The 288,358-nt window shown below is 43.2% G+C and overlaps 1 protein-coding gene and 2 long non-coding RNA genes across 9 annotated transcripts; 1 reads left to right on the forward strand and 2 right to left on the reverse strand.

The window, feature by feature from the left end:
- Nucleotides 1-52,455: 52,455 nt before the first annotated feature.
- Nucleotides 52,456-163,031, reverse strand: TBL1XR1 (TBL1X/Y related 1). 5 transcript variants are annotated; one of them, XM_051782286.1, is made up of 17 exons: nt 162,921-163,031; nt 114,816-114,880; nt 91,167-91,234; nt 74,299-74,401; nt 71,959-72,104; nt 70,269-70,488; nt 68,154-68,286; nt 67,805-67,946; nt 67,451-67,514; nt 67,252-67,349; nt 65,469-65,529; nt 64,156-64,277; nt 63,616-63,690; nt 61,081-61,208; nt 60,738-60,903; nt 59,800-59,901; nt 52,456-57,804 (listed from the first exon to the last, which is right to left on the reverse strand). In XM_051782286.1, the coding sequence occupies exons 4-17, from the start codon at nt 74,354-74,356 to the stop codon at nt 57,778-57,780; spliced, it is 1,542 nt and encodes a 513-aa protein (XP_051638246.1). In that variant the 5' UTR covers nt 74,357-74,401; nt 91,167-91,234; nt 114,816-114,880; nt 162,921-163,031; the 3' UTR covers nt 52,456-57,777. The 5 variants fall into 5 exon arrangements, with proteins under 5 accessions (XP_051638246.1, XP_051638243.1, XP_051638244.1 ...); XM_051782283.1 differs by lacking the exon at nt 162,921-163,031 and adding an exon at nt 161,794-162,444; XM_051782284.1 differs by lacking the exon at nt 162,921-163,031 and adding an exon at nt 156,742-158,251.
- A 1,309-nt stretch (nt 163,032-164,340) lies between these two features.
- On the reverse strand, nt 164,341-207,759 carry LOC127468767 (uncharacterized). 2 transcript variants are annotated; one of them, XR_007903671.1, is made up of 4 exons: nt 207,553-207,759; nt 206,946-207,019; nt 202,639-206,295; nt 164,341-164,351 (listed from the first exon to the last, which is right to left on the reverse strand). It is a non-coding gene; the product is annotated as an uncharacterized LOC127468767 (long non-coding RNA). The 2 variants fall into 2 exon arrangements; XR_007903670.1 differs by lacking the exon at nt 164,341-164,351 and having other exon boundaries at nt 201,834-206,295.
- Nucleotides 207,760-234,024: 26,265 nt separating this feature from the next.
- Nucleotides 234,025-236,827, forward strand: LOC127468768 (uncharacterized). Of its 2 annotated transcripts, none has more exons than XR_007903672.1 (3): nt 234,025-234,120; nt 236,318-236,410; nt 236,655-236,827. It is a non-coding gene; the product is annotated as an uncharacterized LOC127468768 (long non-coding RNA). The 2 variants fall into 2 exon arrangements; XR_007903673.1 differs by lacking the exon at nt 234,025-234,120 and adding an exon at nt 235,980-236,074.
- Nucleotides 236,828-288,358: the final 51,531 nt, after the last annotated feature.

The following is a 288,358-nucleotide window of genomic DNA, read 5'->3' on the forward strand; positions in this document are numbered from 1 at the left end:
CAGCGAGGCTGTTTAAAATTGTGTCTTCCAAAGGAAAGCACTCAAAGAAAAGTGATGCCAGTTTTATGCATCCCCTGTATTTAAATATAAAATCACCATGGACAAAATATGCAGATGACACAGAAATTTGACAGCAGGACAGATAATGATGCTGAAGTCACACAGAGTAACATGGATAGTTTGGTAAAGAGAATAAACCTGTGCAGTTAGCTTCTGTTTTAATATATTCACATGAAGAGCTGTATGTCTAACAAATAAAATTTTTAAGTATGGAGGGGAGGACAGTATCCTTGAAAACAGCAACTTTGAAAAGTGCTTATAAATCATGTTGAACAACTGAGTCAATACACTGTTGTGTGTGTTGTGTGTGTGAGGTAAACAGGATTAAGAAGACTTTTAAAATCTATTCAGGAAGGCAGTGTGTAGGAATAGAAAGGCAATTTTTTTAATGAAGCCAGTACTAGAATATTGCTTACAAGTCAGGTGTCAAGTGTTTCTAACAGTGAAGAAATGAAGGCGGTGTAAGAAGAAAGCCACAAAGATTATCTGAATGCTTGAAAAAAAGCCCTACTGTGAAGGACAGAATGAATGCAATTTGCTAAGCTTATCAAAAAAGAGTTTGAAAGGTAACTTGATTGTAGCAGAGAAGTACTAACACACAGAGAACATACCATGTATTAAAAGGCTTTTTAACCTCAGGGAAGAGATTCCTGTATCCTAAACCATTCAACAGCCAAACAGGCTGCCACCCTGCTTACAGGGGGCTCCAGCGCGGGCACACACCCAGACCCTGGCTACAGATGGGTCGCAGTGCCTGTTATTTACATTTGAGTAAATAGTGATGTCTTTTCTGTTGTATGTCCTGGAACCAGAAAATGCTTAAATTGTCTTTTTTTGTTGTTGGTTTTTTTTTTTCAAGTGAATTTTAATACCTGTGGTTTGGATTTGAACACATGTCAAGGGACACTTCTAACAGTCATTTTAGCTGTGTCTAAATATAGACACAATATAGACACACACACAGTATAGAGATTGGAAAAGGGGGTGATAGGTATAGGGAGGGAACGAGCAAGATTACAGTCTCACTATTCCAGTCTGTAAGAATCTCCAGTCGCTGACTATTTCTTGTGTCTCTCTCTCCTGATAAATGTCACTATGCAGACACTGATCAGACAGTAGAATACTTAGAAGTTTATTTTGAGTTAATGGGTTGGTGAAGTCCAAACTCTGCAACATGATAAAGAAAATATTTTTCTACACAGAAGCATCAATTTTCACAACATAGCCACACCTTAGGAAAAGAGGGGGAGAAATGGACTCTGGAAATAAATGAGAGGGCTCCATAGTGTAAAAGTAAAATAGATCATTTTGAAGGAAAGGGACCACTGCAGAATCTAATTCATTTGCAAAATCCTCTCCTCTATTTAGGCTCCACAGTAATTGTTAAGTCTTCCCTTTTGATGAGTTTTATCAAGGTTTTTTTGTGTCTTTTGCCACTTGTTTGGGATGAAATCTAAGAATACATAACCAGCCCATAACCCAGGGAGGTGGTGGATTCACCATCCCTGGAGGTTTTTAAGATGAGACTGGATGTGGCATCAGTGCCATGGCCTGGGAACCACGGCGGGGTTGGATCAAAGGTTGGACTTGATGATCTCAGAGGTCTTTTCCAACCCGGTTGATTCTGTGATTCTTTCAGGCACTTTTGGAACATCCTAGATCTCTTACCCATCCCAAAGGCCCATATACATATTGAATCTGCAAATATGCTTGGGAACTACTCTAAATCAGCACGCTACTTGGAGTTGTCACCACTTGGTACAGTGATGAATACTGTGTTCATTGAGGCCTCCTGCTGCAGGAAAAAAACCTGCAGAGTGCAGTCTTGTGCTTGAGGTTCCCTCTAGCCCTAGTTTCTGTTGACAGTAAAACTCCTCTTCCCTGATGGCCAGAAATAGTTTGGGGTTTTTTTGGTTAGGCTTTTTTTGTTGATTTGGGGGGGTTTTTGCACCCTTTTTTCAAAAGAAAATCTCCTGAAACCTGTAGCAAAGGTTGTTAAGAGGCTGATACTTATTTCTCAGATACTCCTGAAACTCAGATTTCTCCTGAGACTTATCACTGTGAGATGATCTATACCTTACAGAATTATTGAATGAGAGTTATGCTTATGGCTTTTTGCCTGATGTTTCTGAGGTGTTATATGTTATGGAGACTTTGACACTTTCAGGACAAGTGTCAAAATCTGATTATAATTCCTTTGGACAATATTTCTATTAAAATATATAGGTCATCACAAACAATATTTTTGACCTTGTAGTTTTTTTGACATCTGAGAATGCACAAGACTACACAGCAGTCTGTCAAAAGTAGCATTGTATCTCTAACATGAACTTAAAGGATAAAAATTACTCTGCACAAACAACTTTATTTTCAAAACAAGAGAAAAACATACAGTATTTGTCCAAAAGTTTAACTGAAAGCCATAATTATGGCTAATGAAGACAAAGAGACAGCATTTTATGAAAGTTTGTCATTTTGACCCTGTTGAATCATCAGCTGTGTTCCATTTTCAGTGGGGATTTTTATGTTAAAATAGCCAGAGCTTTCTACTGTCACAAGTCATCATCATCATCATGGCTGGGCTTCGCAAATGAAGATTTGGGAAGGCTCTATCCACATTTGCTACAGGCACGCTGGTGGCTCATGAGGCCAATACGTGACAGACATATCCGATTGCAAAAGGCACAGCAGAAAGACTCCTTAGGTGGTGTATTCTGCAATACACGGTTCTTTCTGCGTTGCCTTTTCTCCTCGAGAGTGATCCTGCGTGTGTTCTCGAAGGAGACAGCTGCGTTATAGATGGTGTGTCTCCAGGCCTCCCGATTGGAGGCCAGAGCAGACCAGTTATGGTGATCAATATGGCCAAGGCTGAGATGTTGTTTCAGGGAGTCCTTGTATCTTTTCTTCGGGGCTCCTCTCATGTGGCAGCTGGTGGCAAGTTCACCATAGAGCAGGATCTTAGGGAGGCGGTGGTCCTTCATCCTGGAGATGTGCCCTGCCCATCGCAGCTGTGTTCTCAGCAACATGGCCTCAATACTTGTGACAGCTGCTTGCTCTAGAACAGATGTATTGGTCACATAATCTGACCAGTGGATGGTTAGGATTGTACGGAGGCAGCGTTGATGGAAGTGTTCTAGGAGACGCAGGTGGTGGCGGTAGATGACCCTGTCACAAGTAAAATGGTTAAAATTAGTGCAAGGTCTCTTTCATGAGGAGAAAAAGCATGTAAAACCTAAACAATTCCAAAACTTCCTTCTTTATTATTAAATTAGTTCTGGTAACATCCCTCTGCCTAATGCACCAGCTTATTGCCCAGGCTTCAAGATATCTTTTTAAAATTTACTTTGTATTGCAAAGTGTCAGTTGAAAGTACCTGGTGTTATTATGGTCAAATATTTTATTACAAGGAGTCCCACTAATCCAATAAAAACAAGAAGGTAGCTTACCAGGAATGTTTTTACAGAACAACTTAAAACCAGGCTGATCATATGTACAACTTCCAAGATAAATGACAAACTTTAAAAATTGTTTTTTAATCCAAGTTATTCTCACTAATCCACATAAATATTTTTGACATTTATTATGTTTAATAAGTCTGTCCAGCCTTCACCTGGAAATACTAAAAGATATGTGTTGCCTCACTTTTGTGAATTATGAGCTACTGGAATAACCTTAAGAAGTTTTAGTAATATTTTTACTGTCTAGCACTGTCTTCAAAATACATTATACTCTCTCTAAGCTGATATTTGATGATAGGGAATCATAGATCTTTCAATAAACAAAACAAGATCCAGAATCTTTAAAGAGCTGGACCAGCTCCTAACCTCCAACAAAGTCTGGGCAAATCTCCCTGTAATTCTCAAGGTGTTAATAACTGAAAAAAAAAAAAATTATGTACCCCCACAGAAAACTGATATAGCCCAGTGGCTTGAGAAGAGTAGATGAAAAGTGTGGTTTGTGTACATATTCCCCTACTTGGTGACAAAAAACATTTCGAGAAATAAGAGAAAAAAACCTAAAATGCCAAACTCCATGTGATAAAAGAAATAATTATAATTAAAAATCTTAGCCATATTTCTGTCAGAGGCATCTTTATCATAGCTCTACCTTCTTGCAAAGGGATTGTAATAAACAATTTAGTAAAAATGTGTTACATTTAGAACACTGCAGGCTTAATCTGGTTGCCCACACATGGGCACATGGTACCAGTTAGGATGCTGCTGGTGCCTACCCAGCTGCCATCCCAAAAGGGCTCTCATAGGTTCTCTGTCACATCTGACAGCCCTCTGCATCAACACCATACCAAATTTAAAAAAAAATATTAAAAATTCAGCTAGTGCACTATTCAATAATTATAAGTGAAAAACTTTTAGATTTTTTTATCAACTTATTTTGCTTTTACAACCAGATTTCATACATTAAATCCTAGTCAGTAGTTTAGCTAAAATTTCCATCCAACGTCCTTATAATCTGTAATAGAAACAAGCATAAAATAATTATACAGGAAGTAGCAAAATAGAGATTTTACACATCTAAATGCAATCTCTAGCAATTCAGGTCTTTTCTCAGGCTAATAATAGAGCTGCTTAGATTTAACAGCAGAAGACAATTGCATGTCACAGAGTGGCATAATACAAAATGAGAAACTTTTAATATCTGTGAGAAAAATTACATTATTAGCATTCACAATATAACCTATAATGTACTGTATTTCCATTACTTAAGAGTAGTATTTGTTTCATCTATTCAGAGCAACTCTGGATATGAAGATCTAATTCCTGGACACAATCTTATTACAGCATCTGAGATCAACAGGACTGTTGCTGCCTTTCCTGCACTCACAGGACTTGTGGGTACAGACTCTGAGGACATATTCATGTTTAATTATTGTGAAAATGTCACATAAAGAAATGAGAAGGGCGTTAAATCACTGCACAAAGATTTAAACTGGAAGCTGGTAAGGTTTTAATAACACTCTGCTTGTGAATTATGCTTCCAATAACACATAAATGTATTATGAAGCTTTAGCTGGTATAAAGCAGTTTCTTATGGTTTCATGTATTTGAAAAGAGAATGGCTGTACTTTGTGGTAACAGAAATACCAATTATGTATCTAACTCTTAGTTTAATTCACTTAATGATAGCTGCAGTTAAGGCAAACACCAAGCTTAAATTCTTGCTCTTCAGTTTGTGAAAGCAGAGGACAATATTAATTCCCCATGTTTATGGGAGTGCAGTAATGGAAGCCTCCTTTTCCACAGAGCTGGACCCAGCCTGCTGCTGCACAGCCATGTGCCCTCAGGGAGTGTCTCTCCCATGAGCTGGGCTCCAGCTGCACCCCGGGCCAGCTCCTGCCCGGTGCCCTATGGCCATGGCAGCTCCTCCATCACCAGCCATTCCCCCTCACCTACCACAGCACCTTCAGCCTTTCCTCTGTAGCCCAGGATATCCAACCACCCAACTGCTGCAGGCAAGGGTGGTGGGGCACTTTGAAGGATGCTCACACACTTGGTTCTTGGTGTATGAGGTGCCCGTGCACACCCACAGCCTCTGCCACCTGCACAAGGGGCATGGGGGGGTGAACAAAAGCAAAAACTCAACCCACACAAAGGTGGAGGATGCGGTTGAGGCATAACTGGAATTACACAGGAGGCATGAGTGGCACAGCACACTCTGTGCCAGGGCACCCACTGCAGAACAGCAGCATGAGGAAAGAGCAAGAGTGCTTCAAGATGGGGACACACAGCAGCTGGGGGAACAAGAGGTGTCCAGGGAAAGGCTAGAGCCAGCCTGCCACACCTGCAACCCCTGTGTCCTACCACAGGAGGAGGGGGCTGAACCTGAGCACACGATGCTCATGGGCACCCCACCTGGGTACTGGCACTGGCAGCTGGGGGACACAGGCTGCAACAGAGTCAGGCCCCTCACCCAGCTCTAGGGGAAGCTCTAGAAGCTGCAGACCAAACAATCACACCTCAGTGCTCATCCGCACCAGAAATGATGCTTTAGTGTGCCAGCACCCTCCTTGCCAGGCGTGTGGGCAGGGAGAAGTTAATCTTCAGTTTGTGCACACTTCTGTCTTCTACTATGACTCCCTCCAAAGCTCTACCTTTCAAGCCCAGAAAAAAAAAAACCAACCCCCACTTAAAATATGCATTTTGAAATCCTATTAAAACTGTTCTCTGCTGTATTAACCACTGGCTAATCAACATCCTTTCCTGGCTTTAAGGAGAGCAGCTGCCAAGAAGTGATCTTCAACTCACTCCCACAGCAGAGGTTTTGTTAGAGACATAACCCTGCAAGAGATGAGTTCTAGCTGAATGTTATGTCACGTTTTAAGATGTTAAACATTGTAAAATATACAAGTTACTTAAGCTTTAAATGAAGTGCTAAAATACAAAGACCAAAGCTTTTCCTTAATTAAGACAGTATATTAGTTCTGCTTATCTCTGCTTTTGCTGAAACAGGTGACATTACAGCTCACTTCACATGTCCATAGCCATTATTCCCTATTTCACACTAAACTTCCACCTTATTAGTCAGACAAGTTTTTTCCAGGAGCAACTTTCATTTGAGCAAGCCTCATGTGTTTAAACAAGAGGAACTCTCACCAGTACCCATCTTCTCCCTAATGGAGTAACAGAACTTCACAATTCTTGTAGTTCCATAATTACAGGTATAAGATGTAGGAATTCCTCCTGTCTTTAAACAGTGCCAGTTCATCTCAGAGGGTTAAAAAAATAAAAATCACATCTTATGCAACAGACTAATAAAAACGCTACATATCAGCATAACAAGCAATATGTAACTGGCAGTTCTGCTTGTGGAGGAAGTTTTGCAAAGCCTCCTGGTGTCAAGCATCTGGAACACCTCAGCATGCTGTAAAGCTGTTATTATGTGGTCTGTACCCTGAGAACATCAAAGGTTGGATGGCACTGGTAATGAACAGTACAGCCAACTCAAAGTCCCTCAGTTAATATGCACAAACCTTAGAAAATGGGCACAGTCTGACAAAGGTGTTTCCATCCCTGGAGAGGTTCAGGCCCCGCTCAGCTATTCAAGATTGTGAATTCTTCATGGAAAAGCATCTCATCCTGCATCATGGGCAAGGGGCAGTGAGGTAGATGCAGCCTTTTTGAGCCTCTTGATGAGGAACTAGAGCAAGAAATGTCAACCACAGTGACCAGGTTTGTGTTTCTTTACAGTTTTGCCTGATCACTCTTTACCTGCTCTTTGCAGATCATTCACTTAAGTATTACTTCTTTACTTTTATCAGAATGCTAGAAAAGCTTTTTGAGCTTTATGGACTGCCTTTGCTTCCTCTGCCAGCCACTGCTTTATCCTCTGACTATCCTTTCCCACTGAGAGTACAGTAGTATCAAGGTCAACTACTCTGCTTCCAAGCAAGCAAATGCTCCTTTAAAACAACTAGCTGCTGTCACAGTGTCAGGGCAACCAATCGTGTTTCAAAAATACATCAACTCTCCAGAGATCTTAAGGAGAAATTAAACTCCTTTTTCCATTGCACTTTATTTAGAACAGAGCCGTAGCTAGATGCTGTTTACTTGGATTTATAGCTGTGCTAAAACCACGAAAAAAAATTACAATGAATGAACAATTTAGGAAAGAATTTTCACAAATCTTTAGGTCTCATTTTGTCAGTAATGTTCTCTTAAAGGTGACAAATGTTTATTTTGTTATGGCTGGATATGAAGCTTGTTCACACATCTGTTGGATAAGATCTCAAAAGCCAAAAGACATTAAAGGTTCTATGATCCCTCTTTTAACAGGACAGCAACACTTACCCATCTCTCACTGTCTCTGCCTGAACGTTTCAAGGTGAAGGTGGACAGACATCTTAATAAAAAGTGTATTTATCGCCAGATAGTAATTCAATGTAGTTAGCTAAAACTAATTGCAAAATCTGGTCAAAAATTAAAAAATTATTTCAGTAAGGAAAGTGTGGATTTCTTCCAAAATATTTCAAAATTAGATTTTTCAGCTTTTAATTTTTAACTGGCACTTTTCTTTTTAAATGGATTTCTTTTCCCCTTTATTTACACAAACCCAAACCAATCCCCCATGAAACTCAAGTTTTTTAGTTTGCATTGGACAACTTGTTTCCTTAACAGCTTCCTTGTTTCCTTTAACAACTTAACCAAAGCAAAGTTTTTCCAAGCCCAATTACTACTTTTCCACCCATTGTAAAACTAAAATACATCCATAATAGCCACCTTGCTTGGACTGTAATTGAGTTGTTTCCCCTTCAGTTTACATTTTGGCCAAAGCAATGAAAACTTCTCACATTTGCCAAGCTCTATTCAAACACAAAGGATATGGCTGAGTGCTCTGGAAACCTCTTTAGGGCTTTGGGAGAGGAGAAGTGCTCCACTAAATTTGTTTATACAAGATGTAATAGAGTTGGTGGACAACACATTTCAGTACCCCATATGTTTGGGATACTCAAGGATGTTCTCCAGGCAATTGCTTAATTTTCTTGTGGCTTTTAGAGTATGAGAGACTTTTTTTTTTATCAGGTTTTCATGTATTAGGATTGAAGTATCAGAGCTAGACAAGATGGAGATTTGTTCCGTGCTGAACTCTTTCAAAACTCTGATCCACATTTCTGAGATGATAAGCTGATGCAGCAGAAATACTCCGCGTATTGGCAGCTTCAAATTCCATCTCGCAGGAAGCGGCAGATCACATCAGTATGCACTTTGAGATCTATTACAGCAATATCAGCAGTCCTTGATTTCTCAAAAATGGTGTCATTTGTGCAGATAGAGCAAGCTGTCACAATCTGACAGGCTTAGACTGTTTCACAGGGGACAGCCAAGGCGCAGACAGCGATTGATTCATTTCTCATCACACGAGCTCTGCACCTTGCTCACTGCGGAGCCAAGCTGACTTAATGCAAAATTAAAAGTTACCACCTTTGTGCAATCGTTATTCACAAGCTGTAAATACAGAGCAAACCCTTTTTATTGTTAGAGTTTGCATTTTAAGTGCCTTACCATTTTGCTGCCAATCAAAAAAAAAAATCATTGAGGTAAAAAAATCTAAAAAATCCCGTGCTCCTTTATTCCAAAACAATTCTACATGTTGCAATCATGCCACGTACTGAGCTGGTTCAGGATAAGCACAAGCAAGTACTCAATATAGTTTTGCCCCTCAGTGATTAATTACCCCTTGTGCCTCTGCACTGCCATCCAGAAGAACGACGCTCTGGGATTTTGTCTGCTAATATAGATTTAAAAATTGCAGCACAACTTAACACTTGCAATAATGATTTTCATCCACATTTTTGCTGCGTTTAGATATTGCTAAATCATCAGAGGAAAAATAAAAATCAATAAAAAAATCAATAATGGCAAATATACATGCACACTCGTGCACAGGTACCACTCCTGTGTGTATGTGCACAGCACAATGCATACCTCTGTTACTAGAGTTGCCCAGAACATCTATTATCATTTCAATTTTGGCACATGGGTAAGTAATGTCCAGGATTTTGCAAATTCAAAACTAATGGATCACAGCCTTTTAAAACAACCATTGAGAAACATATCCTAAAGGTTTTCTTTAAGTGGTTTTTCTACTGTGTATGAAGTGGTGGGGGTTTGAATGGCTCTGTTTAGTTCCTTCCCCATCTGCAATGAGCCTGGTTTTAATTGTGACTTGTGCCTCCTTATGGCTTTGGGGTCTGCTTTTGATTTTTTAGTGTGCCTTGTGTCAGATAGCAGAGAGGAAAGAACAGGAAATCCCCTGAGAAACTGAAAGAAATGGGCCTAGCTGGAACAACTTCTATTGTTTAATTTTATGAATAAAATTAATAGACTGGTAATGCTAAAGATGCTTTCACTCCAGCATATAACACAGTAAGCAACTGTCAATTCCTTTCTCTGGTATGAAGAGAAAAGTTCAGAAGTGTTTTGTACTTACATTTAGAAATCTCAGAAATTCAAAACCAAAGCATTTGAAGACCAATGAAGAGAAATCCCATACTTCTTTAAAAACAAACCCCCAAATTAATGATTTCCAAATGTAAGTAAAGGTGACAAAATCTTTTGCCCACATGGAAAACCGTTGTGTCTAACCGTGGGACTTATCGAATGAGAAGAGAACAACAGAAGGAATAATTACTGTGTCAGAGCTCAGCTCTGCAGTACCACCCCTGAGAATTGAAGTCTGTTTGTCCTCTGACCTAGAACTGCTCTGCAATACACTCATCTCTCACGGGAACACTCTTGGTTTCCAGCTGTCTGGGCTTGGGCACTTGGAGTCGTATTGGCACCACTTGCTGAGTGCCACCAGCTGCAGCTGAGATCAATTATAGCTGTGTTTTAAAGGCTAGGATGTCTTAAAAAAAAAAAAAAAAGAAAGAAAGAAAAAAAAGAAGAAAAGTCTCTACATTTCAGTCTAGAAACCCCAGACTGGGTGACATTTCCTAAAAGTTGAGAATTTTAGATTTGACCTTTACAGGCTTCAGTTCCCCTGATGTAAAACAGCAATGTCAGCTGCTACTCTGAGAAGTGTTACAGGAAGGTAAGTTCATCTATATCCATAAAAGCTTTAGAAAACATATTGAAAGCACTAGAGAAATGCAGTGAGTAAGTGAAGCTTTATTCGATGCAGCACTTGGACAGTTATTACAAGTCAGTTTTCAAGGCCACACACTGTATGTGAGGAGTGGAAAAAATACTGTATAAGTACCCATAGGATGACATGAGACCAAGTGGAAAAGGTAGCAAGTCACAATATATCAATGACCAGAGACAGTGCAAGCAAGGAGTTGACCTGAAGGTTCATGTGCCTCCTTAATTTTGAGCTTTCTCATCTAAATGTTGGCCTTTTCATAAAACAATCTTAAAAGTGCTTTTCTCTTTTGCTTTAAATATTAAAAAAGCTATTTCAGTGAAGCTGATCAAAACAGAACAACATGCCAGGGAAATCCAGCTACTGTGAAGATGATTCATCACCAATTACTGTGGAGATGATGTGTCTGAAATTGAGTTCTCTCTATTAGGGAAAAAAATGCTTGTGTCATTAGAAACAATAAACAGAGGACCAAATCCATCAGTGGCCAGTTGGAGGCACTTCCAACAGTTAAAACTGGAGTTTTAACCTTTGATGCCAACAGTTAAACCTACGATGTTTCTTCAGAAAAAATTCTTTAGACCATGGTCAGTAATTCTTTAAATGAGCATTAATGAGATTCTGCAGCTGATTGTTGGTTACACTGGCAGGGCAGGAAGATGAAGTGACAGTAAAATACTAGATGTGTCCCACTCCTTCCTGCCTTTTGCCCAAGGGAACACTCAGCATATTATGAGATATGGTTTCCTCTGCAGGTCAGACTATTTGCAGCCCAAGTACATTTTCAATTTCTCTGCTGAATAACAGTTACAGCAGTGACTTTCACCCAGGCCTATGACAAGCACACACCCTAAAGCAGTCAGACAATAGTACCTGGTGCCCTTCCTGCTTGAATGCTTTTAACATTTCATTTCTCCCAGCAAAAATTTACTGAAGATGTGCCCCAGCATGTTTGTAGCCCCCAAATGTTTATAAAGCTCTTAAGGAGATCTCTCCTGATCTCCCACCTACTGTTATTGACTATGCATCAAATATAGCCTTTTCTTTTAGTAGGACCATCTGGAAAAGAATGACAAGCCCCATCACACATCTGATGTTTAATCAAACATAAAATACAGCAGTAATACAGCTGCATTTCTACTGTGGCAGGGTGGTGTCACCCTGTCCTTGCAACAGCTACAACTTTTCAACTTCATGTCAGTGTCTCTTTGAATTCAGTGGAGCCCAACCTGCACAGGAGTGTGCCATTGCATGCTGAGCCACACTCTGTGAGGAAACAAGCAGAAATTCTCCTACCACGTCCCAGTAGATCTAAGGCTTCTATCCTCCTTCAGAAACAGAGTTGGAGTTGAAGGTGGGCAGTGAGGGTAAAAAACCTGAAGACACTGGAAAGGCAGAAGTTGGTCTGAAGAAAGCAAAAATCATAGATGAAATATACAGATGAAAACCAAAGATCAGTTGCTTTGCAGCCTGGATACATTTAATCTGCCTATCAGGACATACAATAAATGCAGAATTTCATTGCACCTCATTTGCAGGCTCACTCTTCTTAACAGAAAAGCACTTCAAAAGCAACTCATACATCCTGAAAGGCTGAAACCTGATGGCTTCTGGCCAAGAAAAAGGTAGCTAAATGTCATATGATTTATTATTTTGAAGGAGTGGATTTTGCCTGCCACACTCTTCACATTAAATAATGTTCAGCGTTGTTAATTCCAGTGAATGTTTTCACAGCACATGGAAACATTACACAATACCTGACTAAGGAATGACAGCAACTGAGACTTAATTATTTCATAAGACAAAATGACTTAACATCATTGTCTTGTTTTCAAACCAGAGAACTGACTGAAGCAACTCCTGACTGGACACAGATTTCACTCCTACCAGTCTGCCTGGCCAGTGTAAGTAGTCAGAAATTGGTGGGCACAGCTGAAGGTCAAACCCTTGCTCTCCCACCACCATGGGCTCTGCAGTGTGCCTTGTGGAGGTCACCCCAAATCTCCCCACTGCCCAGTGTGAGAAGAGGCATGAAGCAGGACAGTTCTTAACCCACGTTGTGCAGGGCAGCTCTCTTCCACTTTCTCAGGATGTATTTTTAAACAGTGCCTTTTACCAAAACTGTCATTTGATGGTTTGTTTTTTTTTTCTCCAGTGAACTAGCTTAATCCAGACGAAAGCAAACTATCCTTCAAAGCTGTCTACTTTGGTGGGTGTTAGGTTATATTCTCTTTCAGTGAGGTACAAACACTTGAGTTCAATGTCTTAAGGTATCTGGGTTTGTCTTCTGGATCTGCACTGACTTTTTCCTCTAGCACAGCACAGATTCTGCTGGGCTTTCCAACTCTGCTTCTGCTGAGAAGTCAAAATGCCTAACCACAAACTGCAGAAATTCTTAGCTATAGACTCATCACTCTATTGATCACATCTCACTGGAAAAGCAGGTCTATGTAGGTTTCTGTGTTGTCCTTCCTTCTAAATCAATTCCTATCCCTATCCTGAGGTTCAAGAATCCATTTGTTACCCTTATTGCAGTGGGCAATATCTGCTTCCAAACACCTCTCATCCAACATACCTTACAATGTCATCCATTTTATTAATTCATTCTTCCAGTTATACAGGATGCTTAATGTCCAAATCACAAGACAGTAACTTCTCCCCTCTGAACCAGTTGCATCCTGGCTCAAAACTCTATTCCTAAGTTATCAATTCTATCAATTATTAGTGAAGTAACTATTTTCTTCTTCTTTTTTTTGTTTTTTTTTTCTCCCCAAACACCATAATGTTGGTTTGACTACTTCAGAGAGCTACATGGTCTCCATGGTCACTGTTTCATTCCAGCCAACTGGCACCAGAACAAATTAACACAACTGCTGCCATATGGGCCATAAAATAGTCCTTGCTTTCTCTAACATTTTGTCACTCCAAAATTTATGTCAAGCTTTGGCCAAAGTTTCAGAGTTCTGGGATTTTATTTTACTCTGGAAGAAAATTAAGCCATTTTGGAGGATTATTTTCTTTATGTCATGGAATAATTTGCACCAGAAATTTGAACTCCAAGACTGGCAATTGACCAAAGTGTATGAAGAAACTGGTCCAGGTAACCGGCCTGTAATACCAAGTCCTGTTCTAGTTCTCCAGAAAGCACATAAATTGATCTGCAACATTTTACTTCAGCTGAATTCCCTTCCATGCCCTGCTCTGACAGCTATTTTAAAAGGAGCCTTGCTGTGATGGTGTCAGATTTTCAGTACCACACCCCCCATACCCACATTTCAATTATCATGTTCCACGGGACATCAGCAGCGAACAAGTTTAAGCAGCTTTTCCCAGCCCAGTTCTGTGGGTGCACCCAGGCACAGACAGTGATGACATCTCATTCATTCACACTGTTGTTGTGTGCGACGAGAAACAAAGCTCAAGGGGACTCAACATGGGAAGTGAATGTTTCAAATGGAATCTGTACCTCTCAGAAAACCTGAAAACTCTTGATATAAAACCAGCTCTGACAGAGCAGAGCCATATTGCTATTATATTCAGTGTTAAAATCTGACTGCTACTGGCACATTATGATTTACCATTTAAATCGACTGTTCTCAGAAACCTCTTCCTTTCTCATCTGTCTCGCTTTTTCACTGAATTGCACTCCTCTCCATTGTCAAAATGCTTTTGGAACACATTCTTCTAAAAAACAGGATGAGGGGACATTCAAGCTGTGTCTGATACCAAGTTTTTTCCTGCAGTAATTGTACTCATATTAACTTGTTCTTATTTGCAAAATATATCAATTTCTGATCCAGTCTGATGTCCTCATCATAAATTAAGTCTGACTTTTAAAGTGACATCTTTTATCACAGAACACTTTGTACATGGTACAAACAGTGTTCCCTTTGAAATAAAAAGGAACATGATTAAAAAGATGACAATTATTTTCCATTGCAACACTTTTGAGTCACAGCCAAAAAGTTTGCATTCGCAAATAAGCCTTCAGTGCCCACCTTCCCTTCTCTGAGCTAGCTTTCATTTTCCTTCTTACACTATGATCACAGACTCTCAGGATGTAAACTCACATGGTTGTTCAGCAGGAAAAGACAGTGATGTGTCCTGGTGCACAGGGACTCAGACTGAAATCCCAAAGCACCAGCAGAGCCCTTGCAAGTAGCTCTTTTCAGACCTAGGCCAGAAGTTTTTGGCTGAAAACTGCACTATTCAGTCCCAAGTTTTTCGTTCTCAGTTTCTATTACTTTGATCAAAAAAGAAGCAGGCAATTCTGAAGTCCCAACCAACACTAGCCCTATAACGAATATGAAGTCATTTTGCATTAGAGTTGTGGGGAAGATAAAAGATAAGCACAGATTAAGTCACAGCCTAAAAAAGCACTGCCAAGTGCTGCCTAGGACCTGGCTACTCACTGAACTTCCCCATGTTATGGTGTCACCTGAGCAATGATAAATTGTATACAACAGCATTACAATGAAAGTCAGTCTCTAACTCACTGGAGAAGGCTCAGTATTAGAGAAGGAATTAACTCTCCTTTGAGCTGAGGAGACCAAATGCAATTCTTAACTTCCAAGGACCTACTTTAAAATATGTACCCATATGTATTTGCAAGCCCAAGTCATGGCCCTCCTTCAAATCTTTCCTGAAATTCACGTCCTACAACCACCCCCGAACCTCCACCCAACCAGAAAACCACCCTGGCTAAGCAATGCTCCTGCTATCCCCTTTATCCCCATTTGCCTTAGATCATGGGATCTTCAGGCACAGGGGATGTTTTCTATTACGTATTTACAGCGTGACCAACTCAGTGACTGCAGTTCCTCTGCAGCACCAAGGGCCATGCATCTGAACATCTTTGTTTTCTTTTCCCTTTCATTTTCAGCTTGTTGTTTGTTAGATCCATTATACAAAATGCTTCCAATAAGCCCCAAAACAATGTTCCCTTCCGTGCACGACTTTCTGTGTCCTTATTTAAATGGCTCAATGTTCTTCGTAGGAATAGCATTTCTTGTAAGGGAAAGGAGGAGGTTAAAATTCACCTTTACACCTCCATTCCAGAGGGATTCTGTACTCCTTTACCAGCTGTTTGCTAATAGGAGTCTCTCTGTCAGACATGTATCTGGCCTAAGGAGACAATGGAGTAGTATGTGTCTGCTCTGGTCATCACCACATGTGACCAATTCCTATCACTTGCAGATCACTCACTGTCCTCCCTCCACCCATCTCCTCCCCAGGAGCAGAGTCCCTGCAGGCAGTCAGGACCACAGATGGGCAGCAGTGATGTGAACAAATCCTTCTTTCCAGCACTTGTTCCCCTGAGCTTTACTGCTCCCTCTGGCACCCTTTGGAAGTAGTAGATAGATCAGTAAGAACTGAATCAATACCTCAAGGAACACAGCCCACATCCAAACCTATTTATGACTAGTTATTAGAAGAACCATCTACCCTTTTCTACATGCTGCATCCCTGTCAACAGTGAAAGGTGAGTCACCAATGACCTTTCCAGCCACAGGGATTATCTGTTCCATTGCATATTGAAGGTAATCATAGCTTTCTAGGTTCAGATATTAATTTGTCACCATGCTCTCCAGTAGACTCCCAATACTGCAGACTTGGACCAGTTTTTGTCCATCCTTGTGCAATTTTTACAAGTCCTTAGAAAAAGGACTAAGCTAAGAAAGATACACTCATTGGAAAGTCCTCCCATAAAAGAGAAATGAATATATGAGCAAGTCCACAGAAAATAACACTGGCAATTGTAATAACCGTGCAATCATCAGCTCTGAGGCTGGCAACCACTCTCCAATAAGCAAAGCAAACATGATGTTTGATTGCATTAACAAAAAGAATAGACTTTAAAGCCACAGATAACTGGATTTAAAAAAAAATTGCATAGGTTTCTGAGAAACTGTGTCAAACAGTTCAATTATTTTCTTGTGACTAATAAAAGTAATACAGAAAGGAACAAGAGGTAGAGCACTCTGTCATAATTCCATGGGGGTAAGAGAAAGGAAGTACTTAGCTAATTTAATAATGCAGTTTTAAAATATCTGTGTCTGGGTCTGCAAAGGGATTACCAGGCTTGTAGTGACAGGAAAGCAAGAAATTAGTAGGACATTTGAAAGGGGGGAGGGAGCGACATCTTCCTTCCACAGAAATGTTTTTTTTGGCTCCTAAACCAAATTATTATTTGTGACACTCAGCAGAAGACATTTCACATACAAACAATTTTGCTGAGTTAAATCTGCCAAAATGTGGTGCACTGATTGTATTTGTAGCTACAGCCAAAGTGATGCCCTGGAAACTCAATGCCAATTTAATATGTGTATATAAAGAAGAAAAAAAAAAAGCAGCTATTTTGAGGTTGTTCTTACTTTTACATGATGCACATGTTTTAAGCCCATGTTTTACACCTGGCCTACTTGCTTGTCAGAGGAGGCCAACAGCAGAAAACTCACAAGAAACTATGAACTGAAAGGAATTGGTGATATGGGTTTTAATAAGTTACAGCAAGAAGACATTCTCCCTTGGGACTAAAGCAGCAATTTGAGCACAAAAGCAGCACTGTGAGCACAAAGCAGAGCAAATCCATTTCCACATTGCCAAGTGTCATCACACCTGCAACTCAATGGGATGGAAAATATTTGGTCAGGGACTCAATGGCCAAGATAAGACAAGACAAGACAAGACAAGACAAGACTAGCACCCTTTTCCTTCCCTTAAAGTCATGGAACTTGTTGTCACTTACCAGAAAGCAAAACACGCAGGGATGATGTAGGTGCATGCCAGCGTTAAAAACAAGGTCATCTGGGGACTAAAATTTCTGAGACATCCAGGGTAGATGTAAGTAAAGACTTCACTCAGAACAACAGGCAGATATACAGAAGATTAAACCCCCCATAATGATGCAGACTCTTTTCTTCCCTCCATTTTGCTGTTCATAAGAATCATTTTATATTGCTTACTCAGAAAACAGTTGAGAAATTATGTGTAATAAATATTTCCCTAAATTGAGCTGGCAGAATCTATTTCTTCTTTTAAAATATATTGTTCCCAGTTTACTTATTACTCTGTGCTGGGACTTGACTCTTAAAAAGAAATATTGCTTGAGGGACCACTCCTCATTTAAACAAATGCTATTAAGCTGGAGTGTGAAGATAGTATGGAAACTACTGAAAGGCTTCCCTGGCTGCACTAAATCAAAGCTAATGGCTTGAGATAAAGTAAGTGGAGTTGTTCTTCTATTCTTTGTCAGTATTAATATTTTCAGCCACAGCTCCTCACTAGACTCTCTCTGCTTCTATGCCCTCTTGTTTTGGGCCAGAAATTCTAGAAGGCTTCTCTTACGCACAGCTCACACTTTTATTCCTTGCATTTTACTCTTGCTTCCAGACTATCTCGACTGCCTGGCATTTACTGAGCTTGGAGTAGGGCTCACATGACATTCAATTTTTCATCTGAATGCTTGTTAATCACAAACAAGCACCCGGCCAATTGCAAGCACAATTTACTTGGAATGTGTGGTCTGGTAAACTAATTAGGGCAGCATGGAGTGCTAATGCCCTACTTCACAGAGGGTAATAACATAAGGAATGAAGAGCTTTCAGGAGCTTTTGCTGTTGAACTACAAATTTTTTCCTGACCTTTAAATACATTTTTTTTCCTCGCAGCAAGCATGGTTTCCATCTCTGTAGCCCTCATCTCTCTCTTGAATGCATCCTAGAGTTAAGTATTTTCATGACTCTTTCCCACTCCCTTTAACTAGAAAAATCTCTTCAGAGCTTCTTACCTGAAAGCATTAGATGGCCTTTTTTGCTCTTTCTGAATAAAGAATTTCTCAGAGATCACAGAAACTTTCTCCCATATATTATCGTGCTCCAACCATTTCCAATAACACAATTAAATCTGGGTGAAAGTTTTTCAAAAAAAGCAGTAAAACCATTAGAGAGTGCAGTTTTAGAGGCATCAAAATACTCATAAATTCAATTCCAGTTTAGGGAACAGATTCTGCCAAACTGAAAGCAAGGAGGCACTTTTAGAAAAGTCTGAGCACTAACTTTTGTTATGTGTTGGGCACCAAAGTCACCCAGCTTGGCAGACACCACAAAGCATTTGCCTATGACTGGCAGGTCTTGACTCTTGGCAGGAGGGGAGGGGGAGAACAGAGAAGATAAACCACAGATGGATAATGTTCAGGAAACATCTACGATGTGGTTGAAGAAACAGCAGCTTCACATAGACAAGTGTGGGATGAGGACAACCCAGGAAAGTTTAAGAAATGTTGGAAAAGAGAAGTGTGGAGAGAGAGGGTATTTTCTGTTTACCCCTCAGATAAACTAAGAAGTTAATGTCATAAAGAAGTTGTAAAGAGCAAGAAAGAGATGTTTTTTCACTAAAAAATGTTTGGAAAAAATCAAGGGGCACAGCAACTGCTAAAAGATGTGAAGAACAAAAAATCACTCTAAAGTAACACTAGGAAGAGAAGGAAGTTCAAAGAAAAAGAAAATATCAACAATGAACACAGGAAAACGATCTACAGAGGGGAGCTCTGCAATTTCAGTGGCCTTTCTGAATCAACCTTTGCTTAAAACATTACATTGCAAGTAAATGTTTGGCACAATTAGTGCTCTTGAAAAAGGAGCAAACTCAGACAGACAGAACATTATCAAGGGTGCCAAAAGAGCTGGTGGAAGCTATCAAAACTATTAGCATTCATCTTTGTGATCCTACAGAAGAGGGATAAGCTACTGGAAGACTGAAAAAAGATCAGCATAGTGCAGTTCTTTAAAGAGAGAAAAAAAAGGAATAGCTGGGAGATTTATAAATCAATCGGATTAGCTCCAGTTCCTGCAGAAACAAATCAAATCATTTGTCAGAGTCAGGAAGATAACAAGGAGATGAGATGCAGTCAGCAGTAGATATGTTAAGAGGAAAGCATGGCAAAGAAATGTATTTTATTTCTACAGCAGGTAACAAACCTTCTGGAGGTAAGAAACAGCAGCTAGCATCGATCTCAAAGCAAGGCTTTCAAAGCTGTTTCACCATTCTTGGAAACAAACTAGAGAAAATCTCTCGATAAACTTTTTCCCTCTGATAGGTAAATAGAGGGTGATAGAGTGGCTGCATCCAAAGAGATTGCTCCCCCATGGAACAATCTCAATACATAAGGATATACTCGTGGATGCTGCAGGGCTTGTCCCAGGTCTCGCAGTGTTATCAATATTTTCATAAATTATCTAGGTGATGGAATGGGGAGTATGCTATTAAATTCTCAGGGGAGAGGAAGCCTGGAAGGACTGTGGCCATACTGAATGACATGCCTAGAATTCAAAATGAAAAAACTGTCTCTGGCACTCAACCACAAGATACAAATTGTTCCTTAACTTAGGTAGGATAATCAACTGCTGGAATTCGGAAATCCTTTAAAGAAATAAAATTAAATTAATCTGAGGGTTGTGGATTACCAGCTGAAGATGGGCTTTGGAAAAGGTAAGTATGCTGTTGGAAGAGTTTAATGGGAGGACAGTTAGCAAACTCTACCACATAATCCTTCCTCTCAGTATCTTGTTCAGCATTAATAAGGTCTCAGCTAGAACACTATGCCCATATTTGTGCCATATGGGTACCAACCAATGAAAGGTTAGAGGAAAGCCAGAATGACCAAGAGTATAGGAAAAACATTCCACAAAGACTGAACTACGATGGGGTTTTTTTTCATGCAAAGAAGACCCTGCTCTGCTGTGGATAGATCCAGAGGTAATAGATTTAAATCACAGCAAAGCAGATCTATGCTGAATATTAAAAAGATCTCCAAATGGAAAAATAAAATACTGAAACAGATTGCCAGGGGAACTGCAGTCTTCATCACTACATGTCTTTAAGGTTGTTAGACAAACCCTGTAAGGAGCAGCACTGACAGAGCTGATCTGCCTTAGGACACGGGTTGTGAACAAACCAACATGCTCTCCTGATCCATTTGTCACAAACCTCTAATCCAGCAGGTTTGTTGTGTGAACACACATGCAGGCAATGAAAAGGAGAAAGCAGAACCTTGCTTGCATCCTCCAAACTGTGAGCTCCAGTGGGTGCAGAAACACAGGGGCTCCAGGTCAGGGCTGCACCTCCTTCCCTCTCACAAGCTGTCACTTTGGGCAGGTCATACTCTGCTCTCCACTCCCTTCTTCTTTTGCAATAATCGAATTTCCTCTTTTGCTGATTAGGTAAGACAAATAAGAGATAATTTTTTTCAGAAGATCCTGGCTGAGGTCATAACATGGTGGGTTGTCTTTTGGTTGCTGTCTCCATGTATTATGAAATATAGATAATGCTTATGCCTAAGGACTAGGAATATTATCTAGAGACACTGTGCAGCAGGTAAGGATGCACCTCCTCTGAACACTGAGTATCATGTTCAATTTACATCCTACCCAGGTTTTGTAGGTGATGGTCCCTCACTGGATCAGTGACAGGGCACATTACCTTCCCCTGCTCTGCACCAGTATCATCTGAAAGACTGCAAAAATCCCAAAGAAACACCAGATCCCTGATCTGGACTTTTTGTTTGTTGTATTTGGGTGTTTTTGCAATATAACTAGAGCATAAACCAGCACTGATTCGGGATCAAACCATTCTCTCTCTCACTCTGTTCAAGTACCAATTGCTTCTCTGGGTATTTTGTTGCAGCTGCCCCCAAACCCCTCCTTTTCAGTTATACTCAGCCTCCTCTCAGGCACTTGCTATAGGTCAAGGACTACTTTTTCTTCCAGGAGGTATGATTGCTGTTTACTCCAAATTCAGGGAAAGTGAAGAGACTGGCTGAAAGCTAAAACGAGAAAAGGATTATTGACAAAAATTTTCAAGAATTCAGAGAATTTGACTATACTGACAAACAAACCAAACAGAAGAAGCACAAGCTCAGCCTATGATTTGAGCTACTTATGTCTGAAGCACACGTGGGGCAAAAGAATTATTCTGTGCTGGCTGGTGTTGAAAGCAACTAAGAACTGCCTAAAATCTTATTCCAAGTCTAGTATAAATCACTAAGGCAATAGAGCAGCATACTAATCCTCCCTTTTACATGAACATGGAACAACTCCTGGAAGCAAAGTCAATGGTAGAGATTTATCATGGGGATACGTGCTACCCTGTAGTGCAAACATGAGCTAAAAAGGAATGAGCATCACTTACAGCCCCATCTTTGACAGATACTCCAGGTTCCCTCTCCCTGTGAACATGCTTTCCCATATTGAGTGGATGATTATACACTATTTTCCTCTGAGGAAATTTTTAGTCTTTTTCTTTGGAGTACCTTAGGCTTTGCTCTCTGTGGGTAGTGCCACAGCAGTGCTGTCCTGGTTGTGGTTTGTGCCAAAGGAGATCTGGTGTCCCTGAAAAGGGCCTCTTTTAGAATGTGTCCAAACCAGCCTAAGCTTTGAAGTAGAGCAAAATAGAGTGGATTTTTGTCTATCCAAAATATGCATACAAATGATTATTCTGAGACACTGAACCTTTCCAAGTTCAGAGATTTTCAGGAGCCTGAGTGCAAACTCACAAAATCCAAGTCCCAGTTTAAGCTTTTTTTTTTGTCTCTTTCTAGGAGTGAAAAATATCTGAACACATGTTCATAGCTGAAGTTCCACCACATCTATCTCAAATACAGACCATCCTGGTTTTGATGTCAGCAAGTGCTCTGACACGAGCACACACTTGAATTCTGCCCCACCAGCTGAGACCCTTTCCCCACGCTGGCATTCCCACCTATCCCTCACAGCTGCAGGAAACTTAAAACTTTAGTGCATGCCTATTGAGACAGCAATATACAATATACCTGAATGCAGCTGAATAAAGCAGCTCCTCATGTATGTCCTGGCTTGACACTGCCTGGTGTTTAGGACCTTATTTTTCCAGGCACCTGTCTCTGTGAAATTGTGCCACCAGGCTCAACTATGCATCACAAATCCCTGCTGCTTCAGCTACCAGAGGTTCTTCTCGATTTGCTGTCAGAAGCTCAAGCATTTGAAGCTAAGAGCTGCAGCTGCTGCCACAGCAAAACTCCAAATGTCGGGGAGCAAATATGACCAATAGCAGCAAAATTACATACTATTTGTGATTTGACAGGCAAAGCAATAATTCCAACCAAGTACAAACACTCCTATTTTCTTTTATGGTCTAATCTACATATTCTTGTACATGAACACCAGGTCAGAAACGAAAAGGTATTTGAATACAATGACTGCATTTGGCTTCAAATTAAGACTTTCTTTTTTTCCCATCTGAGTCACCAGCTTGGGAATTTAGCTCTGAGAAAAAACTTTTAAGATACTGGACACTGGAAGTGTTCAAGAGAAGTGATTTCTGAAGACAACGAAGTTAATACATTATTGTGCTGCTTTCTCTTGTCAACTGAAAGAGAAGCTCAAAAGGCAAAAAATGCCACACTTCTGAAGGTAGTGCACTGGAAATGAATCCACATTTATCCTATTCACATTGGTGGGATGGCCTTCACATGTATTTGAAAGAGTCCAAAAGAGAAATCCTGTGGGAGGAAACACAGGACTATAAACAACACTGAAAGTTGTCCTAAAGCTTTAAAAGAAAATCATTGACCCAAAACAATATTCTTCTTCCTAAGAGGTTTAAGGGATACGTTATTATTTTATTAAAGTGATCCATCTGTTCCTTCAGGGTTGGCTCTGTGGCAGTGCTCAAGACTCAAGCAGATGTTATGAGGTGCAGATTCCAATATAAACCCGAAAGAAAAAAAAAAGCCATGAAAATATTTGTTCAGCAGTCTCTGAAAGATGTGGTCAGATGTTATCATACAGAAATTACTATCAGTTTTAATACCACTGTCTCCATTCTGTTGGAAGAGTTCATGTCTGTGCAAACGAGATATAACAAGGCATAACAGTTGAGAAGAAATGAAAAAAATACTTCAGAGAAGTATTACAAAAAAGCATCAATACAATACCTGACATGCTTTTGGCAATTTCTCACCTTTTACAGCACACAAGTCTCAGAATTTTGGACTAAGATAAACCCACCAATGCCTTCTCTGGACCAAAGAAATAAAAGTCTTTGAAATGGTACAGCATCAGCTGTATCTAGGCCACTTTGAGATCTGGCCCTGATTGTGTTGGGCTCTGGCTAAAGCACAGAAGTGTGCCTGCCCTGAGAGGATTGAGATAAAAATTGGCTACACCTCCCATGGTAATGCTTGCTAGATTCTGCACCATAATGCTAGAGTAAAAATCCATTTAAAGTTCAGTCTTCAACTCTTTTAATCCAATAAAACTGAATATTAGCACTGGTACAAAATTCCTGTGTTGGAACAGCAGTTCAAGCTCATGAGTCAAATTCATATATCCCTAAATTTTAGCGTGGTATAGAAATTGATATTCATTGAGAATCTGGCCTAAATATGAGGATATGATCAGCCTATGAAGAGAGCACCATATGCTGAGTCAAACATTTTGCATCTCCTTTTTTGAATGTTTAACTTGACACTGAAGTCAGAACTAAACAAGGTACAAATGGTGCAGGTGGCACACAGGACAGTGGGTACCTGCACCCACCAGGCAGCCAGTAGGTTAAACAAGCCTCTTTTTACTGAGCCCTGTTTGGCTTCTTACAGAAGGCCAGACTAAGCCAGCACTAAATAAAGCACACTTGTCAGCTAGAGCAGCCCTTCCCTTCTCCAGCACAAGAGAGGTTTAATGAATTTAACGATACATTTCTATGCAAAATGCTGAGCTTGTGTACATGTGAACCCTTCCTGCTTTAGACATCTTCTCCTTCACAGCACCATTCCCAGAGGCCTCTTGGTAGCCTTTCCAAGCCTTAATATCAGCATAGCAATGATCTTGTTACACCTGAAGGATAGTGCTTTATAATGGGTACTTTGGCTTAAAGGAAATTAAACGTTAGTCTTATGTGTGCAAAAAGGACAGGGTTTTGTTTGATAAGTTGAGCACTGCTCTGAGCATTGTTAGTGAGCAGCTAATTCAGAGGCTCCAGCAGCCTGGTTTACTCCTGGATGACACAGCTCAGTTAAGTGTTCAGTGCTCAGTATACATCTAAAAGCAGGATTTTCATCTCTTCCTTCCAACCTGTTGTCAGTACTGAAAGCAAGAAGCCCCATGACCTTCCTAAGGAGAAGATGTGTCACTACATGCTCCTTCCCACCAGGAAGTTTACAAAAGCCAAACCCCAGCTCTCCTGTCATGACTGCACAGCCAAGATTTAGTTACCCTCATTACCAAACTGGCCTCATTTAGAACAGAGCAATCTCTATTCTCCTCTCTATTTTGTGTTTCCAATTCTCTCTCTGTCACAGAAGTCTTGTGCAGTTTTGGGCCAGTCATTTACGAGAAAGAGCACATGTAACACATCTATAAAATAACAAGAGTAATACCTTTTTGCATAGGATATTTATTCTCCAAAGATATCAAAATTATAAGCTGATCTAGAGAACTAATAAGAATCCCAATTAGACAGAGTAATTTCATTTTCAACAGTGTCTTGATTGGGGGTTAATTACTGTGACATGTTAAAGAGCAAGAATTAGCTTGCAGTTAGGCTTTTCTCTCTGTAAATATCTTTATTATATATGATATTTGTTATACAGCAAATCAATATCTTTCTTATGGGGCCCCCTGGTGGTCTAGTGGTTAGGATGTGGCGCTCTCACTGCTGTGGCCCGGGTTTGATTCCTGGTCAGGGAGCTCCTCTGGGCAGATGGAGCTCGTCAGCCCTGTAAGGCCACCCATCTAAGAGAAGGTCACTCTAAACAAACCTACGTCCTGAGGACCTCGCTGCCACTGTCCGAGCTCGCTCGGCCCCGGCAGATGAACCTTAGGATTAAAGGGTGGGCTCAGTTCAGCGCACACTGTGTCTCACCTAAAAAAAAATCCACTGTGCAGGCTCAAAGGGTAATGACCTTTCCCAAATCTTCGCTCGCGAAGACTGACCATGACCTTTCTTACTCTGAGATGCAATTAGTTTTTGATAGTAAAACCACACCAGTGCATCTTCCTATCCTGTGCTCTGCTACTCCTCATTGCATCCCTGGAGCATGGATATCTATAAACAGTCACTTCCTTCTCCTCGTGGCTTGCAAGGTAAGAACTATTTTAAATGCTGGAGACTTCAGCTTGCTGACAAACAAAGGTTTCTGTGCCAACATAAGCAAGTTAGCCAGACTGCTCGAATCCCCTATTCCCATCTCATGAGATTCGCGTGTCTTTTATCATCTCAGAAGTGCCAATCTAATGCTCCTAAAACTGGCAGGCAGTTGCACTTCTGCCTGCTGGCATCCCCCTCCCACGGGAACCACGTGAAAGGTCTGGTGAGGGACAGGGTTCACTAGAACATCCTTGGTGAATGGCAGTGTACTTAGGGTGACACTTGGCCCTTGGATTTTCCTGCTGCAGACTGACACTTCAGCTTGATTTATTTCGTCATTCTTCCTTTCCCTCCTGGTCACGAATGCTTTGGTTTCACCAAGCAAATGAGTGTTTGGCCTTTGATTTTACTGGGGACCAGAAATTCAATCCATGCCCTGAGTACTCAGCTCTGTCATCGAGCATTCAGAGAATATTAACCTTTCCAAACTCCTCCGCAAGTGAATCTTACCCAGGATCTTGGCAGCAGAAAACCAATGATTTGATTAATACTAAGCATGGGGTGGCTATGGAAGGAGCATTTCTTGTAAGGAAAATCAGCTCTTTCTTGTCAGTAAATGAATGCTAATACTCTTTCCCTATTAAGGCAGACTCTTGCTTTAAAACTTTTATGTCTTCCATATATCATGTTTTTGGAAGAAAGTTTTGCTATTTAAATAGCTGCCAGAGTGTTACAGGCTTATATGATTGCAATTTACAGTACTCCATAGATCAGCAGACCTCAGATGCATTGGACAGATGAGATCTTAAATTGACATCCTGCCTTTTTATGAGTATTAAAAGGTTCGATCTCACGACATATTTACACAGAACTATCTCTGCTGCCTTGGCCAAATTGTTCCTAAAGTATAAAGTACTTTACATGAAGGAACATAATGACAACAACCTAAAGCTTTGTACATTAAATTATCTAAGTGTTACAGCCAGTCCAGAGGGGTTAGCTCAAGTGCAGGAGAGATCTCTGTGGTGCCTGTTGCTCCCACATAAAAATGGTGGGAATTTGTCCCTTAAATAAGAATTACATGCAGGAATCCCATGGATAATCCATCTCCACTTAAACAAGAGCCTGCAGGAAGCTGGGGCATCCTACAGACAGGATCAACTTCCAAATCAACACATCTTGGCATGGCACATCACGTGCAGTCACTAGATGCAGGCACATCAAAACCAACAGCATGCCTGAATCCTGCCACCCTCTCATATCCTTCATCTAGACAAAATACATCTCATCTCCACTGACAGCCTGGGTGGGGTTTGCATTTGCCTTCACCAGACACTCAGCACCAACAGCCTCACTGAGGCACCATTCAGTTCCTGCACAGGCACTTCTGATCCAGCACTGATGCTATTTTTTTTACAGACAAAATGGAAAATTATGGTAATTCCTCCCTCCAAAGTGGCTAAAGATGACTATGAAAAGACTCAGAAATTATGGGATTTTGATTTTATTTTTTTTTTAAGATGGAGTGGAAAGAAATCACAGAATGGTTGGGGTTGGAAGGGACTTCTAGAAATCATCTAGTCCGACCATCCTGCTAAAGCAGGTTACATATGATTGTGGTCATATGTAACTCCATAACTTCTCTGGACAGGCTGTGACATTAGTACTTCTGACATGAGAGCAAAGACATCAGAAGCAGCGGAATATACCCCAAAATAAAACAGTGACACTGAAAAGCAACTTCTTATTCTTACCCAAAATGTTGAAAATAATCAGGCCTACTTTCCATAGAACGATTTCCTTATACTTCTGGTACACCTATATGGAGTGACGTGTCAATGTGAGCTGTCCTTGGATAATGAGGAACCCCAATTCAAGTTTAGTAAACTTTTCCAACCTGGGTTGTTTTGGATGAAGATGAAGAACATAATTTCAAGGACCCTCCGGCAGGAGAAACAAAATTACATGACTGCAACTAAACAGGACCCCACAAGTCTTAGCTATCTCCAAGGGACAAGTATATGTGTCCTTCTCCTAATTTACTTGGATCTTCCTGGATCTCTCTGCAATTGAAAAGTGCCTTTTCTGCCTCTAGCTGGCAGGATAACCTGTGCAAGCATCTCAGGTAACTTCCCAGTTACCAGCACAACCCTCTGAAACTTTGAAGACCACATTTCAGTGTAGAGACATGACACAGATCTGGATCCCATTGACCACATTTCTAGTAGAGTAAGCAGACTTTCTTGCAAAACTTACTCTTTTGAGTACATAGCTTCAGTCAGTGCTCTGGCCCAAATGCTTCAAATACTTACACACACAAATAATTTCATCTAGCTACAGAGTTATGTTGAAGAAAATAAGATTGCCTACATATATATACACATATGCATCAATGGAGTTATACACTAGCCATTTTAAGAAACAGGGAGTTTGGCAAAGATAAGAGGGTGATAACTACAGGACAACCTCTGTGAATTAGAGTACATCTTGGAATTCACAGACACAGACACTTCCTTCCAGGATCACAGAGTCAGATTTTTGGGGGATTTTTCCTCAAAGGCACTTTTTAAGGGACAGCTGTCTTTGCATAACCAAAGACTCAATGTTTACAGACTGGGACTACCCTCAGGAGTAGAATAATTTTGAGTCCCTCAGCAGTCAATTCTCCTGCAAATCTATCTGATACCTTTCAAGGAGAAATTAGAGTTGAACATTTGCATACTATCACCTGAATGTACTGGCCATCTTTTAATCATTACATATCTCCCAATGAAACCAGAGCCAGGTATTTCAGAGCTTCTTTCCAATCAGAGGGCAATAGTCCACTTCTCATCATGAAGCAAAAGAGCCAATAAGCCAGGAAAAAATCATTACATTGCTGGAAACAACCCCAGGAGGTAGACAACTGCCTTAAATGATGCGACTAATATTGGCTGCCTGTGAGAGGATACCAAAGAAATTACTTGGTTATTAAAAAGCACCAAGCAAAAGCAACCACCCTCTGGCCTTTGTTGCTGGTTCTAATCAAATAACCATTCATGCACATCACTCAGACACACGCTCTAAAAAGCTGAAAGAATGAAACCAATTAACATTAATAATAAACTCTAACTTGCTCCTGGTAAACCTCACTCACTTTTTCAGTCATACTTCCATTGCTTAAAAAATCACGTCCTCCCCTTTCCCTTCTGCCAACAAGCACTGTTAACAGAAGACATGTAAAACATTACAGCTATCTCTGTTGTCCTTGAGCCAACCATCATGAAGAGTTTCCCTTCCCTACAGCAACAGAGCAGAATGGTCACAGCCAAGAGAGGAGCAAAGAGCAAACTTCGCTATTAGTAACACCAGTGGAGACACTTTCAGAAGCTGAATCAGTTGTTAACAGCACGGGAATTATTGTTCTGATCAATTTGTCTCATCCGTGAAAAAACCACCACCTGCTCCCAGTCCCTTCCCTGGCTGTGAGGTGCAGAGGTTTTACAGGACCACGGTACACCCCAGCCTCAAAACATGGCTGAGTTATGGCTGAGGGAATTCAGGCATGGAGATGCCGAAAGACATTAGGTACCCAAATGTACACTGAGAAGGAGACTCTTAAATATGAATGGATTTAACTTCCCTGCTCTCCAGTCAGGCAGGTACATCTGCACTGCCTCCACTACACAGGGAAATTATGGTGTAGGCAAAACAGTACAATGCTGCAAAGGTATTTTTGACATTGCAGTGTTGTCTGCCCTACCTAGTCTGCTACCAGTGGTTATTTGGCCAAACAACCCCCCGCTGTAGACACCCACCTCGCTCTGTGAATCACAACCACAGTCACCTGTGTTGATGACTTGATGGCAGAATTTCATCCCCAACTTCCCCAGATCCTGTCACATCCTGATGACCCCAAGCTCAGTGAAGTGGCCATGCCAGGAATGAATGGGAATCAGTCTGGTCCTGCTCCAGCCACCTGCCCATTGTAGGGCTCTACTCCCACAAGGAATCCTGCCCAAACATCCCCCCTGCCAAAGCAATACCTTTGTCTGACCCTGCTGCTCACTGCCACAGGGCAGCACAGTGGCTCACATTATGTTTCACCCATTTACTACTCAATTAATATAACAACTGCATTCACATGATATAAGTAATCTCCAGGTAGGCATTAAACATATAAATTCTGACAGTAAAGTGTGGTCCCAGACATACCAATGTCATCATGTTCTTGCTCACGTCCCCAGAAGAGCCTTTTCCCAAAATTAAACTTGATACAGGTGCAAAAGGACCTTTCTTTCCTATGAGTTCAGACAGCAAGTATGAGAAAATACAATAAATTTCATAACAAATATACACCATAAGAAACTATATAATCAATGCAAACTCAGTGGATATTTTGGATAATTCAGTAGCACACAGGCAGTAAGCAGAACAGAAAAAAACGTAAGAATACCAGTTCAGTTTCCCCTGATCCTGATGTAGAAACCTAGCTGGGCACTCAGTGCACAGAAGTTTTGTATTTAGCACTAATTAGCAAGTTCAATCTATTATCTATCTTGATCTTCCCAACTGCTGTGAAGCACCTTCATTGATTGTGTAACAATTTACAAAGCTCTGCAAATTTTCAATGATTAAAATCTTGGCTGCAGTTGCCCACCATCATGATGCAGTCTTTAGAATAAATAAAATAGAAACACTCAGTAAATAATAACTGAATTTACAATAATTTGTGGATGGTGTATGCTTTTCTGTGTAGCACTTCTGATCTTTGAAATGCAGGGTCATGTTTGCTTAATATTTTAAACCTTTCTCTTGCTCAGGAAGATGACAGCTTAACCTTTTCTTTTTTCTTTTTCTTTTCCTTTTTTTTTTTTTTTTTTTTTTGTGAAAGATGAGATTTGCCTAAAATATTGTGATTATAGCAACTGGACTAGTTTTATCATTGAAGTAGTTTTAGTTGCTAGACCAGGTGACATAACTGCAGCAGAACCACTTGGATGGCACTTTTCCAGTTTATTACCATTGTGATACAGCCAAGAACAACCATATTATTGCCTATTTGCTCCAAAGTGACCCGAGTTATTCACAGCTGATATGAGGTCCGTCTTCTGCTGCACCCACACATTCTGGAGGCTGAGTTTCTGTCCCATAGGGGCACCTGGCAGCAGTAATGCAACATAATAGGAAGATGAAGAAAAGAGATTTTATCCTCTCTTTATTCCTGATAAAATAAGGCACAGCAGAAAAAACATACGGTGTGTCATTATAGAGCTTTTCTGTTAAATACACTGTGCTCGGGTTCAGACGTGGCTGTGCTCAGGTTGGCTCTCCAGCCACAGACACAGTGTTTGCTTAAGCCCAGCATCCTGTCCAGCCCTGAGCTGGCTGCCAGCCAGCCAGATCAGAGCTTGGGCAGCATTGCCTCCCACCAGTTCACCCAAAACACTGCTGGCTGAGCAGCAGGGACTCCTGCCAGACAAACTGTCCGTGCTGCTGGCACACAGGAGCTAAGTGCAGTGCTGGGGAGATCCCCACACACGCTCCTCTCAGCTGGCACGAGCCAAGCTCTGAGCGCTGGCAGCTGTCAGCAAAATGTATTTCAGTGTTTGTGCAGGAATGTTTTGTTCAGCTTCTCAGGTGGGTGTTGCCAGGGGTCCAGTCCCTCATTCCCAGGGCTGTGCTGAATGTGTGGAACCTTCCGGGCTGTGACCACTGAGCCTGCAGGTCATAAATCTGAATGCAATACCTCCCTAACAGGACATCTCTTCCTCTGATCTTTGGAGGCCTTTCTTGAAATGTCAAGCAAATATTTCCAGGCTATTCCTATCTGGACTTGTGCTAAAGAGGTTCTGGAAGGGACACACAGAAGCTTAATTACTCTTGGGAAAGCCAAAAGATGTTTTCCCCTCTGAGCCAGCCCAGAGGACAAAAAGGTGACTAGTGGGGTCCTTGCCCCAGCACCACCAGCCTTTACACCCGGTTTCTTGTCAAAGCAAAGATAAGGGAGGGCAGGATCCCACACAACAGGAGACTCCTGGAGAAGGTCAAGTTTTTTGTATATACATAGCCATGAAAAAGCTCACACCAATTAAGTGTACTCACAAGCAAACTCTGAAGACCATTTTCCTGAGCTGTTTTTCTCTTCCTGCCCACACTCAGTTTATGTCCTTCTGACAATTATAAAATACAAACGTTTTTGTTATTCCAGTGCAAACTTTGTGAAATTAAGTGGTTTACCTAGCTACAGCCAAAGGTTAAGCTCACATATTTTCCTGCTGACTTTTCGCTGCATTTAACCTTTGAAGTTTGGTTGTGAAAATCCCTAGCCCATTTGTTTTACACAAATGGGAAAACCCAGACAGAAGAACTATTTGGGATTACTCAGGGATGTTTGAGTAGTTATTACTTTTGCCTCTCTCAAAGCACTGCAAAAATGATTTCTTTTCCTATAAAAACCCAGGACATCCCTTTCCTCTGCACACACATACACCTCTGGGCCAGGGGCAGGGCAGAGGGGCAGTTACTGTGCCCCCTTCCTAAAGAAAAAGTTGAACTGTTCTTCTGCCAGCCTATGTAAAGTGCCACAGCCACAACTACTTTCCTTTATCTGAAAATGCCTCTGGAACAGAGATGGCTTGTAGAGAAGCCATCCTGGTCATAGCTACCTGGCAGAGGGATGGAAAGAGGTAAAGGGAGGGAAGTTTTGGGGTACGTGTTCAACAGGGGAAAAATTTGTTCTTTAATCAGGTCTACTAAACAGGCAAGAGCCTGAAGTCTAGTCTAAGGTTTCTATTGCTTTTTTTGTGGCCAAACTCAAGTCTGAGAGGGAACAGAGCATTCACAGCTATCTACAGGTTCTTCTGAAAACTCTGCACTGCCTCATCCCTCGCTAAGGGTCTCCTCTCATGTCACCTCACGAACATGTTTGTGCTAGTTAGGACAAAATTTCCTGTGCCATATGGGATGAGAAGTGGAGGGGGACAGAGCTTTACAGAAAGGGTATTTCAAGGATTACACCTCACAGGAGGGGGTGTTGGAGCCAGCAGGAGTTATTTTCAAGGAGTGTGGTACATTTTATTACATTTGATATTCTACAGTGAAGGCTGCAATTTAGAACAGCAAAGGCGGTTTTGCCCAGTTTGGGTCCATCCATCTCCTCAGTTTTTAGCATTCTCCTGTCAGCAGCATCAAAAGCTAATAAAAACAAACATACCTGGATTCTACAAGGGTCAGCAGCATTGGGAGCTGAAGGAAACCTGCCCCACGGCCTGGGTCTGTGGCAGTCCGGGTCCCACTCTGACGCCCGTGGCACAACTGAAGCAGCTTATTGAGCTGAGACTGGCCAAGGGCATGAGTGCCATTGCCTCCTGCTCAGAAATCATCCTCATTACAGAAAACATTGGCAGCAAACAATCAATTGGAGGAACAAAGGTAAAGTTCAGAGCCAGGACGAGAAACACATCAGCATCTGATCCTCTTTAGTCACCAGTGTCACCCTGTGCTTCCTGAGGGTCTGAACCTGCTTTTGATGCATGAGCATTGACAAGAGCTGCATGAGCATGGCAAGGAGAGTGAGACCCCACGAGTAAAATCACTCAGTGTTGCTGGAGCACATCTTGGGCTGATGAAAGTGCTTTTGACATGGGAAGAGATGCAGGGGCACACCCGTAGATGCAGTAGGCAGCACATATGTCAACACCAGCACTCCCCATGTTTATGAAGAATTCCATTGAATAAAAGATCTGGCAATAAACTACATGAGTGATTCCAGATTGCAGCATGTGCATCCATCACACGCCTTTTTTTCCCCCTAGAGAACTATATTTCACCAAGTTGGTGACACATGTTAAGTGCCACAGACTGTGGACCACCCACATGGAGCAGTGGTTCCCTCATGCCTTCCCAAGAACAGCAATCCCTCTGGGTTCCTCAAAGCCCCGTGCTTCCTGTAGGAACATTCCTCCACCTTTAGCAGGAACACAGCACAGGTACACGGACCTGTGATAGTAAAACGTAATTTGTTCAGATTTCTGCCTTCAGGGTGAACACTAAGATGCTGCCAACAGCCAGAAAATTTGTGATCTAATTTAGAGGCAGCCAGGCATGCCTTTTACTCTGAGGCCTTTGGAAAACAGAGTTGGGTTCCCACTTACACATGATCTAGCAATTTTTTTTATTATTTTTTTTTCTTTTTGAGGTGCTAAGAAGTGCAGCATGCTGAGACAGAAGTGAAAGCACGCTGTTGCCTGGGCATGCAGCCTCATGCTCCCACTGGATGACACTGAGTTTGGTGCTACGGTCCTTCCACCAGAAAGAGGGGGAAGCAGGGGTTTACAATTCATTTTTGCCACAGTTGCACCATTAAATGTTTTAGATGGCTTTACAGTTTTCCATCTACTTTCTCCCTAGTTCTCCATTGTAGTGCAGAAAAACATGGTTACAATGAGTGATAGAAGGTTTCAGCTGCAATTTTAATGCACAGCATCCCATTTTCCCTGTTTAACCCTGCCTCCTGTGGACTGTTAGAGATGGGCTCAGAAATATCACACAAACAGGCCAGGGGCCTTTTTTCCCCTCTTTCAGAAAATTTCTGGGTAAAATCTGCTTCTTCCAGTCAAGTTAAAACTACTAAGGAAGGAGTCTTTTACTGTGAGGCAGCACTTGGAAAGGTTTCCTAAAGGTCACAGACTGGGACTGTGTTTGAGCTCCTGAGATTTACACTTGGCTCTTGCACTTAAGTATTGTGTGTTATGTAGTTTTGTTCTCCTTTGCCATTGGTGCCACTTGGACAAGTGACAACCACAGGGTCAGAGATGCCAGCATGTCCAGATTGCCCAGGCCCTGTCCAGCTGCAGCTGGAGCAGGAGGTACCATCACACAACCCCAGGACAACAGGCTTGCAACAGGTGATGCAGGAGAAGGAGACATCACCTTAGCCCCTGCTAGCTTGGATGAGGAGCCTCTTTCTTGGGCAGGTCTTTTGGGGGTGACACTGTCCTGTCTGCTTGCCATGTGATACCCCATTCTGGCTCTGTCCCCAGGAGATCACCCATCAGACAAGCTGCACAGAAGTATGGCTGACACCAGAAAGTGCTGAATTTGGGACAATGAGACACAAAGATGTCCCATACCTTGGCAGATCCATCCCTTCCCCTAAAGGAAAAATTTTCCCCTTTCCACCTTTTCTTCCCAGGAGCAACTCCCAAGTGGCACCAGGTGATTCATGTCATCTTTGCTCACCAAGGCAATGCTGTCTTTTTGGCCACCAGCATTTCCTAGCTATGTTTGTCACCAAAAAATGAGTTTTACTCAACATCATTACCATTCCTGCTGGCTCCTCTGGGATCCCTCCAGTGCAGGGGCGGAGACATAGAGACCCAGGGCCAAAAGTGAATCCTGAAGAGGAAACACATACCATCATCCCAGCTCCTTGCTCCCATCATTGCCGGGAGTTACAAGATAACCTAACTTAGCAGGAAATATTGCTGCTTCAGGCAGGATGACTCCTTAGAGGTAAAGCCTCTAAAGGGCTCAGGTGCTGTTGAGAAACCTGCACCTCCTCTCCCTGAGATAGATCCTGCTTACAGGAGCATCTGCTTGCACGTCTTCCCTTTGGGGCTCTCAAGCCAGGCAGATATTCAGTGAATCTGGAAAGAAAACCCCAATCCGAGTGTCTCTTCTGAATACTAATTTCCAAAGAGCTCCTCACCTATCCCAATAAAGAGGCTTTCCAGGCTGTTTTTTGTACTCTGCCCCGCGATGGAGCGGCAGCAGTGGCAGGAAGACAGATGGGGCTCTCGGCTGCGGTGATGGAGTCACAAGCGAGAAGTGCGTGAGAGCCGCCTGCTCGGCAGCCCCTGCCTACACCTTCAGACCATCTCAGCGGGACAACGGGCAGCCATCCGTCCGTCCGTCCATCCATCCATCCATCCATCCGTCCGTCCGTCCGTCCCCACCTCCCTCATCCCGGTCCGGGGCCGTTCCTGTTCTCCGCGGGGCGCGGGCTCCACCTGGCGGCGGCGGGCGGCACCTGCAGCGCGGGCACCGGCCCCGCTTCCCGCCCGGAATTCGGCGTCGCTGGGAAGACGGAGCGGACCCTCCCGGGCTCTTCTGCGCCTAGGGGAAAAAAAAAAAAAAAAAAAAAAAAAAGCCAAAGACCCTGTAATACCGTGTTTGTGGCCGCAGCCCACCCAGCGCCGCGGCTGTGGTGCAGCTTCTCTGAGTGCTGGGGGGTCCAGTAGCCACTCACCCACCACCCTCTATAATTATATTATTCACAATAATATATAACAATAAATACAAATATAATGACAAGATTAAGTTATCAAGCTCTTTGATGGAGCTTCTTGCCTTTCACACCTGTGCCAGCTGGGGATATCCTGGTGGCATACAACCATGTCACTGTCGGCTTTGGCAAACGGGACTTGGCTCCTGAGACAGATACCTGGACATCTGGGAGAGGCAGTACCACCTGCACTGCATTTATAAGATGCTTTGCCCGGTGGCTGAGCTGCTCTGCGGGTGCTGGGCTGTGCATCCAAGCCAGAGCAGGGGGCTGGGACCAGCCCCTCAGCCTAAGGCAACTGGGCTCAGGCTCGGGGATCAATTTGGTGTCGGGCATCAGCACCTCCTCTGGAGAATCAGTGGGTGAACCCGTGGAGAACCAGCTGCCAGCCGAGGTGACAGGGGAAGCCAGTTGTGTGATGATTATTCCTAGTACCTGATGGACTTTGTCTCATCCACAAAATACCAGAATAGGAGCTGTCAGAAATGACTGTTACTGGTATTTATGTTCAATTCCTGCTCTCCAGGAATTAAGCTCTTCCAGCAGTTAAAGAGAGTCAGCAGTACCCTCAAAAGTGTAAATATTTTCAACCAGTAATTACCAATATCACTTCTCCATCTGAGCTGCTGAGGGACTGCTGCCATCTACCCTTCCACTTTTCCACTTAAAAACCCTAACCAAAACCAAAACCAACAAAAAAATCCAGCAAACCATTTTGCATTGCTTCAGCAATCACAGATCTCCCTCTGAGACACACCAGACTGTATCAGTGCTTAAATAATTTCAGTAAAGAAGTGTGAAAGATACTGGTTCAGGCTACTCACATACAATGGTGTTGTCCAATTCCACAGGCTAAAGGACCTACAAATACATGTCAGGTCCTCAGCTGAAGTCTTTTGCTATGAAGAACTCTTGGCTTTCAAGGTGAAAAGAGCTGGAATGTGAACTGGAAGCTCATATTTAATTCTCAGCCATTTCCTGGGGCTCCTATCGCTGATCTCAGAGATCTCCCCAGCACCACAACCTGGACAAATAAATGAGCTGCTCCACAGAGAGTGGAGTGAGTATTTGTGATTTTGGATGAGTGGACCTGTGGCTTAGTTCTTAATCATCAGTAGAAAGACAGATGACTGCTCTAGGGGCTTGTGTGAACCTCTGGTACATGAATTAAGCCAGTCACAAGCCTTTCCCTTCCACTCCTCACCCACCTGAGGGAACAAACATGTCACCACAGTGCCCTGCTGCCAGGCTGGGAGAGCAGAGGGAAGATGCAGGATATGCCCAGGAGCAGTCTGCTCCCCATATTGGCACGAGCTGGCGTGCAGTTGAGAAGCTATCAGCTGGCTTTTGCAGATGCCTTGTACAAACATTTACATTTCTCTGCAGACCTCATTTGGTTTTATCTGTGTACTTAAGCTTTTCTGTTGCAGCCAGCTGGGAGGGAAGAGGGTGATCCCAGACCACACAGTGAGGTGCCTTTAATGCTCCAAGCCCACAGCCCTAAGGAGGATTGTGAGTAGTGTGGAGCTGGGGTATTCAGCATCACCAGGGACTAAAGCAAGAGTGAAGCCAACAGGATTCAACACTATGTAAAGGTCAAGCTGTACACCTGAACTGTGTCTTACCTCAGAATTGCTTTTTGGGGAGTATTAGCCCACTCTCACTGCCTCCTGGGGATGTACTCAATAACCAGTGCTGTTCCCTTTTAACAGGTAGGTGAGATGGGGACAGAAGGACTCACCCAAATGCTACTCCACATGTCCCACCAGCAAAATCCAAAACAGCAGTCACACCCAGGAATTCCCAGGCCCTCAATCTGTCTTTTATTCTATCTGCTTTCCACCAGGAAAGCTGACTTAAAGGTTGAAATCTCACCAAAGGTGAGTGAGAGGTTGTTTTCTTGGTACAGGAAAGTTCTCATCTGACATGAAATGAAAGCTTTCCATACAGTTGAATTTCAGAGGAAATTCTAACTTCTCAAAATTTATTCTAAATCACTGTTAGGAGAAAAGCAAGCTCTTCTGTGAGACAAAGTCACAAAACTTTTCTGATTCTATGATGCTGAGCCATTTCATTTTGATAATGTCAAAATATCCTAAAATATTGTGTATGTAAAATAGTAAACAGAATAACCATTTTAATAAGGCAAAATGCCTTACATCAGCAAGTCAGAATAATTTGTTTTGACTTCCTCCTTTAAAAATTGTCAAATTACCAGAAACCTGAGTTTTCAACACTAATAATATTGCCTTTCCTACAAGGTAACTCTTCCAGACTGTTTTAGACTAGCTCTTCACATAAACAGCCAGACTGACTTCAGTCCCAGCAATATCCATTGCTTTGTTGGTGCATGATTCTCATCCTACTCTTCTGGAGCTCCTGGGAGGTGAGGCCTGTGGTAAAGAGCTGACCACGACTATGGTGTGTGTACAGCCCCAAGCTGTACCCTTGGGACTGCTTTTGCTTTGTCTTCTGCTGGTCCCCAGGAATAAGCAGGTAAAACTAAAGAAACTGGCAGCCAGGTGACAGCTCAAAGGAAAATTTTGGCCATGAGAAGTTAAGAGCCTGGAAAATAATCTTTATCATCTGCGTGGAATCACCAAGTGCACGCATGGCTGAGACCAGTCACAACTTCTCAAGCTGTACCAAACTACTCAGACTCTGCTAATTTGTAATTAGGAGTGGGTGATTTCTTGCCTATTGAGAGTCTTTTAAATCAAGCTGAAAAACTGGGCCTGTCAGAAGGTATCTGGTAGCATTTCCATTCCTTTCTATGCTTACTGCTACAGAAGAAACTTCAGACTGTGATATTCCAGGTCCCACCTTCCTTTCACATGTCATTTTCAAGTATTTCAGCTTCCATGAAAGGGATGAGAAGCTAGGTTTTAATGCTGCAAGTCATGGCCCAAAATATTCCCCCCACGTCTTTTCCTCACAAGGACACAAAAAACCTCTCCCTGTCTGCTACAGTTTAAGAAATGCACAAAACTTCAAATATTGATTACAGCTCCCAAAAGCAGTGAGGCCAACCAGCTGCAGTGCAGTGGAAGCTCAGAAAAATGAGAGAAAATTTTAATTTCCACAAAACCAGTCTGCAGGCAGCCTGGCTCCCTGCACACATCACTCAAGTGCCGCTGGAGACGATTTTGACAAGGGCAGGATCCTCTCTCTGACACTTTGTTTTCCATCTCCCCTGGTTGTGGGTTCCCCAGGGTGCCAACCATTGCATGCACCCCCTCCCCTGTGTGAGCACACTGCTGCAGTATTAGAAGGATCCTGCATCTATCTTAAAAAAGGATGGCAAAGGAGAGATCCATAAGACATGCAGTTAATACATTTATATCAGGTAACTTTTCCCATCAGCTGGTCTGGGCAACGTAAAGTGGTCGTAGGAAGGACCACAAAGTTCAAGGCACATTTTCCCCATTGCCCAGTCTGTCCTAGGAGGAGCAGTGTGGCCTTTTCCCACTTCAACACTGTGTTTTACCTTTCAGGATATTTCTTCCTGACCCCATCAAGTACTGCCCCGAAACATGAAAATAGATAAATTTAGAGATTACAGTTTTAATTCAAACCATAATTCTGTTTTAAAAACTGTCTCCTCTGTAAGTTTCTTGACTGTTTGCATACTAAATAGCCTGCCTTGTTTTCACTTTGCCACCTCTTTGTATGATATTATTTTTACAGCTGACAAGCACCGCTAGACTGTGGGAACACTGCAGTGTCAAAAGCAGATTGAATTTGCTGATTGCAGGAGTTCTTTGTGCTGCTCACACAAAATTTCTTTCCCCTATAATACATCTGTTGTTTGTATATTCGATAAAGTTAATATCTGTGAAATCAGTCATTTCCCTTAGCTCTAAATTATACTGCAACAGACAGAAGATTGACTTCATTGTATAGACAAGAGAGAACTCTCAACACATTATTTGTGGGGACTTGGAGAGATTACAAAAGCACACAGAATAGCTTTATCTGGGGAATCTATTTCTATAAAAGCTGATGAGGTGTTCTATGCACATTAACAGTGGGAATAGCTAGTTTTTAACAAACTTCTACCTTCCTAATATTTTGGGGAGAAAGAACTACAGGAATAGTATAAATCAGTGTATCATTCCCTTCCTCTCTTCATGCCAGCATTCTGTTTAACACTGATCTCATGTGCAATATTTATGTCTACATAAATAATTCAGGAACCAATTAATCCAATTCTTTTATAATTACCTCCTATAATGGCATACAGCCCAAATCCCAGCAGCTTAATTGCTACTTAATGGAGATATTTATGACACCAACACTACTAAAGAGTATAGGCACCCTCACTTATTTGAATTAGGGATGGGGCTTAAGCTGCTGAACTCCTGATTTGGATTTCAAACACCTCTAAGTTATGGCATTTGAAGACAGATGGGTTTTCACTTCAGAGCAAGAGCCTTCCACTCTTCTATTTCACATGGGGCCGTGTACCAGGGCACAAGAGCCCTCATTAACTGCAAGATGACAACACTGCACTGCCTTTTCCCTGATGCCTTGACTCTCACAGAAGGGCTGCGTTGGATTTTGTCTCCGTACGCTGGATATGACCACATTTGCCCAGGTTGGTTTAACACATCATAGACATAATCAGAGCACAGATCACCCTGAGCTCAATCCATAAGCCTTGCTCAGTACATGGAAGCAGCCTGAATGTTAAGAGCACCTCAGATGGGGAACACTGGGACGTGCTATGAATCCTGCCTCGAACCAGCCTCAGCACCAAAGCGGACGCTTAACTGAAGGACGTCACTCAAGTGAGAGCAGAAATGTGTAGATCTGGAAATGCCAGAATCAGGTGAAGATTTCTTGTGCCTTAATTTAGAAATGAAGGAAGGTCACCTCTCCCTGCTTCAGTTTAGCAGGCCTGGGATTTTCCCATTATCCTTTCAGAGGAAAAAAGTGAGAGAAACCTTGAAAAAGGAATGAGTGTTTAGTGGCCTGTCTAATTTGGTATTCATACTCTCAAACACGATTTCAAGTGAGTAGGATATTTTCTGAGCAGTTTGACATGCACTGCCTGCTCTATAAGCATCTTGTGAGGTTGTCTTGCACATCACTTAAAATAAACCTCCTTGAAAATACGAGAGTATTCTTTGGAGCGCCGTATAACTAAATATGTGGTGTCTTTCCCTTTGTGTAGATTGAACATCTGTCAGGCTGTGCATGTGCCCTGGTGTAGATCAACATCTGGAGTGGGGCATGGGGAAAAGACCGGAGTGGGACCCCTACCTTTCCTGTCAGGGATGTTTTAAGCAACATATTACAAGATCAGCCTGGGAAAGGCACCAGTATTGGGGTAGTCAGAGGCGAGCGTGGTGTTTTTGAGTAAGGCTTTGTCTGCGTTTGGCTGCATCAACCTGGTTTACTTCAGCCTCAGAAAAACTAAAGTTTAGGCAGCACGACAGCCAGAGGGACTTCAGCATTTTGGATTCAAGGGACTGCACGTAGCTCAACTTGAATGTATTCTTGATTAAGCCAAGGGAAAGTAAACAGTTCTTAAATGAAAAATGAAAGCATACTCACAGAAATCACTCCTTCCATCAGTGCAATTTTCCCTTTGTGAAGAAGTTCTAAAATGTTAATGGTTTTCAACTTGCAGAAACACAATGCTCTGAAACTTGTAAAGTGAACAGTGTGGTAAAGCACTTGATAATTAGAAAAAAATGTGCATTTAAAAGCTTAAGAACACAGCTTCTAACTGAGAGTCACTTAGTTTTTACGATTGCTTCTGTCTTTACCAGCAGCTAAAGACATCCTCTGAAGTCTTAAACTAGTCCTAATCAAATGTTTCAGTTGGTGTGTTTTCATGAGACCCAGCAAATTTATTCCCTTATGCTGCTGTTAATGGTGGATATTTTTGCATTAGGATGCAAAGCAGTGGCTCCTACAAACAACATTTCACTAAGGAAAGTTTCGCAGTTACACCGAGATTTTGGGAATTGGGATTCCTGGGTTTCTTCTGAGCTGTGGGACAGACATAATGTGCTTGCCCCAAAGTGAATCACTTTGATTCCCTTATCCACTCAATGCAGAGTAATGTTGCCAAGAAATTATCGTGAACATATTCAATAAAAGGGTGACTTTTTTTTTGGCATTTAATCCTTTAACCTGCACATTCACTCCAGGCCATTTTACTGCTCGTAAGGTTCCTAGGGATTCTCAGAGTAGGTTTATTGGTGTTTATGGGTGATTGAATGAATTAATCCCTTTCTCTCTGACCCGAGTCACAAAGCTGAGAAGCTGATTTTGAACAAACAACACTGGATAAGAGGTAGAACAGAGAAGTTCAAGGAAATTAAAGAGAAATTGAGTTGTTATTAAAAGTGTTTTCAAATAAGCCCTATTTATTTGGGGAGAGGATTAAATTTTTCTGGAAGTATCCAATTTTTTAGAAAGAAGATGAAACCACTACCACTCCGAGAGCCAAAGACTGAAAACTTCTCCATTTCTAATAAAATCTTTAAGCTTTGTTTTTTCAATTAAAAGAAGAAAAAAAAGAACATCTGACCTCCATGCTCCTGGAACCTTCACTTCCAGGACCTGATGAACAGACAGGGCAGACAAGCTGTACAGCCACCTGAAGAACATCCTGCAGCAGTGAGCAGAGGTGTAAGAGGGACACGGCTCCAGCTGGCCTGCAGAAATCCCCAAGGGAAGCTCTGAGGGAGCATCAGGCTTCCTCTCCCATACCTGCAGAGAGCCAGGCAGGTAACTCTAGCCAGATATTGTTCCAATCTCAGCCTCTGGTTCTCCCCCTAGTTCTAATAAACTTGTCCCCAAGGACAAGGATACGAACAAGCCCCCTGGAGAATTCCATGGTTTTTTAGCATTATAGGCTTTGCTTGTTACTCTTATGAGAACTTCACCACCAGTGGTACTATGCCAGGACTGAGTTGGATCAGTCTTGGGGGGCCAGTGCTGATCTCCACTGTCCTCACTTGCCCTAGGGACCAAATACTCACTATGAAAATTCAAAATAGGGGAACAAAACTGAGCCTTGTCAAAGCCTCTCATGAGAAATGGGAAGAATCCCATGCCAGGACAGCCTCTATCCTAGGATAGCTCTCTACTGGTGTCCTCACTGGTCTGCCACATGCCAGGTGGGTAGCCCAACCTCTGACTGGTGCATGTGCCAGCCTTGAATTCAAGGGTTGGGTTGCAATTTCCCACTGAAACAGCTCTATCTGGCTGAAAGGTTCAACAAAAGGCTTTGCAGAGAAAGATATTTTATCCAAAAGAATGTCTTGAGTTTAGTAAATCCCCTGACTTCGGTGGAAGAAGTCTCCTCTCTGAGCTGATGGTGATTTATCTGCTCTATTAAGTCTGATGACAAAGCTCCGGTGCTTTCAATGGGACCAGAAATTAGACTGTCTGTGAAAAGGCAGCGGATGGAGGTTTCACCTCAGTTGCTCTGATTTAAATGCAGAGAAGCTCTTGTGACTCCTTTTGTGCTATTTCAGCTCTGAAGGAACGGAATGGAGAGCAGAGCTGTGCCATAATTGCCTAGGCTGAAACCAGCGAATAGTTCAAGCAAAAATGTTTTATCAAAGAATTCCCAAGCATATTTGAGAAATTACTTATTCATTTCTCAAAAGTAACAAAAATTCTTTTCATTTAATGAAAACAAAAACAGCAAAAAACCCCAAACCAAACCAAAAACCCCAACCATACAAAATCCTTTGTCACTTCTCATTTATATTAAGAATATGCTTACCTGTAAATGTGTATCTTTTATTTCCACATTTCTGTCGAGGCACAATTCAGCCAACAATAAATACCAACGTCTTATTCCCTGTATTTAACAAATAAAATTCTACGGTAATTTCACAATCAACAATGCCTGGTGTTAAGGATTCCATTATTAAATCTGATTGAATATGATTAAGTATGGCTCATGCTTTCCAAAATGGGTTGCATGATGGATTTAAATGAACTCATTAGTGGTTAATGCAGCAAAGCGCTTTCTAAATGCTAATGTTTGGCTGCCTTTGGCTCGTTAATTAATTTGAAGATTGTGTAATTATCGGAGCTTTCGATTAGCATACGTCTACTTCTTTTTATTCCCAAACGACAGTTGTTTGTGTGTAACTAATGGAAATTCAATTATATTTATAATAAAAATAGGACACCAAACTGCCCAAACAAGCACACTCTGCAGGGGAACAGCACCTTTTCCTTTAATGTCTCTTTTATTACTGTTATTTTTGAAAAGAACATGGGCTCAGCAGCTTTCTCTCAACAGAGAGAAGGGAGAGCAAAGTACATGGCTGTGCCAGATAATTACATACCCCTGAAGAGCTGTGTAAGAAGTGTGAGGTCTGAATAGGGCTTGAAAAGAAACAGGAGCAGAGGCTGGCTTGTTTCCTCTCTCTCTTCCCTCCCCCTCATATTTCTTTTTAATTTATTTATTTTGTACTTTGATTTTAGAGGCCAACAACCATGAAAATGGGGCCCAAACACCACAGACAGAACAGAAGAGCTGGTGTGTATGGAAGAACATGGCACAGACCCAGTTTCAGTGCAGAGCCAGGGAGCCACAGGCTTTACTGCTGGCTGGCAAAGCAACACCTGTTAAACACACTCTGCTGGTATTTAGGGCAGAGAATGTACTGGCAGCTCTACTTTAAATAACACCACAGCATGGAAATAAAGCAGAAATAGTCTCTTAAGCAGATATTAGGCACAATGGTGGGCCACAAATTCAACAGAAACTGAGAACAGAACAAAACATTACAGTCAAGGCCAGTCTGAAAGAGAGAGGTGGGTGATGAGATAAGAGTTGTGGACTCGGGAGAGATGCCTTGGGGATAACTCATCCCCGAGTCTCCTGTAGCTGTAAGGCTCTTGGATGGAAGGAGAAAAAAGAGGCTTATCTCCTGCACACATTTTAAATCACAATGACTGAAAAATAAAATCAAGTCTCTGGATCATTTGTCCCATGCTATTTAAAGGCACATCTGATTTCTCTAACAAGTCCCACGGTTGTCTACTCAGCACACAATGAATTCACATCAGTCCTTATCACTTTTAACAGAAAATTTGCTTGTCATCAATAGATTTTGTTTCCACTAAATATGGGATTCTCTGCTGTAGTTATCCAGGGCCATGCACAGTTGGAGTGGCAGCACAAGTGTAAAAGCCAGGAAAACAAACCTCGGGATTCATTATCATGCAAAACCCTGCCTGAAAGGAGCCCTTCTCTGCCAGCAGCTGTAAAGGCAGCAAGGCATTAACATATGGAATAATTAAACCCAATAAGTAACTACTATGTTTTCTAGTGAAACAAAACTTAATTTTCTCAAACAATCAACTTGTATCTCAAAAACATCCAATGTGCATCACTTAGATAAATCCCCCGATGACTGGGTTTAAATTGCCATTAACCATGGATGTTAATTCTATGCACTTTTATGTGGATATTTATTGTTCAAAATGAGCATCTAGGCAGAATTAAATAGATAGCATGTCATACCCTTCAAAACCTCAACACTCCCCCACATCTTCATTCAAGGGAAAAAGGCAAGGAAGGATTATGAAGTACAACCTGTTGGCTGGGATGAACCACTGCTGCTTCCCAAAACAGCATCCCTCATGGCTGGAGAGCCATGAGATAGTGTCAGAGATGAGCTGCTGCACTGAAATGTCATCTCTTAAGGCAGCTGGAAAACTGAATCACTGACTCAGCAGCTGACTGAAACCAGCAGAAACAGGGACAGAAACAGGCCAGTGAAGAGTAACTGGTGAAGGATGGAAGGACAGGAACAAGCAGGAAAATCAACAGAGCTTTTGCCACAGCCTCTGGAGGGGGAGGCAGGGAGTGAGGCTGATAAAAAATAGATGCAACAAAACCTGAAACATGCACTTCAACAATGGCATTTGCTCTAGGAAAAGCTGCAGTACAGTTTAGCAGGACAGCACCAAAAAACTACCAAAGCAGTGGATTTTCATGCAAAATTGCAACTGCTGCCTGAGATCACACTGAATATCAATAATTAATATTTAAGGTCAAAGTCACAGAGATAGGGTTTTACCTTTTTTTTGTACTAAAGTTGTAGCAAAGTTCCCACAGATTTGGCTGCTTAATTTCATGGAGCCAGCAGTCAGCCATCCTAGAAATATCTACATTACCAAGCGGGAAAACACCTTCCACCCTCCTAGGGAATGACATTTATGGGTGAGAAAGGTAAAATGTGGCATTGCTCAGACACCCCTCCCAGCTGCTGGTTAGGAGACTGCCTCTGATATTAATCATACTTTAAATCCTGCATTTAATGCTAATGGCTGTGGACCATGGCACAGGGAGACAGAACAGTGGGAAGAGGCAGCCCTCTTGCAAGACAAACTAATGCAAGGAAATGAGAGGAAGATCTGTAAGTGCACAGTAGCTGACTCCAACCTGTGCCTGTGGAAGTTTCCCTGTCGTTCTGCAAGGCTGACAGCCTGGTACTCTTCCTGAAATCCTAACTTTTCTCTCCTTCTTCCCATACCACCCCCCCAGACACACGTGTGCCTGCTGCAACAGCAGACTTGACTTTGGAAGAGCACTCCATCCCCCCTTCAGCTGGAAGGACTGTAGTCCCAATGCATCAGTTCTTCTATCTGCCTTTTCATCTCCTTTTGTCCTGCACTTGAGGCATGCTCCAACATCTTCCCTTCTGCAGATAGGGAAGGCCTGCACACTATCATTTACTCAGCAGACTATGAATCTGACAGGCTAATCTTAACTTCTAAACAGCTGTGTTTATTTACTAAAGCAGTAAATTGTTTCCTCTAAAGCACAGAGGGGTTGGTTTGAACAAGCTTACATCTCTGCAATTTGGTGAGATTTGGTACTTGCACATGCCTTCTCTTGAAACTACACATTTTTCTATCACTGAAGTATCTGAATTATAGGCAATCTCGGGATCCAATCTTTGTTTTAATGACTCCTCCGGCTGCTGCTTTGTATAGAGGACAAGGCAGGCTGGAAGTACAGTAAATTGGCTTACAGGAAATGGGAAATAATAACACCACTTATGTTCTGAGTCTGACTGACTACACTTGCTCCCTTTCCAAGACAGTTTTCTGTTATCTATTTGTACTTTATTTCAGATTACACAAGCAATTGCAAAGCCACACTGCCCTTTTATCCTGTCTCCACATTTACACACACTGGGTGTGTGCGTGGAGCAGCATCGCTCTGGGTCAGAAGAGGTGTCAGGATACCTTGATGAGGCACTCACCCACACCCTGAAACTTAGACCCCAGCTCTATTAGTCTAGATCAAGTTCTTTTTTGTGTTTCTGGAAACAGCCTTCAATACAACATGAGTCTTGCTGGGATACCCTGCAGCAGCTCCTGAGCTTCCATTGGATGTTCCTGCTCTCAGCCCCAGAATTACAACTGCTTAGAAGCCCATACAAAGCACAACTCCTACCCTAACACTGGGGAAAGGAAAATAAAACAAAATCTTGCAGCTGACCATGAACTAAGTATAGCACTGCTGCTGCCATCCCACCTGGAGTAGCAAAGTTTCCAAAAACCACTGTTTTTGGAAAACAGTGAAGATACATAAATCTAATGGGAAAATAACACATCCTTCCTGCTCAGCAGCAGTGATAATTTCTTAATATTAATGAACATATAGCATGATATATGATCCCATGCTAATAAAACTTCTTCTTCTAGCATCCACTTCTCCTTGGGGATACAGAAGCAGCTGAGAATACAGCACACACCTACCCTCTCTACCACCACTGGGACTGTTGGATCCTTAAAACTCTCTCAAATAAGGCTGAAAAAGAAGATGCATTTTCTTCTTACTCCCCACAGAAGCAGCAGCCCCAGTTGAGAAGCGACCTCTAGTTAGTTTGCAGATGTTTGGGGTTTTCCAGTTCTAAAATGTGGTATGTGTTTAAAGCTTTGTATTCACAACAGATTTGGTTATTACTGAATCCTTGTGACTTTGGTCTGTTTAAAAGAAGCTCTTCATAAGACAAAATAGCTGTGTGGTCAGAAACCAGGAATATGTAGGTCTCCATGAGACAGAAGCAGCCTTGACTGAAATATATTTTTATCATATTAAAAAACATTTACTGCCTGAAAGCATGTTTAATATAAAGCAGCAAAGATTTTTTTCTCTCTTCCTTGGTACTCTTACCAAGTATATTAACATATCACTGAAGCATTTTATGAATTCACTTTTCTGTTATCTGCAGGCCCCACTTCCCAGGGGCCCTTCTCCATTCTCACTGTTTCTGGAACATTTCTGTAACAGTGCTCATCTGGGAGCACAGTCCCAGGTGGAAGCCATGGGGAGATACAACCCTCAGCCTGGTCCTCCATCCTATTTTGGGGGAAATTTTCATTTTAATTCCTAGTTTTGCCACAGGCCTGTCTGGCAGCTTTGGACAAAACCCTGTCAGTACCTGAAAACCAGGAAGGTAGAACAACACAAACAAAGGTTGCAGATGATAAAAAAGCTGTTTATGTAAAACTTCCAGGAACAAGGGGGTCCCACCCTTGCTGGGACATCAGCAATGCAAACCTACAAATTTTTGAGCCACTGTTCGTACTTATTACAGCAGAACTTCAAAACCAAAAGCCTTATTTTGCTTTCAGTTCCTTCCTGCCTCATTTCAGAGACCGTATTTCTTATAAACAAGATTCTTATTTCAGTATTCATTAGACTGTTTGTCAGAGAGAGCAGCTGGTGTTGATGAATTGATTAAAGACTCACTGAGGACGGTTCAGCTTAAAGAAGAAAAGACACAACAGAAGATTTCAAATATATAAAAAGCTGCTGTGAACAATAAACAGCTTTTTCTTTCCCCCAAATTCCAGGTGCTCAAAAACCTAAGTTTTTAATTGCAGCAAAGAAGACTCAGATGAGAGAGGAAAGTGCTTTACCATTAAGGGCATTGCAGTATTGGCAGCTGTTTGTCAGCAACAGGCACGAGCAGCTGCCTGACTGCCGAGGGCTCTTCCACACCTACAACTGCAAACACGTCCCCTCACCTTCCTGAATACTTGATGACCCCCATTAATTTCAAACAGAACCTCCAAAGGCAAAAGTATTCCATGTGATCCTGCTTATTTACAAGTCCTCTGAGAGAAAGTGGAATAAAATGGCTGGAGAGCTGGAGAGACAAAACTCTTGGAATTCCTATATCCACGTGTGTAAAAAGTGATCAAGCTACAAACAACACAAAGTCACACAATGTGCAAATTTCAAACTAACAGAGCACTATGGGCACAGATTTCTTATTATTTCACTTCTTGTCCAATTCAGAGGCACAACTTACCTGCAATGAGAAGAGCATCTGATGGAAACACTGAGTTGATTTATCCACCCAGCCAAGCAAACAGTAATAAGCCAGGAGATAAATAAATAAATGGCTCAATAAGTATTTCACACTTGAATGCTCAAGATAAGAAATCATATACCTAAAGCCCAAGCTTGGAAGTTACCCACTGTCCAGGCAACAGCAACAAATTACACCTCTCTACAGCTGACATTTCCAAGGGGTACTGGAGATTTCCCTGCTTGAACAACATACAGGGCAAAGTTATAATTTGTTCTCTATGAAAACTACATTGAATGAATTCTTATGGAATTAGCTGCAGGAACTGAATGGAAATAAATAGAATAAAATAATAGAATATTTAATTCAGCACACGCAGCAAGTTTTACTGATTTGAGCATGAGAGGGTAAACAACACAATTGCAACAAACCACACAAACTCCTACTTCTCTGTCTTGGGAATTGGCTCCTGGCTTCAAATTACTCACTGCTAGAAAATAGTTTGTCCCCATCCACCTAATCAGCACCTGACTTTGCTGCAGTGCTCAAGCAAACTGAAGATAAATGGGATGAGGCAATTGAAAGGGAAAGAACTGCAAAACTTTCAAATAACTATTCAAGAAGTAAACCATAGATCAGTAATTGCAATTCTTCACTGTTTTCCTGAGGTGGGAATTTGCTACCTTAAAAATTATTCACTTACAAGAAATTACGAGATATATATCAAAATTTACTCTGGTTCCCAAGTATTAGGAATGCAAGGTCATTGTATCATAAAAAATGGTCTTATTCCAAATTTATAAAGCATAGAGCCCCAGTGCAGCTCAAACATAACAGCCAGCATTGTGCTCCAATGGCTTCTGTACCTGCAAACAATGCAGCAGCACAACTGTGTGAGCAAGAAGGGGATTGTAGAGACCCAATACAGCTTTGGAGAGCCAACAGCTGTGTTCAGATGACTTACATCCCACCTATATCCCTCTGCCTGGCATTCCTCAAAGGGAGACCCTACACCTTCAGATGTTCTTGTCAGCAGATGTTTGAAGCAAGGACAAAGGTGGAAATTAAATGGAGCCTGCAGGTTTCATGGTTTCCACCAAGGCTGAGACAACACGCAAAGAGCAAATGAGGCCTTAAGTTTGTTGTATGAGCATTTCAACATAGTGGAACAGGAAACATGATATTTAACAGATGGATTTTTTAATATGTCAGAAAAAAAAAATCCTTCATCCACCAACATTTCCCTTCAGAAGTGCTGCCCTAGGTCTGCTTCCACTGAAGCAGTAACTGGGAATTCCCCCTCAGTGTTACTGTGAGCAGGGGCCTTTGATTCTCTAATTGGGAAGGCAGGACACTCAGTCTAAGCTGTCACCAGTCCAGTGAAGTCTTGAAATGTCCAAGAACATATAACTCAGAAAGCTCAAAATATAGCAATCTCAAGATTAAAAACAGGGTTCTCAGCATCTAGAAAAAGTCAGAAAATCTCTGTGGAAACAAGAAAATAGTCTGCTGAAAGTAATCAAATTCTCTTGAGATTTCTTGACATCTTTTTGAGCCCAAGATCTTGCCTTGATATCTGAAGAATTAATCTAGAAGCTGAACATTTTCATATTACATCTATTAAGAAAACCTGTGTCTTCATTAATCCTTCAAACAATCCTTTATGGCACCAATTTTCACCTAGTCAGAGAAACAGAAAAGCCTCTGCAGAACTCCTGGGTCAGCTTTCCTTAAGGACAAACTGTACTAACTGGGGCATCATCATTCTCTACAGAATCATCGATAAATTCCTCCTAAATTATTATTCCATTACAGCTGCCCTGTGCTGACATCAGCAAACCAAAGATATTGCTTAGACTTCCATTAAATCATTTCCCTACAAGGCAGGGAACGTGGACTTTATGAATACCCGAGATCACAAGTTCCTACAGAAGAACCAGACTGTTACAGCATGAGGGTAAATAAACTCCAAAGGGAAGCAATGGCATAAGGCATCTACCTGAAATACTGTCTCCTCCTCACAGGATGGATCTGGGCACCACTACGACCCAAACACAACATATATGTAACACACCACCACCCCCTGGTTCCTGCATCTCGGGGTGGCTGCTCTCACATGGAGGATTTGCACGAATGAAATCTCAACACACACAAACCCCCTGTCTTGTGACATTAGTCAGTACAGACTGTCTTGGAAACATGAAATTGCTTCAGTATTTCTCTCTCAAAATCCATGAGATGACAGAGGAATCCTGCAGCGCTCTCAGACTCCAGGTGAAGGGAATCCAAGACTGGTTTTACTCTTATAAAACAGAGCCCCTCCTCTGTTTTCAATCCATTATAGACACTTTACGACAGCAAGTTTCAAAAGATTAAAATCAATTGATTTTGATAACATTACTGAGAAAACTATTACTTCTTGAACATAGAGCAAATCAGTAATCTACATGAAAAAGCAGAAATTTCACCATAAAGTTCTAGAGACATTGAAAATAAACTGAATTCCCTCACTTGGACCATGACTGGACCCACAATTCTAAAGGAATTAAACCATCACTATGTATAGATGGATCTGTGTTATTTCTAAATGTGCAAATCTAAATGGCTTCATGTATCTGAAATACGGTAACACAAACAATGTCCCTCTGCACAACCAAACTGAATTGCTCCGTACCAACAGATCTCTCCAACATGAGATTCCTTTACCATACAGGAGCTGCTCCTCTGAAGTCTTCCACACAGCTGGGGTGCAGATGCGAGCACCCCTGGACTCAGTTTCTCTTCCACAAGTGCAGAGACAAAGAGAAGATGAAGCACATAAAACACACATGAGAGAAACCAGTTCCTCTAAATCGAACAGATGGAAGTGGTAGCAGAGGATGGGTCACCATCAGAGGATCTACTGTGTGTTCCCAAAGATCATGCAGCCACACAATGCACTGCCTCTTGCTGCTGTTTACATCTTGTCTTACGTGAAAATGTGCCAAACTAAATATTAAAAACAGTGTTTCAGTCTTTCACTTCCCCAGCCTAATCATCTTCCATCCCAAGTATTTAAAATTACCGGTATATAACATTCAGCCAAGGTAATATCAAAATATATTTTATTCTGGACCTCTTTCAATTCTGATTCAAATTACAGTTGTCAAAGCAATACAATGCAAAGGGAAACTGCAACAGAAAATGTGCCTAGAAGGGATATAAGGGCCTTGGGGACAAATCATTGTGATGTAGAACCAAAATACATCATAAAGTGTAATTAACATGGTCCAGGACAGTATAGAACATCTATATCAGTCTTCTTTAGACAATAATCATGAAAACTGAACAATAAAAGTCCTTTAAACAAGTACAAAAAACTGTCATGGGCTGGTTTACACTTTTACAACAGTTGTAATTTAACTGGATAACTGAAGAAATGATGCAGACATTTTAATCCAGTGCTATAGGTAGGCTCACAGAATTAGACCCAAAGGATTTGTAACTCCAAATGAAACCATTACAACTACAATGTCAATGTCAGGAGAGAGAGAAAATTACTTCTGTATTCTAGAATTACTGTTCTGCACACTGCAGTCTGTTGAGGACAAGATTGCAAAGTACACTGGACTAGCAACAACATGCAGACTGTTTTCTTGTATTTATCCACAAATGTCAAAAAACATTATGAAGTAAAAATGAATGATTATTTAAAAAAAACAAAACAAAAACAAAAACATGCCTCAAGTTATTGTCAAGCTTCAAACTTAAAGGCAGAGAAAGCGAATTATGTACTCAAAACTACTGATCTGAAGCACTATTAACACTAAATCTGCGATCCGCTCGAAACGGCAGATTTTCCTGGTTCATCTGCCTCCCACCAGACTGACAGTGAAGACAGTCACACTTTCACAGATCGTGGTATTTCAGAGCTTTCTCTAGAGGGAGAAGTGAGGACTGCTCCATGGCTTTCTCCCTACGGAAAATGTCAGGGATCTTGATGGAGATTTACTGCTGTCTCCCGAAGCCATATTTACTTCTAACATGCCACAATGTTGCTTCTGCTTTCTTCAAGACGTCTGGAGAGATCCCCCCGGGGAACAGCTCTAGAGGGCTTTTTGAAGGGAGAAGCTATCAGGCTTTTCAGCCAAAAAGGAACACTGGGCTTAAATCCAGCTCTGGCAAAACCCCACGGCAGCCGAGGGGACCCTCGGGTCGAGGGGGATGTGGCTCGTTTTACCTACACGCAACGCTGGGCGGTTCAACACGGCCCCAACGCCTCCAACGCTCGCTCTGGCCAAGGTTTTTCTCATGAAGTGAAAGACAATGGGATTTCTGGTTAGGCAAAGATTGGAAAAACCGGGTCCCAAGGCTCCTCTTTGCTAAACGGACAAAAACAGACAACCTTTTATTTACAGGCTGGAACCCCCAGTTTGCAATCGCAATGAAACCCCTTCCCTTCAGCGGAACCAAACACATCAGCTGCTGAGGCTGCTCCGAAGGCAAACTGGCACGACCGCCCTATGCCAACCACTATTCCTCCTAAACACAAAGAACATTTCAAAGGTACAAAGTCCCATCGAACACCCTAGCATGAGGTAAGCAGTGTAAGGAAAAAGGAGTGCTTTTTAAAAATGAAAATCAATTAAAATTGGTAGAAATCTTTGGCCTTTCTCTCAAGATGCATTAAAGTGTCACGAAATCAAGAAACATGCTTCGAAATGCCATGTCATTCTGACTCTGGTAACTACTACCTCCCCTCCACCCAACCCAGAAAAAGAGGCACTTTTAGTGTTTCATATAAGATTTCCAATCATCTAGTAGACACGGTAAATAACCCTGCACAATGGTAGTCCCAGAATAAACTCAGTTTATCAACATTACAAAGAGTCTAAAAAAGCTTTTATGAGGACCTAGATATTCTCTTAACTACACTAAGAAGTCCACTGGTTGGGAATCTTTACATCAATTTAAAAATGCAGAAAAAGTTAAAGTAAAAATAGGAAAAGAGGAACTCTACAGAAACCTGGATCTGATCATGCAGAAATGAGAAACGGGATTCTCAGATTGACGCGTAGAAAGACAGTGAACTCGACAGCAGTTCATTTCTTATCCCATCATTAATTCTGAGCCCAGTTTTTCCCCTTCCTTTTATCCTCTATTTGGATACTTTCCCATTATTGTGTTGAACTGGAAAAAATAGGAATGACTCCATCTGTAAGACTAATCATGTGCGTACATGCCGCACAAAGTCAGGGTCTTGCTGCCACTTGGCATCCTCAATTTAAAGGAACAATTTGGATGGTCCACCTCACTATTGAATACGAGGCCTTTGTGCTATAAAAGATAGTAATTCATGTCGTAGTTCTCTCTTTTTTTGTTGCCTTTTTTGGTTCATGTGGTCACAGAACCCAGCACACCTTGCACACGTGCGGTGACCGGCGTATGGAGCGCGAGGCGAGAGGCGGCAGGAGCAGGAGCAGCACTGTGGCATGGCAGGACAACAACAACAAACAGCTACGGATCCTTCCCTACTGGAAACTGGCCTCACTCCAGGCAGTGGGGCACTGCTGACCCACACCAGGCTGGGGGCTCAGCCCGCGCATCCAGAGCGCTCCAGCCAACGGATCTGACGTTCCTGCTGGGCTGTGCCTTGAGCCCCTGGCAACCCTGGCCTGGTGACACTGGAGCTCTGGTTTTTATCTATTTCTGAGTGTGTGACGCTATGCTTAAGCAACTAGAATTACAACCAAAACAGCTGATGATTGAGAAAGAGGAAAATGGCAATACCCTAAAACATGGCTGTGTGATTTTGCAGCTATGTCACAGAATTCCACCACAATTGTTTAGATTGGCTGAAAGAATCGTCCCAGTAACTTTTATGAAAATGAATAAACTGTCCATATTAAAATACAAAAGTACTATCAAGAATCACTTCTGACTTTCAGATTTAAATTCAGTGCAATTGACAAATGCATTGCTAAACGAAAAATGCAGCTTAAACATACTCAAAACATTTGTGTCTATTCCTGGGAGCACAGTTTAAAATTATTGCACAGAATTTTTTTTTATTTTTATTTTTTTTTCATTAAATGACAGAGGTCAGCCACAGTCATGGACCTCCAGCAATAAAAGCAATATTTCAAGTGCCAGACACTCAATATATTAGGTTTCCTACATATTGTAACTCACAGGGTAATTGCTCTAAACATTTGCAATATGCTCCAAAACCCTAAAAATAGCTGGCACCGAACCACCGCAGATAACTGTCTTTATGGATATGACTTTGTGTTGGTTTTAAACGCTGTGTATGACAGTAGCATAATCCTGGGGTATATATAAAGAATGTACTGTTGACTTGTCTTTACCACTGGCAAATTGCTACCCTACCTTAGCCAAACTCAGACTTGCTTCAAGTCGTGTTTATTTCATGGAAATAGCAGAAATCGATGCCTAAAGAACAATGGTTAAAATGTCAAAGCTGCATTATCTCAATTAAATGAATTTATACCTAACTTGGAGAGGGGGAAAAACCCCGAAATGAATAAAAAAATAGGTTAGAGACTAACAATCATAAGCCACAAAATTAATTGTGATTGAAATAGTGTTATAAAACTGATAACTTTGCAAAGCTCTGTAATATAAACCATTCCTTAAGTAAAATGTCTGTGACATAAATTTGACAACCTCTCTTTTTATAAATTTACACTCTTGGAATCTTATGCAAGACATGATGCAACCTTTTTGACTACACATACGCGTAAACACAACCTCATGCTATCATTTACAAATAAAATCACTATCAATATACTTTTAATCACATGAGCAGAAAAAGGTTTGCCATATACATCTGTCATTGTAAGAAAAATACTTGATATTGTAAACAGAGTAAAAGACACTATATAGTAGTGATTATTAAAAAAATAGCAGCTTACATCTACCCTACATTTGGAAAAAATGTAGTCACAAGATACAATGAACTGCAGGACTGGAGCAGCAGGGCAATTAGTGCAAGTATTCATCTTTTAAATAAGCTGAATCACTGCTATTAAAATAAACTTGAAGCAAGTCCTCTGTTTCAGATTTTTTTTATATCTAAGGTAGTAAACATTTTGCCTCTTAATGGCAGTGTTATCAAATATATGCCAAAGATTTTATTTTTAATAAAGAAAAATTACATGAAATACTTTTAATACTGGAGTTTGGTTACAGTTATACATCTAAGCTCCTACAAATAATGATGGGCAACTCTTAAAGAAGCTGTGGCATGAACCCTTGTCCAGAAAGATCTTAACCTCTTAAACAAAATCCCCCAGTTATACTTTGCTCCTTTTCACAATAGTGCACAATTTAACCATATTTTAGCTATGGTCTTAAAGCAACAGAAGATGCACTTTTTTTCCTCTTTTTTTGTCTTCTTTTTTTACTTTTTTTTTTTCTTTTTTTTGCATCCCTGTATTTTTTTCCTGCGTTTTTATGCCCTTCTGGTCTTAAGATTGGCAGAATTATGTCCCAAATAAGAAACTACTGCATTTCAGCCATGTCACCAGAAAAATCAAACATAACCTTATACCCATTACTGTCATACTTCGTAGATGAGCAGGACGTGAAATACCACGCCTTGAAGAAGGATGGGGTTTTTTTCTTCTCTCTTCATAATCCCTTTTCCACCCTCCCTCTGTTCACAAAAATTGCGCTCTGGGAGCCACAAAATGTACCAAACATTATCAGGTTCAAACTACCTCTTCAAGGAACGCATCAAAACACGTTTCAAAGAAACGCACTTTTTTTTTTCCAAGGTGAAAAAAACATAAACAAGAAACTAATTCACTCCCTTACTTCATGCATCCGAAAACTTAACCAAAACAAAACAGAAAACCCAATGTTTAAAAGCAAAGAAAAAAACCTACTGCTGCAGATTTCTGTAAGTCCATTTTCTCTGTACACACAAAACTGTTCAACTACTGAGAAGGAAAACAAAAATACCCCACAATCCGTGTGAGAATGGATTTAATGGGGGAAGGGGTAATGAAGGCTGCCATTAGTATCTTCTGAATTTGGTATGTATATGGGTCTGCTCTTGTATATGGTATATTTCTCTCTCTCTCTCGCTCTCTCTTCTGTTTTTCATATCCAAAACCTTTAAATGTTATTTTGGGGCACAGCAGATTCCAGCACTTGGTGAACAGGATTCACAAGCTGTGACAAAACTCTGTCATCCTCTTCAGGGTGTAATTTTTTTTTTTTCCTCTTTTTTTTCCTTTTTTTTTTTTTTTTTATATATATACAGTATATGTATATATTTCTTTTACATTTGGCTGTAGTGGACTGGCCATGGTTCGATTGGGACTATAGCAGTACATGGGTCAGGGACAGTCATTTTGGCTATGTACACATTCATAGTCGGTCCATGGCTTCCAACTAGTAGCGCTATTTCCGTAGGTCTAATACACAAACCTGCAAGAGAAAGAGATAAAAGGTACAGAAACTGCACAATATTACATGTTTTTACAATTCTGCATAAAGTATCCGAGCAAAACCTAGGACACAGGCTGTGTGAGCTTAACCTTGTATCTGTTAAAAATAGATTAGGGAGAAAAACGACCAGGTGAGGTCTCTTTGCTCATGCTAGGGAATTACTATCAGAACAGTAACAATGGCTTATGTAAGCTGTTTGCCTGTTATTTAATACTATGAGGCTGACAACTTACTTGAATCATAAACTCATAAAATGCCTGAGTTGGAAGAGACCTCAAAGATCATCTCCCTCCAACACCCCTGCCATGGGCAGGGACACCTTCCACTAGACCAGACTGCTGAAAGCCCCATCCAACCTGGCCTTGAACACTTTCAGGAATGGGGCAGCCACAACTTCTCTGGGCAACCTGTGCCAGGGCCTCACCACCATCACAGTAAAGACTTTTTTCCTAATATCTAACTCAAACCTGTCCTCTTTCAGTTTGAAGCCATTCCCCCTCATCTTGTCACGAAATTCTCTTGTAATCTAGATTATAAAAATACAGTAAAATGAACTCAAAAATCTGTGGGCTGGGCAAATAGTAGAATTGATCAGAATAATTCTGAAAAAAACAGTGACAGTATACAAATTCCAGTTTTAGTCTTCTAAAAATCTTCCCTAAGTAGTGCTTCTATGTGTGTCAGATATAGAAATCTATTAGTAAAATATAAACATGTACAAGGTACTACCAGCTGTAAGTACAGAGTGGATGAGAAGGGCTTTCAATAGCAAACAATATAAAACAAAGTAAGCCCAAAATTTTTTAAAAAACAGAAACTAAGTGAAAACAAATCTATTGCAAATACAATCAGCCTCTTGGGCCAAATTAACTGGAGGACTGGAAAGGTTACACAGCATGTATAAAAAAGGGGGGAATGATAATTAATTTCTACTCAGGATATGCCTTGAGCTTTTGTCCTTTTATGATATTGCCTACACTTACAAGACTAAAATGATATGAAAGACCAATCAAAAATAATTCTCTAGAATTTTGGTTTCTTAAAAGCCAAAACTTCTATTTTCTGTTCTGAACTCTTAACAAGATAACCTTACTTAACAGCACAGAGCATGCAGGAGGGAGAATGCTTTGCCACCTCTGTTAAGATACTACCTGAGACTCTGGACTACTAAACTGCCAGGATTGCTTTTGCTGACTTTGGTAAAGGAAGCTACAGCACTTCAAAACACAATTCTTTTATCACCCTTATTTTCTTTTAATTTTGCTTTTCCTTAGGCTCTCTTCTCCATGCTTTGAAAACCATGGAGAGAGAGAGGGAAGCAAAAAATCCCTGTATTGTGCTCATTATAAAGACCTCCACAGTCACATTTCACTGCAGTACTCTGCAGGACAGTGTCAGAGCAGCCAGGAGGTGATGCTCCAATACCCCACTGGGAGATGATGGTGGAGGCATTCATGATTAGTTAAATGTATGATTTTATTCCCTCCTTTTTTCTAAGCACATTAAGCAGAACATTATTTACATACAGCTCCTGACATTTTTAGGAATATTTTAATTACAAGAATTCAGAAATTTATACTTTGTTTTGCTGTTGAATGCAAGGCAGAGGGTATGTCTTTTCCATCATGCATTATAATATCACCTACACTGAACATTTTCACTTGAAAAGGGCAAAGAGGTGAAAATGAACTTGTTTCCAGACTGGACGTACTTCCATAGTAAACCCAGTAGGAATAGAAAATATAAACTGGTGACATCTCCACCTTCTGAAGTTTTTGGAGGGCTTAGAACAGTGATGCATTGAACTGGAGTAAAGACATTTTCCTTACAGCACCGTTACAGGTGAAAACCTATAGGTGAGCTGGCTGTATTCAACCTTCAGCTAGAGAAGGAAATTCTGTTTCTGTTGTTAGTCAAAAGATTTTCAGAAGATGTTTGTTATTAGAATGTGAGGCCAAGTCAAGCAGCACTTACTGAACCATCTGAAGCACTTGCTCCAACTTTGTCTCCTGCTGCATTCCAGCAAACCTCGAAAATCCCTCCTGTTCCCCGATAACTGTGAACTAGGGCACCTGTCTAAAAAGGGACAAAACAGGTAATTAATACAACAAAATTGAAGTGAACAAGTACAATTTGTACATGTAAAAATTCCCCACTGCTTTTAAAAGCTGAAATTCTCAGAAGAAAATGGTCCAGGTGAGACTTCTGGACAGTCTCAGCACTGTGTTAAAGAATGTGATGCAATTATTGCATCCTGAGCTCTTGTGTTTGACAGGGAAAACTGGGGACGGTCACAACTACTTCCAATTACTAAAATGAGCCTTTTGAAAATTAATACCTAATTCCAAGTAGCCAGAGATTGCATCATGTCTGACAACAAGGTCCTTAAACTTTCAATCATAATAAACCTGTTTATTTTTACCAGAAATACCAAACAAGTAATAGTGTCCTATTTTACAAAATTATGTAGAAACATTTTGTCGTCATCATCTTCTCTCGCTTTACATTCTCTTGTTTCTCAGTGAAATTCAGTGAAACAGTTAATCAGATTAGTGTTAGTCTACATCCAGTCATTTTTCACAAGAAACCTGTTTTATCAGGAGTTGAAAGTTCAGAGTTAAAGACAGTATTTGGATGCAACGTGTTATTGGAGACATTTCGCTGAGTGTTTTTTTGTTGGTCATTTTTTGGTTGGGTCTTTTTGGTTTGTTTGTAGGGGTTTTTCTGCTAAGTAAAGACAATATAAGGATAATTATTACTTCACCATAGGCAAGCACTCAGGTGAGAGGTTAAATGTACATCCATGAACAGAAGTAACGTTAGAACAAACATGATAGAGCAACGAAAGTTGGAAAGGTGCTGATGGAAAAGACCAAAACAAAGTTCCCAACAGACAGAAGAGTATTCAATACCTGTGTATTCCAGATGTGTACACATTTATCAAAGGAGCCACTGGCCAGATACCTGCCATCAGGACTGAAAGCTACACTGTACACAGGTTCTTGATGTTTTGTCAGAGTATGAATACAAATTCCTCTGTCTACATCCCATAACCTAACAGTAGAGTCAAAGGATGCACTGTCAAGGAAAAAGACAAGAGATGAATTGTATCTCAATTCAACATATTTTTGTTACTAATACAAACAGAATATGACAAAGTATCCTACATGCTTCAAAACATTCAGTGAACCTACATTTATAGAGTCAAGTAAAAATAACGTTTAACTAGCATTTTAAACCAGGATTAAACAGTACCTTGCTAACATAAGATTGGCATTTGGATTATTTGTTCCTGGTCCTGTAGGACTCCATTTGATAGTATAAATTTCTTTGTTGTGTGCTTGTAAATCATGGACACAACTGTCTTGTTTCATACTCCAGATCTATGATATAAAGGGAAGAAAACACAAAGATATTTAGCACAATATTATGCTAAAACACATTTTACATCTTTATCATTTGCAGGCTGATTGCTACCTTTTAAGCCACTCAAAACATTTGCTATGACTGCTGGGTTCCTAGAGTGATTATGCCAAATATTATTCCAGGACATTCCATTCTTTGGGTTTTAAGTCCCCCAGTGAGCTTAATGAGTAATAAAGGTGCTGTCTATAGAAACCAGTCTGCCTGAGTTAACTGCAAACCCTTGAAAAGTGCAGGGATGAGAACAGATACTGAAATGAGAAGAGCAATATGTATATGTTCATGTCTGAGCTGACAAAACATCACAGTCCTATTTTTAAATGAACTTCTTGCTACACAGACTCAGCGAAATAAAGGGATAGTAGAGAAATTTTCTGCTTTCTTACAAATCCATAGACACATACTGCAAAAACTATTATGGCATTTTCCTGGCTTATTAGGATTTGCATTGCCAGGTGTGTGTTCAGTATTCCACACAGGTCATTAGGACTCCAACTCCTTTATGATCATATTCAACAAACAAAATAACTTTATTCTATAAAGAGTTTACACTGCCACTACAGAAGGGATTTTGCAGGGCTTTTATACCTTTTCCTAAAACTTGATATGGCAGTTAGCCATCTGAATGCTTTTTTTAATGATATCTGTTTCAGTAGTGCTTTTAGCTCATCATTTATTAGAAAAAGTTAAAGAAGCATGCTCAGGTCCAACTTTATTTAAGATGCAATTGAGGTGCATGCTTAAATAAATGATGCTTTTCAGAACTGCTGCTTCACTGAAGAGGAAATTGATTTTCAATGTGCAGACAGAATTGAAATTGTATTTCCAGTTTAAATTGATGAGATCAAAATCTAGCTTCTCTTCCCAAAACTAGTATAGATGAAAAGAGTCCATATCAGCTGCCCTACGGAACATCGAGTTGTCATCACAAGAGACAAAACTAAGTAGATAAATCAGTAGACACCTTACATGTGCTTCAAAACCTGACATTTATTCCTTCTGCCATTCAAAAGTAAGTGATCCATAAGTGATTAGCGATGTGTAGACTTATCCTCAAGCACTTGGTCTTTGAACTAATCCTGAACAAAACAATAACACTCATTCCAGCCTGGGCTGAATTCAAAACAGCAACCAAGAAGTTAATTGCCTGCGTTGCCTGAGCCCACAAACACTGACATGTTCCCAGTTGTCACCTCTACTCACTGAGAGGCAGCAGCAACAGCTTGAGCTCTAGATTGGAATTCATCACACTGGAGTTTCAGCTGTTTAAGTATTAAATACCCAGCTTAAACTGGCTACTTTGACTCCATCCACTGCCAGTGGAGAACAACTGATGCTCTCGGGGGTTTAACTCATCACACTTGACTTAAGACACAACTTAGGAAAGGATGAATTGCTCTTCAGCAGTGCTGGATGCTGCTGACTGAAGATGTCTAGACATCTAGCTTTAGACAGGAGGCTTAATGATTAAATGTTTATATTTAGATAAGGTGATTTCCATTGCCAGAGGCTGACGGTGTGCCAGCAGGAGGGATATGTGGCTACTCATTCAGCTATTCCCTGTTCCTGATTAAACAACATGAGCTGGACAGAATTAACTGTCCCAAGGGCTGTAGTAGGACAGCGCTGTCAGTGCAAAAAGTGTGTCCTGAAACCCTACTAAACACAGGGCTAAAGCACCCACTGAATGTAAAGCAGTATGGGAGTAATGGAAAGCATCTGTGCCATGGAAGCAGCACAGGCCTGTCAGGCCTCATTTATTCAAGTGCATGTAACCTGGAGGCATTTTTGAAGGGATCTCTAGGGTGCCCTGAACTCATATGTATAAGTTACAGTGTCCTCTGCACTCAAAGGTTTGCCCCAGTTCTACAGGAAAGCAGGTTGCTATGAATTATAGAATGACTCCTGATGAACTGGAAAAACCAAGGAGTGCACACAGCCTCTGAAGAAACAATATGCCAAAGATTTTGACTAGAAAGAAGGAGAAAACAGGGCAAAACCAGGAAAGGAGCAAGTCACCCATTCTTGTATGTGCTACATGACATGCATTCCAGCTTTTTCTTTTAACCAAAAGCAACCATCAAGCGTGACAGCTTAATGATTAATGACCTGATTCTGTAAACAGCTAAAAGCACCTAATAAATCATGCTCAGAGTCTCAGGGTGGCAGCCTGTAACAAGTTCTCTGGACCAAAGCTTGGCTTTGATTAACATGGATTTCTAGGATTGCCTAACCTTGTTCCATTAAAAAAGAGCAAATATTGGACAATACATTGGGAAGCACAGTGATACTTCTGGATCGTCCACATGAATGCTGTGCATTCCAGAGTCCTACAAAGACAAGGGTCAGAACCAGAACTCCCATTACCTTTAGAGTCATGTCATCAGAGCAGGATGCCAGGAGATTACCAGTTGGATCCCATTTGATTGCATTTACTTCATTCTAAAATTGAACAATGAGAGTAAGTTGGAGTCTTCACTTCCATTACAAATGACAGCTTACAAAAGACAAAGTTGGACAGCAGTTATGAGTATGTGCATAATTGTCAGGATTTTAACATTTAATTTTCATTCACAGCTTTGCCTTCAACAACAACAACAGCTTTTTGCTACCTGTTCACCACATTTTCCCATGCATGCTTGTACACCACATAGCAAAGTTTTAAAGTTACCATGTTTCTTCTTCTAAAGCTCACTTTTGCATTCTGGCACTGGCAAAAGAAGCTGCACGTGGGAGTGAGAATTGCTCTAATAATCACAAAGACTACAGTTACCATACGCCCTTAACCACAACTACCTGTATGTGCACCTATTGCCTGTACAAGTGCTGTGTACTGGCAAGTTTACTGGGCCCCCAGTCTCTCATTAATAAAAATATCAGAGCAATCCCCAATCTTCCAGTACTTACTGTGTGACCCTGGAAGGTTTTGATGGGCCTATCTTGTCCTAGTTTACAAACGTGAATACACATGTCTGTACTGCAAGAGGCAAATGTGTTGTTACTCTGCCAATCAACATCTAATGCTGGTGCTAAAAGAAAAAGAAAGACATTTAAAGCTATTCCTGTATTCTGCAGGAATTTCATGTGCAAATTCAGCACACACCACCTTAGAACAAATGCCAACAGGAAGCAATGATTAATTTTACAGCAGCTCTGAAGATAATCAAACACCATGAACAGTAAGAAATGCAGTCAAAATGAGTTACACAAAATGAAACAAAATTTAATATAAGTCATTAAAATAAAGAACATATCTGAAATGGAAGTTATACAGAAGACAGGGCAGCAGGACACCAGGCTGCAGTTAAGCCATGTATAAATAAATCTCAGGAGTCAGCACAAAGAACAGGTTCCCACAACTTCACACGTTGTCACACATGAGCTCATCTCCATTAACAGCCCCTGCCCGTGCTGATAGATGACAGCCAGGGAAAGGTAATGATTTACTTCCTTTCTTAATTCCAGTATTATAAGGTGTGGTAACTTGAAGCTTAATCATGGGCAACATATTCCATTTGATCAAGCCAGATATTTATGGCAGATAGCACTCAGAACTGCTTGGAGTAAATAATGAAGTTTTTTTATTGTTGTCATGCCACTGGAAATGTAGTGTGAGCAGAATGAAGAGTGGACACATTTCTTAAAGGCCCTTCAATGACATGTCCGTCATCCTTTCCCTTCTATTTCTCAGCTGATTCTGGCAGGCTTGCTCAGCATGCAGCCCACAGAGCAATTTGTCTGACCTCCTGTGAGGCTGCACTCTCATCCCAGCTGGCCACTGAACAGCCTTTCAGCTGGTTTGTGGCCAAACAAATTGGGGACAGCACAGCAGGAAGTAGGGAACAATGGGATGCGGGGCTGGATTACTGTAGCAGGAAGATGACAAATGCAGTCCTTAGGTAATAAACACAAGTCCCTCGTGGCCCACCCACTTGATTTGTCTGCCATTGTACTACAGAAAGTCGGGAATATTTGGATTATTTATCTCTTATGACTTTCACAGAAATGCAGTAATACTGTGAGTTATAAAATCAGAACAAATCTACCTTTGTTCACATTTTCATTACGAATATGGGCGTCAGTAACCAAAGACTGCCTGTTAGATTTTAAAATGGTGTGAACAAGCACCACAAGCACTGGATCTTTTAACTTACTTTAATAAATAACACTTTTTTCATCTTTTCAGATGACAATCCTGAATGACCAAAATCAAGACTTACCAGAATGAAAAGGAAACTGCTGCTTGGCTTCGCCAGTGTGGGCATCCCAAATAATTGTGGTCTGTATTAAACAGATAAATAAACAATAAACAAACTTGTACAAATTGGTAATTTCCCAACAATTACCACCATTCACAAGTACCAGAGTACCTATGCTGCTCCCCACCACCCAAACCTGATCCTGATTATACATTTCCAGTGTTTTAACCACTACTAAAGGAAATGGTAGTAGACGTACAGACAGCTGTAGAAAACCTTAATATGTTGTAATATTAGAAAGGTGTTTAATCACAACATTTTGAGGTCTGGAGGGCAGAAGGGAGTTGTGGGCTTTTTTTATTTTTAATAAACAAAAATTAAATAGATTTACCTCCTTAGTCCTATTTATATTCTTGTAATACATTCCATACATCTACTTTTATTTCAAATACTTGAATATTCAGATTGTAATATCAACTACTCACTTGTCCCTAAGGAGATCTTATCAACAACTGGTCACATTCTGAAAGATTTAAGGGTGCAATTTTGTTCTGAGCTATTCTCTGCCAATATTTTGGTTAAAGAAATCTTACAGGACAAAATTTGTGTCTTATGACCACTATATTATTTGCCAATATCCCTGATCTACCTCAACGATCAGTGAAAATTTTGAGACACATTCAATGGAAGCATGAACTGATTGCATAAATAATTTATGAAAAAGAAGCATTAAGGTTGGAACAATCTTTCTGCTAATGCTGAATATTTTTCGAAGCATAAACTCAGTTGCTTTGTCTAGGAGGTTTTATTGACTGAAACAAGGCTTCTATTTTCCTCCAGAATATTTTTCTGCAAATTAAAGCTGTACCTCTACAAAGATTTAAAAACTGGCATAACCATCACAGCTGCCAAAAGAGGAAACACATCCTTTCCATGCTTTGAAACATTCCATTTTCCTTCCTTTGTGCCAGCACAAGCATTTATAAAGCTGGGCACTAAAGCAAACCAGGTTAAATGTGTGCAGGAAAAAAATAACAAATAAAGGAGAGAATTTACAGCTTTACAGTGACACTGCCAGTTTTAAGTGGTTGTACTGAGCTTGCAGTTTGCTACTCTCGCTAAGAGAAAGCCTGTGCTGACTTCTGCACCTTGAATCAGCTACTCAACTCTTCTTACACTTTTGAACACTCTATTTGATTCTTTGAATTCATCTTAAGACTATTCTTCATCACTATGTGTCCTTCCTAATATTCGTAGAATCTCTCACACTAACAACAGCTCTGAATTTAAAGACCTTGTGAGTCTAAGTTTGTTTAGAGATGTGAAATAAAACACAGTTAAACAATGAGCTCCATGGCATTACACTACTGGCACTTCCCCAGTTACATATATTGACTTCCCTTATATTCCAGCTCTAAACTTTTCAACCATTCTCAGGCTTGACTGATATCCAACTCAGTGATTTTTTTTCCCCTGAGGCTTTGCATAAAGTGCTTCACTAAATTTTAGATGATTTGGTTTTAAAAGGTTTAATGTTTCTGCCTTCAACACACGTACTTTCCAACTTAGGCTAAACTAATTGCAAAGAGATCCATGGACACTGAAATCTAAGAAATTAAAATATCTCAATAAACTACCATGAAACCCAAAGAAACACAGCTAGAATAACAAGTTCTTTCTAAGTACATATTTACATCCATGCCTTCAGTTCAATTTACTTACTTTTCATAGCTTTGTTATTTTGCTTACAATTAGATTATAATGGTGAAGGAAAGAATTTTAATTTTACCAAAGATTATCTCACCTTGTCCACTCCTGCACTTAAAATGAAGTTTCCTTTCTTGTTCCATTTTAACGCAAATATAGGACCTTTATGTTGCCCTAAGGTGCTGGCAAGATTACCTGAAAATTTATATTGATATGAATACATTAAAAAAATAAAAAACTATGCTGTGAGCCACAATACAGGAAAATATATTGGAAATTAAAAGTATTTTACTTACCATCTTTAGTCCATATCCTGGCAAAGCCATCGTAAGACCCAGTTGCTAGAAGTGTACCTTCACTCTGTCAGCAGAAAGGTCATTTATTTTTTTTACTGTATAACTCAAAGCCTAAAGAGCACAAATTTCAGGTAGAATACATCTGCATAAGATTTGTGGTATTTATTCCACTGACTACAACTTATTAAAAAGAAGTTCCATAAGTGCAAATAGAAGAAATTACAACGCCACTCAAAACAGCAATATTTCAGGCGCCACCAGAGGATGCACCGTTGCTGTCACTTAAAATTTGACTACGCAAAACTTTAAGTATAATTTTCCCTGGATGTTTTGAGCACTGCCTTTTGCACTTACGTTCCAGTCCAGTGATGTCACATCTTTGTTGCTGGGTACATCCTGCCCTCCTTCCCGGATGCAGTGCCGAAGTACCAGCTGCGTCGAGCCACTCGTGCTGTTCTCACTGAGGTTCCATATCCGTGCTGTCGAATCTCCAGATCTACAAAACATTATTGGATAGTATCATATATAATTATATCACATTATTATTGTTATTATTTAAAATAAAAAAATACAGTTGGAAGTACTCTTTTCTAGACAGCAAACTTGGCACAGAGGGCGTTGGGGTAGGTGTTATTTTAACTCGTTGCCATCAGCACTCAGCGGTGAGCCGGATATTCCACACATTCCTGCAAAGTGCACATACCCCGAGGCCAAAAGGTCACTAACGGGATTCCAGGCACAGATGAATACTTCAGATTCATGGCCACGCAGCACCACTGCCTTGTTGGGAGGGATTTCAACATCTCCGTCTACTTCCATCATGTCTGTGTGATTATCTGCATTGTGGGAAACAGTAGAGAGAGGTGGATTTTAATATTTTGGGACAATACTACTGTACGGGTCAGATTCTTCTGGGATAAGGACAACAATCCACAATTTATGTGATGTAAAAATCCGACAAAGCTGTCACGTTCCCTTATTTTTCCAGTTCCAATTTATGAAGTGCTATAAACAGACAGGGAGTTTCAAAAATGTGGGAAAGCTCTTTGCCCTTCTAAACCTTCACATCCACATGGATTTAATTTTGAGGCTTCAAAACTGAGGTTGAAAGTTATTTTTTTGCTATGTTAAAAAACAAATGCTGTTACAAGTATTCAGTTTCTCAGGCCCAGTGCTGCAGTTAAAATATGTTACTAGTCTAACTTGTGCTTTCAAATATGCTTCTTACACATTCATTTTCAGAAATCTCTCTTTTCAACAACTGCAATCAAACAGGTTTTAAATCTACATCTCAGACACTTCATTTACAAAATGGCTTTAATTAATATAATCACATTTGGTGATACAGTAAACTGATAACAGAACCTCTCAGCAATTACCATGGAATTGTGGCAACACAGAACTTCCTACGTGGAACTGAGGTTATATCCATATTGTTCTGTAAAACACACTGGGGGTAATTCAATAGTTCTCTTGGCATCTACCATCAATCATTTTCTATTATTAAAAATAAATTCACGCTGGGTGTAAATGCAGAATATGAGAAATGCTGCACAGTTCACCTGTTCCGTACTTATTCACCGCAGTTAAACAAATCATTCCACATCTATTGCTTAATTTAGCATTAAGGGTTTCTGTCACTGTTTGTACGTGTGAGAAAACAGAAAAGGCTGTTAGAACATGCATACTTTTCAGAAAGACACCATATAAAGCATTGCTTCAGTCAGAGAATCGATGCCAGTATGAAGTGCTGTACCAGCCAGCAGGGGCTGCTGGTAGATCACAGTTAACAGTGCTGTGATCGAGGGTTACCCTTTCTCTATCCAGTTAACAGTTAATGAGTAGATAGATGTCCTTTTGAGATTTTTAAATGCGAGCATCAAAGTAGAGATCTTATTTGTTTCAGCCAAAATTATATTTCCAGCTTTTTATCATATATACTAAAAAAAAAACTCTTAGTAAAATCCAGAACTTGTATGTGGTCTGATACTAATATTCTCTCAAAAATGTCATTTCTTCAGGTGTTTTTACAGCAAGAGCTGTAACTCCCACTCTTAAATGTGAAATTCAGACTTCCAGAACAATATTTTCAGAATGATTTTTTAACGCCTGACCCAAACTTTTCCATACTGAGCCTGACTGTAAGGTATGTATGTTCCTTTGATCAGGGACGACAAAGAGAACTCATTTATTTCACCAATCACAGCTAGAATGGAATTGATGAATAAACCAACCTTGAAAGCAGTTGCATTGAATAATTCTGAATAGCAAATCATGAAAACTGATACTGACAAAAGAGACAAGTGACACACGACTTGTCCCAGCAACCATGACCTCAGGTAGGCCTGTCCTAGGGGGAGCCAGGTAGAGCTCCCAATCCATGGATAACAGAACCTATTGGAAGGAGTTTGTGGAGCTTCAATGCTCAGTTTTAACTGGCTGTGGATTGGCAGAGTCCTCTTTCCCTGTACAGGGGCCAAACCTGAGGAGGTGCAACGTTTTAAGAGTTGTCTCTGATTATTTTCTGCAAGAGCTTTCAGAGGGTCCTGTGAAAAACCTCCAGATGATGGGAAAGGAGCAGTAATAGAAGTGAGATTGGGTCTAGGGAACATGCTGAATTACTGAATTCAGAAGTTTGCATCTCCTGCAATTCCAAATATCAAACTGGGGACAGTCAAAGGTGAGACACCATCTGAAGGTATTCTCTGCAAGCTGAGAGGTTACCTCTTCACTTTTACATCACTGTCTACTGGCTCATATTTTGAGAAACAACAAGAAAATGCTATCACAGCTTAAGGTCATTTCTGTCTCAACTTACTTGCTATAGTATGTGCTCCATTCTCTTCCCCATTTGCAGTATTCTCTCCATTTTTTGCTGATCCCTGTTGGTTGGTGGCAGCTGCAGCTGCAGCAGCTGCTGCCTGTTGTTGTGCAAGTTTATCTCTGTAGGCCTGTTGTCTTGTCTGTACCACATCAGGCATCACTGCGTCTATCAGTGAGAGAGACTCTATCGGCCTACCATCAAACAAGGTACCATCCTAAATTATAGCAGAGGGAGAAAACAAACAAAAAAAAAAAGACAACACCAAGTACAAATTAACATTATGGGCAAAAATTCCAAGAAAAACTAAAGCAAATGTTCTGATTTAATACGATACATATAACAAATGGTGCTGGAAGTGGTATCTCATCATTGTCGTGGTCAGGATTGGAATTTTGATCTAAAGCTAAGTGGCCACTATAAATATGCAAAAAAAGCCACTGCAGCCTCTGGGAGAGCCTGTGGAATCAAAAGTTATTTGCTTTGAGTTTGCTAATTCGTCTGCTAAAGCAAAAAATTCTGTAAGCCATCTATGAATATGATTTCAAACATGAGTGGCTGCAGCAAAATCTAATGGTTTGTTTGAAGAGCGAGCTGCAAACATTGCAACTCGGGTCACTGACTTGTGAAGTTATTCTATCTTATTAGACTAATACTTTCCATAAACATATTATCTGGAGAGTTGACTAGTTTTCTTCCTTTTTTTAAACAGTGCTGGCATGCTTTCAAACAGCAAGGAAGAATTTTATCCTGAAATGGACAAGACCCAGTTAAAAATACACTTATACATATGCTAGGTCTTTGTAAGGATCTATTTTTAGGAGCTAGAAGGATTCCTTGCAATAAATACAGGGTCTCTTTCTTCTATTCCTATCACTTGCTTTATTTTTCTGAAGCTTCCTAAGGGAAAGGATTTGCTTGGAACTATGAAAACTACATATAAACAGCAGGCATAAGGGAGACTGGAAAGGGAGTAGAATTAGTAGAGGAAAAAAATAGTTTCCTTCTGTGATCTAACTGACACATAGAAAGGCTGCTAACCTTCCAGGCATAAATGAGAATGGAAATTGAGGGTGAGTGTCTGCAGCATCAGGCAGGAAGATATATAGCTTTCTGTACTGCTGGAATAACCATTTAAACATCAAATTTAATAGATCCTGCTCAAGATGAATTAGCCAGCAGAGGCAAAAGGCAAAGTGGCATTTACCTTCATCCTTCCTGCCACAAATTCAAACCCTCTCTCTACTTGGAAACCTTGCCTTTGGGCTCTCATTACTTCATTATAACGACACATCACCCAAATGAGAGCTGCATAGTGCTCTCCCACCTCCCTACTGCCAGCCTAGGAAAATAAAAAATTAAGAGATTACTTGTCTCAATTATTATCTTATCTCACTTGTCTGGATGTACTACAACATTATATTAGGGTAAAAACTCTACAGACAACGGACCTTTAAGCAATGAGCCAGAACACCATGCCTGGTGTTGTGTGGCTGCACTGGGCAGAACCCCTACCCAGTTATGTCACTCCATTCTGGTTCCACCACTGGAGTCATGGTGAACACCAGCAGTAAGGAATCTGAAGTAAAAGTAAATAAATAGGATACAAGAAAGTTAAGAAAAAATACTAACATTCAAACTTACTGCAAGCAAGGACACAATGCACCAGCAGGCAAAGCCTCCTTACCTCATTAATACTGACTTCTGCCTCTACATATTGTAGACCTTTCTGGATGATGGAAATCAAAGCAGCTGGTGGCACCAGAGCACCATTTATATTAGACTGGCTGATATGGCTCTCTATACCAAAGGTAAATGCTGAATGGGAAAACCCTAAAGACAAGGTAAAAACATCAGAATTGATTTACAGACAGACAACGCTATTTGCTGTACCATGGCAGGATCTTCTGTTTACAAACCTGAGCAACTTATACAGAGTTACAGCATGTTCATGAGCTACAAAAAACCCTCAGCAAAACACCTCATTTCCCTCATATGTCTCTAATTTAAACACACAAAAAGATAAAAGTAACGTTTAAATATGAACACAACTACGGTACCATTGGCAGAATATCTGTGCATGAGTCAATAAAAAACCATAAAATATACAGTTCACAACAGCATTTAAACATATTTATATATTCATAAACTACACGTGTGTATTGCATAATATACAGTATTTAATAAAAAAAATATATATATATATATCTCCCCAACATACCAAGACTCACTTGCTATTTTTACTCAGTGATTTGATACCCATGAAAGCGAAATGGATCTGTACATAGAACAGAATTCAGCTCACGGTACAGTGCTGTCATAATTGTGTATGCTTTGGCACCTAGAGCTACATCAGCACTGTGCACTGATTAAGAAGTAGCAAACATGTTATGGTGCAGCACTGGCAGCTGCTTGCTACTTATTTGATCACCCTGAAAAACTGAATTTAACCTAGAGAAAAATAGTTGTTTCAGCAAATTAACTTTTCTGTCATGGATTTTTTCTTAAACCACTTTATTTTTTTTTTTTCCTTTTACCCTGTCAGGTAAGTAAGAAGCTGCCTGAAAACTTTCAAATGAAGATGAAGCAATTTTGTAAGTTTGGCTTCTGTGACAAAAGCAATCTGCAACTGGAATGAGAACGTGTAATAGTTTTCAGTAAATTCAGACGGAACGGTGAGTTTCTGCTTTCTTTTGACAGGCAGATACTGAAAAACTCTGCCATCCACCACTGCTTCTGGTGCTTCTCTGTCTCAAATTGGGAAGTCCATGAGAAGTGAACCTATGTTGCATGAGCCAAATGCATTTTCAAGAAGCCTGAAGCCACCCATCAGCAATCACTAAACAAAACTAAGAATCAGTAAATGTTGAAACAGCGAGGTAAAATATATATTATGTAGTTTTAAATATACATATATATATACACACACATTAAAGTTGATCTCTTACACCCTTATCTTAAGACTGGAGTTTATTCTTGCTTTAATATGCAGACTTCTTTTATGAATTGCTGAGATCATATTCCCTCCTGGCAGCTGACAATCATCCCTTGTTCATTTACTAGGGCATGCCCTGACTTCCAGTCAAATCTACCCGTTCTAAATGTAGGCTGCATTAAGCAGTCAATGTCACAGCTGTGAGTAAAGATGATGTTGTCTCTTACACAGCTTCAAGAATAACCACCACCACAAAACTCCCTGCAGCCATATGGCCGCATCTAGAAACCCAAACATGCAACACAAACTGCTGATCCGACTGGGTTTGGGAGGCTTTAAAAATAAGGGAACACTGCTGTGTTCTTGCTTGTGTTTTACAGACACAGTCAGTTTGGATGAATATGATATCAAAAAGGTTTCTTTTTAAGTCTGACAATATTCAACTGCCTTTTACTCCCAAGAAGCAGGAGGTTTTGGCTAGCCTGATGCCAAAGGACAAGATCCTCCAAGAAAGCGTCCTGCAGGGAGGGAGGCTTTTGGGAACCCAAGACTGTAAAAAAATCTGTTCATCTCCATTTAGATTCAAGTGATACAAGCCATACAGTCACAGTTGCCACTTCTTCCTTCGAAGCACAGCAACATCTGCCCTCCCACAGTCACATTCAGGCAAGGAATTCAGCGACACAAGACCAGCTTGCAGGAGCACCATTACTCCAAGAACATGGGAAAAACCAGTATTTTGCTAATCATCCTATTTTCTTCTTCAAGTAGCTCCGAAGAAAATGGTGTAAAGTGCCACGGTCACCCTGCAGAGAAGTGATCTCCAGGAAAATGCATTTCTAGCAATCGAGTGAGTCCTTGGCTGGTTGACTGCCATCTGAAGACTCCAAATGACTAAATCTGATTAAGTTACAGAAGGTAACTTGGCAGGGATTCGTTCTCTTGTTGAGAAGAAATACCAAGAAACAGTTCAGACAGAAGCACATGCCTACTGGCAAAATAATTAAATGAGCCTGCGTTTGCTAAAGCCGGTTGCCGATGAAGACCAAATAAATTATGCATTGTTTAATAAACAGAATTGTAAAAACTCACCTGACTCTTGCAAGTATCTATATACCAGGAAGTTAACCTCATCACTGCTTATACTCATCTTTATTCCCAATTAAACCATGAGGTCACAACAAAGGACACAACCCTGCAAATAAAAAGAAAAGTAGGTCAATTAAATATTTTTAGTACCTAATAGGTATTTCCCAACAAAAGCTATATTTATAAACTAAGTACTTCCCTGGCAGCATAGACAATAGTTTTATTTTATGATGCAAATAAGTCTACTGGAGTCATTAAAAAGGCATTTGTCTCACCACAACATAAAGGTCAGTAAATTAAATATGGAGGGGCCAGATTTTCAAACAATACAAATTGGTACGGACTGGGGAACTATGCTGTTTAATACCAGTATTAAAAAGGTCTCATTTCAAAGGTTTTAAAAAATAATCAAGTGAGTTTCATCTATTCAACATTATTGCTATGGAACACTTTTAAAACGTGGATTTTTCTCTTCCTGGCTAACAAAGACCAAGAACTTGGTTTCACTTTGTATCCAAGCAAGTTCCCACTTTTACTTTCTAATCCACTCTTATTTTCAGGTATTCCTTCTCTAGTAAAAAGGTGCAATATGGGCTACAACATGGTATCTGTTCAAAGAAAGCCCAGTTATTTCCACTAAAAATTAGAAAACATCTCAGCCATAAACCTCAGCTTTGCAAAAGCAATTCTTGACATTAGAGACAAGCTTTAAACAGATCTTTTGTAGCAACATTTCTCTAGGTTTTCATTCAATACTTTAAAAATATTGATGGACATACATATATACTATTTTCCCCCGACTTTATAAATGGTAAACATTTAGCAAGACAAATAATGTATCTGACTATGTATACTTTTGATGAAAACCTCTGAAAACCTGAAGCAACGAAGAGTCTTTAAAACAAGAAGAGACAGAATACAGTATTTTTTTTCTAACTCCTAGTCTCATTTTTAAGAACATTCTCATGACTTCTGAATGTTTGAAAACCCTGACCTTTCCAAGTAAACAAGTAAAAACATCAGCTTCCAGAACACATTATGAAATAATGTCCATCTCCTGCTCCTACTATCCATCCAGTACTTTTCATCAGCAAACCTTCTTAGGTTTTTTACCCAGCCACTCACCACCATAATTGCTCCAGTACAATAACTTCTAGTGGGTGCAACAGGACCGGTAAAGGAAGGAGCATTGATACCAACCCTACCCCACCTCTGCACAGCCACCAGCCATGACTGGGGTACAAGACACACCTGCCAAATTCCAATATAATTTGAGGGCTTATTTACTGAGCAGTATGTGAAATGAATGGCATTTTTAGCCATTTCGTGTATTAGCAACCAATTTCACCATGTGCAGGACCAAACACCAATTTATTGAGCTATGTTTTGTTGCCATACGTAGCACAAATTATCTTTTTTTAAGATTGTTTGTTACAGAGAAATTATGTAGGAAGAGGAACAATATTTTCCTTCAGAGAAAAAAGGTAATTAACTTTTAAGAGACTCATAAAGAAACCTTTTTACATTACACACACACATGCACAAATGGCAGTATTTGTTTCATGGATCTGTCATTGATTTTTAAGACCTTGCTGCATCACCAAAAAAGATAGATCAAAAGGCAGGAATCAGATGAAAGCACTGTTTGCCACACAGAGAAGTCCTGAATTATTAATAAATAGAGGGCTCCCCACTCAAAGCAGAACCGTGGAAATCCCACATAAATTCACCTGAAGACAAAAAAAAAAAACCCCTAACGTTTTTCTTGTCTGTCAAAAGTGTTCTTCACCCTGCCCAAATCAAACGAGCCTCATTTTTTCAGGGCTGGTTCCAAGTGTTTTCCACAAGACTCTCTGGCAAGGCAGGAGCTGGCACCCGGCTATCAGGAGGTGGCAGTGCAGCACTGGCTGCGGGACCCTGACAACCAGAAAAAACACAGGAATGCCTTCAATAAATACACTGCCTGCCTGATGAGGACGTGAAACTGAAAAGGGTGCAGAAGGTTCCAGTGTTTTACCAAGATACAGCTTTTAATCCATTTTTTCTGTGCCTATTTACACTTTCTGAAAGCTCGCTGCTGTGTCTCCCCCAGCCCAGGCCCAGGGACAAGTGTCCACAGACAAGGGATGCAAGGAACTGTGAGAAGAACGAGGAACACCAAATCCATCTTCCTTCCCCTCCCAAGGCAAAATGTCCCATTAGAGAGGAAATACAGCAGAAGTACAGATATGAGATGATACAATAATTATTTCCCTTTGACAAGTTCTGAATTGATACAGGGATGGATTGTGGTTGACAGGCTTATGCTGCCAACCCTCAAACTGCTGTTGTTTCCACCCCAAGGAGTTGTGCTTCTTCCTCTCCTTCTCACTCACAGCTTCCTGGGAAGCACCCAGTGGGAATGACCCGAGACAGCAGCAGTGAGGGGATGATGGTGAGAAGGAGCAGAGGTGGGATGGAGAGGGGACACACCGGTCATGCTGGTCTCAGTGCTCATCACACACGGCCACCCCCTCACTTCAAGAAGTTACAACTTGCTAAGGGTGTCTGCCGAAGAAAAACAGTAATGGCAAAGAAAATAAACCTGCTAACCTACGAACCACGTGAACTCTGTTTTCCCTGGTGCCCCAACATGGCCACAAGGCTTGTCTGGGAGGTGACAGAGGAGATTTCTTAGAAGTGGCGTCACGTAAATGGAAACACTAATAGAGGAAGAAAGGCTGAAAACAAGAAAATTACAGGAGAAAAAAATAAATTTATCTCTGCATCCACCCACGCCTGTACACATGTACCACAGATACTAATAAATCCAACTCATTAATGCTGGCTTATTTCCTACAAATCCACTATTTCCACGTGCAATCAACTACTTATTTTGGGTACTTAATAAATATTAATATTGCTCTTTATTTTAGATACAGGAATTAAGTCACCAAAAAGACACAGAAAAATGACACAAAAATAAGTAGAAGTTACATATAACTCCAACCAGTCATATTTTTTGCCTAATTTGCAAAGGGACGATTAAAAATATCTTAAAATATTTGCAGCTGTATGTCCCAAATCCACTCCGAAAATGTAACAAGATCCTTGAGGCCCTTTTTTTCCAGCCCTTAAAAAAATTCCAAGTCTTCCTCAAAACATCCTGTGGAATTACATGGCTAAGCATGATGCACCCACACTGCTGTTTCAGATCCAAGTCTGCTTTTAAAGGGAATCTCTCCCACTTGCCTCTGCTTTTGTTTTGCACCTTGGAGCAGGCGCAGCGCATGGGAATGAGACTCCTTACTGGTAAAATTAGGATTAAATAAATAAAATACCCCATAACATGTAAAAAAACGGGGCTTATAAACCATGCCCAAATTTCTCATGGGCTTCCAGTCCCTGAGACCACACCAAGGTTGATATTCACTACTCAAAATCAAGTCCTCTTCAGCACACGCCTTCTCAGGTTCACAACCCACACATCCCTGCAATGCTCAGCAGTGACACAGTGCCAAGGAGACTGGATTTCAGTGTGACTTGTCACCCTGTTCTCCCTCGATCATCTGAAAACACCAAGCCAAAGACACTGGTTTTCTGTAGGATCCCCTTCCCGGAGGATGTGCTGCCTGTGGTTGATAACACTGCTGTTTAACTAGAATCTGCATAGTATCCAGATATCCCAGGTAACTTTTAATGTTGCTACACAAAGCCCCTAAACTCTCAAATTTATCAGGCATTACATGTATCAGTCTATACAGATGCTGGCCTTAAGATTTACTTAAAACCACACGTCAGGAACAGATCAGACACATGCCTGCACTTTACACAAACTGACCCGCTCGTTCCACGTCAGGAATCACTTCAAAACTCTTTTGGAAGCTACTTTTTTAAAAAGGAAATGAGGTTTCTTTTCCCAGAGACAGCACATCAGCTCTGACTTTGCTCCCTAACAGCAAAACTGTGCCTGTGTTTCAGTACCTGCCTACCCCACATCAGACAGGGCAGGTCTCAGCCCAGCACCTCCGTCCCTTGAGAACAATTCACACACTTCACACTTCGGGTAAAATTTACAAGTAAAATCTGCTAATAAGGAGATCAAATTCTACTCTCACCAACACCAGATCTGCAGGCTAATGGGAGCCCAACAGTGAAAATCTGATTGTATTTCTGACAAATCATTATTCCACTCTGCATGTTTATTATAGCTTTGTACTCCTCTTCCAGGTTCATGCCAAATGCTGGAGAACAGATGCTGCCCGATATGGCTCCTGGCCTAATAGGGTTTTTTTGTTGTTCTGGGGTTTCTTTTCAGACAAACCTGAACTGGCAGAGAAAGTTTATAAATGAGATTAGTGCTGTGTATCTCTTAATCACCATTTGATAACGTACACTAGATTTACACTACAATTAGAGTTATTGTATCATCAAATAACAGCCTAAGAAAGTGATATTTCTGCAGTTGTAGGTGGGCTCTAACACATCCTCATTAGATAGGATAACAGGAAAACCTGGCAGGTTGCTGTGAATAATAATTCCCCAAAACATACCAATCATTAGTTTGATACCAGATATGATAAGTTAAAGGGAGCAGCTCATGCTCTGGGTAGCTCTGAAAAATGCTTAATGTTCAGATATAGGCAGACTGCTACATTTATCCATGGAAAACAGAAGTCTGGTTACAGAATCAATAAATCCCCTAGTACAGAAATATTGCCACTAGAGCTTTTATTTTTTCCTGTTTTGCAAGAAATCCAGACAAATATTTTGCTAGCATGTGTGCACATAGACAGTGACACCATTTTATTAACTGTTGCTTAAGAATCTTCCTTGTTTTAATGACCATGACCATTAAAAAAAAGGCAAATTACGTGACTCCACCTGGGAACGTGAACTTTTTTTAATTCCACCCAAAAAGCCTGAATATGCCTACAAGGCCTTTGGAAGGTTTTATTACCACTCCACTTTATATTTTTATCAGGTATCATAAAAATAATACTTCAGTACTGCATGTGAGACACAATTCCTCCCTGTTATGCTTTGCCACAAATACTGTGAGTCCCTCAGCCAGGCAAACCTGCTGCCCTCGACAGCTCTGTGATCACTGCCACGGTGACTCAGGTGACAGACAATCCCTGTAGCCCAGCAAAGTGCTGATATACTGAACTCTACCACTTCTCCAACTGCATCTGGGTTGATTAGGGCAGTGAGGCACCAATGCCCCAAGTCTTCCTAAGACTACATCCAGAGAAGAGTTCTGTAAAGCCTTTTAGAAACACTTTATAAAGGAGAACTCATAAAATAAATTAGTGGTTCAAGCATGCAGTGTATGACCCATGTCCTTCTGTTAGAATTTATGAGACATCAATTTTGATAAAAATGAATGTTTTCTCACACTTTAAAAAGATAAAAAGCTGAGTTTTCTTTAACTGTATCAACTACTTGCTTTAAACACTCCTACTTATTCTTTCACGTTGTCACTTGAGCGATGGGGGGTCAAAACTCTATCAGGCACAATACGAATGATCCCTCACGTTCTCCTACCTGACAATCTGCAGGTGGGAATTCTTTCTAACCTTCTGAATTTAAAGATAAACTTTTTTTAAGTTAGATGTATGAGGGGTTTTTTGCAGTATTTCAAAATAAAGTTCTCATTTTCTGGATTTTTACCCGTGTCCCAAAATTGCTACTATTTAAATGTGCCCTTTTATTTAAGATTCAATAATATATGTCAAATGTGAAACTGCATTAAAAAAATATCTGTAATTCTATCTCATGAACCTTCTTACTGATTTCTCATATAATCAGACTTTGTTGGTTTTCCTTCTAGCAATTTAAACCAAGTGATGCTTCTCATGTTCAGCTTTTAACTCTACTGCTTTGCTTTTAACCAAGAATACAGCTTAATCTCCAAATACTAAAAAAATAACTTTTCCTTTTCTCATCTGAATTGTCTTCCTTAGCTCAGGCGATAAATATTTGCATTCTGTACTTCAGCTTTAGTGACCTAATTTATGGCAACAGTCTCTCTCTTTTCATGCCAATTTGAGAGTATGAAGCATACAAGATGACAAAGCCAGTCTGAAATTTTCTCAAGAGAAAGAATTACAACCCTGAAGGGGAAAAGGAGCAAAAAACCCAAAACCCACAACAAAACAAAACAAAAAACCACCCAAAACCTTGGTTAAAATAAGTTACCGTCTACTTATCTGAGTATTCAGTCCCCAGAAACACCGATCCCAGCCCTGAGTACTGTTACAAAATATGCTGCAGATAAAGCCCATTTGTTGGTTTTGCCTAGAGCAAAGTAGTATTTAATTACTGAACTCCAAATCTCCTCCCCAAAGTCATATGTTGTGTGACCCAGGAGGCCGGGATTCCGGATGTTACAGCAGAGACACTAGCGACAATATATTCAGCATCATATTTCCAGGGCTATGGCTACAAGGCTTCACATTTCTATACTTTCTAGAGTTAAAAATACATCTTCCTGGACAGCTTTAGGGCATCTTGCAGTGATTCTTGGCAGCCATATTTTGTAAATCCCTAGGCTGACTAAGGAAACAGGGATATTTCTGGTACTGACACTTTATTCGACACTCTTTATATTCTTAAACCTTTTTTTTTTTTTTAACATTATTACAGTGCAACACCAGAAGAAATTATGTGTTTGAGGAAGACTCTCCTCATTTCCTGTAACAGAATAGCAAAGAGGTATTGTATATTAGTATTTTAAAGACTTTTCAACTTTCTGGGTAAAAATGAAAATAGATGTAGGTGGACTAAACGAGCTCCAGAGGTCCCCTTCCAACCCCATCCATTCTGTGATTCTATGACATCTCTTTCCAGGCACAACCCTCCTCTATGACAATTACAACCCTGTTGAAATGGATAGTTCTGATACACCCTTCTGCAGATGCAAATATGTTATTGCTTTAAAACTTAAAAGCCAAACTCAGCTGCTCAGAATATGTACCAAATATGCAGTAAAACCACTAGCAGTGAGTCCTGCCTCAAGTCTGATTACTTCATGAAAGCCATCCCTCCCTGACTCTCCACAAGATCCCAAGCCCACACATCATGTTTGGAGAAGGCTTTTAATCACAGAGCTCAAGCCCACTGATGCAGACAAACCAGGCTTAAATGAAAACTCACCAGACGTAGTAGTTCAAAAATAAAACTACCATCCTCTTTCAATACTTAAATAATTTTTCAGAATACCCCAGGATATATAACATTATGCAATTCTCCTTGATCAAACATCTAAACCAGACCGAAGGCATTTTGATGGGATGACCTTCAGGGTTAGAGTGTCCTACCTGTACACAGGCTCAACAGATGCTTATGGCAGCAAAACTGGAAATGTGGCATTTCTAAAACTGATCAGAAAGTGATAGCTCCTGGTTGATGACCAGAATTAGCAAAGTCACCAGGAGAAGCAGCAGTGTAGGTTTGTCCAGTATGGATTCCTTCAGGCTGACCTGCAAAGTCCAACTTCCAGGCTCTGTATGCTAAATATATCTAACCCTGTAACGGAGAGGGAACCACCAGACAAATGCCTGGCAATTCTCCAGAAGAGACACCTGTCCATCTGTCCCTCAAAAGGGAAAATTTTCTTATTGGAGGGGCCATCTTAGGAGCAGAGGTAACGTCAAGGAAGCTGAGGAGCTTCCATTCTTAGGCCATTAAAAGGATGTCCCTTTAGACAGAGTTACAGTCCTTCAGCAATAACGAATTTCAATAAATAAAGACTTTTGCAATCAAACTTTTAGACCCTGTCTCAAGAAGGCTTTGTGAAATTGCTCAGTGGCTTAAAGCACTAAGCACTAAAATAGCAGCCTGCTAATACTCTCTGGATGTAGACACAGAACAGCTGCTGGAATCAAGCACAAGAAAGGTGGAAACAGGAAGAAGCCTTATCTGCAACATTGTTTAAAATCCCATATATGCCTCTTAGGCATGTACCCAGTTTTAAGCATGCAACTATACAACTACTAATCTCCTGCGCTTCATTAAAGCCTTTGCAAAAAATTTAATTATGGATGAATGTGGGAGCACACCCATTAATCCTCGCTTGGATCAAACTGTGTAAAATGTTCTGAGAAAATAACGGATTGAGAAGAGCCCTTAAGTGAGTTAAAACAACCCCTGTCAAGAGCTTCTGCTGAGACTAAGGTGGGGAGGGGCAACATTCAAAAATGTTCTTCTATCTGTGAACATGCACCACTGAAAATAAACTCAAGTACTGCGGTTCAAGCTTTTTGACCAAGAACCTGTAGAAATTAAACAGTTAAACGCGGTTAAGGATCTCCATACCGTGCTAAGTTTCTGCTCTCAGCTGATTTATTCTCATTTTCACTGCTGGAAAACCCACCGAATAATGCGGCCTGATAAGTCTGATCAGGAACATTCCATTTTTTCCAATACGCTGTTCCTGATGTTCCCACAATAGATCATTCAGGGCTCTAAGGGACTGTGTCAATTGAATTGAAAGATGTGGTCGCCTGCTGGTACATAAATGCAAAAGCAAAGCTGAGGGGGTTTATTTTCAAAACAGGAGACATTGATCCTGTGACAGTGTTCCATTACCCCGACTTTATTTCTATTAGAGACAGTGATTACATCTACATCAATTGCTTGAGCTGATGGATATTGGTGCACTAACAGTGACACAGTTTTTCACTACACTGCTGCCCTGGATGCTGATGGCTTACAAAATAAGATTCATTCTGAGCTCAAACTAATGCTATCTATTTGTCCATGGAAAACTACTGAAATTTGAGCAGGCTTTTGTAATTAGTCAGTTTTCAACTGTCTGTGGTTTTGGTTTTTTTGTGTGTTCTGTAAATCTTAGGGTGAAGTAGTGATTAGTGACCATGTAGCCTGGAATGGATTCTATTTGTGACAAAAATATTAATATATTAAATATTAAAATATTTACATTGCTACCTGATGGCACTAAAAGAGCAGATGTAGTTCTCAGAGGCATCTGTGGAAAGGCACTCCTACAATGGCAGCCCTTTCTTCACTAGGGATTTTTTCATACAGCTGCATAGACTCCTATTCCCTTTTCCTGTACTGTGACCCTTGTGCAGTTTCCATCCACTGCACTTGCTATCTCTCCCAAGCTGGTGATCCATCTTCCAGCTTTCATCTCCTGATCTGACATACGATCTCGAGCCTGTGGTCACGCATCTGCCCTGGTTTTCACCTCCTCACCGTGCACTGCCTACACATACTCTACACTCCTGAATCCATCCCTCCATCAAGAGAGTGATGGCTGTATCTGTACCTCCTTCAGTCATTTCTTTTTCTACGTTCTTCTTTCACTGTTTTTCCATTACAAACTATGAGCTGCTAACATTTCTCACAAATAAATTCCGCTGGTTGAAAAAAAAATTCAATTCATCTTCAACAACAGTGTTTTCTAGTCCAACTAAACCCTGCTCATTTTATTTGTCCTTGTGCCCTGAGTCATGTCCTGAAGTGCCTGCAGGAGAAAGGCCTTTGTCTGACTCAGGTCAGTGTACTTACCACAGCGGTTTCCCTCACTCTTGATAAGGAAGTGTTTTTAATGCTGCCATAACATCAACTAATTGAGTTGGAGTTACACCTGCACACAGTAACTAAGCACAGAACCTGTCAGAATTAGCAGCACCTGGATCGGTGCAGAAACTGGGACCAGAGCATGCCTGCCAGAGGAACCAGTATCTTCTCCTGGGACCCCTCTGCACCAGGTCAACATCTATAATTTAGCACAACATGGGGCACCTCCTTGCATACTGCACACCTAGAATCCTTGCATAACCAAAAGTAAAACAAAAAGACTCCCAAATCTTGCTCTGTGGTGTCACTGGGTACTTGCGAGGCTGAGCCTGCAGGGACCCAAGCAGCCTTGTCTAGGTGTTCCCAGAGCATCCAGATGTACACCAATGAACTTTGTTAGAGTCCAAGTTTTGAAATAGTGGCCACCATTGCCTCATGGATTTGCAATAGGTTTTTTGGGAAACACTAGATTTTAAGGTTTTATTAAGGTTGGTATCATTACTCAGGTAATTATCCTAAATTTCTGCAGGTCTTTGGGGACTGGTTCGTGTTTCCTAGTGAGCAATCAAAGGAAAACTAAAAACTAAACACATTTACATTGTTCTGGGCACAGTCACCTTCATGAACATGACCTTTTCCAACAAAGGATTCACTCATTCATTTGCCCTGCCCTTCATGTATGAGCCTGAACACTCGCCACAGCTTTTTCAGCACCTACAAAGCTATTTTCAAGTGCAGGTGTTATTTTCAGCATAGAATTTGACAGAACTACTCTATAAATAATACTGACCACATAAATGGAGCAAGAGAAGCATCTCCTGCAGAGGAAGACCCAGAGAAAGATGCTGTGTGTGTGTGTGAGCATCTTCCCCAACTCCTACAGTATTTTAGAAAAGACCAGGGATCATCAGGCACAGCACATAACTTCTGCAGTGCTGGGGATATAAAAATACGAAAAAAAAGAGACAGTAACAGAACAGGTGAAGAGGCTTTGATCTATTCTAAACGCAAATAAACTCGGCTTATTTCCCCATTGTTAAGCCTGGTCTTTTATGCCTTTCCCATGAGAAAAGAAGTTTTGGAATTATGTACTCTGGCAGCATCTAGTTTGGGAACAACAAATAATTTTTCTGAAATTCCTTTGTGAGTGCATGAAAGCTGCCAATTCTTTTCCTGAGGCAGATGTCTTGTTGAATAGTAACAGTTCTGAGCACTCTGTTTCTGAAAGATGAAGGATGAAATGCAAAACCCCTCCGAGACAACACCACAATGGGGTGAAAAAAAGTGGAAAAAAACCCCCCAACCTAACAACCTCACAGGACACAGAGAAGATCCTTCAGTTACAATTTATTAAAATTTCAAGTCAGGAAAATATAAACTGTTAACAAGAGAAGGTAAAATTTCCAGCTTTAGTGGCCATTAATCAAGAGCAACTATGTCAGAACCTGCTACTTACCGAAGAGGAGGCCAGGCTTATTTATTTATTTATTTTTAAATTTGAGATGAAGAAAAACCAAAGAGTGCCCTTTGGATAGGGAAAACAATGAATTGATTATATTAACAATGCAGGGGTTTGTTGTGGTTTTTTAAAATAAAAAACCTTGAATACTTCTGGCTACTTGGAAAAAGGCCAGTACTATTCATGAGCTATGGATTGATGGCAAACAGGTAGACTGGTATTTATGAGCATTAACAGTAAAAATACACGGTGCTTTAGACAAGTTTTTCTCTATTAATCCAGATATTAAACATGTTGAGAATCTAACTCGAGTTGGACTGCAGAATTTGGTATTGAAAATATGTGCTAACATTCATTATATTTAGTGTTCAAAGTTCTCTACAGCCATGAAACACATCCTAAAGCATGGAATAAATTAAATGTAAACTGACAGGTTCTTTCTAGCCCCAAGATGTTCACCTTGAAAGATTTAAAGACGTGTAATTCATGACTGACTGCAGCATTATGCATGAATGGAGAGTTTTAAAGAAAGCTTAAGAAAGTTTACCCTCAGACTAAAAACCCAACTCTTTTCTTTACCCAAGCATTTTCACATCCAGCCCTGTTCACTAAAGCAGCCTGAAATGAGCCCGTGGGACTCTGCAGGTAAATAACCATTATGAGTTGAGGATCTCAAAAAAGAAAAAAAAAGAAAAAAAATCCCCACTTTTCAAAAAACCCAAAAGTTATAGATAACATGCTTCTGCAATTGGTCATATGCATGTAAAAACAGAACAACATGTGAATCTACTTTAGGTATGTCTGCTCTCACTCTCCTCCACTATCCCTGCCCTACTAGGCTGCAAATCTGCAAAAAAAAAAAAAAAAAAGCCTCCTTTCCTCATACCACTCCATCAATGCCACCTACAACACCACTTTATCTTACTCCTAAATGAAACCAAATGCAACACCGGTATTAAAAAGTGCAAACCACAGCTCTGGGTCTTTAAAAAGCCATTTTAGAACTCCAGCATTGCAGTGTCTGAGGACAAGTGACAGAAATCAGTTACCAGTGTAAACAAGTGCAAAATGGCAATATGAAACCATCTTCACTTAGGCTTTATTTTTTTAATTAAAGATCAATTAGCAGAAAAAAAAAATACTAAATCAGAGATTCCTCAAAAAAAAAAAAGAGTACTAATGAAAATTAATTTAATGCTTACAGATTTTTTTTAGGAAAAGGACCACTGAAGTGGATCAGAAACTAACTGTATTTACTTTGGCACCTCAGATTTAATTCCAGGTGAACCTTGAAATTAGGTAGCTAAATTTTCCAGAAGCACTTAGATGACTTAGAAGTCTTATCAGAATTATTTCTAATGAAGAACGGGATGTGAAGTACTTGCCTCTTCTGGCTTCCTAACACCAAGACACATCTCTTAAAAAAAACATGAAACAAATTAAGAAACAAACACTGTCTGACAAACACTACTTTTGGTATTCAAAAGAGGCAAAGCTGCTCTTATCTGTGAAACTTAAATCAAATATTACAGTAGGAGTTTAATACCCATGATCTGAGCCCTGCTCTGGACACTGGGCACGGCCACTCCTGAGCAGGACCGAGTGCAGCTGCAGACAGCACGCAGTGATTCACTTGGTGTGACACAGCACCATCATCCTACTTATCCTGTTTTCTATTTACAACCAAAAGTAACAGAAATGTGAGACCAATGTAAAATTCCCATTTTTCTTGCACTGCACTACGTACTAACCTGCAGTACAGGTGTGACCTACCATGAAGTAACAGAGAAATAAAGCAACAGCAACCCAAGCAACCCAAGAGCTGCAGCACTGGCCGAGGCAGCGGGGAAGGAGGAGTGTGTGCCTGAGGCAGCCCAGAGGTGGGTTATAAGGGCTCCTGGGGCAAGTCAGGAGGGCAGAGTACTGCTTTACTGTTATGAAATAAAACACTGGGCATTCCTGGGCCACCATTCCATCACCGTTGGTCTCTCAGGGCTGTCACATGTGGTCTGGGAGGCAGCGAGGTGATAACCAAAGATCGAGGGAGAGGCAGTGCTGTGACAGGAGACAGGGAGGTGACAAACAAAAAATGAGAGAGGCAGTGCAGTGACAAGAGACAGCGAGGTGACAAAGAAAGAACAAGAGAGAGGTAGTGCAGTGACTTGCTCAGCCCAGAGCCCCCTGTGAGACTGGACACTCAACTGCACAACACGTTGAGCTGCAGCCATGAGACCCTCACACAGGACATGGGTAGTTCCAAGAAAAACACCCTGCCCCCAGTAACTCTGCAAAAAGGGACAGATTGTTTTCCAAGCCTGCAAGCATCTCTTTCCTTAATTTATACAATTTTAAGTTTCTCCTGCAGTAACCACCTTCGGTGCAGGCATTCAATCTCTGCATCTCTACATCCTACTCTGTACCACACCCCAAATCTGACTGTGGAAGTTGTCATGAGCAAAAACTATACTGTCTAGGCATTAGTGCTATGTATTTTGGCAGAGAATGTCTCCATCTATATCAGCTATGCCCAAAGTTCAATGAGAAACAGTTTTGGTTTTTCCCTTCGAGCATATGTATTTGATGAATAACTCACTCATGCCTCCAAAGGTTGTCTAGACATTAAGCTGGTCCCCCTTCTGCCTTCAACATCTGCTTATTTTTTTCTCTAAATGAAGCTGTATCAAGGGTCTTTTGGCAGAATGTTAAGAATAGCATATATGCTGAGGTGATATGCCTAGAAAACATGGAAAAGACATGCAATACTGTCATCATCCTCGACTAGATTTTCCATACCCTGAAGTATACCCTTTCTTTTTTTTTTTTTTCCTGGGAACTATTCCAATATCTGAATCATCAAGAGCAGTTTTTTCTTTTACAGTATGCCCTGAAAAATAAAAACAAGCTTCTTTCCTTGCCTGTAGAAAATGGAATATTTTACCTAACTCAAATTATCCTAGACCAAGGACAACTTTGAATGAATGCCAAGTTCTGGTACTTCATCAGCGCTTAAGTCTAGAGGCATATTTATACTGCTGCAAAGGAAAAATTCCCAGAGATTCCATGAACATGCCTGCCATAACACAGCCCCAGACAGCTCCTACACATTGCAAAGTCACCTGTATCACCTGTATCTCTAGAAGCAATTGCACTGTTGATCTTTAAGACTAAAGCAGTGTACCAAATGTTCCTCTTGCTAATTTGGCACTTTACAGAGGGTCTGACTAATAAAAGGAGCCTGAACACATCTGTAGAAGAACATGTAAAAGGATTCAAAAAATATACTAAAATGCAGCTTAAAAGAACAGTGTTTTGCTTTTCTGTACAGCACATGGGAGATAAAAAAGCAGCCTGTGGTATATAAAGTTTTTGTTTAGTGAAGGAATCGTCCTTCCAAACTGTATGCAAAGACTTGTGTGAGTGCCTATACCCACACATAAACATTAAAATTTAAAGCTGTTGGCTTTGAACAGTAGAAGCAGGAGAGTCTACTGAAGAAACTCTTATCAAATGGGTTGAAAGTCACAAGGGATCCAATTAAGATAAAAAGTTCAAACCCAGGACATTTCCTCTTCTTTCTGACTGCTTAGGCCAACATTAGACATCTGTTCTCACTAATTTTTTAATTAGTCCCCTCTGCAGTAAACTATTCAAAACGTGACGATATATCATGTGTCCAATAAGGACCTCTCTCCATTAGAAGGTGCTATTTTGAATTAAACTGAGTCCTCTACTGATGTGGTTGGAAAACACAATCATAGCTTTGTGTAGAGAGAACAGTTTTGCTTAGTCAAGCTAAAACATCAGCAGAAATGGAAATACACCATGTCTTGTAACTGCAGGCCACTATTACACAGGCAGCTGCACTGAAATGATCTTCAGCTTGTCCCACAAGTGACCTCTACTCTGTCTTTTGCAGAATTAAGCAATCACAGTAACTACTTCTGCTAGCTCAGAGTTAAACAAATTAGATAGGACAGTCTTTCAGAAAAAGAAACCCACTGTCTTCGGTTGTCTTTACCTTACCTCAAACACTGGAATAACAGATTCTATGCATGAAAAATTCTGCTCACCCATTTCCAGTAATGGGAGCATTATTTGAAAATAAAGAGATGATAGAGAGGAAGAAGTCCATGACTTCTCCAGATGACATTATACTTTAATAAGTACTGCACAAATTGCTCACAACATTTTGAAAAATTTTCAGTATTTCTCAGACTCCAAGGAGCTCCCATCATCTTTCTTTTCTTAAAATATTTATAAAGCTGTGATGTTTTTACTTTGCAGAATTGCCATTTAACATTCTTGAGTGAAGCTACTCAAAACTTCCTAATGCCATTTCTCCCATATAAATCTGAAAGCCCATTTTCTTTCACTCCAAGACTAACAAACTCTAATGTAAGCCTACATGCATGAATAGTGCATGCTCAAGGCATTATGCACTTACAGGGCTGGAAATCATACAGTGTGAACAGTACCATGCCCAACTATTTTAGATAAACCAATCTAATGCAACAACAGAAGGGGAAATGGCTTCAGTCTTCACACCTACTCACTCACAACTTCCAGTACTCTTCTGCTTCCTTAATTCACCAGCCTCTAGAGATTTCTCAAGCAAGGCCCACCCCCTCCCCAATATCTCCAGCACAGAAAGACCTGGAGCTTGTTTTTTAGTTTGACCACGGAATCCCATTGAGAAGTTCTCATGGTATCCCACCTCATTTTTAGAAAGTATACATAGATACAGATCAATCCAGAAGAATATTTAAATGTATTCTGGTCCCATTGACTGCAATTGCTTAAGTGATGTGCTGGAGCAGAGCCAATACAACATTACCCTGCAAGGCCACAGAAAACATCAGCAATACCCTTTTCTCTACCTTGTGGGGTCTACTTGCAAGATAAGGTTTTTTAAAAACAAATTCCCTCTGTCTTTGAATGCCCTCTATAGACCTAAGACAGCACACAAAGAGAGTTTGCCAAAAACTTTAAGGGAACGTGAATTAAAACCAAAAAAATGGGGGGGGAGGCGAGAGAAGAGGGGGGGAGAAAAGACATCTGCTACACCCACAAGACATTTGTTAAATTACAGTAGATATTAAAAATTCTACAGATACAAATGTGGTATCAGTTATCTCCTGCTGAAAGAACAAATGCTCAGTTGTGCTCTTGCACAATACTTGAGCATGGCTGCTGGTGGACTGGTGCAGAATGAATTTTCCCTTTCTGAGAAGAAGTAAAGGTAATCTCAGCTCCCTTGTAACCCCAGCCATGGAGAAGAGAGAAGAAAATATGTTTAAAGAAAGCATCCAAAATAAAAAAATTATAGAGGGAGTGTAGTTACATGCATTTAAAGAAAATGATTGCAAAATTGTGACTGTGCAGTACACTTAAGAAGAGACAAGTAATACCACATGGTCTGAATATTTGCCCTCTGAACCACATACTTGTATTTTCCTTTAGGGTGACAAGACTTCAGCACTTGAAAAAAGCATACTATAACCAAAATACAGTAACTTTCCACCGTTTTTTAAAAACTGATACACACCAAAGCAATAGTGACTCCCCATTTCCAGGAGACAAAACAGTTTTTACGGTGTGTTTTGACAAAAGCTCTATTTATTAATATTTCCATGCTGTGAATTGATGTGTTATATCATAATAATTCTCAACAAAATGAATATGGATTTACACATGAGACACTAACAGTTCCAAAAGGAGCTGTTAATAAAGACCATTGAATAAAAGAACACTTAAATGTAAGGATTTAGTGAACTGCAGAAACCAATACCTAACAAATACTGTAAGTGAACGTAATACTAAATTGTACCAAACTATCAGTCCACTTGTATGACAAATAAATAGATAAATCATTGAGTGTCCTTACCAGAACTACTCTCTGAAACCCCACAAAATTGTGATGTGGCAGCAGTACAGCCCTTGGTATTACACCACCTGTAACACAAACCATATTATGATAGTTTCTATCAATGTTTATTTTAAAGGATGAAAAAAGGATAAAAGCTATTTTTCTACCAGTCTTTTTACTGAAAGAATTACAACAACATTCAGTTTCCTACTGATAACAATATATGCTTAGTTAAGAAAATAAACAAACAAAAATTAAAGACCATCTTTTGATTATTTACATGAAATTTATTTAAAAAACAAATTACAGGCACAGTTTCAACTCTATTCTCTTGTCACTGTGTTAGCTGAAAGCAAAACCCCACCTCAGAACAGAGCATTAGCTTCAAAGGAACTTCTGTTCTTTTTGTCTGCCCACACTGACAAAGGGGAACTTTATAAGAATCCAAATTAAAGTTTACAAATGGGTAAGTATTGATGCAGAAGTTTATTGCAGCGTTAGCCAATACATACAACTAAAATGATTCAATAGCAAGATAAAAATTAGGAAACATAAGGCCATGATCAAACAAACAAACAAAAAAAATTTGTTTTCAAAAGTCATCATTTTTGAGCTGAATTTAACACCAAAAAAATAAAAAGAGCACATTATATGAAATAATCCTTAAAATACCCTCATGAAGTTAATTTCTACAGGCAACTTCAAAACTTAAAACACTCCCTACAAGTACATTATGCACCTGTGATCAGAATAATTACTGATCCTATATTTGTGTAACACAGTGATTCCCACCACCAATACTCATTACAGATTAAATCATTAGAGTGATCTTATGTAAACTAAGGGATTAACAAGAAAAGGTTTGAAGGCAGAAGCAGAGGAACACTGTCTGGGCACCACAAGAAAAGAATCCATATATCAAAAGTAATGCTGTTTGAAGCAGGACATACTCAATAGTAAAAAAGATAAAACCCTGCCTCAAATGGAAGAGGATCTGAAAAGCAACAAGCAATTTTCTAAATACTAAACTCGAGCTACAAAGGCTCATGAAATACATTACAAATAATACCGAAACTTCCCAAACACCTCCTTAAAACAAGGATTAAAACCAAGGAAGGCAACACATGCCTTAAACAGGATGTAGCATTTCAGACTTTCCATCATCCTAAAAGTAACCACTGACCTCTAAGAAACCCTCAGCTATTTAGTCTGTTGCTAAGCTGAATAAGACTTAAAAATGTTGTTTTCCTTTTCTGATTGAGGAATCACAGGGTATTTAGGTCTGCAATCATTTTCCATGTTTAAATTCCCAAGAGATTCAAGTAAACTTCTCTCTCCCTCCCTCCAGCAAAACCTCCAACAGCCAAGTGGACATTTGTCACCAAGCCACGGGAAGAGCTCTGGGTGAGAGATGGGAGAATGCCACATGCACTGATGGCACTACACTATTCCATGTACAGGGATGGCAGCATTTAATTAATATTTAATTCACATCTACATATCAACAGTTCTACTTTTCAGAACAAGAAGACATAAATACACTGTTGCAGAGGAGTCAGAAATAGATGCTACAAAGCATCACTGTGAGATCACCAGTGCACTCAGAATAAAGTCAGTTTATTCATCACTACATTTCCGAGAAAAACATTCCAGTACCACCACCCTGGATTGGAAAAGTATCCTGGTCCTCTCTGTAACACTTACTGACAGTAGTTCACAAGATAACTGAAAAGGTCCTGACCCCATATTAATGTAATTTTAATCCTCTGCTAGGCAATCATGTACTGCTTTGATCATTTCCATGAACCTAACTGTATATACCAACTGTACTGCTAAAATTTAATTTGGAAAAAATAATCAGAAGCAAAGTTTAAAACACTTATAAAATTTTAACTCTAAGTGCAAAAGGTCATTAAAAGGGGATGTTGATCCTCCTGGCTGAACAAACAAGACGAAGCAGTAAGTTTCAACACTTCCATGGTTTGAACTTTGTACACTTTATGTTTACATTAAGTACTTTTCATTCATTTGGAAGAAACTCTGTTTCAAGTAAATAACCAAAATTCCCCCCAAAATGATGCCAAACAGGAGAAAGAATCCAGAGGCCCTAAAGGAGGGCAGGGTACCACCACACCCTCAACAGAAGCTGCTGTAAGAGGAATTCCTTTCCTCTCCACAATTCCCCAGAGAGCACACAAAAAACACAACACAGAAGACCAGAAATTCACCACTGTATTAACCTCCAGCAGCAAAGCTGCTCACAGTTAACTCATTTGCCATGGGATGGAGAGGGCTGAGGTGCATAGCAAGAATTAAATGCATGGCCCAACTTATCGGGGCTTTTAAGAACAACTAAGGGACAAAAGTAATTTTTCAGATGGTTCCAACAGTCAGCTACTTCTGCAGGCACTTACAGAACATAATGTGACTATCAGAGAATCCCCTAAACTATATTTATCCTGAAAACCTTTTTAACCTGTTTCAAGTCAACATATGAGTAAAAGCCATTGCATGTGTGGCAGAAGCACACTACATAAAGAGAACATGTTCTTTTTTTTTTTAATCTATGTTAGTGACATGAGCAGAATTTGTAGCAAAAAAAGCTTCACATACAGTGAAGGATGTAGGATAAAAACTTTGAATTTAATTATATTCCTACCAAGCGATGTGATGAAATGAAGCACATTCCACGGTGCTCACCTATAATCACAGGGCATAATTTCCCTTACTATATCCTCACTCTTCAGATGTGAATTGCTTCATAGTTACATGCTCAGTCTTTTATTTTTCTTCCAAGATGACTATCTACATTTGTTTTAGGGAATCTGATGAGAATCAGACTGCAAAACTAAAGTCTCATCATAGTTTAAAAAAAAAAAAAAAAAAAAGAGATGAGCAGGAGGGAAAGGCCTAAGAGATTTACCAGCCTCAGGGGGAGGACAAGAACAGAAAACACTGCAAAAATGTGCATGATTTTGAGAACCAAACATTTTCTCTGATGCTAACAGGCAGGCTTAACAACTGTATCTGTTACTAAACTGCTCACACTCCATAAGAATTTCTGCATCGTGAGCATGAAATCTTTCCCACTGCAGCTTAAAATATCTATGCATTTAAAAACCATATGCAAAAATAGACATTACTTCCCCACTGCAAAATTAATTACAGAGCAGGAGTTTCATCTCACTACCATCAATACACGCGATGATGCCGCATGTAAACACACTGCACTTGTTTTGGCAAAGGACAGCAACACAAATGGTAAAATTTAAAGGATCCTGTGAAAATGTCACTCTCTTTCCTGAAGTGGCTGATTAATATGAGTGAAGGTGGAGGATGGGAACCTGAGAAGGCCATGCTGGATTAACCTGCCACTAGAGCGTGCTCCTCGATCAGCACGGAGCCCATTCACCCATTTCATGGGTGGGGTTTTTTCCACAACCTTTTTCATTTTGCTGACAGAAAGAAACACAGGGAAAATGTGTCCAGTACTTCTCTGAATTAAAGGATATAGCTATCCACACCAGACGGACTTAATTTCTTCCAATGACAGCTTTGTTTGCAACCCTCCCAAGCTTTGGGCAGCAACTTCTATTAGATGTTCTTCTCTTCCACCTCTTGTCACCGAAATCCTTATTGCTATTAGATGGGGACTTCTTAGGTCCCAATTTTTAAATTAAACACCCAAAAAATCCACAAAAATACTCCCAAAATTGGTTTTCAACAAACAAACAAATAGCTTTGTTTTAACGACTGTCTGGCGTTTTTGCTTGGTTTGATTTTAAACCATGTTTAGTTAGGGAAAACAAGAAAAAAAGTAAATTACGTGGTCATAAACAGTACTGATGGGCATTTTATAAATTGAATATGGCCCATCACAGAGAGAGAAATTATCTACTTTTAGGAAGTATTGTTTACTGCTGTCTTCCCCACCAGACCACCTGTTAACAGTATTTGATGTTGTTTCCTTTCTGTATGATGACTATAGATGAGATATCTGATCTGCTCGCTACAACTCATTCCCTCTAATGCCTCTATTTCAAAGACCATCCAACCAACAAATGACACCAGCCTTAAGGCAATGCCCCAAGTGAATGTGCATCTATTCTTCTCTTCCTTATCCCCTGTCATTTCCATAATTCATCCTCTTAACGATTTAAGTGCAGAGGATATTTTCAGAGTACATCAATGGAGCTCAAAAAGTCTTATGGTTGACTGACTGCCAAGGGCACTTCAAGGAAGCAAGAAGTATGTGCGACTATTTTGGAAACAAGATGCTGAAATTCTCATTCTTTCTATTTTAGAGACAGATATTCCAATCCTTTGTCCTGATCATAATTCACACTACTTGGCTAAAAGTATTTAAGTTTTGTAAGTATATGCTTAGTGGGAAAAAAAAAAAAATCAAACACAGGAATCATTTTTACCAAACTGGAAGGCAGAAGCATTTTATTTGCTAAAGGTTGCCTCCTCTAGTGCTGTTTCATGACTGGTGATGCAAATGCTACAGGCACTACTTCACAGACTCATTAAAAATGATCTCTGGAGCTTGCATCTCTTTTTCCTTAAAAAGCAGCCTTCAAAGTGTAAGCCACTCAAAAGCATTGTAAAGCTGGCTTGTCGTTTTCTCATTCCTGAAAACCCTCTATTTTGCCATTTTAGATTTTGGTAAATTAATATATTTTTCTTATCCCCCCCCCCACCATTCCATACACCCTCTAGCAGCTTATTTTATGCCATCAGCCAGCATCACTGTCACCATTCCCAGAGCAGAAGGCTGCTGCATAGTTCATGCCTGCCTCTGAATTCATGACCAGAGGTTCACCCTTCTCCACGTGCAGAAAACGAGCAGCCTTCATCTTTCCATTTACCCCCATTAAGTCAGTGCCATCGTGTTCTCCCAGGAGAAAAGTGCAAGAGCTAAAACACCACAAGCGACAGCAGCCAAGGACACTCAGAAATCAGGTCTGCCCTTGCTGCTCTTGAACTGTGAGGAGGAAAGAGCCAAACTGCTGGGTAGTGACTGTGTTTTGCTGGAGTCCCAGTTCCTTTGAACAGATATCAAACAGTACACTTTGGGATGGAGCACACCCCCAAAACTGGGCTTTAATTTACTTGGAAATGTATGTAAAAATAGTAGGGCTTGGTCCTAAACCGGACAGAAAGCAGGTTTGTATCATAATTATGTCATATCTAATTAAAGTCCACATCACTAAAAGAGAGATTCGCCAACATAGATACAAACGTCACTGGGCAGCCACGGTGGGTCTCAAAACCTGCAGTTGGAACACAGCTCAGGACAGGAAAGTGTAATAAAGCTACTGATTGAATAACCTGATTGCTGGAATGTAGTAGATTTTGCTTTATTTTATAGCGTTGTAGTAACACCTTACTAGAGGGAACGACAGGTTCTTGGATTTCAGAGATGCAATTCAATCAGTATATGGAGTTACCACACCAACAACTCTTGCACTCTCCCAGGAGAGTCAAGGTAAATTCTTGGCTCAGGTTTGTAGTGAAAATAAACAGGTAGCATTAATCTAGTCACCATTTATTCATAAATTACAATAAAACCTCCCAAAACTTAGTTTACTAAGTGGTAGCCCAAAAGACTGTGAGTGCACTTGTCAGGACTCACGGCAAAAAGAAGGTGCCTGAAAAAGTCTTTAACATAGCTCTTGTAATCTGTCTATCATCTGCTTACAGAGACAAAATCATCTTGGGACAGATGGATTCACAAAGTCAACTGAACAACTCAAACCAGACTTATTCACACCCGCGGTCCTGTCCACGGAAAAGACTTTGACAAGGAAATAAGAGTCTATTTTTCTTCAATTTTAGAAGCCTTGCAGCTGTGTATTGCTTAATAATTTAGTTTGTTAAAGGCAACAACTGTCAAAATCTATACAAACTAATTTGTCGTGCAGCAATTTTACATTATTGGAATCTTGTTATAATCAGACTAACGCACGCTAGTGCGTTCTAACCATGCCTATAATTGGGTTCTTGGCTGCACAGGCCTAAAGACAGTAATCCAAAACATCTTCCAATTATGCTGAAAAAGCATAATATGTGGAAAGTTACATTACTTAATTTTCAGACTCAATGGGCCTTTAATAATATGAGAGAGAAAATAAAATATGTTTGCAAAAGGACACTAATTTGTGGTGCTACTCAGAAAGTTACGTGTTTGAGTAGGAAAACACTGTCTCAAGACCTATAAATATCAGAGCAGCACATACAGAGATACTTATGGAACATACGACAAACTTGAATATAGAAGGTCAAAAATCCATTCAGCTGGAAGAATATATTCCATGTCTAGACATCCGAAACAAACAGGGTTCCCAGCCATTAAAAACATGCTGTATTTCAAAACTCACGTAGTTGTGGAAGTAACTCATGAACTTCCAACACATGAACTGTCTATTGCCCTTGCTCTCAATCCTTCACAGGGCAGCTGAAGTTCCTTGAATTTATTGGTAGATCAGCAGCAGCTCAAGACACAAGAACTTGGTACAGGAATCATTGCTTCATATTTCCAGTGTTTGACAGATACTTCCTCTGTATTGGCATACAGGTAATTTTTAAGATGTTTAAAGTGTTGTGACCTGCTGTATTAGTACTTTGACAAATATGGTTTATTATTTTTGATACGAAAGATTAGCAAGTAAATATTAGAAGGACAAACAGGATTGACAGATGCAGACACACTTCTTAGCAGAGGAGAAAGCAGTGAAGTTGCTGCAGAATCACAGAATCACTTAGGTTGGAAAAGACCTGAGATCAGAGTCCAATCTGTGACCCAACACCACAATGTCAACATTTGAAATACAAGCAAATTTCTGTAAATTTTCAATGTATTTAGGGATTTTTTTTTATTACTAGAGAATCTTAAAATTTGCCTAAACACCTTGGCAGATTAAGAATGAATCTTGCAGTGGGTTCTCATTATTACAAGAGAAGCAACTGGACTATGTTACACATGAGGCTACTTACAATAAGCACATGCATAGACAAAAGATTCCCTCAGTCACAGGGAACTGAAAACAAAAACATGAACTGTCATGCAAAAAAAGACAGAAAAATACACAGGAACAAAAACTTCAAAACAACCTCCTGATAGTCACTTCCAACATGGCTCAAACTAACCATGAAACAAGAGAAATTACGGAAATCACACTTCATGTGTCCTGTAGAGTTTAAACATGGGCCTCGTTATCTGCCTTCATACACAACTCTCACCACCAGTGCTGGCGAGTGTGTCAGCAGTGTCAGCTCTTCCTCAGACCACTGTGAACTGGACAAACACTACCAGCTGCACTTTATCAATGGACAACTGAACCTCGAGCACTTCTTGAAATGGTGTGGGTCCCAAGTGATGCCCAAAACACGGCATCAGCTTCTCCAGCTGAAGCTCACTGCACCAGTGACACAAGTTGTCTTGAGTTGGTTCTCTGCCCAGAGATGTCCTGGGTACAACACAGTACATAAGAGCCAGGAAAAAGAACCCAAAAAAAGCCTCACAAATAAACCAACCTGCTTTGAAATTGAAATCTCTGGATATCTGCAAGAAAATGGGGAGTAAGAAGCTTTCCTTCAAGGAGTCTGTCTATCTGGAATTGTTTGTTTCACGACGATGACTCCACGAGCTACACTGAAAAACATGCAGAGACACAGCTTTGTGGAGACCAAACACAAAAGCTCAACACCTTTGGAAGGGTGCTGGCAGTTGTCAATTTGGCTGTGAAAGCTCCAAGTACCACACTGTGCTTCCTCTATCATCAATAACTGTGCCTTCCAACACGCAAACAGCTGCATGCAAACCCCCACCCCCCGAAGTGCAGGGTATTAAAAGGCAAAACACTACATCTGCTTGTTGTCAGACATTTGGTACTAATATGGGCTTTTCCTCACACTTGTAACAAATGCTGAGAAGACCTTTATGCAGAAGATGCAGCACGTGGTCAAAGGGACCATGGTACTTCCACTAACAAGTGCACTCCACAAGTAACAGAAGTCACATTTTAATCTAACAATAGTAAATGCTTTCTAGGACAGAACTTAAACCTCCTAGGACAGCAGCTAAATGAGTAATGTAAACTCTACAGATAGTGGGGAAACATTTTTTGTTCCCTGTGAGTTGAGTGCTCACAGCAAAGTTACACAAGAGGGACAAGATGCAAAGGCAACACACACGAATTCTGCAGCAGTTACAGCCTGGGGTATCACAGCACTGTTCTACAGAGTTTGATGGAATGCATTTAAAAATGTTTGCATATGTGACAAAACGGATCTAAAAATATCAAGCATATACAAAGTATAACGCATCTCTCACATAGTCTTCCTGCTTTATTATCAATTCAATTAAGAATTCATTAAAAGGACAAGTATAGCACACTTATTAATTTACAGACGATTGCAAGTGTGAGAGAAAGGACAGGAGGCAAAGGAAATAGGCACAAGAGATACAAACCTGCACAGAAGTTTGCCCCATCAGAGCAAATTAAAACATGACATCTCTTTGGTATAGTAACACGTATGCTTTGAGAAGCGATGTGCACTTGAATGCATGTTTTACTCTGATCCCACAGGATAAGGCTTCTTGTGAGATGCCCCTTCTTATTTTATTCTTCTTCAGTTTGCCCATGAACTACACACTTTCAATGGAGGCCTAAAAACTGCCCCTATGTTCTACTTTATACACAGGAAAACATACAGTACTGATGCTGATTTAGGACTCACAGATGAAGGTGAGATGTAGGCAATGCATCGCTGGCTTTCCTGTTAGGTATTGCTTCAAGAGGCATCATTACTTTGAAATTGTCATCCTCAAAAAGTGGTTTTGAAGAATACACCAACTTTCCTTTCAAGCTTTTGATTGCAAAGGCACATAAGCCTGAATATTATTGAAGCAAAAGTTTCAGAATTAAACATACAAAGAAGGATACACAGCATAGATGAATAATATATGCCTATAAATAAGCAGAAAAATAGACTTAAAATACCCACATAACTATTAATTAGTTATTAATATTAGATCACTGGTCTATTTCCCTTCAAATTAGCCACCCACTAGCAAAATGTCAATTGCAAAACAAGAGACTATATTTATAGTACAACCTACTTTGAGTTTTGAGCGACATGTCAGCCACGGCTCAATTACAATGCCCCCATTGTGTGCCTTCCCAAATTAACACCTAACCTTCATCATCAACTATACCAAAAGCCATGTTACATTTTAATAGTCTTTATTACATCACACAAGCTGGTGCAAACATTTTTCCATCTAGAAGTCTACGCAAAGAAAAAGAGAAAGGATCGGACGCTGGACACGGTGATGCTGGGAGAAGTGAGTGTCCAGGAAATGGTAGTGATTTTTGGACCTGATTTTATTACCTCCCATCCACAGACTAGCTTGGATTGCTGGTACTACAAGCAGTGCACTGTGAGATGCAACATAATGTACTACTCCATCTTTAGACTGTATTTAAATGGAATAGTCGCCAACAAAGTAGAAACCATCTCTCTAACAATATATCTTATCAATCAGTGGGGGGAAGTGTCTGCACCTGCATAAGACACTGCACAAAACCACACTGGGTCCAGACCAAGCTCAGCAGTGACTCCCAGCTAACCAAGAGAAAGACACATTCCATATGTGGCTACCTGCTGACACGCTGAGGTCCTGCTAAGGCCTCTCCTGTTGCTTCTCTTATATCATGGAAAATCAACAAGGAACATCCCTTCTCTGAAGCTTTTGTGAGTGATGCAACTGAGGACTTCTCTGGCAAAACTAGAGCATAGGCTTCAGAAAAGGTGGATTACATTTTTTAAGATTATGACCACCGTTTTCTTCTGTTTTGTGATTTGCCCTGATAACAGTTCTCCTCCCCTTCTCGCTCCAGATGCCTGACACTATCTGCAGAAAAGAGATAAAAAAGAGCATCCTGCAGAGGTTCACTGAAGATGGAGAGCTGGCAGGAGAAACTCTGCCAATGCACACTAAATTGCCTCAAGCCTTCTCCTGAGAGAAAAGCAGGACTCAATTGTTTCAGGTATGTCTGCCATGGAGAGGAAACAGAAATGGAGACAGAATTACATAGAAACAGTTCTCCAAACAAACTTAAGCCTAAGGAACACCATCTCCTCAACAAGGTGACCTGTGCTCATGTTTCAGTGGATAATAATCTATTTTTACAGTTTTATAGCAGATTAATCTGGAATGTCCAGAAATGTTTGAAAGATAGACTTGAAGAGAAACACAGTAATCACTGCTGCTCAGCTTTCCCCTCGGCATAAAAGCACATCACTTTCCATCAGCTTGCAGGAGCACATTCCCCCTAATAATGCCTTTTACTTACTTCTACAGCTAGCTCTTTCAATCTTGTAAAAAATAAAAAAAATCATCCTCCTAGCCTAAAGATTTACACAAAACCAGGGGCCCTATGCCAGCTGTTTAATTTCTCATGTATTTATGCATACCAAAGTACTTGCACAAAGAAATCAATTGTAGCTGTAACTAATTTTGCATGTTGCCAATTCACCTTTAAATCCAAGGGGAGTGAAGAGAATCCTAAATTATTAAGAACATAATTTGCTTTCTGGGAACAGGATTGTCTATGTTTTTCCATTTCCTAAATTTTCCTTTTATCTTAAAATTCACTAGAACACTATAAACATTAAAAACTAAAGGAGTCAAAATTGAGAAAAGGAAATAAGACCTGTAAGAAGAAACAAAACACAAAGCTATCTGGGATCCAAAGCCACTTTCATCACATGGGATATTTTTATATCCATTGTACAATTTATTTTTTCTAATAACTGTCACACTTGTAAGCAGAAAAGCTGCAAGGTACTTGAAAAGGAGGTAATAAAGAAAAGATGAACCTGGTTCCATCCATCCCTTGATGGGCTTTTCCTTTATGTATACTGAAAGCATTTAAACCTTAAGAAAATCATACCAAAATTTTCAGGATTAGGGTGGCCTTGACCAGCTAAGTGGAAGTCTTCACTATCAGCAAATTTCATTGAAGCAGTGGTTTCAGGAATCCACACGTCTTACAGTTGGAAATAAAAACTGGAGCCCAGCTATCAATAAGTGATTTTCCCTCTGTAGCTGTACCACCACAATCAACCTCAAACCAGCTGCTTTATATAAAACCAGCACCAAGTCAAGACCTAGTTCATATTTTCTGATTTTTCTCCTATTCCAAATCTGATTGCTCCAACACTTACCTTAAAATATGCAAACACTACCAGTAGAAGGAAAATATTATTTTAATTTTAATTTTTTTTTTTTAGTTACCCTTGCCCCAGGCACAGCTGGCTTTAGAGAGGGAAGGACATTTGACATTATTTTTTATTGTTTAATTAATCTTAATAGAAACAGGGATAGAATTTAGAGACTTGGGTATGTGGTTTTCTAGGAAGTCCTGCCTCATACAGATCACTCGAAAAAATCCACACCAAAAAATTCTTCATGGAAAAAACCCCAAGGATATAGTGAACACTTAATCCCTGTTGCTGACAGATGAACACCTTTTTAAGTACTGCGTTTTCAGACCATTGTTCCATATCCCACATGTACCCTGCCACTGCAGAGGGAACCAGACAAACCACAGACTTCATGGGCAGTCTATGTGGATCTCCTGGTAAGAGAATTCCCCCTCAAAGATGCCAGGGAAGCTGCCTTTCCGCTGAATTTAACCTAATTAACTGAAATTATTGTAACTGAATATCCTGTTATATAACCATAGAAACAATAAATCCTTTGCCATCATATTCTTCACCTGAATTGCAGTTTAGAAAAAGAGCAAAACCCGATGACCCCGTGCAGCACAGCAAGAAAGGCAGACTGAGTTATTCACTTACACAACCTCTGTGGATACACCGAGGGCAAACGTGTGATCCAGGCCTTGGAAGGCAGGCAGAGGCAGAGGGATGAGGCAGCACTGTCAAGCGATCATGGACTTTAACTTTGGCTCCCAAATCTGCTAGAAGTGTTACTCAAAATACACCAAAAATGTTGTTTTCTGCCTCAGGTGAAGCAAACAGGTCTGTCTGTTCAGAATAGCAACATTCGGATGAGAAGAGGCTCATTGTAGATATGCCACAGGATGTATTATTGAAAAACAAAACCAGTTCATTTTGTCACAAAGAAAACTGAGAGCACTTGCGAGTAGTTAAAAGAATTGTAGGGCTTTCTAGACCTGTTGCACTTTAGATTTACACATAAATACTGTAATTTAAGAAATGTTAGAAAAAGTTAATAGCAGATCCATTTTTGTTCCCTTTTATATTGAGAAGCAAACTATTTAAGCATTAACTACCCTTGACAATGCAATTAAAACCTGACCCAATTTCTAGACACAAACGACCTGCATTTTTCACAGCACAGCCGTATGTAACCAAATTTATCTCTGTTTACCCTGTCCCTCAATTCCATCTGTAACACTGAAACCTGAGGGAAAAAACCCCAAGGCTACCAGAAATCAGTGCCTGGGAGGAAACCAAGCAGGTACAGGAGCAGGTGGGGGGATTGCCACCCCCACAGCTCTGCTTCTGTGACTTGTAGAGAAGGAAAAGTCAAATAAGCCTATGGGCAGAATTTATATCACTGCTTTGCACTGCAAAACAGACAGCAAGTGAATTACAAGGCTGCAAAGCCAGGATTATATAAAACCAAGAAACCTCTGGTAGTCATCATCTTTACTATTGAGTATAAATCACCAACATGCACTGATACAAACCCTTGTAAAAACTCTGATGTGGTTTTATACACACTTAGATAAAATGGAACGGTACAAAAACATCTACAAAACAGACAATTAAAAACCAACACATGCAATGGATCGTGGGGCCTTTACTCATTTCACTTAAAAATGTTGCTGCTCTATTTCAGGCACACCTCTTTTTGCTCAAGGAACCTTCACTACAACTAAAACCAGACATAATGAACATAATTATTATCATTTGTTTGAATAACAGCAGCATCCAAAAGACCCGTTTTTAAGGTGGGGGTCCCATTGTGTTAATGTTGCATAAACACACAGGACTTAATTCCTGTGCTGAAGAGATCGTAATTTAACTAGACAAGGTCAATAAACAACATCAAAAGTCAACAATGAAGTTTCCTTTCCAGGACTTTTATTTTATTTTAATATATATTCCCTTAGACCATCTGCTGCTCTCTCTTATGGACCAAGGTTCTCCAGAGAGTCAGTATCACTGCTGTCTGTCCTCCTAGAACAACTATAAAAAAAAATAAAAAAGAGATTCCTCTTCTGTGGGAGACAAAATACATTGAAGAGTCTTCAAAGATAATGAAAGTGTTGAGATGTAACATAGCTTTTCTAGACATTTGTGAGAGTGCCAGTTGTTTCTGACTTAGGATAAATAAATACAATGTTGAATATTGCCATCTTTATCTAAATTCAGTAACTTCTTTCTCTGGCTAGTGGAATGAAATATTTGTAGTACTGAATGAGGATTAAATGCTAGCCCCCAGTTTATGTGGAAAAAAACTAGATAAAGAGCTAGGTAACAAGTCCATTCTGTGTTTAGAAAAAACAATCTATACAGTGAGACAATGTGATTTCTCTCATTTTCTAACCATATAGCAAACAGTAAAATATATATATATATATTCCCTGGTCTAAGGGAATATATATTAAAACAAAACAACAGCCAGCATAAACACAGGCACCAAGCAAGACTAGAGTCGAGCAGGCAGGGAAGTCTCTTGTGGGAACAGGCTGAGAGAGGAAAGGAAAAAGCATCACAGGAACAGTCACTTTTTCTGCTCTTGGCTCTGGCTGCTGGGCTGAGTTAAGGAATGCCTTATTAAACAGCTGAAGCTCCAGAAATTTGCAGCCATTATCCTGGTGTGAGGTAAAGCGTTACACATGCACTTCTGCCTGGCTAGGATTCTTTCTTCACTCAGCAAATATTTAGTAGATTTAAGATTCCCAAAACAAAATATTTTTTCTAGGTGTTACTAAAAGAATCCATACACCTCACTTAGAGGTGGTTAGAAGTGATAAACAGATGCATCTCCTACAGTGAAGTCCGCACTTTACAGACCCTAGTCTCCTATACTAAGATGCAATGACAGAAAGACAAAAAGAAGCAAAAATCCTTCCTCAAAATGCTTCGATTTTGGAGGATCTTTTGGCATTCACCTCTTAAAACAGAATTGTCCTCCTCCCCCTTTCAGTATATTCCTGCTCTTTTCATTTAACTCGAGACACATATCATGAAATTCTTCTCTGGAATACACAGTGAATCACAGTACACCTTTCCTTTTGACAAATCCACTGTACTTAAGGAATGCAAGTGTTTCCTTCACCCAGTTCTCCAACTGAGCTTCCTAATTATAGCACTCTTATCGCAGGATTTCAACGTATGCTGGCAGAGGGGCTCTACAGCACACTGAATTCAAAGTTGAGATGGCCACAAAACTGCTCTTCAAGCCCTCTAAAACCATGCCCATGGTAAGATCACACTGTGCTGCCTCAACTCTGACACACTGTGCAGCAAGTTGCTTCTGTAAACGAGCCACAGCATTATCCTCCAAATGGTCCTAACTTACACTCAGCTCCCACAAACCACCCAAGGAAGGGCTGTGACTTCACTCACTTCCCAAACAGGCCCTTTCAGTTGACCCCTAGGCAATTTTCATGACTGTAGCCAGAAGAGATGTGCAAGGCAAGGCTAGATTTATTTTGTTTTTAAATATATGACTTCTCTGACACACATTAATTTTCTGGTGGAAGATTCCTGTGGATATAGCACTGTTTAGAACACAAATGACACGCTGCCAGGGCAAGAAAATAAGGAAGCAAGTGTGTTTCTCTGTGACCTAGATCTCCTCCTGGAATCCCCAAGCTCCTTTCCCTACTCAGAGCACTGTGCCTACAAACCACTGTGGATTTTCCACCGGATGAGTTACAAGTCACAAAAATATGTGGAACAATTGACTTGGCTTAAGCTGCAATGCCTTTTCTTCAAAAGCAAGCAGAGAGGTTCCTAACTTATGAGTCCTGCATAGTTGACATCTTTTTAAGTTGATGTCACCCACCACAGCTGTAACTTGGCGCTTCTAGTAAAACTCTGCTCAAGCTTTGCCTTTCCCTATGTTTCTCCACTCATCCATTATGCAAAAAGTCCCACATCTATCTTGGGGTAACAACAGAACCTTAGGAACCCCAAAAATGAGTATTTTTTTCCATAGGTTTGCTATGTATAGATGCCACAAGTTCTCTTTGGAATGCTTTAGAATTTACGCATGTAACACTCCTTTTCGAAGCATAAATTTAAAGATTTACATAACAGATTAAACTGCTTTCCAAATCAGACAAAAAATGAGTCCAAGACTTACGTGCTTCTGAATTTGCTGAAGTAAAACGTTCACATTAATTATACTGTTTTCTCCCAGGTGACAGTTTTTGTCCCATGTTCCCAGTTCCCTCACGACCCAACACCAGAGCTCCCAAGAACTACAGACACAGGGACCCCAGGACTAAGACATTTCAGAGGATGACAGTTATGCTATGCCATGTAACACTTGATCTTCTTCCAATTATGCTACAACCCACATCTGACTGCAGATGACTGAAAAGCAGCCTGATGAAAATGAGAAGCTTTAACAGGGGCAGTCCGAGTCCAAGCCAACATCACTGGGGCAATCCCTGCAACTACATGGGCATATTGCAAGACAAAAACGGAGATTTTATTTACTTTGTGTTATTATGAAAAGGAAATTCAATTGAAACACAAGGACCACCATGGAGACAATCACAGTATGTGTGAGTAAAAAAAAAAAAAAAAAAAAAAAACAAAACACAAAAAAACCCCCCAACCTTAAAAAAAAACACCAAAAAAACACCAAAAAAAGAGGGAATGCTTGTTCCTGTATATATCCTGCCGATATGCTGAGAAACTTCAGTCAGCTTCAGCAAAGAGAATGGTAAAACAAAACTGTATGGGTCACTGAAAGCAACTTTGCTCCACAACAGCCCATTCACCAAGGCTCCCAGCTCGAGCCAGGAATGAGGACGGGCCAGAGTCTGCCCATCCACTGGGGTGGACTTTCAACCAGGAATCTCATGAACTGCAACAGCACAGGGAATGTCTTCGTGATAACCAAAATTGAACGGTTCAGCACAAAAGGATTTTGTTTTTAGAACAAGTTAAATATAAAAGAAGCTAGGAATTAGGCCAGTGGAAAGGTATGCCAACAATCTCTTCTAAGCTGCATTCACAGTCATGAACTCAAAAACATACTAGTTACTTGCTTATCATAAAAAGAATGAAATGTGTATGAGAAAAGGCAGCAATGATCTTGGCTAAAGAGCAGAACATCACCTCAGGGGTGCCAGTGGTAGGAAATAATACAATGTATTTTATCTTTTATGTAGAGCAAAACCCCAGCATCCCTAATGTGGTTTCCATTTGCAATTTACGTAATTAAGTGACCTCCTCACAGTTCAAAGGTAAGGGCTCAAATATCCTCACCTACTCCTCAACTTTCTTCCCATTTCCCAGATGGTCAGTCTTCAGAAAACACCTTCTGAGCCTCAGCCACTTGTTGGTTAAATCCATTCTGACGGCTCATTAGTAGAATAATTTATCAGCTGTTGCAAGAATAGCTGTTACAAATTTGTTTTCTATGTAAATCAGGTTCCATGAACTAGGATGGAATTCTAGCCTTTTCAAATGCATTTTAATGTGAAATGCTGACACGAAGTCTTAAGTTCATTTGATTATTTTTTCTGTTTATGTTATTAGCAACCAGTTTTTCTGGCACTCTTTTCTGTTCCAGTTCAATCACTCGGTTGAATTACTTGAACTCCCGCTGAACTGCACCAAAAAAAGGAAAATTAACTAATGCCTCATTTGATCTTGTGACCATAAAACTTGTGTTTTCATTCCCTCTTTAACCTTTGACCATCTATTTTTTCCCTTAATTTGTGTGTTATGTACCTGATACTTTTAAATTTGTTTCTTTTATTCATGAAAAAAGAATCTGCTCTGATTGTTGATCTGCCCCCTGTTTATTTTAACCACCGAGTTCATTAATAAGCATACATTTCTTCACAGTCCATCATATATATATATTATCTGACTTACTGCATGCTCTTTACCAGAAGTGCATGGCTGTTTTCACAAAACATGTCAACTAAGCTAATAGAAAAAACAAGTTACAAGAGTGAAATGGCTGATTTTGTAAGAGCTCATTTGCCAGTTTATTACTTTACTGAAATCCTCTCCTTCTCATATTGTTATGATGGACTTTAACTTGACCTACACTACTAGGCTTATCCTTTTCTAAAAACAGCTGTCAAACGCCTGAACAGATCATAAAACATCATTAAAACACATGTAGACCTTAATAAAATATGGTCCGTCTACAGCCAAAAGAAATTAAGTGAAAGGGGAAGATTTCATTAATACCATTAATGAGGACAAAGATTCCAAGCGTGGCTCACATTTGACACCAATACCCTCCATTTGTGTGAGTATTAAACTCATGGATGCTGATCCTACATACATATGCTCAGTATCACCCCCTCTGATTATTCAGATCCCTTGTCTTGAATAGTTTCTTATATTTGTTCACTAAATTACAATAAGAACACCACACATGACCTTTATTTACAAATATGGGTGCACTAACCCACTGATTACAATTTCTGTTTCTGTTAATTTGGTGAACTGGAGACTTGGCATCCAAGTACAGCTTCTGGACCTGCCATCCCTGTTGATGGCCCTGAAAACACAAGGTCCCTGGTCTTTACTGACCAGGTCACCAAAGGTCTCAGCTTCTCCTAAGTAAATAAAAATCAGTACTGTCATTCCCCACAGCCTGCAGACTTCCTGTTGTTCTGCAGCAATATCCATTATCTCCCAGCATCAGTACTGCTGAGACTAAGGGCAGCTTTTACCTTTGTTAACTTGAACTTACAACAACTTTCTGTTGACAAGAAGGAAACCAGGATCAAGGCCTGATGGTACAAGTGACACATTAACACAGACTTCTGTGAAACAAGCCTTGCTCTTCTCCAGATGGCAACACTAATGTGCTGGGACACAAAAGAGCCTGTCCTTGGGTTTTCTCTACAACATCCTACTTCATGCACACCTATGATATGCAGTCCAATTTTTTAACTACACAACAAACGTAGTCAATGTCGAGAAGATTTTACGCTTTATTTCTAATTCTTTCAATATAATAGAGCAGGAAAAGGGTCATTTCAGGTTACACGACTTCACCACGGGCATATGGCAGTGAACCCAGAGCAGAAACATAAAATCTCCCTCTCCTCTAAAGCAGATGGCACACTGATCAAGTAAGATATAATCTAATGCTAACTGCACTGCTATTGCTGCCATTATCTATTGAACAAAACCAGTATAAAGCAGTAAAGACAGAAAAAACCCAAGGCAGGAGAGGTGAAGCAGGAGGAACACAACAAGGAAAAAAACAGAGTAAACCAGCTGTAAGAGAAGACAAGCCATAGCAGCAGAAGAGGTCTCTTTTCAGGTACATTTAAGATTTAAAATGTATGAATGGCAGTAGACAAGGAACAGCCAATGGCCCTTATCCTATTTTAGAGGATGTTCCCATAGAGCCTGAGATACTGGCCCAGTTCCCTCTGCTCTTGCATGGCACTGGGCACCTGCCAGGGGCTAAATAATCCCGGCTGCTTAGATAATTATATATTTATGATTCTGCCGAGAATTCTTAGTCAAAGCTTACTTCTGAACTGTAAAATGCTTAGAGAACCAGCAGAGAAAGTTCTCTGACAAATATTACTTCAAAATGGAGCCACCACTTCTTAATTTTTTAAGGACGTTCATTTTGGGTTTAGTTGACTCATTTCATGATGAACTTTAATGGCAGAAAAAGGGGAAAAGGGGTGTTTTCCTTCTGAATCAGAAAGGCATCTTGCTAATGTGTTTAACCTGCTTTCTGTAAAGAAACAGACATTTCAAAAACCCTTTCAAAAATGGTTCAGAATACAATATACATACAATTTTTAATGCTTATCACAGTATGCACCCTACCACATGACACAATTTTTCTTTTGTATCACATTATTAGCATTTCCTCTTCCACACATAAACCACTAGATGAACTCATTCATGCTGGTCAAATAAATAGAACTGATGTATAAACATTCTGAAATATAATTTCTCAGCCATAACAAATTATCAGACAAAATACATTGCATTTCACATTCCTTCATTGGTAATAGCATCCACTGATTTCAGAAGGAGCAGAACAGTCTAAAATTTCATGTTGTCACTTATTTTAGACTATTTTAGAAACTGCTAGAAATATATTTTTTTTCCCCTTTTAAAGCTGCACTCCATAAACTGTACAACCAACAGCCTCAACAATAAATTTCATGGGCACTTTCAGGCCCTACTGTTCAAAGTGCTTTCAAGCCTGATTAGCTTTATGCATGCGAGTGCTCCTTATTTATATCTCAAAACAACTAGTCCTACATTCGAAGTTACATGTATGGACATGCATTTGTATTTCATAGAATAAGGGCCTTAGTCTTGCAGGGTTATTTATTTTTAAGACATTATTCAAGGCTCTTGAGGCCAACATCTTCAGAACTGTCAAGTTTCATAAACTCTTGAAAGCAGGGGTCCCTGTGCTCAGTATAATCACAACTGACCTTCAGCTCTACCACCTTACAAAGTTCTGCCCATCTCCAGATACTCCGTCGTATATACTTATACTGGAGAGATGCCACTCAGCTCCTCTTGAAACAAAGCCAATTTTGCAATTCCAGTGCAAAAACCTTGGAGCTGGTGGCACAGACCTCAAGCTGTCCTTGGCAGCTGTCAGCAGAGGCAAAACTTCCACACCAAACCCCTCCAGTTCTGGGTGCAGGCTCCTGCCCTCTCCCTCATTTGTCTTCCTCTACATGAAACCATTTTAACATAATGGACTGGCAGAAGGTTAATGGCAGATATATCAGCATTTAGATGGGTTTAGCTGCTGGAGAACCACAGGCTAATATTCATTTATTCCTTCAGCTCTCTTCTAAGGAGTGGTAGGGTCACAGGACAACCTAAAGGCACCATAGAGGGGTTCAAAGCAAAAAATCTTGCTGCAGTCTCGAGGGAATTTTTGGAGACATCTTCCAATCCCTTCACTGAACACCTTTTTTCTTTGGAGTGACTTATCCTCCCCATCTCCTCCAAGCACTCCTGCTGTTTCTGGGCTAAACACACTGGGTAGATAACTACATTGAAATGTTGCACCCATGGAATTTCCCGGCCCAAGAGATTTAGTGCCCGCAGAGTTGTTCTATAACATCTCTTACAGACAGGAACAGTTGATGCAACAAACAACAGGTGTGTCACACCTTCAAAACACACTGTGATGGCTTCACTTAAAAGCAGACAGCATTAAAAAGAAAGGATTCAAATCACCTAGTCTATATTGCCCCCAAGATTATGTGGACATGCATTAGCTTTTGATGACACCGGTTTCCTGGAGAATAAGTAACACAGGCTCACTGCTTATCCTCAGACTTGGCCTGTGGTAGCTTGTAATAAACAACAACATCCCCTATTCTTTTCTGCATGAGACCTTTTCAACCGATGAGGGTGCTGATGTTTGACAAACCACCCGTGTAGTAAAAGATGGAGCTAAGAACCCAGGCACAGTGTTTTCCAGGATGCCTCTCAGAAAGGCCACCATGTTGCCTTGCTTGTTTGATTCCTTCACAGCCATTTTTGGATGCAAAATTAAACTCATCACAGCAACCTGTCATGTAAGAGCCTCAAACTGTACGTCCCACCTTTCTCTAAGTTTCTGGGTTTTGCACAGTCCTTTATATATATTGAGATATACATATATGTGCCTGCATAGATACATGCACAAAGAAGCACACTCCTATTGACACACAAATTTATGCACACACAGAGACCTGCTTCAGTAACTTGTAGAAGACAGAAAGACAAACTATTTTGCTTCCAAAACTCACAAGAGAAGCCTTGCAAGGTATGATGGAAAACCTCTCTCGGGCAAGCTACCTGATCCATCACATAAGAAAATTTATTTGCTAAAGCCTTTGCTGAAATCCTGACATCATCTTTTGCTTAGACCAAGGCTTTAAATATTCATTTCCAACACATCCATTAATCCTTGTGACTGTGGATTAAGTACCCGGTTATCAGTCTCTAAATGAACCTTCAAAATCTTCGAAAAAGTAGCATTATACACTTATTTTCCTGCACTTAACAGGTCTTTTTCGTTAAGCCTTTGCATCTTTCTTTTGAGAGGGTGAGGAACATTAAAGCTGACTGGAAGAATGGGAAAGAGAACTTACACCCACTGGACACAGCCATATCCTCTTTTAGGAGGCTATATCACAGTATAAATATTTTATTTTTAAAAAAATTGCCAACAACTACAATGTATTTTTAAGGAGTAACTGGAATTTTACCCTATTTAGTTATCAGTTACGTATCATATATCATGCAAAAAATAAGCTTCTTTTAATTACTTCTAAAATAGAAAATCTAAGAAAAAAAAAGAGGATGTGTAAATTGTTTTACTATTTTTTTTTACTATTGAGAAATGGAACTGACAATCAGGATTAAAAAATGATCCAAAATGCTACTATCATTTCTCAAGGGAATCAGAAATTAATTTCTTATTCAAATACATGTGTTGAACATGGGCAGCCAAGCTAAACCAAGTCCTGTTTGGGAGATGTACACAAACTGTTTTTTTCAGCAACCTCTGGCCCACACTTTGTTTACACGCATCAGAGAAAAAATACCATAATAAGAACCTATAAAAGCCTTTTTTACTATACTGATGAAGTTATGATTACTTTTGGAGTGATGAAGAATGTCTAGCTTGTCTCTTGGATGTAAATTCAAACTATTTCAAAGTTAATTAGAGGTGAGTAACTGTTTAGAAATCTCTCGAATAATAAAATACAATAACTTATAGCACAAAAACAACCCTTAAAGAAAAGAGCACTTCACTACAAGTAACAGTTGGGCATATTTTATGATCACTGTAACAACTACCATGCCCTGGGGACTGAACAATTCTGAATTTCTAATATAATTTGTAGGGGGAAAATTAGGACAAAATGCAGCAACATTTCAAGTACAGTCTCTCAGTATTTTAAAATTTTATGAAGTATAAGGACTAGGTTAATATGAAATGAGTCATGTTTTTAAAAGAAGCAGTAATACAGATCGGTATCTTAAATCATAACTAAAATAACACTCAGCTACTACAAAATAAAAAGAAATCAGAGTAGCTTTTTGCTGGAAAAAGGTCAACAACAACAGTGAAGGTTTAGCAATACTAGAAAAGGCTGAGAACACTGCTCATTTCAGGTTTGAGAAGCTGAAATACCAGGTTAAGTGACCATGTAAACACCATGCTTTCTCACTCAACAAATGTTTCCACCAGCTGAAATTCATCCCAAATCAATACAAACTCTATACATTATCAACTCTGAGCCTAAAAATCAGACTATTAAATGACATACACATTTGGTGCAAATCTGCTGATTTCAGGCGGGTATTTGCTTTACTTAGTGCCAAATATATTACATTTCACTCCACGTCATCTCTGGGAGTGAAAAGAATTGCTTACTGCATTTCAAAGTAAAGAAGCTACAGCCAAGTAAACTCTCCCGGAGTGTCGTTTTCCTCACAGGGTAAAGAGAGTGGCTATTTACATATTCCTTAGACCTATGCCCACACACAAACCAAAGGAAACAGCTCCCAGACCCAAAATTCAGGTTTCAAAGCCAGTGGTTCAAAATATCATCCCTTTGACTTCTGTACTGAGTATAATGATCTAGAGATGCTTCAAACATAAAACTCAGGCTGGCATTTTATCCATTTATTTCTTTAGGCTGCAGTTACCATTCTTGTACACCTCAACTGTGACAACACAAGAACCCAAGACTGCTGAAAAAAGATTATTTGATCAAAGCTGAAGCAGTAAGTTCCAGTCCTTCCCTTCAGACCTCACCTCTGCTTTCCATATGCACAACTACCAGGAAGCATCAGCAAACCATGAAGACAATCTGAAAATATGAACTTCCAATAGTCTGTAACACTGACTAATATCCCAGAGATGGAAAAAGAAGATTGCACCAACCAATCCCCTTCGTACAGAAGCTAAGATTTTAACTTCACTGGTCTTGCACTGACAAATGGCCTGAAGCAAATTACACCTTACACTGTAGAGTTGGGGGTTTTTTTGAATAGGAGAAGCTGTTTAACATTGAAACAAACTGCAGAGAGCACCCAAGTGGGGGCAACAGAACACTTAGCTCAGCTACAGCTCGCCCCAAACAGGTTTTTGGCCAAAAGAGGAAGCAACACCAGCTACCAACAGGATGAGCCATGTTATTGTCAAGTCACACTTCTCGCTTCAGAATTAACACGCTGCCCTACTTCCCACAGGATAAAAACCAGGTGCAACTGTAACGTGTCTGTCAAACAGCATAAAGGTCTAGAGGTTCTTCCAAAAAATTACAATTAGCACTTGTGTGCTAAAAAGTAATTATTCTAAAAAATACTATTTGCAATACAAGTCTGCTAATGGCACGTGAGCAGGAAGGAACCACACCACCTTTAATCAGTTAAAAAGGTACTTACCATTGGCAGTGCATTGATATGCAGAAGTTTTCCTTTCAGGTGCCTCTTGCCACAGAAGGGTGATGCTGACAAGGAAATAAGGAGACGAAACAGGACGCATTAATATTTATTATTTTGAAAATGGTGGTGTTAACACACAATAAAATGTTATCAAATATGGGCCTTGCAGCCTGCTCTGTTCAGGTTGCTGAGTGGTTACCACTGAGTTTGCACAGCCTGGAGCAGAGCAGAGCACAGCACACAGAGCTGGGGTTTTGCATATCCTGTCGCTCCCCACATCACACACCGGCTCCTGCGGGGAGCCTGAAACACAGACCTTTGAACAAACAAGCCTGGTGAATGAACACTTGCACCATTAGACCTCTAGACGGTCGCACCCATTCAGCAGGAGCACACACAAACAAAACAACCCGGGTAGAAAAAATCCTGATGTCTGGATTTTGCCTTAACTCTCCGGAAAAAGCTTCGGGAAGGCAACTAGGCAACTTACAGTATCTTCTGCCCATGCCAAATTTCTTCTGGAAATAAACCTCAGCTCCCAACACCTGAACACTCCAAAAAGCCCCAAACAAAAATCAACGTTCCAGTGGTTTGACTTGCAAAATGGTTACATCCACTGTGAAGCAGTTAAAGAAAAATAAATCTGCTTTTGAAACACATCGTGCGCTAAATAACTCTGTTTATGTACAGAGGTGTACCCATGTGCCCAGACAGTTACCAACTCCAGCAGTGACCTCAGTAATTAAAAAAAAAAGCTCATAATAATTGCTGCCAATATTTGACAACATGTACATAATAGAAATCTTCCTAGTGCAATATTCAAGAGAAATCTTGCCCACGTTCATAACCCCAACAAAAATATAATCCAAACAAATCCATGCTCTCCTACATTTCAGTAATTCTCACTGCATGTCAATAATAATTTTATGCATCTAAGAATAAAATAGTTCAGTATAAGCAAACAGATTCTGTTGTCCATCCACTGCAACATCCATTTTTATATTGAGCAATGACAAATGATTTCTATTCACACTAATATTCCTGAGTGACTGCCCTTCACACAAATACTTGCCAGACGACTTTTCTTTAGGACATAATCTAATCGCCCACTCAAAAAGCAGGAAGGGTGACAGATGGACATGGGTGACTAATAAAGTATTATCAGACTATTTTTAGATTAAACTCTTTACAAAGCATCTGTAACCTGTGCTAAAAAACTTTTACTGTGACTAAAGAATAACTATGGGATTTGGGGCTCATGATCAACATGAGGTTCTCAGGTACAATTTTCAAGCTCAACAAGTAGGAAATAAATTATTATAAAGCCATTCTTGGACCCAGCCAAAAAAAAAAAAACCAACCTGCAGCATTTGGGCTTACTTTATTCTTAGAAGATCCCACACAGCAGGCAGAAACATCACCTTCACAGTGCAAGTAAGAGGCACTGCAGAGGATGCTGAGGAATGCTGGGAACTGAAAGAATTTGCAAACATGCTCTTATTTCCTTGCTTAGTTGTACTAGGGTGGTAGAAATTATGTAAATAGGCTGAGGAAAACTCTGTTCCTCAAGTGGCACAGTATCCTATGCAAGGCCACTCAGAAAGTCTGCTTTTTCCACAGCCAGAGCTGCAGACCAGCAGAGAAGAGAAAGCTTTAACACCTCGCTCCGCAGACCCCATTAAAACATTACTTGCTTATAAAAGGAATTTTCCTTAAAAACTGAACAAAATGCCAACTAATCAACCGATATTATTTTGAAAAACAGTCTCAATCAGTATAAAAGCTGTGTGCAGAGAAAGGCAGAGGAGGGCCCTGCTGCCCTGTTCCGAGTGAGACGCTTGGTTTGGGTTATTTCATTTGGGAAGGGACACGGCAAACGTAAATAAAAGGATGATTGCACAAACATAAACCATTTTCGTCAATGAAAAAAGGCCTTCTTTGGTACATGCTGCCCAAACTGTCTCCTTCCAACACCTCTGTGCCCTTGTGCAATCTTGAGTGCAGTACTTATCCTCAGAGCCAGAGAGGGAAACCTTTCCGCCTGATCTGTGGAAGAGGCTTCTTGTCCTTCGCTTTATATCTAACAGGGCAGTGACACGGAAAGAAGCTGGAAGCAAAGACTCAAGAGAGCAGAGAATGAGAAAAGAAAGGGCTCACTGACTTCACTTCATTCCTCACTCAATGTTAATTGGTTGTAAGCTCCAATTTTAAATAAGGGCGCTTGAAATGACACGTAAACATTTAGAAAACTCTGCTATGTCCTTCTTCAGAATCGAGTGCTGAGTACAAATGCCTCATCAGCAGCTTTTTTTCTTTCCAAATTTATCCTATTGGATTTTGGCATGCACCTTGAAACAGTGCAGGTGACAGTTATAATTTATTGATTTTAGACTATCTCTTGCCTTTATATTCTGACCTGTTATGGTGATTTAAACAGGTGCCCAGGCGCAGTAACTGCTACACTATGTGACACTTAAAAATAATCCACCAGATGCCCTTGAAGTTGATAAAGCACACCTGGGGAATGCACAGTAGCTTGTGAGTTCGGATCCTTCATCTTGGAGAGGCTGGGAACAGTTCACCGCTGCCTGATGACTAACACACTCAACGTGGCCTGAAGACTGCTCTCCTCAACAAGAAAGAAGATTTTGCCATGCGTGCAGTGACCTGCTCACAGCCAGCACTCACCAGCCTTGCCCACACCAGCTCTTTCTGCACAGAATGGCACACTTAATGCCCATGTCCCTCTGTGACACTGTGCCCAAACACTCAGTACAACACCACACATCATCTCCTCCTAGAGAGCATCCTGAGGCCATAAACTCGAGGCCAGAGCTTGCACACAGAGTTTGAAGCAAACAGGTTGCACGAGACAGGCAGTTCCCACCTGCAGGGCCAAAAACTAACACACCAAAGAGGCAAATAACAATCCATGCTGATAGCACAGGCTGGTCTGCTACTATCAACCAAGTAATAATCGTGTGGTACAAAGGAAACCACAGATAAAAACAACCCTGGAACCACACAGCGACAAATACGGTTATAAACACGTAGCTCAGATGTACACTGATGTTATTCCTTACCTGCTTCCAAACATAATCAGTTCAAAGCAAGGATTTCTCTACAAACTATTGCAAAAATGTTTATCCATTTTCTTCCAGAAAGGCCACCATTCAAGCTCCTTTCTCCTCTCCAGCCATTACATGGGGTTTGTGCCACAGCTAAACCCACGATTTTTGCGCGAGCTTTGAATTGTTCCTGTTCCCCCTGTGAACTTGTGCACTTGTGTTTCTCTTCTAATCCTCTTAGGATCACACTGTTTATACTACTTTCTGAGATTTTGGTGCTATTTGAGCCCTAACAACAAATTTAGTCACTAGATGTTGTGCTTTGTGAATTACAAAAGCCTTCTAAGGACATGGTATCTTTTCTTCTAAATTATCCTCAAGTATCCAGCTTTTATCTGGATTCAGTATCTGGAAAAAGCGTCCCAATCAAAACAGAATTAAAAATAACTAAATCCTGGATATTCCCCTCAGTAACTAGGCTGTAAAAAGCATCAGACAATAATTTTAAAAGCCTAAATTGAAAACTCATCACTCCATTGAATCCTTCCTTTCATTTGGTTAACAGGCACACAACACTAGCGGTGATTATACCACTGCCATGCTTGGAACATAAACAAGAGAAAAACAAAGCTACTTCTTTTAATCACAGTTCCACAGCAAGGTATGGCAATTTTTTTAAGCAATTTAGCATGTCTACAATAACATCTGCTTTTCAGATCTAACAGTGAAGCTGAACCGAGACAAATACCAAGTCAGAAAATTCAGGAGAAACAAACACATATAATTGTGGGGGGAAGGAATCAGCACCACACACAAGACATTGTGAAAAACTGTCATTACTTGCAAGTAGGAGGTAGCAATAGGGATCCTAGTGACAAAATAACGCCCACAGACTGCTCCAATAGTTCATTCTGGGAGCAGGGAGTGGCACAGCACCGGGAGTGTGCTCCCATGGAGTGGGGCATCACAGAGGGTATTTTACAAGAAGCCTCATCAGTGAGCACTGAAAGTATCCAAGACCTGCCCAGAGACATATCCATCCATATTCCTAAACTCTGTCTGAAACAGCTTTTCTCTGTCAATTGAGAAACTTTTATTTGCAGATCTTTTTTCCGTCTTTTACCTTTATTACATCAGAAATATAGAAAAACCCGACATAAGCTGATTTTCTGGATGTTTCAAAGGTGAAATGTTTAACTTGTACATTCACATCACATTAAATTGCCCGGCTTTCCACACGTCAGAAGTATTCTTTCAAAGAACAACCACCTGTCTGTCTGAGGACGTATGTAAGCCAACAATCAAAACAAAGCAAGGTATCTGAGAGGATAAAGAATAAGAACTGGGTAAGCAGACAGCACTGTTCTGGAGAAAAGATCATCCATATATAGGAATCACTCTTCAGAAGTGCACAGAAACAGGATTCACTGTGCAGTGAGAAACACAGGACAAATCAGAGCAGAGCAAAGGAATACTGTAGCAGCTATACACAAGTTCAAACACCAGTTTCTGTAACAGTCAAAAAAATGAGGCAATCACAGAAAACAGCTCACAGCCCACTGAAAGGGAAAGAAGCTGAACTGCTGGAGAGGAAACCAACTTAGCCAGCTCCATTAAAAACCCATAACGCAGCCCAGTAATCTTGTCAATACCAATCAGCTGGTACCACCGGGATGGAGGAGGGCGAGCTGTGCTGCAGCACCATTTCACTTGCAAGGCATTTAAATGAAATTCATTAGTAAGTAATCCAATTCACATAAACTCTAAGTTAAAGGATCCTAGAGAATGAAGTTAAACCCAGTCTAGACCGGGAAAGGGTATAAACAGTTATTACTCAAAGCACTGAGTGTTACATGAAGGGATTCTGGCCTCTGGAGCAGTCACAAAACCCCACCTTCACAGACTGCTACCTGCAGGATGGCAGCCTACCTGTGAAAATTCGAGGTAGTTTCCAATTTGTGGGGTTTTCTTTCTGAAAATAGTGGACATGATGATTGACTAGTGACATATTGATAATAACAGCAGCATACTGACAAATAATTTTTTTTGTGATTTTGTTCTAGAACTGAGTTTTAAATTTAAATTCATCACTGCAAGATTAATCAGAGAAAACAGCCTGTCAACCTGAGTGCTCTCAGCAGACTCACCTCAAATTGGAAAGAGAAAAAAATTTTTCTCTCTCTTAAAAGAAAAAAAAAAAAGTCTAATGTGTAGCATTTAGGGGCCACTCTTTCTCTCTCTATGTTTATTACAGATTTCAAATACACACCTAAAAACCGAACCAAGACAGAGACAAAATATACCACTTAAAAAAAAAAAAAGAAAAAAAAAATCAGATTTTTTTTCCCCATTCCCTTCCCTCGAGGTCAGAAGAGCCATGTTTCCCACAACACTAATCCAGCCTGCTACAGGTTGCTAAATCAACTCAGCCGTGCTGCTGGGTGACAACCCTTCCCTTCCCCACGCAGAGCCTGTTAACTCAGATGAGCCTTCGCAGCTGAACAGAGGCAGCACCTCCTTTTGTCAACACAGAAATATGTTTGTAGGGAACTGATAGTTCCAAGGTTGCCGGGACTTTTAGATTGGTCTCCCATGCGGGGATATGGAACAAAGCTCAAACCGCTTCCCTGGGAAAATCACCTTCTTCCCTTTCCCTGCTGCTTCTAACAGTGCCTGCCCCCTCTGTGCCTTTAAACAGATACTGTGTTTTCAGAGCAATATATTCCTCTGCTTTGGGATTCATGATGGCCTCACAGAGGAACATAGGTAGATTATGGCAAGCATCAGGAATCATTACAGTGGGACAAAAGCACAAGAGCTTAAATTATTAGGGGAGGTGGGATACATATTTTATGGAGACATCACATTTGGAACTGGGCTCAAAATGTTTAAATAAAGAAATCTCCCAAAATAAGAAGAGGATGTGACAATATCATGTTATTTTCAACCCCAGTTAATGTAACCATCATTCAAGCCCTGGCTGTGCTTCCCTCAGTATCAGCAGAGCTACCACCCTTACTTTTTTGGGCACCCAGAAGTCAATTCTTTCAGTGTAAAAGCTCCATCTACATTTTTGTCAAGCCAAGCTAAGTACTGCTGAGGACACTGAAACAATGCAGCAGGACTTGGGTTCTGCTGCAAGACTCGGGTGTTTGCAGACGGGTTCGACGTCAGCTCAAGTCGTCCCGCTGTGGCCACTGACCCTGAACATCGAGTACACCCAGTGGTGTCGAAGTGGCTCTCTCCCTCTCTGGGAACACGGTAGGAAGGCTGGTTGCCTTCTGTCTGCCCGCTGCAGGAGTGCCTCGCAGGATATTTGTCCTCGCAGCAAAGTATCGGGTTTAAAAAACAAAACGTATTCCAAAATGTTCTAAAAAAAAAAAAATCCACCTTACTTGTGATATTGGGCATGTGAAAGCAATAGCACAGGCTGAAGAGTTAGGATCCAAGAATTCTTTTAAAATCGCCCTCAGAATTATGAGTTACTTTTAATATTCAAAAGCACTTAAAAATCCACAGGTATGAAAACATTTTTCTGAAAACTTTTAGTCATACCAGAGGTCAGAAGTAAAGCCTGTGGTGGAGCTTGGGCTCATGTACTCCAGATGTTCCTGAGATGCAGCTCCACTAAAATAAGGTGTTTATAATGCGTTCCAGATTCTTCCTAAAATTATTATTACTATTATTACTTTGTGCAAAGCCAGAGAAAAACATAAGCCTCTCACTCTGCCAAGAAAGGTAACACTGATTGCCCTGAAATGATACATAGAACATATCAAGAAATAATTTCTTTTTTTTTTTTTTTTTAATACTGGCAATCAAAAGCTGCTGCACTTCTGCTTACAGTCCCCTCTCATTTTGCCAGGAACTTTTGAAAACTGAATGACATCTGAAGCACAATATACTTATGCAGTAGCAACACCTTTCTATAGAAATACTGTGCCTTGGTGATCGTTTCACACAAATAACCATCAGATTAACTTACTTCTGTACAGGTAAAACCCCATAACTAAGCAGCAGACAAGTTGTCCAAGACCAAGCAATACAAAGATATTTTCCCTTTTTCCAAATCTCCACCACCTCCCATCAGTAGGACAACATCATCATTCCTACAAACCTCTTGCCTCTGCCCTTCTCATTTCTCTAGCAGGGTAATTTGCATCCTTATGTGAGGGCTCTGACTCACAAGAAGTTAAAACCTACCCGTGAGGGCTGCCCTTGTTCATGCACATCCAGCCATCCCTGCTAAAAGGACAACTTACTCTTACACAGCAGCTACTGAGCTGTAACAAATTGCAGATGAGGGTGTAGGAAGAAAGCCTGTGCCTCTCATTACCATGAAAAGCTTTCCTGCCTCACAAGCAGGTAGGACACCCGTGCAGCAGGGGCTGAAAACATGGAAAGCAGAGGGACAGCACACTTGTTCTCAAATCAGCTGGCTAGTGTCCATAAGAGCTCAGAGGTGTGGCTCACCTGAAGGCTTTGGTTTAGTTTTATGCTCGAGTCACCCCTAGACAAGACCTAATTGCTATTGCAAGGGAAGAGCTCGGTACCCCCCACCTACCCTCTGCCAGTTGGGTGCCCTCAACATTTCCTTTCCTCTAAAAAAAAAAATAGTAGCTCTCTGCCACTCAGCTCCTGAAGCAACCCACTGCAGGGTCAGAAGAGGACAGAACTGGCTCAAGAGAGGAAGAGGGAACGCAGTCCTGAAAGGGAAGAAATGCGGGAACAGCACTGCCTTACAGCTCCATCATCAAAATACATCTGTTTCCAAGGGATGCCTGGTGCCTTGGATGGCAGTGGGCATCCCAGCACAAAAAGCTCACAGCAAACATGGAATGAGGTACAAGGTATGAGTCACACCAGAAACAACAGAGACATTAACTGTATAAAATACGTATCTATTATTCTGTTGTCTTTTCAAACCATTTACATACTAGAGCTGTTTATCTGTCACACTGACTGAATAGCAAAATAGTTGCATCAATATTAGACTTGTACATGGAGTAGGACACACTGAAACCTGTTCCAAAGAATAAGGAGCTTACAGTACAGAGAAACATAGCAAAATATTTACTTTAGCACTATGGTCAAGGAGAAAAACATTTATTAAATAAATGGACTAAAGTCATTAATCAACAGTAGCATTAAACTAATATAATAACCTGCTTGTTCTTTGCTTTTGGTTTTTTGTGGGGTTTTTTTTGGTTTGGGAGGGGTTTGAGGGGATGGTTAACAGCAGGACTTAAGCATAACCAAGGAAAACATAGTTGTTTCATCAGTGACAGCATATTCAAAAGATCTGATGAGCATCAGGAAATGAAACCACAGTAGAGAGGTCTCACAAAGATCATCACTAGGCTATGATCAATTGGTAAAAACCTAACAGTGCCCTTATTCAAGTCTGTCCTAAGCAGTAAAGAGGGCTTAACTACATGTACAGAGTGGAGCTAATAAACTATGTACCCCCCAACAGACCTAGGTGGTTCATTCTGAAATTAAAAAAAAAAGCTTTTTCTAAAAAATACTGTTTACTACATTAATTAACACTTCAATTGTGTTGGGTCTTCCTACTGAAGAGGTTTCTCCCTACTAAAAAAGAGGGTGAAAAACTCTGAGCAAACACAATTTGTTGCCAAAACGAGTGAAGTCAGTGTTTTTGTTTCACTGGAAATATTTTCTATTGAATTTCCTGTGGTCATTGCAGCTGTATAGCTCAACTTATACCCCCTTTGAATTAATGTATTACACGTACAGAGCAACACACAGAAGGTGTTTACCCTACAAACAAGTGTGATTAGATAACCTATTACAACCCTTTGCAAACAGTTAAAAAGGTGGAAAAAATACTGCTGATGTTAGTTAAGGGATCAGTCTCAGGTACAGGTATGTAACATCCCTGAGCAGCAGAAGAGACCCTGCGATTTCACAGGATCAAATGTCAAGGGCAAGAAAAGATTTAGGTTTATCCAGTGAAGATTGGGTAGCTGGAAACACATTTTAAATAACCAGGAAAAACTTGCCCAAAACAAAATCATGCAGCTGAAGACTGATCATGAGAAACAGTCAGTGCCATGGGGCCTCTGTTATTTTAAGCAAGAGTAGTAAGGACTCTGGAAGGAGTAATTCTGCCTAAGGAGAAAGATTAGTGTATAGCGTTTGATCTAACAGGGCTTTTCCCTTTCTTTACTTTTTGATTCTTATCTTGATTGTTTCACACCAGGAATGTGAAACTGGCTGAGCTGTGCATCCTGCAAATCTCGTTCAAACTAGAATAGGCTGGGGATAGGATTTCACCATTTGGGAATTTCATTTACAGAATTCTGCCTCTGCAGCCGCCTGCAGAATTCTTTGTAACTGCTGTCAGGGTTCATGAAACCGGTGGGTTTGGGGCTTTTCTTTTTTTTTTAAGTCAACTCACATTTATCAATGTGATCTACTAGACTGTTTGGATAAAGTAACAAACTCAAGTCCTCTGGTCTTGGTCTTTGAGAAGGAAAACTTCCTTAATTTTTCAACTTGTGAAAGATAGAAAATTTAACCACAGCTTAATTTTAAGATATGTCAGATAGCTACCATCACTGAAATTACTTGCTCCATGAATAGTTTCTGCTGCTCTGATACAGCTTCAATAAGCATCCACAAACTAGCCCAGCTTTCACTTCTACAAATAAAAGTGATGAATGTTTATGAATTTTAAAAATAAAATTAAAAAAGGCTACACCTCTGTTTTCAGTTTGAACCTACAGATATTTAGTTATTTTCACCGATGGAGAACAAAATGAAGGCCTGTAGATTTTGCTGTTTTCTTTTGTGGTCATGCTAACACACACTGGTTAACCAAGGAAACAACTGGTGAATGCTGGGGTGAGGAGTATCAAACACATTTGTCAAAAATACTCCATCTGGCACAAGTATTTCCCCTCAGTGTCAGAGACGTCAAATATCAGGGTCTGGTTCATCTCCAAACAGAACATTGTAGGTATTATCTTAGTCACACCTAGTCAAGGACTTTTCTTCCCTGTTTTTTTGACAATGCTTTTTTACCACACTTTTCCAAGTCAGCGGTAGAATGTTTAAAAATGTTAAAATGGAACAATATGATGTATTTAGCACTAACAGATACACAGAACCTATACAGCACAGTGTAATAAATGCACAGAACTTGTCAGCCCGATAATGATGCATCTTCCATCAGCCACAAGTAATAACAACTTAAGTTTACAAGCTGCTGTGCTTCAGAAGAGACTGTTTACCAGATCAGATAAAAACAAGGTTCAATATATATATATATTTTGTTGTATGACACTCTACAGCTGCAATCATTTATCAGACTTTTTCTTGTGCCTTATCATTCTTATCACTGCCTAAGGAACAAGCAAAATCTTGGAATTACAAAAATGTCTCAAACACCAGCACTTCTAACCCATTTAACTTTTTTTTTTTCCACGCCAGCTTTACCCCGAAATAAATCCATTTGCCATATTTTCCTAGGAATATTGCTACTTCACTGCTTCAGGCATCCTTTTAGAGAAGTCCCATTTGACCCTTCTGGACTGTTGTAGCAGGTTGGGTGTGCTCACCACAGACACACTGACTGGCCCTCTCCCACAAAAACAAAAAGGATGCAGTTTTGCTAGCAACATCTGCAGACTAAACACTCTAAGAGCAATTAGCACTATTTGTTCTTTTATCAAGTTAAGATAATTTCCTTGGGGCATTTTTACCGAAATAATTTGTTAATGCAATGATTCAGAAAACTTTACTAGTTTTATCTTGTTGTTCCTAATAATATCCTCCTATAAAGCCATAAAAATGGATTTGAAACTACGTTCATTTATTTTAGTCTACACATGAAGTTAATTTTTATTACTTCAGCGTGTAATGACTTTACTACAAAATTCTTAAGTGACTTGGACAATTGCCAGTCCTCAAAATGACACTTGCCAAGCACTCTTACCAAATTTTGAAGATACTGGCTCCGTGGACCAGCCAGAGACCACCCATGGGCTCACAGGGCAAAGATGAGTGTGGGTGAAGGTATTCAGCCATAGGGAAGAGCAAATGTTTCATGCCAGAGAAGTAACAATAGTGTGAAGTGTTAGTAACACAGGAGTGACAGGGATCTATGAAGCCTCCCATCACTGCGTGAAATTCCACTGTCCCAGTACATGCTGGGAGAGCCACAAAGGGTAAGGTAAGGAAACAGCCCTGGATTCCAGCAATGTGGTGCAATGAAACAGCTTTTCACTTTTGCTAGTACGTAAGGACACTGCCAAGGGGGCAATGTGATTTCACGTGGAACTCTCCATGTAAAAACCTCTCACATGGCACATTTTAGAGAGAGGTGTACTTCCAAAACATTAAAGCCAACATTTGCATTTCTTTTGATTAACAAACCAAAAAGATACTACTGAGGATCCAAATAGTCTGCTCATCCTTAGTCACCAGAAGACTTGACCTGGTGAGGTCATTTCAGCAGTCCTATCTGAGGCACTCCACCCAAACCCTCCTGGGGAGTTATTTTTCTCTTTTAGATTAATCATTTCTCACTGGTAACTATGAATTAATGATGATATAAAATCAAGTTTAAAGGACAGACATTTCCTCAGCCTCCCAATAGACCGCTGGCCTTGCTATTGCCCTATAATCTGAGTGAAATTATCAGGATTCAGATGGACTTGTGGTTGCTCACAGCCTGGACACGTACAGGAGCATCTCCAACACCCTCTTGCAAAGAAAAGCTATGGGCACTGCCCAAGATGAGTAGCTGAGTTACTCATGGCCAGAAGGACCCAAAAAGCCAGACCTGAGGCATGACAAACTTAAAAATTCTGGTAAGACACAGACACTTCCATGATATCAATACTAAATATGATTAGAATTATCAAAGATTGAAATACAAACCCCTACAGATACCACATAGTAAATTTTAAACCACACTGCTTATTCTTTTAACCAATTAGAATAAAACAAAACTAAATGACAGTGCCTGAAGAGAACTGGCAGCAGGATCTCCAGTTCCAGCACAGGCTGCATCTCCAGCCCAGTGCCACTGCCTCACCAGGCAGTCATGGCATGAGGGCAGCAGAAAAGAAGAGAGAATACCACAGAAGCATTTGTTTGTTCTTTTTAGAAGTGTTTATTCTGTTTTTTTTTTAACCTTTGCAAAAAATTTCTATTAAAAAAAAAATTAAAAAAAAGTATTTTGTTACTCTTTAACTGAAATTTGTCAGTGTTCTGGCAACAGAACCCACTGCAGTATCTTTGGTATGTGCATTATTATTTCCTCAATAAAACCAAAGTTTTTACAATTACACAGTTTGTCTTGGATAATATAATTTTAAGGTTGAGATAAAAAGACATTGGTTGATATCAGCAAGATATGAAAAAGAGAAATCCAGGGGTCTCACTGATGCCCCACAACAGCTGAGTCAGATGGAGAAGGTGCGGGTGCTCTGGTACACATTTCTGTAAAGGAAAGGCTGCACTGAGCCACACAGGAGACCCTTGAAGCATAGGAAAGCCTTCAAAACTCAGGGATGCAACACCAAGTTACAGGAAATCACACCCGGCTACTTCCACTTTCCACAGAGAAAGGGGTGGCCAGAGCCAGGCAGCAAAACTAATTCACAAACATCTCTCTTGCATCTCTGACAAGTAAGAAGTTGAACCTGGTGTTTCAAACCAACCAAACCCACACACAGAGCCAGTGCACTCAGGAAAACACTGCTCCATGTGCTCTGCACTGCCTGGGATGGCACTGCCTTGACCCCCAAGCCGGGCACAGCTGAGCCCCAGCAGCAGGAACAGCACCTCAGGGCCAGGGTGTTTTCTATGGCTATACCTTGTGTCGAGACTGAGCTTAAATTTTAACTTGTAATTAAATTTAAAATCTTGGCAAACTATACCAAAATCTGACTTAAACCACTAGAATAGTTTCAGATAAATGAAATATTCAAGCAGTACATTAAATTTTGAAGAAAGCTAAACCACCGATGGAACTGCTGGAAATCACAGACAGTGTTCACAAAGAGCATGTTTTAAAACCGTTAAGTGGTCAGCTTTCACAGTGACATATAAATTAATTTTAATACCCCAACTAGTTTGCATTCAACTAACTTCACTGCCTTGTATGTAGTCTGGACATCCAAGGATAAGAAATTTATCTGCCATCTGTAAGACGACAAACCCCTACTAATTCCAAAATGCTGAAGAACAAAATCAGTTTGTTTCACTACTTTTAAAATAGTAGTAGTTTTTCCTAGTTTTAAATGCACAATTTACATAAATAGCCCCTCTTTATCCAGTACACTGCAAGAGGAAAAGCAAGTGAAGATTTTGTGCAATAGATACATGCATTCATCTAAGGGCAGCTTGACACAATAAATAAGGAACATGCTATTCATCAACTTGCAACTTCATAAAAAGTCATAAAAATTTAAATAATCTGTATAAATGAGGGTTATGCACTTTAACAAAAGCGGAGCAAAGCAGTAAATCAGCCTAATTAGCAAAATAAATACCATTTTTACTACAACAACTCAATCCTAGTAGCAAATCAAACATTTTAATAGATTGCAGCACAGTTATTTTCTCGACAAAGTTTGATTTCTCTAAATCCAAAACAAAATTACAATCAATTACTTCAAACAAGGGCTTCTGCCTGTTGATTAAATCGTCTTCACTTTGATCCACCCTGGGCCTTGCAGACATTTCTTCTGGTATTAAGCAGTCAAAGGTGTAAATTAAAGCTTGAAAGACCTCCTTAAAGAAACATCTAAAATCAGCCTTGATATTCAAAGAGCAGTTCAATACTTTCAAAAGAAAAAGATTTTGAATAGGGCAGCAAAGGCAGGCAACAGATCCAAGGAAAACCCTAGCAGGACATACATCCTGAGGTTGTTGGTGCTCCTTCAGAGGTAAAACAGCAAGCACCAAACAAACAAATAAGAAAATTTAACTACTCTGTTCTGGGTTGCTTTGGTGGTTTTTTGTTTGTTTGTTTGTGAGGGGTTTTTAAGTTTAGCTTTATCACTTAATGGTAAACCAGCAAACAAATAAAATACAAAAGTGTATCCAGAATATAGCAATCTTCAAGTAACTACCCTGAGAAACAGGGAGAGAATAAGAGGGCAGTTGCCACAGAAAGTCACATATCTTACTGTGCCTGCGATTATTTTTGTATTCACTATGTAATCAAAACTAAGCTTTTTGTACTTGACTTCTGTAATTCACACACAGCAGTGCCACACTTGCTCTTTCTTCTGCAGGCAAGGGTTCCCCAGAAGTTCACTTTGGAGATCAGAAAATCTCAGCTCATGGACAACTAAGTTTTTTTTGCAGTTCCTCCTCTCTATCCCTTCTGGAACATCAGTAAGAAACACCAGTGACTAAAACAAGAGGGCTGATTTTAACTACAAGCAACGTCAGGAGAATAATAAAGTTGTTCCCATTTGTACAGTGGCAAATGAGGAATCAATAATAATATAAAATATACACATTATAAAAAAAGAAACCTCAGAAAACCCCTTCTGAATTTATATTTCACTGTCTTACACACTTCAAAAGCATTAAAGGCCCTGAAAGATCAATACAACAAATAAGAATCTAAGGTGCAGAAATCAATAATTTTATTTTTTTAAAAAATATGTTAAATTGTATAGTAGCAAACACTGACATAAATCAAACAGATCTTCATATAACAAGCAAAACAGGTTATAAATCAAGAATTTCTAAACCTCCCATATCTTCAAAGAGAGAATGTGGTAAAAAGAACATATGACAAAAATTGGTTTCTAGCTGGTATTCAGGTTATTCTCATTTCAAGAAAAACTTTTATTAAAGGAATGTGATTTCTAAAGCTTTATCTCTGGGTTTTTTCACCCCCCAATCTTATTAATTTTTTAAGAGCTTTCTGAAAACTCCCTTTACATTGAGTATCACTGGTTGGAGACACCAAAGGAGGAGGGGAGCACCCTTTGGTCAGCAAATACAACCCTTTTTGCTAGTTTTGGACAGATTTCACTTAGAGAAATTGTAAAAAAAAAAAAAAAAAAAAAAATCTTTAGATCATAGCACCAGAAATCTCATTTCAGCTCATTCCTGGAGACACTGGGGATTCGTGTTCTGCCGAGTCATTCCTTCTGTGAAGCATCTGAGCTCAGTCACTGGAGTCCCTGAGCAGCGTGTGCACAGAAGGATCCAGCAGGCCGGGACTGGCATCTAATTGCCACTCTGGCTCCATCAACTTGCTGTCCGATTCAGTTTTATTCAGTTCAGTGCCTGAGAAATTTCCAAACAAGGCAGAATGAATCTGCCAAACCCTGATGTACATCCACACCACAAGGACACTTACTGGACTGTTTCTAAGAATGGGACACCATTTGGGAGAGCTAAGAAAACAACTCATTAGAGCACTGGGAGAAAATCCTTTTCTCCTAGGACACTGCTGTGCCATGGAATAGAAAATGCTATTAAACAAAAATGATCGACTGCAAACAAACACGAATAATCTGCTGAACAAAAAATATCTTGCAACTAAGAGACAATATAAATTACCATATGCAGACAATTAGGATGCCAAAGGGGCAGGGGGCTCGCAGCCCAAAAAAAAAAAATCAGCAAATGCAGAAAGATGGTTACTGACTATGTTTTGATTTTAGCAATAGAAATCTAAAATAATCCAAAATTGAGGATGTAATTGCCAAAAGGAAGAAACAAACAACACAGAAAAAGAATAATCAAGACTAGAGAAAAACAGATTATCAAAGGCACCTGCTATCACAAGAATAGAAATGAGATCTTTAGAAGCCCTGAAGGACTCCTTACGGAAAAGAAACAAGAAAAACTATAAAAACCCCAAGAAAGTGATCATTACCGATTTGATCATTTTAGCATACAAACAGAGATGTACTAGAGATGGTAGAACTGCCAAAGGGAATAAAAAAAAAGGGGGGGGGGGGAGGTGGAGGGTGTGTATGTCCTGTATTCCTCCTGCCTATGCCATGATAGACACATTCCCTGTCTTTGCTGCCACATCCAAAGCCCTGCAACCTGTTGGCTCTGCAGCAGCTGCATCGCTCCCACACTTCCAGACCACAGTGTTCCAGGAAAACAAAGGCACGGGGGTGTAAACATCTCTGTGAGACTAATGCATCATTTCTAAAAGATTTCCACCGACTGCACTGTCGATGGCTCCGGCCCCGAGACAGCATTATTTCTTTATTCGGAGCAGAAAACACACCACATCAAAACAAGGCATGAGGCTCTCTGTGCTTTTCCACTCTGACCAGAGCTGTTTATTCCATCCTTCTCCCTGGCCCACCCACGCTACAGAGTCCTTCGGCTGCTTCTCTAAAAGATTACATTCCCAGATTACAGGTTGATCAAACATACTGAATGCACTATTGACTCCTATAAATTAAATCTGTACCTCTAAATCCTAACCATTTCTCTAACAATTTTACTCACAGAACATAAAATTCCCACAAAAGGAAGATCACATTTGATGTCTGAGTGCTCTACTGTAGATGTCAGAGATACAGTGTAAATACTGCTTTAAAACAAACAGAAATTCTATACATTTCTACTCATTTGCAATATGATCCAAAACAGGTGAGAAGTTCTAAGGAGAGGGCTTCAATTTTGTTCATTTACCCCCTGCATCTACCAGCTCCTTGAGTTCCTGCAGGAGCTCCCAAAGCCTTTGGAGAAACCAGAAGAGCCTGCTGGGAAGGGAATGTAGAGACTGCACATTATTTAATAACCAGAAACCACGTATGAGAGACCTTTCTGGTTTTATTTTTAGCACAACTTATCTGCGGGTAGAAAGACTGTATTTTAACACTGAGAGGAATGTAATGGGAAATTTATTTTAAGCATACAGTTCTAGCAGGTCATAAAGATTGTATCATTATCCTCCTTGGACAGTAATTGGCAATAAGAATACATGCCCTTCTCTTAGTTTTTGTTTCTTTGATGAGTTGTGAGTAAAGACAAATGCTGTTCATCCAACATGCTGTTTATTTAATATTCAGCTTTCTCGAACTCTTTTTATGCAAAGCACAAATCCTGATGATCAATTATTTTAGCAATCATAATTCAAGCTCAAATTTTACACTCTGTAAACACATTATCATGACCACCACATTATGCATTTGAAAAATTCCAGTTGCAGCAACCCATACAAATGAGCACACTGCATTAGGTTTACAGCAAAATGCTGTTTTGGCTAGACATACGAGGAGTTTTTTGAGAACACTAAATGAATGCAGCAGACATAAATGCTGAGTATTTTTCTACGCAGTGTACAAGTGCACACATTCATACACAAACAAACAGTCACAGCACCTGCTTTAAATATTGAATAAAAATGAAAAATATTTATATTGTCACTAACAAGAAGTTATTTCAAATACTAGACTTCATGTTTTTAAAATTAAATTATCAGGTAAGATAGAGAAGTCAGAGTAGAGCTGTTGCTGTCATTTTTGTAGGAAAATTTCCTGTAAACTTCATCAGGTTGATGACAAGAACTAAGTTTTCCCAAAGCAACCAGTAGCTCTTTGGGAGCAATCTAGAACGCCCTCACATGCAGTGGGTGGCCTAATACATCCCGAAATGTAAGTCTATAATTAAATAAAAATTTGCAAAATTCAGTTTAGACTTCTTATGGGAACACTTAATGCACACATAATTGGGGTGTAGCACACACGCTGCATTGCATTTCACTGATAAATCACAACTTTCCAAATCAACATTTCATCAAAAAGCTTAGAAAACAGTCTGACGTTTAACGCCGCAAATAATAGTAAAAGGCTAAACAGGGGAAAAGCAGGCCCGTTGCTGAAGGAGGTGGATGATTTAGTGACAGCAGATGGGAGATAAGGCTGAGGCTCATATCAGGGATTATTTGATACAACCTGACCCACGGGACCAGATGGGCCGTGTCCAAGGGTGCAGAGAGCCAAGGTCACGGCAAGGCCACTGTCACGTCAGAAAGCACGTAGAGACTGAGGGGTCCTCAATGGCTGCAGAAAGGCAGATTTTCTGCTACCTTTAAACAAAAAGGGAGAGCAGCAGAGGCTATTACCCCAACCTTAGCAAGGCTTGACACTGCCTGACGCCATATCCACATATCCAACCTGGGACGTTGCCAGCTGGATGAAACACCACCAGATGGGGGGAAACATGGTTGGATGCTTGGGCTCCACAGGCAGCGGTTAATGGGTTCTTCAGCTACTGAGAGGAGGCCACAAAGATGCTCAGAGGGCTGGACACCTCAGCTATCAAGACAGGCTGAGAGAGCTGGGGTTTTTCAGCCTGAAGAAGAAAAGGCTTCAGGGAGACCTTAAAGCACCTTCCAGTACCTAAAGGGAGCCTACAAGAAAGCTAGAGAGGAATTTTGTACAGGACAATGGGAACAGTTTTAAACTGACAGAAAGCCAGTTTAGATTAGATATGAGGAAGAAATTCTTTACTGTGAAAGACATCAGAGCAGGTTGCTCAGAGAAGCTGTGGCTGCTTCATCCCTGGAAGTGTTCAAGGCCAGGTTGGACAGGGCTCTGAGCAACCTGGTCTAGTGAAAGGTGTCCCTGGAATGAAGTGATCTTTGAGGTCCCTTGATTTTGTTCACTCTGATTCTGTGAACTTGAGGCCAGTAACACACGGGATACTGCAACCATCTCTCCTGGGACCTGACCTATCCAGTGTCTCTATCAGTGACTTAAGAGAACACTCTAATCAAGCGTGTAGGTAGCACCCAGCTTGGGGGCAACCAGCAGCCCCTTGCAGGCAGCTCCTTGGAGGCAGGGTTGCCATCCAGAGGGACCAGGAACCCACTGCAATTCCACAAGGACAAGCACAGAGTGTTGCTCCAGGGAGGGAAGAGCCCTTGCATAACCCCAGGCTGGGACCCATGGCCAGAGAACCGTTCTGTTGAGAAGAGCCTGCGGGTTGAGCGCCAGTCAGTGGTGGTGTGTATTTGCTAAATGTCTTGGTCCTATAATGGTTAATTCCGTCTATTCACTGCCTTTGGAATATTTGACGACTTTGAAACCTTAATAACACGGTTTTGGCTGTTCTTTTACAAAATAAAGTAGCCCACCTCCATATCCAGCAGGTACTGCTGGTTGTGGATTTTTTTGTTCCCAAAATGTGCACTTTGTCTTCAGAGAGAGCCAGTGCAGAGCCTTCAGCAAAACAACTTAAAATTGTGATTCCTGTGTCTATAATTAAGCCACAATTGGCACTTTAAGGGGCACATTCTACAGTGCATGCTGCTAAAGTAAATACTATGTGCATGAAAAAGCTCCGCATGATGAGTGCAATGAGCATCTTTGCTTATTTGCCAAAGGAGCTCCTTGAGTTTGTATTTAATTCTAATTCGTTATCAAGCATCTTAAAAGTCAAGCAACTGCAAAGTCCCATAAATATATGTGACTATTTGAGTTTTCATTAATACAGCACTTAACACGCAAAGCCAAATTAATTTGTTTCCGCACGCAAAAGCCAGAACGAGTTGGAGAGGCAGCGCATGCTCACAGGGGCTTGGAACTGAGCAAACTGTTACAAATTTACTGGAAAAAACTGTGTACTGGGCATATGTAATAGGCAATTTGTGAGCACATAATTGCTATTTCTAACCTAAACCAAAGCAAATCTATCTAAAAGGTATGTTCATATAAACACTATATTTGATATGTATGTATATTCGCACAAACACTTTTAAATATTTTATATAGAAGCACATTTTTGAAACAAAGCATGCTGGGGGCATACAGAGCCCAGCTTCATTTCCCCTAGACACCGGGGTTGCTAAGCACGTGCACCCACACTGTAACTAATGTTCCCTCGAAGTTATCTTTTTCCAGGAAAAAGAACAGCAGCTGCACAGAGAGAAAAGCTGCAGGTTAAACTGTGAGCATATTGGGGAGAAGAAAAAGAGGCAAGAAACTTTAACATGACTGTCTCCCCAAGCTCGTACAGCAGCACTGTCTCCAACCCATCCCACTTCGCTAATATTCAGAGATGTAACATTCAACGACTCAAGGAGGCTGAACTAAGTGGCATATTTTAATTTTATGAGCACAAGGCTTCTAATTGAACATTTATGTAGATAAAAAGAATCAAGTTCATAGTTGTTAAAAGGAATTTCTTTAACCACATTCTGAGGGTTAAAGCAGATTTAATTTGGCAGGATGATGTTTATAGTGCTCATAGAATTTCGAAATACCTGCAAAGTTCCTCTCTTTAGCTAAATATCTTCTTAGTAAAAACTTCTTTCCACAGTAAGAAAACGAAAAAAATGTCATAAACATTCACAAATTAAGGTTAAAAAAAAAGGCCATATGACATATCTGAGCAATACTTGGCAGATTCCAGGAATATTCTAGGAAAAAAATACCTGTTTATTTTGGACATCACTTTCTATTTTCATGTGGTGCCTTTAGTCTTTGCATTAGAGTAACCACAATCTCATGTAATGATCACTTTGGAAGAAAAAAGGATTAATTAAAGCATACAGTTTGAATATTAGCTGAAAGGCTGACATACACCATCATTCCATTTCCACTGCTCTTCAAAGAATCCTTTAACTAAGCCTCTGCAATCAGTGCATCTACTCCTTAAATAATCACAAAGAAAAGCAAGACCATTTTACTCTGCAAGTCTCAGTGTACATTCCAGGGCTCCTTATACTTTGAGTAAACAGCAATAAAAAACAAAAGTATTCTTATTTTTAAAGTGTTTCTGTAGGCTTAGAGACTGTGACTGTACATCTTCAAAACACTCAAGTACATACATATACAAGATGCAAAGTGCTGCTCAATAAAACCCATATTTTTTTGCCTCTATCTTTCTACAGACTATAGATTTAATTAGGTTATATCTAAATTTTGCAATTTTTTCTGCCTAGCACTTGTAAAACATGGCCTATTCCATCCATCCATCCAACTGAAGTTTTTCATTACTTCCCACCTGACCTTGTGCTGGTCCTGGAAAAAGCAAGCTTGCCCCACTCATATCCACTTAAAAATCCTTCTGAAGAGATGACTGGCTTTTGTCTTGCCACATCTCTTTGTACTCCCTACCCAGCTTCACCTTCGAACACATCACACTTACCAGGCTTCTCTAAATAGCCAAGAAGGGCCTTTGCACTTTGCTTATCACTGATTTGGTACCACAGAGCCAACTTCAGCTCCCTCCAAATGGCTAATGATGCACTTGATGTATTTTCTGATGAGCATCAGCATGCTTTCTCACACAGTGCTCATTATGAGAGCTGCTCCCAAATTCACAAGTCTCCTTTCAAACCCTTCTCAGAAGTCTCCTTTTCCATGTTAGCTCAAAAACTGTGTTCAATAGCTCCAGGTGATTTTTTATTCCATGAATATACAATGGCTTTCTGAAGTCACATAAACTTTTAGCATTACCGTGTTCTGAGGCAAAGAATTCTGTAGGAATATTCTAGGGAAAAAATACCTAACTGTTGTTTATTTTGGATATCACTTTTTAGTTTCATTTGATGCCTTTAGCCTTTGCATTAGAGTGACAACAATCACTCCCTGATTACCTTCACCACAGTGCTCCCCAATTTACAAACCTCTCCCAACACCTTCCTCAGCTGTTAATGAGTTCCTGACACACAAACTGGAGACTACTCGACTGTTTAATGAAACTTTTCCACTGCTGATTCTGACTGTGGGGATGACCCAACTTGTGAACCTGAGCAGACACTTCACTAAGTTTCCAGCAAAGACTTAAAAAGAAATCAGTTTGTTTTCTCATTAGCAGGACAGGCTTCTGGAATTGTTCTACCTCAAGGACATTCGATGCTGAGTCCAGTGTACAAAGAAAGTTGTCAGCACTACTAATCTCTGCTGCCAGGAAAAGAGAGATGTTCCCTATCACCCATGGTACCAGAAGGGAAAGGACAGCAAGGGATACTGAGGATTACCAAATCCTTTCCCGGCTGCTCTGGTTATTCAGCCTCCACACCTGATATCACTACTGTGAAAAATGAATTAGACTTCCTCTCAAGGGCTGAACTTTACTGAGGATGACGAGGTGGCTGTGACGAACCACAAACCTGTAGGGAAGCCACAGATCTGGTTCCCCTGCACTCGGGTAGCAGCTCTAACAGAACTGTTGTTAGAGCCTAATCTGCCTCTGGTCCAATTCCTTATTCTGCAACAGCAGGAAAAAAGTGATCAGTTCCTGCCATAGGCAGCAAAAGAGAATGGCTGTGTAAGGAATTTCAACACACATGCCTCCATTAATTCACTAGATGAGTTAACTTCCCCATGATACCCACAGCACAGCAGTAGTGTCCTAATAAATTCATATTTTTAAGTCAGGAAATGCATTTTTGGTACATATTTGAAGCTGACTGAGATGTAAGTTAATGAGATTCTCTAGCAGTGGTTTTATTTCCTTTGAGGGAGAACCTGTAAGAACTTGGGTGGACACACTGAAAGGTTCTATAGTTTTACTGCTTGATGGTTAAATAATTTTATATCCTTCTCCAAGATGTCTCGCATCTGTTTACAGAACCACTGCCTATTGAGTTACAGATATTTCCAAAGCCCCAGCCACACTCGACCACTGTTATTTTTCAGCCTCCAAAAGAAGCAAGATAATCATTAACTATAGCAGTAGGGAAAATAAAATCTATGCTGCCTCACTAAGTTAACATTACACATCCAATAAAAATAATCATTTTAAAAATTATAAAACCATTCAAACAATTTTATCTTTGATGTTTCCCATAGTTTCTCTTACTACACTTAGACATTTTTTCACGTTTCTTTTAACAAGGTTTGCATGAGATGACCTAGTTTATTTGCACTCCTCCCAAACTGTGAAGTCGAACGTGTTAACACAAACCAAATGGTCCCAGTCATTTTGAAACAAGCTTCTCCTCTGCCAGCTACTCACCCTCTGCCACCTCTGTCTACTGCCTTGACACTTTCCAGCCACTTTTTCTCCCAAGCCTTTGCTGCCATTTCCTTTGTTCTCAGATTTTGCCACCCCAAATGCCCGATACCTCCTGGCTTTTTTTTCCCCCTAAGGTAGTGACACGTTTTTTCTCCCTCCCAGGCCAAGCCTTCAAGCCCCAAGCAGTCAGATTCCCCCTCACAATCAATTGCTCCTCACCTCCAACATCACCAAACATCACCATGTGGGAATCACCTCAAGCTCCCATGATGCCAAGAGCTGCTCACCAGGCACAGGGTGTTTGGCTCTCCCTGCTCCTTAACCGGACAGAGTTTGCTTCCCAGCCATGCCATCAGCAGCAAGAACAGCCCTGCAGACACCACTGGTAACAAACTGCTCCCTGTGAACGTGTCAGTGCCATCCCTGACATAAGGTATTACTCAGGTTACTATTTTCATCTTCACTAAAGCAGTAGCTGTGGTAAGGTAGCAGGCCAAAAATTGCATAATATAACATGAGGGGAGCAAAAAGAAATTACAAAAAGAAATAAACAAGTCACAGCAGTGAAGAAAAGGCTTTTAAAACATTTGAACTGTTGTGGCTTTGTTCTGCTATTCAAAAAAAAGTATAACACTAAACAACCTCGCAATAAGGTGCCTGAAGCAAGCTATTTTCGAGTTTCCTTTAGTTTAATGACTCCTCATTTCCTCACTCCAGAGGCAAACCTGTAAGTGCCACAGGCCAGAGAGGAGCAAATAATCACCTGCAGTAGTTAGGAGGAGAAAATGCAGTGAACACTCGCCCAGTACGTGCAAGCCTGAAGGACAGATTGTGAATTGCCAACAGGGGATCCAATGAGGAAATCATATGGAGATGTAAGAGTCTGCCACTCATATAAAATAACTTTCATTTCTTTAAAATTACCTTAACTGCACACTCCTATGTGAGAAGTTCACATCCAGAAGACATTGCGGAATTTACTTCTTTATTAAGCAAACTCCCTCTCACTTATCCTCAAGTTTGATGGAAGTTGTTTCAGCTGTTGGAAGTTTCAGAGGACACCAGATAAATTCTCAGGAGCCTGGAGTTTAAGAGCCTGGGACCATGGAGTACCAGCATGGTAAGAACACAGAGGAACTGTACCTAGTGTACAACACCCATGGTTGTGGCCATAAAACACACCTCACCCAGCACCCTCATGAGCAACACAAACCCACAGCAGTAGATTGGACTACCTTGGTGGTACTGCAAGGAAAACTAATTCAATCCCCTCCATACAAACACATCACTTAATGTGCTGGACTGAACCACTCAAAGATTCATTGTCTCTCCTCATTACCACATTCTCTACCCGCTACTCCTCTTAATTCATTGGGTAAACTGACACACCCTCTCCCCCCAAGCCATAACTGAAAGTTACAATTAACAAGATGACAATAAAGGAGGAGGAAATCTGGTCTTAATCTGTATTAATTCTTGTGTTCTTGCTTGTTGAGAAAAAAAGGTAAATTTCATTCTGAGTTTTCCTCAAATAACTGCAGCCAGTCAGCATGGTCTCCTGAGATTTTGCTTTCACTAGTGTCATCAAACCCCAAATTTCCTAAATGAAAGAATAAAATAGAGGAACGCTCTAATGAAGGGGAGGCCAAACTGCCATAGCAGGTAACCAGGATAACACAAGATCAAACTGCAGGCTCTGAATCTGCTCCAACTTCCATGCAGCTTGTTTCACACTTTTTAGGGGAAGAGCACCAAAAACCGCTTGCCTTTGCACAGAAGCATAACTCTGACCACATGTTCTCTGCAGAATCACGGGTGTGATGTAGGCAGGACTGAAACTAGACAGATAATGACAAATAGGCAACGATATATCAAATACAAAGCACCAGAAATGCTCTCCCACAAACACACACGTATTTTAATCTTCAATATATTGAAGGGTGGTACTACGACTGTCAATACTACATTTAACTGTTGGAGGCTGCTGTTGAATAATGCAATGCATTAGCTATCAAAAAGGATTACATTTTTTGCCTTAAAGTGTAACCATTTTGTCCAGCTCAACAAGGATGAGGACAACGAGAAAGCCCTCAAAATACAAACAAAAATTGCCACCACAACTTACTGTCTCCAGAACATATTTCAGAAACAGGCCCCTCTACAAGAGCAACTTTGTCTCACAAACTGTCTAAAATTCTGACAAATGCGCAACCAGTCTTACACACAGCCTCTGACAGAGAAGATCACGCTTCAAAAATCCACTTGTCCATGCCTCAAGGTGGAACTACAGGGTAGCCAGCACACCCATGCTACCCAGTGTCATCTAGAAATTAATGAGGTGAATTAATTTAAGCAAATATTCCTGTAGCTCTCGACAGTTTTCAATGAAATTATTAAATGTTGTTCTCAGATGAGTCCACTGTGAACACACACAGCCCTAAAAATCTAACTTTCCATTCTCAATTTGAAACCTGTTACTTAAGTAACCATCCTAGACCATTCCTTCCAACTAAAAACCCCCGAAACTGGCTAAAAACAGACACACCCACTGCAATCCAAGAGGACAAAAAGTAACTTCCTTCAATTGTGGTGTAAAGATAAGGTATCAGTAAGAAAACACTCAAATACAATTTATTTTAATGAAAGCAAAATGTTTCACATACCCTCCAGCTATAACCCCCAAAAGATCAATCTTCACAGCCTTTACTTCAATAGTTTCCCGCTCCAGGGCTGTTCCCAAAGCCAATTCAATTCTTCCCATGAGCTGTCTTCCCTTCAATGATACCTTCCCTCTCCATGCTTCAAATGTACACCAGTCGTATTTCTGTCAATTCCTGCCTGACCCACTGATGAAACATCAGAAATCGTCTCTTATCAGATCTGTCCCTAGGCCACCTAAACCATTACAAGATTTTCTCCCAGTAAAGGCTGGGATCAAAGCCAATCTCATTGTCAGCATGAACTGGGACACGGAGGAAGCCAGTGCAAGATGGGACGTCTCAAGCTATGAAGTACAGCTCAGCATCACAAGCGATAAGTGAAAACAGAAGTCCTTTCTCCTCTGGGAGCCACTTATTTTCGTAAGACGTGAAGTCTGATTTTGAATTGTTCTGGGTCACAGTCAGATCCACATTTCAATGCATGCAAGATGATTAATATCAGTAGAGAACAAGGCATTATTTCAAGCTTCTGAAAACATAGCGTTGCGAGGAAACTGGACCTGGAGACACCTGAGAAAGGCACAGATCCTGTTATAGCTTAATATCTCGCCTCAACGAGGATCCTAAAGAGCTTTCCTTACTTCTCTGTGTATCAAAACCCCAGTGAGAGTTCAGTGTGTAACTCAAACTCCACCTCAATACTGGTTTTGGCATCCTCCTCACTGAGCACAGGGAGTGGAGAGGCAGCCTGACACGGACAAGGAGTCCATCACCTTTCTGACCCCAGCAGAATTACAGACTTAAACCCTCTGAGGCCTTAAATCCAGGCAGCAACGAGAACAGTATTGTCTAGGTGTTCCTAAAATCCTCACCATAGCATTACCAGAAAGACAATCCAGGTCACATTTCTAATGCAAAGAGTTGCTCCAGTTGACCCAAGTTCCCGTTAAACTTCACATGGAACAACCTGAGAGCAGGACACAGGCAAATGCAGCTGAAAAACACCATTACAAGGACTTCACTTAGGGAGACTGATGGGGGTCCAGGTATTTCAATTGCATTTAAATAATTATTTGCATATAATTTATTTCAATTATTTTCATGCCTATCATAGGAGTTGGGGTTTGCCTATTAAAAGGCAAAAAAAATACCATTTCATAGAGAGCAATTTTATAGGAATCTCACAATGAATTAATTTTTGAGTCAATATAACGAACCACAAAATAAAAATTGCCCCATAAATAATGAAGTCCCTCAGTCTTCCCATGCCACCCTACTACAGTAATCCTACTGGTTCACTAAATACTACAGTAATTTCCACCATTCAAATTAAACAAAATGCAACTATTTCATTTACACACACGGGTGTCCACAGAACATGAAATCATATCCATCCAGCCTGCAGTCAGAAAGTCACTGAGTTTTTGGGTCTGTTTGGACAACATTGAAAATGTTACAATTTTTCTACCTCAAAATACACATTGCAAAAAAATGTATCTTTGGAAAAAAAAAATGGTTAAAACTCGAATGATTCAGGGATCACAAAAGTATTGCCCTGTTCCTCCTGAGCTGTTCCCAATTGATTTTTATTATAAAAATTTCTAAAAATAACCTTAAAGAAAATCATCATACTAACAATAGGGTCAGAATGTATAAATTGGTGGATGCTCCACAGAGAATGTGGGTTGGTGTCACACTTGGATAAAGCTGAATGGGTTCAGGGAGCTGTTTGTTAACTGGAAATGGATGAACAATGTGTTTTTATTGAGGAAAGCCAACACAAGAGGGGGAAGGGACAGTTGTTGAGGTAACATTGCTACCATCAGAACCAATTTTGCTCAGGCAATAAAGAGGAGTGGAAAACAGCACAGCATTATTTTATGGTTTTTTGCTAAACAAACAAAAAATCCTGAATATAAATTCAGGAGATGAAAGAGAAGTGCTAGTCAACAGAATAACTTGCAAATTTCCAGAGACAAATGTGGCAGATAAACATTGAGCAGTATAGACTGAGGACAAGACATGTGAAACCGCCAAAGAAAACTTTAGGTCCACCTAACCAAAAAACAAGCAACAAAAACCCCCAAAACCAAAATAAAACAGTGATCAGAGCTCTGTCAAACCACCCTGAAAAATGCCTGGTGTAGTTTCTACATTTCTCTCTATTTTGACCCCCTTTGTTATTAAAAAGAGAAATACCAGCATCTGTTTGTGGAACTACACTATGTGGCACTCTCATCTTCTATTTTATTCTTGCTCCAATAGGTAAAACCAGTGATCCTGCAAGAACTTGGTCACACAGGGGACACAATTACCTTGTTTAGGTAGCCAGTGACCAATTTTGAGAGATTTCTGTCTACATTTTCCAGTGAAAGTAGTTTCAAAACATTCTTCAACATATTGGGATTTTCTTTGCTCATGTGTAACAGGCAGTAAATTACTTTTACTTTTGAAATTAAATCTAGACTACAGTTCTGTTCCTTAGTAGCTTAGAACTGCATTACACAAAAACAGTGGGTTTTTTTCTCCTTTTCAGAATTTTATTGAGATGCAGTCACTGCTAAAAAAAAAAAAGCCAAAATAAAAGGCCACCAAAAAACCCACTCTACAATAAGCATTAACAATCTTTCAAGACCAAATCCTGCAGGTGTGTAAAAGGAGACAAAAACCTTCTATGATTTGGGAATCCCCTTATAACTGTCCCTAGAGCACAAGCAGTTCCCCACTGCTGGGACAACACTTGCTCTACAGATGCAGTTCTCACTTCCACCAGTCCAATACACACTCATTACCTAAATAAAAGTGTAATTAATGGCCTGGTGCAAGGAGTTCCACAGTCATGTTTAGTCTGTCCTGCCCTTTCAACAAGTAAGAGGAGATAAAATCCTACAACACTGAATATTGTTATATTCAACTATATACAGCTACCTCCTCATGAAAATATATTCAAAAACTCTCCCATCATTCCATTGCCACTGCTCATTTCATTTGCCTTGCTTCTACCCCTTGCTCTACCACTTTCCTTCCTAGCTCTGGGATTTATTAACTTGAGTAAATGTGATTTCAGTATTTCTTCTGCAGCAACGCTCAGCAGATGTCTCCCATCTCTATTTATACAACTCTAGAACTGGTATTAAACATGATTTTCCTATTGCCACACTACATTTTTTAATGAGACATCATTCCTCGTCTCTGTTTACCAAGAATTACGTTGGCCACAACTGAGTCCTCATCCCACATTATTACACCACATCGCAGGAGTCTGGAAGGCTGAGTGGAAACTCGTCGCTGTATGTGAAGGAACGTTTAATGGCCGAGGAGGATTGGAGCTCCTCCTCCCCGCGCCTGCGGACAGTACAGACACCTTCCTGCCAGCCTCTCAGTATCTGATGGGAGGGAGATGGCATCAGGCATAAAACACTGAGACTTCAGAGCTTATTTCCACCCAGATCCCAACCCCAGTGACTTTCACAGGACTGTGCCAAAGACATTTGTCCAAGACCGAGTGTGTGGTTCCTACAATGACGTCAGATGCCTGGGCAGTCAGCCAACTTCCTATGGAAGTGGCTTCAATATTGCTGAAGTTCAATCTAATTGTATTTATCATATGATTACTTATGTAAGGAGCCAGCAGCTTGCATAGGTAACCTGTATTTTTGAATCTAATAAAATAAAATATGTTTTGAAAATACAAAGAAAGAGATAGATTGAGCTAAATGGAAATCATATTAAAGTTTCATGCCTTCCTCTAAAGCCAATTACTCCAGAGAGGAACAGATGTTAGCCAAGACAAATTCTATCCGTGCTCAATTGGGACTTGGAAAGCCTGATGCAAAGTAGAATATTTTCTCACCTGCAAATTTACAATTGTTCCATATCCATAGTTATACCCTAAGGGTAAAGTCCTGCCCTTTCTACTCATACTTCACAACAGGTTCTCACTGCCCCAAGGTTTTGCACTAATTTTTTTCATTTATTCCCTCTGCAACCTTTCTGTAACGCACAAAAAACTTCACCCAACAAACCAAAAAGCCAAATGAATTTGAAGATAGTGGTGCCACAGGTACTAAAGTGACCATTTCCTCTTCCTGGACGTTACAACACCATGCACACTTTCATCTCTGAGCATCCATTCCCTCCTGCAGCATTTTGTCACTGCAGTTCTAACCACACACAAACACAACTAAGCCCCGTGGTGTGCCCAGAATGATGGATCCCTGTCCCACAGGCAACACGCAGTGCCACGTCAGGTGGCAGTATCCTGTAACACTCGTGATCCTCACACAGTTCATTGCTAACAGACAGGACTAGGAAGCTGGTGAGGTTCCTACCAAGCTAAAGCAGCGCACTGAACTTATGCCTTCAGGTAATCGGTGCTCAAAAAAGAAGAGCAAGAAACACAATTACTGCCACTGCTCCCCCTCCTCTATGCTCTTAAGGCCCTGGACTCTTCTTCCAGTCCTCAAAAAGGAAATATGCATTCACAACACCCCAGTTCAGATTTCAGATTGTGGCACAGCATTTCCAAGGTCTCTGCTGTCCTTTCTGATCATCCCTCTCTCCAAAATAACAGCTCGGAAGTTCAGTGACAAACACCAACAGGAGAAGGACAGCAGGAAAGGCTCTGTCCTTCAGCAGTGCCTTCAGGGTTCGTCACGTACGTGAAGGACTGTACCAGCCAGAAACACTGCAATCTCACAGCTTTTACATGGAAAACTCCAATTTGTTACTGTAAATTAAATTTAGGTCCCTCTCTAAAAACATAAATAAGGCAGACAAAATAATATTTAAAAAGAAAAAAGACCAAACAACACATACAGACCCAAATTTTTCCCTCTGTGGCACTTTTTTGCAGAGGATGTATTTACACCACTGTTAGTCACCCATCACTACAAAGTACATTGTGCAACGAAGTGAAAATATTCTGAAATTCTGGAGAAAAACATTTGTTAAAAATGTTTTGTCATAATTTGTTAGGTGTGTCACAAATGTTGGATGAACATTAATGCATTTTGTTTCAAAGATTATTCTGCTATCTTTACCCTTTTGCTTGCATACCAAATAATACTATTTTGTCACTTAAGGCTTATTAATAATATTACATACAGCCTCTCCACAGTAAGTGGTTCACTCGCCTGAACAGCCTATTATATTAGAAATGCAAAATGTCAGATTTATGTTCTACAGAATATCCCCACCAACATAAAAAAAGGCAACAAAAGAAACCCAAAACAAACCCAAAAATATCCCTTGCTGACACAAAGGTCACGACTTTGCCAAACTTCAAGCACATGTTGTCAAACAGGAAATAAAGCTTTTCAAGAAAAATTTTTAACAGGTAAAGAAAACAACTGACTCATTTTTCTTGTTGCTGTTATCGCAACAGCTGAGCTATTCCAGCTAGTCTGGCAAGAGAAGGGAGCCTACTCAATACCAGCCTTATCACGAAATGTTTTGGCCTACTTATAAAAAAACAAATGTGATCCAATTTCCCAAGCTTAGTTGTTTTCACAAAGCTTTTCCCCTCTGCAACCACATTTCCACTGGGATCATAACCAGAAGTGATCACGTAAACAAGTGAGTTTCTGTGAGGGCCATGACCTCACTTGCAGCTTCCTTGTCCATCCCAAACCACCACCACCACCACCTCTGTGATGGGGGCACAGGGATGGACACCCCTACACACAGGAACAAAAAGTATCTTCAAGTTTTGTCAACGACTGACAAGATTAGGCCCAAAACAAAGTCCCCAGAAAAAAGCAAACCCCCAAAAAAGCAGCAGTCAAGATCTACGATTCCAGACCAGCTTTAGCCCGTGGAAAACACAAGCTTTGACAAGCCTCACTTTGGAAAATTCTTAACACAAATTGCCACCTCTGTTTGAGCTCACATTTATTATTGCAGTTATTTGGTGCTGCCACTGCTCGTGTGCGGAGCAGCTCACACATATATTTATTGTCTGACTCCTCTGGTAAATTAGTGTAAGTAATCTCTATACAGCAAAACCATCTTTTCTAATAAGTATCAACAAATAGGGCTGCAGAGGATTCCACAACACAAAAATAGGATGGCAGATGAAAATACAGCTCTTTTAAAACACTTCTTGGCTAAACAGGAAGCTAAGAAAAACAGGCCGTGAATATAGCCCACAAATGCTCAACCACCTCACAACAGGCACACAAAAGACGCTTCACAAATAAACACAGAACAGCAAGCATTTCAAAAATTGTTCAGCTTGGTTTATAATTGATTTTATTAAGCCACATTCTGCTTTTGACTTCGTATATTTTGGGACCAGTTACACGGGGGAGGGGGGGAGAAAAGTCATTTTTAGCAATTTATAAGCACATAGACACATTCTTCTTAAGAGCAGGCCCAAGGCTGTGTGCACAGATCTAACTCTGCTTTCTCCACACATACATTATGCAATGCAATGTGATAAATATGTAACCATGGAGGCACACACTGTATTGCAAACAGGACACAGAGCTCCTCAGTGACCCGGGAGAAGGCAGGCTACACCATGTTCTAGCTGTGATTCCCTCCCCCCCATTTCTTTTTCATAATGGTCCAGCACTTATTCTGCAGCCTTTTTATACCATCTCCTCTCTGAGGTATGTAAATAATTTAGTCAACAGCAATGCATTATGCAATTTATTTTCAGCCAACAGCACAGGCCTCGTTAGGTGCAATTCATGGGAAGAAGCAGTTAATTATGGTAATTCATCTGCAGACCTAGGTGAGCAATTTCACTGTTATTCTGCTACCCTACTTAATATGCATATGCTGTGTAAGAGCAGCTAAATGGCAACTTTCAAGGCTGACATCCCAAACCCTGATTCCATAACAAGCTCTGAACCTGGGCTTTAAGGCAGAGCTACAGTAAACACGGCTTCTGGGAGGCGAAGGAGTCGATTTACACAAAACAAATTGCAAGCTCAGGGTTTAAGGTAGTCTGGTGAATAGACCTCTACAAGATCCTAGGAATAATTCTATGCTATTGTATTGCACTATTTGTGGAATGGTATGTGATCATATAATTAGAGATCATATAGTATATTCACACAAAGAATACTTTAGGGCTTGCCGGGGAGGGGGGAGGGGAGCTCTTTTAAAAAAGAAAATTACATTATCTGGAAATTCAGAGCTAATCTCAACAACTCAGAAATGCTACCACAGAGCTTTTGCTTCAGAAACTTCAGAAAAATACACTTTGGGTCTGATTTCTGCCTGAGGAAGAAACAGTTCCAAACAAAGCCAGTTCAGGTTTTGAGTCACTAAGATGTTAAAAGCCTGAGAAAAATAAACTGAAATATGTGCAAATATTAAAAAAAAAAAATTAATAATTTCTAAACTGCAGCTCTATGACTGCAATGACAAGGGGGCAAAGACGGCATTTGTTTCAGAAGCAACACCGAGAGAAGTGCCCTGGACAGGTGCAGGAAAAATGCCATCGGTTTGGCAGCTAAATCAGAGGAGAGGAGGGAACAAAGGGCAGGTCCCAACTGGGCACAGGAGGGTGGCACTTTCCTGGAGAAGGGCTGTGCTCAAGCACAGCGTAGTTACCCCTTGTGTTTGGGGGAAGGCTCCAGCCTCTTCTCCTGTTGACTCCAGACAGAGGCCATCTGGACCTTTGGGGTGACACCCTGACCCAGCGCCCACTTCCCTGGGCGCCTCAGCACAAGCCTTTGAGCAGCCTTGAGGGAAGAGTCCTTGATCGTGGGGCTCCTCTTGGCTGCACCTCATCTCCACCCTTCTGTAGCCTGTCTGCAGCCTTCAGAAACCGATTGCTAAATGGCCCAGCTTGCGTAACTTCCAAGAGCACACAGCTACCGAAGGGCAGCCTGCTGCCAAATCCCTGCCCTCCCCAGGGAAGCACACTAAATCCTGCAAAAATCACTGAACCTCCACTCGCTCTGGAGAGCGGGCACCCAACTCGAGACAGGTTTGTATGTGCAGTGCTGGTCTTCAGTCACAAACCAGGCCTAGAAACCTGCAAACCCCTCCTCAATTAAAAGATTAAAGTCATAAAAACTTGAGATAGTCACTGCTTTAATGACAGAAGGCATGGAATTTTTACACGAGCATCTTGAAGGTCTCAGTGGAGCACAGGTCCAAGATGCACGTGCCCACCCAGCTTTAATTTTAACCTCATACACTTTGATACAGCTGCGGGACTAAAACATTAGTGGCCTCTGGTTTGTTTATGACTGACTACATAGGCTAGAACGTGCTTTGCCAAAACTCATAGTTAAAACAAAAACCAGCGTTCAAACAGCACAAGACTTCATAAACCAAATAAACAACACATTGCAAATATTTAAGGCTTCCAAGCAAAGGCTACTTCCGTAAATTCCAACATTTAAACTGGCAACAAAACATTTTAGACATTGAGACAAATGACTGGTTAAAAAATGCTACCCCATCGTCACCATAATTTCAAACAGTTCATTTTTCTGTTCTCCTGAAACATGCACGGCACTTAAATTATAACTGAGCAAATGTACATATCCCTTGCTATTTAAAACAAAACAAAAAAATTGGAAACATTAAATTTAAATCTTTTTGTTTAACCCGGGACTAGAAAACTGTCAGCCCTGAAAATTAGTTTCACAGAGCCTTAATGCATCTGAAAATGGCTTATTTGCTACACATGACAAGCAAATTCTGAAATAAAGGGAAACCCTTTCCCTCAACATGCGCACTAATATTTTTCTTTCCTGAAGGTTGGATCATTTCCAGAGAACCTGAATTGACTTCCACGGTGTGATAATACATTTCTTACAAAGAACACATAAACTGCCTCAGAACACAAGAAAATGGTTCAACTAAGAAAGGGCTTCAATCAGCTCTTCTAAATATACACAAGGATCACACTTAAAAGTGATAATTTTTAAACAATTAGGGCTTGACTACACCAACAGCTATATCTGCTGATATATAGATATATATTACACTAAAGAGGAATTAAACACTTTCCTTCTGGAGTCATTCCAAACAAAAATGTGAACATACTGTAAATTCCCACTTTTAACTTCAAGCCATGCTGCCAGCAAGTGTAAATACATTTTTGTAAAATTTAAGGGATTTATTAAAGTGCTGGCAGGACTTTCTTTTCAAATTAACCAGAGGATACTTCTCAGAGTAGAATATGGTGAAAATAAGAAAAGTCACCATACAAAATTACAATTTACAATAGGAAAACCCAAAGTACTATTCCCAAACTGAAGAGATTCTCAAAAATCAAAACACTCCCAAAAATTTCATTTTCCAGCAGGTGAAAAACAGCCAAACAACAACAGGGAATATGTGCTCATCAGTGTCACAAGCACAGTGTCACAAGCCAAGACCGAAGTGTGTTTTAGGAGACACCAATACTGACACTCACCTGAAATCAATGCCCTCAGACAAGGAAAACACCACTGGCTCCCAGTAAAGGGTATAAAAAAAGATTTTTATACTAGCTTGTGCATTTAAGCAATATAACTATAAACTTATAAACCAGAATCATTTAGGAAGTTATAAAGAAAGACTTGCCCAAATGAAATTGTGAGCACGTGAAAAAGACCGTGTCACCATTTATTTTTATTTTATACACGGACAAACCCAAGCAGCCCAGACGGTTTGAGTCATGCGATCCTGCTGGCTGGTGTCAGACTGGGCTGAGCTATCAGCCACCCCACTGCAGCCTGGGAAGATTCTGCCTGATAACAAAGCTGAGATAAGAAGTTCACGGCCCACCCTCACCGTTCACACCTCTGGTTAAGCTAAAGTTTACCAACACCTTTACAGTAAAAACGCAGCAGTTTGTGAGGTCATGCTGCAAACTGGTTCAGCAAAACTATCTGGATTTTAATACACACATCCCGCTCCCAAAATAGCTGTTGGCTTTAACACATCCTTACAGAGATGATGTTTTTAGGAGCAATAAGCCTCTTTATCAGCACAGCAGAGGAGACAACAGAAACTTTTTTGCATCTCTGCTCCATCAAGAACAGGGTCAGCTTAAGGGTCCTACCACCTCCCTTCCCAGCCCCACTGCTGAGTTTAGTGGCTGCTTAGGTAGCTATGCTCCAAAACCCATTCCTCAAGTGGTTCCACCATGAAAATTCAGCCTTTCCTCATCCCCAAAGAGCTGCCAGGGTCCAGAAAAAGCACAGGCGTCTTAAAACTTCATATAAGGTGGCATTCCCACGTTATTAAGGACACAAATACGCTCCACTTTATGAACCAAGTAGCTTGATTTCAACATGTACTGGCACTATCAGAAAATATTTCCAATGTGAAGAACCATGTTTTGTCTAACATAAGACAAAACTAAAAGACACACACAAAAACAAGGAACGGAGCACTTGCCTAAACTGAAAACTCCAAGGAAGCAGAGGACGAAAAATGAAACAAGAGCCACTTTACACTACCATGCAGCCTTTCACCAGAAGGTCTCAGGGCACTGAACAGGTCTGAAAATGCTCCTGTTAAGAATTAAATCACTGGTGCATGGGTAAATTTGTTAATCCATTTGCTAAGGTCACACAGTGGCAGAAATAGCAGATAATCCTGACACCAGCTTTCTGTCCTAATCATTATGAGGACAGAAAATCTTCAGTGATGCAAACTAAAGTAAACATAGTTATCTGTTACATACACGTATATTAGGTCAACTCAGAAAAGCAAAATTTTGGGTGTGGGGACTGGAGGTGTGTCCTTGGGAATCCACCACAAAGCTAGAGAGGCCTCTGAAAATGTAGAGAAATACTTTATAACCAGAAAGTAATTCCATAATTGCCTCTATCAAGCTACAACAGTTTCTACCAGCCTGAAAGTTTCTACCACCTTTCGTGACATTACATATGAAAACATCTTGATAATACCTGCTAACGCTAACAATTCAGGACCATTTTGGTGAATGCTCTTGTTTAGGTATAAAACACACCGCAAGCACGGGTTTCCAAAGAGGAAAAAGCAAGACTACGAGCTGACAAAAAGAGAAAAAAACCCAACCCAACTTATTCTACAAATCAAAAATACTGGACCAGACAATGAGCTACTACACTGGCATTATTAAGATGTCCTAAACAAAACAACATAATAGAAATCACTGTAGGCAGGGAAGAATAATCTTTCTGCTCTTCCTTAAGCGAAACTCACAGCAATTTCAATGGAATTCTCCCCCAGATACGGCTGGATGACTACATCCACAGCCTCCACGTGCCAAGTCTGCTCCGGCAGCCAGCCTCTATTGCATCCATCTTAGTTACACTACACATATCCTGATTACAGGGATTTATACATGGCAAGAGTAATTTAGAGGTGATCCACAAAACTGTGACCTCAGTAGAGATGAGGCTCACTATTATCGTCTCGAGTGTCAACAGTTTTGAGGTAAAGGACCTACACCTGAAAGACTTCCAAGCAAAAATCTTTTCCTGACTTTTGAGAAAGAACATCTTGCGCTCTCTCTGTCCCAAGCGCATCCGTGCTTCCGAGCCAGAACACAAGCCTGCTATCCATAGGTTTCTCTGGACAACAAGGCAAGAGAGAATTTATAACTCTTTAACACTTGCGCTTATTTTCTTAGGTTCGGGACGACAAGACACCAAATAAAAATGCTGCTTAGATACCAAGCAAGAGGTTATTTCGTATATTACAGCAGTTTCTAGCCGTGAAGTCTTTAAAGACAACCTTTCCACTCCAAAGTCACACTTGCACACACTCATCCGTGCTGGGCAGGACGGAGGCGCCTGTGCGCACGTCGCAGCTCGCAGCCTCAAAGCAGTGTTTGTTCACCCAGAACAATGGGGCATGTGACTTGTCAACACTACCCACAACAAAAACAATAAGATAAGGCTGCCACTGATTTCGGGATGACTGACTTTGTTTTTGCTAATTTTAAGTCACAGCGTCAGTGAAAAGCTTATTGCACAAGACCCCTTATTTTGAAAAGCCCCCAGCCAACCTCACCTTGCGCTGAGGTTTTCGCTCAGGCTTCCTCAGCTTTTCGCGTTCGCACTAAACGCACACCAACTCCCTCCAAAGCCTCCCTCTGACTTCATCAAGAGTTGGATCAATGCTTTATGCCTAAAGCCAAGATTATTTTTATCAAATAAAGCACTGCCAAAATTTGTCCTCTCTGTTTCCTGTGTGCCTGTCCCAGCCACCCATCTGCCCACAGGCAGAGCCCTCGCTCACCTCCGCTCGCTGCCAACCCGCAAAATGAGACTTCCTCAGCAGCACCATCCAAACCCTTCCAACCCCTCTGGTTCAAGAGGGCTACCTACCTGGGATCAAGCCCTACACATAAACTTAACTAACGCTAGGAGAAATGGGAAGAAAGCAGAGAAAACCCAGAGAACAGAAACAAAAAGGCACCAATTTAAAGGACTGACAAGAACAGATGGGGAGAACACAAAAGAAAAGTCCAAAATGGCAAAGAGGAGAGAGAAAGTCCAGGAAAAAAAACAACTGGGGAAAGATTAGAAAACTCAAATAAAGCCTCAGCATGGGGTAAGAATAAAGTGATGGAAACTGTCAGGATGGACACAAAACACCCCGGTACACAACATTAATTTGCCATATTCATGCTACATCACGGACAAGGAAGCAGAGCCAAGAAGAGGAGCAGGCACAGCCACTCTGACCCTTGGAAGGGTAAGTGTCAGAAAGAAAAAAAGCAGTACAATCTTGCACCACTTGTCTTCTATTATGAAGGGGGAAGTTTGGGGGGTTATTTTAATCACACAGAACAGCAGTAGGCCCAACAGCACCAGATTAACAAATAAAACTAGGCAGCAAGAGGCACATGGAAGTACACTGCAGTTCCAAATTTACAGCATTTACGGGAACATTAATGTAAATGAAATCTGACTAACCTGATCTCTGAACGTGTGTTTTTAAAACCAGCACATTTCTTTCCTTTCACCTTGAAAAAACTCCGTTCCGCAAGCAGGTAGTTACAAACCACGGCTGGGAAAGCAGGAGGCACATCGAGCAGGCAAATTAGATTTTACATATTCTAACACCATCAGTGGAGCTTTCTGGAGCTCTGCAGCAATGTCCAACGTACACAAGCCTTGCTGCTGGCACAACAGAGAACCTCAGCCTACGTAGGGGACGTACTCTTAGCTGGAGTCTGTCACTGCATTTCACATACCCTCCGAGCCTCATGTGTGAAGTCATCCATAGCATCAAAAAGCGAGTCAAAACACATTGAAAGTGTTTTCCCTGGCTACCTCTGAAAGTTTCCATCCCTTTAGCCTTCATATATTTTTTTTTTAAATTCTTCTTACCAGTTCTGTCAATACACACAGGGTCTCTAAAAGTCCAAAGTGCCCCAGTACATACAAGCAGCCACCATCTCTCCAACATGAGACCCAAGCTATGTCCCAGGTACTGAGACAACAAGAGGAGATTGACAGGAATAATGAGTCTGGTGCTTTCACAGCCAGCCCCCAGAACCACAAAGAGAGCAATTTCTAAGTTAATTTCTAAGGCAAAAGCAATGCCCAAAAATTCTACTGGAATAATAATACCCCTGGGAGTGCTGTGGTGCCCAAGCACCTTAACAGGATGACCCAACGATCAAGGGGGTGTTTTGTTTTAATGGAACAGACTCTTAGAACTTAATTACTAATGTATTTACTGTGCATGAAATGCACTGTAAGGAAGAATCTTACAAAGGGCCTTGATGAACTAGGAATAACTAATCCATATCAAAATAACCTTGCACGTGTAGACAGCAGAAGACCCAACTAACATGGACTTTGCCAACAGTAAGATAAACACATTGATATTTCTAATGTAATCCAAGGCCCTCCACAATCTGCCCTGGAAGACAGTCACAGTAATACAAAGCAATTTTCTCACAATTCAAATAATTGTGACAAACATTTACTATAATGGTAAAAGCTGTTAAAAAAAAAAAGTTGGTTTCTATTAATCAGCTACATTTAGATATCCATTCCTGCTATCAGATCAAGCTCACCAAAACTGCCTACTAGGCTGTTTCATTGTATTTTTGTTCAAGTTTTACTGCAATTCAACATACTGAAGTTTCTTATTCCTGACTTTTTTTTCATCCCTCCCAGTGCTAGATACTTACAATCTAAACAAGACACCAGATCATGAAGTTTAGTTGTGCATTTGAAATAAAGTGAAAAATCAGGTCCCGGGTCTGAACCAGCAAAATATTCATGTTGTTCAGCAAGTATGGACCCTACTTCTCTAAACCCCAGATCCTCTGCATTAGCCATTTCTAGCACCATTTATTTGATGTCAGCATTAATAGATGGTTTTGGCAACACTGGTCCCTCATTTTCCTCCATCCACATCTGTGCTAACGTTGCTTTCAAAGTACACTAAAAAGTATTATATCTGAACAAACATAACCCCTAAATAAATATGTTACAGATTCACAAACATCATCATGGCAAAAATCTGTATTCTTACAAAGCAATTCCTAATTAAAATTTATCTCCAAGAGTATTTATTTAGGAATGCATGTTTGTGTTAATATCCAGGCAAAAATTTCTGCACTAGAGAAGAATGTGGACATCCATACAAAAATTAGTGGTGATTCACTGTTTAACAGTTGTCTTCCCTTTACAGCACACCGCAGACTGAAGGACACGTTTCCAAACTGAGAGCACCAATACTTCCTTTAACCTAATATAGGACAAATAAATACACTTCAACAGCTTCTAAATCTTGCATGTCCTACTTTTTTGACCCAGATCTCTTGTTGTTTCCCCCATAGGTCTATGCAATATCAAAACTATTTCTTTCCCCACAAATTTAAATATAACCTAAAAGGGGAAAAGTCCTCATGATTTCTTTGAGCTGGAGAGACCAGGAAGCAGGGGGGAGGGGCGACAGACTCACTCATGTCTGTTAAGATCAATTGGTATTTTTAAGGCAAGATTTTCAGCCACATTTAACACTCTCCCAAGTGCTCAAATTAATGGCAAAAATGCTCATTTGTCCAAGAGGACTCTAAGTTACGTCAACATCAATAATAAATGAAAAATAATTGAATCTTTTTATTACTATTTTTACAAAGCAAAAACGTATTTTCAGAAGTCTTGCTGACAATCGAGCGTGAATCAGTCTGTCCAAAAACCACAAAAGAGCTATGAAACTTATTATTCCTCTCCTCGGCCAGCCTGGGCAGCTTCTTCCAGGAAATCAAACTGCTTCTTCTTTGCCTGGTACTTTTAGGGAACCATCAGGGGACAGAAATCCACCTCGTGTGTGCTCACCATGCAGCGACTTCCCTGCTCAGTTTGCCGGGGATAGGCCACCCATGTGAAGAGCCTGAACTTTTAACATTGTTAATGTCAAATGGATGCAACTTTTAGGACTGGTTCTATTTAGGGCTCTAGACCTTGACAATTTCTGTGGTTTTGGCACTGGGCACAATATTTAGCACTACATTTTCACAAACAGTAAATATTTGACCCTTAACTCGTAACCTTGGAAAAATGCTCCAGGAATAGGCTGCAGAGAGATCTTTTCTGTGCGCTCTCTGGTCTCCACCAGCAGGCACGTAGCTGTGTACAGAGCAGGAAAGTTTCCACAGGCACTTTCACAGTCCCAATTCATAAAAATCTACCATCAGCCTGACGTCAGTGGGGTTCGGAGGGAGCTCTGCCTGCAGCTGGGGAAGTGACTGAATCATTCCCCAAACCCACAACGGGTTAAAAGGAGCACCAGCATTAGCTGCAGGGTGCTCCTGCTGTTTGTCTGCCTTGCCGGGCTGGCAAAACTGGGGGAAGGGAAGGCCTATTACTAACACCACACCACCTAAAACTTCCAGTAATGCACCTCCAGCAATCTGAAATGACACTCAAGAGTGTCTGCATATGGCACACGGTTGTAGAGAGTGTGTCTGTAGTACACTGACATTGAACAGAGATTGAACTGAGCCTCAGATCATAAAAGAAAAACAGAAAAACCACACAACTGTTTTTTCTCTGGATGATTCCGATTTTTTACTGCTAGACATTACTAGTAAACAAGATTGCTCCTTTGCAACATGGAGACTTCAGAATTACAACAATAAACACAAGTCAGAGTACACAACACAGCCTTTTACTAATACTGCTCCCAGGAACAGAAACTACACCCTCACGGGAGTTTGCAAAAGCCAGCAAACCACACACAAGAGTTGATTTTTAGAAATGCTAAGCACACACAGAAACTGCCAACTTCACATGCAACTGCGGGGACTCAGCATCTTAGAAAATAAGACTATTAATATCTTACTTTACAGATGCAGATGCCAGTTTATACTCTTCAGAGGAGTCATGTTTGCACCAAACAGAACTGCAGCACAAATCCAGGGGACTGATCCCCACTCCCACTGCACTCTGTAGCGCTCAGCTCCTGGAGCCCAGCACGGCACACAGAGCACCACGAAGGGCCACGGGCAGGCACTGAACCACGTAACCAGGTTGACACCCAACCTGCATGCATTACTCATCCTGAAAAAATGATGTGTTAGTCTGATAGCACACCCAGGGATGTTGCTTCTGGTGTTCAAACTGACATATTGAGAAGGACCTCAGTATCTCCTCGTAGCACTGAGTAAGGCCACATATGTGTACATTCAAAGACCAAAAAGGGACTCTTTGAAAGAGGTCACATACATTGGCCAAGACAATTCCGTAACATTCCTCCTCATTGCTTTGGAGCTTCTTTCAGTAGGTTTTTCAGAGAGCTACACCGATTCCTCAAACCCTTGGATAACTATTTCTACGGGTAAGGAAATACGCTCAGAAGTCTTCCCTGCAAGCAGCCCATCCAACAAAGCGAGCAAGGGTGAGGTGCAGCACCAGCATTTCACTCCTTGGCTAGCCAGGACAGCAAGATCCTTCACACCTGACCAGTGTGTGCACTTATCCCTGCAGTTAAATAACCTCCAGCTTGGAATGACCGCCTATTTCTTATCAAGGAATGATTTTTTTTTTTTTTAAGGCTTCTTAACCATGTAAAAAGGAAAGTCCAAAGGATGTCACAGAAAGCTACGTGGTAAAGTATTAAAGATCAGGGTTTCAGAGTGTAAGCTGAGTTATGACTCTATAGATCCTTCAGAACCAAAGGAAAATTCTGTGTGAGCTCAAACAAGGCCATTGAGACTCCAGGGCATTTTGTATCAACAAGTTCAGCCTTGTTTTCATTACAAGAAAGAAGAAAAGGGCCTTCCCTTTCTGGATTTGACACCACAAGACAAAATCCTAAGGAGGAGAAGTTGTTCACAGTTTTCATACAAACAGGCAGTGTGATTTCCAGACCAGACTTCCGAACCTTTTCACTCAAGCAATCAACCCTCCCAAAGTGACAGCTATGCTGCCTCATCTTCACTGCTTCTTACCTCCAGTTAGCTAATTCAATTTTGCAAAATTAAAAGAAAGCCAATATATTCCCCTACAATTTCATATCAAAAGATATTTCTTATTCCTCATTTCATTGTCATACTTTATCTCGGAGGAAACCAATTATGAGACGAATAAAGCAGTCTCCATCTACTCTGCTCAGGATCACTGGATGAACCTTTTTCTAGTAAAGTCACTCTTGTTATTAAGTTACTTTATAGAAATTAAGACCATCTAATTTCATACTGCAGCACTTAGAAAACTGCACATATTTGGGAATGGGTTAGCCAAAGCAATAGCAGGAACATAGAAATGGTTTCTTCATCACCTGTTAATTTGAAGCTACTACATTAATGCTGCAGTGAAACTCAAACACTGAAAAGAGCTGTCAATCATAGTTCCTAATGGGAAACTACTGACACCTCTCCACCTAACACAAACACTTAAATTTGTATTTAAAAATGAGCACGCAATGAGTATATTCTCACAGCAGTTACTTTTTGTAGGAGCCAAACATGCATAATTACAGTGTGCACGCACACACACTTTCACTTCTCTCCCAACCTGCAGCTACTTGCATGAGCCGATGTTTAGGGCACTAAATACAGCCATTATTACACCCTAAACTCTGTGTGCACGCACAGGGAGGATGGTCAGCACACAGAACGGTATCACACCACTCCATATAAACACACAAATTAGACTGTGAATGAGTCACACTTTGGCACGATACATTTCAGTATCACAATACTGCAGTATGGACACAGCAGCACACCCTGCCCTTGCCCTCCTCTCCAAAGCAGGGACCAGACCACTTCATGACCTCCCTATCCCCGTTCAGAAGGGGAACGGCTGGCCTGGCGGGAGGTTTGTGTCTGCCTCTTCTCCATTTGCCAGCACAGTATCCTTGCCAGTAAGGTGTCAGAATTCACACAGGCACCACAATCCCCAGTGGCTGTGGGACTGGGGGGATGGAAGAGACAGGCAAAGCAAGCCAAAACTGGAGGGGGTTGGCTACTGCTTGGGACTCCCAATGTGCAGTGGAACAGGATTAATAATGGAAAGGTGTCACACATATCACTACTTCAGCCTTCTTGAAAACCCTTAACAGCCCTGTGATACCAAAACAGCATCAGTATAATGAAAGATTCACATCCTACTGCCCACCACTAATACAAAGCACACCCAACTTCTGGGAGCAACTTCACAGACAGCTGCAGAGCTTATTCAGCCGAACGAGACCACTGATGTTCACAAAGTTGTGTTTTTTACAGGACTTCCTGACTTCTGCACGATTACATCCTTGTAGGATGTGGGTCTTTACTGCCACTACAAAACTTATAACAGCAAACACATTCCGACTCAAATGTGAAGTCCATGTTCAATTAAATTCCAGACCAAAATCAAGTTAGGTAAAATAACTCAGTTTGCTTTACATCATTCAGATCTGTTCTTCCTAACTAAAAACTATTATCTGAAAACAACATTAATCAGCAATTTTGACCATTTCCCCTAATCTATCCAGAGCCTCTTTATGCTTAAGGCTGTAGCACTTTTTAGCATCAAACTCTTTCATGATGGGAAAATGACTATGAAGTATTGCTGCTGGGTACTTAGCGTTTATACCCTGCCTTACAACTTCAAAGCACTACACAAACATCAATAATTACCATATATAGAGTAAAACTGAAAGAAGTATTCATATTAAAAAAAAATTCACAGGAAAAAAAATCTTAACTACCTGTTTGAAGAGGGGAAAAAAAGCTTGAGCAACACAATCTCCTGCAATTATTGCGTTCTTCACGCTACGCACACGCGTTATGGCTGCACATATTCAAACAAACATAAATAAATAAATAAATGAACTCTTGAACAATCTTAAAAATAAACATAAAGCCCGAAAGCCAAACACCAATTCTTTTCATGCACATAAATTACATTTCCTACCCCTTTCCTCATGGAGTGAGAACCAAGTGTTTTCCAGGTGTTCCAAATAATAGTTTAGGAGGTAGGCCACCAAGTTCCCAAGACACAGCACCAGAAGACAAATTCACCTTCCCTTAAGAAAACTTAAGGCAACAACAGTGTACAAGCTGAGGTGATCTTAGGCAAATACTACAGTATGCTGCTGTTCCATTAGACCTCAACCAAAAGCAAAGAGGAAAAAAAAGAAAAAATCACTACAAGAAACCACAGAAAGCTTGTCATGATCATGTACTGGGCACCACCTGTGCCCTAAGCACCATCACCAGTGTGGACCCCTTTCTTCTATGAGTAAGGGGGGAAAAAAGCCTTTCACATGCCCAACCACATGCCCACTTGCTTAAATACAGGGGCACACACAAGAGTTTGGAGGTTCAGTCTTCATTTGAAATATATTCTAAAAACCCTGCTAACACGTGTCCAAAGGAAGGCCCAAAACCCAGAATGAGCCTCACACACGTCAGCCTTCAGGCTGCTCAGAGCAAGAAGAGGGCCCAAAACTGCCCAAAAGCTCAGTCACAACTCAAACCCTGAAGTTCAGTTTTGCAAAACCGTGCCCGCTCTGCCAAAGGGGCACAACTCCCAACACCCAAAGGGTAGAGACCACCAACACCAAAGAACCTCAGTTAATACATTCAACATGCTCAGACATTTATTTCTGTACCACAGGACAGCAAAGCAAGTCAGACAAGCCCAGAATAGAATACTCTTTTTTTTTTTACGCAACAAAGACTTGGTTCTCCTGATCATGCCTCCCATGCCTTAACAATAAGGAGTATGTTTTGTGATCCCCTCCCCCCATAAATCAGTTAGGAATTTGATTTACACAGACAGGAAAACGAGGAAGTTGAGCACACTGGAGAGTAGTAAAAACTTCACCAGCAAACTTCACTTTCCTACACAGCGACCTACAAACCAAACTTTCCTCCACACTCACGTGTCATCTGCAGCAACCAGCCCCTGCCATAAAGCACAAAGTTTTGCTGTTCTGGGGATAAAGACAAGCGAGGGGAGACTTTTATTCTGTCAAGCTGCCTTAAAAGGAAATTCGGTGATGAAAGATTAAATTCACCTGGAACAACACGACAGATTTTAACCCTTTCGAGGGTACAACAATAATAAGCCACATATTACAGGGCTTATATCCTCCACCAAGAAAATGTACACATTGCATCAACGTGTGAGCCCGTCTAATTGATGCAACACACAATTTACACCAGGGTTTCAGACAGGGATAAACCCGGGAACAGAAAGACGCTGTGAAGTGGGGAAAAAAGCTGATTTTATGCCCCAAACTGGGCCCGCTCGCTGCGACCGCGGGTTATTGCACGTTCCGCCCCGAACTTCGCAGGAAAACTGATCAATAACTTGGCTCGCGGCGGGGGAAGAAACACCGGGAATGGCCCGGGGGGGAGTTGGGGGAGGGGTGTGTATCCCCTTCCAAGGAATGGCCGGGTCGGGATGGGGGAGAACTCCGAGCAGTGGGGGAGGGGCAGGGCCTCCCCTCCCCCCTTTCCCCTCCCCCCCCATAAGTAAATATGCGGGAAGGGGGGGAGGGGAAGCCGCTCTTCCACACAAATCAGGCTAAAAATAGGCCTCTCGCCATGGCTCCCGTGTGCCATTCGCTGCCGAGTCCGGTGTCCCCCCCATCCACCCCATCCCCCGCTCCGTTAAACCCTTTTTTCTTAAAAAAAAAAAAAAAAAAATTAAAAAAAAATGAAGGCGGGTGGGGGAGGGGAAGCCAGCGGCGCGGAGTGGGGGAGGGGAGGGGGGTAAATATATAGATATTATACACACATATACGTGTATATATGCACATATTAATCAAAGACGGGGGGTCACAGGGGCGTTCTGGTCCCATCCCCCTCCCGCCTCCACCGGCACAAACAGGGCGGCCGCCCCCCCATCCCCATCCCCGGCCCCCTCCCGCCCCCGGGGCTCGGAGACCCCCGGTCCTTACCTTGCGAGCGGCTGCTCCCCCCTTTCCCAGGGAATGGAGGCACGAGGAATTCACCCTGGATTGTCTCTCCTCCTCCCGTGTGTTTTATACCGCCGCGTGTATATTATACGCGCACATCCCTGCGTGTGTGTGTGTGTGTGTGTGTGTGTGTGTGTGTACACGCGTATAGGTGTCGATAATATATATATATATAAATATCTATATATATGTATTTTTAAGGTGTCCACACCGAGAGGAGGAGGAGAAAAAAAATACCAGGAGAGGGGAGAAAAAAAAAAAAAAAACAAACCCAAAAACAACAAAACCACCACACACACACACACACAGGAGGAGGAAGGAAAAAAAATACCCAGCGCGTAGCGCTGTGATATTCAATTATATCCGAGCCAGGGGCCGGGGGAGGGGAGGGTGGGGAGGGCGAGGGGGGGCTGGAGATTAAGTCCCGAGGAAGGAGGGGAGGAAAAAAAAAAAGTAATATGTGTGTGTGTGTGATTGAGATTGAGGAGGGATCGGGGCGGAATGTGGGAGCTGTTACTGGGGGAAGGAGCCAAGCGGCGCGGAGCAGCCGGCGGCCCGCAGACACTCCGGGTGCCCGGCCGCGCCGAAATGGGCGCCGGGGAAGGGACGGGAAGGGAAGGGAAAGGGGAGGAAGGGAGGGAAGGAAGGAAGGGAGGAAGGGAAGGAGCGGAGCCGGGAGGCGAGGCCAAGGCGAGGAGGAGCGGGCCGGGCCGGCCACACAACCCCGCCGCCCTGGCAGCGCGGGGGTCGGGGCGGGGGACCCGCTCCCGGATCCCTTTCCCTGCCTCCCGCCCGCTCGCCCGCCCTTCGCCGCCGCTGCTGCTCCCGGGGAAGCGGCTGCGGGGAATGGGATGGGAGGGGAAGGGGAGGCCGCCCGGGCATGGCAGGCCCCGGGCCGTGGAGCTTTTCTAGGAAAGCCATTAAACTGCGCTGCCAACAGCGCTTATGTAAATGCAGGATGTAACATGGTGGTTTTTTCCTTCTCTCCTCTCTCAGCCCGTCGCGGTTGGCGATGGCACCTGGCACCGGGATCCAGCCCCGCTACCACCTCTGCCCTCTAATTTCATGTAATGAAAATAAGCCTCCACTGCAGCAGTGTAGTGTCCTACCTGGGTTCTGCTCGTTTTTAGAATTGAAATGCTGTTTGCCATCTGCATTGTTAGTTTTTGAAAGCGAGCTTTGTTAATCAAAACCACATTCGTGACCAGGCAGCCCTTTCCATCTTAAAATGGCTTTGCAACAGCGTTTCACACTCTTGGGCGATGGTCCAGCACTCTCATGTCCGGTCATTGGCACCGTGCAGAGTCACAATGACCACAAACCCTGCACAGATCTGATAGAAACATCCAGTGTTATCCCTGCTCATTCCAAAGGCTCGCCATGGGCCCTATCCCAGGTCTGGTGCTGCTCAAACAGGGCCTCCGCATCACCACAGTTCTGCAGAGTTTGATTTCACTGCTGGCAAAAGAGGATAAAGAGATGGGCCACGAATTCAGTGCTGCTTTTCCTTTTTTTTTTTTTTTTTAATGGATGTTGCTCGGCATTGCTGGAGAATTACGGTTGTGAGGCAGCAGTTCTGGAGTTAAGAGTGGATTTTTCTTTCAGCCTAATGCCTGGGACATACCATAGGCAGATTTTACCTACCTGAGCATCCTCTCAAAAACAAATGGGACCCAACCTCTCCACAAAGCCTTGGATGGGTGGGTGTCTGGGTGTAGGATCACCTCACAGTGCTCATTTCCCTCAGGGTCAAACCCATGCATTTTTCCTTCTTTTATGAAGAAAAATATTAAAATACTCTGAGAAAACAGATTTTTTTGCATTGCAAAATCATACAATTCTGAGAAAACCCTGGGCCTTCAGACCATTTGTTTGAAGAGGCCAGAGTTATATGAGAAAACAAAAATCTCTCTAGGAAGTCAGGAAGCGTATTTGTAATTGCAAATCTCTTGATGTCCAATATTTATTTCTGCAATGTTTTCGATGGCCCAAGTGGGCAACTTTCTCTTCTCAGTAATGGTGTGTAGGTTATCTGTTTTAGGTATGTAAGAGGTGATCATTTTTGAAGACAGCAACCAGTCCAATTCCAAAATTTGACCACTTTGCTGAAAGGTGGGAAATTTAAATGGAGCAAAAAAAAGTGCAAAGAAACTCTTAGCACTCTAGTTTCTGCATTATTATCTCAGATCGGACCATGCTTCTAAAGGAGTTTAACCTCCTTGATGCTCTGATTTACTGAAAGAAAATAAGCAAAAACAGTGAGTGGAGGAAGGGGAATGGGAATACACATGTAGCCTAAGGCAAAAGGAAAAGGAGCTCTTCTAGGGGAGTGGGGGACACCAGGGGCCTAAAGAAGGATATGGGAGGAGCTGTGAGAAAAGTCCATGAAACGGGAATGAGAGGTGTAACGTTCAGAAAGCTTGTGTGAGAAACGGGGGAGGGAAAATCCCTGGAGTGTGCGTTGTTTGGCCCTCAGGAACTACAAACACCGACTTCCCATCCATCTGCCGAGCAGCGACAACGTGCTGAACTGAAGTCATCTGGCTGGAGGTTTCCGTGGTCTGGCGTTCTCCAAATGTTCAGTCACGGCTCCGGGGTGCCAGGCTCTCGTTTTTAACCTGCTGACGTGCTCGGCTGGGCAATTACCCGAGGAGATGTTCTGCTCTGCAGGATCTACAGAGTGCGCTCTGGCAGATTGGTGCTTTAGTAATTGTACCCCATCCGTTTTGTTCTGGTTTCCCTTTCTTCACGAAGGCAAGTACCCCACAGGACTGCACAAAGGCCTTTTGCTCTCCACGATGAGCCTTAGACTTTGTAGTTCTTGTTGCCCAAATGCGTAGCTGGGCTCAGAGCTACCAGAGGCCACTTCCAGAGCGTCTGGGAGGGAGATTCTCACTCTCAGAGGTTTCCAAGAACGGATGTTGGGTAACACAGGGCAGTTGAGCAGGTTGTGGTTTACAGCAGATTGTTTGGTGAGCAAGCTGAGCTTGGGCAGTCGGCTTTGCCTTTAGCTGGGAGAGGCACTTAAAACAATGACTGTTGTAATGTTTCCTTTCCCAGAGTAATGAGAAAGATGGGGCAAAGCTCTGACTTTTGGATGTGTAACTGGAGCGGTTCTGAGGTCTTGGTTCATACCTGTGTTTGAATAAAAGCATGCCTCCAAAGCATTTCAGTGGCCCAGCTGTTCATGGCCCATGGCATCCCAGAGACTGGCAAGTCTTCTCACAGCCATATTTTTAAGACACATCCTTAAAATAGCTGAAATTACTTGTAACAGGGAGTGCTCAGCCTACCAAGCACATATAAGCAAATATTTGCAATAACTGGCCCAGTGTTTGCACAGCACCAAGCACATTGCCTGGACTCCATAAATAATAATACTTGGCACTCACAGAATGGTTTCCATTTTCAAAGCACTTTAGTCATAACCCTTGACACCTATATGGCCTTTTACATCTTTACAAGAATTAATTAATCCTCACAATGCCCTGTGAGGTAGGTATGCACTGCAATAATAACAATAACAACAATTAATAATTCATGCACTCTACTCAAAAATCACTTCAGGGATTAAAATGCATCTGTAATACTTGGGGTTTATTAACATTTTCCAGCAAATAATAAAACCCATGGTATTGTGTTAAATCTATATAATATCCTTCCATAAATCTTCTGCAGATCGAGGCGAGACTGAAGGTCCAGTGAGGCACCAGTACATCAGCGGGAAGTGTATGACCGACTCCAGGAAAGTTCAAGCCCAGTCCACACGTAATCCAGGTGCCAGAATGGAACTTGCCATGCACGGCAGTGCGTAAATAAATACCAGCGAGGCAGGAAGGCTCTTTGTTCATTTTTAGCTCTTGTTTATGCAGAGGACTCCCCCAGGTTGGGCATGCATGACCCCATCCTACACAAACACAGCACCAAGAAAGTGCAGGCGCTTACTGGGTGAGAAAGGGCAGTGACTCAGCACCGTGTTGAGCAACAGGGACAGTGGGGAGGAGCCTGGACAGCACTAGGCAAACACTTTCCCTCAACACTTTCCCTTGTAAAAATTACCATAGTGCCTTTGATATGCAGGCAAGCCCCAGTTAAACCTGATATTTAAACCAGCGGGACTTAAACCCTGTTGACTTAAATAGAAGAACCATCAGGCTCCCACGGGGGAGCTCCCGGGCTTGGCAGGGTGGAGGAGGGACTTGGGTGCTGGAATCGGGCTCCCCGAAATGGACGGTCCAGTTCCCCGCAAAGATGCTTTCCTCAGTTTGCATCCCAAAGTGGATTAACATAAACCACAAGGGCAGTTTAATCCTAATGAACAGGTACACACACACCCTAAGAATTCCACCGTGACTTCCCTGTGGCTGCAAGCAGGGAGCACTGAACAGTTAGGGCTGGTGGCCTTCATACTCTAAGACTTTATTTTTTCCCTTAATATGAGGCAGATATCAACTTAAAAAAACCAAACAAACAAACACCAAACCAAAACCAACCCACGCCTATAAACTATTTGTCTTTGTATTGTGCTGAGAAAGGAAATGGAGGTTTCACCAATTTGAAAGCACTGGTTTTATTCTTTTTGAGTCTGCTGACAATGACTGCAGAAGATGACATGCTGGAAAAGGGTTTCTTTCTGAGTATGGAGCATTTTCTGCCCATACCTTAATGTAAAAATTCATCAGTAACTGAACTGTGGACATATATGGTAAAAAATGTTTAACATTAGTCATTAGCATACCTGTAGCACTAGTTTTTATCAGATGCTTTAAAGTATACACACAGAGATAAAGTTGTAGAACTCCATAAGGCAGGGAGGAGTCAATCTCAAAACAATCATCTCATTGATACACTTACCAGATCGATCTCAGAGGCTTCTGCTTCCCAGAATAAACAGCAAGAGCAGAGGCACGGCATGACCAGGTGAATAGTCCCTCATTCATAGGCAGCTGATGGACTGTGTGATCCAAAGCCATGAAGTGGCTCTTTCAGAAGTTTCAGGACACAAGTTATGCTGCTCAGAGCACGTTTTGCCCTACATTGGTGTTGAGGCACAAGAACCTGTCAGCGTCTCCCTGGCGTACAGAGCTCCAACAGGGCACGGGCTGCTCGCCTCGGCCCTTCTGCACAGGGCCAATCTCACATTTCTAATTTTAAAAGCTACCAACAGGCCCCCAAAAACAGAGGGGGTGGGGATACTTACCAAACCGAGCCACTGGCCTTACTGTGTTATTACTGCTGACCTCCCAGCTAGAGGCCCAGCATTCCCTGAAGGCTTTTTAAGAGGAACACAAATGTGTGTGTGAATGTGTTGTACCAAGGAGAGCTTCCGGATCAGTGCCAGAGGAAAGGATTTTTAAAGGAAAAGTGGAAGAAACAGAGAAGAGATGCCTGCTGCTTGAGCCCCTTCAAGCGAGGGCTCCTGCACGTTGGCTTCCTGCAGGGAAGCAGCTGCTCCCACCTGGGCACATTGTCCTCTTTTTTTTTTTTGAGAAGAAAACCAGTGGGTTTGTTGCTGCTGTCCCAGGGCCTCTCTGCCCACAGAGGGCTGATACTGAGGGCAAAGGATGCCACTGTCCCTCCCCTGGCTCCCACAGTGGGTCCTGGCACAAGAGGGAGAACGAAATAAAAGCTGAATATCATCCCTTGCTACCCAGAATCCTGCCCCAGGAGGATTGGTGGATATTTCACACAAGAAGGGGAGAAAAATGAGCGAACAACACAGAAAGATGCTGACACAGACCTGACTCTGGAAAGTGGCACTGACTGACCTCAGCAGGTTTAGTTATCACAGGTGCAGCACTGTAGCTTTAGCTGAACTGGGGTTGTTGGAGGCATAGGAACACATTTATGTTTTGGCTTTAATCACTAATGATTGTTTTAATTTTTTCTTTTTTTTTCTTTTTTTTTAATTGCATATGAAAATATCCACATTAAGATGGAAAGAAAATGTTACTTCTCAAACAGAAATACTGAAGGGGTCCCTGTTAACTCTGTGGTTATGGCAAAGCTCCCTTCACAGCTGGGTTGTAACTCAGATGTTACATTCTACAGTGGCTGAGCAAATCCAAACCTGTTTTATTTTAACATGGTTACGAAAAAGGGTGTGTACCAGCTGCTCTCACACACCTCTGAAGTTTCAAGCAAGACATATCTGGCCCGCATAGGAGATCAAACAGATTATCTCACAGGGCCAGGATGTGGCTGCAAAAAAATTCAGTCTTGTAAGCGTCATAGTGATTCATAATATAATCTACATTACTCGGTATAATTACTGCAGAGTAAATAAAGGCACAAGTACAAAAGGTATAATATTTATTATTTACCTTGATTTCTGTCACATACTAATTTAATATTTCCTGTCAGCTCAAGAATCCAGCCAACCTGAAGAAGATTTCTCTTTCTTGCCCATGTTAAATCCTGCTTTCTTTTTCATTATACTGACATTGTTTCGTTTTTTATGTGAGGGGAGGACAGAGCCAGGACTGATTTGCTCCATAATCAGAGTCCTGAAAGACTCCTCATGTGGCCTTCAGCAAGCTGTTTATTATCAGGGCATGAGCTTCCATCTATAAAAAGAGAGGACTAACACAGCTACTAATGGTGATTATATTATTGTTAACACATAATTATCTATCTCACAAGTAAATTGGGAGGGTAAATTAGTGTTTATGGAGTATTTTAAAAGATGATGATAATATTATTTATTTGAGGGGTATACTTTATGTCTTGAGGACAGCAGTTGTTGAAAACCACCTTCTAATTAGGTTTTGCTAATGATGGTGTCAAAAAGGTGTAGAAAAAACATAAGTAGGTACACTCGAAAGACCCTGGTTTTGTTTCTCATATTATTTGCATCAGCTGATTTCCTGCAGACAGATATGCTATATCCATTTATACAAGATGTTAAACGTTGTTTTCTGGCATATTAAGCATAAAACGAACGAAGTAGATGGCAGTGCCAAAGCACACCCTGCAGTGTGTTATTAGACAACTTGCTCCGGTGATTAAAGCCCTTGAAGTCAATAGAGGTTTTGCAGTTGTTGGGTTGTTTTTGTTTCCCCACCCCGCTGGGCAAGGATTTCATCCTGGATCTCCAGCCTTGTCTTTCACTGCACATTGCTTATGTGCTTAGCACTCAATTAAAGTACGCCCGGGATTTATTCCACACAATCCCTTAGTGAGAGGGTGACTGCAGGTACTCAGAAGGAGCAGCACAAGTCCAGCCAGAAGGATGACTTCCCCGGGGCCTCCCGTATTTCCCCCCCTTTTTTTTTTTTGTCGATTTTCTACATTTCTTTGAACATCCACTTCTTTCAGTTTTATTCTTGAGGACCTCTGATAACGTATCAAACTTCCCCAAGCTGGCTGTAATCTTCACCCCCTCCGACATGCACCACCACGACAGTAACTGTGACTGGCTGCAGCAGATTAAGCAGCATATTTCCACAAAACATTTCCAAAATGAGACCAAATTTTGTGAGCTGTGCAAGCATCCTTTGTAACATTCCGAGCAGGTACATAAAACACTTCAGGGTATATAGAGAAAGAGAGATTTGACTGGGTAGAGCAGTGTATTAGAAACAGCTCTCCATCTTTCACGGTGCTAGATGTGTGCCATAACATGAGACCGAAAAACACACACACAGAAAAAAAAAAGGGACAGAAAAAAACCCCAAATCTCACAGTGGAAGAATGAACTGAGAATTATTTCCTCAGCTGAGCCAATATTTCCTACAACACGGCTTTCTGTGAGTCAGCCTTTTTGTGCCACAGAACTTAAAATAGCAAAAGTGAGATAACAGTAGGCTGGTTGGAAATAGAAATTTTCAAGGGATGCAAAAAAAAAAAAAAGCCACAGAAAAACCAACTTTGGGACCTAGAGAGTGGTGATGAGCATAATAGTGATCTGATGGTAATAGATTATTGTAAGAATATCTCAAATAATCCTAAAAAACAAAGGTGACACTTATCTGAGATTGTAAAACATGGAAAATCCCAAGTATGCAGGAAGCCCACCCAACCCTCCTGCAGCACCGAGGGCAGAAAGCACAGCTCCCTGACTCCTTTCTTTCTCCCTCTCCAATAAGCAGGAGTGGTTTCATCCCAACCCCAGCACCTCCTTTAATTTTGCGTACACTGCTGAGAAGCCCTGGGCCAGCAGAGAGAAACCTCAGGCAAATTCCACACTGATTTCACATAGTTCAGGACATAGCTTAATAAATATACACAGAACAGGAGAGAGAATATTTCTAGAGGCAGAGTCAAGCAGGGGGTGGGCTAGCAGTTAGGCAGACTCGTTGGCCACATCCCAGCCTTTGGTGGTTCTTTGAGGGCTGCCAGAAACAAGTCTAAAGCCCTGAAGAAATGCATCTCCCACCAAACCCATCAAGTTCCCTATTTGCTTACCTGATGTAACTGCACCCACAAAGAAGAGTTCCCACTGGGAGCAAAGAATCACACACACGCTGGTAATTCTGCTCCATCAACTAGATGTGAATAGCACGAGAAGGGGTGGAGCCCCACTGTGGCCTGTATGAAAATTAAGATCATTATTAAAATGCACCTAAAAATGAAAAAGGCACGCCATGCACCTCAGTTTTTTGACAGAGTTGGGGTTGTGTCTTTCCTCACTTGCCTAATGAAGTCTCCTCTTCAAGCACTTGTCCACCTCAGATTTCCTCCACTTGCTCATGGTCCATGTGTATAATTGCCTCCGTTCCCCTATATTTAGGTTCAAAATCTAACATTTGTTAACTTAATTGGCCATGAGGCATTTTGCAAAGTGGCCCCACACAGGTCCATGGGATTTATCTTTTCATTTCTTCCCATAAAATGCAGATCCTGTTCTGCAAGGCGCCGGGCAGGAGCATCTGCGCCAGATGTGTAATGTAAGCAGAGCAAGCAGAGGGACTGCTTGGATACTGCCTGGATTTACACAGCAGGTTATTTTTGAAGCTGAGAGCAAAACCTCCATCTCCTGAGCCTGGCTGGGGAAGGTTCACCCTGGCCAGGGTTCCTGTGCAAGCACCTTCTTCCCCTTCATCGCTCAGGAATTTTTGTTTTAAAAAGTCTACGAGGACATAAAAAACTTTTCATTTCCCACATCCTGTCATTAAGCAGCTTTACTGCAAACAATGAATGATGACAAACCAAAGCAACAGTTTTAACTGAAGCAGGATTACACTTGGCATCACTATTTGTTATGTGGCTTACTGGACAGCAAGACAAATGTGTACTTCTGCTGCCCTTTCTTGCTGCCAGCTCTGTCCCTTATTAATACATAATGGCACTACTGGAGAGAACACTGTAGCAAAAACAGCTGCACTATGAGACCCCAAAAATCAAATGATATCTGGGCCAGCAAGGGCTGGTGGTCTCCAGTTTTGGATGAGACTCTTGCTTCCTCTAGGCTGGGTTCTCACCTCTGGCACTGACCCAGCACTATCTGATGCTGACGCTTCAGCAGGAAGGAAAAGATTGGACAAGCCTTCTGGTCCATGGTGTCCTCATATATACACAGGGAGACAGCTGTCTTGCCCTGGGGGGATCAGCTCACTAGAGAATTTTAACTAAAATCCTGCCTCGTTACATTGCATTATTCGCCACCGAGTAAGGTGAAAACATAACCAACCCACGCCTGATTAATTATCAGACAGTACTTGGAGAGGTTTAAGTAATATCACACTTTGCTCATGCATCCTCCAAAGCCTTGCTGGCAATGATGATACATGGCTGTTAGCAGAGATGCCATTTAGAAACTGGAGGTATGAAAATATTCGCTGAGGATGCTGCCAGCTTTACACAAGTGGATGTGAATGTATAATCACATTACTGTGCACCAACGTGGTACTTCTGAAACAAGAGGCTCAAGTTGCTGTACCCAGCAGGGCAGAGAGCTCCCACCCGGGCAGGAGGCTGTGGAGGGATGGCAGCCCCCGTGCAGTGAGCATGAGCCCCTCGAGGAGCTCAGTCCAGCCCACAGAGCTGGTCGGGCTGCAGGTAGGACCCTGCTCACACCACCTCCTCCCCAGCACAGCCCCAGGCTGGCACCCAGGACCCCTCCCGATGTCCCAGCTCATGGTCTGGGACAGACAATGCGCATACAAAGTGACATTTAGCAACGTTTGCTTGGAGTCATTCTCAGGTCCTTCTGGGCCATCTTTCCCTGCAAACACAAGGCCCATTCAGCCCAGGTCAGATCCGCAGGCTATCAGGAGTCAATGGGATCATTCATGTTCCGAATCGCCCGCACACTCAAGTTGTTCCTTTGGCAGTGGCCCGGTCTGACACTGCCCTGCGCTTCCAGCCCCCGTCCTTTCAGCATTCACACTGTTCCACCTCACTGAGGTCCACAGGGCTTGGGTAAACATAAATAATGGCAACATTACGGCCCTATTTCACGTCCAAGATTGCAAATGGTATTTCTATTTACTATTGAGCATCTCTTTATTCATCAAATGCATTAGAAAATCCATTAAAGAGGAAATTAGGGATCTAATGACCTGCACCATCATTCAAACCCGGTGCTTCAGATACAGGCATAGAATGTAGTTCAGCGCTTGCATCTCCTCCTGGCCGATGACTCACTGGAGGTGGGAGCAGTGCGATGAGACAGCCTTACTCACCCTCCACGCCGGGAACAGGCTGGCAGCACATACGGTGTGGGGATGAGCACAGATGCCCAGCGGGCAGGGGAGACCGTGGGGCTGTGCCAGGGGCAGAGTGGGAGGAGGGTGAGGGCAGAGAGGGCAGTGAGGGCAGAGAGGACAGTGAAGACACTGAGGGCAGCGAGGGCAGCTGACTGCCCACTCACAACCGTGCTGCTGGGAACTGAGGTGGCTGCAAAGGAAGAGATGGCATGGATGGCTGTGGCATGGCTATATGCGTGTGTGTGTAGAATGCAAATATTTAGAAAATAGGAGTGAACTGCAGCAGACCTGCCTTGTAGCTCTGTTGGTGCTGCAGGTGCAGCAGGGACAGTGACTTACCTGTGGCTCTGCAGGGAGTCACTACTCAAGGGCAAGATGACAACAGCAAGTGGCACTTCACTGTAGCCAGACCTGAGGTTTAAGCAGCAGCTCCACTGACCTCCCGCAGCAGCTGTGAGTTGGCATATCCCCAGATCCTTCATGTTCTGCCATCACAGCACTACAGCAAGGGCAGCTTTTCTGATAGGACTTTCCATTCCAAATCTCCTTCTAACAGCTGACAGCAGCCAGGCTTTGCAATCTTAAATTTGCAGTGTGCTCCATAAATTGTTTGAGTGCCAGTGTTGTATATATAAATCTATATGTGAACTGTGTCTTTGTGCTGCTCCACTTCATTAAACAAGCTGAACAATTCAGTAGCTGGTTTTATGCCTCCAGGCACTTGGGTCATCTCTGATTTTTACTCATCTCAGAGTTCATGTTTGCAATGAATGGCTTCTCTCCCTGGCAGGACAACAAGATAAAGCAAATGATAAAATCTTTCCCACCAGCATGGAGCAGGGAAGAGGCAGAGCTGGAACTCCCCTTGCATCGCATCTCTCCTTTTGCCAGCCTCTGCATCTGGGGAGATTTGCACCATCCCCAAATCTCCACCCTTAGTTTAGTGTGACAGCAGAAACCAAGACAGAATTTGGCACCCCTGAACATTGCTACATCCTTCATTCCCCTTCCAGAAGTATAACAAAGTCCTTTTCTCCCTTGGCTGCACAGCAGCAGTGTTTGCTTCTCCCCCACCCCAGCAAGGAAGATTTTGCAGCCTTTAAATGAACTGAAAAGATCTCGACCAGGAACTCAGCTCAGCAGCTTAGAGCCTGTCAGACATCGCATTCCCATCGCTTTCAACTGGGTCTGTGACTGTTTTGCAAGTGACTAACACAGAGCTGCAAAAGATTTAAAGCTTTCTAATAAATGCCATGTCCCCCCTTCACTGCACGCAGACACACACACACACTGCATTATTCTAATGCCCTGCTAAGCTTTCTAACTCCTTCTTACATCACACGACACAATCAGCCATTTGGCCCTGAGTCAGTGTTTCCATGAAGCAGAGTCAGTGTAAAAAGCTTTCAAGGCACTGGGATTGTTTTTGCTTCTGTAATGCTTTAAAAATGCTATATCTTGGGACCAAAGACTATTCAGTGAAAACACGGCATTTCTGGACGCCTTTCAGTTCTTGCATCAGAAATGCTGGCGCTGGGAACCAAATTGTTCCCATATTTGAGCTCGGTACCAAAACATCAAGTTTTTGTTTGTGGAGTTTATAAAAACAAACAACTACAGACCTGAATATATTAATCACAGGGAAATGGAAGCAGCCCAAGAGAAGTGTCTTAGCCCCCTTTGTACCTTAGACAAACAACAACAGGTCTCTGCTTACCCGTGGCCACGTTTTGGGCCATACCAGATGAAAGCAATTCGAATGGCTCATATGTGTGCTCAGGACTCAAGGCAGTATCAGTGCATGGCCGTGTGCTGGCCACCGTGGGCTGTGTGTGCAGACACACAGCTGCTGCTGGCTGTGCTCACCCAGGAACATGCCCAGGTAGCCTATACTTGGACTGCATATGGAAGAAATCTCCATTCATACAAGGTATCTGCCTGAGAGCTACCAGGTTTTCCAGCTTTGGCCACTCCTGGGGGGGCACATGAGCACACTGCCTGGCAGGCAATGCTGGCAAGCACACGAGTGCTCATCCCAAGTCCACTGGGATGTGAAATGCTAGAGCCCATACGTAACAAAATTCAGGGTGATTTAGATTAGATATTAGGAAACATTTCTTCACAGAAAGAGTTGAAAAGCATTGGAACAGACTGCCTGGGGAAGCTGTGGTATAATCATCCCTAGAAGTAAAAAAGTGGATATAGCACTTGAGGACATGTTTTAGTGATGAAAAAGGTGGTGGTGCTGCGTTGATGGTTGGACTTGATGATCTTATAAGTCTTTTCCAACCCTAATGATTCTATGAATCCCTCCACTGATTCTATGAATCCCTTTAGGGATCCCCTCCAGCTACTCTACAGGAATGCACTCCAGCTTCTCAGCACTTTCCAGCACCCTCTCCTTACCCATAACAACACTTAGCTGCCATCAAACGTGGTATGGGGACAGGGGTGACACACTGCCCATGTCATTTGACTACTGATACATGAATTTCTCATCCCTACTTATTACACATTATTACTCACTGCCCGTGTTTATTCTGCTTTCCAAGGAGAGGAGCAGTGGAAACGCTGTCGGACCAGCAGCAGGGAAAGCAGCACATGGGCATTTTGGTGTATTTATGCCCATTCTTAGCCATCCTCTTCCTTCTTCTGTTTTTAGAAGCCAGGGTGCAACTTTTGCACTGGTTACAAGGATTGCATGACACCAGTTGTGACTCCTGACAGGTTTAAAAGGACTGGTGAGGAAGGCTGTGGTTTGAATTTTAACAGGGAGCAGGAGCTGGTTACATATTGCTGGTTTGAGGGATGCTTAGGGAAGGACCAGGAGGTCTCTGTTCTCTGAAGTGATGCCTGTAGCCAGGAGGAACAATGTTTCCTGGAAAGAAGGTAGGTTTGTAACAGAAATCTTTAGAGACAGGCCTGCTGTCCACTGGAAATAGCAATTCTTTTCCTAAAAAAAATTCTTCCTTTTTCCTCATGGGGAGAGCTCCCAAACCCAACCTCATCACCATGATTGGGAACATCTTAATTCTCATTTGAAAGAGCATCCCTGGGTGACACAGGACCTTTGTCTTGGCCAACAAAACTGCCCAGTAAGAAAATCTCCCAATCAGAACTTTAAGCCTTGAGTTGAAAGTTTTTTGACCCCAAATCTTCAAGTTTCAATTTTTCAGTAAAAACTACATTCTTTGGCTTTTGAGTCAGTTTGTTTTGTTCTGCTTTTATTTGTTTGGTTGGGTGGTTTGGTTGTTTGGGATTGCTTATTTGTTTGTGTTTAAGTCCAGTAGAAAGGATGTTTAATAATTTCTGTTTCTCCTCAGGGTAGGGCTGAGCCATGTGCCATCTCTAAAAAAACAAATAATAGCCCCTGAGTTTACATCTAAAACACCTCTACATTTTTTGGTGGTTATTATTAAACGACAAGTTTTATCTGTCTCTTACCATCTCAGCACTAAGGGGGAAGTTGAGGAGTTTTCTAAGAACTTCTTAAACTGCCAGTGAAAACCAGCATTAGAGATAAACCACGATATCTGAAAATCAGAAAATAGCTTCTCTCCAGCTGTGTTATCAAGCAGCAGCACAGGGCTGTGAAGTGCATTTATTGTGCAGTGACTGGAGAAAAAAAATTAGGGAAAACACTGGGAAGTATGAGGCATGTTTTGGGCACCTATTGATGTCCCCAGCCTTCATCTGAGAGAGGAAAAAACCCCAAACTCTCAGATATATCAGGATTTCTCCAGATTACCTGAATCTAAAATTGGAAGAGATTGAAAAGCTACATTTTTTTATTTTAAAGCAATGTCTATCAGAATTCATAGAAGAGCACATGACTATTTCCAGGGGACATCAGGGACCAGCTGTCCACCTACTCAAGGAGGTCAGCCCTGTGGTCACTGTGTGCAGCACAGCAACCCTGATAGTGTTTTCACTGATAATTTCCATGTATATAGAATCATAGAATCATTTAGGTTGGAAAAGACCTCTAAGATCATCAAAGGACCTTTAAGATCATCTAGATCCAACCCCCCTTGCCATGGGCAGGGACACCTTCCACTAGACCAGGTTGCTCAAAGCTCCATCCAATGTGGCCTTGGACACCTCCAGGGATGGGGTAGCCACACCTTCTCTGGGCAACCTGTGCCAGGGCCTCAACACCCTCCCCCTGGACTACTGAAAAAAATCTTGGGAAGGATAAACATTGGACCCCAATTCAGCCCTAACTGGGCACATGTTATGTGTGGAGACAAAGCAGTCAAAGTTTTACATAAACCTGTAAAAGCCGTTTCCAGCCCTGGCAGCCCAGAGAAAGACAAAAGGTTCAAGCACCACATTTAACAGCAGCCTGAGCCCGTGATTACCCAAAAATGCTTTGGAGGGAGGCTGAACTAAAGTGGTGAAGGAACAGCAACCCTGTATTGCCAGCAGTGCAGGGGGAGGCTCTGGCTCCGACCCAGCTGTCCTTTGTCCTCCAGAGAGGAAAACACAGCCAGATTTCAGTGGGGGGTTAAAGAAAGGTTTGATGAGAAGGCACAATCTTCACAAAATCACAGAATCATCAAGGTTGGAATAGACTTTTAAGATCGTTGAGTCCAACCATTAACCCAGACCACCCTAATCACCCCTAAACCATATCCCAAGTGCCACATCCAGACATCTCTTGAACAGTTCCAGAGACAGTGACTGCACCACCTCCCTGGACAATTTATTCCAATATCTGACCGCTATTATAGTGAAAAAAATGTTTCTAATACCTAATCTGAACCACCTCCTCTAGTGGAAATTTTTTTCTAACCCCCAGCCTAAGGTTTAGCACAAGGGTGGAAAGTGTAGGCAGGGACTGTGGTGAGAGCTTTTTGGGAAACACTGCTGAGAGAGAAGCTGTATTTATTTTAGTGGAGTTAGTTTGGAGCTACAGTAGGATAAATGACTCTAAGACCTAGTTTAGATGTTAAAGGAAATGTATCTGACACTGACTTCAATACACTAATTCCAGATTTATATTACACTGAGCTTAGAGCCAGTGAATACACAACACAGTGATAATTATAGAGAGCAATATAGAAAAACAAATCACCGTATTAAGAGAAACAAATAGATCCTGGAAAAGTGCCATGTTTTTAAACTGGGCCACAGTGACTCGGGCTGGTTGGTGCCTATTAGATCATCCTCATGTCCAGGCATTTGGTTTCTATATCTTAATCATATTGAGAGGCTCAGGCAGACGAAAGAAAAAGCAATTATCTTTCCCTTAAGAGAATGGAGTGTTTAAATAATAATAATAAGAAAGAAAGAATGCTGGGCCAAATAAAAACCACAGCAAAATCAAGGGAAAGGCAGATTTGATCCGACATGACTTTCTCAGGCTTTCAGAGAGCATTTTCTCCTGCACTGCAAATCTCCCTCCCCCCGCCTCCCCAGTCCACACAAAGCGAGAAGTTAAAGGTAAACATCTGTTTCTGCTTGCTAACCTTTCTTTCTTTCCTTAGGAGGCTCTTACTGCTGACAAGGGCACTGCACATATTTCACTCCGAAAGATCAAGCGAGGATAAAGGGAGCGGTTTCCTGCTCCTAAAAGCTGCCCGTGCCAGCACGGTCATGCTGCTTAAGCACGGCCCTTCGTCATCGCCTGCATGAATGAAAAGCCAAGGCAGCCCTGGGATGCAGTGGGAAAGATCTCTTATAAATCAGGACAGCGAGCTGACCTCTGGCTCTGACATTGCCACGCCACCATTTTTGGCCTGTTTGTCATCACTTGGTCCTCTGGGCATGGTCTCTGCGAGCCACAGTGGGGAGAAGGCGTGGGAGCAGAAGGAATTCCCCTGAGAAAGGGTTCTTGCCCTGCACACAGCAACACATCACTCCCCAGCCTGGCTGCATCCCTCCTGCCCCTGCGGCCCCTCACCAGGGGCTCCAGTGCCGCCCCCTCTGAGCTGCTCCCCAGGCCCTGCATCGCCCAGTTATGCAATGCCAAGTGACATTTTATTTAAGCTGTTTCAGAGGAGCAGAAAGAAAAGATGCTTTCCAAACGCCCTCAAGCCATACCCTATCCATCCCTATTTTTCATCTCCAGCAGCGGAACGCAGCAAGTGTCCCTCTCTCTGCCTGTGCAGACCCCGTGCCCCCACCCCATCGCCCTCCTTCCTGCGGCTCCCGCTGACCCAGCACACCCCTCGCCCTCCGAAACGTTGGGAGAGATGAGATCATCCAGAGCAGCTCGTAAGACAAACATCCTGACAGCCCTCACTAACATTTTCCACAGGTTTCTCATGCTCCATTAGCTCTTGCGAGATCGTATCGAGGGGCGGTCGCCATAATTAATGGCTTGTGTACTTTTGCACACGAGGGTTCTTATAACCCCCTCCCTGCTCCTCTCTAAACAGAGTCAAAATCACCGGCCCAAGGCAGTGGACGTGGTCAATCCATAGCCTGGCAATCACTTATAACCCCTTTTTTTGACAGATTTCCCTCTGTCCTCCCACCTATATGTATTACTTAAAAAAAAACCCCTGTGGCCTCCTCTCTTGTAAGGGGTGAGGTGTGAACAGAAGGGTATAAAATGAAGTCATAACTCAACTAAAAACTTTCATCTCAATAATTTGCCCACAAGGCTTGGGGACCAAGGAAAATAAACCCGAACTTTCTTGTTTGGATCTAACCCTTGCCTAGAGCTGTGCTGAGAGAGAAGTGATGGAGGGAAGAGGAGAGGGGCTTCCCTATGCAGACAGGGCTGAAAAGAGAAGGAGAAAGGTGAGGATCAGCACCTCTCCCTACCCCACAGCAGCATCTGACCACAACCTCAGCGCCTGCACATGCTTATGCTCCTGGTGGTAATAAAATCCTGGGGGGATGTTAACGGGCACATCAGCAGCACCAACAGACTCATCATTGCTGGCACCATGGTTCAGGAAAGCATCACTGATATTTACAGTGGAGTACAGTGGTGGTTTAAGCAGTATTTGAGTTCAGGAGCCATTACATTATAGTGAAATATGCACACTGTTGGTGGATGCTTAAAGAGCTGCTACACTGTGGCATAAACTCAGCATTAATTTTGGCTCCGTAGAGGAAATTGAAAATGGTGCCCTCGAAATCATTATGCTGAGTGAAATTCAGCAGCAGGGGAAAAGAGAGAGCCTGGAGGGAAATAAGAGAAAATTTACTTCAGGCAGGCAAAAGATCCTGTGGGACTCGCTCAGCCCAGGCCCAGGGATGCAGAGGAGACTGGGGGCAGCATGGTGGGATGTGTGGGGCTCCACTAAGCCTGTGCCTTAGTCCCAGCTGGTAGAAACCCTGAGAGCCCCTGGGGATGATGTTCCGCCTGTGAAGTATCATTTGCTCTAATTTTAGTCCTGTTTATGTAACATCTGTGGGGGGGTAATGTGCAATATTCCTGGAGGGGCTGTGCTAAGGACAAAGCCTGTGCCCCCACCCCTAGAGCAGGACTCCTGTCTGCCAGGTCCTTCTTCCCCAGGCACTGGGTGCAGGCAGCAGTTGAAAGGATGCTACCTGAGTCTTACAGGCTATATCCTGACAGGCATTATATGTATATAATCTCTAATATCTATAATATACATAAAAATTAAGAAGCCCACTTCAGCTGTCACCCCAAATATCTCCCCTGCTGACTCCACATGTCCTGAGCTCTCTGGAAAGAGCTGTGCAGAACCCAAATGACCAGTCCTGGTCTGTGGGAGCAAGGGATTCAAAGTCTGTTTGAATGAGCATCAGAAATAAGTGGGGTTTATTGAACTGAGATAAATTCTTGGATCTCATCCACGTAGAAAGGAAATGCTCAGAATTCATCTGAGATTTGACTCAGACCTGCCCTTTCAACCTCATATCCTGACATTACAACCTGTCTATAAAAAAAAATAAAAAAATCTCAAACCTCTGCTGGGGCTTCAACATATAGCAGAACTGAGCCCAGAAGAAGAGGAAACAGAAAACCAAAACCCTTGAATAGCTCCATGGGAACCACTGCTGGTGTGTGCTGTCCTTCTTTTTCTCTGGCTTAGGAGAGCAAAGCCCTGCAGCTGGAGCAGAGGCAAGGACCCCGCTCTACCTGGGCCCTGTGGGGCCACACGTCACAGGCATTAGTTGGACGATGACAGAGGAAGCAGCTGTTCTCTCTCCTCTAAAGCCTGTGATGAGCTGCAGGGATGGCTCCATCACAGCAGCACCCCTGATCCCGCCCAGCTCATCCCTACAGCTGTCAGGGTGCAGACCATGGAACAGTGCCAGCCAGGACAGGGACTCCCACACTGGAGGTGCAAGTCCCCACCAGCTTTTGGAGGAAACCTGGGAGCAATCAGGGGATTTTCTCATTCTCTCTCAGGATTTGCAGGAGCAGAGGTCTGGCTTGGTATGGCTCAGATTAGTTTTCATATATATAAAATTCTGCTGGCAACACAGCTGCCCTTTATTTAATGCAGATTGCTCGCGCTCCCCGGGTAGAGCAAGCATTACCTCACCAACTGGATGTGATTTCTCAGCTCCCTGCCTTCAATAAAAATTCTAACACCTGCAAACTTTTTAAACAAATTATGTATATTAGAGCAGAACCCCCCTACACGTTCTCCTGGACTAGCAGCCGCGCGTCTTGAAACCAAATCCTCTCCAAGACATCTGGTCGGCGCTGGTGTCGTTATTACAACCTCTCCCCCGCGGCGCCGGTGGCACAGAGCCCACGGACCTGCTCCACAAAGGCCACTCTGTAGCCAGGGCTCCCTCTGCCATGCTGAGCTCCCTGGGAACCTGATGGCTTTCAAGGGTGACTTAAAAAAATAATAAAAAAAAAAAATGTAAAAACCTCTGTTTGTAAATATGAAATGAAATGGGGGAAAGCGAAGGGTGAATCCTCGGCTCACTTCTGCTGGTGTGGATGTTGATGTTAGAGGCTGGAACACATCATGGAGGCTTTTATCATGGATCTGTGTACAGGGATACCAGGAAAAGTGTCCAGGCTGCAGAAACCATGGGGTAGGGGAAAACAGAGGTCTCCACCTTACATTTCTGGGTATAATCCTCTGAAAATCTGCTTTTCCTCCTCACCCCCAGCAATAAAAAGTGTACACTTGAGCTCCTGAGCAGCTGCTAAGAGCCAAGCATGTTTTCACCAGACCCAGTGCCCAGAATTGCTTAATTCAGGTGTGTGCAAACAGATTAGATAGAGCAGGTTCCAAGAAAAGGCTCGTTCATCTAAAGAAACTCAAACTTGTTTTCTTTTCGCCCAGACCTTTGGAGCACAATTTCCTTCCCAAGGATAACCTGAAAGAATGAGAAATGAGCTGCAAAGCCCCACATCTCCCCACTTCCCTGTGCAGCAGGAAAGCCCATGTGCAAACCTGATGAGCAACCTTTGTTCTGGTGACATTTCTAGCCCAGTCACTAGGTCAGAGAGAGCACGGGCAAGTTTAATTAAACATCCAGACTGTCTGGTGTTGCTTTATTATCACCTGAGCCTTCCCACTGCTTCTCAAGTGAGACCTGAGGCACATAATCCTGACAACGAATTAACAAGTTTATCTTGGTTGATTGACCCAGACTTTGGAGCCATAGGAGAAAGAACAAGGTCTTGAAGTTCAGCAGAGCTCAGTGCCAGGTATCACTCCTCAGTGACAGCCCAGAACTCAGCAGGAGCAGTTTGACTTTCCCTATCCAAAGTCCTGTCACCGGCAGCCTGTGCAAACCATGCAAATGCTGCAATTAGTATCAGAGATAAACCAGATCCATTAGTAGATGGAAGGGGAACTCAATCTGTTTTACAAATGGAAATGAAGTAGCAGCCTCAATTATAGGATTTTTAAAAACATGCAATTTAGCAAAATGTTGATTTCCTTTTCCGTTTACTTCGTTCTTTGTCTTTCAGATACTTCAGCTCAAGTAGCAGGCAGTATATTAACCGACCAGATTTTGGCAATGTATTTAATAATCAAGCTCAAATAAGTGCTCTTAGGAAATAATTTTATTTACAGTTCAGCTGGGAAGAATATTAAAGCTTGAGTATTTGGCTAAAATTATTATCCTACAATAATATACTCTGAAGGCATTTGGGCCATAGATGACTTGTACTGGTGAGTCAGAGTACAGCATTTGACCTTTCCAAAAATTCATCATCTATTTGGGACACAGGGCAGGATTTGCCCTCCAGCTTCCCCCAGGCAGGGCAGGCAGTCACCACCACAACAGCTTTAGTACCTCCTTCCCCCCTCCTGCACCCTGAGCCTGGGGCTCAGCAACCAGGGAGGTTCTGGGGTTCAGGAAGCAACTGAATCACCACACAGCCACCAGACTCCCTCCTCCATACAGTTGCTTTATGTGTAGATATATTTTACCACATATTCTGCAGCAAGGCTGAAGTTTGGGAACACTGCATGAAGATATTTCAGCGTGTACATGCCTGTATAACAACTTCTTTTTTTTTAATTGGTCCAGCCCACGTTACTGTTTAAATAATTGAAGGTGCTCGGCATTAAACATATTTTGCCATGCTTTCCCCATGGCACCTTTCCCACTCCAAACTGTTTGGAATCTGAACAGAGACTAAGCATTAACTAATTAAATTTCTCAAAACAAAGGTTAATTAGTGTGTTTATTTTGGATTATGTATGTATTGAATTATTAAACACTATATGGCACCATAAAAAAAAAATAAGAAAGAAAGAAAAAAAGGCAGCCTGAAAGGAGGAAACATTCCTAAGCCCAGGGAACAGCTTCTCTGGCTGCCTTGCAGCTACATTAACCATTTGTTCACAACTCCAGCATGTGCTTAAAAAAAGCAGGGCCTCTTTTTATGGCTAAAAGCAAAAGCCCCACCCCTAGTCCAAAAGGAAGGTCCAGCAGTCTTGAGCTGTGACTTTAGTAGATTCGTGTCATTTTAGGACAATGGGTTAGGGGAGCTGCAGAGATCCCCTATTTGGCTCAGGGTAATGTTATACTGGACACCTCATCCAACACGCACACGCTCCTCTTACAGTCCTGTTTGCTGTGCCAGACACAGCAGCCACAGAGGACAGGAGGTCCTTCCCAGGGCCCCTTGGACAGCAGCATTCCTCTTCTCCCTTCAACCCGCCCCCCCTTTCCCTTTTGGTCCCAAGGTGGAAAGTTTGCAACATGCAGCCTGTCTTCCAAATACTGAATTATACAATTATCTGTTTGCAGGCCAAGATCATGACTGGAGTCCAAGAGCCAGACCACACTAAAAGAAACAAGCTGGTGGAGATTCATCCAGATTCCAGTTTTCACCTATATGTTGGCCTTATAACAGTAGCACCAATCACACAGGATATATGGATAAACCACTGGCAACACAGGAGAGGTAGGAAGATACAAGCTAATACCAGTCACACTGTAATTACCTGACAGTGTGCAAACACACCTACCTGCCCTAAGAGGCACACAGGGCACTATTTTCAAAGCACAAAGGAATCTGAAAAGCTTGCTTGCCTTCTCAAGCTTATTATGTAAAGCAACACTTCATACATGCCTGGCCTACAGCAACAGGAACAGTGTCACATTTATCTACTTTAGCATTTCCAGCATGGTGGGTTTGTGATTCATTCTGTCTGAAGAGTCTTTTGACAGCTGACATGAGCACCTTTCTTCATCTCCAGAATAAGTCTCTGTATTTCAGCTTTCCATGCATTTTCTGTACAGACAGGAGTCCTGAGTCAATAACAAAACATCTCTTCTTTCAAAGCATCCTCCACTGCTTCCGTGAGCAGTAAGCAGTGTGATAGCCCAAACAGCAAACAAAAAGCAAACTCACAGGCACCCCCTCAGATGAGAGATGATCCCTGAGTTGTGGTTATCCAGAGCCCAAGCAACACCTATAGGAGTTTGCCTCCTTCTGCCCACATAAGTATAACATAAATTCCAATATAATATTGGAGATGCAGCTTCTGAGGACTCTGTCAGATGAGCTCTGCTGACACCTGAAAGAGGGCTGAAGAGGACAGTTCATTGAGGATAGGCAAAAATGGGTCAGTTCCTGCTTTATCACCTTGTGATTGCTGGAGCTCTATCAGGAGGCACAATCAGAGCTGCAGCTGACACCTTCAGAGGAGCCATAAGTGGCTTCAGCTGCTTGTTCTCATTCTTATGTCCTATTCCCATCCCTTGAGGTCAGGATTCCTCCTCAATCCTGAATCTCTGCTAGATTGCCAGTTATCTGTCACCAGACTTTTTTTCAGATTAATTACCTGATTAGGGGACCAAGGTGGATAAACTCATTTTACAGCCATTGCTTATGCAGGAATGCAAATAAAGTTGCCTCTCTGGGTTTTTTTCCTCCCCTCTACTTAACATTTTTTCAAATGCATTTTTATCAAGGAAATTCTTTCTGCAGATCTAGGAAGGCAAACCTAATTAAAGTCACTTTCTTGAGGGACCTGATACAAACACTTGCTTTAAAGAAGCAAGTTGTTAAAGCCAAAACTCCTTTCTTTTTTAAAGTCAAATATTTTTCTTCTGCTGTAGAAGAGAAAATATATCTTTGAATGACAGATATCTCAGAAATCTACTTTTATTTCCTTTTTCTCCTTTCCTGACGATCTTAGGTTTCGCATTCATATCCTTTGGGAAAATTGCCTGGGAAACTTTTCTGATGGCACGTTGAAGGTCATCTACAGTAAATGTGGTACAATGTGAACCCAGATCTCAGGCTTTGCAAATGTTCATTATGTAAATTACAGGAGCTGTGAAGATGGAAATGAGGCGTACAGATGCTGTTGTGCACGAAAAAGCAGAGGGGAACCTTCAGATTTCCCTTCACTACAGAGGCGGGTGGTGTCTGCAGGCACTCTCCTTCCTCACTGCAGTATTTCCAGCATGAAAAGGTCTCAGATTCTCTGTGGCTGTTGGTTTAGAATTGACTGGCTCCATGGTCCTCCCTGTAGGTCAAGTACTGGGATAGATCTTCCAGTTCATGACACATCTGGGGAGAATCACGGGCCAAACGCAGCTGCAACCTGGATGAGAGGAAATGAGGAGAGTGCCTGTGCAGGGCAATTGTGAATGCCTGTCCACAACCCTTATTTCTGGGATTAGTCTTTGTGACTTCCTTAGCCAGGACTAGACCCGAGGAGGAATGTATTTGCATTGTGAATTGTAGTGCAGAGACGCACAAGTGCGGGAGATAAAGATTCAGTGCTTCATTTCGTGCATCCTTGGGCACATCACTTGGAGGCCAGATTTTGAAAGATGTTAGAGATCAAAGGATGAAGAAAGATAACCACCTTCGTTTTCAGAGGTTTATTCCTGGGCATATGTTTCCTGCACATTTCAATAGGAAATAAGCACCTTTATGCTTTTTAAAAAAATATTACTAAATGCCTTTGAGGAGCTGGTTTCATCATGAGGAGCCAACATACATTTAAATGGTAGAACTTAAATTTCACATTGTTTCAGTTTCCCACCTGAAAATAAAAGTGTGAATCCCCCTTTCTTTGATTTCTCCTAGGTCTTGCTCAGGTTCAAAGCACAATTCTCTAAACAATAAATACCATTAAAGACACTCCACGCCTGATTTTAAGCAGCAATCAGTGCTCAGCTGCTAATGGGAGCTACTGGTGTTTGGCCCTATTGAAACTCAGCTGCACTGCCTCAAGTTCAGTTCCTCAAAAATGAAGAAATTAAAAACTTGAGGCTGCTTTTGGTATTTCTGGCTTAAAAGCTCATGAGGGAAGCTGGGATGCAGACATATTGATGATGGGGTGGAAGGACAGTGCCGAGTCAGGTGCTCTCCCATCAGGAGACTGGCACTACCCAGAGCAGATCGAATGGGTGAGAAGGGCTGAGCCTTCCCCCCAGCAACCTCCTTATAGATCTGCTCTGACCTGCAGCAGAAAAAGCAAGAAAAAAAGGAGAGGAGAAGTAAGACAACACTGGAAGGGAAATTCCAACTCCCTGACCTTGGGACAACCTCGCCCTGCACATTAACAGAGCAACAAAGAGAGAAAAAATGATGAAATTGCCTCAAAATGAAAAAAGAAACGACAACAAAAAAGAGTTGTTGAGTCATCCAACAGTGTTCACATCAAGATATTTTCTTAGCAACTGTGCTAAAAGAGTGAATGTAACACATTCTGGTTTGGCTCTTCCTTCAGCAGTGAGATTGATTTGAATTCACACATGGAGATCTGGTTTACAACAAGGTTCTCCAGCCCTTTCCTTTCTTTCATTGTTTCCATCACGTATCTTGGATAGAAAATTTGCTTTTGTGAAAAAACCCACGCCAGACAGCCGTGGGGCAGACCATGCCCCACCACGCACATCTTTTCTTCGAGAGGTTTTTTTTGTCTGAAAGGCCATTTTGAGAAGCAGGAAGGTTTTGCCCTTGATTCCACCGAGCCCCTGCACCACCGGCCATGCTGGGTGTGGGGAGACTTGCTGCAGGAGGAACTTGTCCTCCACCAGCCCTGGGTTTCGCAACACACTTAGGAAACATCTTGCACTGGACTTGATTTATGCAGAAATGTTGGCTAATCTCTTTTATGTAATCACAGATAGCTGTTTCTAAAGGCTAAGTCCTCAAAATGGAAGGAATGAATTAAAAGAGACAGATGGGGTTTGGCTGGCTCCACGTTCCCATCACAGCCTCAGAAATGGCCCATTAGTTCGTGACAATTTAAGCAGGGGTTCAACCACACCAGCAGGAACACTCAGGCTGTTTGCTGTGCAGCCCAGTTTCACAGTCTGATCCTGCTCACACCAAAGCCACTGGAATCACTCCAGGGTTATTCCATTGAAATGCGATCAAAGTCCAGTCAAAAGTCGCAGAAGACTGAGTTTTTGTTTACCCCAGATCCCCTTGCTTGGCACCACTGCAGGCTCTGGGAGCTAACAGCAAACCATTCCCATGCAGAGCTGGCTGCCTTTGGTCACACAGAATGACTCAGGGAAGGCAAAAGCTCTGAAGTTCCTCCTGCAGCATCTCTGAGTTCATACCCCAGGTTTGAGAGCTGACCTGAGCTCAGTGACCCACTCGGCCAACGTGGCTACAAGTTGCTCCTGTCCACAGCCACAACGGCATCTTGAGGGAATGATATTCCCAGCACATCTGGATGCCCGTGATGCACAGACCTGTCAATCAAACAGGCATTTGGGGGTGGGCAGAGTGTGAACAAGCCTGGTGAGAGACTCAGAATCCTGGGAAAAAAGAAGATACAGCATCTGCTCAGCCATCCCACCTTCCCTGCTTAGAAATAACGATGCCTCTTGTTTTAGGAATGGAGCCATTGCCTGGCTCACATACACTGACGGAAGACCCTCCTTGTTACTTTTGCTCCCTGGAAAAATACTGCTGAATAGGGCTGCATTTAAATTCTGTTCCTTCACCAAAGGAAGGGGTGAAGCTACTTCAGTCCCAAAAGTCTTAGAGAATTGTTTCCCAGTTTATGTAAACTGAGCACCAGCTCTCTCAAAAAAGGAAAGATTTATGCTGGGCAAACATTTCCAAGGAGCCAATATTTCCCCGTTACTTACTCGTGGCTTGTGAATACAAACCTCATACAGCTGGTACCTTCGCTAATGATCCCATTACAATATGCATTGAGCTGATACTCTGTGATATCTCATTGAGGTATTCATCCATGTCAGAAAGGATTTGTCCATAAAAACATCTCCTCTCATACCATCATAGAATGCTGCATTCATTCCTCCTTCCTCTGTCATCTGATGCTGCCTAATCCCACTCACTGACATCAATCACGGGGGGAAAATAAGACAATTAATTGGCAATTAATTAAATTATAAACTGTAAGGAAGAGCAGAATATTTGTAAACCTTAATAGCCTTATTAACATGCACATTACAAGCCAGTTGCACAATCTTGCAGCTAAGGGTATCTTTGCACATCCGTGACATCACACAGAGGGTTCACCTCAGAGGGCTGCCCAGCCAGCCTGGAGCAAGGACAGTACAGGTAGTTTACACCTCCTTTCCTGCAGAAAGCTGGAGTGAAGGATCAACAGAGCACTTGGGGAGCTGCAGCATCCCACCAGCTGTGGCTCCTGCAGTGCCCATTCTGCTTTCAGGCCAGAAGGGTATGGGGATGGTGATTCGCCACAAATTTTCTGCACAAAACAGGCGTCTCAAGGTGTGTGGAGGCAACAGAAAGCTCTACCAGTCCCTGGGCTCTTTGGATGAGTATACTGACTTGCAGCAACTCAGAAGCCTGAAGTGACAGCCACCCAGTCCAGGGCTCTCTCTGGGATGGACCTGACCAGCAGGACTAGTGAGCCTTGGCTCCTTCCTGTGGTCCTAGCTCAGCCAGGTGGGCTTTTCTGCTACAAGGGCACACGTGTGTTGGGATAGGGCCTGAAAACCCACTGGTGACAGTAACAACGGGTTATTGTTATATAACACACAGGCAATGTGGTTTTGGTTAAAGCGGTTTCCTGCGGGACTAAAGGAAACTAAGCGGGAAGCAAACAACGGCTCGGGTCAGGCACCTCCTGCAACGTCACAGCTGCTGTTGCAGGGCAGTGGCAGAGGCTCCATCACTGAGGAACTGAGCTCAAAGCTTAATGCATCCAATAACAGTGCCAGGCCTCTGTTTAAATGTCACAAGAGAGGAGAAAAAACCTGACCCAGCCCAAGCAACCCATGAGTGAGAGCATGAAGCCACAGCCAGCCCCAGATGAAGTACCAGGACATGCAGTGCAATGGTCATGTTGCCACAGTATCACTGCATGGTCCTCAGGTCCCCTGGGAATAACCTTCACACAAAACCCTCAAGGTACTTGCTCTTTTTGTACTATTTCTATACTGTTTCTGTCCTGGAAAGGTGACTGAATCAGTCCATCCAATATACACTAAGCCCTTGACTTTTTCCTAGTCAATTTGTTCCAAAAGAAGTACCATGTGAAGCAGGAGAGTGACCTACTAAAGCAGGGAAATTAGAGTGTAGAAGATGGATTGATCTGTAAATCAGGTTTGCCTCCAAGAGCAGATATAGCCCAACCAGGCTCTGCCATCTGCCCTCTCTCCAATCAGCCACATCCCAAACCTCAGCTGTGTTAACTCTGGTTCCAGTCCAGTGTTATTTCTGTAACACGTGAACTGGGATGACATGCACCCAGCCCGTTCGTTTATTTGTGGAGCGTGGACCGCTGACTGATGGCCAAGTGCTAATAAAAGCAGTGTTCCCTCTCCTGTGCCATTCCACGTTGGATACCAGCGGCAGGCTGGACCTCTGGGCACACGGCGCTCGCTGTGAGCAGCCGGGGGTCGTCAATGAGCAGCAGCTTCAGGTTTTCATTCTTAATTTTGATGGATCTGCAATGCCCCACTGTTTTCCCTCCCCGTTCAGCTCTATATTTAGGCAGGGATTCTGTATTTTTCGGCGAGGTTGGTAGCTAACGCTGCTCTGCTGTTGGTACGCCTGTCTCCCTTGTCAATGCGCGGCTGTTTTTGGGATGCATGAGGCAGTCAGATGTGACAGAAGCTGAGAGGTTTCTTTCACAGCTAGGAAGGGAGAGGAGGGAGCCAAGCATTTCCATATCCACCCTAGGAGCGCCGGTCCCTGGGGAAGGCTGGAATCTGGTGCCGACTGGCGCTGGGAACACCCACGTTCAGCTAACCTGACTGCAGCGTTCACTACAGGGTAACTGGCTCTGAGGAGGCGTTATAGCAAGAAAAAAATAAATTAATCAAACAAGATGGGACATCAGACATTTTAAAAATAACCCAGGGTGAAGATCCAAGAAGCTGTGATGACCAGGGGGCCAGATCCAGATTCCCTCAGCCCAGCTCAGGTCCAGGGTAGTACTGACCTCAGTGGAGCCAGCCTCCTGGGCTGGCACTGAGGCCAGTGAGATCAGAATCTGGCCCAAATCACTTGGCCTCCCGCTGCACCCCATGTTGTAACTATCCATGATGTTGACACATTCAACTTGCCACTCGTTTGTGGGACTAATTACACATTCGCATTTGTCTGCGCTCGCTCGGCTCCTAGCAACTGCAGTCACAGTCCTAATTAAAATAATAGACTGAGATTGGTAACATTACTGATTTAACAGGAAATTAGAAGAGTTACGTTCACAGAGTTTAGGTAATTGACACCAACAGCGCTTTCCTTGTAACGTGCGCTCTGTGATTGATTTCGTTCCCCAGTCAGACCTAAAAGCAGCCTGGGAGCACATCCCACCATCAGATTACAGTGCAGGGGAATTAAATGGCTATTACACCACTGCCTGCTCTAGAGCTGGGCTCGAGCAGGGCTTTGAGCTTCCAAACCAAACATTAGCCCTAGAATTATAAGCCTAATGCAAAACAAAACACGTTCAGCAAAACATGCTCAGTTCCCTTTGTAAAGAGAGTCCCTGCACGGCGCCCATTCGAGCACTCCTGCCTGGGGAGGGGGCTACAAGCAGCAAAGGTGCAGCTCCTGCACCCCTACATGCCTCAAATACCAACTGCCTTAAAACAGGGCATGGACTGAAGGTACTGCAGGTTCCCATGGGCATATGGAAAGGCCCCTGACCCTGACCACTGACCCTGCAATGCACAGGGACACTCTGGGCACACAGTGGTGGAGCTCAGAGCGGATGGCAATGAGGAATGTTCAAGGCGTGCAAAATTTCGTGGCCATGCTGAAGGGAGAAGGTTTTGCTGTACTAAACCTGCAGCTCGCTCCACACAAAAAAAGTCCTGTGTTGGGATAACATTGCAAGGCAGCAAGTTTCCCCTTCTTATGGAAGGGGAATTAGATTTCTGGAGATGGCCCTGCTCACTCTTATGGTGGTGTCAGTCAAAACGGCTTCATATGAGCCTCAGAAAGATGAATCAGTGACTCTGTTGAAGCAACTTCTGACTCAACAGTCTTCTCAAATGGTCTGGGTTGGAAGGAACCTTAAAGCTCACGCAGTTCCAACCCCCCTGCCATGGGGTTTCACGTATGTTATTCATTTAATAAATTGTGACATTTTCGACAAAACAGGCTGTAGTAATGGAGTAATTGCCTCGGAAATGAGGTGGACTCTCTTGGTGTCAGTAGTTGCAGCTGGGTCTGGTATCTTGTGCTATCACCTCTCTCCGCCACAGCCTGGGCCCACAAGGGCAGATGGGTTTCTGACCTCCTGAATGTCACATCTCCTTCAACACCCTCCAGTTACAGGGTTGAGTTCTCCAGGAAGTTCCCTACACTGTGCTGGGCTGGGTAGTTTCTGAAGGTCAGTCCTAAAAAATGAGGAGAGTGAGAGTGGACAGTGCAGGCGGATCTCAGAGGTGAGGATTGGGTGGGTGTCCAAAGGGGTTTACACCACTGTGATGAAGTGTGACATCTTATTAGCTCCACCCCCATGGCAGAGCACCTGCAACACATTTTGGGTGACTCAAAAACATTCACTGGGGTCAACCAACGACTTCCTGAGTAATGCCACACAAGACACTGAATAATAGCCCTTATTTACCAAGAACTATCATTTTTATCTGTACATCTGTAGATTGAGACACCTTTTCTGGAAGCGTACATAAGTCTGCTCCTGAAGAAATGCATTGCCTGTAAATTATTGTGAAAACATTCTATGAAATGCCAAAAATTGCATCAAGTTGCAAGACTATTAGTCAATAATCACCTGCTCCTGTGGGCTCCTTTCTAGTTGCGGACTCGGAAATGTGCTGGAAGAACAAAGTACACATGGTCTGGACTTTCTTATCTGATATTAATCCCAGCACAACAGGGCTATAAAATGTTTTCATGAACATATATGTCTTCTGCAGAGAGCTTCATGGGGTAATACTGCTGAGAGAGCCGCAATGTAGGAAATACCCATCCACGGTTTATAAATCCTATCCATCTTGGCATGTCTTGGGGAGTATTATCAGGGCCCTGGAGAGCTACTGCAAATGCTACTCTTGCAGCCTGCATGGATAATTGTTTATAAAAGTCTTCCTTCCCTTCTGCTGTGCCTGGGAACGATTATATCCAGAAGGCATTTGTTGTGTCCGTCTTGTTTGGCTCCAGCAGCTCCCAGAGGTATCACACACGGGATGCTCCAATAAAGCCCTTACCTTCCTGTTGGGCATGGACAAGAGGATTCAGCTACATTGCAGACATTTTTCCCTGTGCTTTATCCAGCTTTCAGGTGGCAAATGACAGCCTGTGCTTTAATCCCCCACGTGTGCACTGAAATGAACACCGGGACATTTGCTTCTGGAGCGTTTCCGTATCTCACAGTTTAAACCTCTCTGCTATTAGCAGATATTTGATCCCATAAATATTGGCCATGTGCTCACAATGGATGCACACAGTTTGCATCAAGCCAGCCTAAAACTTAAGTGCCATCATCTCCTCCCTCTGTCCCTCATTTTGCCACCCATTAAACCACACCAATGGAGCAAATTACCCCCAGTGCAAGCAACTCCCACTGCCACAAGGGCAGGGACCTGCATCCAGTCCTGCCCACCTGGAGTCCATGGGGAAGCTCTGGGTGATCCAACCAGCACAAGGAATTTATATCCTATGGGTCTGGGTCACAGCCTCAGCACTGTGATCCCCCCATGCTCTCAGCTCCCATCACCAGCCGTGGAGTGCTGGTGGAAATAGGACAAATACTGGAAGTGACCGAGTGCTACAGGCAGAGACTGATTCTTGCTTAATCCTTTGCTGTCATAGAATCATGGAATGTCCTGAGCTGGAAAGGACGCAAAAGGATCATCAGCTCCAACTCCTGGCCCTGCACAGGACAACCCCAGAAATCACACCATGTGCCTGAGAGCGTTGTCCAAACGCTTCTTGATCTAAGCTGAGGAGGGAAACGTGTCCCACACCCAGCAGAACCTTCCCATCCCTCTCTCCCAGATAAGGAATGCAACTCTCCATCTCAAGAAGGTTCCAAGTATGAGTTTCCAGCTCTGAGTTTAAGGCAGTGCATGGCAAGAGGGAGCTGGGAAAACACACTGAGGCACCACTGCAGAGCAGGACACACAGCACCCCAGCTGCCTCACGCTACCATAAATCCTAAGCCTCATGGCACAGTCAAGCTGGAAACACATGAAAAAGCTTAAAGTGGCTTGTTTGAACACTGAAGAAGTAGGTGATAGATTCTGTTTGATCAGGAATGAGAGACAGCACCGGCACAGTGCAACAGGCCAGGAGAGTGGGAACGTGGCAGGAGCGTGTGTGGGGATACAGTGGGGTGTGCGAGGGTGACATGGTCAGTGGGATGGGCAAGGGACGACTGTCCCTGTCTCTGCACCCGGGATGGAGCAGGGCAGGCTTGGACCTGTCACGGTGAGAGAAAGTCTGTGGCAACAATTGGGAAAACACCGATGGCCAGGGCAGGAGCTGGGCAGAGGAAGCTGTGGGAAGGCCATCCCAAAACACCGTGCGTGCCTTGGACACGGCACCGGGTGGGACTGGGTCATCCCCGGGGCACCGCCTGGAGCGGTGACACCAGCCAAGGGTCCTGCTTTGCCAGCTGCAGCAGGCACTGAGGAGCAGGGATAGGGATGGGGATGAGGGCTAAGAATGGCAATGGGGAACGGGGATGGCAGTGGGGATGCAATAGGGATGGGAATGGGAAATCGGGGTGGGGACTAGGATGCACATGAGGCTGAAGATGAGAATGGGGATGGGGTCGCCCCACGGCCTGCAGACACCGCTGTTCCGCTCAGCGCTACCCTCTCCCGAGGGCAGATGACGGCCCAGCTTCGCCCCCCCGCCCGCCTCCCGCTCCGGCGGGGCCGCCCCGGGCCCCGAACCCGCGGCCCCCGGGCCCTCCCGCCGCCATTTCGCGGCGCCGCCGGGCGCGGCCCCACCTGCCGCCTGCCCCTCCCCCGCCGCCGCCGCGGCCCGCGCGCCCATTTGCGCCTGGCCGGGCGCCGCGCGCGGCCTCCCCGCCCCTCCCCCCGGCGCTCAGTCATTCAGCCGGGCACGGGCAGGAGCGCGCTGTGACGTCACCGCCGGCGCGCGGGCACCGCGCGGGGCTGCCGCGAGGGGGGGGGCGGGGCCGCGCCCCTGGGGGGGGACGGGGGAGACCCCGCGGGAAAAGGGCTGAGGGGAAATGGCGGCAAAGGGGGAGCGGGGGGAGAAGTGGCTGAGGGGAGACCCCTGAGGAGAAGTGGCTGAGGGGAGACCCCCGAGGAGAAATGGCCTAGGGGAGACCCCTGAGGAGAAATAGCTCAGGGGAGACCCCCGAGGAGAAATGGCTGAGAGAAGATCTTCGGAGGGGGGGGGAGGGCTGAGGGGAGATCCTCAGGGAGAAATGTCTGAGGGAACACTCCCGAGGCTCAGGGAAGAGACCCCCGAGGAGAAGTGGCTGAGGGGAGATCCCGGGGGAAGTGTTGAGGAGGGGCCACTGAGGGGAAACCCCTGAGAGGGGGCGCTGAGGGTCACTGTGCCCATCCAGGGGGGTCTGTACCTTCCTCTCCTGCGGCCCCAGGTGGTCACAGCCCTCTGCCAGAGCCTTCCTCCACTCCACCGTTTAAACACCATCCTCCACCTCCATCCTTCCTGCAGAATGAGGCAGGGAAGGAGGCAGGAGCCCACTGGCACGGGAGCGGGTGGCAGGCTGTGTCACCTGCAGCCCCTCACTGAGGGGCCCTGGGCCGGCCACAACCCCCAACAGTCTGAATAAAGCCATGAGATACCGTCCTGAGACTGATGGAGGGACCTCAAGGCTGAAATCTCAACAACATCAATAATTTTTTTCTAAATACACGGTCCATATTGAGATTCGCATTGTCTGCACTGCCCAAGCCCGGAGAGGGAGGGGAGGGCGATAAAAGGCATCATCAGGCTTTGCCTTCCCGTTCCTATGCCAAAGACAGAGAATATTATAAATTTAATAGATCTTCTTCATAATTCATAGCTTGCTTGTGGAAAAAAAAATCATAATAGCTTGGTGTGATATGTCAGGCATCTATAATTCATGGCGCTGAGATCACACAGCCACCATACAGTGGGAGTTCACAGAGTGAGATGTTTGTAATTAATCTGTGAAAAGAGAAACAAAGGCAATAAACTAGGAAGGACAGTAAATGAGGGACAGATCCTTCCATCCGCACTGACGTGGGATAGAACACGACCACAAAACATGAATAATCCCTGGTTAAAATCAGTAAAATTAGCCAAGAAAAGGCTAGGAAATATACAGTAAATGGTAAGTTTATCACTGGCTGGTTCCTTACAGCACGGGTAGACATGGGCTGTGCGGCCCATGGGTAGCAACGTGCTAAAAGCAGGAGAGTGGCCTGTGCTTAAGCTGAACTTGGGTCAAAGTACAGGAGACAAGAGCTCTTGGGTCAGGTCTCGAGGCTGTGCAGGTGGTGTGAGGGAGCAGAGCACCGAGGCCCCTCAGTGGGAACCAGGGGACTCCCTCTGCCTTCCCCGTCCTGCAGGCTGGGAGATGCCGGCTCTGGGAAGGCTGAGAAACTTGTGATCCCCTTGGAGCGTTTGCATCAACCTCATTGACTCCAGCAGCACTGGGGCACGCGCTGAAGTGCTTTGCTGAACAGGGAAGTTTCTTGAAACAGAGCCCGAGCGAGGATTCAGACAATTTGTGCTGCTCACCAAGATTCGCTACAGCAGTGGAGCGAGCCGAAGTCGCTTCCTAATTGGAAACAGCGAGCTGGAGATCTCCAGAACCCCCTTCCTCTTGCTATTGTCTATTTTCATCCCGGTGAAGCTAAAGCTGGTAACTGTGATGTGACAGCTTAAAAACTCCCTGTGGTTTCTCACAATAGGCCAACCGTCTACGCTGGTTTTCAAACGACGCATGGAAATCTTGTAAGACTGCATGACCAATCAAGGAGGGGGAGAAATTAATTTCTTCCAAAGTGGAAGCTACAAGGAAAAATGAAAAAATAAATCCTTGTCCGTCTGGGAGTTTGTCTGTGGCTTTAATCAAAAAATACCAGTGCCAGGTCCATCAGGGAAAGCTGTGTGTCACAATTAAATTGTTTTAGTCTGAGCTAAAAAAGCCACAGGACAGAGGGATATCACGGTGAGACTCCAAGAGGAAGCCCAGGCCTCACTCCCAGGGAGACATGATAGTGCCAGTGCACGGATGCTGGAGGCCAGAGGCACTCATTGTTTTGTTTACTCATTCCTGACTCCCTCAAAAAATAATTGGTTTTCTTTTGTTGCTTGTTTGTTTGTTTGCTTGGCTCTTTGCATTCTTTCGATTCAATTTCTCCTGCAATATGGCCTTAATTTACATTGCAAGGATACATGTTTATTTATGCATTTATTTTGCTCTTTTTTTTTTTTTTTTAAATTCTAATCACTCCTAGGCTGCTATGAAAGGACATCGGCCATGTGGTGACAAGGAGGACCAGGAGGTGTATCCCAGATCTCCACTGCTTGTACAGCTTCTGTCCCAACCCCAACCCCAACTCCTGCATGATCTGGATAGTTGCTGTCTGGAGTATGTGTAGGGTGGTACCTGTAGGCTCCATATAGTGTAAGCAGTGGAATCCATTAAATTCTCCTCTTTAGAGCCTCCATGGCTTGTTGGTGCAATCCCAGCTGAGCTTGGGCTCTGCAGGTCTCAGCAATGCCCTCTGGTGACACAGCACCACTGGCAGCACACGGATCCTCCGCCAGCAGGGCCACCTTTGGTGGAAAACTCACCCAGGAGGGCACTTTTCCCACTGTATAGGCCCTCAGGGAACAGTAAATAGAAACTGGGAATTTATCAGGTTCTCCAGCTTCTCGCCTCAGCCTGCTAATCACTTTCTGCCACATGAGTCCCTGCAGAATCCTGGTGTTTTTCAGCATCTGGGAAATAGCTTAAGGGAATGGCTGAGCATCCGCTGCCTCCTGCTGAGGCTGTGAGCAGTCAGGAAAAGGGCCCCCGATCCACGGATTAAGTGCCCTGATGAGCTGATCTGGTTATGGCGCAGCAGGACATACTGGAATGAATGATTCTGACCTTAACTGGCTCTAACATCGCCATCCAAAAAGTGTGTGATTGTGCTAATCCGCCCCAAAGGAGCATTGCGAGGCCGGTTCATTGTTGTGGGTACGGCGCTGAGAGCTCCTGGCACAAAAGGCTTTGTGCAAGTGCAGAATATTTTCCCCCTTTTTTTTTTTATTGGCTTTGCCTAGGAGCCTCCCGTGGTGGAACAGAGCAGCCTGGTTACCTAACCCACATCCAGCCACGGGACCAGTGCTTACACTCCACTCTGCTGTTGTTTCTCCTGTGGCATTTGCGTGGTAATAGTCTGTGAGGGAAACGCTACAGAAATCCAGTTATAAAAGGAAGAGTGGACAGATGCGTAGAAGAAGACTGCCATGACAATCTTTCTTTGTGTCTACAGCCCAGCAAACACAACATAAGCTTGGATTGAATTACCCCAAAACATCATATGTGAGTTTGCCTGGGGTTTAATGCTTGGGATCCACAGTGCCTGCACAGATCATATCTAACAGTGGATGGCAAGGAGTGCAGAGCAGCAGATATGCTGCTCCAGTCCAAACCCAAGGAATCCCACTTACATCTGTCCACCTGGGCCTCACAGCACGTGCAGCCTTAAAATGTGCCTTTAAACCTTACTGAAAGGATTGATATTCCAGCCTTAGCCCTTAAACCCTTGGGGAAAGGCCAAACACTGGGCTACTGTCCCCTGACTGGGCTTTCTGGGACCTCTGGGGCTATGGTCCTCATCTTCATCCGCATCTTCTCCTCACCTCAATCCCAGTGGGAGGGGCACTGCCTCATGACTACTCCAAGACACACAGCAATGTGTCTTGGAAGTTTCGATATGAACTACAGAAGAAAATTCCCTTGGCCGCATCCAGGTGAGGGGAGGGACAACAGTGTCGAAAACCACCTTTTGAATGTTCACAATCCCCTTTAAAAATCAAGGAGACAGGCAGGCAGAGAAAGCTGATCTGGGTGTATAAATAACCAGTAAATGGCAGGGTGTTCACCCTTCCCACACTGCATTACCTAACATGTTGCATCGCCCGCTATGGCTCAAGATGGGGGAGCTGCCAGCAGAGCAGTGCCGTGCCTGATAACCAGAACAGCCCACGGGACTGGGAGCAGGCATCCATGCTCCAAACGTAAACAAGGCAGAGACACCTCCTCACTGCTTCCAATGCAGTCACCCCTCATCCCATCAGGGTGGAACAGCCCCCTGCCTGAGATTAGCCAGGCCAAATCAAGGAACAGCAGGCGTGTCAGAAGGGAGTTATGGAAACATAATACAGAAATGTATTATGTACAGAAAAAGCTTCCGCGTTTTCTCAGGAATCAGACATATAAAAACGGCAGGGATTCTCTCCCTTACCCAGGCAGCCAGGGCAGTGCTGGAAAGGCCATAGCAGAGGGCTGTAAGCCTTGGTTTGGCCTCATGTGGACACAGAGCCCACACCGGGGCTCCTGACACACATCTGCCCTCTGAGCTCAAAACCTCCCACAGTGCCTGCCTTCCCAGCGGGATGCTGAGGAAAGAGCCAGCAAATCACCGCAATCGATAACAGTCACAATGGCACCTTCCATCCAGGGGCCTCAAAGCACTTGGCAAAACCCAAACAACTACCACGACTCCCCTCTGCCTGCTGAGGCCAGAGAGCTGTGTTAGGGGGTGTAGGGGGTGAGCAAGACCCGAGATGGGAATGACACCTGTGTGGTGACGCAGCAGCAGACAGCAAACAGCACAGCAACCAGAGCCTCAGCAGCATCTGCTTATGATCACTGATCATTTCGAGCTGGCCTCTGTTTGCAAATCAGTTGCCAGGCTTTTGATGCTGTGAGTCTTTAAATAGAAATCAGATGAAGGCAGGCAGGTTTTTTATACCTGTCCCCTTCCTGCTTAGGACTCATATCCAAACTTCTCGGTTTAACCTTGTCTTTATGGTCTGCTGAAATCAAAACGCTCGTGCGAACAGCCTGAAACACTGGGGATTTTCAGCTCAGATCTGAACTTGAAGCTGTTCTCCCAGGCTGTGCAGCACTTGCTATTTTTAGCTCCATGTCAAAAAGTTGAAGCAGCACGTGGTAAGATGTTATGACTCTTAAAATTACTGTAAGAATGTTCCAGGGAATGGTACCAATTCATCAAAAGTAAGTTCGTTGCGTGAGATAACTCTGCGACCTTTGATGTTGTACTGAGTTGTCGGGTCACTGGCTATTAACGCTGCTGCAATTTGTTGAGCAATAACCCAGTGATTACGGAAAGGGAATAGCTATTAATATGGTAAAAGGCACACCTAAGTGAGGATGTTTACTCGTCTAGGCTGAGAGGGGGAGGGCTAGACACCCTTCAAGATGTTTCTGCAGCTCTTTTTTATGATACTAAAGATAAGGACCTGTTCTCCCTTCCCCCAAGACCAGCAGAGTGTTGCCGTTGGGAAACAATGTCCTGGCATTTGAAGTGAAGGATGTGAAAAGAGGCGTCTTTTTTGGCTGTAAAGCCAAGGTGATTTGCTCATAACACACAGGGGCTGCAGGATGACACTCAGAGGGGTCAGGTCTGATCTGTGCTTCCAAAACCCTCCCAGAAGTGTCCTGTAAGAAGTCAGTGATGATTTCATGCCCCAGGGTGATAGTGGCCCCAGGAAGTTCAGGGCAAGGGACCCATCTCTGTCTGTCACCTTGTCTTACCCTGCACAGAGATGTCTGTAAGCCTCACTTCCATGCTTGATTATCACCAGTGGGACCTCTGTGAGTCAGTTCAGCCTTGTGGTTGTGACGCTAGGATACCCCAAATTAGATTCCTGATGCTACTGAGATGAGTATGAGCATCTTGCACAGGAGGAAAGGGCAGGAAATTGTTCCCAGCAAGAAGACAAAAGAGAGGAAATTGCCCTATGAGGGATGGATGGGAAGAGGAATTTAGGGTCAGAAGCATTTTCCACAGCACTAAACAGAAGTGCACATCTCTGCAGTGAGGTTGTCATCCTCCCACACCCGGGGGTGGTGAGCAAAGGTAACCAGCCACATCCAGGTGGACTACACTTCATTATGCTTCATTTCTGCAGGAAGGTCTTCTGTTCCCCCTGTGAAAACCGCTGTGGTTAATAAGCCCCAAAGTCTGCAGAACAGATGACTTGCTCAGAGAAGCACTGCAAAACACAGAGATCTGGAAGAGGGGTTTTAGTGGCCCAACCTCACCAGTGATGGGAAGGAAACAGCCACAGCTCTTCCCAACAGAGGAAGAATGTTGGGATGGAATGCTGGAATGCTCAGGCATTCGCTGTTGTGTGTTGCTAATAAATCCCAGCAGTCTCGGGCTCGTTAGGAAGGTGTAGTGCTACTAAAAACTGTTATCAGCAGGGTGGGCTGATCTATAGTGCCACATGCAGTTACAGCTTAATAATAACAATAAGGAGGGTTCTCAGGCATTCCAGCACACTACACCCACATCACCCCGCCTTTGCTAAATTTGCTTCTGATTTACATTCACATGAGCAAGCTGAAAATCAGTCACCTCAATTTCAAAGAGGGAAAAAAGAAGAGGGCAGTTCCCAAAAATGGCCTGGGTTTGCCTCTGCCTGCTTTCAGAAGTGTCTATTTTGGAGCTCCCATGGTTAAGTGAGCTGTGAGTACAACTGTCCCCTCAACTTTGTTGGTAAATACTGAACTCCTGACATTCCGCCTGCTGAGTTTTGTGAAGTTCCGTTGGTGTAAAGCTCCTCAGTTTATTTTTTGCTATGTAATTGTTCAGGTTTCTGGGACTGTTCCCCGCAGGAACACCCTTCTGCTCTTAATTTCATCTCTCACAATACACTGCTCAGTTTCTTCAGCCCTTTGCTCGTAAGCACTTTCCTTCCAAGACGTTGAATCTCAGCCATATTCCTTGTGTTTAGTTCACAGGAGAGCTGAGTGCTCAGGGACTGCTCACAGCCAGGCTCTCAATTAGCTGTCCTCAGCTGTATTTTCCCCTGGTTTGGACATGTGCTCCTGAGAAACCCGCAGGGTTTGAGAGCCCGTGGTCCTGAGCGTTACAGCAAACACTGCGTGTGCTCGTCCCATCCACCTTGCAGGGCTTCACTCACCCTCTGGGACTGATGTGGGGAAACCAATTAAACATTTATAGCTCTGTAACCTGCTGGCATGTGTGTGGGGCAGCTTCCCACGTCTGACCTACACAGAGCGTGACTTGGCTGCATTTTGTCCGTCACCTTGGCGTGACCCACAGCCCACACACTCAGCAGCAGACCTGCCTGTGTCCCACACCAGTGGGATAAAGGCTTAGGGCAGAAGCCAGTGCTGCGTGGGCAGGCATTAGGCGACTTAGGGCTCTTGGCAGCCTGGAGTCAGCTCCATATGCTTCATCTTGCTGTGGAGACACCGCTTCAGATTCATGCCAGCATTAGTGAGCCCTGGTGCTTGGTGCCACTACAGGCAGCCTGTGCTTTGGTGCTCCTGAGAAGCCCATCCTGAGGGATGAGGGGCTCTCAAGCCTCATGAAGGATGGGTTGGGTGAACTGCAAGTTTCTCATGGAGTGCCTTATCCAAAGCTGCTGAATGGGGTGTTTCAGGGGAAGGCAAAGGGACAGTGGCCTGCCTGTGGGTTGGTTTTCCACCTCAAGATGCCTCTATTCTCCCCTGCTGGCGTTAGTGAGGAGAGCTCTTGGCCCCCAAGCAGCAGGTACAGCTGAAGCAGGAGATCTGGATGTGCTGGTAAACATTTTGAAGACAGAAAATAAATCCATCCATCTCTGTAAGAAATGCTGCCCCCAAGAGAAATTTCTGATCATAGGCAAGACTAAGTGCAAAGGCACCAGCAAATTCACCACTAACATTGATTATTTCATTATAAATTGCTCACTTGCTTTCTTACATTTGCTTCTGAACAGAAATGAAACATTGGCTACTGAAAATAACAGCAGCTAACACACAACCAAAAACCTGACTTGCATACAAAAACACTGGATTTTCCACAGGGGCTTTCCCACTCTTTAAGCTCCTTTAAACTTTAAAGTATGAGCTCCATTAAGATTATAAAAATGTACTGCCTTAGCTGCTGGATTTTTCACTGTGCTGAAAGGAAGGCAACTGCTCAGAGGCTGAGTGAGAAGAGTGATCTCAATATTAACAAACAGTCCTGTGCTGACACTGATGATTGATGGCAGATGAGGATGTAGATGGAGAAATCAGGGACTTTCCAAACTGTAAAATAGGGAAAAGAAACCAGTCTGCTTTACCAGGGCTGGAGCTACATAAGTCAGATGCCTCAGGATGTCCAGCAACGGTCTCCTCGGTGACACTGAAGTCACGGGTGGCCTCGTTCGTGTCTTGGAGTAGTTGTTTAGTGGAAAATGTTGTAAAGGATCATTTCACAAGAGTGTTTTGCACAAAGCACATGTCCCTTTATATACATGGCAATAGCTGGTGTTCAGACACCAGTAGAGATTATTTTCCTTCCTGAGGCTGAAAGGAGACTGGAGAAAGGCAGGTGGACACTGAGTGAGGGAAGTGAGAATAGAGAATGAAGAACAGAGGAGAGAAGCCACATTGGTCCTTGACCCTTGGAATTAAGGGGGCCTGGGCAGCTCTCATCTTGTGTCTGCTACCTGATGGCTACTACGGTGGCTGGAGGCCAGCAGAAGTCCTCAAGTGCCATTACACAAGGCCCAGGAGCATTAGGAGCAGGAGACAGGACTGGTCCTGGAAGAGCTGTAGAGCTCCTTGGCTTTCCACCAGGGGTGTGTGATCTTCTTCACCCTCCTGGAGTGAGTAGAGAGAAAGTTACGTAGTATATTTGAAGTTTTCTCAGTACTGAACTCATTGGACTCATTGGTTTCTTGGAGTCTTATCTGGTCTATAAGGGAAATTTCTCTATGACTCTGTAATTTTGCCCTTTAGTGCTTTTAATTTTTCTGCATCCTGAGCTGAAGATAACTGGAAGAAAAAAAGGTTGTGTAGGACTGTGACTAACAGCAATCTCTGCACTGAAGCTGAGCCAGGGCCACTCTAATGGTGCAGAAAAGACACTCCCTCCAAGTCAGGACATTTTCCTCTTTGCTGTCCCAGGCCCTCTTGCCCATGGATGAGCCATGCACAGTTGCTGACAGCATAACTGCTGTGGGGCTGGAATTACACCATCTCATTATAGTTGTGATCCATCTTCGGAAACACTGCCTACTGGATGCCATTAGAGGAATATTGCCCACAGTGGCATGCTCCGTGGTTCATTCCGACCTTTGATTTCCTGGGTGACATCAAATGATGGGAGTGTTTTTTTATGATCACCTATGTTTGTACAGGCAAGCACAAAGATGGGTAGGTAGATGGGAAAAACCTTGTGTCTCATTATGCAGAGAGAAGGAAAACAACTCCATGGAAAAAAAAGAAAGTAGGAGATAAAAAGGTAAATATTTCCTTTGTCCCTAAGGCACAGTCAAGAAAAGCCATCATCATTTTGCTCAGACAGTGGTATAACCTCATGTTTCCCACAAAACATATTTCCCTGGGATCAGTTTGCACATATCAGGTTTTGCCCATGAATACTCATGAGACACAAATCAGTCCCTTTAATCCATGATTAGTATGTCACCCCACGCTCTGCGGTTGCATCATGATTTGGTGTTATTGTTGAATGGCTGCTGTGCTATTTAATTGTTTTTTGCTTAGTGATCTGTTCGCTCTGCTAATATTTAATTCACTTTTCCCACCCCTCTTTCTACCCCCAAAAGGCCTAAAGAATAGGAAAACATCTTTCATTTTCTCAGGCTTCATGTGCTATTGTAAGAAAATACCTATTCATAATCTCCTGTAGGTGATAATGATGATATACAGTCATAATCCTGGAATTCTTAAGTGGTTGACAATGCTGCTTTATAGCTGAGAAAAGAAAAAAAAATTGACCTGATTTGAAATGTAGCAGGTTAGTATGCAGGTTAGTGTGCTTTTTTTGCCTTTTACAGTGGTTTGGATAATGAACAAATTGTCATCTCGACATCTCCTCTGCCACATTCTGAGCCGAAAGCTGCACGTGAGCCTGAGTGACAGCAAACCACACGCTGCCCGGTGCCTGCCTTGCTTTGCAGGGGTGAATTCATGAGGACAAATTACACCTTTGATTTATCCTTTAAACAAAAAGAAAGGAAAACAGTAACATTAATTGCGACGAGCTCTGGTTGCATTGCATTTTTTGTAGTGATCAATATTCTGGGCATTGTAAGCAGCAGCTTTACATAATAAAAAGCTGCATTATATAATGCTAGTTAAATTTAGAAATGGTTATTTTATTACCTTTAGCACACATAAAATAGAGAGTGATAGAGCTGCTCAGAGCCCAGGAGCTGTCTGAGGAAGCAGGGAGCAGCTGGGCCTGGCTGTGCACAGTGAAAATAATCCCTGGCAAAGCCAAAGCCACTCAGTGCTCTGGGTCAATGTCAAACATTTCGGGGGGTTGGGGGTGGCAGGGGCGGGCCCTGCTCTGGAACACGGCATGCTCAGGAGCAAAACATCCCTGCACAATAAAGATGGAAGATTTATTATGAAGGAATGAAATGTGCTACTTTTGTTCTCCCTGGTGTCCCCATAAAGCCTTTGTTTGACAGGCTCGGTCGGGCTCTGGGCAGCTACAGTCCCTTCCGTGAGGCTGCCGGCTGCTTTGAGTGCCTGCACACAGTTGTGTGCAGGCTATAGATCAATTATCTCCCTGCTAGGGATAAACAGTGTTTCCCTTTTTCCTCTTCAGTAGCATTCGCTGTTATCCCAGAGCATAGGAGCCCTTTCTTTCCCTTCCCGGCCACACACACGCACACACACACAGAGTTACTGGAGGGAGGGGAGTGGAAGAATTCAAGTTTGTTGCATTAATCTTCATAGCCTGGTCCTCTTGGAGCTTGCTGCTGCTAAGTTAGTGTTCGGCATGCTGCCCATTTGCAACAGGCTGGAAGGACCAACCCTTTTGTTACAGATAATTACAAGACATCTCAATCTAATAAACGCCCTGAAATGAGAGCCTCTGGAACTGGGAGTTTGGAAAAATACAGCTGAGGAAAGGTTGATGTTGTGAAATCTTTAGCTAAGCAGGAACAGTGTTGTTTGGCTGTTTCCTAATGCACAGGCAGCTCCAGGGTGGGAAACGACGGGACTTTAATTAGGACATCAGAGCTTAGATGTTCCTTCTGCTTGCTGTGGCTGGTACCCATTTATGGAGGGCTGGGACACTCTCAGAGGGCTGGAGCTGGAGCCAAACTGCAGATGGAGTTAAGTGCTCTCTGCGTTGCACTCTCCATTGCAATTAGAGGGCTCTGAATTAACAGTTAATCTAAAGCACGGGCAAACTTAAGTAAAGTTCAGCTCTAGGTCATAGTCCTACAAGGAGAGCCCATAGGTTCTTACTGGACTGAACCAAAATCCTGATTTAAAAGAGCATCCAGGGGCGCTTTTTTAAAAATATGGATTTGGGCCCATATCAGGAGTATCTCTACTAAATACATGCACTTGATTTTTGTCAGCTGCTGTTCACAGTTTTAGTATAAACAAGAATCCTGCCCAGCATCTGTTGTGCATGGAAGTTTCCAGACTACTAAGCAGCGCGTAGCCACTTCAGAGAAATCATTAGAAGTTATTTAGCTGAGCTGGTGTGAGACACAAAGAGTTAAAGCTAAATCCCATTTTAAAGTAAACTTTGCAAAAGCAGTGAATTTTCTCAAAGGCTGGCTGCTCTTGATTTGCAAGGATGTTCCTAGTCCTGATTTCAATTAAAGAGAAATCCTCAGGCATTTCTTCAGTTCTGCGGTGTCCTTTATTCCACATGGTTATATATTGAGTAATAAACAAAACAAACAAAGACTGTATTCTGCAATGAACTGCACAGGTCCCGTGCAATCCCAGGGAAATCAATAGGTCAGGGTCTGGCCTTGGATTGCCTCAGTATCAGTTGTCAATAATTCCCCCAGCTTCAGCAGAGTTTACATCTGTGTAAGTAAAAAATAAATGTGGAGATACAAATCTGTCTGTGTATTCCCTTAAAAAAAAAAAAAAAGAGGAAAAAAGTAATACTGAGAGAAATAAATAGGTAGCTGGCATTGCAAGCTCTGATTTATTTGCCAGCCCTCCTGAAAACACGAGAGTACATTTTAAAGAAAACATTAAGCCCAGCTTTGGGATCTCTTTCTTTGCTTTCTGTTGTTGCATCCCTGGCTCCCAGCTTTCCCTGCAGTTCACAAGGTCCAAGACCTTGTTTGTACAGTGGTGGCTGAGGCTCACACAATCGTGTAACTGGGTCTTTAAACAGTAGCGATGATGAGGATGATAATAATAAAAATTTAAAAAATATTGTTAACAATTTGGGGTTTTTTGCAAGTGCTGAATTACAGATTTCTTTCATCCTGCTTCTGGTAATATTTTAATAACGGTATGTTTTCCACCACAGCAGGCAGCACCAAGGAACACCAAGGTTGAGCTGGGCACTGGGGAAATGAGTTAGGTCTGTGTTTCCTCACATTTTCCTCCTGCCCCACGAGCTGCAGTGATTACCCTTGGCACTGGACAGGTCCTGCTGCTGCTCAGCACAGATGCTGAGCTCTTTGGGTGTGGATGCAGAGCAGCTTTCAAGGTTACACACCTGGGTTTACATCTTGCTCATGCCAGAAAGGTTCACATGGAATGTGTGCTGGAAGGGGGTGATTTGTGTTCCATCTGTTAATTAAAGCAAAGGAAAAGGAAGGTGAGACACGGGCCTTTGTCACCCTATAAGGTCAAAGGGACAAGACCCCCATGTGATTCCCTGTTCTGGGAGGGGAAGGAGGCAGAGTGGTGGTAAAAGCATCTCAGCAATGGCTCTGACTTCCTCACAGTCCCACTGCAACTCTGTGACAGAGTGGGCAGTGGAGTGGCCTCAAGGTGCCAGGGCTGTGGCACCGAGGGCAAACAGTCAGCCTTATGCCTCTGGCTTAACACTTCCCTGGAGTGAGAAAGTACTTAGATTGGAGACGTTTTAATGTCTCCCTCTATCCTGTTGTAGCTGAACCTTGTTTTGAAATAGATCAGATTTTCATTCCCATTTAAGCCAGCATAAATCAGGAGTTAATCTAGGCAAAGTCACCCAGCTCTACTGAAGCCTGTGGAAATGCACTCGCAGGAGATTGCAGTCAGGCCTTGTGCTCTCAGAAAACGCTCGCTGCGCTGGGAGAGCAAAACTGTGCTCTGGAGCCACAAATATCATTACCCACCTTTTGACATGGGCTCTTCAGCTCTCCTATCTTCTGGTTGAGCCTGGCCAGAGCTTGCCCCGTGTGTGTATGAGGCTCCATATGCCCTTTAATCCTCCCCACGTGCGTCTTCCCAAGTCTTCATTTGTATGCACACATTTAGTAATCACTCACTCTGGCCATAAAGCCTACAGGATTTTAAATTGAACTGAAGTCCCAAATGCTTTAAAAGAATTTATGTTGCATAATTGTACGGGTTTGCCTGAAAACAAACAATGATGTATGGCTAAAATACTCTCCTGGGGAGATGACTCAGATCCTTCCTTATGACTTAGACCTTGCTGGGCTGCTGATGGTGCAGCTTGTAATCTCTGCTCTAGATGCAGGGCAAGGGAAGGCAAACAAAGGAGCAATGCGTCGAGCAAGGGGCAGAAGATCAGAAAACATGAGTTATCTGGAGCTTTTGTGCAGACAGCACAGGACACACCTGTACCAGTGGTACTGGATCTGGGTGGGGGTGAGTTTCCCACCCCAGGGTGCCCTGCAGTGATGAGACTTCACATAGTGCCAGTTTGGGTGTTTTGTAATCCACGAGGGTTGCAGGCAGGTCCCTCATGCCTGGGTGTCTCATTGCCAAGCGCTGAGCAGATGATCTGACACGTGGGCTGCTTTGTCTGTGCCCTACAAATGTTCTCGCCATCAAGTCAAGAGTTCATGTGGGTTTTTGCTGTCACTGTTTTCACTTTAAACATCTTCCTTTACTTTGTTTTCAGTAAACATGCTGTATGTCCCAAGGACACAGTGTGACTGTTGATAATTAAGTCAGTTTTCAAACAGGGCTCAAAAAGCTATATGAAAGCTTTACTTTGTGGATGTGATATTCAACCAGTGCTTAAATGTCCTTCAGCTGTGATGGCCACCCCCAAGAGTCCTAAACAGGTGTGGGAAAGATCAAAGAGACCTTAATGTGTTTTTAAGATCTGCTTGGTACATACATAAAACAGTTTCCAGTGGTGGCTTTGCAGATTTGGGGATTTTGCCGTTTTTCTGCCACTTGCAGATTTGGGGATTTCTGTTCTGAGCACGCACTAAACCCGTGGCTGCCTCTGTGTGTGATCTGGATGTGGCCTCAGGTGGATCTATCCCTTTCTCTCTGTCATTGCCAGCTGGGCAGGGGATATCTCAGGGTCTGTAGCTCCTTGTCAGCGCTGGAAGTTCAGGGCACACTCCGGTGTAACTTGATGCACTTGCAGCTTTGCAGCCCTGGCCAGTGCCCTCCACCCTTCCTTTCCTAAACCAAAACCATCAGCTATGAAGTTACCATTGCAGAGCAGACTCAAGAAGCGTGTCTGCTTTCCATTCCAAGCAAAGCATAGCACAGCAGTCTAATACCATCAGTTTGCAATGAAAGAATATTAAAAATAGGAAGAAAAAAAAAAGGAAAAAAAAAGATTGACTTCGTGGCAGAGAATAAAATAAGAAACTTTTTTTCTGCAGGCAATGCCAAGCATCATCAGGGAATATATCAATTCATAACAGCTGTGGGCAGCTATTTCTGTCCCAGACTTCACTAGTTTAATGGGAGCAGCATGGTGAAAGTTAACAGATCTGTGTCCAGCAAGGTTAATTCCGAGGTTACCAGATTATGATGCAAAGAAAATCAGCTGGTGTTTTTCTGTCTCGCTATGAATAGCACAGTTGCATTATTGCTACCGGAAGGGTAGTCAGCTCTTCTCAGTCTGTGGTCTCCCGCTGTGGAGGGAGGAACTTGTGAAAAATCGGTTTCCTTTCCAAACATACCCTTCTGCCTTTCTCATTCAGTGCCTACGTAACCAGAATGCTGAAGGGGTGGCTGCTAATATCACAACTGTTTGGGATCATGTTTTGCAAGAGTCATTATTTTCTTTAAGTCCAATCAGTAAGTTTTGCGCTCTTTGTTTTTTTTTTAAAGAGATAATAAAACCCAGAAGAGTTGTTAAAAACGCTTTCAAGCAACGTTTCTGCAAAAATGCTTCTGGTTTTCTCTTCCACCCTGTCACATCTCCTGTTCCAAAATTATCTGTGTGGCCCTTCCACGCTGTGGCATCAGTGGCAGCAGGAGGCCACTGTGCTTTTTGCAGAGGATTTCCAGTCTGAACACACCCAGCAGCCTAAAAGAGGAGGAAAAAGACATGCAGTGAGGAGATTTGCAAACAGCCCCATGGGAAGGTGGTGGCAGAGGAGAATCTCTTGGCTCCTGTGTGGTGCTCTGTCCTGTCGAGGGGGGGCTGTAGCCAGTTTGTGCTGCCCAATTTGACAGGCAGCGTGAAAACGGTTTCATTTCCTGACTGTACAAGTGTAACTCACAGAGGCAGATTGGCAATGATGGTTTAGAAGTGAAATGAAAAACTTTCCAGCTCAGCTTTAGACACATCAGTCCAGAATAGAGCTAACCATATACTTTCATAATGTGCTTTGAGAAACTGGTTAAGGTACCTGAAGAAGTGCTAAGTACCATTAATAGAGCTGACAGGATAAGTCTGAAACTCTGCTGATAAAATACTTGCTTCTATCAAAATGCATTCAAAATTATTTGTGTTTCCCAAAGGCTGACCAGGTTTAAAAAAAAAAAAAAAGGAAAAGAAAAGAACACAACAGTGGCCTCACCTTGAGTCCTGTGTGCAGGTTTGGGCACTGAAATGTAGGAAAGATATAATAAAGCTACTAGAGAGCATTCAAAGGAGGGACATGAGGATGGTGAAATGCCTCGAGGGGAAGCCATAAGAGGAGTGGCTGAGGTCACTTTGTCTGTTTAGCCTGGAGGAGACTGAGGGGAGACCCCGTTGTGCTTTTCAGCATCCTCACAAGGGGAAGCGGAAGGGCAGGTACTGATCTCTTCACTCTCATAACCAGTGACAGGACTCAAGGGAATGGCCTGAAGCTGAGTCAGGGGAGATGTAGGTTGGATATTAGGAAAAGCTTCTTCACCCAGAGGGTCATTGGGCACTGAACAGGCTCCCCAGGGCAGTGGGCACAGCCTGACAGAGTTCAACAAGCATTTGGACAACACTTTCAGGCACATATTGTGATTCTTGGGGTGTCCTGTGCAGGGCTAGGGTTTGGATGCCATGATCCTTCAGGGTCCCTTCCAACTCAGGATTTTATATGATTCTATGATTCTGTGATATTTTTCACTCTGGAATTGCAACCCTGTTTTGTTGTTTATTTTATACTGTAATAATAGAAAGTAAAGGATTCTCAATAAAAATTAAATGCTTTAATCTATCCAGAATGGTCTTCTCTTTGGTTTTGAGGAGAGTTTCAGCAGTTTTCTTCTGAGTCAAAATTAAGCCAGACTTGAAGCAGTCAGGCTTTGCAGTGAGTTGGAAGGTGCAGCCCCAGCATCCCAGTTCTGCAGTACCAGTTTGCTGTGGGGCTTCCCCAAGGATCTGCTCCGTTGCTCAAGCACAGGAGAGAGAAGGTGCCCCAGTCTTGCATTCACAGTGCAAGTCTGAGCTGAGCTGCTTTGTGGTTGCTCCAAGGAAAATGAAGACTAGGTCATGAACTTAAAATAATGCTCTTTGATTCTCTCAGGCTATATATAAACTGCCTGGAGGATTCATGTTGCAGCCTGCTCCAGCAGGATCTTGGTCTCCTAAGTGTTCGGGGAAGGGAAGGAAAGGGAAGGGAATTTTGCTATCCCTAGTTTTTGGCAGAAGGGCAGTGTTGTGCAGCCAGGCCATTGACCCAAACCTGCATGTTCAGGACCCTCACTGCTCCCTGTGGCTGTACTGTACGTGGGACATCACTGGGAGTGTCACCTCCATCCAGGGAAGAGGGAGTAGAGGAGCCTCTGGTTCTCCTGCCTTCACATAACACAAAGCAGGGAGCAGGGAAGAGCCTTTCTAGAGCTTTTTACCTCTGACCATGGAAATGCAGTCTCAGTTCTCCAGCTGTCACTGGTTAATCAGCATCTTCCCCAGAGCAGAACAAGGATCTGACTCATGACTCAGAGCCACATCCCCACGCCTGGTCTCCTCCAGGGGGAATGCTACCCTTTCCATGGGGATGGTTAAGTCCAAAAGCATGAAAATAGCAGGATTTTAGGGTTGCTGGCCTTAAAATGGACCTTCAGAAATAGTTTAGTCAGATATTACCTTGAGCATTTTCTATGTGTATTCTTGCTAACAAGCTCTTGTTAGAATATTTGTGGAAAATAAACTCTGGCAAGACATGAGCAGAGCCAAGAAGACTTATTTAAGACAAACAAATATTTGTGGGAAAGCTTGTGTCTGTTTGTGCTATGCACCCAACACTATCATTCAGCATTTTTCATGAGATACTTTTTGATCAGAGGAGAGATCAATTACCATGTATCCATTTCTGTGTTTTCCAGCTGTGAGGCACCAGTAGAAATGTCAGTATTTCCTCCAAGGAGAATTTGGTTTTGGCTCAGAACTTCACTTGAAGAGTTAACATTTCTGGAGCCATGACCTCAAAACCACAAATAGAAAGAAAAATAACGTAAGATAGATGAGCACAGAGTTCTGGAAGCCCTGAAGAGTGAAAAACAAATTTCAGCATGTTTTGTAACCATCCTCTGGAGTTAGGAAAAAAGGACATTTTAATAAAACTGCACCCTAGAGCCTACAGAAGTTTGTTTGATAAATCAAAAAATGCACAACTGAATGTGGGATGAAGGCTGGGTCTGTAGTCCTCCAGCTCTGAAAACACCATCCCAAACATAGGAGCAGGAAAGCTGGTGTTGGCCTCTAGATAAGCCACTGGTTGCTGGACTACACCAGACTCCCCTGAGCAACTCAATAATGGTATTTTTCTCACTGAAAATCACCTGGTGGGTAACAAACTTTCTGCCAAATCAACACGCCTGGTCTGTGAAAAGAGATCCAAGTGCACAGCTCTGACCCCATCTCCAGGTTAAGACCCCTGCCCCACCAGCCCCGCCTGTGGCACCACTGTTGCTGGGTTAATGGTAGGACTTGAGATCTAAGAAGTTTTTCCAACCTAAATGAGCTTCATTTCAGAGGAGTGGAGTCCAATGGTCCCAGTGACCACATTGTCAATGAGGATACAAAAGACTTTGTGAAATCAGTCTTGAAGAAAGCAGAATGTCACAGTCACTGTTCTCCTTTCCACGCGTGCAACACCCCATTGGAGTTATTTATCCCCCCTACTCCTCCTGCTTCTGTCTTTCCATCCATTGCTTTTCAAGCCATTTCCTCTGTCCGTTGTCCTCCTGCTTACAACGTTTTTTCTGGGCTGATGTCCCTTTGTCATTTCCCACAAATACACTGTACAAGAGGATATTATTTGTCTGCACTCAAATAAAAGGATGGAAGAAACCAAAATTAGATCAGTAATTCCACATGTGTAAAATGCCATGCAAACAACTGCCAAGTTTGTCCAAGTCAGAAAAGAGAAGGGATAAAATCAAGCAGCTGTGAAAATCAGGAATGATTTCACAAGCTTCAGTAAAGATATCCAAGCATGGGAATCCCTACACTTGTGTGGAGAGCTTTGAGTTATTGATTTCATTATCTTATGAGATACATCTCTTACAGCTCAGAGATGTTGCTCCTGTTTGCAGCTCTGTGATGGAAAAAAAGGAGAATTATTCCAAAAAAAATCTCTCCTGACACACACTGGCTCCTGTTTCTCTACCACTTAAATGAAGGTGGTTGCAGTTGAATAAAGCAGATGGAAAAGGAGGGAATGCCCATGCAACAGCAAGTGAGATAGAGCAAGACCAGAGGGCATAATCCATCATGCTTTGTGCCAGGTGTCCCTATGTCCCACCCTGACCTGTAGGGTGGTCACTGTGCTGGGTGGTGATGCTTTGTGGCAAAAAAACAATTTAATAGCTGGGTATCTGTATGTACTCAGATGATTTTGCTGTGGATTGGAATCCAATGACTGGAAATGGGATCATGAAGTGCTGTGTCAGACTGGAAGGAGGGATGTGCCATGGGGGGTCTGTGTCGAATCCAGTTTCAAGATAATGCCTTAGTTAATGGGGAGCAACACTGCATGAATGATCTCAGCAGGTGTTCCTGAATTTGAGGAGTGATGAGCAACACAACTACTTGGCAAACAGGGCTTTAAAAATTTGCTTAAGGAAAAAAAAAGAAGTGAGAAACCTCATCTCCTTACCTGCAAGCATACAGTGCTTTGCATCAGCAGTGCTGTGCACACTCTGCTCAGGGCTGATGGGGCTTGTGGTATCCAGTTGCAGTCGGATGAAAGCGAGGGGAGACAAAAATAGCTCTGCAGCCCACACCCCACCCACAGAACAGCACAAGTCACCCAGAGCAGTTGTTTGCTGTATTGGAGGCTGCTGGAGCAGCGTTCTCTGCAGTTGCAACCTCCTGGTAGGTTAAAGCTGTGCTTGGGGACAAGTATCACACTCTCATCAGCACCCAAACCTTCATGCAACAGAGGATTTGCTTTACTCCAGGTGGAGCTGGAGCCATGTTGAGAGCTGGCCACTGTTGCCCACCCCATAGCCAACCCTCAAGTAAGGATATTTTTTCCACATGCTCCCTGCTCCAGTTTGGCCAAAACAGCCTCAAGCAAGGGAATGTGTGAATAATCACCCCCTTTTCCCCAGGCCATGTGCTGTCCTTTTGTCCCTGTGGTTTCTCATAGAGTTTCCAAGCAAGGGGAGGTGTTGCCTGGAGGCTGTCACTGCACTCCCAGGCAAAGTTTCTGGTGCTTTGGTTGTCTTCTCCATCATTTTGGACCTTCAAGGGAGTTTCTGAGAGGAGAAAAACTGATGCTGAGACTGCAGGGCAGTAACAATTTGAGTTTCTCCATCCTGCATATGAAACCTCAGCAAAGGCTGAAATTTTCTTGCAATATAAGGTAAGCTGTCTCTCATAAATCCCAAACTTGAGTCCCCAAGGTGACATCTCTCTGTCCTGAGCCCCTTGTTCAGAGATTGATTTGGGGCAAACCCCAAATCAAGCCAAGCTGGATGTGGTTAGGAAGGGGATGTGTCACACACATCTGACACCCAAGACCGAATTCAGTGGCCTGGGAGAATGAGCCAGGACTTGTTTGTCTTTGGAAGAGAATACCATCTCCTCAGAAGTTGCTCAGTTCTGTGGTTTCTCTCCAGTGATCCTCAGCATCACAGGTCTGTCATGGTCCTGCTTGACAAAAGGAGGTGTCCAAAGGAGGGCAATGCAGATGGTGAAGGGCCTTGAGGGGAAGCCTTGTGAGGAGTGGCTGAGGTCATTGGGTTCAGCCTGGAGAAGAGAAGGCTGAGGGGAGACCTCATTGCAGTTACAACATCCTCATAAGGGGAAGAGGAAGGGCAGGCACTGTGGTCACCTGTGACAGGACCCGAGGGAATGGCCTGAAGTTGTGTCAGGGGAGGTTTAGGTTGGATGTTAGAAAAAGGTTCTTCCCCCAGAGGGTGGTTGGGCACTGAACAGGCTCCCCAGGGCAGTGGTCACAGCACCAAGCCTGGCAGAGCTCAAGGAGCTCAAGGATGACACTCTCAGGCCCATGGTGTGACTCTTGGGAATGGTCCTGTGTAGGGCTAAGGATTGGACTCCACGATCCTTGTGGGTCCCTTCTAACTCAGCATATTCTGTGATTCTGTGGGTTACCCCAGCTCTGTTAGTCCTTGTCTAAGCACTATGGATATTTTTGACTGTCCTTTTCAATTCCAGCTGAAGTCGATGCCACAGGCAGCTCTCTTAGTAGATTGCTTTCGTGATTTATGCAGGTCCAGAAGAGTCCAAGGATCATTTATCTTCAAACCAGGAGAGAGATGAAAGAGTCATGGTAGTAAAATTTCCTGCAGAGCTAGATCTGAGCATCAAAGAGGGGAAAATGTCATTGTTTTACCGAGACATGACGACGTGAGGCAGGTTTTAATGCTAGGGGATTTTTTTCTAACTGCATAATTTGCCTTAAAATGAAAAAGAAGTTTTGGGAAATGAAAGAAGGGCAAAAAAGCTTGGTGAGCACTGCTGGAAAGAGCTCTCTTGGAGGGGAGTAGAGCCTGAGGGGCATGTTCCTGGGATGTGGAGGCAGCACTGGGCAGGCTCAGGCTGTAGCTACCAGGTGTCCCATTGGGACAGAGCAGGCAGTGCAGCTGAGCCTGGGACAGCTGTGCCATCAGCCCTGTCCTGTGGTGCCTGCATGAGGCCACACACCTTCATGACACAGGTGTCTGCCCCAAATACTGATGGGCATGTTCTGGATCTGCACAGCAGTGTGAGCGTGTGTGTGTTGTGCTTTGTCCAGAGAAGTTGTGGATGTCCCATCCCTGGAAGTGTTCAAGGCCATGTTGGATGGGTCTTTGAGCAACCTGGTCTAGTTGGTGACATTCCTGACCATGGCAGGGGGGTTGGGTCCCTCCCAACCCAAAACCATTCTGTGGTTCTATAAAAAAGTTCCTGATCTCAGTGAGTCCAGCAGAAAATATGGGAAACATCCCTCAGCCACACTCCTTGACCAGCTCCTGGGCCAGGGGTTTGATGGAGCATCAACCAACCACAGCAGCAGGTCCTGTGAGGTGGGGACACCCTCACCCTGCCTCAGGAGTCCCGACCAAAGCTCAAGTCTTGGGAAATCTGATCACATCAGAGGGCTGGAAGGAAACCGAAGGAAGGAGAGGGCTGGGAAAGGGTCTGTTTACATGTGCAGCAGATGCTATCTAGAGGAGGAAAATACTTTTATTTCCCCTGTGGACTGCCCGTTGATTTTCTTGTGGCAGGCACTAATGGAAAATAATAAAACCCATTTTAGTCAGGCTGTATCTAGAACACTTACAGGTCAAGCCAGTACTCAAAACAGACCGTTAGGGAACATAACATATTAGTTTGTCACTGGCATCTACAGTGGCCAGGGGATTTTTACCATTTGAAATTGAATTTTATAGGTCAAGGCCTTTCGTGGGCCTTGAAAAACAGTGTGTCTCTGTAAAGTTAACATGAATGTGGAGGCAGTTACTGGGCGTGGAGATATGCAATCTCTGTGTTTGTTAGCAGTGAAAAAAACCAAAGGAGACCCATGGTGGAAACTGTGATACGGCTGTAAACGCCAGAATATCCTCATTAATTGTTATGGACTCACATATTTCAGTGTCGTCTTCCAGCCTCTAAATCAAACCCACAAAATGCACAGGAGGCGTCTTTCACTGAAAATTATGTCCTCTTGGTTTGTAATTTAAAATTCACTGATGACTGTAAAGGAAGCTTGGTCACAGAAGCCTGAGTTTCTTAGAAATGAGTCAGAAGTAGATAATTTGTTTAGGGGAGATAAACTCAGTTCAAGATTCAGATAACCTCAAACATCTTCCATGTGGTTTTGTATTTGACAGAATAAATAAAGCAGGGACATGAGGTGGTGCCTGAACTGCCACACACACACAAATGTGCACATACACTGATGTCTCTTTTCTTCTCCACCCCTTTCCCTTGCACAGCCCTGTCCTCACAGGCTGTATAAGGGCACCCAGCACTTACACATTGGCTGCCCAAATTAGAGACAAGGGCCACCAAAAGCCCGTCTGTGAGCACACTGGAGGCTGAGGGTGGTTTGTGCACTGTGCCCACAGGCTGCCCCCATCCTCAGTCACCCCAGGGATGAGGGTCCTCTGCATGGTGCTGTGCCCCAAATCCAGGTGTTTTCCATGCTAAGAGCTGCTGGTACTGATGGCCTCATGGTGGTACCAAATCTAGATGATGGGTGGGTCTGGCTGCGGGTGTCCCAGGCATTCACTGGGGTGATCTCACCTCACCTGGTCATCTCCCAGGTGGGATGGGAAGCCTTGTTTCTGGACTCGTTTGTATGACATTCCCTTCTCTGCCATCGCCAAACAGGTCCAGGCTGCAAAACCCACTCTGAGCTGAGCAGACCCTCATGTGAGGGCCATCAGGGTGAGGCCATTTGCTCACCGGAGGCAGGCATGCTGTGAGCATTCTCCATTCATCTCAGACACGGAGGAACGAAGTATCATTATCCCCATCTTCCAGAGAAGGTGTTTCATATGAGGCTTTGGCACCATGCGTGGGAACTCCCTACACGCCTTGCGTGCGTCAGAACTGCATTTTATTAGTCCTTATCTGAACTGCACTTTGCTTTGCTCTCACTCCCGTTGTATTTTCTCCATTGCTTCCCTAAGCAGCATCTCCCAGGAGGAAGGGGCAAAGCCCCATCCCTGTGCTGAGGGGTTGTACAGGATCAACCCTGCCCAGTGCCTTTCTTACCATGCTGGCGTGTGTGCCAACCTCACAAACATCACTATGCTGTTTTCCCCTTCCTTTATCTATTTTTAACCCAACCCTAAATGTGCATCTCAGGAGTGAAGTGTGTTGTGTTGCCAGCAACTGCTGGTAGGTGGGAGATCCATACGGCCACTCTGTTTCCCGGTGATATCCACTGAAATCTGGAATCACTATCATTTCTGCAGGTTTTTCCTGTTATTCAGTTCTGGTAAAACCCCCTCTTGGGATGGAATGAATTGCATGGTGTGGCTGTGCTAAGTATTGATCGACGTTTTTGTCTTTATATGGAAAGCTGCACAGGCTGCTGGGCAGGAATCTGAGAACAACAAATATTAAAGCTGCTGATGTTTAGATAGCAACAAAGATCTCTGGTTCCTCATGCTCATAATGAAAACGCCTCTTCTGTGGCACGTGAGGAACTGGGGTGGACAGTAAGAACCTCTGCAGAGAGGGTGGCAGCATGAGCCCCTCATGCAGGTGGAAACAGAAGGGATGGAGGAAGAATTCCCAGGGCAGAGCAGCACAGAAACTAGAAATAGCATTTATATCTCCAAATTACCATTGCACAGTGCTGCACAGTACATGAAAACCCCACTACTTTTCTTTCTCCCAATGCTTTTATTACCTTAAAGCTTCTAAAACCTTCCTTGTCCATGGAGAGGAAAGATTACCTGGTAAAATCCAAGGATATAAAACTTGGGGGAAGGGAAAGAAGAGATCAGTTTAAAGAGTGTCTGAATGTAGGAAATAACGAAGTTCAAGTCAGTAGGCTGCTTTTACTGACTCTGGTGAACTCTCATCTCAGGGACCTGTGGTTTCCCGTGGGTCTGCAGCACTGCCCGACCACATCACCCTGCTCTACCTGCCAGCAGCTCTTTGATCAGCCCCTTCCCAGATGACAAAAAAATTGCATGGGCTGTCCAGATCTCGTCCCCAGCTGATGGTGGTTTTCATGTTGAATCAAGCACTGAGCTCCACGTTTTGGCTGAGCTCCCTGTCGTGTCCAGCTGATCCTCCCTGCTCAGTGGCAGCAAAGCAGAGTCCAGGAGCTGCTGTCAGTGGAAAGGCCTTGGGGACATGACCCAGACAATGAGATCCATTTGGATATGCCCTTGTGGTGTTCATGGCCGTGTTGGAGCCATGGAAAATCACAGAAGGAAAAAGGCCTCTGGGAGATGCAAAGGGTTTCTGTGCACTGTCAGGGAGAGATTACCCAACATGGAGAGAGGAGTGACTTTTAATCAGAACAAGTGAGTCTCAGTGCTGTAAAATGCAGTGACCCACAGCTCACAGCAAGTGCCAGTGGGAACCACCCTGGGTGCATGTTGGGTGCAACCCTCCACCTAGTTGGCAATTTCACCCGTGTTGCAAGGTAGCCAGCTCAGGGATTTCACTCCCATGAATGTTAAATGTGTGCAAGAGCTTCAGGATCAGACATGCTGATTTTTCCTCTGCTGCTACAAGCCTGTTGCACAACAACATGCCTCCAGGGATGTCCACTTTCTGCATAGCACCTGGCCCCCAGGCTGTTCCATCCAGGACATACTGGCACACAGTGCTCAGCTCACACTCCCATTCCTAGCTCAAGTATTTCAAATCCGTATGATTCCCTTAACTTTTTTTTTTAAAGACCCTGCTATTGCTGAGTCCACAAAGGACTGCACGACATAATGAGAGAACTTTTCGAATGACCCAGAGACTTTTAAATTAAATGTAAAATGTTTATGGCAGAGATATACTCCCATACATTATGCATCACTGTTTTAATACAATAACATAATTCTGGTAGAAATTATCCATGTGAGCTGCATCAATTTTAGCTACTACTCTTTGCATGCTTGACAATCTGGTCATTCAGCTGTGGAAAACTGCTTTTACTTGATTACTTATGCTGTTGATAATCGCTGTGGTTTTTTGGCAGTGCCAAGACTTTATTTTGCTGCCTGAAATTGCCACCACTCTCTGTGGAGGGACCGGGTGTAGCTGTGGCTGCTCTGCCAAACCCCTGTGGCTTCACCCGACACTGAAGAATGCACAGACTCCAGCACAACACTTGGAGACTCATTTCATCTGTGTGGGCTCTCATGGGCTGCCATCAGCCTGCCTCATGCAGCCAGGAAAACAGCATTGTCCATCCTTTGGCTCCTGGGTCACTGCTTGCCAAAGCCCATGGCTGTGGCCGTGGTTGGATGAGTGGCAATCACCATTTTGCTGATGCATCCCCAAATCCTGTACTCCCTTTGCTGGAGGGGCTTTCAGCAGTCACCCATCTCTAGCAAGTTTTGCTTTGCCTGCAAAAGGAGCGTGCCAGGGCAGTGGAGGTGTGTGCTGTGCAGGACAGAAAAAAAAAAGAATGTTCTTTATGTGGTAAGAAAAAAATCCCAAAGGGGAGAGCTGCTGAAATCATAAGCTCGCAGTAGGGATATGAAGAATGGGAGGCATACGATGTGTGACTACACTTGGGCGGTTATTATACTACTATCTTTCTTCCTGAGTTTCGTCAGCCTGTGTTTCAGAACCAGAGAAAGATGCCTAAAATAATGGTGAGCCTGAAGGCTGAGTTAACCCCCTTTGCTCAGGAATTCCCACAGCAAAGCAGCCCCCCCCCAGGCAAGGCAGCAGTGCTGGTCACTCACCCTCCTCACAGGAGTGTTTGCTTGTGCTGCCACTGCACAGGGAAGCTTTGGTCTCAGCCTGGGGGTGCCTGGTTGAGCATCAGCCTGACCAAAAGGCTTGTTCCTGCCCCCGGAGAGCTCACAGACCTCCCTGGCTGCAGCCCACAGAGGGGGCAGGTCCCGATGCCACCCTGCTCTTGGAGTCCTGCTGATATCAACCCAAGGTGTCGCCCGGTAGGCGAGAGGGAAAGTTTCTGCCCATGTTTGGCCACCGCTGACTTTAGGATAAGGACTTATAAATCAGAGTGAGGGCTGACGCTCACAGCTACCAGCCCTGGGCCGCGTTGGGCTGATTTATTTTGCGTGGGAGCAGCAGTAGCAGTTTACGCCTCTAGTGCAGATTACAAGATAAATCTGGCTTTCAACGAGACCCACTGGTGACTGACACTGACAGAGCTTCTAAATCACCACGGCTGCCGGGATATAGCCATGGGCTGGGTTTGGCCCTGCAGGTCAGGTCTCTTTTTGGTTGGCGTAAATCAGCAGGGCTTGGATTGAGATGTGGTGTCAGGTTCGAGAGCTGGGCTCATTTTTATTTAAGTGTCTGTATGGTAATTCCAGCTCAGAGGGACACCTGAGGGCTGCAGCCCTTCTCTGCTTGAACTGTCAGCTTTTGCTATGCTCAGATCTACCTTTTGCAGTGCAAGCTTTGAGGATTGACTAAAATTTTCCTTATAGGTGCCACACAAATACTCTTTTTAAGACCCACTTCATGCTGCCAAGGTCCATCCGTGTGAAATGAGTATCCTCCTCAGCACTAATTTCAATTACTAATATGCTCCAAAAACTTTTCCGCTGACGTTGATGGTACAGACAGATTGTCAGCCAGTAGAAGCTGGCTTGGGCTCCCTGAAATAGCCAATGCTGTTTGTTTCTGGAGATGTTAAAAAAACATGTGAATGTGGCAGTAATGAACACGGTGATGCTGTATCAATGGTTGGACTTGATCTTAGAGGTCTTTTCCAACCTTAATTATTCTGTGGTTCTGTAATATTCTGGTGTGCATAAACTCTCCAGCATTAAGATCCTGCAAACAGGAGGTCAAAGTCCTCACCGTGCTCTGACAGGCACTAAGTTCTTCTGACGCACGTCTTGCTGCCATCAGCAGTGTGGCATCGCTGCCAGATGTGCTGCCACCACAGCCAGGGAATCTCCTTGTGCTCTTATTGGTGGGACCGATTCCATCTTCCCATGAGCATGCACCCAGAGCAGGATCAGAGCTGCAGAGTGGGCAGGGACACTCACCTGCTCCATCCGTGGAGCTGATCCTTGTCCAAGCATTGCTGTTTGACGTTGTAGGAGCACAAGTGCATATGATCCTCTATCAGCATCATATCCAGATCATAAGGTCATTTCTAGGCAGGTTTTATCTGGGCAAATTACACCATAAATGGAATAACCCCACCAACGTACAGTATGTCATAAAAACAACCGCTTTTTGAAGTTAATTCTGTTTTGCTTTTCTCTAGCTTTTTGCTAAGAAACTTGGTCCAGGACACACCAAACCATGTGGCAAGGGTCCACAGTCTGGGCCAAAGGTGGAGAACATGAAACACCAACTCGGTTCAGAGTGAGTTATCCAGAGAAAGCTACATGTCTGCTGTATCCCTCAGTATCCACCTGCTTCCCAGCCTGCTGCCAGCTTGGCACAGCTCATGCTTAGCTAGACATACATTGTGGGTGCAGTCATCACAGGGGGTCAGTAAAGTCACCACCAGGCAGTGGATCTGTGGAATTTTGAAGACTATTGTATTTTCTAGAAAAGTCCAGCAGTTCTGGAGACAGTAGGGATCAAAGTACTGCAATACCTCCATGATGGACATGGAGGTAACATGATAGATATGGACATGGACATGAAACCCAAGGCAAGTTTAAAGCAAGGGAGATATTTTTCACAGCTTCTTTACATCTTCACAAAATAAAAACTAAACCACAAAAGCGCCGTTGCTCCTTCTTGGCAATGTTCAGAGAGCCTGGAGATACTGAAGTGCTTTTACAAGTGGAAGGAAATATCCTGTGGGTTTGGGGTGCATGTAGTTATTTATTCATTTATCCTTTGTTCTGAGGAATTCACTTTGCCATACTTTAGATAAACAACCATTTAAAGCAGAGTCTTCTTCTATAGTTGTGAATTATCTCCGTGGCTTTCATTACCATCCTGATTAGACCCCTGAGGGCAGAGCATCAGCTGGTGCAACAGGACATCGAGCCACTGATGGGCCTTACAGCAATTAGCGCTGGTTGCAAATTTATCTCTCCATGTAACTTAGTAGCTAGATGGCACTGAAGGTATGTTGTGGCATCTACTGTCTCAGGTATGGCAAAGAAATGCCATAATTTGCCTGTGAGTGGCAAATAGTTGCAGAAATTAGTATTATTCATTTTTATTGCTTTTGGACCAAATTCTGGCTGCTACTATCGCTGTCTGAAGTGGGTGTTGTGACAGTAACATCTCAGTGTGATAAGCAATTCAGACCCCTCACTATCCAGCCCATCACATCCCAGCTCCATAGACAGCCAGTGGGAGAACTGGTGCTAACATGTGTTAGTCACCCATTACAGATGGTCTGCAGACCACTAGAGACTCCACAGAGATATGAGGTAAGGCAAGCACGAGATGTGGAGTAATCTAAGAGAAGAGTAGAGAATATTGAAAAAAGCTGGAGGCAGAAGAAATCGCCATTTCTGGGGCTGTTCATAATTTGTGACTGACTTGGCACAGGGCTTTCATTCCTCACCGCAGAGGGGAGTTGCCAAACTTGGGAGCAGCTCGGGTTTTCAAAGTCTCATGATTTCATCTCCTTGGCTGCTGGTACAAAAGCCAAAGCACCACAAAAGCGTGGTGCTCCAGGACCCTTATTTATTTTATGATTCAGGCAGAAAGTTCTCAGTCAGAATCACAAAATCATTACAGCTTGAACAACGTGTTCAGCGATTCAAGACCATTTCTCACCCACGTTAGCGCTCCCTGCGCTGCTCCGCTGACTCCACCACGGTTCCCCTCAGAGTTTCTCCATCTTCAGAATTACCTTTTGGCACCGCTCCTGGTGAATGAAAATAGGAAGCTGGATTGCTTCACTAATAATCTTCTTTCCAGTTTGTTTCAATTATGCTTCTTTTCCGGTGGGTGTTAAGCAGTTGTTCTGGTCTCACTGGTTCAAGGCATGTAAAATATGTACATAAGGTTGTGTATAAGAGGCTCTGCAGAGAAATAGAGGAGCTGTTGCCCCACCCACTGAGGACAGGTCTGTGTCAACTGGCCCAGCACAGATTTGGGAAGGAAAACATGCCCCAGTGCCAGTGGTGCTGGAAGGCTGTGAGACCCTGAAGTAGCACATGGTGCTGCTCCCACAGGGATCAGGCTCCAGTGCGGGTAGCTGAGGGGTTCCTGGGTGCCACCAGAGCAGCTCCTCCTTGTGTCTGTGATGTCCCTTGCAAGCACAGCCCATGGCAAAACCCTGCCCAGAAGGCAAGTGCAATGAATGGGGTATTTATAAATGTGGTTTACCTGTGGTTAAGTCCAGACTGAGATTTTTGGGGGGTGTTTTAGTTCTCACCTTCATCAGCCCCTACCTGAGAGCCTGTTTCACCCTCAGACCTGTGCTGAGAGACTGCAATGGGAGAAGGGGACAAGGATGACTTTTCCTTACATCCTCCTGATTTGGAGAATATTTCAGAGCTACCTCGGTAGACCCAGCTGCCTGACAGGAGATACTTCTGACCTACTTGACTGTGCAGAGTAGTAGGAAGAAAGAAGAGGGTTACATTGCTGCATAAAAGGAACTGTGCATCTGATTGACCTAATTTTGGTCTTTCTTGTACTCTTTTAACTCCACTGGCTTCAGCAAAGGAATGCTGATTTACACCAGAAGAAGCTGACCCGATTTCCATGGCCTGCATTTTCCGTGCATTGGGGCCATGGTGACATTTCTGTCATCCACTGCCCCATTTTCCCTTGGTTCAGGTTTCTGCAGCACAGACTGAGGAAGCATGATGGGTCCAAACATGGACACAAGCAAGCTGGGATGTGGGGTAGCAGGAGCCAGGCAGCCCCTGCAGCTGGGCAGGCATTTGGCAGGTGGGTTGTTCTGACCTGAGGGGTTTTTTTTATCTCCTTAAAAATTCACAGAGCCAAAACACAGTGAGAAGCCCCTCCGTGGGATATCAAGGCTGTAAGAGAATGAAAGGGTGAGCTTGGCCAGGTGGGTGGGGGTTGCCTAGCCCCAGCCTGCTGCAGGTCCATCCCCTCCTGGCACCCTGGACCACCACCCTGGCTGCTGGTCCTGTGCCTGGCTGCTGTATCTCCGTGATGGCAAAGGACCCAGACACACGAACATCCACTCCCTCCTCCTCCACTTTGGCTTTGAAACCCTGTGAGGGCTGCATCAGAGGAGCCTCAGTGCTGAAGTTTGTTAATTAATATGCTACAGTTAACTGTGTCAAAAGCTTTCCTCAGATCAGGAGGAGCTGCTCCTCACGTTTCCCTTTGATCAGAGGCAGAGAGGGTGTCGGCGAAGGGGAGAACATGACAGAGCGGGCACCGCTTTGGGCAGCAGCTGGTCAAGAGGTGCCCTTTCTGTAATTAGATATAAACCACGGGAGACACATCAGCACTGCTCTGCTGTTGCTTAACATCATCAGGTGTCCTCTGATAACTGGGTGGAGGCGGTCCCGCCAGGGCAGCTGCTGATTCTTTGGGACCATTTCCGATTATTTTCAGGGGATAGCAGCATGAGGTGCCTGTTGGGCATCGGTGAGCAGCAGCAAAACCAGAAATGTCTCCTTGCCTTTGCTTTTATCTAAAAACTGCCTAGGCAGGCTCGTTAATTCAGGTTGGGTTCATTGGATGGATCTGAATGAAAACACCTACGAAAAATACTGGAAAGAAATAATAATGCTTTATTTCTGAATGCAAATAGTTGTTATTTCTGAATGCTAATAATTTGAAAGAATCAGAGATGATCACAATTAGGCAGAAAGAAAAAAAAAACCTCTAAGGAAGGTGTTCCAAATAACTGGGCAAAATAAATGCAGAGCACAAAAAGCCTTTATTTTTTCCCTGCTCCGTGTCAGCCCTGGCTCTCCTCCTTCCAACATCCTCAGTCTCTCAAGTTAGCTCAGCAAACAGAAATTTTTCACCCAGTCTCAGCGTTAAAACCCTTGTGCCTGTTTGGCCATGGCTGGAATGACCACAAAAGGATGCAGGATCTGTTGTTCCATGATAAAATGGAGGTTTAGCTGTCTCAGGGTCATCGAGGTCTGACCAAGTCAGGTCACGGGGTTGAGGTTTTTGGCTTGGGCAGCCTCATCTTACAGCTCCTGGTGTTGGGCTCAGTTTACAGACCGAGTGAGCTGCATTGTCTACGTTTTCTGAGGTCAGTCTGACCTCTGGCTAGATATGTGGCCATTAACCAACTTGATGGAAAAACTGAGAGCAGTGTTTGGTGCTGGTGCAGCACTGTCTGGCTGTATGGCATTTCTCTGTGCAGGTATCAGGAGTGCCTGGAGTCAGACCATCCTTTTGCTTTCAGGACATATACGCCTAGTTTTAAGGGTTTGAGTGTTGTGGGAGAAATCTCCTCCCTCTTGCTTCAACCTCAGCCCGAAGCCATCCCCATTTGTCCGTTGCAGAAACACAGCAAAACGAAAAACTGTTGTCAGTGCTGTCAAAACTCAGGTACAAGTTAAATTTCAGACCAGGAAGGAAAAAAATCTCTGTTTCCTGAGCCCCACACCTTGAGGAGGAGACCAAGCTGGCTTGGAGGGGCAGAGGAGCGGATGCTGCAGCGCTGCAACACCACCTTGCGAGGCACTCCTGCATTTAGGCTGGATATTAGGAAAAAGTTCTTCACCCAGAAGGTGATTGGGCACTGGAATAGGCTCCTCAGGGAAGTGGCCACAGCCTCAAGCCTGCCAGAGCCCAAGAAGCGTTTGGAGAATGCTCTCAGGCACACGGTGAGATTCATGGTGTTGTCCTGTGCAGTGCCAGGAGCTGGACTCAGTGATCCTTGTGGATCCCTTCTAATTCAGAATATTCTATGATTCTATGGTTTTCTGGCTACCTCTGCTTCTCCTGGTTGACAAAGGCAGAGTTCTAAGTGCTTTATCTGCTATAGCCATGCAATGGCAATCCAGGGATCTCAAAACACCGTTGTTCCCCAAAGAGACCCGGAGGAGTGAGGAAAACCACACTAGCGCTTGATCCCTCAAGGAAATGGCAATAAAATTAAGATTTAACAACAGCCCTGAATCATTGGGTTTCTGCACAGACCCTGTCATTGGGAGTGAAGTTAAACAAAGGGAACTTCTGCCCTCTGCACCTCACCCAAATGAAACAGCCGGCTGGGCTGGGCGTGCGCTGAGATCGGATCGCAGGAGTTTATTGCTGCTGGCAGCAACCTCGGCAGCCCCAGAGCCTGCAAATGCCTGAAAATATCTGCTTGGGGTTTTCGGAGCAGCTATGCATCCTTTTGGGGTTGGTTGAATTTTGTGGCTATAATCAGACCGCCTCCATTACTCATTTCTGCTCTTTCCTCCCAAAATGTCTGACAAGTTCAGCTGCTGAAGGTAATCTGTAAAAACAAGGGCCTGAACTGTCAGATCGCCCGAGCATGGCCTCGGCTCTTGCCTCAGCACTAATAAGAGACAAGGTTGTGTTGCCAGGCGCCAACTGACCAGGGAAGGGAGGCAAAGGAGAGCTGAAGTGATAAACTCCTCAGTTTAAAGGGATGTGTTCTGTGTTGCCGCCTCTCAGCTCTGGCAGCCTTTGCAGTGTTAAAAGAGATGCTGAGAGCAGGGGGAAAAATAATAACATCTTTTGCCTTGCCTGATTCTCAGATGTCTGGTCCATACCATTGATTTTTAATACTAATGTGACATGGTTTAATGTGTTGTCGATTCAATTAACCTGCCCAGTGATGTAGATGGAGCATGAACTTAACCCCCAGGTGAAAAAAATCCACCCGTCCCAGTGTTTTTCCCAAACATCTCCCTGCAGTGATGGACATGGACCAGCTGGGTGCTGGGTTAGGAAGACTGGGGGAAGCACAGGATATGGCCCTTCCCCATCCCAGCATTGCCTTTATTTACTTTCCCCTTGTGCAGGGAAAGCACCACAGGCAGAGTGGCCCCGGCACTGAGCCGACCTCCTGGCTCTCGTGTCACGAGGTGGTTGAAGTGGGCATGAAAATCTGCCATACATAATTGAAATGATGTTTTTGAGTTGTCCTCTCCCATGTGCAGTTTCTCAGGGAATTTTGCAGGAATTCCTCAGGAAATTAGGTAATGGAATCAATAATAAGGAAAAAAACCCCAGTTTGGTTCCCACACAGGCTCAGTTTTAATATTACTGTGAAAAAGCAGGATCTGGCTCCGCGCGGCCCAGATGATGGGTGTTTCAGGTGGCTCTACCTAACCACGGGTAGAGCCATGGGTTTATTCCAAATCCATCCCATGGATGGGAGAGGTCAGAACCTCTGTTCCCATGGGGCATCTCCAAAACCCTCCTTGTCCCAGCAGCACAGTGGGGCTGAGGCTGCTCAGATCCTTGTGTGCTGGTGTGTGCAGACACATCGGGCATGTTCAGGAAGGGCTGGATCTGTGTCTCCACCAATTATGAAAAAAATGGTCTCCAGGGCAGCCAAGCAGGCATATTTCATAAGCACTAAATCAACATGCAGGAGGCTCCTGCAGGACTGCCTCTGTGGGGAAAAATATATCCATTGCACAAGTAATCTCACTAATAGACTTAAAAAATTCAAGCGTTTTGCACAAAAAAATGACAGACGATCTCCGAATAAATAACCTCTCAACATAAACACACCAAGAAAAATTCATTAAGTGCCTTTTAGAAGCATTGGATTTGACTTAGCAGATCTTTTTCAGATGTTCTTCTCGAGCAAACCTAAACATCAAATAATAATTGTGTAAAGGCAAGTGCTATAATAATAATAATAATGCTGAAAATGCATTATGCATCTTTTCCTTTGATAAAGGTCTTTGTGCTTTTATGAAATGTTCATTATCAGTACTTTCACTCTGTATCTGAAGAAGAAAAACCAGTGCTTTAAAGTCTGAGCTCTTCAGCATGAACAGCAGAGAACAGAGCCAACAGGGCATTATTTCTGATAGACTGATGCTATAAAACTATCCTTCACATTCCCCGAGAAAATATTTCTCTTATTTATTCAAAATTAAAATCAACTTGGAAAAAAATTCCTTTTTTTATAACAGATTCAGCTAACGTTCTGTTTTCTTATAATTTATGTTAATATTGATTGCTCTAATCTTTTATTGTATTTCAAGGGTTTCAGCAGGTTTATGGGGTAGGATTGTTATTATTTACCTCAGTGACTGGTTTTATGGAATAACTGCAGCTTTTCATGGAGGTACATCAAATGCTGAAGGGAAGGAAAATAAAATATAACAGCAGTTCTCACTGCTAATGTAAGAAGCAAAAAAACAGAGGGCAAAAAGGACAGGATATATATTTAAAATATTAATATACGAGTGTTAATATATAATATACTTTATTTAGGCTGACTGGACTGATGCTTTTTTATGGTATTTATAATAGTTCTGGAAAAAACATGCAGGAGATCACATCAGGGAGTGATCCAGCATTAGTGCCCAACAGGACCCTTCTCTCCCCTCTCTAATTCCCCACAGTGTGATTTTGAGGATAGTCTGCAGTTTTCAGCTCTTACACCACTGAACACAAATGTGCTTCCTGACTGAAGCTGGCCAAAGCCTCCTCAGAGACTGGAAAACAGTGTAGCAACTTTTATCCTATGGAATGGCATAAAAGCCCCCAAACAACCTTCATAAAAGTGTCGCAGTCCATGGGGCTGGCAGGCTGGGACAGCCCTCCCATCCCTGGCCCAGCAGGAATGGAGCTGTGGGAGCTCTGAGTCGCTCCGGCACTGGAGCTCCAGGAGCAGTCAGGGATCCCATCCAAAGTCCCATGGAGTCAAGGGGCTCTTCTTAGCTTCAAAGCCAGGAAATACATTCTTAAAAGCTGAAACCAGTTTTATAAACACTTAGGCCGAAGTCTGGAAACCTCTAAAAAATGTATTTTTTTTATTCTTATATGATAATTGGAAACACATGTGCCCTGCTCCCACTGCATTTTGGAAGCATCTGCCCTAAGATGAACAAGTCCTGCTGCTCGCCGGGCTGGAAGTGCCCCAAATCTCCAAAAACGTGGAAAAGTGAAGCCTAAGAGCCAGAGGGTTTCAGGAGAAGCAGCCCCTGGTTTATGGCTTAAAGATGACAACTGCCAAGGCTTCAGATGCCAAAGGGTTTGGCAATGGTATTATCATGGCAGTCAATGACATGTGAAAAAGTGATCACAGAATGTGAGCTCTTCTTTCCCTTTTTCAAGATTTGCTGTGGTCAAAACATGACAGCTTTTATCTTCTGACAGAGAAGAATTAAATTTTTTTCTTGCAATAATGAGGGTCTTCAGTGATTTCTCAGATAATTTCAGGTATGTGAGATGAGTCACAGCAGGTCCGATACATCACATAACACTTCTCCTTCCTGAACAGCAGCATGGACGAGCACTGCAGAGTGCAGGCCAGGGATAAACACCTTGGAGCGTCCAGATGCTATTGAGGTTTTAAGTTTGAAACATAATATATTGGGAAAATGTGGAATAAACCAAGGAATTTTCCTCCTAAATAATGACCCTCATTTTTCAGTCAACTTGAAAGCTGGCTGAAAATATTCAAAATATCAATTCTGAGAAAATAATTCAGTGCTCCCTGGCTCCTCCCATAAGTGTTTGCTTAGGTGCACCAAAATGCAGAAGTATAAATGGAAACCAAATACACAAAGAATCCATTGAAAAAAAACGAGCTTTGTACTTACCAACACAGTTGAAATCGTTTCCTGTGTTATCCTTGCAAAAGAAATGCTCAGAGCTAACCCTTTGAGGGATTGCTACAGACACCACAAAGGAAATTGAACAGTAACTTGGAAGGTTTGTTGTTTTTTTTTGTTTATGATGTTATTCCTCAGACACTTAAAAAAAAAAAAGGATTGTTTTTCTTTTACAGAAGCTCTAGGACAAAGATGGGATGCAAATAATTCTGTTCATGTGACTGTCATCATTTCCCCTCACACAGCTGCAAGATTTGTGCCTTTGGCACCCATTACTCCTGATAACTACACATTTTTGATGCTGTTTTTCAGCAGAGAGCTTACCATCTTCAGAATTAGTCATTGCAGAAAAATCCATGTGGTGGCGGGGATGATAAAATAAAATTGTCATGAGAAGGGATGAAAAACCTAAAGCCTGAATTCAGGTCAAGAGCACTGCTGATTATTTTGAAAGAAGCCCTATATTTATAAATCCTTGGCAGTGCCATCCACTTGTTTTGTGTCAGACAGTGAAATCAGAATTTTCTCTTCAGTGAAGCCCTGATCCCGAAGGAAAACACTGGCCTGTAGATTTAGTGCCTCTCCACGCAATGGGTCTGTGCACTCCTGTTGTAACTCAACCAACCAGTTGCAAAATTGTCTTTTTCTGCCCCTGCTCTGCCAAACCTGGCTGCTGGTCACGTCTCTGCCTGCACTGAGCCCTGCAGGATGGGTTGCTTTGATGTGATCAGATAAATCAGAAGAGCCCAGGTACACTAGCTCTCTCCAGAGCTGTATTTCACCGAGGGGCGCATCCTCCCGGGGCCTCCTGCTGTTCCAGCCATGAACTCGGGGGTTTCCAGCATTTCCCCAGAGGGAAGGTTTCACAACAGGTTGAAGTTCAGCCTGAGGAAAGGTTTTCTGGTGTACCGCCACATTTTGTTTTGCTCAACACCAGCCACCTCTGTCCAGCCACCTTTTTTGCCCCTTGGACATTTCACTCTTCAAGTGTGGTCAGGCAACCCTCATTGCCTCCTCCTACCGTGGGCAAGCCCCTCTGGCCAAGGACTTCATCATTTTCCTTGCTTTACCCTACTTCTGTCCAGTTTGGCAGCAATTCTGAGCTCCTGAGCTGCCCAGAAATACAAGGTTGATATTTTCAAAGTTGTCTTCAGGAATTGGGTGCCTCATTTCTTCTTCTCTCTTCTTCATTTTTTTTTCCTTTTCTTTCCTGTAGGCATTAAAATCTCCAAGACAACTCTGGAAGCCTCAGCCTATGGATTTAGAGGACAGAGACATGGGTGAAGGAAGGGGACACTGTTGCTGTAGGCTCAACTCAGCCCTTGGGGTGGCTGTGCTATTCTGGCACACGAGGGATGTTCTCCAGTTCCCACAGGGCTGCACTCAGATCCCAGCACTCCAGGGCATGAAAGCCAGAGAAAACAGGGCATTGCCATGCTGACATCACATGCCAGGTTCATATCACATGCCACGTTCATATCACATGCCATATTCATATCACATGCCATGTTCATATCAGCCCCTTCCCATTATCACACTGCATGTAGGACACTTTTTGCAAGTATTTTCTGGTATTGAGGAGGGACAGAAAACACACACAAAAAAGCCTTTAACTGAAGAATTAAGTTTGCTTAAAGAGGTCGTGACAAATCACATTTCTCCCTACAAATCTCTGCTGAGCCAGGATCCTCCCTTGTGTAATTTCTGACTTCAATAGGCAAGGGCTGGTCACGAACCGCAATTAGAGCTGGCCAGGAAACAACGGGTTTGTCTCATGGCAACTTCTGAGGTTTCAAAATCTGTTTATGTTCTGCAGAGGAAGCAAAATCAAAACATTTCTAATATGAGATGGGAGTATGTCAAAATGTCCACTTTCTGTGCAGCAAGATCCTCGTTCCTCCGTGGCTCTGCCCCTGCTCTCCTCCCCAGGGCCAGGGCGCGGGGTCTGCGTGCAGCCGGGAGCAATCACGGGGTGGATACGCCTGGGTGCCAAAAACCTCGATGCTCAAAGCAGCCCATGTGTTTTGATAAAAATAGATGAAGCTGAAAACACCGTGACCGCTCTTGCCCGAAACGTTCGGCTTGTTTGAGATCACGCTGACCTGGTAACGCACCGCGCCAGCACCCCGGTGGGGCAGAGGCCGACCTGAATGTACACACTCCTCTTCTCTTCAGTACATCTGCCTAGAAACACCTTAAAATGCGATTTTTTTTTTTTTTTAAGGTCTAGCAAAGACTTTGAAAATATCTGCTCCGTGGGGATATTAAAGGCCCGATGGCATACTTGGCAGGAGTGAACGTCTGCCCGGGAATCACTGGCATTTCCTCTCCTGCCCCACGTGCTTGCTGACCGTCTGTGCCTCCGCTGCTCTCTGTCCCAGATCTGTGTCTCCACTGCTCCTTGTCCCAGAATGACTCAGTGCAGCTGAGTGTTCTGTGTGCAGCTCATAAAGCACTTTGCCATCCTTCCCTTGAAAGCTGCTAATCAACTATAGCTGGATAGTTTAGTCCTAATGTCATTGTGATGATGAAGTGTCCTTTGACACTGAAAGAAGGCCTGGATGCAGAGGGACTTCTCAAAGCCCCTGTAGCCCAAAACACTGGGGGTTAGCTCATGGGTTTGACTGGCCTGTGCTCTCCCTCATCCCCAACTGCCTCAAAGCCATGGGAAGGCAGGCACTGCCATTGGTGTCCTGGTACACTGCTGCATCTCAATGCATCAGAAAGTGTGGGGAGACATCTGCTCTTCTGTCTCTCTCTTGTCCCTCTTCTACAAGTAGTCAATTGACTTCCATCTCTGCTGCATCACTAACATCCCCAGCATCCCACTGACAACAGTAATGCTTCTGCAGGAAAACACAATTCAAGATGACAAAAGGGCAAGATCCCTGGCTCAGAGTGTGTCCATACTGGCTGTTATTGCAGGACTAATGGCACTATGTGAGCCTAGGAAGAGAAAGGGTGAAGAATTTGAACAGGGGCATTAGCTTCCCAATAGCCTGAGTGCCTTCCTTAGCACATTTCAGACTTAAAAAGCCTTTTTCCAAATAGCTTTCTGCTGGTTTTATCACCAACAGAAAATAGCTTTATGGGAGGAAGGTGGATTTCTTCAGCATGCAGACACAGACATGTCAATACTGCCCCGAGTTTGTCCTGTCCTCACTCCCTTCTCTGTCAGCCTGGCTCTCACTGAGAGCAGCAGCTATTCCTGGGCACTGCCCTGGGCACTTCCCAAAACAGAGAGACAAGTCACACCACTGCAGGGTGGCAAACCAAGGAGCATGATCTGGGTGACTTTGAGTCATGAGTTAGAGGAGATGGTCGATAACGAAAGGGTGAGAACAGGAAAACCTTTCCCTAAAGTGTATGTATCTGATGCTAAAGAGCCTGAAAATTTCTCAAAATGCTTCACTTCTTTGTTCCAGACAGCATGTTTCAATTATGTTAACCCTTAGAAAGATTACCTCCAATAAGCTCAGGCTCATAATCTTTGCTTTGCCATTCTCTTTCAACAGCCAAACACTTACAGACAGCTCTACTATCACAGGGAGACAGGCCGCAGCTCTGCTCCTTCACATCCCCCAGAATAAACCAGTGTGTGCAGAACTGGAGACCACCCTCCCATAGCAACTGTGCACTGTCAACATGCCCCTTCCAGAGACAGGCTGAGAACAAGATCCAGTGAGTCCATGAAGGACTTGTTTCAGGAAAGAGCCAAAATGTCAGCAGTATACAAGGGACGCAGAGGACACGCAGTGACCGCCGGGCGATGGGACCTGTTGGAACTGTGGGTAAGTCAACCAGAAATGTCGTGTTCATTTCATCTGGTAGCATTTGGTCCATTTATTTTAATTGCAAATAAATGCAAAGTGGAAAGAATGGGTTGTAGTTATTGTTGGAGCAGGGAAAACATTTTGTGCGAAGAGAGGGTTGGTCTTCAACCCTCCGAGTAAAACCCATTGCCCAAACAATAAAGCTTAAAAGATGAGCAAATTGCTGTTTATGGGCTGTTCCAGTACCATACCACTCAGGATGAAGCCAGGGCTGAATACATGAACAAATTTGCTGCCTAACTCATTAGAAAAACAAGCCTGGTGTGGGATTTGAGCCATTTTAAATCATTCACTCAGAGCAAAGAGGAAAGGCCAGAGCAGCAGCAGACGGAGCAATATTAGTGCGAGCATTATTGGTTCAAATCTGCAAACGCTGGTGCAGGCAAAACATGTGTGAAGGCCACAGCATTAGTGTAGTTGGCTTGTGGCAGCCTGAAGAAATAACCCAGACAGTGCTACAAGCCAACCAGCCCACCTCAGGCTGGGGAAGGGGAGTGTTTCCCCACGCACATTCCAGTTCCTGGCCCGGCACGGGCGGGGAGACATTTGCTTGTCACCCTTCTGTGTGCTGAGCAGCTGGACCAGATTTTGCAAACTCAGGCTGCTTTGGGAAATGCAATGCCTCGCTGGCATGAGGCTATTCAAGCTGGTGCCTATTATGTCGCTCACATTCAATGCTATGAAAACAGGCGTTGTGCACAGAGGGGCTGAGCAAACCTTGTTACACAGTAGTTACACAATCAGGCTGCAATCTAATTTCGGTGGCCGGGGTGTGGTGGGGAAGTTTTGGTTCCTAGATGCTTGTAGGGGTCTCTGCAGTGAAATATGCATATAGACATATTTACAGCCACTGGCAATAAAAATTCTGAGCAATGCTAACTATATTGAGATCCTGCAATGTTGAGAGTGACTTACAAAAGCCCCACGCATCTGGTTAGGCTCAAAAAGACTCTTTGACTCAATAGTCAGACTTTCTGCAATTGAAATGCTCTGCAATTAACAGCCCCTTCTGGAACAGGGCAGGAAAGAGCTTTCAGAACCCATCAAGGTTTTGGGTTTGCTGGTTGGTGGTGGGTTTTTTTTAGATTTTTGCAGCTCTTCCCCTCAATTTGAAAGGAAGCCAAAGCTTTTCAAAGCTTCTCTAAAACAAACAAGCAAAACCAAATCCCCTCTCCACCCTCCTGAAGAGAGGAACACCCTGGATGAGCAAATCACCCTTTACTAAAATGCTTCCCTGGTGGTGAAAGTCCCACAGGCAGAGTGAGAATTGGAGTTTGGGTTTCTTGCCTCCCCATTTTTTCCCCATTCCTGGTTCTGTGCATGGTTTGAACTCAGTTGATTAGGTACAAATATTGCCAAGAGGGGAATTTTATGGTTTGAGTCTACTGAGAAACAGCCCCTAAGAAAGTCCAGTCAGGATGGGTGTGTTCCTATGAAAAGTTTGACTTTCTCTGTATCCACAATTTTTACAAAACAGTGCTAGTGGTAGAGCTCCCTTTTAGTGTTCCTTTCTATGGACACACAGTCTTGTGGCCCTACGGGGCAGAAACTTGGAGAGTCAAAGTGGAGTCCAGGATTTCTTCTATCTGATGGGCCAAATTCTTTGCCAGTATAAATAGATTGAACTCTGCTCAGTGGGACCGTGGCCATTTATTCCAGCAGAGGACTTGGCCCGCAGTCACAGTCTGTTTCTTTTTTTGAAACCCAAGAGACATGACCCTCACCATGCAAAGGCAGGTCCAGGCCCCACCTGCCATCACTTTCTAGGCACGCAGGGCTATTTTGGTCATTCTATACTTCACCCTGTGCCCAGGAGACACCCAGGGGGATGGGGGGACACAGAACAGTCTCAGGTTTGGAGAGCCCATGGACATCCCCGTTTTCTGCTGTGTCGCGGGGGAAGGACTGTCAGGTATTGCAGCCTGGATCAGCCCAGCTAAACCAGGAGGAGATTAGGAGTAAATTTGGATGAGATCTACACAAAGGGCTGTGGGCACATGTCCCAGCTTGGCTTTTCACATTACAGATGTTCATGTAAACTCCCTAGAAAGGACTTTCTTGGACATTTCTCCTCCTGCACCACCTGCTCCGAATTGCTGCATGTTGCACATCCATGTGCAGAAATTGCTGCTCACTGCTTCTTCTCCTCTCCTAGGGATGCAGATCTTTGGTCCCTTGGCAGGGGGACCCTGGGGAGTGAAAGCAAGGAGCTGTGCTGTGGCTTTGAGGGACTGAACACCTGTGTGGGGTGAGCATCGGGGCTGTGGGTTTGGGCTGGCATCACAGCTGAGCAGGTTTTCTCCCACTCATGAAAATGCACTTTAAAAGGTAATTGATTTACACATCTGGTTTTTACAGGGCATTTTAAAATAGCAACTCCTGACCCTAAAAAAACAAAACCCCCAACCAACACACAAAAGAATTAAATAAATAATTCAAGTGCTGCATCCACAAGCACAGCCATGTCTAACCCTTCAGCTTCTGCCTTTTAGGGTACATGAAAGCCAGATGTTGCCATCACCAACCAGCTGAAGGCTGCAGACCATGGGCAGTCATTGCCCCTTTGAACCAGCACTGCACAGACTCACTTCCTGACGCCCATTTGTGGAAAATCACTTTTGCAGCTGCCTCTGCAAAGGTGTTGAGGGGAAGCTCACCTGGCCAGGGCTGCTGGCACACAGCACTCCCCTGTGCCCTCCTCAGCCTATTTTTAGGTTGGTTTTCTGGTAAAATAAAGCTCCTGCAATCATGCTGGCTGTGTTGATGTGTTCCTGGCTGCCTGTCCATCCACCCTGAAATGATTTATGCTTCCCCCAGCCAAGCTTGGTGATACCGATGCCAGGAGGATGAAGGCAGGCTCCTCTTCATCCCTTCACCCCCCCAGCCCAGGGCAGCACTTGTGCTGGGTGGTGCTTCCTGTATCAGAGATGCAGCCTGGCAAGGGAAGACATTTCCACTCTCACTCTCCTCCTTTTTTCCCTTATGTGACATTTTTACTTCCTAAAAAATTGCATGTGCCCTCTGGACAAGTGATTAAATTAGAAGATCAACAATACATGAAGAAGGAGTGGGATCAATTCACAGAGAAGTGGCTGAAAGCAGTTTATTACATCTTTCATCTTTTTTTTTTTTTTGCTGGGAGATCATTTGCCAAATCATTAAGAGAAAAATCAAGTGAACAGGGGGACCAGCAACTAAAAATTGCCTTTCTCTTAACAAATTGATATGGTTACAATACTCTTTCGAATAAAATAATAATAATTAAAAAAAAGATAAATTAGCTAAGATTGCTTTTGAGGTCAGATTCTGGTCTCAGTTACCCCAATACCATAGCAATTCAAGCCATCATGTTCATATTTACCATCAGGACTCTTATGGCAGCTTGTCTGATGATAGATTATATATGTGCACCCAGTGACTGCTTGCCAAGCCTTCAACCTTTTCCCTGCTTTCACCCCTAGATCAAAGAATATTGTCCATCAACACACAAGCAGTGTTACAGTGCTTCTTGCACCTTACACTGACACCCACTTTCACCTCTTTTTACACCAGCAGAAGTTCAGAAAGCAAGTAAGAATAAAGTTGCTTTTCCAAAAAACCTTCCAAAATGAGAGGAGTTGCCAGTTTTTATCAAACAATAATTTCCAGGTGCAGTGAGCTGTCAAAGCACAAGATGTGCTGAACTGGGCTGGGAATAACACTGCTGAAATCACAAAAAAATACTGCAAATCCCAGAGAAAGAAACCCGTAGAGCTCCAGGAGGGGCTTTAGCCTTGTTGCCTTACCCTAATTTTCTCTTGCTCTGTTTTAACCTTATTTGAGCTGCTCGTGACTGGCAAGAGCATTGTCTTCTTCTTGAATCTGTCTGGGTTCAGGATATACAAGCCAGAGAAAGATCCAAATCCTGTCAATTATCAGCAGACAGGAGATGATAATGCTCTTGAAATAGGTCCAACATTTAAAAACCCTTGCCATAAAAAGGCAAAAGCTTGTTCAGTCCCAGAAAACAGCAGTGCAAGACCTATCAGAGCTGGGTCACCATGTTTTCATTGAGAGCTGGATCTTCTGCTTTCACTCCATCATCTGCTATTCACATGACTCCACTTAGTAACTGTATCTGATTAGTCTTTGTGTGCAGGGCGCTATTATTTTTTGTTTGTTTGTTTGATTAGTGCCTCCTGGTTTTTTCCCTCTGTTTCCCAAAATATAGCTGAATTATCTCCTTTACCCCAGAGCTTGGGTGCCTGGTTATTCCCTTTTTGCACAGTAAAGCCCCCCCACTGTTGTCATTTTATGGCTGGGATGAGAGAAAACAAAACTCATTTTCATGCAAATCCCCACTGTCTATCAGACATCATAGTTGTCAAGCAGGTCATTAGAGGCCTACTGTGTAAAATGAAGATTACTAATTAGAGCTGAAGAAATAATTTGCAACAAATAATTTATCCAATGAATTTAGATTTTTTTTCTCGTTGTGGAGTCTCTGCAAGTAGGTTGTTACTTCGCCAGAGTTGGGCATTATTTGAAATGTTTTTAACTCATTATGGTCATGTTTGATTCAGATTTTTCATAATTACTTTTCTGAGCTAGGATGGTTAGTTTATGTGGATCACAGGATTTGGGATTTACCTCCTGGCTCAGGTGCCAAAATGTGGCAAAATAATAAAGACCAGTATGTGCTTGAAAAGTACATTCCATGAACACTGATTACTGTGAACATCACAGCTCCAGAGCAGTCTGGAAATTTTCTGTTAAAATACATTTTTCTAGCAAAAAGCTACTGCAAAATCTATAATCTTATCCCGAGGAAATCTCGCATAAGGCAAAAAAGAGCCTCCAGCCTGTGGTGTATTATGCAAGTCTTGTGAGTGAGTATCACCAAAAAAAGGAAAAACAAGGAATTTATCCTGCCGGGAAAAGGGAAACAAATGTATCCAGCTGCTGACGTTCCCAAAGGCCCTGTAGGACCCTACACACATCCATTGTGGAAGTAACTGGAAATTAAAACTTATGTGTCATGTTTCATAGTCACAGGAAACAGGATTTAGCAAAATCTGACCAGTTCACTACAATGGAAAATGTCAAAACATGGATTTTGGATAATTTTGATTGAACATTTATCTTCGACTCGTGACACATTCTGTTACTTTGGCTCAAAATGTTCATGTGATTCAGCCTGAAGAGAGAAACTGAAAATTTCTATTGATTTTCATCCTGTTACAAAAGTCAGTTTTTGCAGACATTAATTTCAGTTGATGCACTCTATGAACACTCAAAGAAAGGTGGAGCATGAAGAAAGGAGCAAAATTCACCCAGTGAATTAATTCCAGTATCCAAGCACATGTTCACAGGAAGCCTTTTGCAATATTCACCACCTTTATGAATAACATGGGGCAAAGGGACACCTATGACTGATGCTACAAAATCCTGGATTGCAAAGAAGCAGCTTCATTTTCAGCCCTCTAATGAAGCATACAGAGAGCAGCCTTGGAGGGGGTTAAGGGAGTTTCAGTGAATTAAAGTAAAGACAATTTGTACCAGACTTTTCAATCCCATCTGCTTCCTATCTGGAGCACTTGGTGTTCCCTGAGCTCACTCGCTCACCTTTGTGTTTGCAGGCAGGAGAGGCAGTGTTGGTGCTGAGGAAGGATGGGAGATGGAGAGATACTCAGCAGGAAAGGGGGAGAAAACAGAAAACAGTGAACACTCAAACCTTGCTTGTCTAGTCTAAAGGTCTCCTAGGGCAAAGCAGGAAAGGCTGATAAAGCTGCCAAGAGGGGAAAGCTGGCTGGGGAGAAATGGTGAAAGTTTTTTGCTTTGTGGACCTTCCAACCTTCCATGTCAAACCTCGGGGAAGTCAGGGAAAGATTGTGCTGGGACCTTTTACACCTTCCTTGACTATGGGCTTGGCTAAGAACAGCCGAGTCTTTGTTTGCTGTCACCAAAACCAAAGATGACTTAATGATAACTGCAGAGTAGAAGGGGAGATAGTCTGGGATAAAAGGAGGTCTGAGGTCCAGTAGCATTTATTCTGACTGAATAGCACAGGTGACAAGGAGACATGGTGACCTTGGGGAGGGAGAACAAAGCAGGGTTAGGGACATTCCCAGCTCGGCCACCACTGCTGTGTGCAACCCTGGGTAAGCCTAATTTCTGTCTGTAAATGGGAAATAACCGCTCTTCTTCAAGAGGTACTTCAAGTTCCCTGGATAACACTTTTTACATAAGACCTAACTTACTATTTTGGTACACAGATGAAAAGCATGCATTGAAAGGAGCCCAGATCAACCCCCAAACCAAGGAAAATCTCATCCTAGACATGCAAGCCCACCTATTCCATTCACTATCCCTCTCTCATATACAAAATGAGCGCAGCCCAAGCAGTATTTAACTCCACATCAGCCCAGTTGGACCCACAATGTCTGGGTGGGTTTGGAAAGAGGTGAAATGGGCTCGACCAGCTTTGCAGCAGAGGCCATCCCCTCTAACCACCTCCCTGTGGGAATGAAGCATCTCTCAGAGCTGCATTGCCTCTGGGGAGACAACAGCAGCGAGGCTGCAAACACAGCACTTCTGTGTTTAAATACATTTTCCCCCAGAGTGAGCATAGGTTTAAAAAAAAAAAAAAAGAAAAAAGAACATTGAAGAGAAAAACGACCTTATTCAAAGCTCAGTGGGAATACTCCCCCTGAATTTCAATGAGCTTCAGCAGGCCCATGGGGCTGGATTAGCATAAGAGCTGGGAGGAAGGTTTCCAGGTGCTCCCCACACCCAGGGTCAGGTTTTCCAAGAAGAATCAGCACTGATGTGTTTTGCCCTCCAGCTCGGTAATGTGTTTACAGCCAGACAGCCTGGCAATGGCAAGGAGAGTTTCTGTGCTGTGTAAGAAACCCTGGCCACCCAAGATATACCTGTATATTTCTAAAGGAGTTAATCTGTCTTTCCATCCATGGCAGAGGAGGTGCAGGCTCATCCCCACTGTCCTGGCTGGCTGAGGCGATGCCAGGGCAGGTGCTGGGTCAGGTTTCACCTCCCCAGCCAGGCCTGTGAAGTCTTGTTGAGGTCTCTCTGCCACAGCTGGGAGAGCTCAGATTGCACCATCATCATCACCTGGGAATGGGCATGGGATGGGGATGAGGCGAGCAGCATCTCCAGGAGAGACCTGCCCTCCTTTGCAGGAATGCTGGTGGGTGGATGTGCATCAGCCCACAAAGCTTCAGCCCTTCCTCAGTGTGGGCACTTTGCCCTTGTGCTGGGCAAAAATTCCTCCCCGAGCCTTGTGTCCTCTCTGCAGAGTCTGGACCAGGAGCTGGGACCCAGAAGTATCTCTCTGAGCTGCAAAGATGCCCTGTCTCAGGAGCCTCGGCACAGTATTCCCAGTCTTGTGTGGGCAGACCCCATGAAGACTAAAGAAAGGGCAGTAGCTACTCCTAATACTGTGGTTACTCTTGTTTTGGTGGTGTATGGGGTTTCATCATCATGTCTGGTTTCAGCCAGCAAAAAAACAGGAGTGAATCTCACCAAAATCTCATCAAACCATTGCTGGGTCTATCAGCAGGCAGCAAGCCTGCCTGGAAAGGCAGTGACATTTGCAGGAGGTTTTATACAGCTGGGAGGTTTTTAACCCTTTCTCCCAGCAAGTTATTAAAAAAATTGTATTTGAGAGAACCGAGAGAGCATAAAAACAAACCAGGCCTGACTGTGCTAACTCCCAGATAACAACGACTCAGTTAAGGTCTCTGAAAGCAGAGGCTTCATCATCAGCTCCCAGGGACATGCCTGTGTGCCTGCTACAGCTCTCGTTATTTTAATGGGGACCCGAATTTGAATTGCAGCTCGGTTCTCTGTGCTGCTGTGGACTGAGCACAGCTGGGACCTCACAGCAGCTGCTGCCATGGGAATCTATTAATGAGAGCAGGATCTGTCTTGCTCTGACTCCAAATTTATCACCTAACTGGGAGTTAGCCTGACCATCTGAGTCCTGGCACCACCTCACTGAAGGCCTAAATGCTGCCTTTGTAATATCTCCCTGGGTTTTATACTTCAGCTGAAATTTTTAATGAATCCCTAGAATTAGCCCATCCAAATAATTTATTTATGGGTTTATTGTGATGACCTGGTAAGACTCGAGGTTGCTGCAAATGTACCAGTGTAATGCAAGGCACAGCCAGCCCAGACCCTGGTACTGGGGTTTAAATACCTAAAGACATTCTCACCAGCATTATTTCTGTATTATTTTTTTTAAATGCTGAACTGTATGTTTTAGAATACACAGCTGTCTTTGTTCAGAATAAACCAAAAACAGCAGATTTCCCTCTGCTTAGCTGGGTGTTAAATTATTTACATTTCAAAACCCATAAGTAGAAACAATGACTGCATTTCCAGAGCCTGCTCCTGCTGTCAAATATCCTTTTCTCTTCTGCAACCTAATTTAGACTTCCTTTTTAGAGTTACAGTTTTGCTCCATTTTCAATTATATTAGAGGAACTAAGATTTCAGGCCATTATCTCATCATTCCCATGAATAGCAACAAGAGATGTTCTGTGCAAAGGCACAGACAGCCCTTGTGGTGCCGACATCAGTGGTGGCCCGTGGCTGGGGATGCTTGGACATCACAGGAATCACAGAATGGGTCAGGTCAGAAGGGACTGAAAGCCCAAGGAGAAACCCCAAGGCAAGACAGGATGCAAGGTGTAGGTCGGTCTCTTCCCCCAAGTAACAAGCTATAGGACAAGCAGAGATGTCCTCAAGTTGTGCCAGGGGAGGCTTAGATGGGATATTAGGAAAATATTTCTTCATAGAAAGGGTTGTCAAGCTTTGGAACAGGCTGCCCAAGGAAGTGTTGGAGTCACCAGCCATGAAGAGATTGAAAAGACATGTAAATGTGGCACTTAAAGACGTGGTGGTAGACTTGGCAGTGCTGGATTAATGGTTCTTCCACCTGAATGATTCTATGATCCTGAACCCAAAGCCTGGAGACCAGCTCAGGTCAACAAAACTGCTTGGATAGAGGTTCAAGTTGGGACCTGAACAAGAAGAGGTCTCAAATATCACATAATTTCACAGGGTTGCTTCTCTGAAGGGCTGGCTGAGCCTCAGCTTTTCTCTACTAAACCCCAAATTCCTCTTGGCACCTCCCCACTTCCCGCTCACCCTTGCCAGGTGCTTTGCCCTGAGGTTGCCAAAGCCCTTGTGCAAGTGCCAGCCACCTTTGCCCTGTTCCCAGTGAAATCCCTGTATGTGTTACCTCTGACATGACGACTAAAAGCCAGTGGGGGCTGAGTGGCAATGGGAAACAAGGAAGACCCTGGCTAAAAGCAGAGACTTTAGGTCTATTTTCTGTGTTGGTTGACCAAAACTCATTGTATTTGTTGCTCTTGTAGTAGAACGGCATCCCAGTGGTGCCCACTCTTCTTGGACACTTACAAAAGGAGTATCCTGCATCTAACTGGAGTCTCAGCATTGCCAGCCCCCATGATTTTATTACCATCTTCTGATACTTGGAATTTTTCATAAAGCTGCAGTTCTTGGGTGCAAGTAATTAAGTGACGCTCAGCTTTCACTTGGAAATGAGAAGTTTCTAGTCCTTGTTTTTGAAAAGCTGGAAAATGTGCCTAAAGGCACAGACTCCAAAAGGCAAATTAAAAGAACCAATATGTTTTATCTCTTTCTAAAACAATTGTGATTTAGGGATGGGAATGGGGGCTTGATTCATGATTTATAGATTCGGTGCTTGGCAGCTCTCTGGTCTCAATGGTGACTACATGCAGATGGATCTGGGGCTTTCTGGGAGCTTCTCAGTGGTTTTTACCTGCTTCCCCACAGCACTTTTAAACTAAAGCCCCAGAAAAATCTCTGTAAGACTTATTCTACATCAGGCACAATTTAAAAACTGCTCATGGCATTTTATAGCCTGGTTCAGATCTAACCAGGTCTAATCTCATGTATTTAGATTCAAATGGGAGATACTGCCACTCTGCCAACAGGCTGAATGACACCTTTAACTGGGGTGGATGGCACTGAAGATTTGAAAAATGGGTTTCTGCGCGTATTTTGAAGGGCTCAGAGCTGGGATTGGCCCTTTTTAAAATCCTGCTGGCATTTACATCACCCCTGTATGTTATTTCTTAACCTCGCTGTGCTGCTGCTTTCTTCCAGACCAGGAGAAGCACCCCTGCTGTGGTGTCCTTCCACGGAGGCTGTCCCAGGGGCTCAGCTGATCCAAGGGCAGCTGAAATCCACAGGCAGCCCTGGCTGAACCTTCCCCAAATCTGCAGTTGAGTTATCTTTGGAGAAGGGCCCGTGTGGTTTTGGGCTGTGGCTCTCCAGTGCTCCTTCCCTCCCTGCGCAAAGATGGGGCTGTTGGAAGGGCTAAAGCATTTCTGGTGGGCATCTGACCCATCACCTTATGCTGAGGGATCCTCTTATGCAGAGGAAGGGCATCGAGCAGCCATCGTAGCCTCAACAGCAGGGGCTGGGACATGTCTCTGCATGGGCTGTGTGTGTCGGTCCTGGTTTCTGCGTCAAACCCTTCCTGATGAGGCTGCACCCAGTTTCAGGGTCAGGAACTGCCTGGCAGCACCCCTTTCCTGCTCCTCAACCTATTTTGACGTGGAGATGTCCTCCTGCCTTTTTGCAGGCTGAGAACTCTCCTCCTCCGGGTGTATCTGGGGGTGTTTATGCCACAGCACTGATCACATGTCCAAGAAGCAGCAGGAATGTGCTGGGTGTTTGCTGACCCTCATGGAAAGCAGGGATGTCAGAGGCCACCATGGACAAGTCTTCTGCAGGGTTTGTCCTGAATCATGGGTTTCAAGCAAATCCCCATGTGTGGGCATCAGCGGGAGGAGCCCAAACACATCTCCCTAATGAAGGGGCAGGGCTTATTCCCACACTCCTTCCCTTGGATTGTACTGAATTTTTTTCGTGAAAACCTATCGGGGCCAGCTGCAAGCAAAACAAACCCCCGCCAAGGCTCATCTGCCAGAGAGTGCCCGTGAACTGAGTGCCTGACTTTGCTCGTGGGGTGGTGTAAAACCAGAGCCATGCCCGGGGTGTCACCGGGATGCTGCTCCCCGGCCAGACCTGATACTTCTGGGGGAAGTCGAAGTAAACAGCTCCACCTTAAACTGCAGAGAGCACCTTAAGCTTTCTCTTGGCCTCCTGCCACCGAAACCGCTCCAGGCTGAGCTTTAATCAGAAGGAAGCCTGTGCTTTGCACTGTGGGGGAAGGGGTGGCCAGAAGGACATTTCTCCATTGATTTTTTAATTTTAAAAGTTTATTTCGTGCGTGGTGGTGGGTTTTGGGCTGGGTTATTTTTTCCCCTTGAGACAATAAATTTCAAATTGATTTTGCAATCTTGTCTCCCCCATCCTTGTACTCTCCCTTTCAAAGGTAATTGAGGAGAGGTTTCACTTGCCCCCCTGGCATCCCCTGGTCCCCTGTGATGTTCCCTGAAAAGGATTCGCACAGCTGGGCTTGAGCAGGGACACACTTGGGGGGGGGGTGGGCAGCTCTATTCAAGGACACCCCTCCCCCCTTCCCCTCCCCCATAGGCATATTTCGGGATAAGATGTGTCTCCTCCCTGGAGGGGTCTCATGGAGCCTGGATACCCTTTGCAAAGCACCCACAGCTCCCCCAGCCTTGGGCTGTGTCCCCAGTCCATGGCTCTCCCTCCAGCCCAGACAATCAGAGGGTCTATTTTTCACCAGACATTTCTTGCTAATCAGACCATTAGCCCTTGTGCTGATTAACCAGCTAGTTCTCAATTTAATTAAAACACGTTTTTTTGGAAGAGCCGGAGGTTTCAATCATACTTCATTCTTATCGTTCCAGATCTGATTGGCATCAACCATAAGCATCAGGGGGAAACCAAAGCAATTAACCCTTTCCCTTGCTGAGGGGGGGCATTTGACTGCTAATTGACTATTCTCCCGGGGAAGCTGCAGATTTTTATAGTGCTGCTTTGCACTAGAGCCTGAAGATCTCAAGGCATTTATCCTTACTTTCTCAGGGTTTCATTCAAATACAATGCAAAAAAAAATACACCAGCCAGGAACTCCGGCGCGGAACCAGTATTGCTATGCAGAGAAAGGGATGTAGGGCCAGATCCTCATGGGAGAGCAGAATGGGTGGATTAGGTGAGGTTCCTCTGTCTGAGCAGGGTCCACTGGGTCCTGCCAGCCCCTGGCAGTGCCATGGATGGTGTTCCTGTGTTCAGCCCATGAGCTGGAGTGGGTCTGTGCACTGCTGCAGCCTGGAAGAGGCTTCACAGGTCATACCATGTTTCTAGGCTGTTGGGAAGTGGGGGACTCCAGCAGACAAGTAGGAATTTAGGGTAAGGAGAGACACGATCTGTTGCAATGAACCCCGAGCAGTGGGTGTATAACAGCAGAAATGTTCAAATGTTTGTTTTACAGTGAAAATAGTGAGCACTGGGCTCACCTGGGGGAGGGCCTGGGTGGACCCAGCCATGCTTGTCAGGCCCAGGAGGAGGATGCTGAGCCAGATAAGCACCACAACCCCCAACAGCCAGCTCCATGCCTGTGGAGCATCGGCCTCACATGCTGCAGGGGAATTTGGGACAGGGCTCTTTTTTTTTTTTTTTTTTTAATCTCCTTTAGTATCTCATTACCAACCTCAAAAATATTTGGCTATAACTTACGTTTGAGGTTTGGGCTAAGTCCAGGTACTCCAGCAAGAGAAAAGTTAAAGCTAAATAAATGAGTTCAGGTTCAAACCTCTCCAGCCCTGGCCGTGGGGCGTTCCCCGGCCACAGCCCGGGAGGCCTGGGGTGCTGGGAGATCCCTTTCACAGGCAAACTGCTGCACAAAAGGCTTTGGAAAGTGTTTTCCAGAGGCAGATAATGGGTGATCTTTCCTCTTGCAAAAAAGTCAAGCTAATAATTTGCTCTTCTGCATACCCCCATGATGGCAAGCTGCACCTCTTGGGATTTATTCCTCCCCTCCCCACTTGACTGTTTCCCACGGCCCCTGGGGGCACAGCCCGCTCCTCTAAGGTTTTTTTACCCCACCACCAGCCTGGAGTAAATGGGGTGTTTGTAAAACACCTTCCTCTTTGCTTTGTAATTCCTGTTGGGAGGCAGCCACAGTCTTGCCCAGCTCCTCCTCCCATCCCTGTGTGCCTCCCCAAACACAGGAACACTCTTGCAGCAATGTGGGGGAACCCTTGGTCACGCCACAGCCCTGAGCCTGGGCAAAGCTTTTTTAAGCTTCAGGAGCATTCAGACATTTGCTTTCTCTTTTGCAGGCTGCAGGGAGCACCCCCTTGTGCTGGGCTCCTCCTGCACCTGCCTCACTCAGCACCAGGGTGCTGATATGAAGGAATCCCATGGGGTTTAGGGAATTGCTGAGCTTACTGCTTTTTGTTTCAGATATTGCTTCCGTCAGGAACGGTTTCCTATATCCATCTTCCCAAACACATATGGCCAGATAAAAATAAACAAACACAGATTCTCATGCTGGAAAAGATCTGCCTGAAATCTCTCAAACAGGATCGTGTTCAGTCCCGGCGGGAATATCCATGTGGCAGTGCTGAGCAGCCTCTGGCATTGGGACGGGCTGTTGTTGGAGGTGGCAGCCTCTTGCCTCAGCTCTCTGCTTTCGTTTTGATCATGCCCTGAGAGCTCTAATGGGATAGGGATCATAGAATCAAGGATCATAGAATCACAGAATCATTAGAGTTGGAAAAGACCTTTGAGGTCATCGAGTCCAACCATTAACCCAGCACTGCCAAGCCCTAAACCATGTCCCTAAATGCCACATCTACACACTGATTCCATCACTTCCTTGGTCAAGGTGGTGCAGGCTTGGCAGGTTATGTTTTCCATGGGTAAAATTTCCTCACCTGTTGAATAGACACAAATTGCATTTGCACTGAAGGACTTGCAGTGTGGTGTATGCACATATTTGTGTGTGCAACCCCAGACTGTGCTCATAGAGTCACCCACCACTGCTTCTGCCCACTCCATAACCTGTCTCTCTACCAGGAAACAGGATGCTGCTGCCTGGCCTTTGGGATGATCCCCCGAAGTGGTGCCTGGGACTGCTGGAGAGGTCAGCTGCCACTGAGGTGTGTGTGGAGGTTCTTGCAACATGGGCTGCACACACACAGGCTGCTTTGCAGAGTCATCTACGAGGGAGACATAGGCTCTCTGTGCTCATAGCACATTTTTCTGCTTGAATTGCTGTAACATCAGCCAAATGAGGAGGGACTGCAAATGATCACAAAAGCAGGGGAACTCCTGGGGTTCAACATGCCGGGAATATCAAGCTACTGTCTGGAAAAATACAAAAAACGCTGTTGATTCATTCCTGCAGCCTGACATATAAATTAGGTAACTAACCTGACCTGTGACTGTTTCTCCAAGAGACCGGCTGAGACATGACAAATATGCCCTTCAACATACCAGGGCTGATTACTAAGAGTGCTATGGGAATAGCTCAGAGCCTCACAGTTACATTTTAATAAACAAGATGCCACTTAAGGAAAACCATGGTGCTGTTGGAAAGCTCTCGGGTCCCATCCCCCTGTCTGCAGAGGAGCTGTGCCAAGAGCCCTGAGCATGGCAGGATGGGTGATATTCAGGGTGTCTTTAGGGAAAATCCTTGCTCTTATTCATAGGAAAAGAACTTTGGATTGTTTTTTATTTGAAGTATAGGGTTCAGGTTTGGGTGGAGAGTCTTTCCTGGTCATCAACGTGGACATAGGGTGTCTCTCTGGCTCCTGGGGTGGATGAAGGTGAATATGCACTCTCCATGACCATGAGCTCCTGTGCCCAGGAGTCAAAGCTCCCCAGCCCTTGAACTCATGCTATCAGTATTGCATCTGATGAAAGCAGCTTTCCAGGCATGCAAAAAAAGCCATTTCATTGCCATCCTGATGGATTTATTGCATGTTGACAGAGCTAGGAGCAGGGCAGCTCCCACCTCCCTCTGCAGTGCTTCTGAATCACCCGTGGGAAATGTTGGGTTCAGCACTTGCTGGGGAGGGGCTGGGCACAAAATACTTGTTTGAACTATTCCCTATTTGTGTTAAGGCCATAAAACCTGTACACCTGTCCCAAAGCCTGAGCTACAAAGGGGCCAAGCCCCAGCTGAGGGGGTGGTTGAGGGGTCTCACTGGTGGGGGGTACCAGGAGTGGGGATGGTACCTGGTCACTCTTTGGAAAGCAGCAGGGTTGGGACAACAATTAAACCTTACTCCTCCAGCTGAGTGCAACTTGCACCACATTATTCCCCATAAAAACAAGGACAGGAGTGTGGCACTGGTAGCACAGCTCAGCTGAGGCTTTGCTGGTTTGTGTGGCTGTGGCTGGGGGAGATTTTGTGGTGCCCATGGCACAGAAGTCAGAGGTTTACCTGGACAGATTTTCACCTCCTGCCTGTTCACATCTACGGACAGCTCAGACATTTAGGGCTGACATCACTTGTGCTTACATCCCCCTGCTCAGCTTTGCTTCCTGCTCCACTCCTCTACCTGCCCCACTGCCCTGGGAGCACCTGTGCAGGACATCCCATCACCTGCCTGGTCCTCTCTGCAGCCACAGCCTCCATCTGCAGATTTTGGGTGGGTGGGACAGGTCTGAGTGCATCCTGCACCAGCATCTCCCACCCTGCTCGAGGGTGTGGGCCTGGACACAGCGATGGCCCTGACACTGAGTGTTTCCAGGATGAATTTTTCCCAGTAGAATTACTCCAGCTCGCTTCAGGCTTAGCTAAGGATTCTGTTCCTCTCCCATCTGCCCAAGCCATTTCAATCCTTGAGTTCCAACATGCAATTTCACCACAGTGGCTTTGTTTCAAAGGGTGACCAAACTGCAAATCAGCCCCTTCAAATCCCCAGTCATGCACTTTACATTAAGCAATTAAACTGAGCAATAAATATCACTTTGTTGTGAACAAGCCTCCATTTCCTTTCTTATTTTAATAACAATAATGGTCAAACTTCTGTTTAAGAAGCATTTTCTGGCTCTATTAGGAAATGTGCCAACCTATTCAAAGAGACACAGGATTTGTATGGAGAGGTAATAGCTTTTATTAAGCCAAATTATATAATTAGTAAAAAAACAGCCAAGCTTTCAGGCACACAAGCCCTTCTTCAGACCTGGGGAGAGGCAGTGGCTCCTGGCAGCTGCAGAACATCTGTTTATTGGGGATTGTTCTAGCCCAGGTCTCTTTGATCAACACTGCTCTGCCTGGGGCAACGTGTCTGGCACTGGCTCCCACACTTTCCTGGGCTGGGTTTAAGAGGGGCAGCTCCAGTTTGGGCAATGTTTCCCCTCAGGTTCCTCTGAGCATAGTTTCAGGGTTAGGTATACTTTTTTTTCAAGTTTGAGTTTATCTTACAGCTTTTGGGATGACTTCCGACCTACAGCAACCATCTCTCATTTGGTGTTGCAGCATATGAACAAAAACCTGTGTTAAATACACATGAGCCCCAAATGGTCTGTGTCTCACACTGCATGCAAAGGTCTAATGTTTTGTGGTTAGTTTTGTTTTTTTTTTTTTAATGTAATTTTCTGAACATTCAGTATGAGCACACAGGATTCTCACAACTTCTTCTGGCACAGACTTTGCTTCATCTTTCAGACTGGAACCCTCTTGGGGCAGGGACCATGGTTTTAATTATGTACAGCTCCCAGCTGAGCAGAACCATCAGTCCCCATTAAGTGAATAAATAATTACTTCAGTGAAGCACAACTCACTCCTGGCTCAAGCCCATTACTGAAGTGTTCGTAGGTCATGGTGTATTTGTAAGCATATCTTATTTAAGATATGCAGTTTGGACAACCCATCAGCAAAGATGTCAAATTAGCCTCCAAATCCTAATACATTTTGATGGCAGATACTTCAATTTATTAGTAACACATATCCATTGTTATCTGCCACTACAGGAGCACAGAACTGTGTCACTGGACTCCACATGAGGATGCGCCAAGAAGTTCAAAGACTGGGGAGAAGAGCCAGGTGAAGCTCCTGACATCTCACAGCACTGGCTTGGGCTGGTGCTCCTCATCAAAAATGCAGGATAAATCTCTCTTCATCAAGGGATTAGGTCCCACAAAAATATGTTGTGGTCCTGGACTGCTCCCAGGCCCCACATCATGCAGGTTAACACCCAAGTTGGCCAGGTGTCTCTCAACACAGCCCTGTTAATGTGCAGAGATTGTTCAAGTTGAATCACCAGTGAAGGTTGTTTGGGTTGTGTCTGTCACATCCCCTTTTTATGCCAGTCACTAATTTGCAGAAGAGCAAGAGCTGAATGGGAAGAGGATAATTAAAATGGGAAAATACCCCACAATTCCCAGGAGAAAAATACAGATGGTAGAATGGAACGCAGGATTCCTACTTCTTTTACATTTTGCCTGCAAGCTCTGAATGGTTTTTATCCATGGTTTATTTATGATCAGACCTTGGAGCAATAGAAAAACTGCCCTGCTCCCACAAGGGCTCATTCCCTATGGACTAAAGGTTTTTTCTCTTCTCTCCCATCAAGCTCTAGAGAACAACTGACACTTGGCACATACCCTCTGCCGTGGTATGTTTGCTCTGGCTGAGTCCCAGATCATCATCTCCTATGATGATGTCTCCTTGCTGGCAATATCTTCCCACCAGGTACAAGAGCTGCCAGCCCCATCCTCCCCCCACTGCAACATTCCCTGTTTTATATCACTCTGAGGCTTTTGAGCAGCTGTTTCAGGTTCACGTTCAGCCTCCAAGCCCAGCCACGCTGGACATTGCTTCAAGTGTTTCTGAGCTACTCTGACACATCAGTTACACTTTCCTCTCTCAGGGTTTTATCACCACAATTTTCCCAAGACTTGCTGTTGCCTTTGTGAGCTACCCTGTGTGTGCTCGGGCACTGCTGATTAAACAGTGAAGTTCCCAAGTGTCCTCATCATCCCATCTGTCACTGTTGACATGGCCACATATTCCCCATGTGCCACATCACTGGGGGAGCTTCTCTCTAGTTCCTGTATCTTCCTGGCACAAGCCAGACTGGTGACATCAAGCTTTATAGACAAGCATCACCTTATGGATATTTTGTCCAGGTTACACAGAATATCCACTTCATACCCTCCAATGACACCACATGCCACATGCTCTGTGTTAGGCAAAGGATTGTTCAAAGAGGAAAAAGTATAAAAATCACAAATGTTACGAATACACAGCATGCAGACATCAGAGAATTCTGGGACCCACACAGTTAGGAATCTTTTTGGGTAAAAAGGCAGAGATTATTGCAGGAAGTCTGAGAACAATGCTTGACTATTTAAGGACAACTGGCGTTTCCTTTCTGAACATCAGCACTATTTATTTGTTTTGGGGTCCAGCCAGATCCCATTTGATGTCTGCTCTCCTGTTAAGGTGGAAAAGTATTTGCAAGAACTTGCTCAATGTTACCAAAACAGAACTGGCCTATATCTCTATTTGTGTGCATTAATGCCTTGGAAACCATCCGTGGTTGCCACAAGATGTTATGGATACCGGAAATATAAATTAATTAAAAAAGCTGTAGAATTCTTGAAAGAAGGTCCAATGAGGATGATTAAAATGAGATGTCACAGATCTCCAGCAGTTGGGAAGGTGCTCCCTGACCACTTTTGCATTGCCCTAAAGCTCTTCCCGAGCCACCCAGCACTGGACATTGAAAAAAAAAAAAAGAGGATATAAATGACCTTTTGCAATGCCCCAGGGGGATGTCTTTCCTATGGAAGAGGTGTATTTTCTAGCCCCACTCTTTCCTGAGCAAGGCTTCAGTGCCAACACTTCTACCGATTTCCAGTTTTCTCTATCACAATGTCAGATTTCAAAGCAACATCCAGAGCTAATCCCACACTGGCTTCAAAGGTTTCATTACCATCATATTCTACAAGGAATATTTAAGTCTAAATCATTATCGGGCTAGCTGACAACCTGGGGAAGAGATGGGGAACATGGTGGTCCTGCTCCAAACAAAGAGACATCTTTCAGTCTCTGTCAGTGTTGGGCTGCAGCATCTCTGCTATGGAAAATTTCATTATTACTCAATCTCCATATCCTAGCAAACAGAAAGGGGTCTTCCCAGAACCTCAGCAAGACAATGCAACACTGTGCTACAGAATACTGTGCCATCTAAAACAAGGTGATATTCCTGGTCTCCACACCCAGCACTGACATGATTCCAAATAAAATTACAATAAATGCATGAAAAAAAAAAAAAGCTGTCAGGTGATTATGGTTTGCTCATGGGTTGGCATCACCACTTCCATGGGGAATAATGAGCACAACCAGCCAAGCACTCCCATTTCCACACTTTGATGTGGTTAGGGCACTTTTCTCCAAGATGGGAACAGGACTCTCATTCCTGTGATCGTGAGTTAAGACTGCTCCTCCCTTATTTTTGAAAATTCTGTAAGTCTCCCCAGACTAAGGAATGAGAAATATTTTTGTACCAGCAGTGCAGCCTTTCTTATGCTTTATGTCCAACCTCACCCGACATGAAAAACTGTCATAAAACATCCTAAAAGCAGAGCAGAAAGCCTGAGGTGCAGGTGAAGAGTCATGGGGCAGCTGTGAGGGTTACATTCCACAGGCTTCAGTAATTCACAGGAAAGGACAGGGCAGCTCCGTTTGCATAAACTGTTAAAGGGTATTTCCAAATATTAACCATGGTACCAGAAATCGGGATTGCTTCACCCATTACAGGCAACACAAAACCATCATAGCTTTCTTCTGAAATTCAAATTCCAGTATAATAAACAATTTAACCCCTTCTATTAACCAGAAATCAAGGAGCCATAGCAATTAGGCTAGAAAAGGGGAAAGAAACAGATGAAGCCAAAATAGCAGTAGCACATTTGGCCAGCCCTGCAGAAACGACAAAAAACTGGCTGGATTCCAGTGTCTGCTTGCTTTGCAGCTCTAGGGCAGGTCTGGCTGTACAATCTTTACATAGAAATCAGACTCTGCCCACTCCTCCCTCCTGCTTTTCTTACAGCAGACAGTGGTAGCGGGGGGAGTCTGTGGGCCAGATGAAGTTGCCTTGGCGGTTATTCCATTAGAGGCAAGGAGATTTTCTCCAGTTTTTTAATTAGAAAAAAATCCTTGCCTCGACCCAAACACAGTCTTCTGCCCATGTGCTAAATGGCTTAATTTCCCCTTCACTTACACTGCCCTGAAACTACTTCTATTCGTTATGTCATCACCGATGACATAATTTGCTCAAGGCCCTCAGTAATGAAGTGCAAAAAAGGTATTAAAAATACAGGCCACTTCTCTGGCTGACAGGATTGGTTTTAGTGCAAGCAAGGGGAAAAGGGGGTGTTTCTTTCTTCTGTCTAAATAATGAAAGGACTCCACGGGGCAGCCTGGAGCATCAGCCATAACTACTTCCCCCAGACAGCCCCCCACAAACACCAGCCTGGGGAACTTGTTGGCTTTGGCTTCATTTCCAGCTGGCCTGACCTGGGAACAGGTATCACACAGCTTGCACTGCTCTGATCTTGACTTACAAGGACCTGAGATCCCCGATTATAAAATCAAAAGTCCTGAAGCAACACTAACATTTATTTACAGCAAACTTTCTTTCTTAGTCACCCATTAGGGCCTGAAAGCTGTCTCCTGCTGCTGTTCCATACTGCTTTGTGGTCAGAGCCGTTAAATTCACGTGGAGTTTGCAAACTCATTGTGTTTCTTTCCTTATTTCTCCTCATTTCTGGTCTTTTGGGCAGTTTTTTGTTCTGAAGAGTAGTCCAGTTTGATACATTAACCTCACACAGTCGCATTTGCAAATGACGTCTTTCTCACTGCTGCATTGCTCATGGAAGCACTTTGAGTGCTGCAGACTATTTAGAGGCTCACAGTCTTTAAAAGCTCTTCATCCAAGGATACCAGAAAATAACAGACTGCCCTATGGCACCAACACTCAATCTGCTTGAAGGCAGATCTCAGCATGAGCTGTTATTCCTGTGTTATTCAATATGCTGTTCCCTGAGCGTGGCTGGTGCCCTCACATAGACCCATCCCTCCACTGTGAGTTTCACCCCCATCACCACCCTGGGCAGCCTTGCTGCTGATGGAATTGCTGGAAACCCCTGGGACACACTGGGAGCCAGCAGCCCTGCAGCACAGTCTATGTGTGACTCACCCAAAACCACCCACTCAGCCCTGTGCTTTCTTGCCTTGCTCAAAGCAGGCATACAGAGTGTCTTAGTGCTCTCAAAAACAGACTGGTAGAAATTCCTTAAGAAAAAGCTAGAAGAGTATTAGTTCTGCTGAAAGAAGAAAGGAAGGAAACGAGAGGAAAAGCAGAAAAGCCCTCTGGTAGGGACCGTGGTCTCTTTATAGGAGAAGTCTGAGCTGCCCTAATACTCTCCAGCTGAGCTGGAGGCTGAAATCCATCTGCACCTGGAAACCAGAGCCCTCTGCACCCCACTGCTCAGGAGGAGACCCGTGGGCTTAAGGTGATGGTGGAGCTTGTGGGAGATCACTGCCTGTCTGGTGTGTCTGTAGCTCTGCTGAATTACAAAGCGCAAGGCAGAACTGTTTAGATTTTTTCCTTTGTTCCATTGTTTTAGTGCGCTGCGGTCACATTCCTGGGGCAGTGTCTGCTTTTCAGATTGGCAGACTGTAGGTTAGGCTTTCAATTGATTTATGGCTTGTTTTCCTAGGGTGGTTAGCTAGCTAACACAGAAAAGAGCAAAAGGATCCAGACAACATATATTATCTTGTTTTCAAGACCTTTCCAAGGGTTTTGGCTCCGGGGCTAAGGGAAGGCCCCTCTTCCATGTGGGAAAAACATGAAGCAGGAAGAAAAGTGTAGTTGTATTCCCTAGGAATTGAGAACTGGGGTGTTTTAAATTATTTTGGAGGTGTTTTAAATTATTTTGTGCAAACTTTAGATGTTCTTATACACTGAGTAGCTCATAGGCTTGTGTGTATCCTCACAACAGCCCCAAGAAATGAGGAAATAACTGATTCCTCAGAGAATTGAGGCACAGGAAGAGACGTGTGAAGGCTTGCTAATGGAGAATGCAGAGCACTGCCCTGCCTGTGTTGGAGCATCCTGCAGGAGAGCCACAACTGACTGTGGTTCTTTAAGTGCCACTGTAGCACCCTGTCTGACCTTGGCTAAAACCTAGTTCCTCCCAGTAACCAGGGCTCCCCAGCACTGACACGAACCACAGCTTTAAACCAGAGCTTTAGACCTGTCCCATGAAAGGCTGAGTCTCTGCTAAGGAGCATCAGGCTGTCTATTTTTCCTTTTTCCATATGGGACAGCCCAGTGACTACAGAAATGCTATTTTGCAGGTACATGGTGGTAGATCCCAAGCAGCTTTGGGGTGATATACCTCCTTGAGCCACTGTCCTTTGCTTGGGTAAGATGCTCAGAACTGTGTTCAGGAACACTAAAACAAATCTAAACACAGGAGATGTCTCCTGAGAAATATGGTGACACAAGCAGTAACCACCCACCCTCTTCTGTGCTGCACTATGAGACGTGAGAATAAACAGTAGAGCAAGATCATGCCTGTGGTGCAGCAGTTGCTGGCTTCCACAGAAAGGCTGGTGTCAGTCAAGCCATCCTGGACCCTTGAGGCTGCTCTAAGGGCTCAGGGATGCCCACATTTTCTCTACAGCCAGCCCCACACTGCAGCCGAGCATCTCCACAAGCGAGCCCACTGCTGGTGTTACCCCTTGTTCCTGCAGAGGGATTGATGTGGATCACCCTGTCTTGGTGGTGATGTAGAGTGTGCAAAGCCCATGTGATGCCTGAACCAAACCCCCACCCTCAATAATCTCATTTTTTCTTTAAGAAACGGGGCAATCGTGACAATGCACAACTCCGCCTTCTGTAGACCTGTATGATGTTATTACTGATGCCAAAGATCCTGCTTACTTAATGTTACAATAATAGATGAGGTTCAACAGATCTTGGAGCTAATGAATGTCTTTAACTGGGAAATTAGAAAATGGAAGGAAGAAGAAAAAGAAAAAAAAATAGGATCCTATCACATGGCTTTTCTTAGCTTTCGACTTGCCCCCCCTAAAATGTTTCCAAAACAGCAGGCGTGCGACTTGTCTGTAGGTCTGCATTATGTAATAGCAATTTCTTTGTTTCCTCTCACTTTAAGGTTTAGCAGGAAGGAAGAAAAAAAAAAACCCCTCACATATAGAAACGGGGGAGGGGAGGTGTTAAGACGATGCTGGATCCCTTTGAGCTATTAATGGCGAATTGCATAACCACTGCCGCGGGGTTGCTAGGTTTTACCACGTCCCTGCTCGGTTTTAAATATTAACAGTACTTGTACTTTCGGCGGTATCGCTGCTGCCGAGCCTGGATACGGCCCCGCCAATCCCAGCTGGCTGGGTTTCCATGGAGCTGATCGCACCCTTCTCTCCATTCACAATGAAATCCTCCCAGTGCTTGGCTGAATCCGTCGCTGAAAATGAGGCGTGTACAGACAAAGCAGAGCGGTTTTTTGGCGTTTGTTTCGTGCCTCATGGATATGCAGGGGTGTGCTCGCTTCAGCTTAAAAACAACAAGGTTTGGAAATGACACCTATTTTGTCCGGCCTGGCAGATCTGCAGAGCCACACGGTGCCTTTAACCCTCCTGGCATCAGCTCTGAGAGAGCCACCTGTGCGGCTGGGGCTGCTCAGGGCTTAAAGGGGCTTGTAAGAAAGATGGGGAGAAACTTCCCAGCAGGGCACATTGGGGTAGGACAAGGGGTGATGGTTTACCACTAAAGGAGGGTAGATTCAGACTAGATATAAGGAGGAAATTTTTTACAATGCAAGTGGTGAAACACTGGCACCGGTTTCCCAGAGATGTAGTGGATGTCCTGTTCCTGGAAACATTCAAGTCCAGATTGGACAGGGATCTGAGCAATCTAACCCAATGGAAGATGTTCCTGCTTATTGCAGGGAGTTGGACTAGATAGCCTTTGAACATCCCTTCCAACCCAAACCATTCTATGATTCTCCTCCACTATTCCTCCTCCTCATCTATCTTCCTTCTACTTCCTGGCTTAAATTAGACTGTAAAATCCTCTGGATTAGATATGCAAAAAATAAATACTGTATCTCCTGAAAACTGTAGGTTTGCCTTCTTTTCCCCCAGTAACATAACTCTCATAAAAACCTTTCAGATTTACATTTAAAGCATCTTAATGGAGTTAATGGTGCAGATTTTTAATACATTGGCTTCGTGGGACCAGTTTAGGTCCATGCTGGGACCAGTTTTCATCTGTGCTGGATGCTGAGAGGCTTTGCTTGCTGCTGGTTTGGGCAGCACTTCATGCTAGAGATCTGCATTTTCAATAGGCATATGAGCTCAAACAGCTTTCTGTTATGTCCCTAATTAGGCTAAGTAGGGTGTTGGATTCAAGTGCTAATTAGAAATGACCACTCTAAAATATATTAGGATATTTAGGGCTGTGTTCTGTTTGCATATTCAGGTGCCAGCTCCTGCTGCCTGAGTTTGTGAGTAATGAGATGAGTCCATCCACCTAATTCCTTGTAACCTGTGATATTATTTATTTTATTTAGTTTTTTTTGACAGATACACCCTGTCTAAGAAAATGTGTTTAGTGATGGGAATAAGCACACACAGGGCATGCATTGTCCATGGCAAATGGGGGAAGGGAGTGTTTGGCAGTGAGAGACAGGAACTGGCACTCAGGATTGGTCCAGCCCTTTAAAAGCAATGATGTGAGTACTGAGGAGAGGGTCCCTGGGAGTACCCTGGGGGGAATTTAGTCTCAAGGGGTCACAGGATAATAGAGGTTGAAAGGGGTCTCAGTAGGTCCGAGCCTTGCTCGGAGCAGGGTCAGCAAGGAGGGCAGACAAGGGTTTATCCAGCTGGGTCCTGCAGCCCCCTGAGGATGGGGACAGCCCACCCACTCTGAGCAAATGTCACACTGCTCCTGACCAGCTGCTTCACTGCGAGTTCAGATGTGTGAAATGAAGAACCTGATGCCATCTTGGCATATCCGCCCCTTTTCTGTTGCAAGCACAACCTGTATCCCTACAGGCAGTCTTGGAAGGAGATACAAATCTTTCCTACAATTATCCTGCTTCAGTGAGGAATTCAAGTTTGATAGGAACAAGGAATGGTAGCTCAGGTGTACTGGTGAGGGCTGTCATCAAAATCAGTCGTGGGTGTCAATGGAGAGGGTTGTGCCCTGGGTTGGGCCATGGTGAGGGTCTCTGCTCTCCTCCTCTTGGGAATAATTAAACATGTCTGCATGGGTAGGGAGGCCAGGCTTCCTGGCAGACAGGGGGGCTCTGAGCCTTAAAGATGTGTCCCTGCTTTGGCTCCCTTGTGCACACCTCCAGTGCTGCACAGGGACTTGGCAATGTGGTTATACAGCCATGAAAAATACAACCTCACTACATTTTCACGATAGATTCATAAACATTTGGGCAATGCTGGGATGTGTGAAGCCCAGATCAAAACATAAACGGGCTGCACCTTGCCTGAAGTCCCAAAGCAAAGGGGTTTTTGTAAAGCTGGTGTAAGTCCAAGCTGGTCTAGTTCCAATGCTTGCTTGGTTCCAGTTCAGATTCATTCCTGAATTCTAACTGATGAACTTCCAGCCCTCAGGTACATTTACAGGGGATGAACATGAACACACCTATGGCTTAGCAGAGCCATAATTTTTCCCTGAATGCTTTATTATTTGAAAATCATAAATAAGGTGAAGTGAAAAGGACAAGCCCCTTTAATCTATGAGTGGTGTGCTAAATGATGATGGTAAATCTGTGCCAGCTCTGTGGCAGGTATAGCTGATTTGCACTCCCAAAATGGCAGTGATTTTATCCTGCAAACCATACTGAAGGTGTGGAGATCAGTTTTTTGAGGGAAAAGAGCCAACCCTAACCTGACCAAGCTTGGACAGGAATAGTCAGCAAGGTGCTGCAAAGAGACTGGGTGTATTTTGTTATCCTGGTGAAGGAAACACCGACCCTGCGCTGGCCCCGAACTTTGTCAGGCTCCCTTTTTTCCTCCTCCTCTGTGTTTCTTATCGCTCCTCATCTCTTTATTGCCCTGCTTTGCATGCTTTTATAGCCCAGTAGATAAGGCCATCTCAAGGCCAGCGTGTCCAGGTGTCCCTGAAAAAGCTCCCACCCCCAGCAGTTTGGAGGCCACCTTTGCCAACAGCCCCACGGGCAGACCCTCTCCCCTCCCAACACAGAGATGCTTGAAAGTTGTTTTCATAGAATCTTAGAATGGTTTGGGTTGGAAGGGATGTTAAAGATCATGTAGTTCCAAGCCCCTGCTATGGGCAGGAGTATCTTCCACTAGATCAGGTTGCTCTTTCCAACCTGGGTTCTAATGCTCCAGGGATGGGGCATCCACAATTTCTCTGGGCAACCTGTTCCAGTGCCTGATCACCCTCACAGTAAAGATTTTGATGAGTTTTGCACAGCAATGTGTTGTCTTGAAACCCACAGGGCTATGCAAGATGCTCAGACTGCTGCTGAAGTGCAGTCAGTGCTTGAAACCATCCATGTTGTGTGTGTCTAACCAAAAAATGGTTAGACTGTGGGACACCTTGTTGGTGGTGTGGCTGTTATTTTAGCCTGGATTTCAACCACAATCAGGATGGAATAAAAATCAATAAATGTATGCAGGTTTAAGTATAAATAGCCCTTCTGTTTAGGGCCTTAATATTTATCATTTGGTGGAGTGCAGACCTTGCACACAACATTTTAGTGTGCTTTGTTTGCAAAGCACCCCAGGGTGGTTTTGCACAAAAGCTACTGTATTGAACTTTCTCATGGTATAGTATTAATTTGTACAAACTGCAAATTGATGCTGAGCTGATTGTTTCTGATGTCCACAAACATTCAAAGTTTAATTCATACACAACCTGACCCTCCAAGAGCTTCGGTACTGTGGAAACCAGGGGGACCCTCTGGGAATTGTCAATCACAAAAATATCTTCTGTAAAGATTTATTCCCTCTGTCCATCTCTTAATGGCTCTAGCTGAGATGTCTGAGCTGAAGAAAACTCCACCCCTGCAGCTTCTACTTGGAAAAAGCTGAAAATTCTGACTCATTCTCCTTAAAAAAAAAAAAAAAAGGAATTAATGCTTTTCAGAAAGAATTTCTGTCCTTTCTTCAGTCCCACTAAAGTTTTCTGTAAGGCAATCACTGAATAATGATCAGGACCTTGTTGCTGTCATATTTACCAGATTGTGCATCCCAGCTTCAAACTGGGTGACCTGAGAAACTGAGGAAAAAGAGAAAAATGAGGAAAAATCTCATGAGGATGCTGATGTACTCACCTTCCATTCTGTTGCCTGCTGGGGACTGCTGGAGCATTGCATTTTTTGGATAGAGCACCATATTTTCTTGACTGGAAACTCAAGTCCCTAGTATTTTTTTTCATGAAAGTGAGAGCTGGAGAAGTCTTTGAATGAGATTGGTGTTTTATCACAAAAAAAGTTCTGGTGTCCCCAGAGAAAGAGAAAATTGACATATTAGTGGCAACATGGTATTCAACATGTGGTTGCAGATCTCCTCCCCTGTTCTGCCAGGGCTGAAGGAATGTCTGGGCTCAGAGAAAAGGAAACCTCAAAGACAGACTTTTTGAGGTGGCCAAGGTAGATGCTCCTTGCAGAGCTGAAAACACAGGAGACCAAATCACTCCTGGAGTCAGAGTATTTTTAATTTGTTTCCAAAGCTTTAGGAAACTGTATTTTGTTCCACAAATCTGCTCAGAAATTTTGGGGTTTCTATTTCCAGCCACTTTGTAAAACCCATTTCAAATTCTCACATGGAGTTGGTATCTCAGAAATTTATTTCCAGTTCATTTCTGGCCAATAAGGGGGACAAACTGAGGGTGTTTCAAGAGGAGGAAAACCCACCTTGTGATTACTGAGGGCTGGAGTTGGAGACCAGCTTGCAATCACACAGAAATAGTATTTGCAGTTTTCTGCACATACATTTCCTGGGCACCTGGCTTGTATGTACAATTAAGGACTTGTAAATCTGAGGAAATTTTAAATTAAGGTACCAAAATGTGCCTGCAAACATTTGTGCCTGCCATTTTTCAACTGTAATAATGGAAGTCCTGTTGAAGCGAGGATGAAAAATTGGTCCTGTGTCAATAACCTGTATGAATGATGCTAGAGAAAACTGGCAAGTCATCAAAAGACCCTGTTCTCCATTTAATTCTCTCCCTAGCTCATTATGGATTATCTCGTTTTGTCTAGTTAGTGGCATGATTATGGAAATAGGGAAACTATTTCTCTCTGCTTCTTATCTAAAAGATGAATGAGGCACATATAATTGGCTTAAGTTATCATTTAGCAGTGAGCTCCAGTAATGCAGGGTTTCTTTTTGTCCTGAACTTGAAGTCCTGAGACACAGCAAATGGCTGGTTGTTTTCTGTCCCTGGTGCCCACACGCTTAGCCAAAAGCAACGTGCCTATTAAGGGCTGAAGTACTTTTTTCCAGAAAAAACAGTCGTAAATAACTCAGCAGGCAGAGATTATCACCAGGGCGTAAATCACCACCAGTAAAATAACAGCTAAATGGCCTGAACACATCCAGGGAGCCACATTCACCCTCACTTGGGATGCAAACTTCGTCCCACTGCCCTTAACCTGCCTGAGCTGCAGCCGCACTTATGGATTGTGTGATCCCAGAAATAGGATGTGAGCTCCAGGCACCTGGGCTCCCACCTCCTGGAGTGTGCTGGGAAAGGATGGGGAATTTTGAAAACATTTTTCTTTTTAAGAATAAGAGAGAGTAAAAACGGCAAGGGAAGGGGAGGTGCCATCACCACAAAGGGCTTTTCTTTCCCCAGGTTAGGCTCTGGAGTGCTGCATGTGTCCTTAAACAAGCACTTTCCTTTGCGATGCTGAGCTGTGTCAGCTCATGGACACCACTCAGTCTGCATTCATTTGAGCCCAAAATATCCAGATTTTGGTGCTTAAAAGCACCAATGTCCATCAGCCATGAAGATGGACTCATCATTCCTGCTTGTGCTGTCCGTGCGTTTCTCCAGGCCTCAGAAGACACTGACCAAAGAAATTGGAAACCATAAAACACTGGGAAAAGCCCCAGCATTTTGAAAAGGACCTTTTTGCCCCCCTGTAATCTCCTCTATCTTTATTCAAATAGAAAATACTGTCTGAGATAAAAAGGGGAAATTTGTTTATGTTGATTTTTACAGTGGAGAAAAAGAACAGTGGGAAGGAAAGAAGATGCTTTCCCTCTGGCTTATATTATTGGAGCTTAATTCTCTAAGTATTCAAAGCCTATTTTTAAGAACTCCAAAATAATAATTGCTGAAGTTCCTTTTTTTTTTTTTTTTACATGCAAAGCATCATTGGCAAAAATTTTTCGCAGCTTCCCTTGGCAGTCAGTTGGAGCAGCAGAATTTGATGGACCCTGAAGATACAGAGGACAAAGGCGGCTTGAGAGGACATAAAACTGTCTGGGCAACAACTATCTCAGCCCAAATTGCCTCTGTTGTGTTCCTCTGTTGCCTGACAATATGCTTTCAAGAAAACACAAAATGTTGTTCTCTTTGTGCAAAAGTCTTGTGAGATTTTTTTTTTTGTGAATGTTTACTGAAATAAGCAAAAAAAGCCAAAAAGGAAGCAGAAAAAACTCAGAAAAATTACAGAATTTTTCTCTCCAAATTACCTCTGTTATAAAAAAGGTCACAAAAGACTTCATATTCCAAAAATATTAGCCAGCTCCATGAGCTGTGAGTGAATGTAGACCCAAGTGAGTTCAGGATCAGGCCCCATTTGCTCATAATTATGTTAAATTCATAAAAGAATAATTTACCATTTTTTCTGGAACCAACCCCCAAACTGTACTTTTAATACCTAGAAATACGCTGGTGAACAATCCATTATATTGTCCTCTCACAGTTATTATTTTTTGAAGTGACAGGGAGGTGACAGGAGACTGTGGCTCCAGGTTGTGAATGAGCAGCAGGAACAGATGGGTTTGCAAGAAGCAGCAATCCTGCTCTCCTGCTAAAAATGCTACAAACAGGAACCCCCAACTAACATGCCCTGAAAATATAGATCAGTGGAATCATCCCTAAGCAGAGGAATTTCACAACACTTTCCAGGAAGCATCAATATCTGTGTAATAAGGAAATGAGCTGCAGATGCTAAAGTACTTACTACACTTTTTTTTTAATACAAGGACAGCTTCAATTATGCCACTATCATGTACTAAATAAGGTTGATTAATCAAGGTTTAAGATAACAGAAGGAGTTTTCAATGCCATTAATGTGTCTCATGGGATTCACCCTTCTTTTGGGTAATGGGAAGCTTCTGGTTGTGAAGACGTAGATAATAAGGATTTATAGCACCATAATGTGCCGTGTTTTTCATAAGGGACACTATGAAAACATGGAAACTTGACAGCAAATAGCATATCAATTGTTTAGTTGTGTACTGACATGCCAAGATGGGGCTGTCTCTGGTGCTTCACCCTCACCTCAGCCTTTTGCTTTCTCTCTTTGCCTTTGTTTCCAGCAGCAAAGCTGTTTCTGCTTGCAGGTGTGCACATCCCCTTCTTGCTACCAAAGAACTACAAAAAAAAATAAAAAAGGAGAAAAGTCATATAAGGGTCTCTTTCCATAAATGCAAGACCCTGCTGTAGTCAGTTCTTGACCCAGAGTGGTGTGAGCTGTGCCACCGCTCACCCCCCAGCACCAGGCCAGCCTGCCAGGCCATGGAAACACACTTGGCAATGCCTCAACTCCATCCTGGCAATGCCATCGCCCCACCCGGGTGACGTGAGACAAAATAAACACAAAAACTAACTGACAACTGAACTCAGATGAAATATGTGCGCTGCAAAGTGCAAGCATGACTCAAGCACTGCAGCCAGGCACTCCCCGGTGTCTGGCTGCATCCCAGCGACGTTTTTCTCTCTGGCTTTACTTGCCACATCCAGGCTGATACATTATGTTTGTATTTTTGACAAGGCATGATGTAAAGAAGGTCATCACTTCCTCAGTGGGGAAGGGCATAGAATCAAGAGAGCCTGGCTGGCCTTTTAATTAGGCTCCAGTCTTCCTCCTACCTCTTCCCACACAATCCCCTTCCCCTGCCACTGTGGAGCAAATACTGGAACACTTGTCCTGGATTCTGTATTCTCCTCATCTTTTCTTCTCTCTTTGCTGTTGCCATCATGATAGGGGAGTGAGTGCCCAGCCCATTCACATGGACCATACACACCCTGCAGCCTCCTTTTAAAAAAATATTCTACATTCTGTGCAATGCTATTACGTGTTGCTGATACATGTGGGTGTGTTTTTCCATGGGAAAGGGCATGCTGGGAATGTGGCATGGTTGGACTGTGACCACAGGAATGTTAGTCCCTGAACCCCCCTGGGACTGGACACTGCCCAGAGTGATGAGGGGTGGGTGGGCAACTCAAGCAGGGATCACTGCACCCACGGGCAGTGAGCAATGCCTGGGGTAGGAGCGCTGTTATCCTGACAGATGAGAGTTTTATTATTTTCCTTAGTGAGAACTGAATTAATTCCTTCAGAAGGCACAGAGTTCGATTGCTGCTTTTGACAAATGTAGCTGGAGTAAATACCATGTGCGTCCCAGATGAGGCTTTTTCCTCACTATATTCTCTAATTTCCTTCCTACAGAAGAAATACTTGTATTTGTTGCTTTCCCTCATTGTGCATTTGCTACCAGGCCTTTTGAGCCCAAAGGCCTTCACTCAGAATAGAAATGCAGCTTCTGGTGTTCCCTCTATTTAAGCAAGGCAAGCAGGGTGGCTGGAGGATGCATTGCTTCAGCTCTGATCTATTTCTATGCTCAGCACATTTTTCTCCCCCCACAGACATGAGGAATTGTCCCAAACCCCAGGGCTGCTTTCTCCTTCCAGTTCTCTGGAATGTCCCTCAAGGCAGGGCTGGCTTCCAGCCAGAGGAGCAGACCTTGCCGAGGGGCAGGAGCACAGGACTCTCACCTCTGTGGTTTTGCCCCTTCAGGGTAAATTTTGCTCCCTGTGAACTGTAAGAAAGATGTCATTTAGCAGGGAAGGTGCTCCATGAGTATTTAACACTGAAAAGGAATCTCAGGAGCAAACACATAAGGCAATTACATGTGTGTTTTTCAGTCCTAATTAGACTGAACTCTGTAATTGTGAGATGCATTTCTGACCCTTTTTTTCCCATTGAAGCAATAACCCCTCTTTTATCAGGGCTGAGCTAAACCCCAAGTGGTAATGTGAGGGAAGGAGGAATAATTAACGACGATGAAGATTCTGCCTGCCATGGGAGCACTGCTGCATCTCCCATTAAAGTGAACCCCTCCAGCACTGGAGCCCTCCCTGTGATGCTGCTGGGACTTGAGAGGGGTGGCTGGGGCTGGGTTGTCCCCAGCATGGGAGCAATTAGGGGACTTCTAAGCTGTCACTTCAGCACAAAGGGTGTGTTTAGCTTCATGGACTCTAGTGATCTTCACAGATGTTAAATGTATAACAGAGGACTGTGGGGATGGACATTCCATTAAGAGTATTATTGCTCTCAGTAGTTACTTATGTGATGGCAGGGGCTGGGAAGGGCTGAGCTGTGCATTGGAAAGAGGGGTCTGATGGTAACCATCTCTCTAGCAGGATCAAACATTTAGAAGAACCAACAAACAATTTGGGAAGATCTGGAACAGCAAAATATCTGGGGTTTGGGTGACAGAGCTCCAGTTGGGGCAGCTCTGAAATCCACAATAGCAATTCACGGACGAGAACCAAATGTTTGAAAGAGAGGATTTATACAATTTTAAGGCAGCTCACTTTCCTTCTGCCCACGATGGGCAGCGTGGTGCCTTCACACAGAGCATGCAGGAGCAGAAGGGTGACATCGGTGACACTGCACTTGGACAGCATCGGTGACAGCAGCATGTGGGGTCAGCTCAGCACCCTCTGCCTGGGTGCAGATGGTTTTCAACACACAACAGCACAACAAAGGCACCTCTCAAGAGCTGAGCCAGTCTGTGCAACAGGGATGTTATTTAGGATGGGGAGGTGGTGCGGGGGGTGACACAACTTTATTATGCCTCATAAAAATAAAGTCAGGAGAGATAAAAACAACACTTCCATTTGAAAAGAGGGAGGAATAAGGCAGATAAAAGATATGAATTTTTCCTCCAAGACAGACTGCTAAATAGGCTCTTCTTGTTCACTGAGATTCAGTAATGCAAGTTGACAGGATATTAAGGTTATTCCAGGTTCTTCTGTCTCCCAGGGTCATAAGCCTTCTGCTATGCATGTTAATCCATCTTAGCATTCCTCCGAGTAGCTGCATAAGTAGGGCAATCGGTTTAGTATGTATTCTTTCCATTTACAGCATAGTTGGGAGGAGAAATCTACTAATTAACAGAATACCCCTAGAAAATCGGGAGTCGTTTTAATAATACAGAGACACCGCACAACGTTCTGCAATTAAGGAAAAGATAAACCTCCCTCTGAAATATTTCAGGGGTGAGAGGAGGAGGTGATCCAAGAGAGAAGGAACCTGGAGGCATTTATCCTGCAGCTCTTCCCTCTGCCCATCTCTTCCCCTGGGTGATGCCACATATGGCTGGTGAGCCACATCTCTCTGTGGCTGAAGAGAAAACAAGAGCCTGAGTGCCACTGCATCTCCCTGCAAGCTCAGGCTTTCCTCTCAAATAGCAGCTGAAAAGTTCCTGTCCATGCTGTGCCAAGGATGCTCATGGCATTATGCAGTGGACCTGTTAACCCCCTCGTGCCACAGTGGAGTCTGACCAAGCCCTTGGTGTGCTGCACACCTGAATATATTCCCCTTTTTTCAGGTCATTTAAAACCCCATCAGCTTTCAAGCAGATGCCACAATGACATCAGTGAATAATGATAAAAATAATAGTGCTCATTTCGAGCCTGGTGAGTTGAAAAGTCAAATAACTGCCCTGTAATTTGCCACTCACTCACTTTGTTCAGTGTGAATCATTCTAAAGTTCCCAAGTCCTTTCCAAATTATCTAATACTGCCTGCAAACCATTTCTGCTTGTTTTGGGAAGCACTTGAGCACAGAGCAGAGGGCAGTCGGGGCTGGGGATATGTCTGTTCCCCCCTTCTCAGCTGCTGCAGCAAGAGGTCCTCTGAGACTAAATGTACCAGCATTCAATTAAATAAATTAGTAAAAATAATAAAAAAGTGTCTAAATATTTTGCTTTGAGCTGGCCTCTAACAAAATGTTTTCGGATTTTTATTTCCTTTTATCATTTCTGCAAGAAATTAAAAATATTTGCCCTGATTTCTGCTTTAGCCAGAGTTTTTAAGTAGGCAGCTGCTCAGACACTTCTCTCCTTATCTCTTATCAGTGATGGGAATGCACTCCTGCTCTGCAGCTGCGGGATGGGGTTTGCCTAACCCTGGATAATCTGCAGTTTCTGCAGAGATGGGCTGCGTCACGAAAAAAAACAAAACAGATGTAGCATCTTTGATGTCTGACACATGGAGTGAGTTAAGTAATCTCACCTTTTGGGATGGGATTTTTTTCGGAAAGACAGAAGTAGACAGCTCAAAGCTAGTATTCCCTTCTGGGGAAAGACTTGTTCTAGATCAAAAAGCCTCCTGACCTACAGCCTGCAGGGGTTGGTGGGAATAACCCCACTGCTGCCACGGACTTGGGATCAGGTCTCAATGTAGGAACATCCTGCCGCAACTACAAGGTGTGGTCACTTTTGCAAAGCATTTGTTGTCAGAGATATTATGGGTAGATTTCATCACAAGGGCAATGGCTTCCCTAAGGACAAAAAAGAAGTGGGAAGAGGGTGGTAACTGGGTTCAGAGAACATCACCAAAATCAGTGGTGACATGGGGCTGCAGACAGCACAGCCCCAAAATGCCTGAGCTCAACAGAGTTTTATTTCTGGACAGATGATGGAGAATCCTAAAATGTTCTACATCTTCACTGTCAGAAACTGGGATATAGCATGGACTGTGTAATACAACAGAGAGGGCAGGGGGAAATTTGACATCATGGACTGTAACCTCAGTCAGCAAAGTGCTGCGGCTCTGATGGCACTGGGGCTGCCACTGTGGAGCTGCCATCAGCCAGGGACCTTGCTCAAGTCATTACAGAGGAAACATCCTTAGGAAAAAATGAAATAAAAATGTTATGATGAAACTGATGAGTGGAGTAAGTAGTATTTTTGCTTACAGGTGAAATATTTGAAATTCAGAGACTGAATATATGCTGCACGTTAGACAGCTTGGATGTCCAAATGACATAATTTTGCCTCCATGGGGAGGACCAGAGATACCTACTTTCCACCAGGTTTTTCCTCAGGTCTTCTGGACTGATCAGAACAGGCTCTGCTACTGGGGGTTGCTCCCATTCCACTTTGAGCACACAGAGAGGGATGTCTCCCTGTGCTCCCCTCTCTGCCAGGCTGAATTTGCAGCAGAGACATGCTGACTGTCACTTCTCACCACTCAGCCAAAAAGACTGGAAAATACAGATGGCCTTGCTTAGGAAAGCCTGGATAATATTTCATCTCCTTCTCTGTTCTGGGGAAACCAAATGAAATAAAATAATTTACAGAAGACAGCTTTATCCCATCTTATTAACAAGATATAATGAATCTGTGAATTCATGGAATAACTCCAGTGATTCTGAGCCAATGAGCAAAGGATGAGTTGGTCTCAAAAAACAAAACACCATTTAGCCAATGGAGTAAGTAAAACAATAAATGATTGCACATTTAGAACAATCAATAAGGTGGTTGCACAAAATATTACATGATCCAGGATTAATTAGGGATGACAAATTCCCTGAAAGGATAAAACAAAGGGCAAATATAAAATCTAAATGAGAATCCAGTTAACAACTTGCAAGAGGAGCTGTTTGCACTTAATGCTCCAGCATCCCACGTTGTTCCAATGGAAAATCACAGCAGCAATGCAAGCATTCCAAGATGGATATGTGTATCATGGGATACACGATATAAAAATCGATGGGCATGTCAGGAGGCTGAGAGGTGAAGGGAAAGCCAAGGAGGCAGGAGCCTGCCCGAGTGGTGGGGTTCTGCAGCCTAGCTGTGTGTCAGGGCCACATGTGCTGCAGCCTCTGCCTCCAGCAGCGGCCTCGGCAGAGCTTGGAAGATGAGCAGCACCAGGGAAAACCTCCGAGGTTAATTCAAGAGCTGGGAATCCTCCTTTAGCATCTGAGTGAGAGCAGGAGGTCCTGCACCCAGCACTCTTCGCTGCTCTGCCAAGGAGGCACCTGCCCATGGCCAAACGGGGCATTTCCAAGCCCCTAAATTCACCCCTGCTCAGCTGGGACAGCAAGAGAGGAAAGGTCCCCACAGCCTGTGGCTTTCAACAGTCTTTCATCATGGAGGTACAAGGCAAAAGCTCACACGTTCCATCTTTTCCTCCCTTACTGCACATCAGCTGAGTCATTGTTACAGTGTGTTTTTCTAATCTCATCAAGGAGGGCTGAAATATTTTAGTTTAAACCTCATCCTTGGGAGTTTAAAGTGATTGCAAAGTCTCAGCTGACCAAAGAATCCTGATAAAGGTCTCACTGCCCAGCTGGTGGGCGGTGACCTGAGATATTGCTACATGAACTCAGTCCTTCCTGCCTCATTACCCTCCGAGTTCTCCAGCAACCATTTTTATTATTTTTTGTTGTTGTTTTTCAGCCTAGGTAGAGAAATCACATAACTTTTTATACCATGTGGATTGGGATGTTGCTGTACAAAAGGCTTTGATAGTGTATACCTTTAGCTGCAGCTCTGAAGCGTGTGGAGATGGTGGTGCAGACTGGGGTTTTCCTCAGCAGCAAACTGGTCTGTCCTCTGGGAGCCAAAACCAGCCAGGATGATCTGATGTGTAGCTCGAAATGTATCTCATTATATCTCAACAGAGAACGAGATACCATCATGTTACAGGTAGTAAATCACTTTAGTGCAGTCTAAAGCCAGGTTGGGGTGTTCTTATTTTAATGGAAGTACCACCCCTTTTTAAACCAGTATCACCATTTTGGCCATATCAGGAGCTGGACTTGATGATTCTTGTGTGCTCCTTCCAACTCAGGATATTCTGTGATTCTCTGATCATTCAAGGAAAATAGTGCCTCAGCTGGACCAGCCCAGGAATCCCCCAGCCCCGTGCGTGGCACGTGGTGGTTGGTAGCAGCCTGCACAGCCCACATAGTGGGTTATTCCCAGAGTCTTTTCCCCCCAAAGCCTTACATTCCCATTCTCCTGGCAGCTGTGAGTGGTGTGCTCCCCTCGCCCCCCCACAGCCCGTGAGCTGCCATCCCTGACTGTCTGTCCCAGATACTGTAACCACAGCGTGGGTGGCCACTGCTTCTCGCACCAGAGAGCTGGTTTAAATCATCTCGGGCTCGCATGTGAGTCTATTTATTTTAACGCTGTGAAGCTTGTTCTTTCTCTAGACAGTATGTAAGGGCTAAGGGCCAAAATCTGTGCTGATGTATAGCTTTCGCCACTGGATTTATAGTTCAGTGCAAAGGGGCTGGGGAAGGGTAAGCCAGGGCAGAAGACTGTGAAGAAGCTTCACCATGCTCCCATCTGCACTGCATTTAATTTACAAGGTAGATTAAAATCATGGGACATGTTTGACCTCATTTACTTTGGGTTGCCTGCAAGATTTAGACTTTGTTTCATCTTTTTGCTCCTGGGAACTGTGCAGCCAAGGGGAGATTCATACCAGGAGCAGAACCCGCAGTTTCTCTCCTTTTGTTGAACGACATGATGCAAAATGGGAATTAAACCATTTTCTCAGTGCAGCCAGATGAAAGTCGAACCGAAGGAGATGCCAGCTCTTCTCACTGATTTCAGCTTGGCTCCCCTGGGACTGGCAGTGCAGGAAGCTCACATGTGCAAGAAACTGGTGCATCAGATCAGAATTTCTCAAGTCAGTGTTTTTCTTGCAGCCAACTCCCATAGGACACCCTCTCTGCTCAGCTTTGGCTTGATGGTTCATCACCATCTTCCCAGGGAAATTGAATCCAGCACACCATGTGCTCCAGGTGCATTGTTGCAGATGCAGCCATGCCTCTGGCTCTTCAAATGCAGGAGGAGGTGGGAGCTCCTCACACCCTCTGCATCCTGAATCATTTATGCTGTCACAACAATTTGCTGCCATAACCCAGAATAGGCACAGCTGAAGTGGGACAGCTTTTCTCCAGGTTTCCTGATTACTTATTAACCAAGGACATGCCGCAGTTCCTCGTCACCACCAGGTCACACTATAACCCTCCAGTCTCACGTCTGAGGCAGACAGACAGGTTTTCCTGGGGCAGTGTTAAGGTTACTAACTGGCCTTTCCCTTCTCTGGCCACTGTCTCTGATGTTTAGGAGAGCTGGGAGGGCTGGGGCCTCTGCATTCGAGCATTGCTTTGAGGTCACGGCTGCCACGACATGCAGGCAGGGTGGCACACAGTCCCACAGGGGAGCACACAGGTGCTCACAGACCTTGGGGTAAAGCTGGTTGAGTCATTTTAATAGTCCAGGGCTTTTTTAACGTACACCAAATGATGCTAAAATGATGCTAAGCAAGGCAGGGCAGTGCCCCTGGGCAGCCCCCATCCCTAGGGCTCCTGTGGAGCAGTGATGTATTTTGACCTCACCTTGAAAGGCATCAATTCTTCTATTCCCATTTCTCTCATTTTTTTTTTCAGTCTTGTAACAAAAGCGTTCATTCAAAATAAGCTTTTATATCTGTTTGTGGTGATTAGTGTAACACGCTTTAAAGCATTTGTTACACCGGAAAGTTCTACATAAAGGATGCTCCAACTAACCCTACTACAAGTTAAAAAGCTTCCAAGTGCAGGAGTAAATTCACACGCACAAAATCAGTTTTCAGATACAGTAGGGAACCCATTAAGCTTTGTGTGGTTATGCAAGCTGATACAAATGCCTTATTAATTAGAAAATCAATCATGCTGTCCAGCTGATTGATGTTAATCCTACACCGAAAGGGGGAACAATAGTATAATCAAGACTAGATCATTTCTTCCTATTACAGGGAATGGGACAGGACTGCATTTCAAAGTGATTCTTCTGTAATGAGCTGCAAGAATATACACCATGTAGTAAGGACCCTTTTAAGATGTGGCACATTATTTTGATCAATAATACTCAAATTCATTCTGGATCCTGAATCTAAGGAAATTTCGTATGAAGATTAAAGGAAATTATGATATGATCAGAGGCGATTGCAGAGGAGTAGAGCTGTAATTATCCAAGGGGCAGCATTAATAAATAGGAATGAGCACAAACCCTGTGAAATCAGAAACCAGCAAGAATTCACTAAGACTACTGAAAGTGTTTCACAGTATCCAGCAAATGCATCAAAACTACAAAATAAAGTTGTTTTTATTTTTCAATTGGTAACAGTTCAAAACCCTAATGTTAGCCAATCATAGGGTGATAATTAAAGGACCCAACTGATTCTTCATCTATTCCACATTATTTGCAGTCAACCCTGCCAGCTTGAGGGCTGGTAGCAAATAGTCATGGCAGCCATATTCATGCCATCCCAAAGCAGTGTGGCTGGCCAAAACCCTTTGAAAAATACATACAAGAATCACACTAAATGACTGGAAGATGACTGGAATACAATCCTTTCAACACGAGTCAGGCTTTGAAGAAGAAAATAGCTCATTACCATGCAAACGCATGTTGTCTTGGTTCCAGGCTAATTGTTGTATAGCATATCCTATATAACTCAAGACAAAGCCCCAAGGCTTGTAAGCCAAGTAAAATGCAAATTACACCATTGACGGAGCTGAAGGCTCCATGCAACTTTAATCAAGGGGAGGGTGCAATGTATTTGTGAGACAAATGAGCAGGGAAGTTATATCAGAAAGACAGAGCTCTCTAATATGTAACTTGGCTAATAAGCTTGAACACGGGTGAGAAAACGTTCACCTTGGCCACCAAAGTCCAAGGAAATTCACACTTGCAAAACCCACCATAGTCATTGTGTGCCAATGTTATTTAGCATTTCTGTAATAGTTTATGGAAGTGCTCCACGCTTCAGTGGCTGTTTCCTTTCTTTCCCATCTTTATCACTATTTGTTGTATAGGATATATATGTTTATAGCCCTCTGGGCTAGAAACACTCACAAAGGCATTCCTGTCCTGTAGAATGACCACTTTAAATACACTGTGCTGATACACACTAATACCAGAGGCTGGTAACTTCCAGAGGCTGGGAGTTAATAGACCAAGGGCCCATGTTAACCTGAAGTGCTGGTCTTTAAATCAGGGGATTCCAGCCCATGGTCAGGAGGTGGCATCCACCTCTGGGTTGCCCAGAACAGTCTGTAAAGCCTCTGACTTCTGTACCATTTAGGCTGCTGGCCTTCTATTGTGGCTGACCTGTTGGTCTAGAGATTCAAGCATCCCTCCAAAACATTTGAAGGAGCTTGGAAGTGGAAAAATTCACCCTCTTGATGTGAGGAACAGGCACTGACAGAAAGAGAAGAGGTGTGAGGTGAACCACTGAAAGAGAATAGAAGAACCGAAAATTAGAACCGTTCAGTCAAGCCTCTAGCTGATGCAAATATGAGTCATTCACAAACAGAAATACAGCTGATTTTTGGGGAAAGGCACTGGAAATGCCAGATGCATAATGTGGGAAACTGGCTCATCAAGTAGTTGTTATTCTTCTGTGGCAAGCCCTGGTGAGTTCTCTGGAAGAGCTTTGCAAAGGCCCCGGGAGACGCAGAAGTTTTGCAATGGGTTCTGTTGCCTGATACGGTCTCGCCTCATTTGGTTTCAATATGAGCAGGCGCTGCACATGTCCTGGGATCAAACACTGAGTGGATCTCCATGCTGTTTCATGTACTGTGCACACTGCAGCTGAGACATTTCCAGTTTCATAATGCAAGAATTCAGAAATAGATATAAATTTACACGTTCCACCACAAACAGATGGTGTGTTTGGCTGGCTTTCGCCGTGTTCCTCGAAGGTAATGCTGGGTTGCAAAAGTCGATCTTCCTACAACAATCCCTTCTTGCAGGTGTTTTGGGGTTTGTTTTGGTGTCCCATTCACATTGCACACTGGCAAGGGCTCAATGAACACAGAGGGGACTTCCCGACCTTCTTCCCATGCCAGGAGATGTGATAACTGCTTGAGGTGGCCGCAAAACAAAGTTCGGGTTCTCACTTCTCCTTGGCACCCAGCAGGACTAGCGTGAGAGTTTATGGCTAACCTGGAGCTCTCAGAGGGAGGAATTGAGACAATCCTCCAAAGTCACCTCTTTCTGCAGACCTAGGGAAAAACTGTCTGAAGAGAAACACCTGCTAACCCTGCTGATGCTGAGGACGTGACTGTAATACAGGAATATTTGGTCAGGTTGCAAGGAGCCTTCTCAGAGCACAGCAATCATTGGCTGTGAGAATGTATTGCCTCTGGATGAGGACAGCTCAGGGGAATGGTCCTCTCAGCAGAGCACACTTAGGTCCAATTCCAGCACAAAAGGTCACTCACAAGGAAATGGTATCTGGTAACATGCCCGTGGGGAGAACTTACAGCAGTTTCCCGTCTCGGGCGCAGCTGCTCCAAGGGCTGGGGAGAGCTCGACCGCTTGTGACTCTGCTCATCAGCCCTCAAGAACAACTGCTGCTCCCTCATGCCTTCCACAGCTGCAAAATTATTTCACACGAGTGCAACAACCCCAAACTTCACAAAGAAGGACCGTGCCCAGGGTGAAGTGTGAGGGATTGCCCCACACTAAAGTGGTGAGCTCAGCTCTGCATTCAGTGCCGCTGACGCTTCCCAAGAAACCCATCACGAACAGAAATCACATCTCTGCATCTCTTCCGATCCCCTTTGCATCCTCACACTATTTATCCTGAGTAGGCTAAGCCAAAGCAGACATACCAAGGAGTGTTTGGGACTAGTGAAAGCTTTTGGGAGGCAGAGTTGGCTGAGCTTCTGTGGCTGGTTACATAAGGGGACTATGTGACATTTGGACCACCCAGAGAAACGCTTCCCAGGGGTGAGAAACTCGAGTGAGGAATACATGTTACAACTGCTGATTCCTTCAGCTTTTGAGCTGACACTGAATTTACTGGGGAGGAGATGAAGGAGAAATGGCAAGAAACAAGAACCACCTAGCAACAAATGCACGGGGGGAGGCAGCTCTGATTATTTCTCAACCATTCACTCAGAAGGCAAAGTTATGTAGCTCTTCAAGCAGCCTATTTAGCACTGGCACCACACAGTAAAGGGAACTTTGCCAGCATATTTCATTAAAATACCTCTCCATCAGTTAATAATCATTCTCTGTGCTTTAACAGCACTTCTCCTCCAAGATTTCCAAGCAAACCCATAAAAGTCAGCTCAACTTAGGGAGAGAATATATTCTTGGAGCTATTTTATATGTGGGTAGATGGAGAGACAGAGAGATGTTCCCCCCAAAGTCCTGTATTTTTGCCCCAGCCCTGCATGGCAGCAAGTCTTTATGCATGAAGTCAGATAACTAAGTGGTTGTTTGCATAATGATGGCCTGAGTTAAAGGCCGAGCCAGAAATCAAATCCAGGACTGGTGATTCTTATTCACTGCTTTTCCCCTTCTAATAAAAATTTCCACAGATGCTGTGGATGAGAAGTTATATGCCAAATTCCAGGAATAAGTAAATTGGAAACAAATGTGCTGTGTGACCTAGTAAAGTGTGTTTACAAGAGGACAACTGCTACATTGCTGTAATGCTGGTCTGGTGCATGAGGAGATCTGAAACTGGATGAGCAGCATCCTAGCACCCCACTCCCACAAAGGCAGCCTTTTCACATGGGTCTATTGGCTTTTGAATGGCAACATCAAATATTTATTTTTTTCCAAGTCAGAAGAATAGCCAGCTTCCTTGATTTTTGTCTGTAGTCCAGCCAAAGAAATTTCCCAGTAACTGGGAATTTTCCTGACAGTGAAACAAGTATCTGTGTTACTCATGCACCATATTTAACTTAATCTGAATTACTGAGAACAGACAAAAAAGCAGAGCTATTAATCTGCTTGAAAATAGAGAAACTTTTGCTGTCCAGTTCAGACAGAAATTGTTCATACTAAATATTGTAGTTTATATCACCTATAAAAGGAATACATCAAGGATCTCTCTGGTACTGTGCATGTGCCACTCTTAATTTTTTACAAAGTATGACCTTATAAAAAGTTTCTTCATCACAGTGGGCCACTCTGATCTTCTCAAAAACTGAAGTTCCCCAAGTGCACATGGAAACAGACAACATTAATAAACCCAATGATAATAACACTATTATGTTGTGGGTCAAAATCTTGATCCTAATGAGTAATGAATGGTATGGAATACATATGGACTTTCCCAAAGGAGCCTTCAAGGCATGCAGAGCTATGGACAATGCCAGAAGGAGGAATTTCTCCACAAAAATACTCCAATCACCATAAACCCTCCCAACATTTATTCCAGGAACTTGGAGCCTTCATTCATGAGGCCAGCTGACAGCACTGGAAACTCCCTCTCACAGGGGATTGGTGGTGTACTTGTTAAGGAGGAAGGACCCAGCTCATAGAGACCCAGCTCTCTTGCTGCAGGGTTAAACTAGCTGAGGAGTTGGGTGGAGTGAGATGGAAAAAGTGTCACTGCCTTAAAGGCTTTCCAAGGCAGGCATTGTGAGAAATGCAGCATTTTGGGTTCGTATCTGCCACTTACATGAGCTCCCAATGCCATTGGCAAGGCCCAGAAGAGCCTGTGTGCCCTAAGCCCAAAGTGTTCCACAATTACACTGATATTTCCATCCCAGCCACTCTGGAGACACTGATGTCCATCTTCCACCCTCAGAGACAGATAAGTAGGAAACCACATATATTTCTGGTAAAGCTGGTTCTAATCCTGTATCAGAGAAACCCTCCGATGTTTTAATATTTAGCTTTTCTTTCCCCCCCTACTTTAAAAAAACCCCAAAGCCACAAATGCATAGAGACATTTGCTTTATAAGGGAATTCCTTCTCAGGAAGCTGTCTCAGTGTGTAAAAGGGAGGCCAGAGAGGATCCTGAAGCCACTGGAAGATGCTTGAGAGTATCATTAAGATGCTATAAGATGCCCAGTCTTTGCCTAATAGCGGCATGCCGTACACAAAGCGTCTCTGAGGTCACGCTTTTGGCAGACTGTGAGCCAGGTTTTGAGGGCATCAGGTGAAAATGCTGCAGATACTTGTGCTAAGGAACAGTTTCTGTGTATCCTTGATGTGATGGGGCTGCAGCCTTAAGAGATAAGAGGAGGCAGAACAGCAAAGAGCATCTTATCTGGTCAGGGTCAAGCTGGCTGGAGAGGACACAGTCGATGTCAGAACAGCACAAATATAATTTTTTTATCAGTACTGATGCCCAAGCCATCTTTTAATCTGCTGCTTGACCTGCCTGGCAGCCCATGGTCGGAAGCTCCCCAGCCTGACAGCCCTGTTTGCCGCCTGCACTCCTTTTCCTCAAGCAGATGGAGAAAAGACAGGATAGGAAATGATAACGTGCTTTTTCTTCTTTTGAGACAAATGGCCAGAGGAAGCACCACCTTTTAAATTAGCTGTCATTTGGAAAGCAGTCACAGGATTCCCAGTAGAGCGACTCTCTGCCCCAGATCTGCTCCGGCATTATGAGTATGACCAAGGCCACCCGGACTCCCAACACAATGTGATGCACAGATGTTGATAAATCCTCCCATGTGAAAAAAATATTAAGTCATTACAAACAAAACAGCCTCATAAACAGGGCTTAGGAAACTATGATAAATCAAGTTCGTTAGGCAGCAGAGTTGGTACAAGCCGCTGTCTCAGCTAATGTAGATTGAGAGTTCAACACATGCTGCATAGATCAGCATTTTAAACACATACCGTTTACTGGCCTTAATGAATACTAAAAGCCCAATAAGCAGCAGCCAGAGCCACTCAGACATGGTTTCATACAGATGTCAGCAGCGTTGTCTTTCGTTTTATTTGCTAATGAGTTATCGATAGTGGTAATTTGCTGCTGATAATGCTGCAGGTTATAAAAGAGAAAAATTAACAAGTTCTGTTAAATGAGGAACCAGGCTGTATGCCCTGCTCTGCCTCTGCATGGAAGCTGATGCCAGGTGGGGTTGCAGGAACTGAGGTCCCTGGTCCAGGCAGAGCTGTGGTGGTGCTCACCACGGCCCACCACCACCACAATGCTTGGCCATGGCCCCAGGCAAAGCTGATTCCTCCAGCAAGGAGGGAAGCAATGAACCAGCTGCTGTTGGCACAGCTCTAAGTACTACCAAAAACGGTGGAAAGAAGAGAAAAGAGCACGTCGATGTGGTCTGGGCATAATAAAGCCACAGGCTGAGTCCACCCTGCTACAGCGTTAGGCAGGACTCCTTGTCCTGGGTTACATCCTCATTTAAGCTGGGGACTCTGGTGACACTGAGCTGTGGTCCTGAACCAATCACTGCCTTCCCCAGATCTTGACTGACCTTCCAGTTGCACTGTTGTAAATTCTGAACATCATCTTCAGCCATTTGTGGTAATACATATACACTACTATAGACACTGACCTGCCCAGCTCACTGTAACAACTGATTTCATACAATTGGTGAGAAGCTTCAAGGAGGAAAAGTCAGGCACATGCAAAATATTATTTTTACCCATTGCAGCTAATGGGTGATATTCTTGATAAATGCAGAGGGCAAAATAACACCATGGAGAAGCTTCTAGTCAAGGAGGGAAAGTGTTAGGAAGGCAGGGGTGACATTTGCCTGGGCAGAGCAGGAGGGGACAGCTGGAGACAAGGCATGGCCTGGAGGTTGGTGCCTTCAGCTGCTCTGTCCTGACACCTTGGGTTGCATACACCGTGATTTTTAGAGAATCTGCATCTGTTCATCAGTCTCTGATTTTGTAGGTCCAATGAAGTTCTGTCGTTTGCCAAGGACCTTCACCTCCCGGATGAAAGCATTGTTGATAATTCCTGAAGTGCTGGCTCAAACCTACACTTGACGCTGAGCTGGGTAATCCTCCAGCTGCACACAAAGTCAGGAGGGTGCTGCCTGGAGGAAAACACTCCAGAACCTCAGCACTGGGTGCTGGCAAAGGAAAATACTATCATTACAGTTGGTAGCGTTAATGAGGGTCTGACCCTTGGAGTCCCTCAGATAACAGGTGGTGAGTAACTGCGTGGTGTCGATCTGTTTGTGTGTAACAGACAAGCCATGTGTCCATGAACCAGTGTTTCTGTGGGGCACTGACGTGTGCAGAGGCACTGCTGCAATTTATTTATCCTAGTGCTGGTGTGTCATCCCCTCTGCGGGTGCAGATCTTGTGCGCACTCTTTGGAAAAGCATTACTGAGTTGCCCTATTTTCCATTTATTTTTCTGTAAAAGAAAGTCACACTGATCCAGTTTTCCTCCACTGAAAGTGAATGGACATCCCTGGCTCTCAGCTGGAAAAGCCTGAGGAAAAATAGGATCAGAGTGTTTTGCAGTTTGTGACCAATGATCTTCAAGTCCAGTGCCTTGCCGTGACACTCGCTGGCAGCTCCTTGGCACCAAAACTCTGCAGGGACCCAAAGGAACAATCACTGTGACACACAGAAAAAAGGAAAATACAGTTACAGATGTCATCTGGGGGTGAGTAGGTTGCAGGAGGTTTTCCAGCCTGCCCCTGCTGCCTGCCAAACACAGTCTGTGGCTCTCTGCCAGGCTGGCCCATGAGATGCTCCTTGCCCATTTCCCTGTTTTGTTCCATATTTCCTTCCAGCAGGATGAGCTATCTCTTGGGACGGTCAATGGAGAGAATCCCATGGCTGTGCTGGAGCCAGGGCCAACTCAACTGCCACCTTCTGCCAAAAAAACATGTTCAGATTGTGGCTGAAACACCGCACAGGAAAAAAAAGCAACTTCTCCATGCGTGTTGAGGTTTCACCTTCAGACGCCTTCTTTAGTAGTTTTTAATTTTAATTCAGGGTAATTAGTGGTTATAGTTTTAGATTTATAACTTTAGATGACATTAGTAAATCCCTGACACTATGGGCTTCATGGAGGACCAAAGCCAGGCTTGCTGTCTGCGTGTCTGCCACCACAGGGAAATTAAGGTATATAGGGAATTTGGATCGGAACCAGCAGGCAAGAGACAGTTAATGAGTCCTAATTAAGGTGTGAAATCTTTGATTTTCCCTCCCTCATTTTCTGCTTGTGGTGCTTATGGAAATTAATTTAAAAGTATTGTGCAATTAAAAAAAAAATTAATGGTTTCCTTCCTCTGGAATTGAGAGCTTTCTTCTGAGCAGGAGGGAGGGGTTTGTGAGCATGTCATTCTTTTTTAGGGGGCTGAATAGAGGCTTCTATCCTCTCACAGCTTCTATCCTCTCATGTTTTAATTAATTTTTCTATAGTTGCTTCATTAATTGATATTTATGTATTGCTTGTTGTGCATAAATCCTGGAAACTGCACATAAGAGGATGTTCTCGTTACAGTTCTACAAGTGCTTGGCCAATACTGGAATATTAATAGTTGGAGTCGCATGGAAAAGTACAGTTTGTTTCCCTTTCTCTGAGGTTTCTGTCCCATATGGTGCCTTCAGGGAATAAACAGTTGCTTGAAGAAAGGCATTTTTTTGTGTGCTGCAAGAGTATTTTGTCTGTGGAGGTAAGTGCCAAAATGATGGGGATGCAGCTGAAGCCTCTGTAGCTCTGAGTTTTGTAGGACCTGTAAAACCAAACATGGACAGAAAGTGTCTTCATGTGTGCACCTTTCCCATTCCTGCTCGCTAGTGGTCCAGCTTCCTGCTAAGAAGGGCAGGCAAGTACCCAGGCTGGTATCCCCAGCTTCTGCTGACACCCCTCAGCACAGCCGGTGTTCCCTACAACTGAAAATCAAGGTCTGATGTACTTCTCAGTGCTCACAAGCTGTTCCTAAGTTGGCATTTCTCTGTTGACTCACGGCTAAAAAAAATCTCCCCCACAGAGCAATCAGCCAGTGTCCTCTAAAGGCATGTGTCTGCCTGAGAGGCGAGTTATGATCTGCCCATGGAGCTATTGTTATTTGAGATTTTATTAATCATTTACTACATTTTATGAGGTTAGTCACCTGCATCGTCTCTGTGCTGACACAATAATTTACCACTACAAGGATGAAAAATAAAATAAAAGATCATTTACTGGCAACTCACAAAGCTCTTACTAGGTTACAAAGGCAGCTGGTGGAGAGAGATTTCTGCTGGGGAATGAAAATAAAACAAAAAAGGCATGATGAGGCACAGCCAAAAGGGTATCACTGGAGATCAGTTTTATACTGAAGTGTGTGATAATCAATTATTCAGAAACACGGCGTTGAACTATCTTTCCCCATGGGTTTATAACCCTCTCACTGACTTAGCTCTGGTAACAGTTATCCAGAGATATGTAAGGGTATCACTGAAAGCCACGAGAGGACATTGATATTAGGCACATAATGTAGATAAGGAGGGTATTAGAAAGCATAGAACTAGATCATCTCTTGCTGTAAATGTATATTGCTCCATTCCATCAAGGTCAATGGTATCTCTGCCAGCTCTTGGACCCACAAGCTGTTACACAGGGCTTGGAAAAGAAAGAGCCCCACCAGGCAGGTCCACGGTGCTTTTCAAGCTGGGAGCAACAGGCAAGGTTAAGCTATGGGCACACTGACACCTTTCTGCCAGCTTGTCTTCTTGTAGCAGGACACCAAGGGAAACCCAAGACAGCAACCCCTCAGTGTGGGCAGGACACAGCTGGCCATGATGAGTGAGCAGAGTGCTGTGCCATGTGCCCAGGGGAGCAGAGATGGACATGAGGTTCAAGTCTCCTTAAAAGCATTTTTCAAAATAATTGATAAATTATTTACCAGCTATAAATGGCCAGGATAAATCTGCTGGTAAGCAGCAGCACAGCACAGTTAGTTTTGACAACTGAAAATTTATAGCCCCTGGTAGACCACTGTTAAGGATATTACTCACTTGGTCTCCCAATACAACACTTAAAACATAACAAACAATGTCCCCAACCTCTCCCTGTTCAGGAGGCCATCTCCTCCTGGCTCCTCATGACTTGGCTCTCTGGCTTCTCTAGCAATGCCTGTTGTTGAGCCCTGCCATCACTCTCTGCTCTGGGCATTTCCCAGGCAATTTTCCCAGGACATTTGCAGCCCCTGGCTCATCAGTGACATGGCAATGAAGCACAGGATTTCTCCCTGGATGCAGCTTCTGAGGCCTTGGCAGCAGTGGCAGCCTCATGAAAAGATGATGGGAGATGTACAGTGGCCATGGTGATGCACAGTGTGGATCTCTGCCCCACCAGCCAGCAAAACACTGCTACTCCTCACTGTTGCATGTAAGAAGAAGTGACAATTTAATTTCCAGACCTACTCCAGGGGCTCCTCCTGCAAAGGGGGAAGAGCAGCTTGGCTGCTGACGATGAGGGAGACGTCTGTCCTGCCCGCAGGCGGGTGGTGAGGCTGGGTGTTGGAGGGACAGAAATGTGCTAAAACAGACAAACAGTCCTCCCCCCACTTACAGCATGGATATAACAAATATGCAAAAGTCACGTATTTTGCAAGTGTAGAGCCTTCCTAGCAATAATTAGCTTCTAAACATTCCCCTGTCCTGTATAATAAATGAGCAGCATAGTAAATGTTATGAGAATAATTCATTATTCATCAGGAATAGCAAATGAAGGGAATAATTTACCATCCGCTAATCTCTAAAAGGGCCCTGCTTCTTCTCTAATCATGTAGGGATGCTGAGTGCTGAGCAAGAGGCCCCTAATCAGCCACACAGCCCCCATGGCTGCTGCTGCTGCTGCTGGGTGGGTGCCCCGGCCTCGGGGCCAGCACGCTGCTGCTGTGTGTCAGTGGTTCCATGGCACAACCTGTGCATATGGAACGATGGAATGTCCTGACTTGGGAAGGTCCCACAAGGATCATCCAGTTCAGCTCCTGGCCCTGCACAGGACAGCCCCAGGAATCACATCACGTGTGATGTAAGCTTTTGCATGGATCAGGATGGTGGTGCATCTCTGTTGTCCTTTCCACCCCCACGCTCTTTCCCGAGCCCATCTGTCTCCCTGCACGACTGTCACAGATCTGGACAAGTTACCCTCCTGCAGCCCTGGCAAAGCCTCTAGCACAGTGCTGTGCTACTTTGGCTGTGACAAAGAGCCCCGAGGTGTCAAAACAGCAATCAAAGGCCTGGTCACACGGGTGAAACGGATGAGTATTTGTTGGCCTCATCAGCTCTGTGGCACACACTACACCTGCTCCACCTGCCTGGCTGGGCAGGGGGATTTCAATGCTCACACCACATTCAGCATTGCAACCTGAATCCAGCCTTGCCCCCTGCCACCATCTACCTCCCAGGGTTTCCCCTGTCTACCTCTGTACCAGGAGCTCTCATTTTCTTATTCTCCAGTATCAGATTTCTTTTTCCATGACCACAGCCAATTTATTCTGGTGTTGCCTGTTTCCTTCAAAGTACACAGTGCTGGATGTCTCCTCTAAAGATTTAAACCCTTGCCGAAGCCTCCCTCTTTTGTCCTTCCCCTGGGGAACTGAGAGCCCCCACAATCCCTTTCCCTGGGACCTTAACACTGCTGTCTGTTTGGGGGTAGCATTTGTGGAGTTATTGCTGTATTATCTCTGCTGATTTTTATTTGTTTATTGCTCTTCCTTCTCTTGTGTTCCTCCAGTGCTCCAGATGACAGACAGCACATAAATCACTGTAATGGAGCACAGCGAAAGGAGACCAAGGTGCACAAACTGTCTGTGTGTGCATGCAGGCAGATAAGGAGTGTTGGAGTATCATTTTGGTGCCTTCCACAAACAAAAGTTACACTGCACAGAGAACACAGGGAATCTGTGCTCCCAGCCCAGGCATGTCCTGCATCCCTGAGCACTAAGGATGACCAAGATAATACCCTTGAGAAATGGGTCCCCTAAAAAATTGCTCCATGTACCGTGCTTGCGAGCTGTCCCGATACCAGCAACCCCTGCAGATGGTTTTCAACTGTGATTTGTTATAAAAAACCAAACAAAGTCCACACACCTCATGTGGACTTAGTGTTCAAGGCCAGTTTGGATGAAGTGTTCAAGGTCAGGTTGGATGAAGCTCTGAGCAACCTGGTCCAGTGGGAGTCATCCCTGTCCACAGCAAGAAGGTTGGAAGTAGATGGTTTTTAAGGTCCCCTCCAACCCAAGCCATTCTCTGATTCTGTGATTCCATGTGCACCTGGAGATCTGAATATAAAATTTAAAACTCTGCATTGTGATTTTAGGAAGTTTGTTTTTTTTTTATTCTAACTTTTCACCTATAATATTGTTCCTGGATGTGAATAAGCACCAAACTATAAAAGCTTAGTTAAAAGCATCTGACTACTGCACAGTAACTGCCCTCATGTGAATTTAGCTTGGTGAGTACATTTAATGTTTTTCAATGATTCTAGCTCCAAGTTTTGCTAAACTTGCATTTTTTGAGACTATTTTTGAGTAAAGACTTCCATACTATAATCAAGATAATGCTGGCAAACTGACTTCTGACCTCCAATATCTCAAAATATTCACAAACCTGCTGACTAACTGGGTATATTTTTGGTTCTGTGGACTTTCCAGCCCTGAATGAAGTGATTAGCAACAAAGAGGGGATTTATATTTAAATCAGCAGGAGCTAATGAAACTCCGGTGCGTGCCAGCTGCGGCCTCAGATGAATATGCCGTGATGCTGTGCTGAGGAGTGTTTGACACCTCAGTGGCTGCCACTCCATAAACCCCCAGTACCCCAGCAGCACCTGGACTTCTCTCACCCACCCAGCCATCAAAAGTAGGAGCATCAAAATCAAGCAATACCCCCAGTCTAATAATATTTAACCAGGGAGATGATGGTCAGACCCCCAGAGGATGTCTCGAAGATGCTTTCTGAAGACAAATGAGACAGGGAGAGTCACCCAAAGCATTGCATCTACCTACCAGCCTTCCTGGGCTGCTCTTTTCCTCGGGGTGCTGTAGAGAGGTGTTTCAGTCTCATTATTCCTTACACATACCTTCTGAGTCTGGAGGGCTGACAGATTTCCATGTGCATCCATGATTTCATGGCTAGATCCCACACAACCTCCCTACAATAAGCCAGCAAAGAACTTCCTCAGATACCTGCAGAGACCTGTATTTCAACAGGGTCCCAAAGATGATCCATTAAATGCATTTCCCAGAAGACCCAATTTAGGCTGCTTTAATGAGAATTACAGCACTAATTTCAACACACGTGTGGGGATATGAGCAGGTTTGACCTTCCCATATGTGCTTTTCAAAGACAGAGACAGCCCACCTGATGGTGGCTCATAGCACTGACCTGCAGAGCGGGACCTTGGTGTGGGTTGAAGGAGAGTTTGTGAAAATTTTAACCTTCTTAACTGGCATTGTGCCTCCCCAGGCTTTATCGGTCAGCTTTGAAGTCTAACCAGCTCCCTTGTGAGGAATTCATATTTGGCACGCTTGCATGAGACATAATGTGGTAACAGAGGTAGCTCTATATGTATGGTAATTTTTAGAGTTGAGTGACATTTCTCGAATGGATAAGTTCACTGAAAAATGCAGGAACCAACGGTATTTGTGAAAAAAATTAGAAAGTGTACAAATGTTTCATTTTGACATGTCAAAAAGAAATGTTTTGGAGATACGGAGGCATTTTGTTTCAACATCATCAAAACAAAATATTTTGACTTTTTGTTTGGAAACAAGCTTTGTTGTTTAAAAACTGACCTAAATTTTAGGAAAGGATTTTTTTAACCAGAATTACATAATAAAAAAAAAAAAGACCATTTCTTTCCCTCTTGAGGAAAATGCTTGAGTTTACTCATTTTCCCCCTGTTTTTGGATTTGACAACCAAATGAAAAAATCCATATTCATCTACTTTTCTCACTCTTAGCACTCCCGTCGCATCTCCAGCTGCTAAAAGGAAGCGACGCCTTCATCCAACAGTGTATCACAGTCGTTCCTCAACGTCCCTGTTTTTGCTGTGCAAAAAGGGGGCTGTTAAAATGGAGTTCTGTCTGTGCCCAAAAGCATGGGGGCATTCTGAGTATGTGTGGCCACAGGTGACTCGGTGTCCCTGGCACAGGACATGGACATGCCTGCTCGCCCCACGGTCTCCTCTGGGCTCCACCACACCTGGGTTTGCCCCCACCAGGGCTCTGCTCTTATCAGGGCTTTATTCAGCCAAGCTGGTTAATGAATAACCTCGTGTTTCACCAGCGAAATGAACCCTTGCCTGTGCCTTATCTCCCGATCGGGCGCAGTGAGGGAGCAGAAGAACAAAGGCGGATTTATCGTGTCCTCTGTTACTCACCGCCTGAAATGGCTGATGGAGCTCAGCAATGTGGCTGCGCGGCTTTTAATGGCTAATTTATCTGCTTTCTGCTTCCCTTCCCACCCGTGAGTTTCGATTCCAAAAATAGCTTTAATCAAACAGTCGCTGTGGAACTGGCTCTGTTTATGGCTGGCTTAGTTTCTGCTCCTGCTCTGGTGCTCTCAGACAACTGTTTTGCTGGCGTTTAAGCTCACCCGCCCTAGCAGCACTCATTTGCAGAGGAGGAACCCTCAAAACCATCAGGCACATTCTTGAGCTCAGGATGTTGTGGTCAGTGAGCTCTGGTGTCTTGTGCTCTGGAGCCAAAGGACCTGGGGACATCTCGTTATGGTGGAGCTCTTCAGATGCTGCAGCTCCTAGAGACGCTTGAAGCCACCCAAGCTCTTGGGGTATCTTTATTGTAAAAGTCTCTTCATTAACAGCAGACGAATTTGGGATTTTAATATGTCCACAGACAGGATAGTTTGCCCCTATGTGTGAAAGGGCTGGAAGTTGCCTGCAACACTCACATATCCCTGTTGTGGCAGTCCGAGCATCGACGGAAACGCCTCCCAGTCAATGGAGCAGAGCCAGGATTTCAACCTGCACTTTATCAACAGCTACTGACACACTTACTCTTCAAACTCAACTCTTTATGGGCCTCCTCATCTAATTTGTTTAAAAATTCTTCTGCCCAGAGTTTACCTGGACACTGACACTATAACATTGGTATGATGGGATAACTGAACCCTCTTGCCACAGAAGCACATCCACTACTTTTTACCTTCCTTCCTGCAACCCTTTTGGTTTTTGCTGCAAGAATCAAAATAGTGAGGAAATCCTAATGAA

This window comes from Manacus candei, unplaced genomic scaffold (genome assembly GCF_025592945.1).
Source record: "Manacus candei isolate 608988 ecotype Guabito, Panama unplaced genomic scaffold, ASM2559294v1 h1tg000015l, whole genome shotgun sequence".
Classification (NCBI taxonomy): domain Eukaryota; kingdom Metazoa; phylum Chordata; class Aves; order Passeriformes; family Pipridae; genus Manacus; species Manacus candei.

What these genes read in the sequence shown, in the direction of transcription:
- TBL1XR1 (XM_051782286.1), bottom strand. Translation starts at nt 74,356, where the DNA reads ATGAGTATAAGCAGTGATGAGGTTAACTTCCTGGTATATAGATACTTG. An exon ending in TGGAGCACATACTATAGCAA is followed by an intron (nt 68,287 to 70,268) that starts GTAAGTTGAGAC and finishes CCCACAATGCAG; the next exon opens with ATAATCACACAGACATGATG. An exon ending in CTGATGACATGACTCTAAAG is followed by an intron (nt 61,209 to 63,615) that starts GTAATGGGAGTT and finishes TTTATATCATAG; the next exon opens with ATCTGGAGTATGAAACAAGA.